Source organism: Prionailurus bengalensis, chromosome E3 (genome assembly GCF_016509475.1).
Source record: "Prionailurus bengalensis isolate Pbe53 chromosome E3, Fcat_Pben_1.1_paternal_pri, whole genome shotgun sequence".
NCBI classification, from domain to species: domain Eukaryota; kingdom Metazoa; phylum Chordata; class Mammalia; order Carnivora; family Felidae; genus Prionailurus; species Prionailurus bengalensis.
In genome coordinates, this window is record NC_057357.1 from 27234823 (window position 1) to 27509640 (window position 274818).

The 274818-nt window shown below is 43.0% G+C and overlaps 1 protein-coding gene and 1 long non-coding RNA gene across 2 annotated transcripts; one reads left to right on the forward strand and one right to left on the reverse strand.

Moving 5' to 3' along the window:
- The first annotated feature begins 11185 nt into the window (after positions 1–11185).
- On the forward strand, positions 11186–242472 carry LOC122471623. The gene is made up of 5 exons (XR_006294221.1): positions 11186–11275; positions 109192–109482; positions 125665–125751; positions 228170–228270; positions 241903–242472. It is a non-coding gene; the product is annotated as an uncharacterized LOC122471623 (long non-coding RNA).
- On the reverse strand, positions 59752–60911 carry LOC122471622 (ADP/ATP translocase 2-like). Its single transcript, XM_043560439.1, is given in 1 exon segment — positions 59752–60911. A coding segment is annotated over 1 exon segment (894 nt). The 5' UTR covers positions 60897–60911; the 3' UTR covers positions 59752–60002.
- Positions 242473–274818: the final 32346 nt, after the last annotated feature.

Consider the following 274818-nt stretch of genomic DNA (forward strand, 5'->3'; position numbering starts at 1 on the left):
TCTCAGAATCCTTATTTAATCACATCTGCAACATTTGCAATCTCTCCTTTTGCTATGGAAGGTAACATATTCACAGGTTCCTGGGAACAGGATGTGGACATCTTCTAAGGAAGGCATTATTCTGTCTACTACAGGGACTGAAATTTGAGATAAGGTGATCAGGAAAGGACTAATTGAGATGACAGTGGAGTAAAGACCTGAGGGAGTTAGGGAGTACGCACATACCTGGTGAAAGAGTCTTCTGGGCAGAAGAAAGAGCATGTGCAAAGGTCCTGAGGTGGGAGTATGGCTGGTATGTTTGAAGTTGTCTGGAGCAGAGAGAACTAGGGGCAGAATGGTAGGAACTGAAGTCAGAGAGGTGATAGCGGGGAGGGCAAGGGAAAGGGAGAGGCAGGTCATGAAGGGCCTTGTAGATGATTTTAAGAAATGTATCTTATTCTCTGAGTGAGATGGGAAGACTTAAGAGACTTCCCCTAAGTAGATACTCAATAGTTAGCTATGAAAAATGCCTAAAACCAAGTGAAATGAGAAATGCAAACTGGGGTATGAACAGGTAAAAGGAGAGTAAAGAAATGTGAAGGGATATGACAGAGCACAGGGATCAGCAAAGGCAAAGAAGTAAGCCTTCGATGTATGAGGGGAAAGGGCTAATATCTTTATTTTTCAGAGAACTCAGGTCCGTGAGACAAGTCCTGAAACCGGGTAGAAAGACAAGCAAAGGGGTGTGGACAGATAACTGGAAAAAGATGAAATGCACTTACCTGAGCACATGGGGGAAGGATCAGCCTAACCAGCAAACAAAGAAATGCAAACCACAAACAGCTACATTTGCCACGTAATGGTTTTAGCAATGATAATGCTGGCTCTGGCCAGCATGGAGCAAGGTAGACTCAGGAACGCTGGATGCGGGGGGTCTGACCCTTTTAGAAAACAGTTTGGCACTGGCTTTCAAAACCTTAAACATGGGCATTCTCATTGGCCCAATAAAACCATGGCTGGTAATCTAGCCCAAGGGCATAATTCTAAATCTGGAGAAAGCCTCATTCATTGCAGCCAAACAGTAGAGACAGCTGAACTGTAAGCAATAGGTTAAATAGGCCAGGAGGGTCATTCCTCTGATGTTTTTGTCAAGTAGTATTAATTAAATGCCAGTTGTGTGCCAGGCAACGTTCTAGGTGCCAGGAATACAGCCGTGAACAAAATATCCCAAGCTCCCTGACCTCGTGGGCCTTATAGTCTAGTGAAGGAGAAAGACATGGACAGACTATATGATGAAGAACAAAGTGTGGTTAAGTGGCAGGGAGTGATGGATATTTGTAGGGTGAATAACTGTCTCAATTTGCTGGGGATGGAGGGAGGTTCCCAGCACATAGGATTTTCAGTTTTAATATATTTTTTTAATGTTTATTTGTGTGTGTGTGTGTGTGTGTGTGTGTGTGTGTGTGTGAGAGAGAGAGAGAGAGAGAGAGAGAGAGAGAGAGAGAAAGAGTAAATGGAGGGACAGAGAGAGAGGGAGACACAGAATCTGAAGCAGGCTCCAGGCTCTGAGCTGTCAGCACAGAGCCCAACGTGGGGTTCAAATTCATGAAGTTGTGTGCTTAACCAACTGAGCCACCCAGGTGCCCCAGATTTTCAGTTTTAAAAAACTGGGACAGTCCTGGGCCAACTGGGATAAGTTGGTCACCAGATAAGTTATCCCAGTTGGTCACCCTAAGATGGGCAGCCTTTTAATGGGGTGGTCTGGGGCTTCCTGAGGAGGTAGCATTTGATTAAGGACTGAATGAAGCAAGGGAGTGAACCATGGGAATGCTAGCAAAGTGGCTTTCTAGGCAGAGAGAATAGTATGTGCAAAGGTCCTGAGCCAGGAGTGTTCTTGGGGACATTTGAAGGACTTAAAGAAGGTCAGGGTGTCTGAAGCATAGCACCAGGAAAGAGACTAGTAAGAGATAGGTTTTAGAGAGGGAAGTGGGGGTTAGCCTCTGACCCTTGCAGGAAAAGGAAGAACTTTGGATTTTATTTTAAGCCCAGTGGAAATCTTTGGAGAGTTTAAGCAGGGAAATGAGACGGTATAATTTATGATTTTAGAAAGATCACTTTGGTGGTTGTGCGGAGAAGGGAATGTTGGTGGGTGTGGGGTGGGGGACAGAGTGGACTCAGGTAGACCCAATGGGAGGTGTTTGTAATCTAGGGCAGTGGTCTCGAACTCAAGCCTGCATTGGAATCACCTACCTGCAGGGCTTGTTAAACATGGCCTCTGGGCCTTGACCCTGGAGGCTGCATTTCTTCCATCCAAGCACTAACCAGGCCTGACCCTACTCAGCTTCCAAGATCAGAAGAGACGGAGCGCGTTCAAAGTGGTATGGCCGTAGAGTGGAGCCTACGTTTCTAACAAACTCCCAGGTGGTGCCAAGGCTGCTGGTCCTGGATCACTTTGAGTTAGGGGACAATGGTGGCTTGCACTAAGGCCGTACCAGTGCTCAAGTCAAGTCTCGTCTGGGACGCATCAGCCCCGTTTTGGTTCTCTTGTAACTTGGTTGCACCAAGGAGAATATCTCAATTTGATAGCAGTGTGGCTGTAACACTGTTCTGCCCTTCTCCCTTTTATTTTAGTAAAGAGACAGCAGGCCTCTCAGAGCTCTCAGCAGAGAACTCTGCTTAAAATTTGAGTTTTTGGGGAGGTCTTCACTGTATTTATTTTTTATGGTTGCTTACAACTTATGACAAACGATATTGGTTTTCCTTTTACAAGAGTGTTACAAAGCTTCCATTTTTCAATAAACGTATTTAGTTTTTTAGAAGTGAGAGTTGCTTTTTTATGAATCTGTGAAGTAAATAATGGTGTGGGTAAAACTCAGATATGACACATCTATAGATGGCGGTTCTTGAGTGACCGCAGTTGGGGAAATGGGACCCTGAGCCTTAGTTTGCTTGGGTCCTGCAAACCCAACACTTGATGTCATTGGGTACTTCATAAACGCAGCAATTCCTCACTGTCTCTAGGCCACAGTCTGGTAGCCCACTGTACCCCACTATCTCCCATTTTCTGCTGTTCATGCCTTTATTTATTCAACCCACATTTACTGAGCACCTACTAGCTTCTGGGTCCAAGTCTTAAAGTCCGTTTGCAGCATCCCCTTGGGAAGCATTTTATGGGTGATAATGGTTCTTGGAAAGAACCTTCTCAACAATTTACTAAGTGGAAACATAAAATGAATGTGGACATGTGTCCCTGATAATGTTTCTCTCCTGTCCTTCTGGGAAGAGAGAGAAAGAAAGAGATGGGGTTGGTAGGTATGCTGGGAATTACAATCCCTCCTCCTCCATTGTACACCCGAAGAGTGTAATGCTCACATGAATGTCACCTGTCATGTGTATCCTACTGGGGAAAACAAAGGACTGGAACAGGCATAGGTTACGGGACATCATTGTCAGATTTTAAACAGAAGATTGTAAGCTCAGATTTGGGTGTTAGAATGTTTGTCTTGGCAGGTGAGAGAATGGAGGGAAGACTCTGGATGGCAGATTAAGAGATCTCTTTGGGCAAGTTATATCACCTTTCCGGGCCTAAATATCTGTAGGTTCAAGAAGGTAGATCACGTTTTCTCTTGTAATATGCAAGACTTCACAAAATAAAGTGACACCAAATCATGGGAACGTTGAAGGATGGATTCTCACCAAATGGGAAGCGTGTGTTGAGAACAGTCTGAGCTAGGACCCAGACCCTGAGGCAGGTGTGGAGGACTGTGAGGGACACTCAAGGCTGGAGGCAGTCGCTCTCCCAAGCTGCTGGTCTGGAGGAGCAAGGAGAGGATGTGTGATTGCCGGGGAAGATTTGCTCTGGGCAGAGCAGTCCAAGGATGGTGTTGAAGAGGACCGCACAAGTAAAGCTGTAAGGACACTCCCACCAGGCGGGTGTAACACCAAGCCGTGTGGGGTGGAGTAGCTGCAGGGGTTTATTTAGTGATGATTAATAAAGTGAATTTCGCCTCGGTTCGCAAGGGTGCAATTAAACATGCAAATGATTTAACAAAGTTAAAAGATTTTACACATATAATGATTACACGTAAGGATCAAATGTGATAATGGTAGACGCGAACATACTCCATGGGCTCCAGAGCCCTGCGTCACAACTCCCGCCTGCTGCTGATGCATCTCTGTAGGGTAGGCTGGGTGCACTCCCAGAGTCTCAGTCCAGCGCTTGCTCTTGTATTGCGGGGCCACGTTTCCCACAGGGCCGTGGGAAAAGAGCAGCGTAGACCTATGTCCCTTTTCCAGTCGCCTGTGCCTCCTTCCTTGAGCTCTGAGTAGCCGACGCTCTTTCCTAGTACTCGACGGCAGCCCTGGGGTCTGAAACTCTCCCTCTTGCCCCTGGCCACTTTGGGGTCCGGACTGTGATTTCTGGCTACTTTGAACCAAGAAGTTTGAGAAAATAAGAGCCATGGCCAAGTTGGGTCTGAGATGATGGTTCAGAACTCTGGCTCGTGGCGTTGGGTAGACCTGGTTGAAATCCCGGCTCTGTCACTTGCTAGTTGTGTGATCTTGGGAGAGCCCCGGTGTCACTCTGGGTCCTCTAAGAGGCTCTGGGAAGCAACGTGCAAGGACTTCATTAGGTGGAACATTTATCTGACAGAAGTCAGACTGCGATGAAAGTCTGACCCTGAGGGAAGGAGAGAGGGTTGGGTGGAAACGTCTGAACGGCATAGTATGAAAAAGGTCGAGGTGTCCCAAGTTGGCTGTCAGAGGAGTCCTGTGTTTTCTAGGACTGGGCCTGCCTTAGTTTTCCTGCTATGCTCTATCACTGATGAGGTGGGTAGATTTCAGGTCCAGCGGTGCACTCTCGTGGTTACCATACCCATAACCTCTCACAAGACTGGTTATGATCAAATGAAGCAAGGCACTTCATATGAGATCTGGCATAGAGTAAGGACTCCACACATTTTAGCTATTATTATTATTACCCAAATACTCTTTTGAAGTCAACAAAAGAGTTTTCTTTTTGTTACCAAGCATTCCCTAGACCAGACGCTGCTGATTCAGATTCCCTCCCTGTAAGCGAGTGGACCAAGCCTAATACCTTAGGCAGTGGTGGGGACTGTGATAAACTCAAGAGTGCGTGCTTTATTTAAAACATTTTGAAAAATGGCTGGATCCAGCAAAAGCAAACACATCTGTGGGCTGAATTTGGTCTACTGCCCTCCAGTTTGAAATCTCTGCCTTATATACACAAGGTTGTCTATAACAGTTCCTGATATTCTGGGTTTGCAACAGCCAGGGAGTCAATTTAATTAAAAGAAAACAAAATTAGTTGGGGTGGGTTTTTTCCCCCTTCTCGCTGACAAATTTATGGTGCGTTTGACCAAACTGAGAGATCTGACTGGTTGATCTTGGTTTTGTAGAGAGCTTCAGTGTTGACTTATCTGAGAGGTTTAGAAGGTGGATGTGGGGTATGCACGGCATGGGTTGGAGTCCTGGCTCCCCCATTTTCCAGCTATGGGATCTTGGGAAAGTTGGGACATCTCTGTAGCTCAGTCTGCCTGTCTGTAAAATGGGGACAGTTCCCCTCATGGGGTTGCTATGAGGATTTAGTATACGGAAGGTGCTGAGAACACTGCCCAGACCAAGTAAGGCTGAATAAGTGTTGATGTTATTCTGGGGTTGGGCAAAGGAGAGAGAACATGGCTTTTCTTCATCATTTTATTTCACATAAGCCTAAAACTTAATGGTGGGTATAACACCCAAATATGAATGAGTTTCTCCTACCCTGGTGATATAATCACATATAATAATGTCACTTACATAAGCTTTCCTACCTCCCTGTTAAAGCCACCCACACTCTGCTCCACTTCATGCCGTGATAGAATTTTTCTCCCACAGGGAAAGAGACACCCAACTTTATACTAATTATCACTGTAAAGCAGGGACCAACAGGGGATGCTGGAAAAGGTGGATTTTTCAGTAATTTGTTGGTTAGGGGGAAAGTGTTTAGAAGCAGTGAATCAGGCCTGCAGACCTCAGAAGAGCCAGTGGGGGCCATGGGCCAGAAGCAAGCCATGGCCTCCTCCAAATTAGGTGGGCTTGGCCTATACCTTAGAGGAAAAGAGTCTGTGAGCGAGCCCTCTGCAGATAAACACTGATGTGCTGTTTCTTTCCTTCCTTCCTTCCCTCCTCTTCCTCCTCCTCCTTCCTCCTCCTCCTCCTCTTCTTCTTCAATTCTGAAACATGTTCTACATGTGATGCATGCTCATTGTGGAAATTGTAGAAAATAGAGGGGAACAAAATAGAAGTGTAAAAGTCAGAACATGTTCAGCTTCAAGTGTCAGAAATCAATCCCAATCTGGTGTAGGTGATTCAAGAGAATGTGTCAATACAAGGATGTTGTTCCAGGGATGAGTCAGGCAGGGCTACATCCAGGGCTCAAACAATCCTGGCAAGGTGCTATCTTGCTCACTCTATTCATTTCTCCATTTCTTCTGCCTATTCCAGGCAGAAGAGGTCTAAAAGTAAACATGACTAACTCTAGACTAATTCCCATCATTTGAAGAACCTACTGGAAAGAAGAGTCTCAGGGAAGGATATGATTGGCTGGGCATGCATCACATGTGCATCCTTGAGCCAATCAGCCAATCCCTGTGGCTACAAATTAAATGTTCTGATTGGACATGTTAGTGAGCCAGTGGCCAGGAAGGTGGAAACAAGTCCCCCTTGAAATACAAGGAATAGGTTTCCCATAAGAAGGAGGGTTTTTGTTCCAGAAGAAAGAAGAGAAAGGGATGAGTTGATGAAAACATGAGGAGTCACTTTAAGATGCAAATACAAATTTCTAATGCTCCCACCAGAAATAAGGGCTGCTGACTTCTTGATGTAGATCCTCCCAGAATTCCCTACTCACCATCTAATGTGTCTATACTTACAAGTATGTGTTATACATATAGAACATTGAAATGCCCAAGAAACTTTTGTAAATGATTTTGACTGCCCCCATCAAAAATATCAATTACATATCTCGAAATCCAAATGGTTTATTTCCTTGGTCAGAAAATCAAAGAATATAGACAAGCAAAAACGAAATCTAATTTATGACTGGTTGCAGCTGACAGTAAGACTTTCAAGAAGGCAAGTAAAAAGCAAGGTTGAAATAAAGGGATTTGTTATGTCTCCTCTTATGACAGCCTGTCGTCTCTTCATGGTGCTTTCCACATTTATAATTATTTATTAACTACTTGCAGTGGTTTATGTAAAATTATTCCATTATGAGCTATTCCAGGTACACACAAAAAAACTGGGCTGATTTAGTGAACAACCATTTATGTTTCACTCAGCTTAAGAAATGTAGCATAACAAATACAATCTCATCCCGCTGGACCCCATCTCAGTCCTGTGCCTTTTCTTCTGTCTCTCTCTCCCTACCCAGTGATGATCTTTATCCTCAGAATGCATTTTTTATTCCATGTACATTAAAATTTTTTTTTAAGTTTATTTCTCATTTTTAGTAATCTCCACACCCAACCTAGGGCTCGAACTCATGACCCTAGGATCAAGAGTTATAGGCTCCATTGACTGAACGAGCCAGGTGCCCCTCCATGCATATTTTTATACTTTTCATTGTGTATGAATGATCTGTTATCAACATGTAGTATTGTGTTGCATGTTTTAAAACTTTGAGTAGAATCCTGCTGTACATATCATTTCATGATTTAGCTTTCCCCCCCACTATTATGATTTTTTCAATTTATCAAAATTATGTTTCACTTATTCCATTTATTCACTTATTTCACTACTGCTGTTACTACTACTGGTTACGATGGCATTCTACTGGACAACCGTATCACAATTTACTTACCCATTCTCCTGTAAGTGGGAATTCAGCTTTCTTCTGTCATAAACAGTGCTGCTATACACACTCCTGGACATCTCTCCTCGTGAAAAGTGATGGAGCTTCTCCAGTCCTACGGTATATACTCAGGAACGGAACTGGTAGGCTGTAGAGTTGGCACGTCTCCAGCTCAACTAGGTGTCACCAAACTGCTCTTCAGAGTGGATGTGCCAATGTACACTCTTACCAGCCACCCACGAGGCTTCCTGTTTCTCCAGAATTTGGTTTTGTCACATTTTCCATCTTTGCCGGTGTGATGCGTGTGAGCTTCTGGTCCTTCGCACCTGTTGTTTGATCCTGGATAGCTGGAATCATACATCTTGTTCACCATGGTTTTCCTGGCACTTAGCACAGCTCCTGGGACATAGTAGATGTTCAGGATTGGGGGTTGACTGAGAAAGAGTTTTCTGGTTCCTCCCCTTTGCTACAGAAGACACCTGTTCTCCAGCAAACCTGCTTCTGCCTACTCCTCTCCTTTGAAGATCAGAGACCTCCCACACACTAAATGGAGAGGACAGTTTGGGGCTCCCCTAATTGCCTTTCATTTGGGCAGCAGTTCTGAAAACCTATGCACGGGCATCAGGATCACCTGGAGGGCTTGTGGAAACACGGATGGCTGGGCATCACCCTCAGAGCTTCCCGTTCAGGATGTCCAGGGTGCTCTAAGAATTCACATTTCTTTAAATTTTTTTTTTCAACGTTTATTTATTTTTGGGACAGAGAGAGACAGAGCATGAACGGGGGTGGGGCAGAGAGAGAGGGAGACACAGAATCGGAAACAGGCTCCAGGCTCTGAGCCATCAGCCCAGAGCCTGACGCGGGGCTCGAACTCACGGACCGCGAGATCGTGACCTGGCTGAAGTCGGACGCTTAACGGACTGCGCCACCCAGGCGCCCCAAGAATTCACATTTCTGATGAGTTCCTACCTGGGGTTGATGCTGCTGGTTTGCGAAGCATACGTTGAGAACCAGTATATCAGAGAAACATCCAATCCAAACATTTTGGATATGTTCTGTGTGGCATGCCCGTAAAGAGACTCACACCAGTCAGAGTGGCTAAAATGAACAAATCAAGAAACTATAGATGCTGGTGAGATGTGGAGAAACGGGAACCCTCTTGCACTGTCGGTGGGAATGCAAATTGGTGCAGCCACTCTGGAAAGCAGTGTGGAGGTTCCTCAAAAAATTAAAAATAGATCTACCCTATGACCCAGCAATAGCACTACTAGGAATTTACCCAAGGGATACAGGAGTGCTGATGCATAGGGGCACTTGTACCCCAATGTTTATAGCAGCACTTTCAACGATAGCCAAATTATGGAAAGAGCCTAAATGTCCATCAACTGACGAATGGATACAGAAGATGTGGTTTATATATACAATGGAATACTACCTGAATGAGAAAGAATGAAATCCTGCTATTTGCAGCAACATGGATGGAACTGAAGGGTATTATGCTAAGTGAAGTAAGTCAGTCAGAGAAAGACAGAGATCATGTTTTCACTCATATGTGAATCTTGAGAACCCTAACAGAAGACCAAGGGGGAAGGGAAAAACAGTTACAAACCGAGAGGGAAGGAGGCAAACCATAAGAGCCTCTTAAGTACAGAGAACAAACTGAGGATTGATGGGTGGGGGTGGGGGAGAGGGGAAAGTGGGTGATGGGCATTGAGGAGGGCACTTGGTGGGATGAGCACTGGGTGTTGTATGTAAGCCATTTGACAATAAATTACATTAAAAAATAAAATACAACAACAAAAAAAAAAAAAAGAGAGAGAGAGAGACCAAATGCAAACTTTCAAAAGTCATTCCCAACGTGGATAGAGGAAGGAATAAATGTTTCATCCAACTCCACTTGGCTGGAATAGGGAAAGGAGGAGCCAGAATTCTGAATTCTGGGTCCCTCGAAAGTTCAAGACAGGTGGCAGCCCTTACAGAGACTGATCTAATTCAAAAAGAATATATTGGGCGGCCGCTGGCAAGTTTTCACATCTACAAGATTTCAAGGCAGGATCTTTTTTTCTACTGATACTTCTGAGACCATCCCTGTCTTCTCTTCTTTCCCCTCCTCCTCCTCCTCCTCTTTCTTCTTCATCATCATCAAACATTAATTTAATTCAAGTGTAGATTTGATTGTCATGATACCACAATAAAGACAGCTACCATTTATAGAGGGCTTGATTACAAGTACTTTATAATCTCATCTAATCAGCATTATTGCATCTAATCCTGCCTTAGTCCTCTCCGACTCCAATGTCGTGTTCTTTATTATTCCTATACACTATATTTCCGTAAGTGTTGGTCTATTCATTCATTCATTTATCCATTCATTCATTCCTTCACCAAATATTTACTGAGCACCTGCTATGCAATGGGCATCCTGCTGCTGATGTGGGCACAAAAGACAGACAAAATCCCTGCTGTTATAGTGCTTACAAACACTTATATTTCCAATCCCAAAAAAGGGGTGATACTATCCCTCACTTAGGGTTGCTATAGGGATTAGGGAAATGTGCCCTGGTACACAGTAAGGGCTCAATAAATGTTGGCTCCTGGCCTCCTTTAACCCCCAGAACTGGTAGCTTTCTATTCACATATGTCGGGGAGAACTGTTGGAACCATTTCTGAGACTATGTTCTTCTAGAAAGCGACATTTCCCTGTCCTTAAAATTCATGCAACCCACATGTTATTAACCTATCTGAGCAAAAGCCCATTTTCCTGGGCTCTCTGGGCTAGACTCAGGCTCTTGCTCCCCGCTGCCTCCTCTCCTTCTCATCTTCCTCTCAATTCTAGCTAGGATCTCAGACTATACATGAGTTTCGACAAACCAATGCTTTGGGAAAGCTTTGTGCAATTTTGAGCGATGAAAAAAATGGAGAAATAAGGGCTCCAGGCAACTGGTGTGATAGAGAAGAGAGGAAAAAGATAAGAGAAATGTGCAGCTTAGGAGGATGTTTGCACAGGCAACGAGAGAAAAATAAGTAACAAATGTCTACTTAGAGGTATTTTCCTTCAAGCGTCTGGAGCTTTTGAAGAACTGGGATAGGAGAAATCTACATTTTAGGAATCTAGGCTGCTGTTTATGTAATTTCCACCTTTGAGGGCTTCAGCTCCATCCTCGCTGACTGCGTGCTAGTCATTTCTTTGTCAGGCTCAGTTTTAGTGATTTTCATCCCCCCCCCCCCCCCCGCCAACAAGGGGGTTTAGCTGTGCAACATAGTCAATGCACTGAAGCCCAAATTGGAGATCTCTCTCACTACAGATGACATAGTTCAGAAGGGAAAAGTTACATGAAAACTGTACATTTCTTTCCACAGGCTTAGCAGAAGCTACACCCGGATTCCTGCAGCTGAACGGATGTAACCGGCATTTGGGCTTTTCTATTCAGTTACCTCCTTGTGGTGAGTGAAGAGCTCGGGTGTGTATGGGGGGGTTTATTCCTCATCAACCTTGTGACCGTGGGCAAGGTCCCCGATCTATTAGAATCTCAGTTTTCTCATCTGTGGAAAGATAACCATGACAAAATATATCCTCGGAGGTAGTTTCAGTGGGAGGGTTAAATGAGATACAATTTAGGAGTTCTTGGCATAGTATCTGGAGCATATTTACATTCTATAAATAAGGGCAAAAATTTCTTACCATCAAGACTTTTCTCATGAAAAGGTCTGAAGCTTATACAGCAATCATTGTAGGCAAAGTGGAATTCTATGGGCCCCAGCTTCTCGTCCTCCCACGTCTGAGACTTTGGGAAAGTCATTTCCTCCTCTGAGACTTTGTTTTCTCCCAGTTTGGTGGGGGAGAGAAATTAGGGGGAAGGTTGGAGGCTTTAAAGGCCTAAAGAGATAATAAATAATAACCTATACATAATGTACTATATGTATAATATACACTAAAATAGCTAGCATATTATATATATATATAAAATATACCATAGCATACTGCATATTATATATTACAGTTTATATAATATACACTATAACATATAAGCACTAGTTTATATGATACGTACTCTCTTTATCATATATACTATGTAACATGAATAGCACATATATCATACATGCTATATATTATTTATATGCTATAATATATACTATATATGCTATAATATATACTGTATATAATGTAATATATAATATATATGATATATTACACCATACAACACACACTATAATAGAGATACTACATGCTATATTGAGCATAATATATTATTAGTATAATAAATAATACACCATGTGTTACATAGATTTGTATAATATAGATACTACACTATTATAATATTATATACTATGTAATATATGCACTTTATTTAATAAGGTATGGTATGTAATGTATGCTGTATTTAAGCAACTTTTATCTGTATAATATACCATACCCACTATATATGCTATTTACTATGTAATATGTCATGTACAATATAGTAAAAATGAGTTTCTTGTGAACTGAAAAGCCCCAATTAATAGGAGATGTTATTAATTAGTTCCATCGAGGTGTAAATGACTGATATGGTTTATTTTTTTATTTATAATTTTTTAATGACTGACATGGCTTAAAGTGTGACCCAGACTCAGAACATTTCACATTTCACCACTGACCCCCCACCCCCTCCAGCCCAAATATTTCTCTTGTGTCTTTACTGTTCAGTGAATGGCTCTATCCTCCTCCCAGGGTGCTCACCAAAGAGCCAGGAGTCACCGTTGCTTCCTTTCCCTTCCTCCCACTTGCACACCCTGCCACCCAGTCCTCCGACTGCCTCTGCTCGTTCTGTCTGCTCTACCTCCAGAGTGGGGCCCACATCCACCCACCACTGCCCCAGTTCAGGGCCGCATTGTCACCAGCCTAGACAACTCCAGTAGCCTCTTAGCCATTCTTTCCTGCTCCCTCCCTTGCCTCTTCATGATCTACCCTTCACATGGTAGCCTCACTGGTCCTTCGAGGGAGTAAATCCAATCACGATACCCCTCAGTTGAAAATGCTTGATTGCCTTTTCCATCACGTTTAGGATAAAACCCAAACTCTTTGCCCTGTAGGCCCTAGCTCCTGACATTTGGCTTTGTCTGGTATTACTCCCTTGACCTACTTTGCTCACTCTACTCCTGCACATCGATGACTGTTCAACTCTCAAATATATTGTGATAGATCCCACCTCAGGGCCTTTGCACTTGCTGCTCCCATTACCTAGAATGCCCTTTGCCCAGATATCCACATGGCCCACTCTGTCACTTCACTCAGGACTCTACTCAAATGTCACTTTAACAGGGAAGACTTTCCTGACCACCCTCTAGCATATCATGCCTGTCCCCTCACTGTATACTATCTGGCTCTCTCTCTATAGAATCTACATCTATATAATCTACATCTATATAGCAGCCACATCTACAAAGTGGATATAAAGTATCCCAAAGTGTGTGTGTGTGTGTGTGTGTGTGTGTGTGTGTGTGTATCTAGTACATCTTATATCCTCCACATGAGAGAAAGGCTCCATAACACTCCTGTGTGAGTTTTAAATCTTTTCATGGAAAAGTGTTTGGATAGTGAGAAATTCCACAGCTGCACGTTCTGGAGGATTGCTATGTGCCAGGCATGTGCTGAGAAGCTTATTTCTTTATTTATTTTTCATTCTATCTCATGTGGCCCTCACCATCACAACAATGACTTGATGTCCGTATTATTTCAGGAGGGGAAGTCAGCTCAGAATCAATTTTATTGACATCAGCAATAATAGTAATAAGGGTTATTATATGAGTGAATGGAAGTACAACAGGTGGCCTGTTCTGAAGCTATTCTGTGTTGTATGTGAACACAAAGCATTTGGTTTTCAAGAGCAGATTGAATGGACAGTCAGGCAGTCTGGGGAGGTGAGACATCCAGTTGTTCATTCCTAGAAGAATCCTTAAAGAGGGTCAAACTTGGAGGCACCAGGGTTTATTTTATTAGGGAAGGCGGCCTTTCCTCACCTCCCTATCCACAGATCCACGGCCCGAGGAATCTGAGAAATGGCTCCCTTAGTCCTTAGGCACAATCTGTTTCCATCGGGCGACAAGCATGGCTGGCATACGGGGTCTGTACCTTTCACTGCGTCGGTGATAAACCTTGAGCCAAATCAGAGTTACTGGCCTTGTGTTCTGTCGTCTGGGACCTCCCGACTTCATGTGGTGCACTCACACCCACATGCCCTTTTATTTATGACTTTTATTGAGTCTTCTGTGAAGTCATAAATTGACCAACCCTCCAGCTGGTTCGAGCCCTCATCAGGAAGCTGTCATCAAAGTGAATCACATTCTCAGAGGCTGTTCCTTCCCCAAAGGTTCATTGCAAAGACTGGGATGTTTCCTGCCACTTGCTTGAATATCTGTCAGCTCCTGGCAGCCCAGACTTGCTAAGCCAAGGTTCTTCTTTTTTTTTTTTCCCATTAAACAAAAAAAAAAGTGAAATAAAAGGTGAAGAAGAGGTGTCTGTATTTGGTCAGGGGTTCTCTCATGTCAGTATAACATTCTGGAAAAGCTTCAATTTCTGGAGCAATGTAGTAGGTGAAGTTGACATACTTTTATTTCTGGCCCAGAAATATTCTGAGTAATTCTTGTACCAGGGACTTGGGACAAGGCAGAGATCGACATATTCCTGGGGGGATCTGGGAACCAGCAACTTAAACAGAAAGTGAGATTGGGCCTTGGACTTGGGATGGATCTGAGTGGAAGTGATTTCCCTAAAAGCAAAAGGTGCTGGAGAGTCCATGACAGCTCCTCAGACACCTGTCAGGCCCTGTGTTGAGGGTACCACATGCATTATCTCATCGATCTCTCAACAATCCTCGGTTAAGCCCCCATTTTACAGAAATGGAGACTCACAGAGGTTATAGGACTATTCAACTCACTCTCGGTCACATGGATAGTGGTAGGGCCAGCATTTGAACCCAGGTCTTATCTTAACTTTATAAAAATTCATCCATTTCAATGTACAGCTCAGTGATTTTTAGTAAATTTTACAATGTGTGCAACTATCACTACAATCCAGTTTTAGAAATTTCCATTTGCCCTCCACAAGATCCCTTTGTGCTCATTTGAATGCAATCTGCATTTCCATCTGTAGCTCCAGGCAACCCACTAATCTTCAGTATGTCTCTGTGAATTGACTTTTTTCTGGACATTTTATACAAATGGAATCATATAATATGTGGTCTTTTCATCTGGCTTCTTTTATTTTTTTTATTTTTTTATTTTATTTTATTTAAAAAAAAATTTTTTTTTTCAACGTTTATTTATTTTTGGGACAGAGAGAGACAGAGCATGAATGGGGGAGGGGCAGAGAGAGAGGGAGAGACAGAATCGGAAACAGGCTCCAGGCTCTGAGCCATCAGCCCAGAGCCCGACGCGGGGCTCGAACTCGCCGACCGCGAGATCGTGACCTGGCTGAAGCCGGACGCTTAACCGACTGCGCCACCCAGGCGCCCCTGGCTTCTTTTATTTATCCAGCGGTACGTCCATGTGGTTGCAAGTATTAGTAGCTCATTCATTTTTAACACCGAATAGTATTCTACTGGATGGGTATACCGCATTTGTTTATCTACTTACCAACTGATAGAATTTGGATTATTCCCATTTCCTGGCTGTTATGAATGATTCTGCTATGACCATTCACATGCATGTTTTTGTGTGGCTATATGCCTTCATTTAAAAAAAAAAACATTTTTTTGATGGTTATTTGTGAGAAAGAGAGACAGAGCACAAGAGGGGGAGGGGCAGAGAGAGAGGGAGACACAGATCTGAAGCAGGCTCCAGGCTCTGAGCTGTCAGCACAAAGCCCAATACGGGGCTGGAACCCATGAACTGCCAGATGGTGACCTGAGCTGAAGTCAGATGCTTAACCGATGGTGCCACCCGGGTGCCCCTGCCTTCATTTTTTTAAAGGTAGATTCCTAAGAGTAGCATTGCTGGGTTTAATGGTTTATGTTTAACTTTACAGAAAAACTACCAAGTTGGTTGTTTTTTAATGTTTATTTATTTATTTTTGAGACAGAGGGAGAGAGAGAACTCACACACAAGCAGGGGAGGGGCAGAGAGAGGGAGACACAGAATCCGAAGCAGGCTCCAGGCTCTGAGCTGTCACCACAGAGTCCGATGTGAGACTCAAAACCACAATCTGTGACATCATGACCTGAGCTGAACTCAAACGCCCAACTGACTGAGCCACCCAGGCACCCCCAAGCTATTTTTATTTAAAGTTGTTTTTTTTTTAAAGTTTGGTGTGCCTAGGTGACTCTTGGTTTTGGTTTTGGTTATGATCTTATGGTTTGTGGGATTAAGCCCCACATTGGGCTCTGTGCTGACAGCGTGGAGCCTGCTTTGGATTCTCTCCTCTCTCTTCCCTCTCCCCATTCATGCTCTCTCTCTCTCTCTCTTAAATAAATAAGCATTAAAAAAAGGTCCAACAATTTTTTTTTTTTTTAAACGTAGGCTCCATGCCCAATGTGGGACTTGAACACACACTGGGTCAAAAGTCACACCCTTGTGCCTGGGTGGCTCAGTCATTTAAGGGTCTGACTTCAGCTCAGGTCATGGTTTCACGGGTTCATGAGTTCAAGCCCAGCAGGGGGTTTGCAGCTGTCGCTTCAGATCCTCTGTCCACCCACCCCTCAGTCCCTCCCTCCCTCTCAAAAATAAATAAAAATATTTAAAAAAAAGAGAAAAGAATCACATGCTCCACAGACAGCCAGCCAGGTACCCCCAAACTGTTTTTGAAATCACTGTGTCATTTTACATTGAAATCAGGTCCTGTGATGTTGAAGTTCATGTTCCTAACCACTGTGTTATATACACGCCTCACATTACTCCATGTCATTTATAATCTATTAATTTCAACAACCATTGCTTGATGTCTGTTCTATGCTGGACCTTGTACTAGAAGGTAGGAATAGAGGGGTCAAAGACAGGATTTTTTCCTGCCTTCTGTGGTGTATTGGATTATTAATCACAGTTCTTTTACCATATGACCTTGCGGTACACTAGGCGAGTGGAGTGGATTTCCCTACTCAAGGACTTGAGCTGTTGGGAAAGGCAGTCTCCTGTGTGTGGTCATTTGGCCCCAGCTTGGCCTTATGAGTGGGTCTGAGCCTGGAACGTTTCCTTACTGCGAGAGTCAGGGTTCTCACAGTCTATGCTGGGCTTAGGGCCTTGTGAAGAAAGATCTTTCTCTGTTCCCAGATTGATATGTAGTCTTGTTCTCCTTAAGCACGTGACCAGTGGCTCTCATGCAAGCCCACGGCTTTCTGTATTTCAGACCCCAGTGGGAAGGTTTGAGTTCCTTCCGCTGCAGCATGAAATGGGGGTAAGTGCTGTGTTGGTGTGGAACGGATCCACTGGCCATGGCGGACTGACACATTGCACAGGCCTGGCGCTTGTGCACTAGCTCTCCTTTCTTGCTGCAAGTAAATGCTGGACCATGCTGAGCCTTGTATGCATGCAGTCTGTTTTCAGCAAACCGTGCACCGGCCTCTCCCTTGGGTGCACTTCTCTGCCTTTGAACTTTAGTTGCACTCATGTTTATATTCTATCCTGCAGCACAGTCTGACTACCCAGTGAAATGGTGAAATACTGGTTTTGGCTATGTGACCTGCTGTGGCCAATGGCACTTTAGCAGATATGATGCCAACAGACACCTCAAATGTGCCTGTGTGTTTTGCTCACCTTCTTGCACTCTTATGACCCACCATAGAAAAGCATACCCTGGGTAGCTGCTGTTCCTTTGGCCTGAGGCTCTGAACAAACATATGTGGAGCTGACCTGATTCAGCTCACAGTTTAAAGTTATGTGCAGGTCACCTGTCTCTCCTTTTCCTTGAGAAGGAAAAAGGTATTGGGTCATGTCGATTCCAGGGCTGGCCATTGGGTGGCGCTGTCAACCTAGGACAGCTTGGTTGCTGTGCTGGTTATAAATACCAGCCCTTCTATAATCTACACATAATCTGTACTTCTGGGGCTGGAAATTTGCATGCTATATGTCCTATGCTTCTCTGACAGCTGGCTTCCTTTTGGGGTGCACTGGCTGGAAATCAGAGGGTGGAAAAGGAGGGAAATTTCTGTAGTTGTAGCCACAGGAGAGGTGGATTAGTTCCAGACTCCAACATCCAAGGCAGAGACAGCACTTTTTGTGCAGTGCTAGCCCTGGAGGAGGTGGCCCCCCTTTGAAAACTCCAGAAGAGATTCCTCAGTATCTCCAACACTACACTGGGTGCAGGCTCACAGATCCAACCTGTTTTTATTTTTTCTTCCAAAAAAATTTTTTTTCTTTTACAGTAGGCTCCACACTCAGCATGGAGACCAATGTGGGGCTTGAATGCATGAACCTGAGATCAAGACCTGAGCTGAGATCAAGGGTCAGACACTTAACCAACTGAGCCACCCAGGCACCCAGCATTAACAGCTTCTGATGTCTGATTATCATCCTTCTTCTTTCTGCTTATCAAACCCTCCCTTTCTAATTGTTTTCCCATCCACCCCCAAACCTTTGTAATCAATTCTTTTGTTTGGAACACCTAGAGTGGTTTCTGCTTTGCTGATATTGCTTTCTGAAGCACAATCATAGGAAACCATTGATCTTGAGTTGGGTGGAAGGAGGGGAATGATGAGAAACTGTCCACTTCTGTGTATGAGAAAAACATTGGCCAACCTTAATTCTACAGGCCAAGGAGGGCTTCCAAATTATATTTGTGAATTCTTTTTCTTCTTACTGTTTTATATCATGATGCATTGAACAAAGATAGTCCATGATTGGATACCGCTAATCGATGCTATGCCCTCTCTTGTGACTTTTCTTTCTCGTTTGTCCTGAAGATAGGCTGAAATGAACCAGTGATACACTGAGTTAGTTTAATTGAACATCATTCCTAGAACTCTGCTTCTTTCTCTTCTGCCTTGACCTCCCACAGGAATTTAGTGACTCCAAGAGGCAGGCCAGCTAAGTGCGAAGCTACTCTGCTCACAAAATGGTGATCTTCCTACCTTTAGTTCTCCAGCCTGCCCCAGCTTACCTCTTTCTCAGAATCCATGTGGTCCCTTTTATTGAAGCCCATCAGGGTCCAGTTTTACAGACGATGTCAGGAGGAGTGATTGGGACTAGAGGAAAAGGTACCCAGGCACAGTTGCTAAAACGTCTCCTGACGTCTGCAACAGCCCCCAAGGTCTCTGTTGATTACTTTAAGCAAAGCTCTTCAGTTTCTCTGTGGGGAACTTCTCTCTAAGTGACTACAATCAGGTTAGGCAGGTGACTGAGGAAACAAGGCTGAACAATGGGTTTTCCGTTCAAGTTAGTTCATATCAGCAAGAAGCCCTAAATCTGGGTTTTTTTCAGCCTCACTTGGAGATGAAGGAAAGAGTTTAGTCACCCTGCTGTGGAAAAAATAGGCCATTATTGTCAAAAGAAGGGACCTGTCCTAGATTTGAGAGATGCATGTTGTCCTGGATGGTTTCTAGGTCTCAGTGGGATGGCCTGTTGATATCAGCTCCCCCCTGTACCTAAGAAGGATATGAACGTGAAGGTGAATTCTTTGTGGAGCCAGACACCCGGGATCTGATATCTGAAGCTGTCGGCATCATGTCAGCTTATCTACTTTTCCCAACTCCCCACTAGAGAAATCCTGTTTCCTTTCAAGCGTACGTCACGCTGATTTCATTTCAGTCACACAACCAGCCTGGTCCTTATCACACTGGCTCAGAAGCATCTGTAGAAGGACTCCTTCCTGGAACCAGGCAATCAGCGTTCAAGGGGCAGCTGGACCTCACCAGAGTCATGTGCCTTTGGGAAAGTTGTCCTACCTCTGAGAACCTCAGTTACTCCACCTGCAAGATGGGGGTGGTGCGAAAGTCTGTGCTACTTACCTCGCAGAGTTGTGGTGACTGTCAGAGTGGATGATGTAATGTCAGTGTAGGGAAAAATGTAGTCCTCAGCTGTCTGGGTTTGTGTCCGTTCTCTCACACATCAGAAATTGCGTCAGCACTCAAGATACAGGTGACATCTTATGTACCACTATTCATTTGTAGCTCCTGACCATTTGGTTGATGCTTGGATATCAGCTGGCTTGTTAATGCCCTGACCAAAGTCTCATCCGTTCGTATGACAAAGATCTTCCATGTTCTAAGCTACTGCTTCTCAAACTTTTCATGTACACGAGTCACCAGAGATATTGTTAAAATGCAGATTCTGATTCAGTGGGTCTGAGGGGGAGGGGCAGAGATACTGCATTTCCCACAGACTGCTGGGTGATACCCACACTGCTGGTGTAAAGATCACATTTGGAGTAGCAAGAGTCTGAGAAATGTCTCTCCTTTGCACTCGCTCGATGTGATGCCACACCTGTATTTACCTGTTTCAAGTTCAAATCCACCTTCTACAGTCTTGAATAAGCTAACACCTCAACAGAAATCATACAGAAATTATGGTAACCACAAGTACCCCCGCTGTAGGGAAGAAACAATAATGTCTGCCTAAGGACCGAAACTTGGTAGTGAAGGGTTTGTGGTGCACCATTGGCTGTAAGCTGCCCGGCACTAAGGGAAGCTCTTGTGTGGGTCAGAGCAGAGTTGGCCATTTCCCTTGTCCCTTTATGAGCAAAAGCTTGAGTGCCTGCACATTTTTGCCTTCCTGGATGTTGCCAACCCCCAATACATGTCCGATGAGCTAAAAGGGTTTTGAGTGAGTAGGAAATTAAGCAGTCGGGCCCCCTCCGCCAGTTGGAGTTCTGTCTATTGCTCCAAACCTCAGAAAAACCAATGATACCTTCATCAGAACCTCTTCTCCCCCTCAATGTTTCATTTCTTTCCACATATAGCCAAACTGGCCACCCAACAGTGAACATCCACCCCTCTTGTCCTGTAAGTTCAGATTTATAAGGGCAGGGCAGAGAGATGCCTCAGGCTCTGGCAGTTGGTATTTCCTGTAGCCCTGAAATAACCACTTTTATTCTCATGGCCCATATTGAAATACAAATCTCCCGCTATTCATTTAGAGGACACAAGTGGCACCCATCAATTTTGCACACTTGCACCTGTGCTTCCCCCATCCCCCAGAGCAATGGTCTTCCACAATGACCGAGTCCTTTTGACATGAATAAGTCTAGTGTCAAAGCATGGTGTGGCTCAAAAAACCCATGCACCAAAAGATATGAAATATTTTATTGTGTTTTTACATTATGAAGCACTGGGGAGTGTAAGAATCTTTCTTCCTTTGATCTTTTTTTCGCTTTCCTCTCCTCTTTTCTCCCTCCCTCCCTTCCTTCTTTTCACCTATATCTACCTTTCTGTGTAACATCTATGTGTTGGAGATTAGAAGAATAACCAGAAAGAGAGAAGGGGGAAAAAGGATTCAAATAAGGGAAAATGGAAGGTAAATAGATTTCATAATTTTTGAAGGTTATGAGTGTCAAGATTTCAGGCTTTTCTTTTTTTTTTTTTTCAAAAATTTTTTTAACATTTTATTTATTTTTGAGACAGAGAGAGACAGAGCATGAACGGGGGAGGGGCAGAGAGAGGGGGAGACAGAGAATGGAAGCAGACTCCAGGCTCTGAGCCATCAGCCCAGAGCCCGACGCAGGGCTCAAACTCAGGGACCGCGAGATCGTGACCTGAGCTGAAGTCGGACGCTCAACTGACTGAGCCACCCAGGCGCCCCATGATTTCAGGCTTTTCTTTTGCTCCCCACAAAACAAGCAAGCAGGCAAATGAAGAAACCCTGCAGAGACTGACACAAGATGAACAAAGTTTTAGAAGCTTTTCTTCAGAAAAAAAAGCCATGCTGATTTACAAGCAGAGTATCTGTTGCGAGGATTTGGAAGGAGATGAAAATGTATCACTAGCCATCTAGACGTTTGTCAAAACAACTGAATTCTATGAAGTGGAAAGGATGCACGAAAGAACCAATATTAGGGAAGGAAGTTTGAAATGGGCTCTATTGTGTCAGAATTTTTCTACAAAGACAGGGAAGCTTTCAACTGTGTGGGACAAAGGCTCTCACTAAATGAGAAACCAACAGACCTTGTAGAGGGGTGTTTAATTTCACCTTGAAGGTCACTTGGCTTTGTCAACTCCGGACGTGTGGTCAAACCCGCTTCTGCTCAAACATGTCAGTATTTTTCTTCAGCATCCTCCCTGGGTCCCGGGGCATATGTCTACTTTAGGGATTTAGTGCCCACCTCTTGGATATGGGGAGAGGTGCACAACACCTTGATCTACAGTCCTGCCGTGACTATTTACAGATGGGAGAGGTAATTCCCCTAAAAGAGAAAGGGGTGCTGTTATCAGAAGAATGAGGAATGGATACTCTCATCTGAAAACAACAAATACTTCCTGTACTTGGGAGGTGATACTTGATTCCAATTTTGCATTCAGCCTCTGTTGATGGCACAGGTTCCCAGATGACTCTGGGCCTGACTTCCCATGCCGTGCCTTTGTCCTACTGAAGCATTACATCCCAGTAGCAATGAGTGCTTCTAATGCTCAGATCTTGGTTCCTAAATAGCATTGTCTACAGAAAGTTACCAGAGCTCCTTGGAGAAATGGATGATCGTAGGGTCATGGCAGGAAAGGTGCGAGGTATACCTGAAACATCTTTTGTTCATCAGAAAATATGGAGTGCTAAAAAAAATGATGGAGGCATGTCACAATAATCCAGGAGCCAGCCCAAAGCCAGATCCCACTGGCCAAATCTGGGATAATCTGAGCATCAAAATCACTAATGGTAGTTATGGAGTGTATATAACACATGGGATTAAAGAAGAATCCACGAGTTCATGTTGATATTAAGAAAGAAAAAGATGAGGGAGGGAGAGGGGAAAGTGCTGAAGGACATCAGGTAATGAATGTAGAAGAAATGACGAGTTTACCAACTCACGTTTTGCAACCACCCTGGAAATACTCGATTCAGGCAGGAATCAGCAACCTAGGCAGAAACCATTAGGTGAATTATTCTGGAGAAGAGTGTAATACCAGTCTCAAGATATCTCCCCAAGGATTACTGATTAATTCACAGTAAAGGCACCCTGGGAATGGAGAACTGTGCGGGCACCACCTTAGCTGAGTCATCAAACTTATCATCATGTGCCTCCTGATATGAGCACTGAGCATGTCACAGAAATACCTATGCGGTATTCTTGCCCAAATTATCACCATGAGGAGACAATCCAATAAATCCAAGTTGAGGGGCATTGTGCAAAACAACTGGCCTGGACTTCTCAAAAATATTAACGTCCTAAAAATAAGCAAGCAAACAAACAAACACATTTGAGAGCTGTTCTAGATGAAAGGAGAATAAAAGGGAAAGCACAATGAAATGTGATATGCGAACTTTGATTGGGTCCTGGCCTGCCCCCACCCCCCAAAAAATCCCACTATAAAGGACATTACAGGGACAATTGGGAAAATTTGAATATGGACGGATTATTAGATAATAGTATTACATTGATAGTCGATCTCCAGAGTGTGGTAATTAAGCTATAATTTTATAGCTCAACGTCCTTACTCTTAGGAAATACATGACAAGCTCTGTAGGATTGAACTACCTGCAGTTTACTCTCAAACGGTTCAGCACTATATATATATATATATATATATATATATATATATATATGGCAAAATGTTAACAACTCATCACATCTAAATTTTGGATGTATGTTTTCTTCTTGTTGGACCTTTCTTACAACTCTATCATAGATATGAAGCTTTTTTAAAAAAAAAGGTATTTTTAAAAATATTTATTTTGAGAGAGAGGGAGAGACAGAGCATGAGCAGGGGAGGGGCAGAGAAAGAAGGAGACAGAGAATCCGAAGAAGGCTCCATGCTCTGAGCTGTTAGCACAGAGCCCAAAATGGGGTTCAGACCCACAAACGGTGAGATCATAACCTGAGTCCAAGTCAGACGCTTAACTGACTGAGCCATCCAGGTGCCCTCATAAATGTGAAGTTTTTAAATGTTAAAAGTTGGGTAAGAATGCATCTGTGGGGTCCCAGTCTTGGCAAGGATGTTGGGTTCACTCTCAGCCTTCTGGGCCCTCCTCTTTGTCTGCACAGCACAACACTGGTGACAGTTGCTTTTTCAGATTTTCACAGTAAAAGGTGTTGGCATCCTCGGCCATTGACCAAACCGTGTTCCAAGGATGTATTTCCAAGTCCAGCTGGAGAGAGAAATGGACATATCGGGAAGATGGGTCTTGAAATGGCTGGCAGTAAATTTATGGGCTTGTGCCCTAAGGGCTGTCTTCAGGGCTTGCCAAGTGAGCTCTCTGAATAGTGAAGATTAGTCCCAGAATTGCAAGTCAATTTATGTCAGTTAAGTGGGGACCCCAGAAACCTCAAAAGAAAAAACTGACAGATTTGACCATATACCAATTAAAATTTCTGAGGCATTAGGCAGGGTGAACTCTAAATAATGAGAACTCATGGCAGAGTTACTATCCCTAATACTCATAGTTACTGCCAGCTGATTTAAAACAAAAACACCCCAATAGGAAATTAGGCAAAAGGAGGTAAACAGGCAAGTCACAATGCAGGATGTGCAAATGACCAATAAAAATCTGAAGCTATATGCAACTTTCCTGTGTTTAAAGATTTTTCATTTGACTTTTAAATGAAATACAATTATATATTCATCAGATTGGAAAAAGTTATTAAAACGGTTGATGTTATCTACAGTGGGAAAGAAAATAATGTTTTATATACTGCTGGTGTGACAGTAAATCACAACATTTTTAGGGAAGGCATTTTCTGTTAAAATTTTAATTTTTTTTAATGTTTATTTATTTTGGAGACAGAGCGAGACAGAGCATGAACAGGGGAGGGTCAGAGAGAGGGACACACAGAATCTGAAACAGGCTCCAGGCTCTGAGCTGTCAGCACAGAGCCCAACACGGGGCTCGAACTCCTGGACCGCGAGATCATGACCTGAGCCGAAGTCAGATGCTTAACCGACTGAGCCACCCAGGCACCCCTCTGTTAAAATTTTAAAAAGAGCACATGCTTTGATACAGAAGTTACACTTTGAGGAATCCATACTATAAGGAACAAAGGCATCGGTAGCTAAGGATATGTGTTAGTAGCTAAGGATATGTTGTATATGAGTTCTCCTAATAGCTCTAGAAGGCAACAATAGGACCAACCTGAATTGGAGACCACCTGAATGTCTATTAACAGAGGAATGGTTGATGAATGAATGGCTCATTCATTTACTTGCTGTATATATTTTAAGCATCTACTATATGCTAGCCATAATTCTAGATACTGGGGATAGGGCAGTGAATAATACAGATTTTGTCCCTTTATCATGAAGCTTAGTGTGTGTGTGTGTGTGTGTGTGTGTGTGTAGCAAGGGAAAGACAATAAATAAGAGAAAAAATAAGGAAGATAATCTCAAATAGTGATACATGTTACAAACAAAATAAAAGGAGGATAATGAGTTAGAGAGTGGCTGGATGGGGGTCACATTTGAATAAGGTGGTCACGGATGCCTCTCTGAGGAGGTGATATTTGAACAGAGACCTGAATGATGGCAGGGAGCCAGGTCTGGAACATCTTGATGAAAAGTGTGCCAGGCAGAGGGAATAGTAAATATAAGTGGGCAGGAATAAGTGATCAAGGAGTAAAAAAGACCAGTGTGCCTGGAGCCTCGTGGGAGAGGAGGAGAGTGATATGATGTGAGATAAGAGAAGGTGGGGCGATCACATAGGGCTTTGAGGCCATGAAAGGAGTTTCATTTTCATTTTAGTACATGTAATAGGAGTTCAGATTTTAACACACAACACTCAAAATTATGTTCCTGTATCTGTATAACTATTTTACCTTTATCTACCCATCTATATCTCTATGTATCTGTATCCGTCTATACCTGTAGCCATGGCTATAGCTATATCCACTTTACTGTCTAATGCTACTTAAATTCACTTATTGGAAAAGTTGTGTTTTTGCAACAACTTGGCTATATATATTTTTTTAAAGTTTATTTATTTATTTTGAGAGAGAGACAGAGAGAGTGAGTGGGGGAGGCGCAGAGAGAGAGAGGGAGAGAGAAAATTCCAAGCAGGCTCCGCACTCTCGGTGCAGAGCCTGATGCGGGGCTCAAAGTCACAAACTGTGAGATCATGACCTGAGCCGAAACCAAGAGTTGAACGCTTAACCACCTGAGCCACCTAGGTGCCCCTACATTTACTTTTTAACTTGCAAGTTTTATGAAACCTAAAAATGCATCAAGTATTTCCAATGAAAATTTAACATCTGAATTGAGATGTGTTGCCTACTGGGTTAAGAAAAAAATGAATATAAAATATCTCAATAATAATTATAAAATATTGATTACATGTTAAAATGATAATTAAAATAATTAATAATAATAATTAAAAATATACTTAACTTCTTATGTATCTTTTTAGAATAACAGCTTAATTGATATATAATTCATACATAATTCACCATTTGGAGTGTACAATCTGATTTTTAGTATATTCACAGTTGTGTAACCATCACTACAATCAATTCTAGAACAGTTCCATCCCTAAAATGAAACCCCCAAGCCCATTAATAATCGCTCATCGTTGTCCCCAACCCTCCTGGCCCTAGGAGACCACTAACCCACTTTCTATCTTTATGGATTGGTCTTTTCTGGATATGTCATATAAATGGCATCATATAATATGTAGTCTTGTGTGTGGTTTCTTTCACTTAACATAATGTTTTCAAGGTTCATCTGCATTGTAGCATGGATCAGTACTCCATTCCTTTTTGTTGTGGAGTAATATTCTATTATGTACTACAGTTTGTTGATGGACATTTGGTTTGTTTTCACTTTTTGGCTCTAGTGAATGATGCTGATAGAACATTTGTATACATGTTTTGTGTGGACCATGATTTGATTTCTCCTGGGTATACATGGAGGAGCGGAATTGCTGGGTTGCTTTTTTTTTTTTTTTTTTTACTTTATTGGTTGCAAGACAATTTAAAATTACAATTGTGGCTTGCATTATTTCTTTTGCACAGTGCTGGTCTAACCACATCAGATTTCCTCAGGAGACCCCATTCTGCTGAGTAAAGGGAAAATATTTAAATTTGCCAATTAGAAGTATCTGTCTCTTCCAGTTTCAAAAAGTTTTTTTTTTTTTTGTACGTAAAACAATCTTTTTCAGGTAAATATTCAGCTGGTTTAAAAATCCATTTCCCTTTTGGGACCATTTCTCTTTCTTGTCCTACCTGCTTCCAAAGATGGTATTCCAGAGAGAGCTTGGGGAGAGGCCAGTGTTCCCACTTTCTCCTTGGAGTCTTCATTAGTGCTGGGAAGTATGGTTGATTTGGTCTTGGCCCTATGATCTGGCAGGCTTGTCCATGAGGAGTGGTGGAAGAAGCCTCCAGGAGGAGAAGTGTCCGGCCTCTGCTTAACTCAGTGTGTCTCTCGCCATTTACCCTTAGCTCTGGTGCCTCCATGTTGACTCAGGGACAAGTCACGAGGTTTCTCCAGCCAACTCCCTGCCTACATGCCTCCCTTAGACCTTTCCAAACTCATGCAACTCTAACACCATGCTAAAATGGAAAACTGTTCTAGGAGATGAGAATGTTCTCAAAATAATACACCTGAGAGGTCAGAACCAAGTCTTCCTGTGCTGGTGATTCCCCAGAATTATCTGGACATTTCCATCTCTTCTTCCTTTCCATTCCAAGGAAGAAGCCAGGTGATTTCACTGGATTTGGCAAGATTCTTGGAGACCTGGATTTTAAAAATTATAAATAATGTGTTTTTAGTTATCCAGGTATATACATTGTTGCATATGTAATAAGCATAATCAGCAAACTGTACACTTAATATGGATGCATTTTATTCTATACAAATTGTGTCTTACTAAAATTGAGTTAAGGAGAGAACAAGTCAGATTTATATACGTTACACTAGGAAGATATTTATGATACAGCATTGCAATATATTTTATTTATTTATTTTTAATGTTTATTTTTGAGTGAGAAAGAGACAGAGAGTGAGTGGGGGAGGGGCAGAGAGAGAAACACAGAATCCGAAGCAGGCTCCAGGCTCTAAGCCGTCAGCACAGAGCCTGATGCGGGACTTGAACCCATAAACCGTCAGATCATGAACTGAGCTGAAGTCTGATGCTTAACTGACTGAGCCACACAGGCACCCTGATTTTTGCATGAACAGAGCGAGTTGCAGAGCAGTGAGTAAAGATACCATTTTTGTGAGGCTCCTGGGTGGCTCAGTTGGTTCAGTTGGATCATGGCTCAGGTCATGATCTCACAGTTCGTGGCTTCAAGCCCCACATCAGGCTCTATGCTGACAGCTCAGAGCCTGGAGCCTGCTTAGGATTGTGTCTCCTTCTCTCTCTGCCCTTCCCCCACTCATGCTCTGTCTGTCTCTCTCTCAAAAACAATAAGTAAACATTAAAAAATATTTAAAGTAAAAAAAAGATAACATTTTTGTAGTTAAAAAAAGGGGGAAAGCCACATATACTTTTTGTATTTCTAATATAAACACAGAAAGATTGTGGAAAATAACACAATCTGCTTCCTCAGGAAGGGATTGGCTGGAGGGCGGAGGTGGGAGAAGGGTATTATGTTTTTCTTTGTGCTTTTCTCTACTGTTTGACTAGTCCTAACGAGCATACCGGATAAATGTTATTTTTTGATTAAAAAACACAATGGAGAGAAAATAATAACCATGATGATAGCAACAACAAGAAAAGACTCCAGTTAACCTTGATAATTGTTGCTTGGTTCTAGACAAAGTTACCACAGGGTGTTTCATTGGAAAAAATCCTGTCCAAATTTTTATTCTGCTTTGAAATCTTTGTGTTTTGACTAGTTACTTCTGGTGTGTCCTCTCATTGCACCTTGAACACTCGTTTTGTAATAGCCTTTATCCAGCTGTCTGTTTTTAAAGGAAACTTCAGCCTTTATCTGGATTTCCCGAGTTTTTCCACTAATGTCCAGGATCCCATGCAGGATGCCACATTGCATTTCTTTTATTTTTTCCCCAGATGTATTGAGATAACATCGATATATAATATTATAAAAGTTTAAGGTATACAACGAATGACTTGAAATGCATATATATTGTGAAATGTTTACCACAATAATGTTAGTTGATAGCTCCCTCACCTCACGTAATTACCAGGCAAGAACATTAAAACCCTACTCTGAAATTTCAATTACACAATACAGTATTGTCAACTATAGTAAGTTAGATCCCTAGAACTCATGCCTCTTATAACAGAAAGTTTAGGTCCATAGGGGCGCCTGGGTGGCTCAGTGGGTTAAGTGTCCAACTTCAGCCCAGGTCATGATCTCACGGATTGTGGGATCGAGTCCCATGTTGGGCTCTGTGCTGACAGCTCAGAGCCTGGAGCCTGCTTTGGATTCTGTGTCTCCCTCTCTCTCTGCCCCTCCCCTGCTTGCACTCTGTCTCTCTCTCTCTCTCTCAAAAATAAAACATTAAAAAAAATTTATTTTATTTATTTTTATTTATTTATTTATTTATTTTTATTTTTATTTTTTATTTTTATTTTTTTTTTTTAAACGTTTATTTACTTTTGAGACAGAGAGAGACAGAGGATGAATGGGGGAGGGTCAGAGAGAGAGAGGGAGACACAGAATCTGAAACAGGCTCCGGGCTCTGAGCTGTCAGCACAGAGCCCGACGCGGGGCTCGAACTCACGAGCCGTGAGATCATGACCTGAGCCGAAGTCGGACGCTTAACCGACTGAGCCACCCAGGCGCCCCTATTTATTTATTTTTAAATGTTTATCTTTATTTTTGAGACAGAGAGAAACAGAGCATGAGCAGGGGAGGGGCAGAGAGAGAGGAAGACACAGACTCCAAAGCAGGCTCCAGGCTCTGAGCTGTCAGCACAGAGCCGGATGTGGGGCTCAAACTTGTCAACTTCGAGATCATGACCTGAGCTGAAGTTGGATGCTTAACCGACTGAGCCACCCAGGCACCCCCAATTTTTTTTTTAAAGAAAGTTTATGTCCTTTGACCAACATCTCCCCCTCTCCCTCCTTCCCCGGCTCCTGGCAACCACCATTCTACTCTCTGTTTTTATTAGTTCAATGTTTTTATATCCCATGTGTGAGATCATACAGTATTTGTCTTTGTCTGACTTATTTTACCTAGCCACTCATGCTCAAGTTCCATCCATGCTGTCACAAATGGTAGGATTTCCTCCTTTTTAGTGGCTGAATAATATTCCACACTATGTAGGTACCATATTTTCTATGTCCATTCATCCACTGATGGACACTGAGGTTATTCCCACCACATTGCATTTAGTCCTCATACATCCTTAGTTTCCTCCAGACTGTGACAGTGTCTCATTCTTTCCTTAGTTTTTAATGAACTTGATGGTTTTGAGGAGGACTGATTAGGTATTTTGTCAATGTGTCTCACTTTGGGTTTATGTGAACCTTACCTCACACGTTTTAGACTAAGTAATGGATTTATGGGAAGAACAGCCCAGAGGTATATGTCACCAATATGATTTATCAAGAGCGATCCTTCTCTTTATCATGTAGTTAGGGTGGAGCCTCCCAGGTTCTGCACTGCATGGTTACCATGCTCTCTTCATACTCAAGCTGTTCTCCATGATTGTTAGAAGCCAGTTGCTAAGTCCAGCCACACTCCAGGGAGTGAAATTGGAGGTTGGGAGGGTGGGGATCTATAGATATTAGTTGGAATTCTTCTGTACAGAAGATTTGAACCTTTTCCCTCCGTGTGTTAATTTATTCAGCCATTTGTTTACACAAGCATGGACTCCTATATATTTATTTGGTACTTTGGGTTATAATCCAATCCTGCATTATTTATTTTGTCGCTCACATTGTTCCAGCTTTGGCCACCGGGGGGCTCTTAAGGATGGGCTTCCCTTGAGCTGCCCCCTCCTTTGTGTGAGTACTTCCTTACTTTTTGTCGCTATTAAGATGCTCCAGGCTCATCTTGTATTTTCCCCACCCAGCCTCAGAATCAGCCATTTCTCTGAGGAGCCCTGGTTCCTTGTATAGGAAAATAGTATTAAGAAACAAAGACCTGCTTGGCGCCTGGGTGGCTCAGTCGGTTGAGCATCCATCTTTGGCTCAGTCCACGGTCTCATGGTTTGTGGGTTTGAGCCCCTTGTTGGGCTCTGTGCTGACAGCTCAGAGCCTGGAGCTTGCTTCAGATTCTGTCTCTCTCTCTCTCTCTCAAAAATAAATAAACATTAAAAAATTAACAAAGAAAAAAACAGAATAAAGAGAATAATAAGACCGGTAGCTAGATGACAGACTTTATTTTTAGTGCTTTACTTGCCCATCCATTCTCCCCATTAGGCTCTAAGCCTCCCATTGGGTGGCAGTTTTGCTGACTTTCTCACCATATTATCTCCTATATCTAAAGTCTGTTATTTGTTGAATGAATGAAGTTTATCAGAATACATCTTCACTTTCTCTTTCATTCTTTCTCTATTGTCACTAAACTTACTTCCCTGTAATGCTGTCATACAGCTAGATCAAGAAAACATGTAATGTCTTAACTTTCTGTCACCAATTGACTGATATCCCATAGAATAAAGACATGTGTATGTAATGCATTCATTGAGTATGGACCACCACACCTGCATTTTGCCAGCAGTCACCCAAAGTCGATGCATATTTGCAATTCAAGGTCACTTCTTTTTATTCCTGGCCAGGGATTTGAAGAGGAAAGATACATTGTTTCTCTCTTTTGCAGCTCTTTTCTTTCCACTCATTTCCATATGTCAAAATTGGACTGGTGCCTCACATTGCCTTTCTGTCTCACTGTCTAAACCAAACTGTCTCTGAGTCCCCAGAGTGCCGCATTTATATTCACGCCGTGCTATTTGCATTTTATTAGTTGTACTTACTCATATATGTCATGATGCTCCTAGAAGACTGTAAGTTGATTGCAGGCAGGGTCCATATCAGATTCAACTTCTTGCCTACAAACAACAACAAGGAATCAGCTATTCAGAGGGAATTGGAAATTTTAAAAATCAATGCAATTTTTAACCTGTGTTATCTATCATACTGTCTAATTGCTAAACTCCAGGAGGAAAAAACAAAAGCAAATAAATTAGTTGATTAAAAGGAATGGGAAACTATAAAAATTAAATTCTAGCTATAAAATTACAAGTGATCTCTATGCGGAAGGTAGCTAAAAACAAATCTAACATTACAATGAAATTCCTTTCTCATTCTTAACCCCTCAGATTTTGTCAATAATAGTCAATAGCGTCTGGCACTGAAGAGGGTATGGTAAAAAAGTTTATATATATATATATGTATATGTGTGTGTGTGTGTGTGTGTGTGTGTGTGTATACTTATACACACACACACACACACACACACACAGTCTGACTAGAGTTAGAAAAGATAGACGTGTAAGAAAATTTATGACACTGTTGTTTGTAACAAGGAAAAATAAAACAAATTGGAAGTAACCTGAATGTCCATCAACAGCAAATGACTGGATAAAGTTTGGTATATCTATACTATGGAATGTTGTACAGCTGTTAAAAACAGATGAGATCTTAGCTGTTTTCCTGGAGAGATGTCCATGGTGTGCTGTAAAGTGAGAAAAGGAAGTTATAGAGTGATGAGGAGCAGAGCTCTTGCATGAACAGCACCCACTGTGGGCCAGGATGGACAAGGAGACAAGTGCAGGAAGGGACCAGCCAGCTGGCTGGGGGCAGAGGTTCCAGTTGCCCCACGGGGAGGCCAGGTAACCTCTCATGCAGGAAAGGACACACTCACCTTGTATCTCAGCTTATTCGAGCTGCTAAAAGAGAATGCCATAGACTGGGTAGCTTGTAAACAATAGAAATTTATTTCTCAAAGTTCTGGAGTCTGGGATGTGTAAGATCAAAGTGCCGGCAGATTTGGGGTCTGGTGAGCCTTCTTCCTGATTCATAGGTTGTAGTCCTCTTGTGTGTCCTCCCATGGTAGAATAGGGAAGGGAGCTCTCTGGGGTCTCTTTTATAAGGGCGCTAATCCTGTTTATGAGGGCTCCACCTTCATTTCATCATCACTTTCCAAAGGCCCCACTTCCAAATACCATCACCTTTGGAAGTTATGATTTCAACATATGAATTTGGGTGGGGACGTAATCATTCAGCCTAGTGCACCTTGCAGTGGCCATGATCCATTAGTCTCATCAGTCCCCATATGAAGGTAACATTTATATCTGGTGTTTCAGAGGTCTTGGGTGTTATTTCGGGGATTTCCCGGTGGGTTGCTGATGTCATCATGACATCTGGAATTTAGATGAGGGAGAACCAATTTATGTTGATTAACTTTTTGTTTGTGGTATTTGAAAATTCTGAGCTTTATCTTTTAGAGAGGGGGGATTAAAAGGACGAGCATCAGCCTTCCCATTTTTACTTAATGAGAAAGTGTTTTTAGAGCATTTAAAGGCCATTTATATCCATTCAAATGGACAACACATGTCAGAAAAGGTGCTCACACCCACCAGTGTCATTATGTAAATGTAAATGTACATTAAAGTAACAATTAAAGTTACTTTAATGTAAATTAAAGTAACAATAAGATGAATCTGGGGGGGGGAACATGGATAAGATTTCTTATATCTACTACCGATGGGGATGCAGGGAAAGGATTCCTGTCTTATATCTTTGGCAAAGACAAGAATTCCTTCAGCTGTCTTGGCCACGTTTGTTCCAATTAAAATATGCGATTATTTAAAATCGTTATATAACATTTGATACACATAAAATAATATAGGTAATAACGCATGCAAATTATTTAAACAAAAAAGATAAAACAAGCATTTGTGAGCCCAAGAATTGGATCAGATCATCACCAATACCACCAAAGCTCCCTGCAAGTCCCCCCTCCCCCCCCCCCCCCACATAACCACAATCTTATCCTCTTGCTTTGTTCTATTAAAAGCAGTTAAAAAGAAATATAGATATTCTTTGATCCAGCAGTCTCTCTCTTGGGACTTCATCTCATAGAAATAAAAAGCCCTAGTGCATGAGGACATTTGTAGAGAGGATATTTATTGCAGCATTGTTTGTAGTTGGAAAAGAGGGGACACATGCGAATGCTCATTAATGATTGAATAAATTACAGGACATCCACACCATAGAATTTTGTGCAGCCATTAAAAAACGATGAATTAGAGTAATACCAGATGCCTTGGAGGGATTTCCATGGCACATTGTACAAAGAGAAAACAGGAACCAGGAAAGTGTGTATGAAATAACAAATGCCTGTGGATTATACAGAGTGTGTAAATACACATATTTGTGTGCGACTCTGAATATAGAGACAAATTTGGAAGAATGTGCCAGGTTGTCAAAAGGGATTACCAGCGAGAGGGAGAGTGGACTGGGGAGGCGAACAAAAGGGAAAGAAAAAAGAAAAACTTCTATGGGCCTCAGTTGCTTCATCAGAGAAAAGGGATAAAAATTCTCATCTTCTTTTTGTTCCATGGTTTATGTGAGGGCTTTGTGGGGTGACACAAATCTGGGATGAACATGGGAAAATGCTTAAGGCTCTACCTAAATGTGTGATGGTGGGATTTATTATAAGGTGCAGATGAGGGGCGCCTGGGTGGCTCAGTCGTTTGAGCATCTGACTCTTGATTTTGGCTCAGGTCATGATCTCACAGTTTGTGAGATTGAGCCCTGTGGGGGGTTCTGTGCTGAAAGCATGAAGCCTGCTCAGGAGTCTCTCTCTACCTCTCTCTCTCTCTGCCCCTCCCCTGTTTCTCTCTTTCTCCAAATAAATAAATAAATAGAAACTTTAAAAAATGCAGATGATATTTACAATGGTGATGTGATTTTGAGCAAATAATTTTCTTGTTCGAGGCCTGATATGGTTTCATCTATCAGTCAGGGGTAATAACAACTAACCTAATTAATTGCTGGTGTCCTTCCAGGTGAACTATTAACATCATGCTGCCTGGATGCCTCTACCTGTGTATATTCGTGAATTCACAGTCATCAACCATGATCAAGTTCAGAGAATGTTTGCTAAATCATTCCCCTCTTTTGCATTTCACTCACACCACCTTTAATTTTTTTTTTTTGACATTTATTTATTTTTGAGAGACAGACAGAGCACAAGTCGGTGGAGGGGGGGGGTGGGCAGAGAGAGAATGAGACACAGAATCCAAAGCAGGTTCCAGGCTCTGAGCTGTCAGTACAGAGCCTGATGTGGGGCTCGAACTCACAAACCGTGAGATCATGACCCAAGCCAAAGTCGGTTGCCCAACCAACTGAGCCATTTAGGCGCCCCACTCACACCATCTTTAAAACAATGCGCTGGGGTCTACCAACATTGGAGATGTATACTCTCTCAGGGCCACACCACCTTGGATTCTTTTATTTTTTATGTTTTTATTTATTTTTGAGACAGAGAGAGACAGAGCATGAGCAAGGGAGGAGCAGAGAGAGAGAGGGAGACACAGAATCCGAAACAGGCTCCAGGCTCTGAGCTGTCAGCCCAGAGCCCGACACAGGGCTCAAACTCATGGACTGTGAGATCATGACCTGAGCTGAAGTCAAACGCTTAACCTACTGAGCCACCCAGGTGCCCCGGCTTTTTTTGATCATAATGAAATGGAGATCCCCAGGCTGCATGGACTATATGCACTGTATTTGTTTGCTGGGGCTGCTATAACAAACTACTACAAACTGGTGGCCTAAAAACAATAGAAACTCATTCTCTCCTAGCTCTGGAGGCCAGAAGTCCAAAGTCAAGGTATTGGCAGGGCCATGCTCCCTCTGAAGGCTTTAGGTGAGGATCCTTTCTCTTCTTAGCTTGTGGTGGTTGCTGGCAGCCCTTGACTTGGATGCATCACTTCAGTCTCTACCTCCACTGTCACATGGCTTTGTTTTCCCTCTGTGTCTCTGTGTCCAAATCTCCTACAAGGACACCAGCCATTGGATTTAGGTCCCACCATCCTCCATAATGACTTCATCTTAATTTAACCAATTACATGTGCAAAGACCCTAGTTCCAAACAGGGTCATGTTGTCCATTTCTGGGAGGAGATGAATTTGGGGGGACACTATTCAACCCAGTACAGACACAAGATGGGGTTTTACTCTCTCTTTATCCCCTGCTTCCTGTCTTCTGCCTGAAGGTGAGGTTCTCATGGAGTCCTAGAGATGGCATTGCCCCCTCTGAGATAAATCTCAGTGGGTTTTACCGGAGATCTGTAGCTGAGTCCCTTGAGCATGACCAATTGTGTGGGGTGGGGTGGAATGTTCTGGAAACTTTTATTCTTGCCCTTGGTCAGAAATTATGGACCTTTGGCAACCTCCAGTCACCCTTTATGTTGACCTTATTTGGTACTCTGATGAGCAAGATTTTCCTTAATGTTTACAGAAATGTGAAAGACAAACAGGCATGAATTCCAAAACTATAAGAGACTTTGGGCGCAAAGAACCTTTAGGCACAGCACAGTTATTAAGCAAATTCAAATTTTCAGCCAGTGACCTGCAGACAGTGCACATTCTTCGCTCACCATTTGTTTCATGGAAGTGGCTTAAATACCACAATGGTCTGGCCCAGAACCAGTGTCTGTGGGTCTCGTTTCCTTCCCACCAGATGGAGGACAGTTACCTGTTAAGACCTTTGGAGATACGCTCAAGGCTCTTCTCTAAGAAAGTGAGGCTTCACAATGAAAAACTCAAGGAAAGGTCTTTAAAATTGTGCCAAACTCCCGCGTCAGGCTCTGGGCTGATGGCTCAGAGCCTGGAGCCTGTTTCCGATTCTGTGTCTCCCTCTCTCTCTGCCCCTCCCCCGTTCATGCTCTGTCTCTCTCTGTCCCAAAAATAAATAAACGTTGAAAAAAAAATTAAAAAAAAAAAAGAAAAAAAAAGGGGCGCCTGGGTGGTGCAGTTGGTTAAGCGTCCGACTTCAGCCAGGTCACGATCTCACGGTCCGTGGGTTCGAGCCCCGCGTCAGGCTCTGGGCTGATGGCTCAGAGCCTGGAGCCTGTTTCTGATTCTGTGTCTCCCTGTCTCTCTACCCCTCCCCCGTTCATGCTCTGTCTCTCTCTGTCCCAAAAATAAATAAACGTTGAAAAAAAAATTAAAAAAAAATAAAATTGTGCCAAACATATCAATAATTATGACAGAACTATTTAAAAAAAATTTTTGTGGTAGAGTGTACATAACATAAAACTTAACACTTGAACCATTCCAAAGTATATAATCCTATGACATTTAGTACATTCACGATGTCATGCAACAATCACCTCTATCTTGTTCCAGAATGTTCTCATCACCCCAAAGAAAACCTAGTGCCTTATTAAGCAGTCCTTCCCTATTTTCCTCTTCCCCAACTCTTGGCAACTACTAATATTCTCTGTGTATCTATGGATTTGTTTATTCTGGACATTTTGTATAAACGGAATTGAACATGTGACATTTTGTGTCTGGCTTCTTTCTCCTTAGCATGTTTTCAAGGTTCATCCACATTGTAGTATGTAACAGCATATCATTCCTTTTTATGGCTGAAAAACATTCCATTGTATGAGTATACTACATTTTATTTATCCATTTGTCAGTTGGACAAGCCTGTTTTTAAGCTTCTCTTATCCAATGGGTAAGCAGTATTTAACACATTTTTATTTTGGAATAATTTTTGCTTTACAGAAATTTATAAAGTTAGTATAGTGAGTTCCCATATACTGTCCACCTCCCTACACTGACATCACCAAAATACATTTGTTAAAACTCAGAAACAGACACTGGCACATTGCTGTTAACTAAATTCCAAATTTGATTTGGATTTCACTAATTTTTTCTGTTAAAGCTCTCTTTCTGTCCAGGATCTGATTCAGGGTACCACATTGCATTTAACTGTCATGAATCCTGTCACCTATGGTCTGTGACAGTTTTTCACTCTTTCTTTTTTATGACAGTGACAGTCTTGAGTCTATAGGACAGGTATCCTGTAGAAAGTTCCCCAGCCTGACTTTACGAGATGATTTTTTTCATGATTACATTGGGGGGTTTGTTTTTTGTGCACATTATGCAGACATCTCCCCTGGGAATAATTTTGCCTATAAAGATGTCATCCCATAGGACTTGAAAGAGGGCATTCACTTGTCTTTTTCTTCTTTATATAAATAATTGCAAGCGCTGTACAATCTACTCCCCATAGGGTCTGCAGGGAATTAGGTCCCCATTTTATAGGTGAGGCAGCAGGAGTCTTGTGAGTGGCAGAGAGGAGATTCCAATCCAGATGCCAATGCCATGATCTGTCCAGAACTCCATGTTGCATGTTGCTGACGGGCTGCTAACTAATTGGTTTGTCCAAGGGCATGTTCAACTGTGCCCTCAGATCCCCTTTGGAGGAATTTCAATATCACCTAATTAGGTAACATGGTAACTGGGCAACCATTACTTATAATAGACGTGGGGTTGTAAATTATTCTATTTAATTAAGAACTGCACGTTTCCTATTAAAGAAAAGCTTATCATAGGTTAGTAAATTTATTGGAAACACTTAACTTTAGCTAATTAAGCTGTTTGAACTCAAGGCAAGGGCATTCATTAATAATCAAGCCCAAGCAGTTAAGGGCAATTAGTGAAACAGCTGGTCTTTATCTCACTGATAAAGGACGGTTAATAGAGATCTTTACAGCTGTTATAAACTCCCCCAAAGCAATATCCTCTTCAAAAGTTTGCTTTAGTAGAGAATACAGAAGAGGAAACTCAATTTAAAAGAACCTAATTGGTAGCAATCTTAATCTCTAGCCCCAAATTGAGGGCCAAAGGAAAGTGGAATCCACCAACCTTGGCCTCATTCCCAACCTCTCCATTTTCTGGGCAGAGTCTGACCCTTCAGTCAGCATCATTGTTCTAGTTCCCACTGAAAAATCGTGGCTGCTGAGGAGCAAATAACAAGGATTGGTCATCTAGAGATGCAGGGATTATATTTTCTGACAGAAAATGGAGGAATGTGGTCTGAAGAAGTGTTTTTTTTTCTGATCTGTGGATGTCTTCATGTGGAAGGTCTCACAGAGTTCTCTCTTTAAAATGATACTGGCTTTTAGAGGCTATATTGTCTGGGTGGCCCAGTTGGTTGAGTGTCCAACTCTTGATTTTGGCTCAAGTCATGATCTCAAGGTTTGTGAGATTGAGCCCCACGTTGGGCTCAGCAGTGCTGGTAGTGCAGAGTTGGCTTGGGATTCTCTCTCTCTTCTCTCTGCCCCTCCCCCAAGTGTGCATTCATGTGGTCGTTCTCTCTCTCTCTCAAAATATTTTTAAAAAATGATATTGGCTTAAAATTCTTTTATTTTTATTGTTTTTTAATGTTTATTTTTGAGAGAGAGAGAGAGAGAGAGAGAGAGAGAGAGAGAGAGAGAGAGAGAAAGACAGAGCATGAGTAAGGGAGGGACAGAGAAAGAGGGAGACATGGAATCCAAGGCAGGTTCCAGGTGCTGAGCTGTCAGCACAGAGTCCAATGCAAGGCTCGAACCCATGAACTGTGAGATCATGACCTGAGCTGAAGTCAGACACTTAACTGAGCCACCCAGGTGCTTGGCTTAAAGTTCTTTTAAAATTGAAGTATAAAGCTTTGACTTTTTGAAAAATCTTGGCCAGGTGTCTTATAGAATGTCCCACATCAGGATTTCTCTGACATTTCTTCTTGGTGTTGTTTGACTTGTTCCTCTGTCCCTTGTATCTCCCTGTACACTGGAAGTTCACTTCAGAGCCTTGATTAGATTGAGGTGAAACATTTTGGCAAGAATCCTTCCAGGTGATGCCATGTGTTTCACATTGCATTGTGCTAGGAGGTACATAAACATCTTTGTCTCCCTCCTCGTGATGCCAAGCTTGAGCCCTGGGTTAAAGAGTTAACATCAGTTCTTCCATAGTAAAGGCACATTTCCTGCTCTAGAATCGGTACATAATGTGTGGGCTGCTCCATTTATCTGCAGTGCAGCCTTCCTGTGCTTGGCTCTTCCCATCATTCTGCCCCATACTTAAGTGTCATCTTATTTCACTGGACATTAGGCACCTGCTCTAAGGTGGCCTGTAAGGTCCTGTGTGCTCTGGCCTTGACTGACTCCTGAAATCACCTTGAACAATGTCCCCTTCCCCATTGCAGCTCCACCATGCTAGCCATTTCAGTGCCTGAAGTGTACCATGCTCCCTTCTGTCACTACCATGCCTGGAACATGTCACTCTCCTCCTCACCCAGCTACTCCTTCTCAGGCTTCTGGGGTGAACCAGGGTCAATTCCTGAGGGACGTCTTCCTGGACGAAACACCCTACCCCAGTCTGGGTAAAATTTCACTGTTGAATATTCTCAAAGCACCATGGAAGTCTCCATTGTAGCACCCATCCCACTTGGGATTTTCCATTTTATTTATGTAATTATTGTACTAATTTCTATCTTCTCCCCAGCAGCTAAGCTCCAAAGGGGCAGGGAACCTGCCTAGTTTCATTTATCCTTGTAAACTCAAAACACCTAGCAAAGAGCCTGGCTCACAGTAGGTGCTCAATAAATATTTGTTGAATGAATGAATTAATGGTCACTGGTAGCTGAATGGCTCTAGGGGGACCCTATGTTAATACATCCTGAAGGATCCTGGTTCTGTTTGGTCCTGGGAAATTTCTAGCCTAAGGGTTAGCAAATTCTTTTCTGGAAAGGACAAGATAGTAAATATTTTCAGCTTTGTGGGCCAGTTAACTGGGTTGGAGGCTCGGGGTTTAATTTCCTCATCTGTAAAACGGGATAATAATAGTTCCTAACTCCTACGATTATCATGAAGGTTCAATAAGCTAATATATGTGAAGTGCTTAACATGGCTGCTACATAATTCTCGCTTGGGTTTTAGGTATTATTGTTGGGCTTGTATATGGTGGGGACACAGGCAACACACGTGTACTTCAGTAAAGAAACACACATTAGCATCAGCTAGAAGGAAGCGTGGCAAATAAAAACCCTACTGGATTTACACGTGCGTGTCAGTGACAGGCAGCCTGGATTAAAGAGCCAAGATATCACAGCAGGGAGAGCTGCCTTGTTCCCAGAGGGAAACAACAACCTGCAGAAAGAAGTAGCACAAAGCTTAGGGAGGGGGAGACAGTGGCTCGAGGAAAGAGAGGAGCAGCAAAGGAGGCTGCGAATCACTGTAATATTTTCCCTTGGAAAGTCTCAGGGGTTCTGGCGGAGGCCTTAATCGCCTATTCTAGGCGTCTGGAAGCCTCGTTCCTTGCTCTTTGAGAGCTGTGCTCCCTCTTGCCTCTCTCTGTCTCCGTTAGAGCCTAATCATATTTGAAAGTAGTTTTTATCTGTGATTATTCATCCGTATGCAAGGAGCTTAAGGGTCTAAGCCGCCACTACCACCAGATCCAGGCACGTGGCCCCGTTAATACACACAGCCCTAGAGCTGGCTAGCAAAGCGAGCCCCACCCCCATCCATCCACGCACGGAGATTTTAGGGAATTAGAAGGGAACTGCTTTGAGGGTGGGGAGGGGGAGAGCAAAACAAACCTGCGACCTAATAGCAGGAAGTCCAGCCGGGCTGTAAATCAATAAGGTGGGCTCGTCCTAAAGGCACAGCTCCTCAAACTGTAATAAGATGGTGTCTATGAGGATTACTCATTAGCCTAGAGAACAATACTTCATCTTCACTGGCTCTTTCTAATCTGCAGGAAATGATGTGCGGGGCTAGATTTAATGCCTACACACTTGGTTCAGGTTAATCCTCTGTTAAACAGTGGTGAGGGTCAGAGGGGGATTTCAACCACTCTTTCTAGGGTGGCGGGGTGCGGACATGAAGGAAGGGAGCCAGCCAGGCCAAGGGCAAAGTCGGAGGGCACCAGGCAGGCTATAACAAAGACAAAGCCATTGAATTGCCCTTGTTTCTTGTACTGATGTTTCTCTTTTTGTGTCATTTTATAGTGTTGTGATAGAATTCACATACCACGCGGCTTACCCACTTACAGTGTGCAATCCAGGGGTTTAGTCTATTCACAGCGTTGTGCAACCCGCACCACAATCAATTTTAGAACCATTTCTTCCCCCAAGAGAAACCCATACCTATTTACTCCTAGTTACTCCCCATTTCTCTAGGACCTCCCAGCCCTAGGCAACCAGTAATCTAATTCCTGTCCCTGTAGATTCAACGGCTCTGCACATTACATGTAATTGAAATCCTACAATATATGGTCTTTTGTTTCTTTCACTTAGCGTAATATTTTCAAGATTCGTACGAGTTGGAGCATCCATCAACACTTGATTCCTTTTTATTGCCAGATAGTATTCCATTGTATGGACATACCACATTTTATTCATCTATTCATCTGTTGATGGACATTTGAATTGTTTCCACCTTTTGGCTATTGTGAACCTTCATGTACACATGTGTAGACATATGTTTTCATTTGTGTGGATGTATGTTTTCATTTCTCTTGGGTATGTGCCTAGGAGTGGAATTGCTGGGACATATGGTATTCCTCTGTTTAAACTTTGGAAGAACTGACAGACTGTTTTTCAAGGTGAAACTGTATCGCTTCTACATTCTTACTAACATTGGTTATTATCTCTTTTTTTGATTATGACCGTCCTAGTAGGTGCAAAGTGGTATCTCACTGTGGTTTTGACCTGTATTCCCCTAATGGCTAATGATGTTGAGCATCTTTCCATGTGCTTATTGGCCATTTTATATCATCTACAGAGAAATGTTGATTCATATTCTTAGCTCATTTTGTTGTTGGGTTGTCTTTTTTTTTAAATTGCGTTATAAGAATTCTTTACATGTTCTGGACGTACGTCTCTTATAAGGTATATGGTTTGCAAATATTTTTTCCCATTCTGTGTGTTGTCTTCACTTTCTTCATGGTATCATTTGCAGCACAGAAGTTTTAAATTTTGTTGAAGTCCAATACATCTGTTTTAGTTTTTGTTTTATTGTCACTTGTGTTTTGGGGGTCATATCTGGTAAGACTTTGCCTAATAACAATGTATTTCTATACTTTTTTCTAAGAGTTTTAATAGTTTAGCTCATTTAGATCGATGGTACTTTTGAGTTGATTTTTATGGTTAGTGTGAGAAAGGGGTCAAAGTTTATTCTGCTGCCTGTAGGGTTCGACTTGTTACCACACCATTTTTCCAAAATGGTGTGTCAGTCTTTTGTGACCATCTCAGTTAACGGTCAGTCCCTTGTCTACTTGTTTAAGACAAATCCATTCTTGATTCTTTCCTCTCCCACTCCAAGATGTTGTTAGAATCTGTTTTCAAAAGACATGTCAAATCTGATTGGCTTTCTACCACTGCTCTACTCCACTGCTCTCACCCTGGTTTCAGTAACCATCAGCTTTGTCTGGATAATTGCAGAGATTTCCTAACTGGTCTGTCTGCTTCTGCCCTGATATCTCTGCAATTCTGTTCTCTACACACATCAGCTATAGAGAGATCTGCTTACATTTTATTTTATTTTGGTTTAGTTTATTTATTTTTAGAGAGTGAAAGAGAAAGAGTGCACACACAAGCAGGGGAGGGACAGAAACAGGGAGAGAGACAGAGAGAGAGAGAGAGAGAGAGAGAGAGAGAGAGAGAATGCCAAACAGGCTCTGCACTGTCAGTGTGGAGCTTGATGAGGGGCTTGAACTCAGGAACCATGAGATCATGACCTGAGCAGAAATCAAGAGTTGGACACTTAACTGACTGAGCCACCCAGGCTCCCCAGATATGCCTACATTCTAAGCAGATCATGCCATTACTGTACTCAAACCCTTTGGTGGCTTCCTCCCTCACTCAGAGCAAGTCCAAAGTCCTTTCTATGACCTGTAGACCTTGTGGAATACACCCTGTATCCCTGCCAATTTCCCTCTTTGTTCTCATCACCTACCATTCTTCCCTCATACACACTGCCACACTGGACTCGTTGGTGGTCCTCAAACATATCAAGCAAGCCCACTCATGTCTGAGGGACTTTGCACTTGTTTTTCCCTTTGCCCTGGAATCTCATTCTCCCACTTCTAGTCTTTACTCATTTCCTTCTAGTCTTTACTCCAAAGTCATCTTATCCATGTGGAAATCTTTACACATCTTATCTACAATTTCACCTCACCAACTCTTCCTCTACCCTTTCCCTGCTTTATTTTTCTCCTAAGCCTTTTTCATTATCCAACGTAATATGTATTTTCCTTATTTATCTTTGTTTTTCACCTTCTCAACTTAAATGCCTTCCATGAGGGCATTTACATTGCTGATGTATCCCCAGAATCGAAATCAGTGCCTAGCACATAGTAAATGGTCAATAAATAGATGTCAAACAAAATAAGCAGGTTGGTTCTTGCCTTTCCACTGCTTCCCGTAATAGCTTTTTATCATAGTCTTAATAACCATTCCATCAACACTTTACCTAAAAGGAGCACTTTTGGCAAATGTGCCCAGGGATACAACTGGTGCTCTGTCTTTCCCAGATGTAGTACAGATCCAGATAAGTGGGTCCTTACCTCCTATTTTCAGGGTCTAGGTTAAGAGTATAAATAGAGGCTCTACATAATGTATGTCTACATATTTAAATATACATTAATATATGTTCTTTTTTCCTAGCTTGATAAATAAACCTTGATGATGACAAAATTTAAAAATTCAAATAAGACTAAGGTTTTTATATGAGCCAAAATTGGCAAAATATCAAACTATCAAATGTTGGCAAAATATCAAAACATAATCAAATTCTTGGGTACTTTCTAGATATTCTGTTGGTGCCCTGGCTGGCAATGTTTAGATGGTAAAAAAAAGATATATATAATTCATAAAATATGCAATCCATCAATTTTCTTTTTCTTGCCTTAACTTTAGCAAAATCACTTGTTTTTATAAACATGTTTGGATGATAAAAAAAGATATATACTATTCATAAAATACATAATCCATCACTTTTTTTTTCTTTCCTTAACTTCAGCAAAATCACTTGTTTTTATAACCAAGATTATCACTAATTTATATCTGTTGACAGTCATGATTTAGTATTAAAATTAAATATAGTTGGACTCAAGATACTCAACATTTGGATACAATTTCAACCACAAAGTATATTATAGTAAAGGTAAAAATTGAAAAATTAAAGTTATTTTTTATATGTTTTCAAAAAAAGTTATTTTTTCCTAAGGTATTCAAAATTACTTACTAAAATTAAAAGGTAAAATACAAACTATGAGTAAATGTGAACACTTGAAATATTTAAATATTTAAAAAATTTAGGTAAAGTTGTAATCTAATTTTTGAAATTTTAATTACATTAAAAAATAATTTTTAAATGCATTTTTACAGGTTAGTTTATATCCAGTGCAATATTGGTTTCAGAAATAGAATTCAGTGATTCATCACATCTGTACAACACCCAGTGCTTGTTACAACAAGTGCCCTCCTTAGTATCTATCCCCCATCTAGCCCAGCCTTCACCCACCTCTCTCCATCAACCTTCAGTTTGTTCTCTATTGTTAAGAGTGTCTTGTGGTCTGTTTCCCTTTCTTCTCTCCCCCTGCTCCCGTATGTTCATCTGTTTTGTTTCTTAAATTCTACATATGAGTGAAATCATATATTTATCTTTCTCTGATTGACTTATTTTGCTTAGCATATTACATTCAAGCTCCATCCATGTCATTGCAAATGGTAAGATTTCATTTTTGATGGCTGAATACTATTCCATTGTATTTATATACCACATCTTCTTTATCCATTCATCAGTTGATGGGCATTTGGATTTCATTACATATTTTTATTTAAAAACTATTCATAATTCTGGGGTGCCTGGATGGTTCATCTGGTTGAGCGTCAGCCTCTTGGTTTCGGCTCAGGTCATGATCTCACAGTTCATGAGTTCGAGTCCTGCATCAGGCTCTGCGCTGTCAGCGCAGAGCCTGCTTGGGATTCTCTGTCACCCTCTCTCTGCCTCTCTCCCATTCATGCTCTCTCTCTCTCTCAAAACAAATAGAAATTTAAAAAATTTAAAAAACACTGTTTATAATTCTAATTTTCTATGCCCCGTCAGTTGTCAATGAAAAGAGTCAGTGTTATGGGTCCTATGTTATGCACAGACTTCTGCGCATACAAAACTGAGAATGATACAAATTGTTTGATACCACATTTTCCTCAGCCACCATATGCTAGTGTTGCAAATCCCGTCCCGATTCTCGCAAAGGTCCAGAGCCACAAATTGGAACACAAAGAGAAGCAAAACTGGGCAGTCAGCTGCATTCACTCCACCTGAGAGGGTGTCTTTGGCAAGTTAAATTGTCCTTTCTCTTACTTAAGTGCTCCTGCCACTCAGATCTTTTGGGCACTCTGCAACTGTGCCCATCCCTGTCTTTGGCCTCCATACCACACACAAGCCTTTAAGCCCTTTGGATACAGTTGCCTTCTGTTTTGGGGATAGAGGTCAAGATCTGGGAGAAGTGTCTCTCTGGGGCCTGAATGGTGTTACTCATGAGAGTGGATGTTTTGGGTGATGGGTCATGCTTTGGCAGTGCTAATGCAGAGCCCAAGTGACACGGGTGCCCAGCACAGGGCCCCTTGTTGCTCAGGTCTGAGGGTGGTCCTGCAGATGTGTGTGGGTGAAGGGCTTTGAGGCTTTGAGGAAGAGCTTCAGGGCCTAACCACCAGGATGGCATCTTAGAGTGCAGAAACTATCTTTTGGTGATTTTGGAAACTTCCCTCCATATTCCTTAACTGGGAGGTATTTTCTCACTTCTGATGTGACTGTTATGTGAATAATCCTAAGAGCTGAGACTCTTATGGGTCAAGGAGTCTTAGGCTTTTCTGTTTTACTTAAGGATGCAAGTGTTATTTTCCTAGTAATGGTGGCTTTTGCTTTTGTAGACCAAAAGCATTGCCACAGATACATATTCTCAGATATTCTTAACTACAGATAAAGAACTAGGCAAATGCTGTAGTGTTTGGATAAAAAAAGTCAACAACCACCCAACCTCACTTGATCAATTTTATTTGAGCTATTAACTTAGAATATTTTGCACTAGAGACTGCTTACATCAAGTAATAACTGAACGTTAAGCAAACAGATCATCAATTATTAACACGTAGCTGCTATTAATGTAATCCTTTACATATCAGTAACACTAACATTTGGAAGAGGATATAAGCTAGTTAAAAGCATCTGGTGTACAAAATAGGACTATAACCACATTCCCTTTGCTAAAAATTTTAAATGATCAATGTCTAAATTTTCCATTTGGGAATGGGTGTTGTAATTGGGACAGAGAGATGTACAATCGGTCTGATGTTGAAATACCTGATCAAGATGCCAGCAAAAGCAGTGTTTGGAAGACTCAGACCTCTTGCAAACCCAAAATGTACCTTTAATATTGGATCCAGATACTTTATTAGCCAAACTCAGGACATCTTTTTGGGAATACATTTCCTTTTGCATATTTTTTTTTGGAATATAGATCATACATTTGCATGGTTAAAAAACAAAAAAAATAAAGTAAAATTCTTCTTCCTACATTGCCCTCTACACCAATGAGAAATCAGCTTCTTTCGTATTTATGTATCTGTCATTTGCATATATCCGTAAAAACTAATTTTGAGTCTTACTTTACACAGCTCTGCATCTTGAGTTTTTTGTTTTTGTTGTTCCTTGTTCACTTAAATATCCTGAAGATCCTTCCATATCAACACATGGAGAGCTTTCTTCTTTTGATTTCCAACCACATAGTACCCTGGTAGAGGTTGCCTATACTTTATATAACCAGTCTATTCCAGATAGACACTGGGTTGTCCCAAACTATTACTTAGGCTAAACACACTGCAGTGGATGACCTTGTACGTGCATGATTTCACATGTATTTAGGATAAATTTCCAGAAGTGGAAATCTGCTGGGTCAGATTGTGCGTACATTTGTGATTCTGCATAGATATGGCCACCTTGTCTTTCCATGAGGACACTAGCAATGAAGGAGAGTATCTGCCTCCCCAGGGCTCATTCGTGTTTTGAAGAACTGCTTGAGGGGAGACTATCCTGCTCAGCACAAACATCATAGGAGAGAATAGCACCATTTTACTTTTTTCCCTATCATTCTGCAACCTTTCCCTCTTTGCCACTTGCTTGAGGTGGGACCGTAGCCGAGTTATTTAAGTGCTTGTGCCTTAGTTTCTTCATCTGTAAAATGGGGCTGTAAGAGTCCCCACAGCCTATGGTAGTTGGGAGAGTTCCATGAGCCAATGCACACAAAGAACTAAGCACAGTGCAGACATGGTAAGTGCTTTAAAAAATGCCATCTAGGTCAAATAAATAACGCCACTTAGGGACTGTCCCATCTCTGCCTCTATTTAGCCACAGTGTGTTCACATCTGTGTCATAAAACTAGAAACGCACTGACCATTTTCTTGGAGGAAAAGGAATCTTGGTTCTAGGTAGACAAACGTGAACTCCCTCTTGGAGTGTAAATGGAGAAGAGGACCCTGGAAGTTGCAGGTGGAGAAGGAGGTAATGAGGGTTAGAGCAGGAGCAGAAATTCTGCAGTGAGCCTCAGAGAAGGAATGCCAACCTGTCCTTAAGAGTGCTTTCGTACCAAAACCCGTGTCTCCAGGAGGAGGTTCTGAACCATGTGTAGCAGATGCCGAGTGCCCCAGGGCTGTCTGGCCTGGGGTTCTGCCAGCACAGGCAAGGTTCTAGAATCCTGAGTACTGGGAAGGGGTTGGAGAAGGAGCTACTCCCTTGAGCCAAGCAGAGTTGGAAGCTCTTGCTTTGGACTCAGACAGCCCTGGGTTCAAATCCTGACTCTACTACTTGCTAGCAGCATTCCTATTTCTGATTCTCTCTTTCCTCATCTGTCATTTGAGGATAAATGCCACAGGAGGGGTATTCTCAGACTGCTTGTATATCCACAGGGAGGCTGTGAGGATTGCACAATATAATAGTTCTTAGGCATGGAGCACCTTGCGTGGCACATATTAAGCACTTGATAAATGTCAGCAACTATTAGGACATCAGATGAATAGGTCTTTACAAACTCCATGTCTCCGAAACACAAGAGGGACCTTCAGGATGGGGCGGGGCAGGGTTTACATTAACAAATTCAAGTCATAAGATCAGAAAAGACCCGTTTGGATGGATGCACAGTTATAGAGGAAATGTGCCTGTTAGCATACATGTTATTTGCAACAAAACAAAACGAATTTGTAAGCATCTTATTGCAGATGCAGGGGAGGGAGATCCTGAAAATTTTTCTGCGGTCTTGAGGCAGCAAATGGAAAATGAGTTGTATAGTACTGATTGCTGCTAATTTAAGACATATAAAAACCACTGATAAATCTCTTTGGTGTTCTCGGCTTTTTTTTTTTTTTTGATGTTATTTACTAAAGGTAAAATAGTCCTACTTTTCAATAGTTATCTTTATCCCTTTATGTCATTTCAATGTTAAGGACATATGTTCCTAAACACTTCTACTGCTTCTACTTATTATCTTTTTTCAACCCATCACTCTCTGTAAGATCTGAATCCTTGTGCCTCGGAATCATCAACGGTGCTGCTCTCCTTGCCTGGAATGCCCTGTAACCTGTCCGCTGTGCTTGGCAAGCTCCTGCTCCTGCACCAGCCATCACACTTTTTGTGAAGTATTTCCCAATACCACCATCAGCCATCAATGGCTCTTTCTTCTTTGGTTCCATGGGACTCTGTTTAATGTTTCTTTTCTGACATTTTACATATTGGGCTCTCATTCTTTGTGTACACGTCTATCTCTTCCTTTACACTGGGAAATCTTTGAGTCAAGGATTGCCTCCCTCTCCCTTTCTTTCTTCCAGGTTCATCAAACATGTATTAAGTGTCAGGTCCTGTGATAGGGCTTGTGAATACAGGAATGAATTAGACACACTTCCTGATCCGGAGGGGAGATTTCAACATAATTTGGGAACAATTAAAGAATGAGGCCCTGAACTCATTGTCTTTTTTCATCCTCTCAGTAACCCTGCATGTGGCCATTATTATTCCCATTTTATTGTTGAAAAGCCTGAGCCAGAGAGGAAATAAAACTTGCCAAAGAACATAGATAGGGCTTGCAAGAGGCTGCAAACTGGTGTCAGGGTAGGGTCAGGAGACCCCTGGAGGAGGCTATGCCCAGCACCATCGTGACTATGAGAAGGATTTGGCCAGGTGACTAAGTGCAGGAAAGGTGGAGGAGGAAGGATCAGGCTATGCGAAGGCTTGGAGGTAAGGGAGCATTGCTCTTTGGGGAGGTACAAGAGTCTTAGCCATCTCCATTTGGCCAGTATTTGCACAGAGTGCAGCACATAGTAGGTGCTTGCTAAATATTTGCTGTAAGAATGAATTCCTACTGCTGAAATCCCCATGATTGGCCGTTTAATTCTGGGTTTGAGTTCATGGCATTCCTAAGGATCTTTTCAGTAATTTTTTTTTCCTGAGGTCCTGGGGATCCAACAACCACTGTCCCATCTTGGATGAGTGTGTCGCCAAATTGTTTCCATTCAGCTCCCCAGAAATCTCTGCAGAGGCCTCCCCACTACCTCAACTCTTTATATGTCCAGGGAGTGTGTCCACATTTAGGTTAGTCAGCTTAAGCAAAGCTTTGGGTGGAGATGGGCAATTGCTGGGTGGACAGCTGGTGCGGTCCCTTGCCTGAGGCTGTCTATAGGCCACACAGCTCTGGAGTACTCAAAAACTGCCTCTTACAGGTGGGAGACCACACTCAGGAAACAAGGATCTCCGGGAGGCTGCTTATGTCCTGGCCACTCTGCCAAAGTCTCCGGTCTCTTTCCCATCATCTCTCCTCCCCATATCTTCTAGTCTGAATGGGGGTGAGACGGATGGGGAATTTCTTCTCTTCCGGTTGCTTTCACTCAAGCCGCTCTATCAAGGGCAGGAGTGTTCTTTCATTTGTTGCTTGGCAATTAATAAGAAAACCTCTGGAGCCAGACTGCTTGGGGCTTGCATCCTGGGTGTGCTACTTACCAGCTTTGTGACTTTGGGCAAGATGTTAGTGTCTGTACCTCATTTTCCCTACCTGTAAAATGCGCTTAATAATGATACCGATTTCATAGGATGTTTGGAAGAACTTAAAGGAATTAAAACATTTAAAGCACTTGGGACAGTACTTGGCACATTGTAGGTGCAAGGTATATGCTGCTGCTGCTGCTGATAACAGTGGTGATTAAAATTACTTCACACAAGGGGCGCCTGGGTGGCTCCATCAGTTAAGCATCCATCTTTGGCTCAGGTAATGATCTCACGGTTTGTGGGTTCGAGCCCTGCATTGGGCTCTGTGCTGTGAGCCCGCAGCCTGCTTTAAATCCTCTGCCCCCCCTCTCTTGCCCCTCTCCCACTCATGCGCACATGCTCTCTCTCTCTTTCTCAAAAGTAAATAAATATTAAAAAAAATTACTCTACAAAACCTCCTCCTCTATTCTGATTCTTTTGTACTAAATGTTAGTGGCCTAAAGCCATAACCAAATGGAAAATAGTTCTTCTTTTCCTCAGAGACAAGACAAGCTTAGACTTAAGTTTATTATTTGTTTTCTAATGCAATAATAAACAAAGGCAAGAACAACAAAACCATTACGTTTTACATTAAAATAGTAGGACTGTTCACATGCATGTTATACCCTAAGTTGTTTGAGTTGATATATTGCTCAAAACTGGAATAAACCTCCACTCTGGAAAGCAGTGTGGAGGTTCCTCAGAAAATTAAAAATAGACCTACCCTATGACCCAGCAATAGCACTGCTAGGAATTTATCCAAGGGATACAGGAGTGCTGATGCACAGGGCCACTTGTACCCCAATGTTCATAGCAGCACTCTCAACAATAGCCAAATTATGGAAAGAGCCTAAATGTCCATCAACTGATGAATGGATAAAGAAATTGTGGTTTATATACACAATGGAATATTACGTGGCAATGAGAAAAAAATGAAATATGGCCTTTTGTAGCAACGTGGATGGAACTGGAGGGTGTGATGCTAAGTGAAATAAGCCATACAGAGAAAGACAGATACCATATGGTTTCACTCTTATGTGGATCCTGAGAAACTTAACAGAAACCCATGGGGAAGGGGAAGGAAAAAAAAAAGAGGTTAGAGTGGGAGAGAGCCAAAGCATAAGAGACTGTTAAAAACTGAGAACAAACTGAGGGTTGATGGGGGGTGGGAGGGAGGGGAGGGTGGGTGATGGGTATTGAGGAGGGCACCTTTTGGGATGAGCACTGGGTGTTGTATGGAAACCAATTTGTCAATAAATTTCATAAAAAAAAAACAAACTGGAATAAACCTAACCCAGTCTAGTAACTGAAGTTATGCTGGATAAACTGAGGCTCAGAGAAAGGAGCTGACAAAGGCCTGGTCACACGAATACAAGGCTGGAACCAGAGCACATGTCTCCTGCTTCCTGTTAATGTTTCTTGTGGTGCCCTACAGCCAAGTGAAGAAATATAGCCATTCTCTGTTCTATGACAGTGGTCAAACATATTGTGTGTGTGTGTGTGTGTGTGTGTGTGTGTGTGCATGCGTGCATGCGTGCGTGTGTGTGAAGAGCCTGATAGTAAGTATTTTAGGCTTTGGGGGCCATATGTCTCTGTCACAACAATTTAGCTCTGATATTGTAGTGCAGAAGCCGCTGTAGACAGTATGCACATGGATGGATGTGGTTGTGTTTCAATAGAACTTTGTTTATAAAAAAGGTGGTGGGCCAGATTTGACCCATGGGCCGTGGTTGCAGATCCTTGCTCTGTGGCATCCCCAGCTGGAGTGTTAGAGGTGAATACCAGAGCAATAAATGCTTTTCTAACATGAAACAGAAGCTGGCAGTCAAATGCTAAGCATGAAGAAATGGGAAGAGTGTGTGAATAAGGATAATTAGGCAAAAACCAATTTTACTTTTCCAACCCAGCGACCCCTGTTTCTTTCAATTTCTATTTTCTTTTTTCAGAGAGAGAAAAAGGAGATGGCAATTTTTCTACATTAACAAATGAGATTAAGGGAGAGATTTAGCAAAATGGTGTCAGTTACCATGGCATTCCTGGTACAACTTGCCAGAAACTCCAACTAAAAGGGCAAATTTTATCTTTGTGACTCAGGTAATTTTAATCTATAGCATGAGAATTATCCACTTAGCTCCCAGAGCTTAGCTTGCTTTATTAGGATATCAAAAAAATAAGTAGAAAGAAGAGAGAACGTGTTTAGAGATGATTTGCTTTCGTTTGCGAAATCAGTCCACAGTTAATTAGGGCGAACCTCAGAGGCCACAGGCAGGTTAGCAGAATGAGGTTGAATCAGTATCAGATAAGGGTACAATTAATAAAATACCACGGAGCATTCTTCCTGTGAGGTGCATAGTTATGTGGATCTTTTGAAATTGTTCATAATGGGGGAGTATATTAATTATCTATTGCTACATGGCAATTACACCCAGATTTAGCAGCTTAAAACAACATACTCTTGTCATCTCACCGTTTCCATCATCAGGAACCTGGGGGCCTCTTGGCCGCCTCCCCTGCTTCCCCCCCGGCATGCCACATCCAAAGTGTCAGCCAGGCTGGGGTTTCATCTCAAGGTTCAAGTGGGCGAAGGATGCACAGCTCTTGTAGTTGTTGGCAGGATTCAATTCAAGGGTCATCGGACTGAGGGCTTCAGTTCTCTGCTGGCTTTTGACTAGAGGCCCACTTGCCATGTGGGCATCTCCACTGTGGCAACTCACTTCGTCAAAGCACAAAGACCAAGAAGACAATAGAGTCTGCTAGCAATGTGGCCGACACAGTCCCCTGTAACGAATTATGGAAGTGACATCCCATCACTGTTCTGCCATATTCTGTTGCTTAGAAATAAGTCACAGGTCTTGCCCATACCAAAAGAGAGGGGATTCCACAAGGACATGAAAACCAAGAGGTGGGGATGATTGGGGGACATTTCAGAGTCTGCCTGCTAGAAGGAGGGAGCAATAGTGATGTCAGCCTGCAGCAAGAGCAAGACCTTTCATGTCAGGAAGTTCTCTGAAGCTGTATTTACTGTAACAGATGAGTGATGGTGAGAGTATAGCAACTGGGAATCGGTAAATCTACCTGGGTGTTCTGGGTGGACTTTGCAGATTGGGTCTCTGAAAGGGGTTTTATTTTATTTATTTATTTATTTTAATATATGAAGTTTATTGTCAAATTGGTTTCCATGCTACACCCAGTGCTCGTCCCAAAAGGTGCCCTCCTCAATACCCATCACCCACCCTCCTCTCCCTCCCACCCCCCATCAACCCTCAGTTTGTTCTCAGTTTTTGAGTCTCTTATGCTTTGGCTCTCTTCCACTCTAACCTCTTTTTTTCCTTCCCCTCCCCCATGGGTTTCTGTTAAGTTTCTCAGGATCCACATAAGAGTGAAACCATATGGTATCTGTCTTTCTCTGTATGGCTTATTTCACTTAGCCTCACACTCTCCAGTTCCATCCACGTTGCTACAAAGGGCCATATTTCGTTCTTTCTCATTGTTACGTAGTACTCTATTGTGTATGTAAACCACAATTTCTTTATCCATTCATCAGTTGATGGACATTTAGGTTCTGAAAGGGGTTTTAAAATGGATAAGGAAGATGTGAGGTATATATATATATAATGGAATATTACTCAGCCATAAAAAAGAATGATAGATATCTGGCCATTTGTAATGACATGGATGGAGCTAGAGAATATTATGCTAAGTGGAATATGTCAGAGAAAGACAAATACCCTATGATTTCACTCATAGGTGGAATATAAAAAACAAAACAAACAAGGAAAGAGGGAAAAAGAGAACGGCAAACCAAGAAACAGACTCTTTCTTAGAATTTTTTAATGTTTATTTATTTTTGAGAGAGAGAGAAAGAGAGATAGAGATAGAGAGAGAGAGAGAGAGAGAGAGAGAAAGAGAGAGAGAGAGAGAAAGACAGCATGAGCAGGAGAGGGGCAGAGAGAGAGACACACACACACAGAATCCGAAGCAGGCTCCAGGCTCTGAGCTGTTAGCACAGAGCCTGACGTGGGGCCTGAACTCACAAGCTGTGAGATCATGACCTGAGAGGGCATCAGATGCTTAACTGACTGAGCCACCCAGGTGTCCTAAGAAATAGACTCTTACCTATAGAGACCAAACTGATAGTTATGAGAGGGGAGGTGGTTGAGGGGATGGGTGAAGTAGGTGATGGGGATTACAAGTACACTTACCATGATTAATCGCTGAGCAATGTTTGGAAGTGTTGAATCACTGCACTGTACCCCTGAAACTAATATTCCACAGTCTGTTAACTAACTAGAATTTAAATAAACACTTAAAAAAGAAAATCACTAGTGTCCATAAGCAAGTGCAAATAAAATGTTTTTTTATTTAACTTTATTTTTTATTTTTAAAAATTTACATCCAAATAGTTAGTATATAGTGAAGCAATGATTTCAGTAGATTCCTTAGTGCCCCTTACCCATTTAGCCCATCCCCCCTCCCACAACCCCTCCAGCAACCCTCAGTTTGTTCTCCATATTTATGAGTCGCTTTTGTTTTGTCCCCCTCCCTGTTTTTATATTATTTTTGTTTCCCTTCCCTTAGGTTCATCTGTTTTGTCTCTTAAAGTCCTCATATGAAATATAACATATTGAAAGAAAAATACACAACCCATAAGTGTTTAGCTCAATATTTTCACAATGTGAACACACTTGAATAGCCAACACTCCCAAAGCACTGTTGTGTCCCCTTCTTTCCAAAAGTAATTTCCATACTGAGTTCTAATACCACAGATGAGTTTTTGCCACTTAAAAAGATATAAATGGAATCAAGCAATGTGAGATTCATTTAAGTAATTGCATGGAGCTATAGTTGGTTGATTTTTATTGAATAGTATTCCATCATGAGAATATACCACCATTTTATTTATTCATTTTATTATTGTTGGGCATTTGTGGTTATTTCCGGGTTTTGACATTAAAAACAGTGTTGCCTTGAACATCTTTGAGCTTGATTTTTGGTTTACATGTGTAGCCAGTTCTGTCGGGTATCATAGCTAGCAGGAACATTGCTGGGTCATAAAATAAACATTGTTCAAATTTAGTAGATTCTGCTGAACAGTTTTCTGAAGTGCTTCTATGAATGTAAACTTCCACTAGCAGTGGATGGGAATTCTAGTTGCTCTGAATTGTCAACAACACTTGATACTGTTTGTCTCTTTTCATGCCCTCATTACTGTCTTAATTTCTACCATTACAATTAAGTCTTAATACCTAGTATAGTATGCCCTTCTACCTCATTGCTCTTTAAGATTGTCTTGGCTAGTCTTTTACATATACGTTTCAAAATTAGCTGCTCAATTTCCATAAAAACTTCAACTGGAGATTCGATGGAGATTGTGTTAAAGAACTATAGACCAGTTTGCAGAGAATTGACTTTATTACAGTATAGAGCCCTCCAATCCGTGACCATTGTTTATCCCTCCATGTAGCTGTTGTAGGTATTTTAAAATTATTATCAGTGATATTTTAGAGACTTCCATTATCAGTTTTACACATCTTTTGCTAGGTTTATTCCTAGGTTTTTGATATTTTAAAATTTTATTGTAAATAGACTGTTTTATTGTCCAAATGTGTGCTAGTATATAAAAACATATTAGATGATTTTCTATTTATCTTGATGGACCAGGTTTTTAGAAAACTACTTTCTAAAATGTTTATTTATTTAGGGGCACCTGGATGGCTTAGTCTGTTAAACATCCGACTTTGGCTCAGATCATGATCTTGCAGTTCGTGAGTTCGAGCCCCACGTCAGTCTCTGTGTTGACAGCTCGGAGCCTGGATCCTGCTTCAGATTCTGTGTGTCTCTCTCTCTGCCCCCCCACTCGTGCTCTGTTTCTCTTTCTGTCTCAAAAGTAAATAAACATTAAAAAAATTGTAAATGTTTATTTATTTATTTTGAGAGAGAGAGAGACAGAGAGAGACAGAGAGGAGGGGCAGAGACAGAGGGGAGAGGGAATCCTAAGTAGGCTCCACATATTAATGCAGAGCCCAGCGTGGGACTCAAACCCACAAACCATGAGATCATGACGTGAGCTGAAGTCAAGAGTCAGATGCTTAACTGACTGAGCTGCCCAGACACCCCTTGATGGACGAGGTTTTGAAAGCTTGCTTTTCTCTCGGGAGGCAGGTCAAAGTATGTATGCCAGTGTGCTCCCTGAGCCTCCCAGATGCACTGCACGTGGGATGCAGGGTTGCTATATTGTACAACTCCAGGGGGCAGTATCCACACTGCAGTCCAGGGAGGCAACAGTTACATAAAGCAGCGTGTGATTTCTGCCCTATGCATTGTAGAACCCTGACTACCCTGTCTGAAGTATCTGAAAGGTGACAGACATTGATAGAATTACCCTTCTCTGGACTGGAAAATGCCTGCCTTTAATGACTAGTCTATTTCTCACTAAAAGGAAAGATTTTTTCTCCTTTGAGAAATGAAACAGCATCACCATATGAGTGAGATCCCCCCTCCCCTTCTCCATAGTCTAACTCTTCACATTAAGTTTTATAGCCAATTACGCTTCTCTCACCTCTGGGATCCAAAGCTAACAAGTTGATTCTTGACTTAGCGAGGAAGAATGGGAAACCAATATTATGAAGGATGAGGAAGTGGGACGTGATCTGGATAGGGCTGCTACATGCAGCTGTACAGTTTGTGCACTGCACAAAGGCCACTGGCTATAGGGATGAGTTTGTAGGAAGAGGGCTGAAATGCAGTTCTTTTCTGGTCATCAAGCTCTGTGCCCTGGTTTGGGGCTGCATCCATTCTCAGGGGATATTTTCTCCTGATTTACCTGCCCTCTTGAGGCATCTTTTTCTGTTTGTACAAAGCCATCTTCTAGGCTAATGGATACCCTAGTCTAGGCCTTGAAGGTTGGCCCATCTCTAAGTTGACCATCAGTGGCTACATTTATCAGCTTCTCTTGGCACAGATTAGTAGTGTTGGCCAGCATGCTGACAAAATGTTTCTGGAGAACTCCATGCCCTCTTCTACCCTTTCTGTTCGCCTTTTATTGATTCTTCTCTCCTGCCTTTCTAAGTCTGAGCCAGAAACCCTCCTGTTATTAAAAGCAGTCCCAGTTGCCCATACCTTTCATTTCCTTTGAATTACATTAATTGCCTGACAGCTAAAAAGTGAGCTGGTATTTTCAGATTTCAGCTGCTGGTCGGCAAGAAATATTTACCAGCTCCTGCAGATTTATAAAGATGCCACAGAGATGCCTGGAGACTAACAATCAGAAAATACAGCAGCAAAACAACACTATTTTTCAAGGTTAAACGCTCAGAATGCTAAAAAGAAATTGTCCATAAAGCAAAATAGGGATTCAGAAGCAGGCAGCCTGTACCCTGGACAAAAGAAAGGAGCCGGAGGTTTAAAATAAGATTTCACAGCTTCACAATAATTATGAATTTAATAAGGGGAGCTTTATTTTTAATTTAGTTCCAGTCTGGCAGCCCATCTCCTCCCTGCCTCCCCCTCTCCATGGCATTAATGCTCTTTAATGTGGCCCTAAGGCTGAGGTCACAGTGAGAGTGAGGAAAGGCCTCCAGCTGTAAGACTTTCTGACGAAGAAGTATTTAGACAGATGATGTTCCTGCCCCTCTGTAGGCAGATGGGACTAACTCCCACTGGCTTTATTCCCTCCTGGCAGTCAGAAATGTCTAGCTATGTAGGAACAGGAGGTTCTGAAAATTCCGACACAGGAAGATTTTTTTCCCCTGATAGGACCCCAGGCTTTGTCTCCTGTTCTCCATGAGCAGAGTAATAAAACTCAGCTCAGGCCACCAAAAATGGTCATGGACCCCCAGGGCAATACTGCTTCAATGCTTACTTACACCCCAAATGGGGTGATTTACATGTGGCTGGTGAAAGGGCCACAGACTTCCAAAAAATGCTTTTTGATAGACTACCTTTTAGTGTTATCTGTTTTCAGGGCCAGACATACTGATTTGTTTCCTGTTCATTCATTCATTCATTTGGCAAATATTTATTGAGGTCCTTTTTTTTGAGCTGCTCTTTTTTATACAGGTTAAATTGAATGAATTTAACACACAGTGAATCAATCTAAAGTGAACATATCAGTGGCATTTGGTGCATTCACAGTGTTGTGCAACCATCCCTTCTGTCTATTCCCAAGACATTTCATTATCCCCAATAAAAATCCATATCCATTAAATAATTACTACCTCTAGCCTCTGGTAACTACCAATTTGCTTCCTGTCTCTATGGATATATCTATTCTGGATATTTCATATAAATGAGATCATACAATATGAGACCTTTGTGTCTGGTTTCTCACACTTAGCATAAAATTTTCGAGGTTCATCTACTGTGTAACATGTATCAATTCTCCATTCTTTTTCATGGCCCAGTAGTATTCCATTTAATGTATTTCTGCAATTTGTTTATTCACTCATCTGTTGATGGACATTTGAGTTGTTTCCACCTTTGGGGCTATTTTGAATAGTGTTGCTATGAACATTCATGTACCATTTGTTCGAGTGTCCATTTTCAGTTCTTTGGGGAATGGAATTGCTGGGTCATTGGGTCATTCTATGTTTAGTTTGTTAAGAAACTGCTAAAGAGCTTTCCAAAGGGTCACACCATTTTACATTCTCATTTCAAATGCTCTTTTACATGCTTGGATACATCAATGGATAGAATTGGCCCTTACATTCTAGTGAGGGGAGGTAGACAATAAAGCATAAACATAATAAATAAATATGTACAATGTAGAAGGTAATCTGTTCTAGGCATAAAAGAAAAAGTAAAGCAGGGTAAGGGGGACTGGAAGGGTCATGGAGCAGTGGACAGTGGGTTATAATTTTATTTATTTATTTATTTATTTATTTATTTATTTATTTATTTAATGTTTTGGATAGTGTTTATTTCTTCAAATTTATTTATCAGGAGTGACTGAAATAAAAAAATATAATTGAGTCCCGTCATCGTGGAAATAGCTTTAAGAGAAAACTGGTCAGATGAACATTATTGCTTCCCATTTTCAACCAGTCAATAGTTGCCGTTGATAAATAGACAGCCAACGGCCTGTCAAGAATGCTCAAGATGTTTTATATAATACAACATGCCTGTTCACAGGGGAAGAAACTAGGAAATAACTTATGTGAACTTCTTGATTTCATCATACAAGACAAGCACGAAGGCACTACCCATGCCTCTGAGAACATTGGACCACGCCCCCTTGAAAAAAGCTTTGGCCCCTTCGTTAGGAGCAATCTTCCTCCAGCACTCAAGCATGCGTGTGTACATGATGTCGGTTCCTTTGCGCCCCGGCTGCGTCATCATTTGGCGACGAACAGTGTCAAAGGGATAGGAAGTCAACCCGGCAACCGCTGTGACGGACTGTGCGATCATCCAGCTGATGTAGATGTGAGTGTTCTTGGGATCCGGAAGCATGCCCTTTGCAGTATCATAGATACCGAAGTAGGCAGCTCGGTAGATGATAATGCCCTGCACAGACACATTAAAGCCTTGGTATAGGCCCTTAATCCCATCAGATTTGTAGATTTTAACCAGGCAGTCACCAAGGCCTCGGAATTCCCTTTCTGCTCCAACCTTGCCCACGTCGGCCGCTAGACGGGTATGGGCAAAATCCAGAGGATACACAAAACACAAGGATGTGGCCCCAGCGGCGCCACCCGATGCCAGATTCCCTGCAAAGTAGCGCCAAAACTGGGTTCTCTTGTCCATGCCACCCAGGAAGATCTTGTATTTATCTTTGAAGGCGAAGTTGAGGGCCTAGGTGGGGAAGTATCTGATGACATTGGCCAGGTTACCGCACCAGAAGGACAGGACTCCCTGCTCCCGGGGGATACGAACCACGCAGTCTATAATGCCCTTGTATTGCTTATCTGCGGTGATTTGCTTGCTGGCATGCTGCACCTGCAGCAGCAGCTTGGTCCACTCGATGGGCGCTACCGTGGTCTTGGAGATGGCCACCACCACTCCACCTGCCAGGGAGTCCTTGGCGAAGGACACAGCAGCATCTGTCATTTTGAAAGGAAAGAGGAGCCGGGCGACTGCGGGACTGCCGTAGGAACCGGCTGGGACTCCGGGACTGCCTATTTTATTTATTGTTTAAGTAGGCTTCACGCCCAGCATGGAGACCAATGTAGGGTTTGAACTCACAACCTTGAGATCAAGGCCTGAGCTGAGATCAAGAGTTGGACACTTAACAGACTGAGACAACCAGGCACCCCATGGGTTATCATTTTAAATAGGATGCTCATGACAGCCTTCCCTGAGAAGGGGAGAATGGAACAAAGACTTGAAGGAAGTGAAAGAACAAGTCAAGTGGATATGTGAGGGAAGAATATCACAGGCAGAGGGAACAGTTAATACAGAGACGCTGGAGTACCTGGCTTATTTGAGGAGGAACAAGGATGCCAGTGTGGCTGGAACAGAGTAGGCAGGGCCTGAGAAGAGGGGTAAGAGAAGAGGGCAGAAAGGTAATGGGTGACAAGATCGTGTGGAAGCTCACAGGCCATTTTAAGGACTTTGATTTTGAACTGAATGCAATAAGAAGCCATGGGAGGGTGTTAACTAGAGCACTAATGTTTGAAGAGGAGGCATTGAAATAGTCCAGGTGAGAGATGTTGGTGGATCATATACCAGAATGAGAACAGTGGGGGTGGAAAGAAGTGGTCCTGTTTGGGATATGGTTTTAAGATGGAGCCAATGACATTTCTTTATGAATTGGATGAGGGTTGTGTGTGGGAGTGACAAGAGTCATGGATAACTGAAATGTTTGGCATCAGCAACTGAAGGAAGGGATTGTTGTCATCTGGAATGGGACAGGCTATGGATGGAATAGGGTTTGGGGGAGAAGATCAGTTTTGGACATACTATGTTTGAGATGCTTCATAAACACTAGATGTCTACTAAATTTTAGGATTTGGAGTTTGTATTGGAAGACAGAGCTGAAAGAGAAGGGTTGGAATGGCTGAAATTTAGCATGGAAACACCTCTAGATAGAGGTAGTAGCTTGCTCCACTGTGATTTCAGGGAGAGACCTTTATAAGGGGTCCAGAGAAATTTCTGCAATAGCTAGTTATGCCTGATGAAAATAATGAGTGGTAGAGATGGTGACAAAATGAACATAGGTCATATCTAAAGAGGATTCAGTTTCAGCTAATTTTTTCCATGTGAGAATCCAGGCTTAGTGTTTTTAGGGCTTATTTTTCAAGGAAAACTGAAAGTTTGGATTCTTTTTTTTTTAATTTTTAAAAATATTTATTTTTTTTTTGAGACAGAGAAAGACAGAGCATGAACAGGGGAGGGTCAGAGAAAAGGCGACACAGAATCTGAAGCAGGCTCCAGGCTCAGAGCTGTCAGCACAGAGCCCGATGCAGGGCTCGAACTCACGGACTGTGAGATCATGACCTGAGCCGAAGTCGGATGCTCAACCAACTGAGCCACCCAGGCACCCCTGAAAGTTTAGATTCTTATGTTAAATTGCCAAATTAAAAAAAAAAAAACAACTAGGCAACAGCTACATAAGACATTGTTTTTGTCTGTTAAAGATACTTGAATATGAACTACATGTTATATGATATTATGGAATTATTATTTATTTTCTTGAGTGTGATAATGGTATCATGAATAAATTGGAGAATGTCCTTATTATTAAGAAATTCACACTGAAGTATTCCTGAATGAAGTATTCTGTTGTCTGCAATTTATTTCCAAGTAGTTCAGAAAAAAAATGTGTATGTATGTGTTAGGTATATCTGAATAGTAGTTATACTATTATTTGAACTTTTCTTTAGACTTGAGAATTTTCAAAATAAGAAGTTAGGTGAAGTGGAATGGGGGAAAACATTGGCAAATAAGAATGTCTATAGGCAGGAACTGACCTATAGGCGTTGCCAGTTTTCAACCTATGTCCTAATAAAATATTGTTTTATTGTATTATTTATGTTATGGAAATAACCTTATTATATATCTGCATTTTATACATCCACAGGACTGTTAGTGTCCCCAAGGTAGGGAAAGTATCTTCTTCCTTGAATAACCTTGGCCTCACTTAGGTAGGAGGTGTTCAAAAGCAAAATGGTTGTTCCTTGCAATATATGTACAAATTATGCCCAACCAGAAGAAGAGGAGCTTAGTCACTGTGGATTCCTACAAAATGGTCGGAAAGAGATTCATAATACTGGCTCACAGGAAAGACAGCATCTTGAAAGTTTGCTGGGAAGAATTTGTTAGATGACACAAAACAGAAATATAAGACACATGCCTTCCTCTGTCTCCTTTACCATCCTCTGTCTGCATAAATGACTCCTGAAGTCACTTGTAGATCTATGATTTAATTATTCTGAGTTTGGGATCCACCTAATGGGTAAATCCTCCTTGAGGTAATTTCTTTTCGGGACCTGGGACAGCACTCAGCATACGGCTGTCACTCTGGAAATAACTTGAAAGAATGGACAACTTCATCTACTTACGTCCATTGCTAGACAAAGGAGTCTGCATTTTACATCCCATCTATTATTTATTGGGGAGGGGCTTGTGTGAGATTTCCTGTGTGAGTTTGGGAAATGCTGAGAGATTTTATTTTTGGTGTTCAATCTTAGGCGCTTATTCCCCCATGGCCACAGGACTGGTCCATCGTAAGGAATATAAAAAAGCAGTGTTCAGATTTCAAGTTGCTCATAAATCTGCTTCCTGCATTATCATTTTTTATCTGCCTACTTTTGTTTCCCCTGAGTTCAAAGGAAGTGCTTTACCTTAGAAATGATTCACTACTTCTGGGCCACCGAGGGCTTTGAAAGCCACACAATAGAAGTTCCATTTCAAATCCCCCCATTTATAATCATGGGGGAAAGCTGGGGGTTGTCTTGGGGGTTATCAATGATTTCACAAAACTCAACCTTTGTTCCTCATGTGTCCATTTTTCAAAAACTTACTACTCAAATCTCTGAGAGTTGTTGCCCCTGAGGAAACATTTATCTTTGCTTTGACATCTTTTGCACTGTATCCCTTTTCAGTTCTCCTTTCTAACATGGGATAAATGGCTCTGTGGGTTTTGGAATGAAGAGTTACATCTTGCAGTATGTTTGGGAGTATGTAGAAATCCTGTTTCCCTCCCCCATGCCCTGGGTCAGAAGATGGAGGAATAACCAGTTAAGACAGATGGGATTGAATAATATTACAGGTTGAATCGTGCCCCTCTCATTTATATGAACCCCTAACCCCCAGCACTTCAGAAGGTGGTCTTATTTGGAGGTAGGGTCTTTGTATGTGTAATTAGTTAAGATGAGGTCATACTGGAGTAGATTGGAATAATCCAGTGTAACTGATGTCCTTATAAAGAGGGGACATTTGGAGACAGACATGCACACAGGGAGAATGCTGTGTAAAGATGAAGGTGGAGATCCACTATCAAGGAATGCCAAAGATTTCCAGCAAACTATCAGAAGCTAGGAGAGAGTCATAGAGCAGATTTCAGTGTCAAAGGGAATCTAGCTTGCCTTGCCGACACCTGGATCTCAGGCTTCCAGCCTCCAGAACTGTGAGACAACATATTTCTGTTGCTTAGGTCACCCAATTTGTGGTCTTGTGTCTCAGCAACCACACAAAACCAAAGTGGGTGATATGCTTATGACATTCGTCTAAGAGTCTGTATTTGCTTGGAAGGTATAGCATAGCAGCTAAATACTTGGGTTTTTAGGACCAAACACCTTATGAATTTTTAGTTGGGTAATGTGGGAGAATTACTTAACATTTCTGCACTTCCACTTTCCCAAAAATAAAATGCCAAATAATTTTAGATTTAGACCTGATAGAACTGTCATGTGGATTAAATGAGATCATGTATTTAGAGCTGTAGGCTAAATATCTGTCACTTAGTAAGCATTTTTATTTTTATGGTTATATTAGTAATAATTGGCAACATACACTCAGTCCAAAAGAGACCTGTACTACCTGGATTTTAAAAAGTTTTCTTTGGACCACACTTCGCCAATGGCTGCACCTTCCCCTCTTTGACCCCTGCTGTAAAGGCTACTGGTCTGGGGCCCTATGCTATCTCCATCCCCTTTCAGGGATGTAATCTCACTCCATCAAAGAGGGCTTGTTATAACTGACACACAAGACACACCTGCCATTTAAACAAGTGAAAGTAAGATGGTTCTAGAAACTGGATGAAAATTTGGAGTGGCTGGTTACCAGCATCCTGTATTCATTCACATTCAGGCAAGACATATATATTGAAAGTCAGTGGCCTTGGTGCAGAATCGGACTCACAATAGGTTGTTTTGTTGGTCTCCTGTGAGCAGGGGAAGGGATGCAGCATAATAATCGTTCCAGAACAACTGCCACTTATTGAAACATATGCCAGGTGCTAGACGTTGCCCTAGAAATATTACCCTTTAAACTTCTTTAAGGTTAGATAAAATTATTATCCCCATTTTACAGATAAGGATACTGAGGCAGAGAGATTAAGTAACTTGCTCAAGGCCACATGTAGTTCATGACAGAATCAGGATATGAACCCATATCTCTCATACTACAAAGCCTGTGTTCTTATCAGCTGCTGCCTCACCAGCACCAGGAATCCAGTGCCCTCAGGTGTATATTTGAAATAGATTGTGAACGAGACATAGAGGAAACTCAGTTTTTGAATCAAATGCTGGCACATTAAAAAAAAAAAAAAAAAAAAAAAGACAAACCAAAACCAAAAACCTGCCATGAATTGATGGCTGGAGCAAAATGAGTATTTTCCCAATGTCTAAATTCAGTGACTGAACCTGAGACTTGTTTTAATTTTACAATTGTCTTGAAGCCATTAATCTTGCCAGGCATTATGGTGCAAGTACATTTTGCCAAGTGGTTCCTCAGGAGCATTTTATTATGATAAAAATCGCAAGTGTGACCCTAGTCTTTTTATTTTGTGTACTCTCCATCATTTCCTATGATAAGCGATATTTCTGTAGTTCACCAACCTCCTCAATCTTTGTTTGTTTAGGGAGAGAATATTAATTAGTGGTGCTAAGGAGACCATGAGCCACAAGTGAAATTTTGATAATGGAATTCCTTAGACTGTCTTTGCTCCCCAAGGCATCCTCTGCTTAAGTAATCCAATTGAATGTAATTATTAACATAAGAATAATGATATTAGTGTTGTTTCCTACTTCAGTTGTTACTCATGGAAAACTGCAAGTTCCCATAAATTTATTGGCCTCTGTTCAAAGTGGAAAATAGTCTCATTTTATGTTTTGTTTCTCTATCATTTTTGCTTTGCTCAACTCATTCTAAACCTGGCAGCTGGATCCTTATGATGGTCCTTATTGGACTTGGGGGGAAAATTAAGAAGTTTCTTGTTCCTGTTTGAAAGAGAAGCCTGTCCCAGGTGGAAATCCTCAAATAGGCTGTCTTCCATTTTCCACAAGAAGTTGTCTTGAAGTTCTATTTGGGCGCTGTAAACCATTCAAGCCTTTTGCATAACCTCTCCTGGTTTCCAGTATCTCTCTCCCAGTCCATCATCTGGACACACTGAGCATCATGTTTTCCAAAAAACATATCTGGTTTTTCAACTTCTTTGCTGAAAACCCCTGATAGGCTTCCCCCTGCTCTTAGGATAAAATTCAGATTTCTTCTCATGCCGTAATGTTGTGACTCTTGTCTGCCTGCCCGGCCATCTCCATCTTCACTCCGTCTCCCTCTTTCATCCAGTCGTGTTAAGTGTCTTTGGTTTACAGAGAGAGTAAACCATCTTTGGCCTTAGCATGTGCTGTGAACAGAGCACTCTTTCCTCCCTAATTCAGGACTTGATTTAGGCACCAGGTCCTCCTAGAAGGTTTCTTGTCTTCACAGGTCAAGTGTGGTGCCTGGTGTTAATTTTAAGGAAGTATAAGACTGAACACTTGCAGATAGACCTTGATGGGACATTGTCTAAGCCTCATGGAACTCCATGAGTTTTGGTTTTTTTTTTAATTAAAAAAAATTTTTTAATGTTTACTTATTTTTTTTTTTCAGTGTTTATTTATTTTTGGGACAGAGAGAAACAGAGCATGAACGGGGGAGGGGCAGAGAGAGGGAGACACAGAATCGGAAACAGGCTCCAGGCTCTGAGCCATCAGCCCAGAGCCTGACGCAGGGCTCGAACTCACGGACCGCGAGATCGTGACCTGGCTGAAGTCGGACGCTTAACTGACTGCGCCACCCAGGTGCCCCTAATGTTTACTTATTTTTGAGAGAGAGAGAGAGACAGAGCATGAGTGGGGAAGGGTCAGAGAGAGAGGGAGACATAGAATTGGAAACAGGCTCCGGGCTCCGAGCTGTCAGCACAGAGCCTGACGTGGGTCTCGAACTCACAAACTGTGAGATCATGACCTGAGCCAAAGTTGGTCACTTAACCGACTGAGCCACCCAAGCACCCCGAACCCCATGAATTTTGTAACATTGCCTAAGATTCTCCACACCAACCATCCTTTTTAGTTTCCATTATCCTAGAATCATACTGTCCACTAATATAAGGGGTGCTGTACCCTTTATAGAGGGCCCAACCCCTCTTGATGCACCCATTATAATGTTTCATGTTGTACTATCATGATTTCACATATGTAGCCCCTTGACTACACACAGCAAGACCAGGGTATGCTTTCTGCAGTGTTACATTCTCAGCACTAAGCCCAGTGTTTGGTGCACTACAGGCACTTAAGATTTGTTTACTTGAGAGGCTCCTGGGTGGCTCAGTTGGTTGGGCATCCAACTTCGGCTCAGGTCATGATCTCGCGGTTCGTGAGTTCAAGCCCCGCGTCGGGCTCTGTGCTGACACCTCAGAGCCTGGAGCCTGCTTCAGATTCTGTGTCTCCTTCTCTCTGCTCCTCCCCCACTCTCTCTCTCTCTCTCTCTCTCTCTCTCAAAAATAAATAAAGCTTAAAAATTTTTTTTAAAAAGATGTGTTTACTTGAATGAGCCTATTTGTTAGAAAATTGGATAGAATGCAGTTTTATTTAATATTTGTATAACACACAGTGGATGTCATAGCATATGGGGAAAAAAACCATGTCAAGTAACTGTGTGGATAGTATACTTGAATTCAGAATCTTGATCTAGAGCTAAGGATTACAAACTACACTCCATGGGCCAAATCCAGGCCGCTGCCTGATTTTATAAATGAAGTGTTATTGGAATAATGCCACGCCCACTTAATTACATATTGTCATTGGCTCTTTTGTGCTGCAATGGCAGAATTGAATAGTTGTGACCAAGACCATATGGCCCACTAAGCCTCAAATATTTACTATCTGGATCTTTACAGAAAAAGTTTGCTGACTCTTGGTGTTGGATGCCACTCTCAACACGTTCATGCCTTTAAAAATACTTACTGAGCACCTACTATGTGTCAGGGACTATTCTAGGGATACACAGTGCAGGCAGAGTTCTTTCCTGCAGGGACTTATGGCCCAGGGGAGGGCAAGGAGAGGAGGAAGTATGTACAGAAGCAAGCCAACATAAGTGCAGATTGCCTGGGTGCCCAAGTGCTGCAGTGGTATTGAAACAGACTGAGGTGATGGGGGGGGGGTGGGTGGGCATTGGGGCTGCTTTAAAAGAGCACACCAGGGACAAAGATCTAGATAAGGAGGAACCCATGCAGGCAGGAGAAGCAAAAGTACTAAGACCCTGGGGGACAACGCATTCCTCCTGTTGTAGGAACACAGACAGGCTGTGTGTAGCTGGAGTGGAGTGACTGAGGAGGAGGATGGCCCAGGATATGCTGGGGAGAGGATGGATGGGCCTGGATCATGCTGGACCTGGTGCAGCCCTGGGAGAGGAGTTTGGACTTCATTCCTAGTGTCATGGGGACCCAGGGGAGGGTTTTCAGTAGAGGAGTGACAAGATCAGCCGTTGGAAAGACAGTTCTGCTGTATGGCCACTGGCTTTGTAAAGTGGCATTCAAGACCCAGCCACTGCTTGTATTGTTATATTAAAGAAGATTTGATAGCGGCCAACCTGGTAACAGATGTTCTATTTCAGGTGCCATAAATGGCACCATACATCAAACCTGTTGACTTTCTACTTCTGAGACCCCAAAAGCAGCACAGCGCTAGCCCTCAGTGGCCCCACATTAGGTTGGCCAGACACTGCTTATTGGGGTTACAAGCAATGGAGCAGCTGTTGAAATTCTGCCTGAATTCTTGTCTACAAGCAGCAACCTGCAGGCACTCCTCGCTTCTGTTAGGGTTTCAGAACCAGGAGGGACTTCCTGGGGATGAGGGATGCACAGACTTCTTGGCACCTGCAGTCTGGTTTTTGTTTTGATGGTTAGAATGATGGCTGGTGGAGAAGGGGGAAGGAGGCAGGTCTGTTGGCATTCCCCTCTCAGTTTCTAGAGCTCTTCATTTTTCTGACCTTGGAAGGAAGGAAGGAAACTAATATCCATTGAGTAGCAACTCAGGGCTGGGTAGTTATTGTTGGTAGTGACCATATTCCTTTCTTCCTCCCTTCCTCCTTCCCTCCCTCCTTCCCTCCATCCTTCCCTCCCTCCTTACCTTTCTCCTCTTCTCTTCTTTCTTTCTTTCTTTCTTTCTTTCTTTCTTTCTTTCTTTCTTTCTTTCTTTCTTCCTTTCTTATTCACTTATTCATTCTTCCATCCATCCATCCATCCATCCATCTTACAAGAAATGTATTGAGAATTTTGACATACCAGACACTCTTCTTGGCCCAGGGGAGAGGCAGTGAACACAATAGATAAAGTCCCTAACTCCCTTGGTACTGATCTCTTGTAGGGAAGACAGACACTAAACAAATGACTATAAATTGGGTGGATAGCTCCTAGGATGAAAAATAAAACATAATGGGATGGAGAGAGAGTGTGGGCTATTTTATATAGGAAGAGGACTGGCCGGGGAAGGCTTTTTTGAAAAGGGGATATTTGAACAGGAAACGAAAGGAAATAAAAGAGGGAGGCATCAAACTTTCCGTCGGTTATTGTTACTCCTTCTTAGAGAAGAGGCTCCTGAGGGTTGGAAGAATTCATTGGTTCTCCTGAGGTCGGAAGACAGTGGCCACTGTAGCAGCAGCAGTAACAGAGAAAATTTCCTAGGTGTTTGTTTCCTGTCAGGCACTGGATTAAACATTTTATTTCTATTATCTCATTTAATCCTCACAACAAACCTGCGAGGAGGTTATAATTATTTTTAATCCCATTTCAGAGATGATACTGAGGGTCAGAGAGGTTATGTAACTCAGCCAAGGCCACAAAATAAATAAGTGAGAAGCTGAGATTCAAATCTAGGTTCACTGGTCTCCAGGATCCTAAATCGCTTCCCAAACCACAGCTGATGAAGCCGGAATTTGGAGTAAAGTCTCCGAAAACCCCTCTTTTCCAATAGGTCAGTACTACTGCAGACTTTCAGTGGAAAGCTCAGTCCTTTGATTAGCCTCCTGGAATGGGGCTGGTTGGATGGGTATTGAAATATTCCTAGGTGATGGGGGATCTATGACCATAGGCATCACATGTCGTATCATCTCTGATTTGCACAGAGACCGCCCTGTGACCAAGTGTCATGAGCCAAGAGCTTGGGTGTCCAATGAAAGTTGACTGGGACCTAAATTTCTCTTTGAAAGGAATGGGCAATGCAGCTCCATTAGTTTGAAAAAAACATTTACTCAGTGCTTCAGTCAATCCTTTGAGTTGGTGAGAAAGACTACAGACATGTGATACAGTTGTATGAATGTGTATAACCCCTACACCACAAATGTTTTAAATGCAACCTGTTCAAAACTAAAATATTTGGGGCGCCTGGGTGGCTCAGTCTGTTAAGCGTCTGACTTCGGCTCAGGTCATGATCTTGCAGTCCGTGGGTTCAAGCCCTGCATCAGGCTCTGTGCTGACCAGGCAGAGCCTGGAGCCTGCTTCAGATTCTGTGTCTGCCTCTCTCTCTGTCCCTCCCCTGCTCATGCTCTGTCTCTCTCTCAAATAAATAAACATTAAAATTTTTTTTAAATAATAAAAAAATTAAAAAACTAAAATAATTAACTTCATCAAATTATTTCCTCTGCTGCATTTCTGATCTTTGATAATGACTCCATTTCTCTACCAGTTCACCCAAATGTAAAACTATGTAATGGTTGGTGTATCTTTTAATCTGTAGGTTTCCCCTTCAATTCTTTTGTTACTAGAAAAAATGGATTATATATCTTGCAGAGCCTGGAAACTCAAAATATGGTCCATGGGTCACGAGCATCAGCATCACGTGACAGCTTGTTAGAAATGTAATGTCAGGCCCTACCCTGTACCTACTGGCTTAGAATCTGCATTTTACCAAGATCCGCAGGTGTTTTACATGCACTTTAAAGTTTGAGAAGCATTGCTGTAGACTTTCCCAGAGTCTAGATATTGCTGATTATGTCTCTGTGGTGTCATTTGACATGTTCTTCTATCTTCTGTGTTTCCTGTACATTGGTAGTTGAATCCATAAGTTTCATCAGGTTTCTGTCTGATTTTTTCCCCCCATTTTTGGCAAGACTGCTTCATTAGTGGCCATGTGTTTGTCCATCAGGAGGCACCTAATGTCTGTTTATGTCTTGTTTTGTGATGTTAGCTGCTGTATGATTAATGCCTGGATCCATGAGTTCATTATTAGTCCATGATTAAAAATTTTTTTTAATATATTATTTTAATTTTTGAGAGAGAGAACAAACAGAGGAGAGGCAGAGAGAGAGGGAGACACAGAATCCAAAGCAGACTCCAGGCTCTGAGCTGTCAGCACAGAGCCCAGCGTGGGGCTCAAACTCATGAATCGCGAGATCATGACCTGAGCCAAAGTTGGACCCTCGCCTGACTGAGCCACCCAGGTGCCCATATTAGTTCATGATTTTAAAACAGAGCAAGGGGTTGATTTGAACAGACCTGGTTTGTTTTGGAAGTGATTAATTTCTTTCACTTTTAGTTGTCATTTTGATAACACTAATAATATATAACACCAATTGTGTTTTAGGGGCTGTTCTAAGGGCTTTATATAAATTAACTCATTTGTTAATCCTCACAAGCCCCTTTGGCATAGTATGTTAGTTTCCTATTGATGCTGTAACAATTTGCCACAAGCTTCATGGCTTAAAACAACACACATTTATTATCTTACAGTTCTGTAGGCCAGATGTCCAAACTGGGTCTCACTTGGCTAACATCAAGGTGTTGGCAAGGCTGCACTTTTTCTGGAGCCTCTAAAAGAGAATCTTGCCTTTTCCAAATTTTAGAGACCATTTGCCATTCCTCAGCTTGTGGCCCCTCCTTCTATCTTCACATCTGGCAGTGTCACATCTTCAAATCTCTGACTCTCTTCTTCCTCCTGCTTCCATATTTAAGGTTATATTGTGGTTATATTGGGTCCACCTGGATAATCCAGAATAATCTTTCTATTTTAAGGTTAGCTGACCTGAACTCCATCTGTGGCCTTAGTTCCTCTTTGCCATAGAAACTTACAGATTCACAGGGTCCAGGAATTAGAACCTGGACATCTTCAAAGGACCATTTCCTGCCGACCACAATCAGGCTCTGTGGTTCCTGCTTTACAAATGAGCAAAGTGAGATCCATCCAGGTGAAATAACTTACCCAAGCTCACACAGATCCTAACTGTTGGGACTGGGATACAAACATGGGGAGTCTAGCTCCAGAGTCCGTGTTTTGAATCCTACACATGTGAGGTCAGTTTAATTGTTTTTGCTCAACACCAAATTTTCTGAGTCCTTGACCTTGCCAGCCAGGGACATTGAACCTGATGGTTATCAGAGGGTTCCTCTATACAACTGTTAACTGGTGAATTCACTGCCCTCTGCGATGGTGAGTTGGTGTTTGCTTCCCAAAAGGTGGCCAAAATGGGCTGCTTCCGTGTTCAGTTTGTTTCAGCTACACCGAAACCCAGTGCGTTGTCATCTACACTGGGAAGATTGAGTCAATCCAACAGCAGGTCTAAATCTTCTGTGTGTGTGTGTGTGTGTGCACGCGTGCTGCGGACACCTCTGGCATCTAGTGAGGTCTATAGAGTCCTTGAGAGAACAACACAGAAAGTAAACGCAGAAATAAAGGTGTGTAAAATTACAAAAGATTTCTTTTGTAATTATCCTAAAATATGGTTATCAAAATTTCTAAAGAAACCACCAAATTTTTGTGATAGCAATATATGCCTCTCTACTAATGCATTAAATAACAAGATGTAGTGGTGGGTCTAATAACTATTTAATTTCAATTAGTGATGCATGTAGACAATATATTGAGATGTCTACAACAACTGTAATGAGATATGAAAATATCCGTGATTTATATTGGTGACAGATACTATGAATATTACTGTGATTTGTTGCCTACATTTATAATGGAAGCAAATACTGACAATCAGTTAGAGGTTACACAAAATGGGGGATTTTCCCATTCAAGTTCATGGACCCTCTGAAGTCCGTCTACAAACCCCAGGTTAGCAACCCTGTCTAGTACCTCACTGATTTGTGCTACTTAGTCGGTGTTTATTGTAATTTAATAGAACCCAACAAGTATCAGTTGAGACTCCACTATGGGCAAGACACGTGCCAGCTACTTGGTATAGAACATTGAACAAAACAGATCTGGTCTTGCACTGGATTTTTTTTTTTGCACTGACTCTTTATTTTTTTTATGTTTATTTATTTTGAGAGAGAGAGAGAGCATGAGTGGGGAAGCGGCATATAGAGAGGGAGAGAGAGAATCCTGAGCTGACAGCACAGAGCCTGATGCAGGGCTCAATCCCACAAACTGTGAGATCATGACCTGAGCCGAAATCAAGAGTTGGACACTCAACCGAGTGATCCACACAGGTGCCCTTTGAAATGAATCCTTAGATGGCTTTGGGCAATATGGTCTTGGGCATTCTTTTAAGATTTCTTTTAAGCTCCACTGCCCTCCTTGGGTTATTTTAGCTGTTCAATCTGACCACATGCTCTTGGAAAGCAGGAGTGATCCTGAACGTTTCCTCTTGCTCAGCCTCAGATGGTAGGCATTGAAGCAACAGGAGGTTCAAAGATCAGTGTTTCCCAAAGTGTGGTATGTGCTCCATAGGTGGTATGCAAAATGATTTTCATTGGTACATGGAAAACACATTTCTACATTCTGTCAATAATGAATTTATTTTAAAATACTGTATATAAAAAGAAACATGTAAAACTAGCTACCATGGGGTGCTTGAGTGGCTCAGTCGGTTAAGCATTGGCCTCTTGATTTCGGCTCAGGTTGTGACCTTACGGTTCATGGGATGGAGCCCTGTGGCAGGCTCCGTGAAGCTTGCTTGGGATTCCGTCTCTCCCTCTCTCTCTGCCCCTCCCCTGCCCATGCTTTCTCTCTGTCTCAAAATAAATAAACTTAAAATTTTTTTTTAACGTTTATTTATTTTTGAGACAGAGAGAGACAGAGCATGAACAGGGGAGGGGCAGAGAGAGAGGGAGACACAGAATCTGAAGCAGGCTCCAGGCTCCGAGCTGTCAGCGCAGAGCCTGACGTGGGGCTCCAACCACAAGCTGTGAGATCATGACCTGAGCCAAAGTCGGACGCTTAACCGACCAAGCCACCCAGGTGCCCCAAAATAAATAAACTTTAAAAACAAACAAAACAAAACAAAAAAAACAAGCCATCCCAACACATGATAGGGGTTGCTATTGCTTGGGATGAAGAATTTTTTTCTTTGCTTTAAAATTGTGGTGAAAAAGCACATAATGTTAAATTTACCATCTTCAATATTTTCAAGTGCACAGTTTAGTACTGTTAATTATAGTCACATTGCTGTGCAACAGGTTTCTAGAATTTTTAATCTTGTAAAGTTGAAACTCTGAAACACCAAACATTAATTTCTCCTTCCCCCAGCCCTTGGAAACCACCTTTATTCTTTTCTATGATTTTCACTACTTTAGGGACTTCAAGTGAGTGGAATTCTACAGTATGTGTCCTTTTGTGACTAGCTTATTTCATTTGGCATAAGGTTCTTAAGGCTCATCTACACTGTATCATGTGACAAGATTTCTTTCTTTTTTTAAGGCTGCATAACATTTGATTGCATGTATGTACCAAACTTTATCCATTCATCTGTTGATGGACATTAGGGTTGCGTCTACTTGGTTATTGTGAATAATGCTGCAGTGGACATGAGGGTGCAAATATCTTTTTGACATCCTGCTTTGTGTTCTTTGAGTAAATACCTAGAAGTGAGATTGCTGGATTGTATGATAACTCTATTAACTTCTCAAGATAACATTTATACTAAGCAGCTGCAGCATTTTATTTTCCTATGAACAGTGCACCTGGTTTCCAACTTTTGGAAACACTTTTGCCAACACTGTTTTGCTCTTTTGATAGTGGCTGTTCTAATAGGTGGGGGGTGATAGAGGAGGAGGATATTTAACATGAAGTAAATAATACCAGAGGTGCTATCCAATCATGGCAAAACTGAAGGTGCACAAATGCATCTAGTTTGAGAAACCTTCCATCAAGACAACCTCTACAAAGGTGCTCAAAGCAGGCTCCGTAGACATGTAGTGCTATGAGACCCATTTTATTTGTCTTTGGCCAGACAATACATAAATTGAGAGTACATGGTTAGAAACTCTTCTAGCAACTTGACTGTGATGCAACATCTAAATACGTGATCATTATTCTAACAATTCATTTATATTGTATGTTATGAAAATCTCGGCTCACAGTGGATTCGAAAACACACAAACCAAAACCGAAACCAAACTGGCTCGAAACTACTGATAGTTTGAGAAGCTCTGCTCTAAAGTTTTTTCAACCGTTACATTTTAACTACCTGACTTACTTTGGCCTCAGTTTTTCCATCTGTCAAATGGGGATGAGAAAGGAAGACACGCCATGATCGGCTGGTGGCTGGCCCGGTACCAGCAGCCAGGCTGTGGTGTTCCCCACTTGAGCGGTTTCACAGGACCACGTATGGGAAGACTTCGTGCTCAGGGTTATGACACGAGACAAAAATAAAAGTGCTCTGTCATCGCGTCTGAGCACGAAAGTGAGGGTGCCGTGCAAACCACGGAAACAGCAAACATTCTGTCCTGAGCAACGGGAGCTGTGCTGCTTCTTTCCCAGTGACAGCTGTAGCCCCAGTCCGTATCTCCTGACTCCAGGCGTGGATCGACTGCTGCTTTCTGATGGCACGCAGCACAGAGCAAACCCGCATCCGGTAACACTCTGAGATGCACCACAGTTCCCCATGGTGTGTGGTCTTATTTGTTGCAACCCACCTTTCCAGACATGTTCCTGATAGCTGGAGTGCGTGGACGGGGATAATAATAATAACAATAATAGGTAGCTGAAGGATTACATGAGTTAATGCATGCAAAGTGCTCAGAACGGTGCCTGGCTCCAAGTAGGGCTTATGTAAATGTTAGCTGCCATTATTATTATTATTGTTATTATTATTACCATTACTACCTCTTGTAGTGATTGGTACTGCCTCTTGCCATAGAAGAACCCACACTGTATTAATGGTTTGGTCTGGTTTGAGTGGTGTGTGAGTTATCTATTGCTGTGTAACAAATCAACCCCAGTGGAAAAGCTTAAAACAACAAACGTTGATGATCTCACAGCTTCTGGTGTCAGGAATCCAGGAGCAGGTTAGCTGGGTGCTTCTGGCTTATATGGTTGCAGCCAAGCTGCTGTCCCAGGCTGCAACCCAATCAAGGCTCCACTGGGGTAGAATCTGCCTCTAAGCTCATTCACATGGCCGCTGGCAGACCTTAGTCCCTGTTCATGCGGGTCTCCCCATCGGCTACCTCATTGTCCTCAAAACGTTGCAAGTGAGTGATGGCACTGAGGGAGTGACTAAGGAGCGAGAGCAGGTGCCCATATTGTACTTACCCTGTAGACCAACTCTGGTGCCATGGGGAGGGGTGAGGCTATCAGGAGGTGGGGCTAATTGGGGGCCATCTTCAAGGCTGACCACCACAGATGGCCTCTCATTATCCCTCCAAATGCCCCCCAACTTTCCCCTCTTGGTTTCACATGTAATTGATTACTAGAAGGCATCCGCCTTCCCTCTGAATGGTGCTTGGGAGACAAACAAGAAATGGGCGTAAGTAAGGCTGTGGTGGGGAGGGGCCTACAGGTGGAGGGTTTCATCCTGTCCGGTTGACATTTGTCACAGCCTCTCCAGGGACAGGATTCTGGGAGAGTCAGCAATCAGCCCTAGTTCCAGAGAGGGAGGAGGCTCTCTCCTCCAGTCTCCCCTCCCTGCAGTCAGAGCCCTGCATCTCTGACTGACAATGACAGATTATCTTATCAAAACATGGGCCCAGGACCACACTGTGATTGGCTGGGCAGAACCATCTCGGGTTGGAGAATTCTCTGAGAGAACCGATTAGAAGGCATTTTAAGAACAGCGAGCTGATGCTACTCACAGCTGGCAGTTCTTGTTTATGACAAGTAATAATTGCCTCAGGTGCAGAGGAAAGGCGGGGAGGGCTCAGTGAGTTGATTCCGAGAGGACGCTCTGTGCACAGAGTTGGGCTCTGGGCAGAAACGGATGAGTGTAAGCAACTGGGCTAGGAGGTCTCAGACTGCATTTGGGGCTGGGGGAGCATCATGGGGTGGCCCCGAGCCACAGTCTGTTTCCTTCTCTGCCCCGAGAATGCCTTCTGCCACCCAATGGGCAGAAGTGGGGTGACTTGAAATTGTGGGAAGTCCCAGGTGTTCTGAGCAGATTAACCCAAAGCAGCAGGTGTCCTGCATTCGGGCCGGTCCCTGTGAGGGACAAGGGGGCCGCAATACGAGGTGTTCGTGCGACGGCCTGCAACACCCACAGCCTTCACTTCGTCTCTTGCTACCCAATGTGTAGTCCTTGAGCTGCAGCATCAGCATCACCTGGTAGCGTGTGAGAAATGCAGAGTCCCAGGCCCTGCCCAGGACCTACTGAACTAGAATCTACATTTTGACAAGATGACTCATGTGCTCATTAAAGTCCAAGAGCCCTTCTCTGAAGAGGTGAATACCAGCGGGGTGGCCCTCTGGCTCCCTCCTCTCAAATGGAGGTTTTCAACCCTGGCAGCACCTTTGCATCTCCTGGGGAGCTTTTAAAAATCCCTCTTCCGTGGACATCCTCCCAAACTAATGAAGTCAGAATCTCCGAGACTGGATGCAGGTACCAGAATACCGTAGAGCTGCTTGGATGATTCCGGTGGGTCCCTGGGCTGGAAGCACTGCCCAAGACTCAGCATATTCTTCGGGAGCCCAGGCATATGACTGAACCAGTGTGGCTTCTGGTCCAGCAGAGGCTGGAGAGTGTCTCTCCTGTCCTTGTGGGAACCACAGTGTGTCTGGATCTCCCTCCTTTCCTCTTTCTTACTCCTTCTAACATCTGTGGAATCTTGTCTGTCTGGAGAAACCCACCTCCCCCCAGGATCTCATTCTTGCTTATCTAACCACATTCTCTCTGCTCAAAGGAAAGAAGCAGGGGTATCAATCGAGTGTTTCTGCTTCAGGTAGAAGAAACCTACTCTGGTAAATTTCAAGAGGGAATGAATTGGAAGAAACAAGAGGAATAACACTGACAACCACCCACTTTTATTGAGGGTTTACTATGCCCCTGGCAGTGTCCTGAACCCTGTAGGTCTACTAACCTCTTCAAGTCTCAAACAGCTGTATGGAATCCATAGTATTATTATTGTTATTGTTATTATTCCCAGTTTATCAAGGAATAAACTGAGCCCTGGTGAGGTTGTATGATTTGCCCATAGTTACATAAGTAGAGACAAACCCAGGATTGAAACTGTTCCTCTGGTTGCCCAGTGTTTACAGTGCCCCACCTCTGCTTTCATGCTTCTCTCGACAGTACGAAACATGCCTCTTCCAGAATAGGCACGTGTGAGATGACTTTGCAACCCTAAGCCAATAGTCATTCCAACACCAGTTTGATTCTCTGACTCCAGCTGGCATCCAGTAATGCAATTCAATTATCATACTATCTACCCGTAGTTACCAAAGACCCTACAGGTTAATGCCCCCACTTCAATCACAAATGGAAGTCCCCAGGCTACCTTCACTTTTGCCTGGCCAGTTTTAAATTCAGGAGTTCCCAGGGCACCCAGGTGGCTCAGTTGGTTAAGCATCTGACTCTTGGTCTTGGCTCAGAGCATGACCTCACCGTTCATGAGTTCAAGCCCCACATCAGACTCTATGCTGAGAGCACAGAACCTGCTTGGGATTCTCTCTCCCTCTGCCCCTCCCCTGGTGTTCGCATTTGCTCGCTCTCTCTCTCTCTCTCAAAATAAATAAATAAACTTAGAAAAAAATGCAGGGGTTCCCTCCCCCACTTTCAGTTCCAATAATGTGCTAGAAGGACTCAAAGAACTCAGCAAAGTGCTATCCTTACTCTTACAGTTTATCATAAAGGCAGATGAACAGCCAGATGAAGACAGACAGGGCAAGGTCTGGGGGTCCTGAGTGCAGGGGCCTCTGTTCCTGTGAAAATGGAGTCTGCCACGCTTCTGGCACGTGAGTGTGCTCCTCAACTGGGAAGTCCTCCAAACCCTCTTGTTTAGGGTTTTTTCAAATCAAGGTTCCAATACATAGGCATGATGGGCCATTTGTGATTGAACTCCATCTCCGGCCCCCTCCCCTCTCTGAAGGTCAGGGGTGGGGCTGAAAGTTCCAGCTCTCTAACCAGGTGCTGTGGTCTCTATGGTGGTCTATACCCATAGGACTGTATACCACGAAGAATTTTACTGTATGCAAAGTAAAAAAAAAAATGTTTAAAGCCTCAAAATCGTAAATGAGCATCACTGTAAAAAGAGGATGTTGGAATGGATGCTCAGCAGTCAAAAAGCCAGTGAACATTGGTTACACAGGGAGCTCCTTTATTTTACATGGGCTTGTGTGTCTTTGATGATTTTCAACAAAGGCTATTAGATTTTGCCTTGCACCCCTTCAATTTTTACTAGGTTGATGCTTGCTCTACTAGAGTACTTTAGCTCATGAGGGCAGACACATATCCTGGGAAGACTGTTGTCAGTGTGTGTGTGTGTGTGTGGGGGGGGCTTCTAGAACATTCTTGTGGCTCATTGGATCAAGGGCTCTGTGCCAGCCCTGGACTGGGCACATCAGAGTGTCATGATGTGATGGAGAGTCCATGCACTTTTGAGGCAGACGTAGTTGGGCATAAAACCAGGCTGTCATACTCACCAGCTGTGCAATGCTGGGCAAGACACTCTTCCCCCTGAAAACAGCAGCATCCGCTCAGCCTGCCCTATAGAGCTCTTGCTGTGGGGCAAGAGATTAAGACAGGTTATATGCTCAGCATGATACTTGCCACATTACAGTAAGTGCTGAACAAAGGCTAGCTATATTGTCATCATGTTGACCAATTATTTTATTTTATATGATTTTTAAAGATATGCTATGTAATACAGGAGGGAGTGAGAATGGGAAATCCGATGACTTCAGGAGTTCAAGGAAGAAATTCATGGAAGAGATTGGTGATGATGTCAGCAAGATCTGCAGACCCATACAAGGTTTCCATGTGTTTCTTCACTCAGTTTCACTCTTCCCTGGTGGGCAATAAATCTGGAACACAGTAATTCCCAGAGTTAAGATGAGGGTAACACAGGATGTTTGCAGAAGGGTTGAATATTTCAAAGGATAACTGCCAATACTTCCTTAAAAAACCAACCGACCGACTGACCAACCAAGCAACCACATGAACTCAGGTAAACATTGTTTCTTCCATGGCTTCAGTTTACCCATGTCTAAAGTGAGGGCATGGGCTCTTTTCCCACATTAAGCCAAGAACTGATTGAAAAATAAGTATAGGCATTTGATAGTCATCAAAATAAGAGCTTTCTTCTGGCGCATCTGCTTTAGAGAACACATTAAAAAAAAACTGTAGTAACCAATTATAATGTTCTATGAATAAAAAGTATGGGGACAACCCAGAACAAATCTGGATTAGACATAGGAGCCAGGGAAATACCATTTAAGGTCTGATCTGAAAGAGTACCTGGAGGTGAGGCCATTCCAGCTGAGGGATCAGCATATGGCAAGATGGAGAACAGCATGTTTGAGAAACTGAAAGAATGTCAGTGTGGCTGGAGGGTAGTGAGTGAGGGAAAGCAGGTAAGGCCCACCTTACATCAGGCCTATGGAATCCAGTAAAGATTGCTCATTCTTAAAACCCAAGATCAAAGGGTTTTCAGCCCGAGAGTGACATCAGCAGTTTTGCAGATGCTTGGTCTGGCTGCAGTGTGGAGAGTGAATCAGATCTCTCCTTTTTGGAAAGGACTGCATCATAACCCTCCCTCTGCAAGTCTACCTTCCCACTTACAGCCACTTTTTGGGACAAAGAGGAACAGCCTAATGGCAGGAGGAGGCTGGGTAGAAGCTCCAACAAGGAAGACAGGGCATTTGTGAGCTGAGTGGAGAATGGGTGTAATTAAAAGGAAAAGGTACAAAAGACCTGGCTCGGCTCCTTCTGCCAGTAATGATTATACCACACATTCTTGCTTTAATATCGACTTCGTATGAAAGTTATATTGGTCCCCAGCTTGAGTTCTCAGCCCAGGGGCAGTACAAGAATGTGAGAAGCAAATACCATCTCTGGGAGATAAAAATCCAAGGGAATTTTTATGTTATGTCTCTGGTCCCTTGACATGAATTGGCTTTATCTAGTTGTCAGATAAAACCCCAGTGCAACCATTAATTTGTAGTGGCCTTGGCTGTTGGGTGAAGGTATTATTTTGCAGCTTAAAACCTCAACAGCTATGTCCCTCCTCTTCCAAAGTGGTAATTAGACCCAGTTAGATGTGACCCTTGCCAGCTGAGTTGTGCTCAATACTGTTGAATTGTGCTGGGGAAGTCTCCTGAATTAGAGACATTGATTATGAAATTTTTGCAGGATGAAAGTCCTGTCTTATATAGAAAGGGTATGTATAGGGAAAGCATATGGAGAGACTAGAATTCTGTTCTAGTTCTGAGTCATTCATCCAACAAGTATTTATTGAGCACTGTTCTGGACGTTATTGTTTTCCCACCCAGATCCCACTGGAGAGGTCAAGGCACCCACCCCCCAGCTGCTGTGGGTGTAGGGAATTGTGAGTGTAGGAATTCTCTTACAGGGAATTGAGCTCTGCCAATGGTGTTTGGAAATGCCTGGGAGGTTATGCTTGCATCCCCCCCCCTCCACCCGCCTCGCTCAGGGCAGCCCACTGCCAGTAGAGAGTGTATCCAAAAGGCTGGCCCCATGACTCAAGTTGGATAACTCTGTGATGTCACTTATGTGCCCTGTGGGATCAGAACGAGCCTAGGCTTCTGATGAATCCATATCCACCCACCCTCTTCTGCTCGTCTGTCTTGTTTCCGTCACTCCCTTCCTCCATTATTCATGGCATAAGAATCCCCGTTTGAGGCTTTGCTTCTTGGGAGCCTGATCTAGGACGAGTACCCATTGTGTGGTCTGCCCTGAGGTAGATATTAAACAAGATGAGCAGAGCCTGTACCCTACTGCAGCTCAGTGTCTTCTAGGGAGTCTGATTTCCCGTCCCTTAATCTTGTAATTTTGAGAAGTCTCTTAAGCTCCGCCAGTTCCAAAGTTCCCGTCTGTCAAATCATGGTAACAGCACTTGCCTTGCCTAAAAGGACCAAGTAACGGCAGTGCAAGGATGGTTTTAGTTCCCTCTGCAGTCCGTCAGCTTCCCTTACTCATAACTGCTTCTGGACAAGAGTCCTGTCTTCTACTTCCAGCTAGGGTACTGCTCCTATATATAGATATTCTGGATTCTCCACTGGGTCTTTAGAATCACAGGTAGATGGAATACTGAATTTCATTTTGCTCTATTCCACCTTGGTGCCCGTTGAATGAATGAATGATTGTATGATTAACAGCACTATCGTTAAAGCCCCACATATCTAGCCCTTAACTATGGACCAGATACTGAGATAAGCACTTCATTGCCTCCTTTTATAGAGAAGGAAAGAGAGGCAATGAAATGCCAGAAGTACTGAATATGAGGGCATTTTGAAAACTATGTAAAACACACATACAGAGGTAAAATGTTGAATGAGTAGGCTTTGGGTGAACAGATTAAGTCACAGTATTGACTTTCCCCAAGAAAATTGCTGGAAGGAATTTTTGTTTAAATATTTTTCAATAACGTGTTCCTTTGTTCATTTCATCTGTAGACAACTCCTTTAACCCATTGTTCAAAGTTGTGGATGTTGTTTTTGAACCTTTAAACCAAACACTTGCAGATGATTCCCCTCAGGATAGAAAAAAGGAAGCAAGCAAGAAAAAAGAAAATCATGACCACCTGCTGTTATAAAAGGAGACTTTTTTTTTTTTTTTGAGAGAGAGAGAGAGAACCAGCAGGGGAGGGGCAGAGGATACAAAGTGGGCTCTGTGCTGAAAGCACAGAGCCCCACGTGGGGCTCAAATTCACGAACAGTGAGATCACAGCCTGAGCCGAAGTTGGATGCTTAACCGACTGAGCCACCCAGGTGCCCCATAAAAAGAGACTTAATCAGAGTTTTATTGTGGATCTGTCCTACTGCTTGGGTTTGAGTGAAGGGACAATACTGCCAATAGTTGATAATTTGTTTGGTCGTGAAACTTTTATAGAACTTTAGTATAAGGCATTGTATACATATAGATAGATCAGAGTCCCTGATTTTATGATCTACGATTTTATTTATCATTATTACAAGACAGGAGAATGGGTTTAGTGATTTTTCTTGCCGGTTCTGGAATCAGACCCTTGGTGGGATTCTTGGCTTTACCATTTATTGTGTGAATTTGGACAAGTTATGAATCTTTTTGAGATCAGCACCCTCGTCTCTAAAATGGAGACGATAACTACCTCTCTCAATAGCTGTGAAGATTGAGGTAACACATTTAAAGCACTTATCATGGGGCGCCTGGGTGGCTTAGTCGGTTGAGCGTCCAACTTCAGCTCAGGTCATGATCTTGTGGTCCGTGAGTTCAAGCCCCGCATCGGGCTCTGTGCTGACAGCTCAGAACCTGGAGCCTACTTCAGATTCTGTGTCTCCCTCTCTCTCCCCTCTCTCTCTCTACCCCTCCCCTGCTCACGCTCTGTCTCTCTCTCTCTCTCTCTCAAAAATAAACATTAAAAAAAGTAAAAAAAGACTTGTTAAAGCACTTATCACAATAGATCCAATATAGTAAGTGCTCAGTAAAATGTAGCTTCTAATATTCATATCATCTTCTTCTGAAAAGGATTTGATGCTTGTCAAAATGGAATAGTTTTGGATGAAATGAGGCTCTACCATGACTCCAACACCTCTTTGTGGCTGGCTTATCAGTTTCTTAAGTAGTCATTTCCATCGCCCTGTCTTTGTTGCATGGTGACAGAGTTCCTCACTGTGAGCGCTTTGAATGGATGCGGAGGAAGGCTCACTTTTGGTGAAACAGTGAGTCTGATTTCTGAAAGAAGTGTAGTCCGGCTATACTCCCAATCTCAGATGCCACCTGGCGGAGCTGGTAAATCTCATGTAGCTGGAAACCTAGAATAAGATGACATTTGTTTAAGTTAGAACGAGGTCAAAACAAAAGAAGTGCTTTCACACATGGGGTAGGACGTGCGTGGGATTTTTACTCACACCAATGGTACAGGCTGTAAAGGTATGTATAAGTAAAACTGTCGAGGAAAGCTCAAAAATGATAGATTTTAAAAAGGATTTATTTACAAATTTGGATTTGAGTGGGAACACAATCCCGGTTGATTTGCTTTCCCCAATAAAACCATCCATTCTGTGATGATGGGAATTTTTTATATATTCAGTGTCCAGTTGGTGGCCACATGGCCACGTGTGACTACTGAGCACTTTCGAATGTGGCCCGTGCAACTGGGAATTTTGAGTTTTCTCTCATTTAAACTTCAGAGCTGCATGTGGCCTGTGGCTTTTGTGTTGGACAGCAGAGTTCTAGATCTCTGGTCTACTCTTCTATGGCTTTTCCAGCATTTGAAGTTTGGACATTACAACTACTCAGTGAATCTTGAGATATTTTTTTTTTAATTTTTTTTAACGTTTATTTATTTTTGAGACAGAGAGAGACAGAGCATAAATGGGGGAGGGGCAGAGAGAGGGAGACACAGAATCTGAAACAGGCTCCAGGCTCTGAGCCATCAGCCCAGAGCCCAACGCGGGGCTCGAACTCACGGACCGCGAGATCGTGACCTGAGCTGAAGTCGGACGCTTAACCGACTGAGCCACCCAGGCGCCCCGAGATATTTTTAAAAGAGTAGGATTATGCATAACTAAAGTAATGACAGTAGCTGGGTTTTTGTTGTTGTTTGTTTGCGTAGTGCTTTACAGTTTATAGGACACTTCCAAATACATGTTCGTATTTGGTCGTCATCACGGCAATCCTGATGTGCAGGTGCAAATACATAACTATTCATACCGCTCTTGTGGTTGCAAGGAACAGAAACCCATCAAAGTAGCTTAAGAACAAAGGTGGATTTGTTGTAAGGAAGTGTGGATGTCTAATGGGACTCCCAGGCAGAAAGTGCCACTGGAGCTCAGATGGGTCGGCAGGGACCAAGGCAGTCTCTCCCCTGCCTTTCTCTTGCTTGGGGTGGGGGTGGGGGGCACATGTTTACCGCCTGGGTTTCTCTTTTGGCACTTCTGCTTGATCCTCTCTCAGCAGTGTTGTGGCTGTCTGTGGCTAAAGACGCTCACCCGAGTGGAGGCTCCAGATTGCTCTGATTTAAGGGCCAACGGAGATGCCTAGCGTTTCTGAGTTTCAGTTCCCAAATGGGGTGAACTGGCGCAGTTTAGATCAGGTATCTATATGTGGTCTGCCTCACTTCAGTTCTAGAAAGCTTTCCTGAGAGTAGCGGCAAAGGGAACTGAGGCAGGGTGGCATCCCTTCTCCTCTGGGCTCCAGGCGGGCGCAGCTCACCACGCCTGCTCGGCACCCGCCTGGATGTCTTCAGGCACCTCCCACTAAAGTGTTGGAAGAGAGCTCCTTTCTCTCCTTCAAACGCATTCATCTCTCGTTCCTTTCCGTCTCAGCAAGGGGCAGCCACACTTTCTGGAGGCAGAATTCTGGTGTTCATTACCAGTTCCTCACCATTCAGCTCATCTCTAAGACCTATCCTCTTGGCCTCCAAAATATATTTGAAATTTGCCCATTTCTCTTCATCCTTACCATCCCCATTCTGGTCCAAGTCACTGTATTCGTTTTCTATTACTGTCTAACTAATTACCCCCAAACTTAGCAGCTTCAAACGGCACAGAGTGCCCGTGGGTCGAGAGTCTGGGTGTAGGTCACCTGGGGCCTCTGGCTCAGGGTCTCTCACAGGCTGCAGTAGAGGTGTCTCCTGGGGGACCAGTCATCTCAGGGAAGGATGTGGGGAGGAACCCCATCCAAGCTCACATGGTTGTTGACAAGATTCAATTCCTTCAGAGTTGTTGGGCCGACGGCCCCTCGGTTCCTACCTGGCTGTTGGCCAGAGGCTGCCCTCAGCTCCTTGGTTTGATGGTCTCTCCACAGGACAGCTTGCTTCATCAGATCAAGCATGTGAGGGGAGAGAGAGAGAGAATGAATAATGTTGAACCGTATCAGCCCTGTCCACAGATTTAGAAGAGCCAATACTTTCTCAGTCTTGCTTGGGTTGATTTGAGTTGGGTTTATGTGGCTTACAGCCTCCCTGTTTTTTTAGAGTAAAATCTAGAGTAAAATCACGTTGGCATACAAAACCTACATGAGCTGGCCTCTTTATTCAGTGACTGCATCCCCTGTCCTTCTCATCAGGACTCACTCTGCTCCCCCCATGATGGTCTCCTTGCTGTCCCTCATACACATCAGTCCTTATTCCATACTGATCTTATCAGACTTTTTGGGTGTGGTCCTGGCATTTTTTTTGAAATAGCCATTGATTCTAATGTGCATCCAGGGCTGAGAATCATCCCTTCAGAGTAATAAAGAAGACCAATGAATATTATTTAGACAGGCACTATAAAGAATTTAGTCAAGTTTATATATAATTTATATATAATTTGTCTCCTGTCAACAAAGAATTCACTTGCTTTCCAATTTTATTTTATTATTATTTTTTTTATTTTTGAGAGAGAAAGAGAGAGAGAGAGAGAGAGACAGAGAGAATCCCAAGCAGGTTCCATGCTCAGCATGGAGCCTGACACAAGGCCCATTCTCACAAACCATGAGATCATGACCTGAGCTGAAAGCAAGAGTTGGACGCTTAACCGAATGAGCCACCCAGGTGCCCCTCTTTCCAGTTTTATCTATAACATAGGAAATCACTTGCCTATACAATTTAAAATTTGTTTTAAGACTCCCTAGGACTCGGTTATTTATTATAATCCTGAGGTTCAAAAAATGTGTTCTAGGAAACTATATTTGTTCAAATGTTTGTTGTAGAAAAGACTATTTGTCCTCCTAAGGTCATAAACTGAATTTGTTACAGGAGGTTGATTTTGTGCTTTTAGCTTGTGATCATTAAACTACTTTTCAACTCTACCAGCTAGGGTACTATTTGGTATTCAAATTAATTCTCCTTTACAAAAATGTTATTTTGCAAATAACGAAGTGACTCTAATGGATTACCTTTAAAATATGAGGCAAAATCTTGATTTTCTATGCATCAATAATTTTAAAGAATCCCCCCACCTCGCCGTTCATTACACGTATGCCAGAAAGAATCCGTCTTGATTTTTTTTTTAAAGATTTTATTTTAGAGGTGCCTGGATGGCTCAACAGTTAAGTGTCTGACTCTTGATCTCAGCTCAGGTTTTGATCTCCGGGTCATGAGTTCAAGTCCTGCATTGGGCTCCACACTGGATGTGAAGCCCAGTTAAAAAAAAAAAAAAAAGACTTTCTTTCTTCCTTTATTTTTTCTTTTCTTTTCTCTTTTCTTTTCTGTCCTTTTCTTCCTTTCCTTTCCTTTTTTCCTCCTTCCTTCCTTCCTTCCTTCCTTCCTTCCTTCCTTCCTTCCTTCCTTCCTTTTTTCTTTTTCTTTCTTTCTTTCTTTCTTTCTTTCTTTCTTTCTTTCTTTTTCTTTCTTTTTCAAATCTTAAGCAGGCTCCATGCTCAGTGTGAAGCCTGATGTGGCGCTTGGTCTCACAACACTGATATCATAACCTGAGCCGAAATCAGGAGTCAGATGCTTAATGGACTGAGCCACCCGGGTGCTCCTAAAGGTTTGCTTTTAAGTAAGGCTTGAAGTCACAACCCCAAGATCAAGAATCACGTGCTCTACCAACCAAGCCAGCCAGGTGCCTTCAGTCTTGATTTTTGATGGCTTCCTGATTCAAGTTTCTTAGGAGACCAAGTTCTTCTTAGTGACCTGTGAGGTTTCCCCAATTCCTTTTATAAAATCCTTAGTTTGGTTTATGCCACTTGAGTGCATTTTGTACCAAGGCAATTATTAATTCTGACAGCAGCCTCCATTGTGAGTATTCCTATTCCCATTTTACAGATGTGTAATCTGAGCCCCAAATCCTCACAATTAGGAGTTGGTAATCTCTGGGTGACCCCCCAGATCTTATGAATTTAAACTCTCACAGAAACAGCTAATATGGCACACTCCTCTTAAAAAAGATATTCACAAGACTTTTCAACTCTTACCACCAATTCCAGTGTATTTTCATCACCCCAAAAAGAAACCCTCTATCGATTAAGCAGTCATTCCTCATTTGTCTCTGCCCCCACCCTCCATCAACCATTAATCTACTTCCTATCTCTTTGGATTTTCCCACTCTGGATGTTTCATATAATTGGAATCATACAACGTGTGGCCTTTTGTGCCCATCTTCTTTCATTCGACGTAATATTTTCCAGGTTCATCTATGTTGTAACATGGGTCTGTCCTTTGTTCCGTTTTATGGCTGAATATTATTCTACTGTATGACTACACTACATTTTGGTTTTCCATTCATCAGTTGATAGACATTTAGATTATTTCCACCTTTTGGCTATTGTGAAGCATGTCCTTTGATTAAAATCCTGTCACAGGAGTCTTGTTCTTCAAATTAGACAGAGGACACATCCTGTTTCACACACTTAAAAAATTACTCTGTGGGGTCTGTTCCAGGTACTATTTCTATGTAACAAATCACACCAATATTTACCGGCATAAACAACAACTTTACTACTCTCATGGCTCTTATGGGTTAAGAATTCAGACTAGGTGCCGAGGCAATGGCTTACTTCTGCTCCATGGTGTCTGGGGACTCAGCTGGAAAAAACTCAGGAATTAAGGGTGACTTGATGGCTAGTGGTTGGAGGCATTGGGAGGCATCTTTTGTCACATGTCTATTTCATGTTGACTGTTAGCTGGGACCTCAGCTATCCAGCTGTCTAAAACATCCTCATGTGACCTCTCCCCCTGGTCTCTCCACATGGGCAGGTTGGACTTCCTCACAACATGGTGGCTGGGGTCCAAGAGTGAGCATCCCAAGAAAGCAAGGAGGAAGTGCATATAGTTTTTATGCTCTATCCCTGGAAGTCAAATAGCATCTTTTCTGCTATAGTCTATTGATTGAGCCACTTGCTAAGATCTGAGGGAGTGGGATCATAGACTCCATCACTGAACATGGAGAATATCAAGATCATGTTATAAGAACATGTGGCACGGGAGCTATTGTCATGGCCATCTTTGGAAAAAAACAGTCTGCAACAGGGACCTTGCACTGGGTTGGGCCCATGCCAGGTGTTGAGTAGATTCTTATTGAATTAAGTGGAATTTATGCCCATCAACAATTATACTTAGGTCTACTCTCTGATCTGTTCTTTAGTCTACTTTCTCCCTCAGAAGTGACTCTTTTCTGGGCACAGTTCTTAAGCTTTGTTTTTTCCTTTTAATTTTTTTTAAAACATTTATTCATTTTTTGGGAGACAGAGAGACAGAGCACGAGCAGGGAAGAGGCAGAGAGAGAGACACACACACAGAATCCAAAGCAGGCTCCAGACTCTGAGCTATCAGCACAGAGCCTGATGTGGGGCTCGAACCCACGAACCGTGAGATCATGACCTGAGCCAAAGTCTGATGCTCAACCAACCGAGCCACCCAGGTTCCCCTAAAGATTTTTTTTTTTTAACCCTAGCTTAGAACTGCTTTCTGCAGTTTCCTAGCTGTGTGGTCTTAGACAAGTCACTTTGCTTCTCTGAGCCTCAGTTGTCTTACTTATAAAACAGGGGAATGTGTTTATTCCCACTCCATAAAACTATTTTGGGAATTCAATGGGCTAAGGCATAAAGAGTGCCTATCACAGAGACTGGCTGGAGGTAAGGGTTCCATAAATGATAGATATTTTTATTGCTCTTGTGATTATCCAAATATAATCCCCATTTTCTTATGCTTTCCAGGATCCAGTCTGAACCTGAAAGATTAGGGCCAAATCCTGTTTGAGAAGAGATGGCAGAAATCACAACTCGCGTGCTTTTCTTATTTCCCATTTCTTTCTGTTTCTTTTATTAAGATTGCCTGTCCTGCACATAACTTCCTGTTTACCAGCAGAGAGCTCAGGTCGTGGTGGACGCTACCAACCTAAAACGCTGAAAAATAATAAAGCTCCAACCCCAGGGAAGTTTCCATGGTCCTAAAGTCAAAACTTGCAATCTTCCCTGGCACTGGAATTATCCTCAGTTAGAATCCCCAGCCTCCCTGCTGCTGTTGCTTGTTGCTGTAATTATTCTGTCGTCATTAATTCAATGAAGCCTATTAACCCACATCAGATAGTGTATTTATCTACAATGCATGTTACCTGCTCCTCTAGACAAGGCAGCTGTCGTGCTTCAAGCCTGCTGTCTCTTTGTCCTCCTGTTGAGGTCCCACACTGTCAGCCTACAAGTGTTCCACACATATTATAGAATCCTCATGAATGTTCTTGTAACTTCCCAAAGACTGGCGGCTTGTTGGCCTGGTGGGGCCCCACCCTTAAGGGTAAAGTGCTCCATCCTGCGGTTCTGGGGAAAATTGTCCGTCCCCCCCACTTTCCCTCTTTTTTCCCATCCTTCCTTCCTTCTAGAGGCCGAGAGCATGGGTTCTGGAAGCCGAGCACCTGTGTTGGAATCCTGGCTCTGCCTGCTGACTGTGTGGAGGTGGCTTAGTCTCCCTGAGCCTGTGTTTCCTCATCTGTGAAATGCTGGTAATAACGGTAGGACTTTAAATGTGCCAACATGCACGAAGTACATTACACCACTGCCTGGCTCACAGTCAGTGCACAGAAACGTTGCTGTTGTTGTTATTATTCCTTCCTTTTTTCTTCCTTCCTGTCTTAACTCAGGCTACTATTAAAAAATACCACAGACTGGGGGACTTAAACAACAGATCTTTATTTCTCACAGCTCTGGAGGCTGGATGTCCAAGATCAGGGTGCCTACACGGTCAGTTTCTTGTGAGAGCCCTCTTTCAGGTTGCAGACTGCTGTTTTCTCCTTCTGTCCTCGCATGGTGGGAAAAGAGCTAGCTAGCTCTACCGGGGTCTCTTGTGTAAGGGCACGGCTCCCACTCCTGAGGGCTCCACCCTCATGACCCAATCACCCCAAAGACTCCCCAGCTCCTAAAATCATCACTTGGGGGGTAGGATTTCAACATAGGAATTTTTTTAAAAAAATTTAATGTTTATTTATTTTTGAGAGAGAGAGAAAGAGAGAGACAAAGTGTGAGCTGGGGAAGAGGCAGAGAGAGGAAGAACACAGAATCCAAAGTAGGCTCCAGGCTCTGAGCTGCCAGCACAGAGGCTGATGCGGGGCTTGAACACACAAGCCGCAAGATCATGACCTGAGCTGAAGTCAGACGCTTAACCGACTGAGCCACCCAGGTGCCCCTTAATTTTTTAATGTTTATTTATTTTTGAGAGAGAGAGAGACAGAGCACAAGTAGAGGAGGGGCAGAGAGAGAGGGAGGAGCAGAGAGAGAGGGAGACACAGAATCTGAAGCAGGCTCCAGGCTTTGAGCTGTCAGCCCAGAGCCTGATGCGGGGCTCGAGCCCACTAACCGTGAGATCATGACTTGAGCCGAAGTCAGACACTTAACCGACTAAGCCACCCAGGCGCCCCTCAACATAGGAATTTTGAGGGGATACAAACATTCAGTTCTTAACACCTTCCTTCCAAAGGAAGAAAGCCTTTTGTAAGCATGTCTTATGTGGCAGGTGCTCAGCTTGATTCCGGGCTGATCTAGTCCCTTGTGGCACCTGCACTGAGGGAGACAGGCATTAAATAATTACTAACAGGCACAGCTTGTGATAAATGCCACCGGGTAATAGGAATGGGTATAACAGGCATAGCTCGCTTTCTATGGAGGAGGTGGGGCTGGCCAGGGAAGACTTCCTGGAAGAAGTGACATCTGAACACAGGTCTTAAAGAAAAATAAAATATTTCCAGGAGGAGGACTGTGTGTGTGTGTGTGTGTGTGTGTGTGTGTAAGTTAAAAACAGAGCACCTCTGACTGTGGGAACCCCATACAGAAAGCTCTGAAGGAGCCTTCATTAATTTTTTGAATAGGTAATACTTTCACATCGTTTGAACTTCAAAACATGCAAAAGGATAAACACTGAAAGACCTCTAGCTTTTCCATGGACTGTTCCCTGCCCTCAAGGCAACAGATGAACCATTCTAGACAATATGTATACATAAGCGAAATGTGCTTATTCTGTCCCTCCTTTTTTCTTTTTGAAACATAAAAGATGCCTGCTTTTTCTATTTGCTTTTTCCCCCTTTCTCTGTAATATGTATCTTAGAGATTCTTCCACGGGAGCGCACGGAGAACTTTCTTATTCTTTTTTTCAGGGGCCCGCAGAGCATACTATGTAGTAGACTATATATAGTTCATCCCTGCAGTCTCCTATTGGTGGATGTTTTGGGTGCTTCCCACCTTTTATTATTATTATAAACAAGCCATGGCTGATAATCTGACACCTGTGTGCTATGCTCATGTGGAAATAAATCTGTGGGATAAATCCCTAAAAGTGGAATAGTTAGGCCAAGTGATACATTTTTTAAAAATTGTTTTTCTTTAATGTTTATTTATTTTTAAAAGAGAGACACAGAATCCGCAGCAGGCTCCGGGTTCTGAGCTGTCAGCACAGAGCCTGATGTGGGGCTCAAACTCACAAGCAGTGAGATCATGACCTGAGCCCAAGTCAGACGCTCAATCGACTGACCCACGCAGGTGCCCCACAAATGATACATTTTTAAAATAGATGTTGTTAAAATGTTCTCCATGGAGGCTGTGCCAATTTACACCCCATCTCCAGCAATGTCTCAGAGTGTCTATTTTGCTACATTTCATCGATAGCAGTGGCTTATCAGGTTCTTTTTAATTTTGCCCATCTGATAGGTGAAAATTACTACATCAGTAGAGTTTTAATTTTCATCTCTCATGAATAACATAGACCACTTTTGCATTTGTTTGAGAATCACTTGTATTTATTTTCTTACAAATTGTCTTTATCTTTTGCCCACTTTTCTATTGGTCTGCTCTCTTTCTTATTGATTTTACATGTCAGAGAAATTAGCCCTCTTCTCTGCTAAGCTTCACCAACATCATTTCCTGGTTTGTCATTTATATTTTGAATTTGCTTATGGTGGTTTTGAGTCTGCAGACTTTTTTTTTTAAGTTTTATGTAATCAAATGTATACATATTTTTTACGGCTCCTGGATTTGTGACACACTTAAGGATAATCTTCCTCATTCCAGGATCATAAGATGACTCCCTTCTTTAAAAAATATCTTCAGGAAAGATGATTCCAAATGGTATTTTAATTATGTTTCCGAGTTTACCACCCACCATGGTGGAAATGCTTCCCTTATATCTAAATGAAACCCCTGATGCTCTAGCTTGCACACACTGGTAATATTTTTTTCACCTCGTCAGCAAATATTTCCTGAGCATTTACTATGTGTCACTATGGAACTGGGAGCTACAAGGATTGATAAAGAAGCCAATAAAAATAGCTGAAATCCTACCACCTGGAAATAATCACTGCAAATGTTTGGTATTTATCATTAAAGGTTTTTTTTTGGTTTTTTTTGTTTTGTTTTTTTTTGTTTTTTTTAAGTCTACTGTGTTAGTCAGGGGTCTCCAGAGAAGCAGAACCAATAGGATTATATACAAAGAGATTTATTACTGCAGTTGGCCCACACATTTATGGAGGTTAAGGAGTCCTGGGATCTGCTGTCTGTAAGCTGGAGGATGAAGAAAGCCAGGGCTGTGATTCAGTTTGAATCTGAAGGCTTGATGATCAGAGGGCCTGTTGTAGAAATTCTGGTCTGAGTCTGAATGAAGCACTGATGTTCAAAGGCAGGAGAAGATAGGTGTCCCAGATCAAGCAGAGAGAGTGAATTTGTGTCTCCTCCATATTTTCTTTTTTTAAATTCGGATATTCAGGCCTTCAAAAAATGGGGTGATGCCCACCTGTACCAGTGAGGGCATCTTCTCCTCAGTCTGCTGATTCAAATACTAATCTCTCCTGGAAACACCTTCACAGACATGCCCAGAAATGATGTTTTAACAGCTCTCTGGGCAACGCTTTAGCCTGGTCAAGCTGATGCCTACAATTAACCGTCACATCTAGATACACATATTTTTAAATAAAAATAAGATTATTTTACATATATATTATAAGATTATTACATATATAAGATAATGATATCATATATAATATATATAATATAATATAGATTATAAGATTATTATATATATTATGTATATATATATTTTATGACCTGATTTTCAAATACATCTTGGATTTCTTTCTTTGTCACTAACTGTAAATCTACATTGTAATGTTTAATGGCCATGGCTATGATTTGCCTGTAGCAGGGTTTGTTGACTCGCTCCTTACTGATGGACAGTTAGACTATCTTCCTTATTTCACCATTATAAACAATGCTGCAGAGAAAAACCTGGTATCTACATCTTTGCCCTCTCGTGGACATAGAATTGCTGGGTCATTATTGCCGAACTGCTTTCCAGAAGGATTGTACTGATTTACACCCTCACCAGTGCTGTAAGGGTGTTGGGGGCAGGGACGCATAATATGGCTCCAGGTCCAAGTCTGGTCATTGCCCGTCTCTGTAAAGAATATCTTACAGGCGGGGCATCTGGGTGGCTCAGTCAGTTAAGTGTCCGGCTTTGGCTCAGGTCATGATCTCCTGGTCCATGGGTTCGAGTCCCGCGTCGGGCTCTGTGCTGACAGCTCAGAGCCTGGAGCCTGTTTCAGATTCTGTGTCTCTCTTTCTCTCTGACCCTCCCCCATTCATGCTCTGTCTCAAAAATAAATAAACGTTAAAAAAAATTTTTTTTTAATAAAAAAAAAAGAATATCTTACTGGAGCACGGCTGCTCCTATTCACTTATGTATCGTTGTGGCTGCTTTTGCCCTCTGAGGGCAGAGTTGAGCAGTTGCAACAGAGACCACATGGCCCACGGACCCTAAATTATTTACTGATTGACCCTTTGCAGACAAAGTTTGCCGACTCCTGTCTTATTTCAGCAGAGAAGTTATGTTACCTTTTGGGTGTTCTTGTTCACTTTACTAAGGTTTTACAAGCTGATTTTGATGTGGAATGTGGAAGCAACATCAAGCATCTTGTCTCAAAACCTATAGGCTTTAAGCAGTGCAGATCCACATTTCATTCCATCATTTAATGGCTTTGTAACTCCAGTCAAATTTTTAAAAATTGTTTTAAATGTTTATTTATTTTTGAGAGAGACAGAGAGAGAGAGAGAGCAAACGGAGGAGGGGCAGAGAGAGAGGGAGACACAGAATCTGAAGGAGGCTCCAGGCTCTGAGATGTCAGCACAGAGCCCAGCACGGGGCTCGAACCCACAAACTCTGAGATCATAATCTGAGCCAAAATCAGAGGTTCAACCGACTGAGTCACCCAGGTGCCCTAACTCCAGTCAAATTTTTAGTTTCTCAGAGACTCAGTTTGTTCGTGTTAAAATGGGAACAATGACAGCAACCCAGGAAGGTTATAGTTGTAAGACACCTGGCCCAGTGCTTGGCTTCTGGTGCATGTAGAACCAACATTAGTTTACTTCCCCTTCCCAAAGACGTCTGCTTCTAGCGAGTAGGAAAAAGAAATTAGCAGGGAAGAGGGTTGGTAATAGCTGCTTTCTGTTGTTGCTTCCCATTTTGGTCCCAAAGTTTGGAGAATTCTTTTTTTTTTTTTTTTTTTTTTTTTTTTTGCCCCAAGTAACTTCCAAACATTTAAAGCCAAAACATATCTAAGTCATAGGAATAGCAAGCATCAAGAGTAAGAGATGACTGGCTTTTTCTGTTGTTTTTAAACTTTTTGGAGAAACAGAACTTCTGCTACATACTTGGGCTGAACAACCTTTGCAACTATTTTAAAATTTAGGGAGTGTCTTAGATTGATGGGATCAAGGAATAGTGTGTCTGTAGCTGTCATTCACATTAAGAAGTGGTTTTAGGTGAAATCATGTGGGGGACCCCACCCACGCTGGTATCAGAGCATGCAGGTTTTATAACTTCCACACATTTAAACCAGATGATTCTTTGCTGTAGGATGTCTAGCAGCATCCCTGGTGTGGGACACAGGCTAATGCTAGACCCACAAAGACGTCCATGTCCTAATTCCTATCATCTGTGAATATATTACCTTACATGGGAAAAAAAAAAAAAGAACACACAAAATCCTTCATTTAAATGAAAGATCTTGAGATTATCCCAGATGACCGAGGTGGGCCCAATATTATCACAGGGGTCCTGATAAGAGAGAAGGTGATATGATGATAGAAACAGAGAAGGAAGAGAAGGTGCTATGGCTGCTGACTTTGAAGAAGGAGGAAGGGGCCATGAGCCAAGGAATGTAGGCGGCCTGTAGAATCTGGAAAACACAAGGAAACCAATTCTTCCCTGGAGGCCTCCAGAAGGAAAACAGCCTTGCAAAGTCATGTTAGTCTTCTGACCCCTGGGGTTGTCAGAAATTTATTTCTGTTATTTGAAACCACTAAGGTTGTGATCATTTGTTACAGCAGGAACACGAAACAAATACTTCTGGTATCCACCCACCAGATACCAGTAAAACCCCACCGCAAGTTGTGATAGCCAAAAATGTCCACAGACATGACTTCCCCATGTCCCATGGGCAGCACAACTGTTCCCAGTTGAGAACTACTGTGTTAGGGAGATTCCAACAGCAGCTGCAAGAATTCAGAGGCAAGAAGTCAATGCTGTGGGTATGGCTGGCACATGGTCAGCCAGGTGTGGCTTCAGGTGGGCACACAGATAGGTATGGGAAGCTAGGAGATGTAGACTACTCATAATGTCCATTGTCACTCCTTTCTGTTCCCTCACCCTGGGGGGTTTATGCCTGGATACTCAGAGAGCATGGCTGGACTGGCTGAGAATCCTTATTGAATGTGACAGCTTGCCCTGCTGGGTCCCTACTTCTTAGCACAAGGATGACAGCTGCTCTCTGTGGCAGCCTTTCCCTGTGGATCAGACTCCTTTGCTTGACTGACCAATTCCCTTCATGCTGGGCAGGAAGGACTTCCTTCTGTCGGAGCCACAGTAGCAAAGTCTGGGCTGGTTCTAAGTAACAAGAGGGACTCTGATTAATATAAGGAAAATCAATCATTGGTTTTTCAGGATAGTAGGGTATCATGGAATGAAGGAAGTTTGCTTAGGAAGGAGAATACCAGTGTAGCTCTGGGAAGCTCAGAAACAGATGGAATTCATGGTCTCCCTTTCAAGTTCTGCTGTTAATCTTGTCTCATTTCCCAGTCTTGGTTTCCAAGTTGCAAATTCCTGGAAGAGAGAATCTTATTGTGTGGGTCCAATTGATCAACCAGCTAAGACCACAGGGAAGGACTTGCCCAAGGTCACTGATAGCAGAGCTGGGCCACCTCTCTTGACTTTCAGAACTGTTTCTTTTGCATAACCAAGTACTAGAGTCTTTGCGGGAGGTCAGATTGTCCAATTAGAGAGCTAACCAAGAGCTGATACACTAAGGAAAGTTCTTTGGAAGCCTGCTGAGATGACACCTGAACTGGAAAATATTGGCCAACACTGGCTGTTTTGTCTACTGTGTATCAGGTGTCTAGGTGTTTGTAGGTATCTAGAAGTGACATGTGTTCTATGGACATATTTAAAATTAGTTATAACAGAGTTTTGGGGGAATTATTGTGAATCACAATAGAGTGAAGTTTTTAAAAACTACTCCACCATTTCATTTTTTTTCTTTTAAAATTTTTATTTAAATTCTACTTTGTTAACATAGACTACAATATTGGTTTCAGGAGTAGCATTCAGTGATTCATCACTTACATACAACACCTAGTGCTCATTATAACAAATGGCCTCCTTAATACCCATCACTTATCTAGCCCATCCCCCACCCACCTGCCTCCATCAACCTTATTTATTCTCTATCTTTAAGACTGTCTTATGGGGCGCCTGGGTGGCTTCGTCAGTTAAGTGTCCAACTTCAGCTCAGGTCATGATCTCATGGTTCGTGAGTTCGAGCCCCGTATCGGGCCGTCTGCTGTCACACAAAGCCCCCTTCAGATCCTCTGTCTCTCCCCCTCCCCTGCACTCTCACTCTATCTCACTCTCTCTCTCTCTCTCTCTGTCTCTCTCTCTCTCTCTCTGTCTCTCAAAAATAAATAAACATTTCAAAAAGTCCCATGGCTTGTTTCCTTCTCTATCTTCCCCCCTTGTCTTATGTTCATCTGTTTTGTTTCTTGTATTCCACATATGAGTGAAATCCTATGGTATTTGTCTTTCTTTGACTGACTTACTTCGCTTAGCATAACACACCCTAGTTCCATTGCAAATGGCAAGATTTCACTCTTTTTGATGGTCAAGTAGTATTCCACTATATATGTATATATATATACATACACACCCCACATCTTCTTTATCCATCCATCAGTTGATGGGTATTTGGGTTCTCTCCATAGTTTGGCTACTGTTTTTAATGCTGCTATAAACATCAGTGTGCGTGTACCTCTTCAAATCTGTATTTTTTTTTAATCTTTGGGTAAATACCTAGTAGTGCAATTGCTGGATCATAGGGTAGTCCGTCCTATATTTAACTTTTTGAGGAATCTCTATATTGTTCTCCAGAGTGGCTGCACCAGTTTGCGTTCCTGCCAACAGTGTTAACAGGGTTCCCCTTTCTCTGCATCCTCGCCAACACCTGTAGTTTCTTGTGTTATTTTTTTAAAATTTTTTAATGTTTATTTATTTTTGAGAGAGAGACAGAGTGTGAGTGGGTAAGGGGCAGAGAGAGGGAGACACAGAATCCAAAGCAGGCTCCAGGCTCTGAGCTGTCAGCACAGAGCCTGATGCAGGGCTCGAACTCACGAACCGTGAGACCATGACCTGAACTGAAGTCGGACACTTAACCGACTGAGCCACCCGGGTGCCCCTCTTGTGTTCTTAATTTTAGCTATTCTGACAGGTGTGAGGTGGTATCTCATTGTGGTTTTGATTTGCATTTCCCTGATGATGAGCGATGTTGAGCATCTTTTCATGTGTCTGTTAGCCATCTGGTTGCCTTCTTTGGAAAAATCTCTATTTACATCTTCTGTCCATTTCTTAACTGGATTATTTGTGTTTGGGGTGTTGAGTTCGATAAGTTCTTTATAGATTTTGGATACTAACCCTTTATCAGATAACGTCATTTGCAAATATCTTCTCCCATTCTGTCAGTTGCCTTTTAGTTTTGCTGATTGTTTCCTTCGCTGTGCAGAAGCTTTTTATCTTGATGAAGTCCCAGTTGTTCATGTTTGCCTTTGTCTCTCTTGCTTCTGGTGATGTGTCTAATAAGAAGTTGCTCCGGCTGAGGTCAAAGAGGTTGCTGCCTGTGTTCTCCTCTGGGATTTTGATGCTTTCCTTTCTCACATTTAGGTCTTTCATCCACTTTGAATTTATTTTTGTGTCTGGTGTAAGAAAGTGGTCCAGGTTCTTTCTTCTGCATGTTGCCATCCAGTATTTCCAACACCATTTGCTGAAGAGACTGTCTTTATTCCATTGGATATTCTTTCCTGCTTTGTCAAAGATAGTTGGCCATACATTTGTGGGTCCATTTCTGGGTTCTGTATTCTGGGTTCCATTGATCTGATGTCTGTTTTTATGCCAGTACCATACTGTCTTGATGATTACAGCTTTGTAATACAGCTTGAAATCTGGAATCATGAGGTCTCCAGCTTGGTTTTTTTTTTTTCAGGGTTGTTTTGGGGTCCTTTGTGGTTCCACACAAAGTTTAGGATTGTTTCTTCTGGTTCTATGAAAAATGCTGGTGGTATTTTGATGGAGATTGCATTAAATGCATAGATTACTCTGGACAGTGTAGACACACATTTTAACAATGATTGTTCTTCCTATTGTGAGCGTGGAATGCATTTCCATTTCTTTGTGCCCTCTTCAACTTCTTTCATAAGTGTTCTATAGTTTTTAGAGTACAGATCTTTTACCTCCTTGGTTAGGTTTATTCATAGATGTCTCATTGTTTTAGGTTCCTCCAGCATTTCCAGCAATTTCTGGTCCCCAGTGAAGTTCTCTCAGATCCTTTGGCAATTGCCACAGCCTAACTGAATATTCCATTTCAGATGCCCTTTCTTGGTCTGCTTTGGGCTATGACTGAATTCTTCTCTCTAGGTCTCTGTTTAAATAAACACCAGCACCGCAACAGGTTTAATTTTTTTTAAGCCTTTATTTAAATTCCAGTTAGTTAATATACAGTGTAATATTAGTTTCAGGTTTATGAAATAGTGATTCAACACTTCCATACAACACTCTGGGGGTCATCACCACAAATGCCCTCTTTAATCCCCATCACCTGTTTCACCCATCTCCCATCTGCCTCCCCTCTGGTAACCATCATTTCGTTCGCTAAAGTTAAGAGTCTGTTTCTTGGTTTCTCTCTCTCTCTCTCTCTCTCTCTCTCTCTCTCTCTCTCCCTCCCTCTTTCAAGCAGACTTCACTCCCGGCATGGAGCCTGACATGGGACTCGAACTCACAAGCCTGAGATCAAGACCTGAGGTGAGAATGAGACAGATGCTCAACCAACTGAATCACCCAGGTGCCCCTTGCTCTCTTTTTCCCCCCTTTGCTCCTTTGTTTTGTTCTTAAATTCCACATATGAGTGAAATCATGTGGTATTTGTCTTTCTCTGACTGACTTATTTTGCTTAGCATGATACTCTCTAGCTCCATCCGTGTTGTTGCCAATGGCAAGATTTCATTCTTTTTTATGGCTGAGTAATATTCCATTGTATACATACCACATGTTCTTTATACATTCATCTATCCATGGACACTTGGGCTGCTTCCATATAATTTGGCTTTAATTCAACAACCAGTACATACTTACTAGAGAAAAAAATTAAAAAACACAGATATGAGGTAAAACTTATAAAATTACCCATAAGCTTACTGTGCGTAAAAACCTCTTCATAATTTGCTCTATTTGGTGTCCTTCCAGGCTCTTTTTTTTATTATTTGATATTTTGTGAAAAAAATGGGATTATACTGCATCTTTTGTTTTATTGTTTATTTTGTTAATTTAATTATCATAATATTTTTCAACAGGCTTAAATATATGTTGATTATATTTTTTAATAGCTTCATAGTATTTCATGATTATGCCATGATTTACTTATTCGTCATTAAGAGAGAGAACTCTTTTTGTTTCTGAGTTGTTGAAAAGTCTGTGATGTTTATGTGGCTGCAGAATAAATCAAACCATGACTAAGTTTTCAGAATTTCATGAATTATTATGTTTTTTAATTTATTCCATTTTGGATAGTTACATTTTTTTGTCCTTTCTCGCTGGAGGATATTTTGTTGTGACATCCCTCTGTGATATTGGGGAAGGAGTGTGGAATATTCTTAGGTCCTCCCTATGCATTTGTGCTTCTGTCAGCCTTCTCTGAAAGGGTTGGCCTGGAAAGAAAAGCAGATGAGCTTACGCACACGTATATTTCCTCACCCTCACTCACCTCATGTGACCGCCTATGGAGAGGAAAACAAGTCAGCTTCTTCAACCAAATCACAGTGCTTTGTCCATGGGTCATTTTCTGTAACACGCAGAAGAATTTATAAGGGTTCCCAGTTTTCTTCATTCACGTGACAAAATTTTATTGAGTACCTACTATGTGCTAAACAGTATGCTTGATCATCGGAACATACACAGATAGTCTTAGGGCATCTCGGTAGTGAAGTTTTTATATATCATTTTGTCCTCCTGGTGGTCAGGTCAATTTCATCTTACTCTAAGCCTGGGGCTTTGGAGCAGATGGACCCTTGCACACCCATGCTACCTTCATGACATTGGGCACCTAGTTTACCTTCTTTGTGCCTGCTTTCATATTATATTAATACAATTCAGGGGCGCCTGGGTGGCTCAGTCGGTTAAGCGTCTGACTTCAGCTCAGGTCATGATCTCGCGGTCCGTGAGTTCGAGCCCCGCCTCGGGCTCTGGGCTGATGGCCCAGAGCCTGGAGCCTGCTTCCGATTCTGTGTCTCCCTCTCTCTCTCTGCCCCTCCCCCATTCATGCTCTGCCTCTCTCTGTCTCAAAAATAAATAAACGTTAAAAAAAAATTAAAAAAAAAATACAATTCAATGGAATCATCTGTGTAAAATATACAACGTAGAGTAAATCATTGAATATGAGATGACCATTATTATTAGCATCATATTCTACAGAAAAGCTTACAATCAAGTAGAAGAAGATGTATTGCCTGGTCATTTATTTATCCTTAGCAGCTGATGAAGAAAGAACTAATTAGTCTAAACATTGAGCAAGATGAAAGGAGCAGGCCACTGGCTGCCTCTCTGGGGTTAATTTAGCCATCACTTCTGCATGGAGCTGGTACATTTAGAGTGTGAAAGGAACCTGCTGCTTGTTGATAATTAGTCTGGTTTCAATGAGTATCATCAGGTGTTAATAACAGCTCAAATGCACTGTATCTTTTCACAACTTTTAGAAGATGTTTAGGTTGTTTGCTGGGTTCTCACTTCTCGGGCTTCTGTGTGGATGTTGGGGGTTGATCTAGGGAGGGCCAGATAGGATGCTTCTACCTCCATGGATCCTAGCTATCTCCATGATGGCAACAATATGGCCCTGCCCAGAATGGGTAATATCCTGGATATTACATGAATTGGGTCAGATCCTGGCCTTCCCTGATGGAAAGTGGCATTTCTTTGCCAGTGGGGGACATTTCTTCTTGTCCCAAATAATCCTGACAATACAATAGTTTAAAAGAAAAAAAAAACCCAACTGGAAGGAATGTAAATTTTTACCAATAGAGTACTACCTAAATGCATATTAGGATATCATACAACAGAACACAATGTGGCCATTAAAAAGAATAAGGTGTACCTGTATAGGTGTCCAAGAGGTACAAATTGGGAGAAAAGCTGCAGAACAGTAACTAGGGTCTGATTTGATGTAAGAGAACTGGGTGGGTGGGGGGATAAACAAAGAGAGGAAAACTGACAGAGAAACCAGGCTTTCCTTTGCCCATCATAGACTACTCCAGAATTTGAGGACTGAGGTAGATTTTTACTGCAGGTAAAAGGGGTGTGTGTGTGTATAGGGGTTTTACACAGTACCACATTGAAAGACTACTCCAAATTTTCTCCATACTTTATTTGGAGAGTGAATGCCCACAACAGGATTAATTCTATTCTGTGGATTGACACACACTATCCTCACTGATCTATCCCAAGGCCTTTTATTTATGTATAATAGCATAGACACATATCCTTGTTGTGATCGGAGCAGTTCTCCTGAGATGTAATTTATGATCATTAAAATGCACCCATTTCACGTGTATAGTTCATTGAGATTCAACAATCAGGATACAGAACATTTCTGTCACCCCAAAGATGCTCTTGCTTCTCTTCCCAGTTAATCATTAATTCCCAGCCCTGGTCCCAGGCAAATGCTGATCTACTTCTATTACAATATATTTTCTTTCCTGGAGTTTCCTATAAATGCAGTCATACAGGATGTACTTCTGTGGTAGGATTCTTCCCAGAATAACAAACGGAGCGTTGATGGGGGGTGGGAGGGAGGGGAGGGTGGGTGATGGGTATCGAGGAGGGCACCTTTTGGGATGAGCACTGGGTGTTGTATGGAAACCAATTTGACAATAAATTTCATATGTTGAAAAAAAAAAAGGATTCTTCTCAGAATAATGGTTTGGCCGTTCATGTGTGTTGCGTGTATCAGTAGTTCTTTTCTGTTTTAAAATTTGGACTGAGTAGTATTCCGTTTTATATAAACAGCATGTTATAACATACCATATACATTATAATATTAGACAGTATGTTTATCCATCCACATATTGAGAAAGATTTTATTTGGGGAAAGGTTTATGTCACCAAAAAGGTTGAAAACCACTTTTCCACCTTAATTGCATATTCTTGGGAACGATGGAGAACTCAATCTACACCATGATTTCCAGTGAGAAAACAGGTCTCATGTTGGGAGATGAGGTGATAGGATGACTGAAGGTTTCTGTGGCCTTACTGAATACACATGTGGCAGGCATCCCAGGCAGTGGCCCCCAGTTATCCTCACCTCCTGGTATTCATGTTTTTGTATAATATCCTCTCTTTTGGGGTGGGCTAGACTTCTAATGAATTGAATATGGCAGAAGTAATGGGCTATCACTTCTGCGATTAAGTTATAAAAAAAAAACTACATCTGTCTTAGGTGCTACTTCTAGGATGGCTTTCTAGGGAAGCCAGCTATCATATCATGAATCAGTTCTGTGGCGAGGTCCATGTGGTAAGGGGTCAAGGCCTGCCAATAACCGCAGAAATAAGCTTGGGAAGGAGATTGCCCCCAGTTGAATCCTCAAATGAGACTGCGATGTTTGATGGCTTAATTGCAATCTCAGGAGAAATCTTGAGTCAGAGGCACCCAGATAAGCTAAACTGAGCAATATAAACTGTGAGATATTACTAAGTTACTAAGTTTGGGGGTCATTTGTTACACAGCGGAGATAACTAATACTGACAAAATTAAGTTATTGTTGTTAATTATTCCTATTGCTACCATAGACTCACCCTTCCTGGTTTCAATCCCAGGTTTAGCAGAGCCCTGGAGATATGTTACGGTCATAATCACCAGGCAGTAGACATGGAGTCAGGTACTTGTCAGGCACTTACTTACTTACTTTAGGGGAGAAAGGACTGTAAGGTAACTAGACCTAGTACAGAAGGGAGCTGGGTTTGAATCCAGGCAGTGACGCTAGTGTCCCTCACTGTGACCATGACACATCCTGCTGCCTTGGAGACCAGCATCTCCCAGCCATCCACAAATGATCCTGGCCCCAACCTTCTCCTTATTCCACTCTTGCCCCTTCTTCCCTGGATTCTCCCCGACCAACCCCGTCCCAGCTCCCACCTCAACCACTGCCGGGTCAGCCATCCTCCAGCTGCTTTTCCTGATCAAGGATGTCAGGGCGGACTACGTATGTTGGGATCTTAGGAACTTTTCATCTTCCCCCTCCAGAGAACCGTCTGCCTTCCTTACTCCTTCTTCATCTCAGCGATTGTTCTTTTTTAGTCAGATGGAAACAGGAAGGTTTTCTTTCTAGGCCCCTTTCCCATATCAGGAATTAAAACAGTGTCTAAATGCAGTGAATATTAATGTATATTTGAAGGATAAAATGAAGCAGTGAATGACTGAATTGCCCACTTGCTTGGGGAGACACCTTGGGGCTGGAAATGAGCTTGCTCTTTGGCCTCAGACTTGCCTTTGAATTCTAGCTCTGCTGGTCCTTGGCTGTGAGATCCTGGCCATGTGACTTCTCTGTGCCTCTGTTTCCTCATCCCTAAAATGGGAGCATCAATTTTTTTATGGCTAAAGATGAAGTGATACTGTCCATAAAATAGCACAGTGCCTGGTACAATATAATTAGTCCATTTATTACCACTGTTGTTGTTGCCTAATTCTTATTTGTGCATTTTCAGATGTCTTTTCTCAAAGTTGAGGAGTTCTTCAATGAAAAAGACTGTCTCCACCAGCATTTACCTCCCCTGGGTCATCTTTCCTCCCCTGGGTCACATCCTCTTTCACTCCGTCATGGTATAAAAGGGCAGGATGGTGCAGAGGTCCAAGAGTACGGCCTGTGCAGTCAGAGAAACTGGTATCGAACCGTGGCTCTTCCTCTTCTTAAATGACCTTGGGCAAATTATGAGCGTCACCAGGCCTGTGGATAAAACGGCAAGAATAGTAGCTCCAGCATGGTGGCATTGTGGCGGAGGTTGGTGGAGATAATTAATGCACGTAAGATACTCATTGTGGTGCCGGCACACAATGATAACCCATCAAATGCAAGTTCTTATTATCATTATTGTAGGAGTTGGTGGAGGATGCTGAGGCCTGAGGCCACCCCTCCTCCAGCTTCTAAAGCCTAAGTATTTTACTCTAAAACATTCTGCAGGCACCTGCAGGGATTTCCGCTGTGCTTTGGACAGCGGTGGCCCATTTGGATTGGTAGAAGGCTCTTTTCCTCTTGTCTGTCTTGCCTGGGGCGGGGGGGTGGTTCTCTTTGTGTGTTAGACTTCTATTCATGGATCATCTGCCAGAGACTTGGACCAAGATTTCTTACTCTGCTTTTCAGATTTTCTTCCCCTAATGGTCCTGTTCTGTGCTGTCACCCTGGTGCCCTCCCCTCCTCTCCAGCCCTCAGCAGCTGGCAGGAAATGTTTATAGAAGGAGCTTTTCTTTCTCTTTTTAATAGCCTCCTAGGCTGCAACCTCCCAAATGAGAACCTTGTTAACCAGAAGGACTCTAGGCTACTGATTTATATTCCAGTCATCAAGAGAGGAAAGAGAATTAGAGAGGGAGAAAGAAAATGCTAACGTATCCATGGACTAGTTCCAACACCCTTTCTGATGAGGAGTGTGTGTATCTATTTATGTTCTGGGTGCTAAGGGATTCCTTCTAGATTTTAGTATTTGACCTGTTATCCTTGGGTCACGTGGATTCTTTGTTCCTCTTGTGGGTGTGCTGAAAACAAGAGTAACAAATTTATTCTCCTGCCATTTAAACAAAAGATTTGTTACTTTCAAATAATAAAGGTACTTGTTTCAACAGAAATGTTAGGATCTCAGCAAAGATGGTGTCCAAGCTCATGGTGGCTTCAGAGGACGGGTAAGGGCTTACCTCCTATCACTCTCCGCAGATACTCACGGGCCAACATCTCTCCATGGGTAGTTATGAGAGAGTCATAAAACTTACAAGTGATAGTCTTTCGTGGCCAGAATTCTAGCTCAGTGGTTCAAGGAAGGCTTCCAGGAGGAGGAAGTGCATTTAGAACTTGGCTTTTAAAGCTGGTGTCATAGAGAATGCAGGCTGTTCCCCAATATCCATTCCCCTCTACTTCCATAACAGAATACCTAATTTGTAGCTGGCTCATCCCCCTCACCCCCAAGAAAGACAATACTTCTTTGGAATCTTGCTTGCAACACTTGCCACGATTATTTCCCTTCCTGTACGCACATCCTTTTGCAGGGTGACTTGGTAGCACCTCCTGTTTAGTGATGGAGTCTTTCCCCATTCTTGAATCCAAGCCAGGCTTGTGATTTGCTATGTTCAGTACAATGCAATGGAAGTGACATTGTGCTAATCCCAAGTCTAGGCCTCCAGAGGCCTTGCATACCTCCACTCACCCTTGTGGAATCCTGCCCGACCATCATGTGACCAAGCCAGAGTTAGCCTTCTGGACGATAGGAGCCTGTTTGGAGCAGGGACAAACTTTCCTAGCTGAGGTCATCCTAGACCAGCCAACCAGACAGCTAACTACAGGCACATGAGTACTCACCCAAGGCCACAAAAACCGCCTAGCTGACCTGAGCCCAAATTACCAACACATAGAATCATGTGGTGGGTAAATGCTTATTGTTTTAAGCTACTGTGTTAGGACATGGTGGTTTGTGATGTATCAAAGTAGTTAATACAATTTCCCATGAAGCTAGGTGTGTCTGCATAACCAAGTTTTGTTGGGTGACATGTAAGTGACTGTGTTGTGTATGATTCCTGGGCTGGGGGAGCAGATTCCTTTATAGGGAGGAAGGATGCTTTTCTTCCATATTTCTTGTTCCCTGATGACGAGAATGAGAAGGTTAATAGCTGGAGCTCCAGCAGCCATTCTGGGGCAGGAAGGGAGTTTAGGAATGGAAGGAACCCAGTGCAGAACAATAACTTAGGAGGATCCTATTCCTCTGAAGCCATAGATTGCCTTTCTAATCCTATTCTGACTACTTCTAAATTTATTAAGCAAAAGGGATAAACTTTTGCCTTTTTTAGGCCACTGGTGTTTTGAGTTTTATGGTGAAATCATAGCTGAACCTAATCCCAAATAATACCAATGGTCGGGATTTAGATAAGCAGGAATGGTAGGAAAGAGTACTCATACCAGAGGGAATTTGTAGAGGGAATATCTTGGATACTGTTTCAGAAGAAGAAAAAGTGTGGGTGGCGAAAAGACTGCATGGTATTTCTTTAAATTTTTTTCTTTAACGTTTGTTTATTTTTGAGACAGAGAGAGACAGAGCATGAACGGGGGAGGGTCAGAGAGAGAGGGAGACACAGAATCTGAAACAGGCTCCAGGCTCTGAGCAGTCAGCACAGAGCCCGATGCGGGGCTCGAACTCACGGACCGCGAGATCGTGACCTGGCTGAAGTCGGACGCTTAACCGACTGAGCCACCCAGACACCCCGACTGCATGGTATTTCTTAAGGGAAACACTGGGTGATAGGGCTGGGAACAGTTTGGGGCCAGCTTTTGCAAGGCCTTGAAGGGTAGGCTAAGAAATTTGGAGAATGTGGCACAACAGATGTCTGAAGCCTTATAAAAATCAGAGTAAGGAATTCACTGATTCATTTCCTCCGGGGAGTTCATGTTCCAGTGAGAGAGACAAGATAACAAAATAATAGGATGATTACAGATTGTGATTAATGGTCTGTGTGATATGATGCTGACTAACTGTTGGATGCAGGCAAGTACTTTAGAGAGGTTGGTCAGAGAAAGATTTTTTTTTTTTTTTAATTTTTAGAATCCCGTGCCAGGCATTGTGCAGAAGTCTAGGGACACAGGGAGTGATAACACACAGTTTCTGTCGTGAAGGATCTGTCTGTGGCTGTGAAGAGATCACAGTCTTGTGTGGTGGTAGGGTTAATCGGGAACAATTTCCTAGAGGAGGTGGGCAAGCGCCAAAGCAAGTAATTTAGTCTTCCCATCTGTATCAGTCAGATGTGGCTGTGATAAAACTGTGTAACATACACCCCCCCCCCCAAATCTTTGCTTACCACAAAAATGATTTTTCTCACAGGTCTGCATGTAGGCTGTGATTCTGTGGGGCTCTGCTGGATCGGCTTGCTTGATTCCAGGCCCAGGTCTGTTGTATGTATCTCCTCATCCTGGGACCATTGGCTACGCAAGGTTTGATCTTCTCACGGTCGATGGCAGAAGTTCAAGAGATCAAGCAGAGTCACAGAGGCACATTTAAAGCCTCTGCTTCTATTGCATCTACTCACACTACTGGCCACAGCAAGTCACATGACCAAGACTGACAACCACGGGTCAGAAAGAACACTCTACCCACAGTGAGAAAATGTCAAAGGTACAAGGATGTTTAATTCTGTAATGCAGGGAGTGAAAGGTTGGAAACAGTAAGTCTGTCTTTCATAGTATTCAAGGAAGTGAGGTACTTCTCCCTTTTTTCAGAAATCTCATGTATGTCTGAGTATTTTGGTAATTTTTTTCAAGAAATCTTTTCTATTTCCTGTTAGATTTATTGCAAAGCACCATTATCCTTTTTGTCTAAATTTAAAAATAATTTTTTTAAAGTTTATTTATATTTGAGAGAGAGAAAGAGAGACAGACAGACAGACCTTGAGCAGGGCAGGGCAGAGAGACAGAGACAGAATCCGAAGCAGGCTCCAGGCTCCGAGCTGCAAACTGTCAGCACAGAACCCGATGCGGGCCTTGAACCCACGAGCAGTGAGATCATGACCTGAGCCAAAGTCAGATGCTTAACCAACTGAACGCCCCTTGTCTAAATTTTTACTTAAAAAATTACATATGCATACATAGTAAAAACTTCAAAAAGGAGTACTGAAAGATATAACAGTGAACATAAGGGTGGCCCTTCCCAAGAGGCAAATCCTGGGTTTCTTTTCAGAGATATTCTGTGTGTGCACAAACAAATATTTTGGTTTTTTTAGTGTTAAGTTTTTATTTTAATTCTGGTTGAGTTAACATACAGAACCAAATATTTTCTTACATTAAAAAAATACAAAATGCGGGCGCCTGGGTGGCTCAGTTGGTTAAACGTCCAACTTCGGCCCAAGTCATGATATCACTGTTCATGGGTTCGAGGCCCGCGTCGGGCTCTGTGCTGACAGCTCAGAGCCTGGAGCCTGCTTCCGATTCTGTGTCTGCCTGTCTCTCTCCATCTCTCAAAAATGAATAAAGGTTAAAAAAAAATGTTTTTAATACAAAATGGCATTCCACTACACTTGTTCCTCTGTATCTCCCTTCTCTTCTGTTTAACACTGTATCTTAGAGGTGGTGCCATTTCAGTTCAGCGAGGCCCATTTCATTGTGTTTAATGGCTACATTGTTTTCCGCTGTGAGGCTGTGCTGTAATTTATTTAATCAGAGCCATATTGAAAGACATTTGGATTATGTCCAATCTTTTGCTACCATAACCAAGGCTGCATTAAGTACCCTGGAACATCTATCTTTATACACATGTGTGAGTATATCAGTAGGTTAAATCTCTAAGCAGAAATTGCTAGATCAAAGGATATGCAACTTAACATTTGATGGATATTGACTCTCTGTTTCTAAAAAAAAAGAATGATTTCTTCCAGCATGTCTACTGATCTCTGTCTGCCCCCCCTATCTTCCTCTGATTCTTGTCCCATGGTATTGTTCAGGGCTGAACCAATGGAATAAAGTAGTTCAAAACTTATTCCTCTAGGATCTCTGGGGAGAGTTTGAGTAGTATCCTTTGAATCTTGACAAAAAAAAAAAAAATTGAAGATGGGGAAGAACCTGGTACTTACTGCTGTTCTTACCCAGATCATCCATTTATTTATTTATTTATTAAAAAATTTTTTTTTAATGTTTTATTTTTGAGACAGAGAAAGACAGAGCAGGAGCAGGGGAAGGGCAGAGAGAGAGGGAGACCCAGAAACTGAAGCAGGCTCCAGGCTCTGAGTTGTCAGCAGAGAGCCCTATGCGGGACTTGAACTCACAAACCGGGAGATCATAACCTGAGCCAAAGTTGATGCTTAACCAACTGAGCCACCCAGATGCTCCATTTATTTTTTATTTTTTATTGTTTTAATGTCCAGATCATCCTTTCAGTGAGAGCACTGGAGGAGCATCGAATGTTGTTCTCACCAACATGTTTACCCAGGAACTCCAGACTGCAAGTGGAATGATTTATATTCCTGGGAGATCCCAGTAAAAAATGTGCACAATACCCTTTAATTTGATCTGCTTTCCCTGTTGCACCTAAATATTTAGGGCAAATAGAAAATAGTTCTGATTTACAGTCTCTATAAAAATTTTAAACAACCTAATAGGACATTTGATCATGAAATTGCCTGAAATAATGTTGGTGGTAGTCAGCCATATTTCTTTGAAATGGCCTGTAACTTCAGTGCAAACCCCCAAACATGGATTTTTTCCCTTGCTAATAACAGCCTTATTAATAAAAGAATGATTTTCTTTACAGATCTTCACCAGCTGGGTTCCGATGCCTTTGTTCAATAAAGGTAGAGATAATAACTGTCTCTAAAAAGAAAATGTGCCGAGGTTCCCAGGAGAAGTGGTGGAAACAAATCTTTTATTAAATCATATCAAATTGTGTTTCTTGTTTACTTTTCTCATTTTGTAAGTCACAGTCATATCTGCTAGTTTTGGTAAACCTTGCCTCACAGTCGTAAAAAAAAAAAAAACCTAGCAATTTGGAGGCTTGGTGTTCTTAAAGCTAAATGCTGTGTGATCAATCGGGGTGATAAATTTCACACAATTAACTGCCGTGATGACATTTCTGAGTCTGTTCGTCTATTTTCCCCCACTGACATCTTAGGAGATTGGTTAACTTCTGCCTATATTTGCAGATGTTCTATGGATGCCTAGAAAAAGAACAGCAGGAAAATGTAGTCAATATCTGGAGTTTTTACCTGTTCACAAATTTGTGACCCTTAGAGTAATAACATCTCTATTTTCCTTTGAGGGCAGGTGGCTCACATAGGCTAGCTCTATTCCTACTGCGACGAGAGGCGTATGACCCAGACCTGGCCAATCAAAACATCCTTGCTCAAGGTGGACCAATCAGAGCCAGTGAGAATCCTGGGACTTGTACTACGACTACTGGAAATGAGAACTTTCTTGATTGGAATTCGTTAAAGAACGAGATATAAACCTGCTTATGGTTATCTTCCCTCTCCATGGGAAGAGTACTCTCGAAGGAAGACAGGACAGAGAAAGACAGCCAAGAAGTGGAGGAAGACAGATTCCTGATGAGATCACTTGAATTCTTGAGTCTAATTATGCCTGAAGTTTTACTCATCAATTAGGCAAGCTAATCAATTTTAATTTTTTGCTTAAGTCCGTTTTGTTGGCCACTTGCCTCCAAAAGAGTCTTAAACACTTGTGTTTTATAACGTTCAGTAAAGTCTCATATGTAGGAGAGCATGTGCAACAGCAACATTACCCATGTCTACAATAATAGATCAGCCCTATTTTCTCTCGTGTTCTCAGTGGTCACCATTGTATAATGGACTGTCTTCAGGTAGGTGCACCTGCTCCAGGCCACAGCTCATCAGAGGGCCTTGGCCAGCATATCTCTTGTGTTTCCAAGAATTGTCATTGCTAGAATTACTCATGGTTGTCCCCATATTCATACTCTGTGGATATGGGATTTGTGCTATGCCCTGTCCTCCCCCTGCTCTACCCCAGGGGCTCAGTAGTTCCTTGTGAATGCAGTTGTGCTTATCTGTGCCCTAGAGAATTCAGAATGAGATTTCCTGGCAGCCGGCCACTGGTATCTTCTCCCAGCCTTGCATCTCTAAGATCTTGGGTCCATTTCTAGTTCTTTCTTTGTCTTGCTCAAATTAAGCAATCACCTTATTTGAATGGGAGAGTTGATGTAGACAGCGATACAGGCTAACGTTTGTAATGTGCCTTTTGCATATTAGACACTGTGCTTGGCACATTCATGTGTGCTCAGTCCATCTTGTGAGTTTCCCATAACACTTAATGTATTCTTCTATTTAATACTTTTTATGGTCTTGACACTATGCTAGGTGTTTTACCAGTATAGCTAATTTATACTGTATTATCCTTATAATATATCTATATTATCCTTATAGAATCAGGACAGAGGTATCATTATCTCCATTGATAAGATGAGGTTGGGAAAGTTTAAGTAGTTTCCCAGTGTCATGCAATGAGGAAGTGGTGGAAACAGGATTTCAACCCAGGACAGAATGACTCCAAATCCAGTTTTCTTACTTCCTACACTAGCACTTACTACGTTGTAGTTATTGGCTTGTGTCTCTCTCTCTCACCTGTGAACTCCCTGACCTCTCAACACTCATGTGTTATCTTTGGACCCCAGTACTCCCTCACTCTAGAGTCTTGCTTAGAGGAGTAGGTTCTCAAAAACTATAGACTGACTGAAGAAATCTTCACAACAACTCTGGAAGGCGAGTATTTTTCTTTCCATTTTACACATGAGCAAATTTAGGCTTAGGATGGTTAAGGGACTTACCCAACGCCAGGAACTAGCATTCACAAAATATAATCCTATAATCCTGAAATGTCCTGCTTCAACTGAGAGTTGGGAAAGATATTCTATAAGCTGAAGAGAGGGGTCTTTGGGATGTTCATTCATCCAATATAGATAGGTTAATGAAGGCTCCATTAGGGTGGATTACCATGCAGAAAGCGGTGCAGACGTTTTATGAAAGGGAGCTGCATGTATGTTACTGAATCTGTTCTTGAGCTCCTTATAACTTGTGAGCAGGCAGAACACTGCTTAATGGTGCTGGACAAAGCTCAAGTGAAAATGGCTCCAGTGGGGAAATCTTTTATGGAAACTGAAATGATTGTTTTAGGGATCCGAATTGTAATTTTTCACTTCTTAGTCTCTGGTCTCTTGAGTCCCGGTCTATACCATGGGCATATTTCATAATGGAATTCTGGTGACTTTGCCCAGCGTAAGGGGCACTGCAGTGGCAGGCAGGCAAGCTCAATGTGTGGAGGGAGGCAGCAAGTTAGATATTTAGAGGCAGAGACTAGGACTTTGTTAGATGGAACCGACAGCTCTAAAGGGCACCTCAAGGAAACACATTTCTCAGGGCATCTAAGAACATGAGAGCTGAGCCCAGGGTCTGATGTAGCTCTCTCTGTTTGAAAGCACTGACATTCTGTTAAGCTAATGATGAGTTTTCTTCTCTTTTCTCCCAACACCAAGACTAGGCAAAAAAAAAAAAAAAAATGCAGGGGAAGAAAGAACAAGAAACAATTTCCAAAGTCTTCAGGGTCCGTAGGCTGGCTTTTGAACTAAGTCACACTGCTGTCATCCTCCAGGCTTCTTGTACTTTTGCAGTAGTCATTGGCAGATTAATGAGTTTCATGAAAGTTAAGAGAAAATAGCAGCTGGAAATAGCACTAAAAGTTTCAAGGACATTTTGGGGGAGGGGCGAAATATGTCGTCACCCTCATGTACTCATGGAAGCATGTAGGTTATGTCATTAGCTAAAAATCCCAGCCATGAAGTCAAGAATGCATATAATTTACCCACTCACTTACCCACCAGCCATCCATCCATCCACCCACCCATCCATCCATCTATCCACTGATCCATCCATCCACCCACCAACCACCCATCCATCTAGCCATTCATCCATCCACCCACCCACCCACACATCCATCCATCCATCCATCCACCCGCCCACCCACACATCCATCTACCCATTCATCCTCCACCCACCCACCCACCCACACATCCATCCATCCATCCACCCACCCACCCACACATCCATCCATCCACCCACCAACCACCCATCCATCTAGCCATTCATCCATCTACACATCCATCCATCCATCCATCCATCCACCCACCCACACACACACATCCATCTACCCATTCATCCTCCACCCACCTAACCATCGATTTTACCCATCCACTTAACATTTAACAAACACAGACAATGTGCCAGGCATTATCTAAGGCTACCAGTATTTGGTTCTCTGGAACTTTCAAGACTGCGTTTTTTTGCTATAACATAATTTCAGAAAGCAAATTTGCTGTTGGGAGCTTTCGTTACGGTGAAGCAAAATGGCATATTGAGTTTCTATAGATTTTGACTCTTATATAACTGTACACTTGGCACTGAAAATCTTATGCAACTTATTTGGGAAAAGATGGTCTACAGTACAAGTTGCTGCATCATGCAGAAAGACGGGCCGCAAGAAACAGTTTTTGTTTAGGGTTTGTTTTTCAGGAGAAGCTGTGAAATTGTTGAGCTGAAGTTGTTTTGCTTGGTCAGGTGTTATTAGTCCACTAAAAATAAGCCTGTATTAGTGGACATCTTAGAAACTAAGAAAGCTCAGCTGCAAGGGAATTAATAGACTCGTACTTTGTTACGCACTACCACATGGAACTTCACTGAAGTTCTCTGAACACGAGTGGTAGACAGTGATGCTAAGTGTGAGGAACCGGAGGCACACGGCCTGTTTCAGATCTCTGACCTTCCACTGATTTGCTCCACGGCCTGGGAAAAGCTGCCTACCCTCTCTGTTTTTTTTTTTTTTATTTTTTTTTCAACGTTTTTTATTTATTTTTGGGACAGAGAGAGACAGAGCATGAATGGGGGAGGGGCAGAGAGAGAGGGAGACACAGAATCGGAAACAGGCTCCAGGCTCTGAGCCATCAGCCCAGAGCCTGACGCGGGGCTCGAACTCACGGACCGCGAGATCGTGACCTGGCTGAAGTCGGATGCTTAACTGACTGCGCCACCCAGGCGCCCCTACCCTCTCTGTTTTTAAAACAAAAATAGGACCGACATCAATACTTACATTCATGGTTTTTTTTCTGAGCATTAAATGTGACAGTGCTCATTTTTGGTGAGCAAGGTAGGTACTTCAGGGACACAGAGTAGATATATTCAGATTTGCTGGTCAGAGCGAGTTCACCACGATTTTCTTTCCTTTCGTTATGTTCTCCTTCTCCCATTCTTTCTTTTGCTCCTCCCATACCACGAGTGTTTCTTCTAGCATATGGAATGGAGATTTCTGTAGTTCTCCTTTCATATGTTAATTTACAATTATGTATATAATTGATAAAATATGTAGAGTTGGCTTTGACTAATTTACATAAATGGTAAAACCCACTTATGGGTTTAAAGGTTACCTCAAACCTCACTTTTTCCCACTCAACACTGTATTTTTGACATCTCCTCATGTTGTATGTAAATCTAATTCAGTACATTCTGACTGTGGCCTGGGGGGTCAACATATGCATAGACTATGATTTGCTTATCCATTCCCTTAGTGATGAAAGAACACTTTCAAAGTCTTTACTGTCACAAGGAAAACTATGGTGAACAGTCTCACGCATGCATCCTTGTGGTTTTGTGTAAGAGTTTCTCTGAGGCACATATCCACCCACGGGGATTGTTGGGTAGATGAACAGTTAATTGCCCTGAGTACTGAGAGATTGCTGCTTGGAATGGCTGCTTAGTTTACACTTCTCCCTAGCCCTTGATGTTCTCTGACTTTGTAATTTTTGCCAATACGATGGATGTAAAGTGGTATCATTGTTGGTTTAATTTGCTTTTCTCTGATTACTAATGAAGTTGAGTATCTCTTCATATACTTGTTAGCCATTAGTGTTTCCTCTTCTATTAATTTTCTTTTCATAGACTTTACCCTTTTTTCTATTGGGTTTCCTGATTTTTTCCTGCTGTGTTGTAGAGGTTTCTGTAGATTTCAACACCAGCAAAGTTTTAGACATTGTACACTCTCGTGGTCCACGGAAGTGTTCAGTGTGTAGATTACGTCCTTTTCTGGGCAGAAATCGCAATGTTAATGCAGTTGAACACTTCACATTTCCCCCTTATAGCTGGCTCTTTTTAGATCTTGCTTTAAAATCTGTACAATTGTAAAGTCACAAAGATATTTCTTCCATTTTCTTCTTTTTTTATATGAAATTTATTGTCAACTTGGTTCCCATACCACACCCAGTGCTCATCCCAAAAAATGCCCTCTTCAATACCCATCACTCACCCTCCCCTCCCTCCCAACCCCCTTCAACCCTCAGTTTGTTCTCAGTTTTTAAGAGTTTCTTATGCTCTCCCACTCTAACCTCTTTTTTTTTTCCTTCCCCTCCTCCATGGGTTTCTGTTAAGTTTCTCAGGATCCACATAAGAGTGAAAACTATCTTTTGCATTCAGGTGTGAAGGAAGGAATCCAATTTTATTTTTCCCATACAGGGAATCAATTTCCCCAACAAAATCTACCACACAATTCAATCTTTCCCAATTGGGTATAATGCCAAGTCTCCTATACATGTAGGACTGTTTCTGGAATCTCTGTGATGCTTCATTGATTTATTTATCTGTTCCTAAGACTACACCACACTTAAAAAAGAATTACTGTGACTTAGTAATAGGTTTTAGTATTCAGTAAAATGAATCCTACTACTATTCCTGTTTTTTTTTCAAAATTACCTTACATATTCATGCCTTTTATATTTCTGTATATGTTTTAGAATCGGTTTTTCAAATTCCTCAAAAAACTCTGCTGGACATTTGAATAGAACTGCATTAAGTCCACGGTTTAATGATGGGTGGAAATTAATATGCTTACAATGTTAAGTTATCCTATTTGTGAACTTGGTGTTTGTCTTAATCTATTCAGGTCTTTTAAAATGGTCTTTATAGGAGCTTTTCTCCATGAAGCTTCAGTGCATTCATTTTTGTGGGGAGGTGTATTTAAGTCCTACATACATTTTTGTTGTTGTCGCTGTAATGTTTTAATATCCTGTACAATCCCTGGCACGTAGTGAGTGCTCAGTAAATGGTACTTATTACTGTTGTTGTAGCTATTATAAAAGGGAGAAAATCAGGAAAGTCTTCACCTGTCTTTAAGAGTCTGTCATGATGTTCTGCAAATAATATGGATGTGGAGCCAGACACACCTGTGTTCTGCTTCTGATTCCACCATTAGCTGTGTGACCTTGAACACTTTTTTGAATTTCTGGGCCTCTGCTTTGGCTTTAGGGGGAGTAATGTTCATCCTACCAGTGTTCTCGGTATGGTATGAGCATAAAAGAAGATCATGAACTAGTAACACACACAATGACTGGCATATAGGTGATCAGAAAGGAGTTTCTTTCTCCCCCTAGTGAAGAGGTGAAAAGTTTGTCATGTAGCTGCCTCATTTCCCCATGAAACCATCTCTTCATTTGAAATCCACTTCCAAACTTTGTCTTTTTTGGCCAGATGGACACACAGAGTGGGCATACATGTTAAGAAAAATTGAAAAGAAAAATCTACCTTTCTAGAATCCCCTTTTAGATGACACTTTAGCCTTTCTTTCTTTAGAATATAAACTTGAGGAAAGGAAGCACAGTTAACTCCACATAATCCATCTGACTTCAGGTGGTTTTATCCAAGCCAGTTGTGGTTAGTCCATTTCCCTCCTTAGTGATTGGCTCAGGGATGGGCTGGCCCATGCCAGTCTGGGCCAATGAAACGCTAGGAGGGCCTTGATGAGGGCTTCTGGGAAAAGAAATCCAGTTTTTCTCCTTCACTGTGCTGGGTTTAAAGAGGCTCACTGCCCTGGTTTCTGGTGGCAGGCACATCAGTGAGACGATGTGGGATGGGGATGAAGGATGGGGATGAAGCCCACGCTGTGGGAGAGGGCAGGGCTGTGGTGTGCAGAGAAATTCTGAGTTCTGATGTCAATGTTGAGCTGCTGCCTTGGCAAAGTTGAAGGTCCCTTCCCCTTCAACTCCCTGTTCTGTCATAATACTTAATTTAGTCAATTTAAGTAGTGTCGAGAACTGAATTGTGTCCCCTCAAAATTCATAGGTTGAAACCCTAACCCCAAAGTAGTTGGAGATAAGGCCTTTGAAGAGGTAAAATTGAATGAGATCTTTAAGGGTGGAGCCCTAATCCAACAGACTGCTGTCCTTGTAATAAGAGGAAGAGACACCAAGAGTTTGTGTGCACAGAGAAAAGACCATGTGAGGACATAGAAAGAAGGTGCCATCTGCAAGCCAAGGCTAGAGGTTCCACCAGAAACCAACCATGCCAGCACCTGGACTTCCAGCCCCCTGAGCTGTGGGAAAGCCAGCCAGTGTGTAGTGTGTTTTGTTATACAGCCCTACCTAACTAACAAAAATAGGAATAGATTTATTTGAAGGCTAAAGGACTACAGTGGATTCAAATCTCAAGTCTTTGGCATGAGTCTGCAAATAATTGATGCTCAAGAAATGTGTGATAATGAACATGAATGTGAGAATCATTCTGAATTTATAGAGTGCAGAGAATCACACGATTTTGTGTGCTCTCCATTGTTGGAGCTTCTGAATCACACGATTTTGTGTGCTTTCCATTGTTGGAGCTTCTGAATGGCCTTTTGGTACAAGTATAGACTTACTATTAGTGGTATCTTTTAGATGAGGAAAGTGGGGATTAACAAAGGTAAATGACGGGCACCTGGGTGGCTCAGTTGGCTAAGCATCCAACTCTTTATATATATATATATATATATATATATATATATATATATATATAATTTATTGTCCAATTGGCTTACATACAACATCCAGTGCTCATCCCAACAAGTGCCCTCCTCAATGCCCATCACCCACTTTCCCCCACCCCCATCAACCCTTACTTTGTTCTCTGTATTTAAGAGTCTCTTATGTTTGCTCCCCCCCCCTCTCTGTTTGTAACTATTTTATTCCCCCTACCCTTCCCTCATGGTCTTCTGTTAAGTTTCTCAAGATCCACATATGAGTGAAAACGTATGATATCTGTCTTTCTCTGACTGACTTATTTAAGCATCCAACCCCTGATTAGATGATCTCATGATCTGTGTCATGTCATGATCTCATGATCCGTGAGTTCAAGCCCCGTGTAAAGTTCTGTGCTGACAACGGAGCCTGCTTGGGATTCTCTCTCTCTCCCTCTCTCTCCATCCCTCTCTCATTTGCTCTCTCTCTCTCACTCTCTCTCTCTCTCTTAAATTAAATGAATAAACATAAAAAAAAAACCCAAGGGTAAATGATATGCTTGAGTCTGAGTAGATAGATAAGTGGTGTGAATGGGATAAGAACCAAGGATTTTTTCACTCCCATTTTGGTACATTTTGTAATAAGCTGGATCTCCACTAGGCTATGAGAAACTTGAAGGTGCGAATTACATCTTACACATTTTTTGTAGTCATAACTCTCTAGCAAATGATCTGTTTGTTAATGGGTATTAATATGTATTAGAAGGATAAACATGAATAAATGTTATAATCTTGTATCATCAAAGCAGCTCTCACGAAATGGCAGGGGAAATGATACCTCCGTCCAGAGTGTTTTAACAATGTCCAACAGTGGCTGTGTCCCATCTCAAAGGCAATAGTCATGGGTGTGGTTTATTTGTACATCTCTATGTCCAGTTCCAGGCACAGATGTAACAGGCAATGATGACATTGTAAAGGTCATGCTGCCTACTGAATCCTTTCAGACATGGAGGAAGGAGTCAAGAAGCAAAGGCAGAAGAGGCAGTTTAGACCTGTCATATTGGGTACCCCTGGGAGCAGTTTGCACTCAACATGTAAATCACGCTCAGGGTCTGTCTGGTTAATACAAAGCCTTTAGTGCCATTTGCTTCTCCATCGGCATACTGATTATGACACATGGTCATTGGGTTTATCAATAACGTGCCCCATAAATCCAGTTAGCATTTTCTTCTGGGTGCCGCACCTTGGGAAGCTGCTTAAGTACCTTGAAGGTCCTTCGCCAGCTCTGGCCTTGAATCTCAAGGAGGGTCTGAGGCACTTCAGACTCTTGACGGAGTATAACAGGGCTGTGATTTGAGCCCTTTCTGACTGTCTGGAAGCTCTTCCGATGATCTGAAATTTAGATGGGAACCTCTCCTCCCATGAAGTCCTGTCATTCTTAGAAGGAGTCTTGGTGTTACAGGAGTAGTTGTATTTTGTCATTGGCTATTTTGTTTGCTCTGTGTCACTTCCTTTGGGGAACTACCCTTTCCCTGTGTTGCATGGGCTCTGAACTCTGCCCCCTGGCTACAAGGCTGAGTCAGTGGCCCACGCTTTGCAATCTGAGTTCTCTCATGGCAATCTGAATCTTGAGCCAAGACACGGGGTGGGAGGTGATTGAAGCAAAGTCATTTATATTTGAGACTGTTGATGAGTTTCTGCTTCTGTCCCTCTGATGAAATTATAAGATCTTTAAAGCATACATCATGAATATGGTAAATACATTGATAATATATATACATTATGAAAGGAGTTACCCATCTTAATCCCATTTTTGATTAATATATCCATCCATGTCTATATATTAGCATATAGATATTTAGCTCTCCCGTTCATTTCTATGACCTTTCAAGTATCCTTTCAATAACTAATTCATTCTTTCTTGACTGTGTTAGGATAGGTTTCTATTGCTTGCTTTAAAATCCTCCAAGTGTTACCGATGTAGATAGCACATGATAGTTTGTTCTCTTATTTTTATTTTCCAAATTAAATACCTTTAGAATACCTTTGAATATAGCTTTGTTGAAACTTCTAATAATGATAGTGTTGATGAAAAAATTTTCCTCTATTATTAACACCTTAATAGCCTAGAGAAATAGCATTAACAGTTTATGTTCCTGAGCATCCACTGTTTGATAAGTTCAGTGTTAGGAGGCAATATAGAAACCAAGAGCTTGGCCTTTATCTATGTTCAAATCTGGGCTCTCAGTTACTAGCCATGTGACCTTGGGCAAATTACTTAACCTCTCTGAACCTCAGTAGTCTCATTCGTAAAATAGAAATAATATTACTTATAGGGATATTATAAAGCTTAAATTAGTTAATACATGTAAAAACATGCCCAGTATATAGTAAATACGTGTTAGCCCATTATCGTTGGGTATTTCAGCTGAAAAAAAGAAATGACATCTCCTTGAGCTGCTGTAACTTGCCCAAGGCCACACAGGTAGGGCACAGGGGGAGCTGGGATTAAATAAAATCACACTCCTGAGTGCCTTGTCTAGAGTCTGGCACATAGGGTCTCTCTTCACTGAAGCCGCCATCATTCTTCTAAGTGTCTCACAAGCCCAGATTTGACAGGGAAATGTATGAAAACTGCCCCAGGAAAAATTAAAAGCAGAAATTAGGCACCCTTTTCTCTCTCTGCTATCACCTTATGTGCCTTCCTTTCCCTTCTCCCTCCAGAGTGTCTGTAAAGTCCTATTTCAAAGAATCCCTGCTGAGGGTGCTGAGTGATAACTGGTCTATCAGCTGACATTTAAGATGAAGCCTTTCCTTTGTCCGTTTACATTTCAGTGGGAAATTCCTGCGACCCTGGTGGCGTCCTCATCCAAAGCATTTAGGGGGCATTGGTCTCTCCCTCTTGAGAGACTCTGGAGGTGTCCCTTTTGGAAGAGTTACTCATCTTTGCTGAGGTCTCATTAATTAACATCTTGCCTCAGGAAGGCCAGTATGCCTGAGTAATGCTTTCTACCGTGCGTTACAGAAGACGTACATTTGCTATGCTATGCTATGCTAAGGGGAAGCAAGTATGTCAAGGGCAGGTCCTTACGGAATGAGAACGTTGGAACACACGCACATGTGTGCATGTGTGTGCACAATTAACAATCTATTTAGTCCCAGGTGGTGCTGTTGGTGCCATGTAGTATTTCATTAACAGCATTATTTAATTGCATTCTCATAGTGGTCTTGAAAGTTTGTTACCATTTTCCAATTTTATGGACTAAGAAATTGGAGCTCTGTAGTGGGCCTCTGCTGTCTCATTCAACATTTCCCCCCTTGTCATTAGCATGCAGCTCAAGTAGATTTGACTTGGGGCTTTTTGTGCCTGAGAACTGGCCAGTCTGAGTATCCTATGCTTCTGCCTCTTTTACTGGTTCAGAGATGGGCATAGGAGACCAATAAGAACCAGGTATGGAACTTTTGTTGGAGATTTAGGGAATATGCTGTCTTTTTTTCTTGGCTCGGGTGGCTCAGGCTATAGAATGCGATCCTATAGGAGACGGGGACATCTTAGCCTATCTGAGAATAAAACCTGCACCAAGGAAGGAAGTGAAAGACGAGAGAATGGTTCCAGGTGTTACCATTTGAGCCCCTGAATCCAGACGTGCCTCATGCTAAAATATCCCCGGACTTTTCAGGTGAATCAACAAAGTCATTTCTGCACTTAATCCGGTTTTGATCTGGGCTTTCTGTCACTTGCCGTGAAAAGAATCCTGATAAATATAGGCTCAGAGGGTGTTACGGACTGAGTGTTTGTGTCTTCCCCCACAAAGTTCATACATATAATGAAGCCTTAACCCCCACGTGATAGTATTTGGAAGTGGGACCTTTGGCAGGTGATCAGGTTTGGATGAAATCTTGCGAATGGTGTGCCCGTGATGGGATTAGTGTCTTTACAAGAGCAGGAAGAAGCCATAGGTCTTTCTACCTCCACCATCTGAGGATAGAGAGACGACAGCTCTCTGCAAGCCAGGAGAGAGTTCTCACCAAGGAACCAAATTTTACTGCACCTTGATCTTGGACTTCCTGCCTCCAGGAATAAAAAGGAATTTCTTTTGTTGAAGCCATACACGTGGTTAGGGCCACTGGAGCTGGCTAATACAGAACCCAAGACTGCCTGGGTCCAAATCTTGTCTTTTTAACCCCCACGCCAACTCTCTGTGCCATTATACTTCCTACCCACCAAAGCACACAAATTCAACATATGGAAAAAGAACCTTTACAGAAAGTGGCCTGAGGGTGGGGCTGCCCCTCAGTAGGGCTAGAATGAGTCTGGAGACATAAAGCTGAAAGGGTAGTGTGAGGTCATGTCTACTTGGCAGATGGGTCCAAACACTTCCAGCAGGTGCAAGCTAATGTTTTCAACCCTGTCATCCTTTTTGTCCCACAGGCTAGAATCCAGCGTAGCTCAGGCTCATCAAGAGAATATAATAAAACACTTTTCTGAGAAAAGGACAGCTTTATTTCTGTCTAAAAGGCCACATTGAGAACCTCACTGGCAACTCTCCTTGCAGGAAAAGAGAAAAAGAATGGAGTGATGAATTAGTTCCTTACAACCCACTGACAGACTGATGGATAAACGCAGTGACAGACCCCAAATTGTATCTTCTGCAAGTCTCCCCCGAAGAAAAAGTCTTTGTCCTTTTAGACACTCCCTGAAAATGGCATGGAAATATGGCTGAAAGCCCCACTGTCTGGGGGACATACATTATTATTACTATAGCTATTTTATCAGAGCCAGGATTCAGGTGTTAAAACCCAAACATGGAGTGATTTGGTGCCACCAAGGCTCAGATAATATTCTCCTGTTTTGATAGCTGGCTGTACTGGCAAAAGCTGTGCATCACTGGGGGCTTAATACAATTTAGGGTTACTGTTCTGACTACCTTTCTTTGTGGCCCAAATAAACAATACTTTAACATATATATATATTATATATATAATATATATATACATTATATAATATATAATATATATATATAATACTGCACTGTTCTGACTACCTTTCTTTGTGGCCCAAATAAACAATACTTTAACATATATATAATATATATATACATTATATAATATATAATATATATATATATATATATAATACTGCACAGAAGTCCTATTTTTCTGCCTTCAAAATGTTTTTAACTGAAACCCCAGTTTAATTCTGGAAATTCCAATTTAATCCTGGATTCCAATTTAATTTGGTGGAGGATCAAGCACATCTCTACTCTCTGTTATACAGCAAGGAAGGAGGGGGATGCAGCGTTTTCTGTGATAAAGATAAATCCTAAGCCTTAGAGGAGGGGGTTCTTGACCAGGGCCACACATGGGGAATCACCAGGGAGCTTGGGGAAAAAAAAATTACCAACACTTGGGACCCTAACCAGAAGACTTGCATTTGCTTGATCACGGGGTGTGGCCTGACTGATGGGATTGCTTTTAAAGTGTCACAGGTGGTTCTCTTGTGCAGCCACAGCCCAGAAGCACTGCCGTAAGCCGATTTCAAAGTTCCTAATTTTCCCCTTAAACAGCTTAAAGTATAGAAAATAAACGGTGTCTATGCCACAGGGATACTGGCTCCACCAAGGGTGCACATTGTGAGACCTTGACGAAGTGCTGGACCTCTGTGAGGTTCCGAAGTTCTCTCCTTTCTATCATTTGGGTAAAAGGAGTGACTAACCCACAGGGTTGTGTGGTGAAGGTTGACTGAGGTAAGTGCATAAAATGTGCCTGGCGGAGAGTAACATTAAGTAACCGTTGGCTCTTACGTTCACTATTAATGCTAGGACTGGTTTTCGCAATCTTAGCAGGTGATAGAAACTAGTTTTATTTAAAGGCGGGGGGGGGGGGGGGGGGGGGCGGGAACTAGCTGACTCAGGTAACCCCACCTAGGAAAGTACAGGGGTGGGTGTGGCCCCGGGACAACTGGGTCCAAGGGGTCAACCCCGTAGATTCTTTTCCTCTTCTCTCTCATTTCTGCTTCTCCTCTTCTCGGCAGCCTCAGGCCACGGGCCCACTTCTCTGCCAGGAGGGGACGACCATTCAGGCTGACCCGGCACACATTCTGGGACCAGAAAGGAAAAAGGTACCTGTATCACTCATTTCAGGTGGGAAAAATCCTGAGGAAAGACGAAGGTGCATGGGTGTTCTCGTGACGGCTGGATTATCACTGTTACCAGAAGGAGCGTGGGGTGTGAGGAGCTGAGCAGACAAAAACAGTCGCGTCTACGATGATGAGAAGTCAGTTCTTATAATAATGACTATGTCCATTGAACAAATATTTGATAAGTATCTATTATGGGCCAGACGTGGTTCTAGATGCTACTTTGTACAATGAGAAATGGACATCACATTAAAAAAAAAAACAGAGTTTATACATGGTAAAGTTCAGTCTTTTTTTTCTTTTGAGATAAAATTCATATACTGTAAAATTCAAACCTTTTTTTTTTTTTTTTTTTTTTTTTAGAGAGAGAGCATGAGCAGGGGAGGCGCAGAGGGGGAGAGACAGACAGACAGAGACTCTTAAGCAGGCTTCACCATGCTAAGCTCGATCAGGTCTTGATCTCATGACCTGGGATCATGACCTGAGCTGAAATCTAGAGTGAGATACTCAACTGACTAAGCCACCTAAGCGCCTCTCAACCTTTTTAAGATATGTCATATTTTATGTCTTTTGGTAGTCTTTTTATGTCTTTTGAAGTCATACCTTATTTTATGTCTTTTGAAGTCAGGAAGTGTTGGTCCTCTGACGTTTTTTGGGGTGAGTTTTGGCAACACATCCAGTGGCGATCAAGTAAGATATGGAACATTTCAGACATCCCTCCAGATTGTCTCTTGTGTCTTTGTAGTCAGTCCCTCTCTACCCCCTGCTTCTGGCAAACACTGATCTGCCTTCCGTCTGGGTAGTATTTCCTTTTCCAGACTATCGCTTAAGTGGAATTATACAGCACATGGCATTCTTTCACTTAGTATTTGAGATTCGGAAAGTTGTTGCTTGTATAAATAGTTCTTTCATTTCATTGCTGAGACTTAGTGCATTGTATGGGCATAGCAATTTGTTCACCCATTCATCAGCCTAAAGATATTTAGGTTGTTTCCAAGTTCGGGTCTCTATGAAAAAGTTGCCAGAATATTCTCAGACAGCATTTTGTGTAAACATGCACTTTTACTTCATTTGGTAAATGTCTAGGAGCACAGTTGCTGAATCATATGATAAGTGTCTGCTGGACTTTATAAGAAACTTCCAAAATGCTTTCCAAAGTGGCTGTACATATTGCATTCCACTTGAAATGTATAAGTGTTCCGGCTGCTTTACATCCTTGCCAACATCTAGTATTGTCAGTTAAAAAGAAGAAAAGCCTTTCTAATGGGTGGGTAACAGTGTCTTGTGGTTTTAGTTCGTGGCTAATGGCACTGAGCTTCTTTTTGGGTGCTAATTTGCCGTTCCCTTTTTTTTTTTTTTTTTTTTTTTTTTTTGGTGAAGTGCCTGTTCAAATCTTAGGCCCATTTTTACTGAGTTGTTTCTTATTGAGTTATAAGTGTTCTCTATGTATTCTTGGTGTATGTTTAGATATCAGATATGGATTTTACATGTATTTTCTCCCATTCTGTGGCCTGCCTTTTTATTCTCTTAGCAATGTCTGTTGAAGAGAATCTTAAAATATTGGTCAAGTTAGGTCTGTTAATGTTTGTTACTCATGGATTATGCTTTTGGTATCATACCTAAAATATCTTTGCTTGGGCCACCGGAATGGCTCAGCCCTTTAAGTGTCTGACTCTTGATTTCAGCCCAGGTCCTGATCTCCTAGTTTGTGAGTTCAAGCCCCATGTCTGGCTCCGCGCTGATGGGTTCCACATTGACAGGTGGTACGGAGCCTGCTTGAGATTCTCTCTCTCTCCGTCTCTGTCTGCCTCTTTCCTGCACATGCTCTCTCTCTTTCTCAAAATTAATTAATTTAAAAAGAAAGTCATTTAAAAATATCTTTGCTTAACCCAAGATTACAGAGATTTTTCTGCCATGTTTTCTTCTAGAAGTTTTATAATTTTAGGTTTTATATTTAGGTCTATGATTCCTTCTGAGATAATTATTGCACATGATGTAGCATATAGGTCGAGATTCATTATTTTGCATATGGGTGTCCAATAATTATTCTAGTACCAGTGAATTGCTTTTGTGCCTTTGTGGAAAAGGAGTTGACCATATTTGTGTGGGTCTGTTTCTGGATTCCCTATCCTGTTCTATTGATCTATGCGTTTATCTCTTCACCAATACCATTCTAGTTTTAATTACTGTGGCTTTATAGTAAGTCTTGAAATCAGGTACCTTGAGTCCTCCAACTTTGTCCACCTTTGTAAAAATTGCTTTTGCTATGCTAGTTCCTATGCCTTTCGATAAAAATTTTAGAACTAGGTTGTTGATTTCTGCAAAAAAAAAAAAAAAATCCTATTGGGAGTTTGATTGAAGGTGCATTAAATTTACACTTGAGAAGAATCGGCAACTTAACAATGTTGAGTCTTTCCGTCCGTGAGCAGAGTAGATATGTTTCTGTTTACTCAGGTTATCTTTGATTTCTGTCCTCAGCATTTCTAATTTTCAGCATACAGCTCTTGCACTTATTCTGTGTTTTTTTTTTTTGCTAGGTGTTTCATGTCTTCTGGTGCTATCTCATAAATGCTCATAAGTTTTGAAATTGGGAAGTTCAAGTCTTTGATCTTTGTTCTTTTTTTTTTCACAAAGTTGTTTCGGCTCTACTGGACTTTTTGCTTTTTCATTTAAATTTTAGTATCAGCTTTCTGAAAAAAAAAAAAAAGTCTCCTGGGATTTGGTAGGAATGATGTTGAATCTATAGACCAATTTGGAGAAAATGACCATCATAATATTGGGTCTTTCAATTCATGAACATGGAATTCCTCTCCATTTATTTAGATACTTGTAAATGTTTGTCATCAATGTATGGGGCCCAACTCAGTCAGTTGGGCATCCGACTTTGGCTCTGGTCATTATCTCACTGTTTGTGAGTTTGAGTCCCACGTTGGGCTCTGTGCTGACAGCTCAGAGCCTGGAGCCTGCTTAGGATTCTGTGTCTCCCCCTCTCTCTGCCCCTCCCATGCTCATGCTCTGTTTCTCTCTGTCTCTCAATAATAAATAAATGTTAAAAAATTTTTCATAATAAATAAATGTTTGTCAGCAATGTATTATAGTTCTCAGTGTATAAGTATTATACTTGGTGACATTTATTCCCAAGTATTTTATTCTTTCTGATGCTACTGTAAATGGAACTATCTTAATTTCACTTTCAGATTGTTCATTACTGGCATATAGAATACAACTGATTTTTGTATAGTGAGATTTGGAGCTTGTGTTGTTGAAGGAATTTGTCTAATTCATCTAAGTGGTTGAATATTTTGGCGTAAAGTTGTTTATAATATTCCCTTATAATCACCTTACTGTCTATAGTATCTGTAGTGCTGTCACATCTTTGATTCCTGTTACTGAGAAGTTTTGTCTTTTCTGTCATTTTTTTCCTCAGTAAGTCCGTCTAGGGTTTATTAGATTTATTGATCTTTTTAGAGAACTACATTTGGGTTTTATTGATTTTTTTTTTTCCCCTCTTGCTTTTCTGTTTTCAATTTTATTGATCTGCATTTATCTTTAGTATTTCCTTCCTTCTGATTGTCTTGGACCTAATTTCTTCTTTTTTTTTTCTAGTTTCTTAAGGTTTAAGCTTAGACCATGATTTGAGACCTTTCTTATTTTCTTTTTTTTTTTTTAATTTTTTTTTTTTAATGTTTATTTATTTTTGAGACAGAGAGAGACACAGCATGAACGGGGGAGGCGCAGAGAGAGAGGGAGACAAAGAATCGGAAGCAGGCTCCAGGCTCTGAGCCATCACCCCAGAGCCCGACGCGGGGCTCGAACTCGCAGACCGCGAGATCGTGACCTGAGCTGAAGTCGGACGTCGGACGCTTAACCGACTGAGCCACCCAGGCGCCCCGACCTTTCTTATTTTCTAACATAAATATTTAATGATGTAGGTTTCCCTCTAAACACTGTTTTATCTATGTCCCACAAATTTTGATGAGTCACCTTTTATTTTATTTATTTTTGTATTTTTAAAATATTTTTATTTATTTTTGAGAGAGAGAGAGAGAGAGAGAGAGAGAGAGCAAGCCGGGGAGGGGCAGAGAGAGAGGGAGGGAGACACAGAATCTGAAGCAGGCTCCAGGCTCTGAGCTGTCAGTACAGAGCCCGACACAGGGCTTGAACTCATGAACTGCGATATCATGACTTGAGCCGAAGTCAGATGCTTAACCAACTGAGCCACCCAATAATCTTTATTTATTATTATTACTTATTTATTATTATTATTTATCTTTAATCTTTATTTATTATTTTTTAATTCCAGTATAATAATTAATATACAGTGCTATATTAGTTTCAAGTATACAGTACAGTGATTGAACAATTCTATGCATTGTTCAGTGCTCATCACAGTAAGTGTACTCTTAATCCCCTACACCAGTTTCACCCATTCACCCATCCCTCCTGGCAAACACCAGTTTGTTTTCTATATTTAAGAGTCTGTGTTGTTTGTCTCTTTTTTTTCTTTGTTCATTTCTTTTGTTTCTTAAATTCTATATTTGATCCATTCTATATGTAGATCCATCCATGTTGTTGCAAATGGCAAGACTCATTCTGTTCTATGAATGAGTAATATTTCATTACATATATATATTTACCACATCGTCTTTATCCATTCATCTATGTACAGACACTTGGATTGCTTCCATAGCTATCTGGCTATTGTGAATAATGCTGCAATAAACACAGGGGTGCATGTATCTTTTCAAATTAATGTTTTTAGTTTCTTTGGGTAAATAATAGTGGAATTTACTGGGTCATATGGTGATTCTATCTTTAATTTTTTGAGGAACCTCCTTACTGTTTTCACAGTGGATACACCAGTTTGCATTCCCACCAACAGTGCATGAGCGTTCCTTTTTCTCCACGTGTTTGCCAAACACTTGTTCTTTCTTGTTGATTCTAGCCATTATGAGAGATGTAAGGTGATATCTCACTGTGGTTTTGATTTGCATTTCCCTGGTGATTGGTGATGTTGAATATATCTCTCCATGTGTCTGTTAGCCATCTGTATGTCTTCTTTGGAAAAATGTCCTGCTCATGGCTTCTGTCCATTTTTTAATTGTATTTTTTTTTTTTTTGGTGTTGTTTGTGTAAGTTCTTTACATATTTTGGATATTAACCCCTTAACATACGTATCATTTACAAAGACCTTTTCTCATTCAGTGGGATTTTTGTTTTGTTGGTTTCTTTAACTGTGAAAAAGCTTTTTATTTTGATGTGATCCCAATAGCAAAACCCAAACTTTTAAAATAAGCAATTAGAGTATTACAATTTATTTGAAAAAAGAGAGACCAAGAGTGTATCTTTGAATATTCAGCCCCTCTAAAAAATTTTAAATAACTTGATATATTAAACAACAGATTACTAGAGTAATCAAATTACTAGAGTAATCAGATTACTTAAGAAAGACCAGATTACCACGGTAACAAATGATAATAAAAGTAAAAACTTGGCAAAATTACTAGCTAGAAATCAAACTGCCCATATTATTTCTTTTTTTAATTTTTTAAAATTTACATCCAAATTAGTTAGCATCTAGTACAACAATGATTTCAGGAGTAGATTCCTTAATGCCCCGTACCCATTTAGCCCATCCCCCCTCCCTCAACCCTTCCAGTAACCCTCAGTTTGTTCTCCATATTTATGAGTCTCTTCTGTTTTGTCCCCCTCCCTGTTTTTATATTATTTTTGTTTTCCTTCCCTTAGGTTCATCTGTTCTGTCTCTTAAAGTCCTCATATGAGTGAAGTCATATGATATTTGTCTTTCTCTGACTAATTTCGCTTAGCATGATACCCTCTAGTTCCATCCACATGGTTGCAAATGGCAAGGTTTTATTCTTTAAAAAATTTTTTTAAAATTTTTATTTATTTTTGAGACAGAGGGAGACAGAGCACAAGTGGGGGAGGGGCAGAGAGAGAGGGAGACACAGAATCTGAAACAGGCTCCAGGCTCTGAGCTGTCAGCACAGAGGCTGATGCGAGGCTTGAACCCATGAACCATGAGATTGTGACCTGAGCCAAAGTTGGACACTTAACCGACTGAGCCACCCAGGTGCCCCGGCAAGATTTCATTCTTTTTGATTGCTGAGTAATACTTCATTGTATATACATACCACATTTTCTTTATCCATTCATCCATCGATGGACATTTGGGCTCTTTCCATACTTTGGATATTGTTGATAGTGCTGCTATAAACATGGGGGTGCAGCACACCTGTGTCCCTTGGATAAATACCTAGTAGTGCAATTGCTGGGTCCTAGGGTAGTTCTATTTTCAGTTTTTGAGAAACCTCCATACTGTTTTCCAGAGTGGTTGCACCAGCTTGCATTCCCACAAAATAATTCCTGAGTTTTACGTATACCTTCCTTTTTGATTCAAAGACTATTTAGAATGATGTTTAATTTCCAAGTATTTGGAAATTTTTCAGATGTCTTTATGTTATTGATTTCTAGTTCAATCCTGTCATGTTCACAGAACATAATTTGTATCATTTCAATTTGATAAAGTTTGTTGTATAGCCCAGAATATCAGAATATCTTGTTGAATGGCCCATATGAACATGAAAAGAATGCATATTCTGTTATGGAATGGAATATTCTATGTTAGTTACATTAACTTTGTTGATAGTTTTGTATATTCATACTGATTGTCTTTCTACTTGTTGTATCAATTGTGGAGAGAGAAACTGCAAAGTTTCCAAGTGCACTTGTGGATTTCTCTATTTTTCTTTTCAGTTCCTTCAGTTTTTGCCTCATGCATTTTGAAGCTTTTCTGTTAAGTACACACACATGATTGACATACAGTTTTGAATAGTTCTGGCATTGTATATATATATATATTTTTTTAAAAATTTTTTTTTCAACGTTTATTTATTTTGGGGACAGAGAGAGACAGAGCATGAACGGGGGAGGGGCAGAGAGAGAGAGAGACACAGAATCGGAAACAGGCTCCAGGCTCTGAGCTATCAACCCAGAGCCTGACGTGGGGCTCGAACTCACGGACCGCGAGATCGTGACCTGGCTGAAGTCGGACGCTTAACCGACTGCGCCACCCAGGCGCCCCAAGGCATTGTATATATTTTTTAAATTCTTTTACTTTTAACCTTTCTATGTCTTTATAGGTTCCTTATGGACAGCATATATTTGTGTCTTCCTTTTTAAAATCCAATCTGTCAATCCCTGTCTCTTCATGTGTATATTTTGACCATTTACATTTAATGTCATTATTGATGTGGTTGAATTACAATACAGCCTCTGACTAGTTGGGAGTTAGTCTTGGTGTTCTGCTTTCTTTTCATTACACCAAAGTTTGTAAATTCTCAAAGTGGTCTCCGCTGAGCTGTGGCAAACAAAAGAAGAAGGGCTTATCCCATTTTTGGAGAGTAATAGTGCTAGTGGGGTTTTTAGTGGAGGCCAGCAGTACCCAGTTCATTCCACTTTCATGTTGGTGTCAAGCAGCAGAAACAGCAATATGGCAGAATGACAAAGTGGCCAGTTAATCAACAAAATCCCTGATGAGTGTTATCTCATTAATGCAGTGAATATACTTACCACACTTCCAGTGTACAAATGAGAATATTGAAGCTCAGAATGACTTACGAGTGACCTGACCAAGATGATGCAGTGGCAGAGAGAAGATTTGAGCCCAGGTTTGTCAGAATCCAGTGTTTAAAATCTTAAACACTATGCGGGGTGCCTGGGTGTCTCAGTCGGTTGAGCATCCGACTTCGGCTCAGGTCACGATCTCGCAGTTCATGAGTTCAAGCCCCGCGTCAGGGTCTGTGCTGACAGCTCAGAGCCTGGGATCTGCTTTGGATTCTGTGTCTCCTTCTCTCTGCCCCTTCCCTGCTCATGCTCTGTCTATCTCTGTCTCTCAAAATATGAATAGATGTTAAAAATTTTTTTTTAAATCTTAAACACTATGTGAAATGGTTATAAATAAATAATTTGAAGGCATCTGCTATTGATCTCAATCCAAATCATTATCAACATGTTGGATGAAGGATGTAATGAAAATTTCAACCTTGTGAGAGTCTGTCCCTTCAAGGGAAGACAGCAAGAATTTGATATTATTTGTTTGCCTTCATTAGAAATCCAGTCATTGACAGGAGATGAGGAAACGCAACAGAGTTGAGACTGTCAACTTGTACTGACACTGAATTGGTCAAGGGACACACCTGCTAATTTGCCCATTTCTTGGGTTTGTAGAGAAGCAGGGTACAGATGAGTGCTTCGGCAGAGGAGGGAGTCCTTTAAATGAAGAAGCAGAGTGATTCTGACATCTGCTAAGTGGATAAGTACACTGGCTCCACCAGCTCATTGCTTCCTTCTCGTTCTACCCTGTGGAATCCCTTTTAGCCAACCCTTGATCAAATCATTAACCCCTTGCAGAAATAAATTATGGGGAAGCACGTCCAGCGCTACCTCCCAAACTCAGAAAAATCAGGCTTTTTTTCTGTTCTATGCTGTTTCCTGTCATGCATAATATAGCAAATTAATTAGTGAATCTGGCGGCATTTTGCTAATCCAATTTCTCTCCCTTGCTTGAGGTGAATTATGTTCATGCTTCAGTCACTTGAATATTACTCTTCCATGTTTGACGGAATTATGTTATCAGGTGATGATTATATTGCACACTATCTGATTCTAATTAAACCAGAAAATAGCGACATTGTAAAAGAGGAGAATGTTCCATAGTCTACACTCCCCACCCCCTGGCCGCTACATCCCATTTTTAAAGCTTTCCGAGCTGTGCTTGGGCTGTTTTCTGACGCTTACATCGCCTTAGTCTTCTCCAGACACAATGCCTTCTTGGGCCTGCTTCATCTAATATGTAACTTGTGTAAATTGAGTCTTGGAAAGACATAATGTTTACACTTGCCTTTTTTTTTCTTATCAGAAGCATGATACACAGTAGTGACTGTGATTATTTCAGATGATATCAAAGAAGAAAATGTGTTACTTTGTCAAAACCATCCATATAACTTGGGGGGAGAAAAGTCTGTCGTCTGAGAGAAGAGAAACTCAAATTTTAGAGAGGAAGGGAGAACCAGCTTGCCAAGATGAACACAGGAAGAGATGTAATGTAGGGTTTGAGATCACAGGATTTGGGGCCTCAAGAGCTGGGTTTGAATTCTGGCTCTGTCTTCAACTGATACCATTTCTCTCTCATTACCGCAATAATACGCTGGACCTCAGGGTCCAGAGAGGTTAGTTGACTTGCAAAGGTCTAATGATGAGATAAAAAGGCCAGGGCTGGGAGGAATTCTTGCACATCATATTAAATGCCGTGCCCTGATTCCACCAGGGCAGAGAATGAAGGAGAGTCCGTAGAAATTCCAATTAGAGTAGGTCATATAGAGTACGGATAAGAGTCCCTTTTCTCATGAGGGTAAAGATGTCTTTTTGTGGTAGACTACACTCAGTATCCATGAACCCTTGGGATACTGATGGCAGAGAGAGGTTTCTAAAGCGTCAAGAGAACTGTGAGGTGAAATTTGCATCATGCTGCAAGTGAAAGACACTTTGATGGTTGGCTGAAAAAAAAAAATACAGCACACAACTTTTCAACTTTGAAAGCCCACGTGCAAGGTACACCCAGTGTGGTCTGCGGGCTTTGGTCTTTTGTCCTGTCCAACAGGTGGTTCAAAAGCTGGGAGAGCTCATTGCTGAATGAATGGTATTTGCCCCTGTTGGGATAATACTCCTCAGTCCACGGGTCTGCTCATTTTCCAGACTGTTTTCCTTTTGGAGAAACAGACTCCCACTTTGCAATAACAAATTGTGTAATTCAGGATGAGCCCCGCTGGCTGTCCCACTGATTTTTATCTCATTCATTGAAGGCCAGTTGGCCTCAACTGCCTTGTTAGACGTCATTCCTGGCCTGTCTGCACAGTTGTAAGCCTGACTCTGCCTGCTGGGGAAGATGATCGTCTCAGTACTTTTTGGGCCCTGCTGGAACAAAAGGGCTTTTTTTTTTTTTTTTTGTGCTGCTTGTAGGACCCAGAAAGTGGAAGAGAAAATTGTGTTTTTCTTTGCAGAACTTCTGCTGTGGGAGGAGACAAGGCCAAGCAGGAGACACAGATACTTACCATATGTTTATTGAACACCTATTGTATTCTAGGTCATATTCTGGGTGCAAGGGAGAGAGCAGTAAACAAAATGGGCAAAGTCTCTGCCCTGGGAGAATCAGGAATAGGCATGGAACATGGTGTGGTGGGAAAAGCACCAGAATTGGGTGGCTGTTTGACTCATTTGTATTCTAGTGGGGAGATTTAGACATTAAGCAAAGTAAAAAAGGAAGGTATGTTGGAAGGTGATAAGTTCAAGGGAGATAATTAAGCAAGGGAGGGAGATAAGGAAAGCAGAGAGGGAGTGGAGGTGTTACGCTTTAATTTCTAAATTAAAAAAAATTATTTGTTTTTGGGGGAGGGAAAGAGCGAGAGCATGAGCAGAGAAGAGACAGAGAGAGGGGGAGAGAGAGAAGACTGTCAGTGCTCAGCCTGATGCAGGGCTCAAACTCAGGAACCATGCGATCATGACCTGTGCTGAAACCAAAAGTCAGAAGCTTTAACTGACTAGGCCACCCAGCAGCCCCTGAATTTCTAAATTTTTTAATTGAAGTGTAATTGACAAAAGCGTGAAATATTTAAAGGGTACATTGTAATGATTTTATATTTGTATACATCATGAAGAGAGTTGTTGTGGAGAGCATTCAAGTTCTACTTCCTCAAATATCAATTATATACTACCCTCTTGCCAACCATAGTCGCCATGTTTTACATAAATACTCAGACCTTATTCAGGTTATAGGTTATAGCTGCAACTTTTACCCCCTTCTCTCTGTTTCCCCCATATCTCAGCCCCCGGCAACCACTTTTTTTTTTTTTTTTTAGTTTCCATATAGAAGTGATACTGTGTAGTTAGTTCTTGTCCTTGTCTGGCATATTTCACTCAGCATAATGCCCTCCAGATACTTCCATGTTGTTTCAATGGCAGGATTTCCTGATTTTTTTTTTAAAGGCTGAATAATATTCTGTGATATGTATATACCACATTTTCTTTATCCATTCTTCCATCAGCTGACGCATAGGTGTTCAGGGAGGGTTCTGTTCGCACAGATATGTTCCCTTTTTGACAGTTCCTTGGGCTGTACTCTTGAGATTCATGTACTTTTCTGAATGCATGTTACATACTTCAGTAACAGTCCAAGATGTACCTATGTGCAATGGAATATTATTCAGCTGTGAGAAAGAAAATCTTGACATTTGCAACCAACATGGCTGAAACTTGAGGGCATTATGGTGAGATAAGTCAGATAGAGAAAGACAAGTGCTGTACGTGGAATGTGAAAAAGCCTCAATAGAGTAGAATGGTGGTTACCAGACCCTGGGGGTTACAGGAATTGGGGATGTGTTTAAGGGTACAAACTTGCAACTAGTGAGTAAATAAGTGCTGGAAATCGAATGCATCACATAGCAATTAGAGTCAACAATACTGTATTATAGGGGCGCCTGGGTGGTTATGTCATTGAAGCGTCTGACTTCGGCTCAGGTCATGATCTCACGGTTCGTGGGTTTGAGCCCCACATGGGGCTCTGTGCTGACAGCTCAGAGCCTGGAGCCTGCTTTGGTTTCTGTGTCTCCCTCTCTCTCTGCCCCTCCCCTGCTCTCTCTCTCAAAAACAAACATTTTTTTTTAAAAAAATACTGTATTACAGACTTCAAAGTTGCTAACAGACTAGCTCTTAATAGTTCTCACCACAAAAAAGAAATAACTGTGAGACGGTGTAACAATATATATGTATCAGATTAACATGGTGTAAGCCTCAAACCTACATAGTATTATATGTCAATTATGTCTTTATTTATTATTATTTTTTTTAATGCTGGAAGGAATAAAAGTTGGAAAGAAACAAGTTAACTCATTGAGTTTAGGATAAAGCAGGGACAAAAGACCTCTTTGTCTTTAAAAGAGTGGTTCTCAACCAACGGAGATTTTGTCCTCCTTCTTACCTCTTCCCTTCCCATTCTCCACCGGAACGTTGGGCAATGCCTGGAGACACTGTGGCTTGTCACATCTTGGGGGATGCTGCTGGCCTCAAGTGCGTGAAGGCCAGGGGTGCTCCCAAGCATCCTACAGTGATCAGACAGCTCGCACAATAAAACTATCCAGCCCTGAAGGCCATTAGTTCTGAGGTTGAGAAACCCTGCTTTAAAAGAACCCATCTGAGAAACTTCAGGATCATTTGAACATTAATTTCATCCACCACAGCCTTTGCTGACACAGAGGGCCTTATTTACTGGATTCGGACAATGTTTCCCCTCCCAGGAGGGGCGTCTGAGAGCAGGAGCAAATTTCATTTGCTCCCTTGTAAATCTCTGAAATGAAAAACAGGTCTCAATATTCCTCTCTCTCTCTCTCCTAGTCTTTGAAGCTCTCTGAAGAGGGCCACGGCAGTTAGCGCACAACAAATTCCCCAGACGTATTTAAATGTCATTTCAGGGCTGGGACTAGGGCATGAATATTTAAGATGTAAATTGTTTGGGTCGTGCCTAAATCTTTTATGGATTTTACTGGATGAGAAAAATGAGTCACTACTTTTTGATAAAGTTCGCTTTCCCTCCATATTATTAACAAACCCAGCCAAGTGAACCAGACTGCGTCTGCCAGAGAGAATAGGGATGCTTGTTTGGGGGACAATATTAGATTCTGTTCCGTTCCCAGCATGCCATATTTATGGTTCAAAAACCAAAGAACAGGTAGGAAATTTGTCCTAGGATAATGTGTCCTTGCTCGCAAAAGCATTGTTGCGTTACCAAATGCATCCAGGATGGGGGTGGTGGCGGGGGATAAGGTGGGAAGTGGGCTGGTGGGGGTGTTGGTGGATGTGTGGATGGGAGTGGAAGTGAAATTGAATAATCTAATCCTGGGTGGAGAATTAGTTGTTTATATAGCGATATTGAAATTATCAGACCCTAACTCGAGAGATTAATCCTTTCCCATTCACCAATTTGAATTCCAAGGGCTGGGTATATATCACAGGCGAAAGAAAAGGTATAAATGAGGGGGTGGGAAGACCGAGAGAGAGAGAGAGAGAGAGAGAGAGGCAGGGAGAGAGAGAGGCAGGGAGAGAGAGGGGCAGGGAGAGAGAAAGGGAAGGATCCGGTGGGGGAGGGTGGGGGAGAGAGAGAAATATTGAATAATTTTAAATTCTATAGACTCCAGAAAGAATATCTATTTTAATCTTTCTGGAAGAAATTATGCCTCCTACATCTCACTCCCAACCCCTACCCAGAAATTAATTTTGAATGTTAATATGAAAGCAACCTCTCTCTTCTTTGAATGCCGCTTTTGATTTTGACAGGGTATCTAAAAGGCTGTTATTAGACAAATTTTCATTAACTAATAAGCTAGTTCTTGGGCAAAACATGAATTTTTTGTCATCTCATGTGAAAATTGAAAAAAGCCATAATTAGGAAGAAAATCACTAATTGTAAGGCACAAAATTTGTTTGCTAAGAATAGTCATTAAGGGGCAATGAAAGCATTAGCAACTTCAGTATCAGAAAACTATTAAAATGCAACTACGATTGAGGTATTTGCCCAGAGACATAATAATGGCTTTGCATTTACAGGTCTATAATTGTGGTTGATTTGAGGTGTTGTTGATACTTTGTGAGGAATAATACACAAGGGGCCTACATACTTAAAAGTACCATAGCTTTGGCCTTCCAAATTATAGACTCAAGTTTTAATTTCTAGAGAACATTACCATCGGGAGAGTTACTCAACTATACTGTCAATGCTGTTACTGCTTTAGGATTGTGATGAATTGGGAAAAACCAGGACAAAGAGTAATGTTTCTGTGGCTCAGACAGTTCATGAAACCAGTTTTGCATGCAAAGTGCCCAGGGTCTGATATCAATGTGGAGTTGGTGCATCGTTGTGTGATATATTTACCTTCTTAAGAATAACTTATTATTTTTGCTATCTGACAAATACACTTTTGGGTGGCAAGTTTAGAAAATGCAGAAACTTGTGATGAAGGGGTTTTAATTTCTTCTTAATTCTATCAGCCAAAGAGCCAGTGTGAACATTTTGGTGTATTTGCTTTCTCTCCTTTTTCTGGCATTTTATTTACATATTTATTATTTGAGGGGTGGGGGAGAGACAATCCTAAGCAGGCTCCATGCTCACTGTGGAGCCCGTCACAGGGCTTGATCCTGCAACTCTGGGATCGTGACCTGAGCCAAAATCCAAAATCAGACACTAGGGGTGCCTGGGTGGCTCAGTAGGTTAAGCATCCGACTTCTGCTCAGGTCAAGATCTCGTGGTTTGTGAGTTTGGGCCCACATCGGACTCTGTGCTGATAGCTTAGAACCTGGGGCCTGCTTCAGATTCTCTGTCTCCCTCTCTCTCTCTGCCCCTCCCTGGCTCACACTCGGTCTCTCAAAAATGAATAAACATTAAGGAAAAAATTTTAAATAAAAGAGTTGGACACTTAACAGACCGAACCACCTAGACACCCTCTTTTCTTGCATTTTAAACTCTTTATTGAAACATAGCACTCATATGATAAAGTACATAAATATTTTTTTAAATTTACATCCAAGTTAGTTAGCTTATAGTGCAATAATGATTTCAGAAGTAGTTACCAGTGATTCATCCCCAATGTATGACACCCAGTGCTCATCCCAACAGGTGTCTTCCTTAATACCCCTTAGCCATTCGGCCCGTCCCCCCTCCCACAACCCCTCCAGCAACCCTCAGTTTGTTCTCTATATTTAAGGGTCTCTTATGTTTTGTCCCCTTCCTTGTTTTTACCTTATTTTTACTTCCTTTCCCTTATGTTCATCTGTTTTGTGTCTTAAATTCCTCATATGAGTGAAGTCATAGATTATTTGTCTTTCTCTAATTGCGCTTAACATAATACCCTCTACTTCCATCCACATAGCTGCAAAGAGCAAGATTTCATTCGTTTTTGATTGTCAAGTAATACTCTATTGTGTATATATACCACAACTTCTTTATCCATTCATCCATCGATGGACATTTGGGCTCTTTTCATACTTTGGCTATTGTTGATAGTGCTGCTATAAACATGGGGATGCATGTGCCCCTTTGAAACAGCATCCCTGTATCCCTTGGATAAATACCTAGTAGTGCAATTGCTGGGTCATAGGGTAGTTCTATTTTTAAAATTTTGAGGAACCTCCATACTGTTTTCCAGAGTGGCTGCACCAGTTTGCATTCCCACCAGCAGTGCCAAAAAGATCCTCTTTCTCTGCATCCTCGTCAACATCTGTTGTTTCCTGAGTTGTTAATGTTAGCCATTCTGACAGGTGTGAGGTGGTTTTGATTTGTATTTCCTGGATGATGAGTGATGTTGAGCATTTTTCATTTGTCAGTTGGCCATCTGGATGTCTTCTTTGGAGAAATGTCTGTTCATGTCTTTTGCCCATTTCTTCACTGGATAATTGATTTTTTTTGGGTGTTGAGTTTGATAAGTTCTTTGTAGATTTTGGATACTAACCCTTTATCTGATATGTCACTTGCAAATATCTTCTCCCATTTCGTTGGTTGCCTTTTAGTTTTGCTGATTGTTTCCTTTGCTGTGCAGAAGCTTTTTATTTTGATGAGGTCCCAATAGCTCATTTTTGCTTTTGTTTCCCTTGCCTCCAGAGACGTGTTGAGTAAGAAATTGCTGTGGCCAAGATCAAAGAGGTTTTTGCCTGCTTCCTCCTCGAGGATTTTGATGGCTTCCTGTCTTACGTTTAGGTCTTTCATCCATGTTGAGATTATTTTTGTGTATGGTGTAAGAAAGTGTTCTAAGTTCATTTTTCTGCATGTTGCTGTCCAGTTTTCCCAGCACCACTTGCTGAAGAGACTGTCTTTATTCCATTGGATATTCTTTCCTCCTTTGTCAGAGATTAGTCGGCAATACATTGTGGGTCCATTTCTGGGTTCTCCATTCTGTTCCAATGAACTGAGGGTCCTTTTTTTTTTTGTGCCAGTACCATACTGTCTTGATGATGACAGCTTTGTAATACATCTTGAGGTCAGGATTGCGATGCCTCCAGCTTTGGTTTTCTTTTTCAAGATTGTTCTGGCTATTCGGGGTCTTTTCTAGTTCGATACAAATTTGAGGATTGTTTGTTCTAGCTCTGTGAAGAATGCTCATGTTATTTTGACAGGGATTGCATTGAATATGTAGATTGCTTTGGGTAGTATTGATATTTTAACAGTATTTGTTCTTCCAATCCAGGAGATGTGTGTGTCTTCTTCAATTTCTTTCATAAGCTTTCTATAGTTTTCAATGTATAGATTTTTCACCTCTTTGGTTAAGTTCATTCCTAGGTATTTTATAGTTTTTGGTGCAGTTGTAAATGGGGTTGATGCCTCAATTTCTCTTTCTGTTGCTTCATTATTGGTGTATAGGAATGCAACCTATATCTGTGCATTGATTTTATATCCTGTGACTTAGCTGAATTCACGGATCAGTTCTAGCAGTTTTTTGGTGGAGTATTTTGGGTTTTCCATATAGAATATCATGTTTTTTGCAACGAATGAAAGTTTGACTTCCTCCTTGCCAGTTTGGATGCCTTTATACCTTTGTGTTGTCTGATTGCTTAGGCTAGGACTTCCAATACTATGTTGAATAATAGTGGCAAGAGTGGACATCCCTGTTGTGTTCCTGACGTTAGGGGGAGAGCTCTCAGTTTTTCCCCACTGAGGATAATATTAGTAGTGAGTCTTTCATATATGGCTTTTATGATCTTGAGATATGATCTTTCTATCCCTCCTTTCTTGAGGGTTCTTATCAAGAAGGATGCTGTATTTTGTCTAATGCTTTCTCTGCATCTATTGAGAGGATCATGTGGTTCTTGTCCTTTCTTTATTGATGTGATGAATCACATTGATTATTTTGCTGATAGTGAACCAGCCCTGCATCCCTGGTGTAAATCCCACTTGGTCATGGTGATTAATTATTTTAACGTATTATCGGATCCAGTTGGCTAATATCTTGTTGAGGATTTTTGCATCCATGTTAATCAGGGAAATTGGTCTATAGTTCTCCTTTTTAATGGGGTCTTTGTCTGGTTTTGGAATCAAGGGAATTCTGACTTCATAGAAAGAGTTGGGAAGTTTTCCTTCCATTTCCATTTTTTTTGGAACAGCTTCAAAAGAATAGGTGTTAACTTTTCTTTAAATAAAATGTTTGGTAGAATTCCCCTGGAAAGCTATCTGGCCCTGGACTCTTGTTTTTTGGGAGGTTTTTTATTACTAATTCAATTTCTTTACTGGTTATGGGTCTGTTCAAATTTTCTATTTGTTCTTGTTTCAGTTTTGGTAGTTTATATGTTTTTAGGAAGCTGGCCATTTCTTCCAAATTGCCCACTTTATTGGCATATAATGCTCATAATATTCTCTTATTATTGTTTGTATTTCTGCAGTGTTGTGATCTCTCCTCTTTCATTCTTAATTTTTTTATTTGGGTCCTTTTTTCTTTTTGATCAAACTGGCTAGGGGTTTATCAATGTTGTTAATTCTTTCAAAGAACCAGCTTCTGGTTTCATTGATCTGTTCTATTTTTTTGGTTTCAATGGCATTGATTTCTGCCCTAATCTTTATTATTTTCTGTCTTCTGCTGGTTTTGGGTTTTAGTTGCTGTTCTTTTTCCAGCTCTTTAAGGTGTAAGGTTAGGTTGTGTATCTGAGACCTTTCTTCCTTCTTTACGAAAGTCTGGATTCCTATATGCCTGCGTCTTATGACTGCCTTTGTTGCGTCCCAGAGGTTTTGGGCTGCGGTGTTATCATTTTCATTGTCTTCCATGTACTTTTTAATGTTCTCTTTAACTTCTAGGTTAGCCCATTCATTCTTGAGTAGGATATTCTTTAGTTTCCAAGTGTTTGCTGTCTTTCCAGATTTTTTCTTGTGGTTGATTTCAAATTTCATAGCATTGTGGTCTGAAAATATGCATGGTATGATCTTGATCTTTTTGTACTCATGAAGGGGTGATTCGTGACCCAGTATGTGATCTATTCTAGAGAATGTTCCATGTGCACTGGAGAAGAATGTATATTCTGCTGCTGTAGGATGAAATGTTCTGAATATATCTGTTAAGTCCATCTGGTCCAGTGTGTCCTTCAAAGCCATTGTTTCCTTGTTGATTTTCTATTTAGATGATCTGTCCATTGCTGTAAGTGGGGAAGTACATAAATTTTAAGCATCCAAAATATAGTGAATTTTTACTTATTTCTCTGTGTAGCCACCACCTAGATCAAGATAAACCACATTTCCAGAAACTCCCTGCCCTTCTTGACCTTTTCCAGGCAATGCTCACCTCCCTGCCTCCTTGGTCCCATGGTTCCATTATTCTGGGTCCTCTCACCATAGATTCCATGATTTTGAACTTAATATAAATGACTCCTATGGAAAATCCCTAAAGGTCTAGCTTCTTTTATTCAGAAAGAATAAATGTGAGATCCATTTATGTGAGATCCATCTATGGACCTCTAACTATATGTTATACTATGTAGGTAGCTATATTCTTTGTTACTGCTGTGTAATATTCCATTTTAAGTGATACCACAATTTATCCACTGATGAACTTCTGAGTTGTTTCCAGCTGTTAGCTATCATGAATGAATAAAGAACAAACATTCTTGAAGATGTCTTTTGGTGGATAGGTGCTCATTTCTCTTGGATTTCTGTCCTTTGTGTGTGTCTGTACATATTAAGTGTGGAATGTACTTTCTAGGAAATTGAGCTCACATCATACCTATTTCTCTATCTCCCTGTCTAGCACTACTCATTTCTATATCCTGATTGATCGTAGGAATCCAAGGTCTTCTAGGAAATAAGCCTGATTTGGCAACCCTGACAAGCTCAGGCACTGGCTGGGGGCAGCCTGTGGGAAGCAACATGGCCACATGTTCTGGATAATTCTTTAAATTCTTTAGGTATATAGTCTCTTTCCTCCTTCATCAAGCCCAGCATATATCCTGGGATTTAGCCCTGGTTATTACTGTCCTGGCATCCAGGACAGGAAGTGGGAGCAGCTCCTGAGCAAGAGTATGTGTTGACTCATCAGGGAGAAGCTTCTGCAGTGTTCTCCAGCATAGTGGAGCTCTTCCTAGGGAAGGGCGGGCCACCCTGCAAACCCACAGAGTCCAGGGGTGCTTGTAGAATCCATATCCTCCATAACCTCATGGGAATCTATCCAGCTGTCTCTGTCCCATGTTTCATGATCCTAGCTTTTCCCAACCAGGTCCCTAACTTCCACATGACAGACCTACCCTGGACCCAGCACTCAAACATCTCTGGAGGTCTGCAACTCTGTAACAGTCAGGTCATACGTCCAGTGCTCAGCTGTGTCTTCTCTTCCCTTGTAGAAGACAAAATCCCCTTTCATCAGCTACCACAGAAGCTCCCTGGGTCTCACACTTTGCCATGAACTATTTGTTAACAGACTCAGTCTCTCATTATTCTTCTGCAGGACATCAGTACAACTTCTTAGTAACCAGCCAACTCTGCTGACTTGTAAACATTGCTGGCCCCATTTATCAGCACTTCCTTCCCCTGGGACATTTTCCCAGGTCACCATCAGTGAAATGCTCAGCAGTTAAGCCACCACTTTGTGGCTCATCTACCAATAAGGAGGGCATCTTTATCACCTGCCAGGCAGCAGGTGAGACAGTCTCAAATCTCCATCTTACTGCTCAGGCTACTTCTGGCCTCTTTTGTGTTCATTCAAGTCCTCCAAGGAGCAGGCGCCTAGACAGGATGAAAGATTTCATTAGTGGACTTGCACGTAGAAGAAACAAGTGGAGTTAGAGGGGAGCCTTCAGGCCACAGCGCAAGTCTGACCCCCAGAGAAGGACAGAGAGACGGAAGGTTGGATGGAAGCATCCTAGACTGTCATGCAGTCCAAGGAAGATTCCCAAGGCCGTCAGGGAATTCTTGAGCCAATGTTGGCTCCCAGAGAAGCCTCATGTGCCCCAGGATGGGCTTGTCTCGGTATCCTGCTGCTCCCAGTCTTTGGTTAAATGCATCCCTTGGGACCGGTGGCCTCCACACAACATAGTGCTAGCTTTCCAATGGCAGCATTCCGGCTCTTGGTCAATTAAGCTCCCTTTGGCTGGAGGTCTGTAAGGTGCATTTGCCTGGTCACCCAAAACGGGATCAGCATCATATCCAGAATAAAGCATCCATAAGACTTAGCTACAGTTACTAACCATTTCCTTATATCTCTCTAACATTTAGGCTGTTTTAAATTTTTACTCTCATAAACAACTCTGTTCTGAACATTGAGTGATTCATGGTTTCCTGAGAATAGATTCCTGGAATGGTGGGGTGAAAGAGGGAGAGAGGCTAACACTCTCCACACAGGCTTGCCAACTGCCCTCTTGAAAGGCAGGGTCCATTCACACTCGCCAGTCTGGAGTATGAGGTGCCTGCTCCCTCTAACCCATTCAAGACGCTTCTGTGCTCTGGGCACATAAAACGTCACGCTGCACGGTGGGAGAGGACTTGTTAGGATTAGTGACGTGAGCCGGTGGGAAAAGGAGAAAGGCAGAATGATTAGTTTAGCACAGGATGGTTTGGATGTGGGCTTCCTGGAGCCCAACGTTTAGGTTGAGGGAGGCGTGGATTGTCTACTCTCCTCACGCCAACCTTACATTAGGTTCTTCGTCCACCAAACCGTTGTCCTGTATTTACACTTGATTTTTGGAGAAAGAGATCAACAGATCAAGAGCTACTGAGGGGCACACTGTGTGAATGTCAGTGTGGGACAGTGGGAAGAGCCCCGGATTTAGAACCCAATGGACATGGGTTTGGATTCTGGTCTGCAGGTAGATTGCTGAACTGCCCTGAGCCCCCATCTGTAAAAGTAGCAGCAACTGAAAGTAGGCCTTTCTTTCTTTCTTTCTTTCTTTCTTTCTTTCTTTCTTTCTTTCTTTCTTTCTTTCTTTCTTTTCCTTCCTTCCTTCCTTCCTTCCTTCCTTCCTTCCTTCCTTCCTTCCTTCCTTCCTTTCTCTTTCTTTTTCTTTCTCTCTTTCTCTTGCTCCCTTTCTCCCTTTTTCTCTTTCTCCCTTTTTCTTTCTCTCTCCCTTTCTCTCCCTCCCTTTGTCCCTTTCTCTCTTTCTTTTTTTTCTCTCTCTCTTTCCTTCTTCCTTCTGTTTTCTATTACCCTTCCTTAACAAAACCCCATCTCCCTTTTGGGGAACTCTCATGTCTCTATTTTGATGCAGTCACTGTAGGGCAATAACCACAAGCCCCGCCCTCCTACTTCAGAAGTTGAAAGGGTTCCTTTGGAACCCCTTCTGCAGATGCTTTCTTTCAATATTAGGGAACAGACAAGGAGAGGGCATGTGACCTAGGAGCAGAAAGACACAGTCACAAGATTCCATGGGTGCAGTTCAGTCTAGTTGGGGAAGGGCACTTAGGAGATAACAATGAATGATTTCTTCTACCAGGAACACTTCTTCTAGTAAATTCCTTGTCTGCTTATGTCATTTTCGGTTACTTGTAACTAAAGACTGCCACCCCCCCAAACTGGTAAATAGCTATGCTCTCAGTTTTTTGATTTTTGTGGGATATTGCCTCCTCATACTCCCTCTCCTCCCCCTCTTTCTCCTCCTCCTCCTTCTCTTCCCCTTCCTCCTCCCTCACTTCATCCTCCTCCCCCTCTTCCTCCTCTTCCCCCCTCCCTCTTCCTCCCCCTCCTCCTCTTCTTCCTTTGCCTCTCCCTCCCCCTCCCCTTCCCCCTCCCGTTTCCTTCACCCCTCCTCTCCTTCCCCTCCTCCTCCCCCTCCCCCTCCTCCCCCTCCTCCTCCTCCCGCTATCCCTCCTCCCCTCTCCCTCTTCCTCCTCCCCTCTCCCTCCTCCCCTCTCCCTCCTCCCCTCTCCCTCCTTCCCCTCCCTCCTCCCCCCTCCCTCCTTCCCCTCCCTCCTCCCCCTCCCTCCTCCCTCTCCCCTCCTCTTCCCTCTCCCCCTCCTCCTCCCTCTCTCCCTCCTCCTCCCTCTCCCCCTCCTCCTCCCCCTCCTCTTCCCCCCTCTCCTCCTCCCTCTCCTTTTCCTCCCTCTCCACATACTCCTCCTCCCTCTCCACCTACTCCTCCTCCCTCTCCACCTACTCCTCCCTCTCCCCCTCTTCCCTCTCCTCCTCTTCCTTCTCTTCCTCTCCCTCTCCTCCTCCCCTCCCACTCCTCCCTCTCCTCCTCTCTCTCCTCCTCCCCTTCCCACTCCTCCCTCTCCTCCTCCCTCTCCTCCTCCCTCTCCTCCTCCCTCTCCTCCTCCGCTTCCTCCGCTTCCTCCGCTTCCTCCGCTTCCTCCTCTTCCTCCTCTTCCTCCTCTTCCTCCTCCTCCTCCTCTTCCTCTTCCTCCTTTTCCTTCACATTTTTAAGTTAAAAAAATAATTTTAGAGAGTGTGAGTAGGGGAGAGGGACAGAGGGAGGGAGAGGGAGAGAGGGAGGGAGGGAGAGAGAGAAAGAGAGAGAGAGAGAGAGAGAATGAATGAATGAATCCCAAGCAGGCTCCACGCTCAATGTGGAGTCTGACATAGGGTTCAGTTCCACACACTGGGATCATGACCTGAGCCAGAATCAAGAGTTGGACACTCAACTGACTGAGCTGCCCAGGCCCTCCTCTCCTTTCCATTCTTTAATGAGAGTGCACATTACCTCAATCAGAGTCCAGAAAGCCTGAGGTTAGCGAGGCATGTGTGTTGGGGAGGAATCTTGATTTTCAGTTTTCTTCCTTTTCTTCCATCCTACAATTTCTGCCTCCTTATTTTTGCTAGCAACTGTCCTATTCCTCCAACAGCATTTTTTTATGTACAAAATGCTTTATAAGCATGGTATAATTATCCATACTGATATGCTGTGCTGTAGAACTTTGGAGGACAGACAATATAAATTGAAAAGAGCTGGGAATTATCTGTTTTGATGTGGAGGGTGTGTGTGTGTGGGGGGGGTTGATTGTGGCTCAAAAATGGGTTCTAACTGCTATTTTTATTGTTGGCTTAACTGATTGTACCTTGAGTTCTTTACCCTTCATTTCTTTTCTAAGTGACTTGGTAAATGGTGTATTTGACTCCACCCCAAATATATTTACTCAAACATTTAAAATACATCTACATACTCACGTAGCTGGGTGATTTGGGAAACACTAAAAACCCAAAAGAATTCCAGTTTTACTGAAAATATTGAGACTTATGTACCCTCTGGCAAGGAAGGTGGTTGAAAATCTGAGTAATTCTTTTATATACTGAACTACTCCTGTTAGACTGAATACAAAGTTACATCTATAGTATGGTGATTAAGGGAATTGGGAATTGGCTTTGGAGTTAGAACTTTTTTTTTTTTAAGTTGATTTATTTTTGAGAGAGAGTGTGAATGGGGTAGGGCCAGAGATGGGGGTGGGGGTAGGATCTGAAGTGGGCTCCACTTCATGCAGGGCTTGAACTCAGGAGCATTCAAATCATGACCTGAGCTAAAGCTGGACACTCAACTGACTGAGCCACCCAGGCGCCCCTAGAGCTTGGTTTAATATTGGTCCTGCCGGGGCGCCTGGGTGGCTCAGTCGGTTAAGCGTCCGACTTTGGCTCAGGTCATGATCTCACAGTTTGTGGGTTCGAGCCCTGCGTGGGGCTCTGTGCTGACAGCTCAGAGCCTGGAGCCTGCTTCACATTCTGTGTCTCCCTCTCTCTCTGCCCCTTCCCTGCTCATGCTGTCTCTCTGTCTCAAAAATAAATAAACATTAAAAAAAAATTAAAAAAACAATATTGGTCCTGCCACTTACAAGCTATCACTGTAGGAAAATTAGTTTTCTCAACAGCAAAATGGAGCAGTAACGCTGTTAGCCTACACTTAGCTTACATCATTCTTCAGACTTCAGAAAATGTCTTGGGGAAGCTTTCCCCAACATGATGATCCCACCCTGAGTTTGGGTTAGAGACCCTTGTGATACACATTCAGAGAAGGGTTTTCCTTTTCCCAGAGGTCCAATTGTGATTTACATGGGTACTTGTTTATTATTATTTGGTTAAACCCACTCCATTGCCCTAGCCCGCAATAGATTAAGTTTCACGAGGTAAGAGCCATCTATGTCTCTGTCCTTCACCACTGGATTCTCCATGCTTGGCTTCTGGTTGGCACTCAATACGTATTTAATGAAGGAGAGAAGGAACGAAGGGAGGAATGAAGGGAGGAAGGGAGGAAGCAAGGGAGAGAGGGAAGGAGGAAGGATTTCCCATAGAAGATTCACTGAGATCATGTATAGAAACCACAGTATCTGTTACATAGTAAGAACTGAATAAATGTAACCTCACACAAAGAAGAATGCCAAAAAAAAAAAAAAAAAATACCACCCAAACCATAACAAACTTCTGAAGAACCAGAGTACATATCATGAAAGAAATACAATGTTTATATGTTGTTGTCACCATTAAATGCTGATTTTTCAGGATGAGTCATGCTCCTGGAATAAGCAGCCATTGATTTCAGTTATTCCAAACAACAAAGGCTGAATTCTTGTTCATGTGACATTGTCAGTGAAAGTCAAGCTCACGGCTGGTCCCCACTCCCACGACTTCCTTGAAGCAATTAAGTACATAAACATAAACATGCTATACACGTCGTTTCTACTCAGAGCCCATGGGGTCAGAGTCAGACCGCTCTGTCTCAGCCAGCTCCGGCTGCTACAACAAACTACCAAGTATAGACTCCGCGCCTTAAGCTGCAGATTGTTTTTTTCTAACAACCTGGAAAGCACAGACAGCACCGGATCCGCATGAAAAGTGGGGGAGACCCCTGGCTGGGCCACATAGGGATACTTTGGTTTCTAATTTGGAGGGATTAGAAAGAGGAGGAGCAAGAGTGAAAGGGGGTGGTCTTGGGAGCTCGGGAGAGCCCCTTCACCCGCTAAGGTACTTATCTCAATGTGTTAACAGCGCCCGTGGCTGTACGGAGGCATCCTGGTTCATTGTCAGCTGTTGGTAGAGCTGGGCCTCGGCTGGCTGTGATTCTCCCACAGCCGTGTTTCAGACATTTGCTGCGGAGCCTCAGCTTACAGATAAGAGTTCAAGAGAGGTCAGCAGACGTGCACCAGGTCGCACAGTGGAACAGCGAGAGAACTCCAGACCCCTGACTCCTAGGTCTGCGTGTAAATCAAATCCTCTCTTTCCGTAGCTCCTAGTGCCTTTGGAGAAATGGCAGCCTAGGTCAGGGACAGAAGCCAGCTGGGAAGCCCCAGCAGGATCCCAAGGGGGCAGGGCTCTGCCTCTACCTTTGCCGTCCTGGCCGGGTGGACAGACCCAAGGCATTCAAGCATCGGAGGCCTCCACGGACTATCCAATTCTTGCATTGCCATCCTGACAGTGAAGGCAGAGGGAAGGTGGCCCTTTCTAGAACAGACTGGCCTGGGGGGGTTGAGACCCTCAGAAGACCAGATCCGGAAGTGGCCTTTGCCTTGCTCTGCACTTTCTAGCCCAGAAACCAGGTGGCTGAGTCGGCCCTGCATGTGATGCAAGGCCCTGAAGCACGAGGATTTGCCAGATCCCAGCACATACCTGTCGTCTTTCCTGATCTGAGAGAGACAGAGACCGGTAAATAGAAAGAGCAAGAAATAAAGAGAAGGAGACAGAGCTACAGAGAGAACCGAGCCACTGAGCTAGAGGTGCAAGACAGAGAGGTACACGGCAAGGGGGCGGGAGACTGGTGGACATAGAGACAGGGAGTGACAGGCGGGGAGAGGGAGAAACAGAAACAGCGGAAGAGAGGAGAGAGAGTGGTGGATATGGACAGACTGGCTGGTAGGTGTTGTGCCATCGCACGTGGTGACGTGGGATGGCAGGGGTGATATGCTGGTGACGTGATCATCCGTGTTTATGTATGAAGCCGTGAAGGGCCAGGGAGGCAGAGAGATGAGAAGCCAGGTGAGGCAGCAGGTGTTGGAGGGCGAAAGACTGGACACGCAGGGCGTCTTCTGACACATTTGATTCTGTTGGTTACAACAGGAAGCAGAGATGCGGGCTTGGACCCCCACTGCGCCCCCTCCTGCTCTCCCCACTCTGCCAGACAGCTGCCCCTACCAGGTCCTTGCCTCTGAGCCTTATTTATTGCTCCAAAATCTGGGGTTGGGAGGAATCCCTGCCAGGACGCTTGGGAGGAAGCTTCCGTGTAAATCCTGGACTTGGCCTCCAGCCATGGCCGCCGAACAGGATGATCAGTGGGAGAGCAGACCTTGATTTGTGCCACGGCAGCTTTTTAACACGTGGAGGGCGGTGTTTTATCTGAAATTCTTTCCTGCTACCTAGAGCTTTAAGTCTTGGCTTTATTCCTTCCCACTGGAGAAATGCTTTTAAAAACCCACACAAATTTCCTAATTCAACTCTGGCGATTTTAACCAGAGTTAAAAGGGCTCAGTAATAAAGCGGTTTCCGATTATTAAGAATTGCAGGGTTGGGAATGCAAGGATTACATCATCCGATCCTCACGCAATGTTATGAGGAAGGCACTGCAATTTACCCCCTTTTACAGGTGGGGGAACCGAGGCTCAGGAAGGGGAAGAAATTTGCCGGGTCCCATGCCTGTACGCGCCAGAGCCTGACCTGTGTGGCCAAGTCTCCCAGTCACCGTGTCATCGTGCAAACCCCAACCCCGCTGTACAGACGAAGCATGGAGACTCATCGGGTCTGATAACTTGCCCAAAGTCCCACTGACAGAAAGTTGCAGAATAAGGATGTGTCCTTACTCCTCTTTGTCTTCTGCTCTTACCTCTTGTGCATTGGGTTGGAGCCTTTCAGAGGCAGAGATTCCCTCCAGATGTTGTGCTTCATGAAGTCAGGGAACTCAAAACTCCATAGAATGGTCTGTACACTTGGCAAGGTGGGGGAGGGGCGCCTGGCTGGCTTACTCTGTAGAGCATGCAACTCTTGGTCTCGGGGTGGTAAGTTCAAACCCCACGTTGGGTGTAGAGCTTACTTTTAAAAATCGGTAAGATGGGGCACCTGGGTGGCTTAGTCAGTTGAGTGTCCAAATTTGGCTCAGGTCATGATCTCACGGCCTTTGGGTTTGAGCCCCATGTCAGGCTCTGTGCTGACAGCTCAGAGCCTGGAACCTGCTTTGGATTCTGTCTCTCTCTCTCTCTCTCTCTCTCTGCCCCTCCCCCCACATGCTCTGTATCTCTCTCTCTCTCTCTCTCTCTTTCAAAAATAAATAAACATTAAAACATTTTTAAAGGGCAATATGGTAAATTTTATGTTGTGTGTGCCTTACTCCATTTAAAAAATTTTTTTAAAGGAAGGAAAAGCTCCAGTAGTCACCCTTTTAGGAATGGATAATGCACCCTCATGGAGTTGTGCTATTTTTATGATGGAGTTTCTCCTAATACCTCCACTGACCTTTCTTTTCCTCCCTCTTGTGGCTTCTGCATGTTCCCGGCTTTTATTACTTTGTGTCTTCTATGGCCACGTGGCCTTGTTTCCTGCCTTCTCTGTGTGCCTCGTTCCTTCTACCTCATCCCCTCTCTTTATCTATCTATCTATCTATCTATCTATCTATCTATCTATCTATCTATCTATCATCTATCTATCATGTATCTATACCCCTATCTATCTGTCTATCATCTATCTATGTATCTATCTACCATCTATCTAATTTAAAGTCAACCTTCCTAAGACAGAAGATCAGATTGGGCAGCATCTAAAATCTGGTTCCCTGGAAACAGGTCTCAGATGAAGGCTTGCCTTGCAGAGATTTTTTCGGGAGAGTGTTTAGGGTTAGCACCATGGAGGAGTGAGGACGATAGGACTAGACAGAGAAGTTGAGCCATCATGCAGTCTCAACAAAGGCCTCAGCTGATCCGATGGCACACTCTGGAGCTGGGATAATGTTCACAGTTGCTCCCTTCAGGCAAGCGAGTTGAGTCTTTATACCTGAACACTGACCCATTGCTGGCTGTGGGGTAACCTTGGGGTGGGCGTGGTAGGGCATGACCTTGGGCGAGGTGGCTCCCTTCCACTGAGGGATATTGCCAGAGAGTGAGTCAGCTGGGATCCATTAGCTAGCATCCCTCCCAGCAGCTGAGGGAATGAGAACCTCCATCTTGAAGGAGAGATCTGGGTGGTGCCCCACAGCAGCCTCTACCAATTAGCCACTCTCCAGAATACAGCAGAAGGGCCACCTTGGCTGCTCCTTGTCTCCCTTGTTCCATTTTACAAAGCGCTATATTTGCCCAGGTACTAATTCCTGGTCCCATCAGGTGTGACTGAGGCTTCGTGTCATATGACATGGAGTGGCAATCACGTGCAGGACCAGCCTGAGGCTTTGCTCAGAAGGGGCATAGCAAGGTCTTGAGGGACCCTGGCTGTTCGGCATAGCCATAAGACGTCTCCAGTTTCTTAGAGTCCAGGAGAATTCCTGTAGTCCAACTTATTCCCACTATTTAAGGCGTGTTGACTCAGCTGTTACAAACAGAGATCTAAAGAGACTCTGAAGGTGGTGTCCAAATAGCATGATCATTCCCTCTCTGCTCCACAGTCAATGCCCCTTGGTGTCATCTGACCCTAAAGTCTGGCAATTGGACACTGAGGAAATGTCATAAGAGTGCAGGTCAGTCCGTACAGAGCCACAGCCCTGCCTGAACAAGGACATACCATTTGTTGCTGGCCAGACTGCCATTTAGAATTCCCTAATTCCTCTGAAGTTTTCTTATGGACAGTTATTTTTCCTTCTGCTTTGTCAAGGTCTCTCTTTCTTCTCTAGCACTTTCTCTCCATGAAGTTAAAACAGAGGTGGAGACACACATATGCTACATAGTACCAATATAGCACCGTCAGTCAAACCGCCCTCTCTCCCTGCTGCAGCTAAGATGTGGCAGGTCTCCATTCCTCTCCTTCCCCCCCCCTAATTGATTTCCCAATTCAGCCTCCTGGGATGGTGCTTTGGCTGGCTTTCCAAGTTCAGCCTCTCAACCTTAATTTAATGCTTCTCGGGTGGTGAGAACTTATGCTTCCCACCTACTAGTTGGCATCTGGCTGATTTTCTCAGCCCGAGGAATTTAGTTTCCTTAATGTCGAACCTTTGTACATTGCCTTTGAGTTGTCAAAAGTGATGCCATCCCCAGTCCTGAAGAGAGACCTTTTGGACAGTGTTGGCATTTGGAGGGGTCCAGTCGTGGCTCGTACCACGATTATCGGCCACAAGATTTGCTCTGTCGAACCCAGGAGTCAAAGGGCCCTGGCTGGGAGTAGCTGGTGAATGCTAAAAGCGGGCTGGGTGATTCAGAGTCTGCTTAGCTCTGCCAGTCAGCCTGGTGTGAGGTCTTGGAGTAAAATTTTCCCACCTTCTTTTTCCAAGATTGAGCCAGAGTCTATTCTTGGAGCAGATAGCTTTTCAGCAGTGAGTTGGCAAATGTTTATGATTGATTTTTCACACATCCTTCCTGGACAGGAGACAATTTTTGTTACAATTAAAATTTAAATACAGGGTTATGATAACCCAAAGCACCTTAGGAGGGCTGCTCTGGCAGAAGAGGGACTGAGCGACATGGTGGAACAAGTCTTCTGTGCATTATTTCTTAAGCTCTACTCTCTTTAACTGACATGGTTGGTCACTATGAATAACCCATATTACCTTCAGTAAGCCACATGTCTCAGTCCTCACTAGCTTATTGGCACAGATAAGGTGATTTCAAGATAAACATCCAGGTGATACAGGCATGTTGCCTTTGCTTCCTCCTGCTGGGCCTCCCCTGAGTCCCCTAGGGATGTCTCATGTGTATGAGAAACAGTCCCACTCAGGTTCTTTCATCCAAGTCTTTTCTTGAAATGTACCTCCAGCAGGCCCACTGAGGGCACCAACTTTCTGCTGGGGTCTTCTGTGACAAGTCTGGGCCCTCACCATGCTGCTGGGTGCTGGGCCCCTGGGGTTCTTGCACAAATGTGCCATTGTCCCTGCAGTGCACTGGAGTTGGGCCCCTCTGCTGCAATAAGGAGAACATCCCTCTGCCCAGACTTACACTGAACTTGGCCATCAGGCCCCCACAGCAGTTCTACTTATACCCAGAGCCTCTGAGACCAGCATCAGTTAATCTTCTCCCATCAAGGCTCAAGCCATCGAGATATAAACCAGGGTCACTTCTCATGTCTCCAAGCTCATGAGAACTTAACTAAAAGGATCATGGGACCTCTAGACTTTTCTTCCCTATGCTCAAGGCTTAGGGAAGGCCCTGCATTACTCTTGGAAAGGGGACAGCAACACAAGGAAAAGATGAACCAGCTGCTAAAAATCAGATTTCATGATTCATACTCAGGAACATCCATCAGTCAAGCTCTCCAAGCTGTTTTTCCAGTGATGTTGTATAAGCCACACGTGGTGGAGCGAATGGAGTTAGTTCATGCCAAATGAACCACAGCAAAAATGATGGCATCATGGACAATAATAAAATAATCAAGCAGCAACAGATGGAAAGGAAGAATTACAGTTATACTGGGGAAGTGTTAGCTACATAAATTGTTTCGGGTCTTAGCTGGTCAAAACCAAACCCCATTCCGCTAGCTGAAGAGTAACGAGTACTATTCTTTTTTTTTTTTTAAGCCAGAAACACTAGCCATTCAATCCTGCTGTCCAGCAAAATGGTCCTTCTGGGAGCATGGGGGGCAGGGCAGCAATTTCGTGGTATCACCCTGCCCCCCACAGGCATCCAAGAGCCCTGTTGGTTCACTGACACCTAATAAATCAGAACCAGGGGGAATCAGATGAATTTTTCTTTTGCGTTTTAGTTTCTTTTATTAATGGAACCTTTTAGAAATCTGTTTATATTTTTTCCTTGCACAAAATCACAATTTTTCACACAAAGGGAGCAGATGGTACTGAAAGCTGGAGATTGGGCCGGAATGCATCTCCCATAACTGGCACTAACAGAGCCTTGTCTTGGATGCAAAAGAACTCAAATCTAATTGCGGGGTTGGCTTTTCCAATTCTGTATAACTATGTGTTTGTCTGTGTTTTTTTTCCCCCCCTCAAACTTAATGCTTCTCCTTGAGCTCCTGTCAAATAGAAATATGGGTAGAGTTACAGAGACTGAGTTTTAAGACTGTAGTTTTTTTTCTGGAATGGTGTCTCTAAGACCCTAAATGTCTCTGTAGCCCCCACTGAGTCCCTTGTTGAGGTGCCATATTTGGTGTCATGACCGCAGGTGACTGGGAAGAGGCTGGCACCTGAGTTAAAGGCAGCCAACAAGGTGGCCTCATGTGAGTCTCCTGCCTCTATATAGGATTATGATTAATTAGCCCAATGAGAATCTCTTTCTGAAAGATTTGAATATGACACATGCTCAAAGGGAGTGGAATATAAGTTCATGTAACTTCTGTACTGATTTATGACCACTGCCTATCACAGTACATGGTATGGCTACCCAATGAATATTTGATAACTAAATCAAATGCATGGACCCCTAGCACAGAAGTGTTTTTTAAAAAATCAACCTGCACCCATCTCCCTATATTCTACTTTTTTCTCCTGCCTCCAAGGAGCTTGGTCCCCACCTCGCACTCCCAGCCTTTAAGGATTAGCAGAGACAAAGTGTGAGCAGGGCAGGGGCAGAGAGAAAAGGAGACACAGAATCTGAAGCAGGCTCCAGGCTCTGAGCTGTCAGCACAGAGCCCCACAGGGGGTTTGAACTCATGAACCGTGAGATCATGGCCTGAGCCAAAGTCGGACACTTAACTGACAGCCATCCAGGCGCCCCAATGATTATTTGAAATAGATTTTTTTAGGCCAGTTTTAGGTTTGCAGAAGATACAGAGATTCCCCATATACACCCTGCCCCAAACACACACAGACTTCTCTACTATCAAAATTCTGCACTAGAGTGGGACATTTATTATAATTGATAAACCTATATCAACACCTCATTATCACCCAAAGTCCATAGTTTACATCAGAGTTCACTCTCAGGTCTGTAAATTCTATGCGTTTTGACAAATGTGCAGTGACATGTATTGCCATTAGAGTATCCTACACAATAGTTTCACCACCCTAAAAATCCTCTGTGCTTTACCGATTCATCCTTTCCTCCCCCAACTTCTGGCAACCACTTTTACTTGCCTTTTACTGTCTCCATAATTTTGCCTTTTCCAGAATGTCATATAGTTGGAATCCTAAAGAAGGTTGCCTTTTCAGATTGGCTTTTCTCATTTAGTAAAAGTGCATTTAAGATCCCTCCTTGTGTTTTCATGACTTGATAGCTCATTTCCTTTTAACATTGAATAATACTCCATTGTCTGGATGTACCACAGTTTATTTATCCATTCACCTACTAAAGGTCATGTTGGTTATTTCCAAGATTTGGCACTTATTTATAAAGCTACTGTAAACATTTATTGCAGGTTCTTGTGTGGACATAAGTTTTCAACTTCTTTGAGTAAATACCAAAGAGTACGATTGCTGGATCATATGGTAAGAGTGTGTTTGGTTTTGTAAGAAAATGCCAGGCTGTCTTGCAAAGTGACTGTACCATTGTGCGTTCTTGCCAGCGAAGAGTGGGAGTTACTATTGCATGACATCCTCGCCAGCATTTAGTGTTGGCATTGTTTTGAATTTTGGCCGTGTTAATAGGTTTGAAGTGGTATCTCATTATTTTTTTTCATTTACAACATGATGTGGAATGGATTTTCATGTGTTTATTTACTATCTATATGTTTTCTTTGGTGAGATGTCTGTTCAGGTCTTCAGCCCATTTTTAAATCATTTTGTCCGATTCCTGTTGAGTCTTAGGAGTTCTTTGTATATTTTGGATACTACCTTTTTATGAGATATGTGTGTTACAAATATTTTACCCCAACCTGTGGCTTGTCTTCTTATTCTCTTGACTTTTCTTCCTTTTTATGACATTTTGCTTTGACAGGCAGTAGGGTGTAGTGTTTAATATCCTAGAGGCCCCTGCCTGAGTTTCAGTCTTGGTTTTGCCACTTGGTTGGGCAACTAATCATTCTGTTCTGACTCTCACTTTCCTTACCTGTGAAGTGGAGTTAATAATGCCACTCTGTAGAGATCTTCTGAGAAGTTGGAACTGCCCCAGTGTGTAGTTGGTTAGCACTGCATAAATGGTAGTCATTATTATTGAGAATTTTTTGGTTTTGCATAATCTGGACTCAGTCACTAATTGGGTCTTGCCTTCCACTCTTCTCTCCTTCACTCACTCCATTAGAGTCACCTGGTCTCCACACCCGCCTCAGGGTTTTTTCTTTCTGTTTGCTCCCCCTCAGTGTTGCTTTCCCCAATATACTCTGTCATCTCATTCTTCAAGGTTTTTGTCCATCATAAGCAGAAGCAGTCTAAAGGCACTGGGGTTTCTTCTTTTTATAGACGTTGATTCCATTGCTGCTGCATGTCCCAGAGCGAGAGGGGTATGTGGAGAAGCAGTGGGGTGGGAAGGAGAGACTCCTAGAGACTGGGAGGGGAGGGATCTCCGGGTTTAGTGAACAGCAGGCACTGAACCCCACCCTTCTAGAGTATTCCTGGGAGGTGACAAGACCTCAGGGAGACTGAGTGCCCTTAGACTTCTAAGAATCCTCACTCTCCACATGGAATCTGTGAACCACAGAACCCCTAGAACCGAAGGTGCTGTGGAGACTGAAGCAGATGGGACCTGGGCAGCAGGCAAGTGGGTTGTTGTTTGGGGAGACACTTTAGTACCCCCTACAACCTGAAATTAGTTTCTCAGTATCAGCCTTGAGTAGCAGAGGCTAAACTTCCTGCCAGCCGACAGGGATAGGGGCTCAGAACCTGAGGGACATCGACTAGTGTCAATGCATAGCTATAGAATATAGAAAGTGATTTTTTTTTTCCACTTATGAGTCTGGATTTACCAACTATATGTAAAGTAAATCTATTCCCGAGTCCATCCCCACCCACTGTAGTTTGAGAGAATCCAGTTACTGGTAAAGTTGCCTTTCAGACACCTTTTAGCCCTCCTTTTTCCTGTGTCTTCCCTCTTTTCCTGCCTCGCCTATTCCTGTAATTCTTCAGGTGTCGGATGTAAGTTCCTTTCTCAGATTACTTTCTTTTTTCCCCCCTAAATGTAGGCTTAAAAATATGCAATATCAAGATGCAAATTTAAAAAATTCTATATTTTTCATCTTTCCCTAAAAATTGTTTTGCAAAAACAAGTTACGTGGGGTTTTTCCTTGTTAGGAAAAAGTGAAGAACAATACTATGCAATCTATTCTTGCACACGACCTGATTGTATAAAGTAGAATAGAATCTGTAATGTAAGTTGCAAATTATACCTCAAAGTACAGTGAAGTTACAAAATATGCTTTGGAAACAGCGTGGCTTGGGTTTTGTTTTGTCTTGCTTGTTTGTCTCAGACCACCCTTTTGAATTGTTCGCCTGCCTCGGACGAGGCTTGGTTGCTGTGGCGTTCAGGTCACATTGGTTCAGAAAGTGGTAGTCATTACTACTGGTCAACAGAAATTTCTGTTTCTCTCCACTATCGCACACATGGTTGGAATACTTTTCCTGGCCTCTTGTGGCCGGGTGAGACCTGCTACGTCATCCTGACCAATGAGTGATGGGTGGAAGTAATGTTTGCCACTTCCAGCAGAAGTGTTTGGTCCAAGACCCTCCAGGGATCTTACCCCTTCCCTGGCATGGCAGCTGACAATGTTGAAGATGGTGGCTGCTCTGTCAGCCTACCCCAAATTTATTAAGATTAGCAGAGCCTCCCCAACCAAACCATGAGATGCATTTTGAGCAAGAAATTAAACTTTGGTTGTTTTAAGTGAGTGAGATCTGGGCATGTTTGTTATCATAGCCTCAACTAGCTTATCCTGACTGATATCCCCATCAGGCTCTCTAAAGACACCGTTGCCAAACTGTTGAAACCAAAAGAAACATTCAGAACATTGGAACTGGCATATCTTCACAGACAAAATATTTTGTCTTGGCAAACATGTCCAGAAAGAAGTGGATGCTGCTATTTTTAGAGCATGAAGCAAATGTACTGTTTTGGAGTGTTCAGACAGATAAACATGCTCTCAAAATCATGTTCAAAATGTTCCACACATTGCCTGATTGGAAACATTAACAAAAAATAAAAGTTGACAATGTTTCCTCTTGGGTGTTGTGTGTGCACACACATGAGAACACACTCACACACACAAGTATACAGTATAGCTAAGAATTGCTTTGCTGCAGGAAACAGGGTGTTTGATCAAATTCAGAAAGGTTAGAGTGACTGTTCAAGACCAAGCTCTGGCATCATGGAGGCCACAAAAAGACCCAGTTCTTTGGGTTTTGTATCACCTGTTGTTGATCTGAGACTTACAGAGTTTTGTAAAACCATGAAGAGCTTTTGCAGATTCTCTCTCATTATCACAGTTGATAGAATTTCCACAGAATTCGCTCTTCATTTCCTGTTGAATTTTCATTATCTTACCATCATCTGTTTTATCCCCTCATTTGTTTTTATTATATATTTTACCCTGCTGGGAAATGTTTGTCCAGTGTTAGGACATGCTTTTTTAGCACTTGTATTTCTGCTATCTAATTTCAGGATTTCTATAAAGGATGATCTTAAGAGTTGAGTTGGAGGGAAGATTTGAACTAGAGTTACATTTCTACAAAGTAGGAAAATGCCAATTGCCCATATCAAGGGGCGTCTGGGTGGCTCAGTCGGTTAAATGTCTGACTTTGGCTCAGGTCACAATCTCATAGTTGGTGAGTTCAAACCCCACGTCGGGTTCTGTGCTGACAGCTCAGAGCCTGGAGCCTGCTTTGGATTCTGTGTCTCCCTCTCTGTCTGTCCCTCCTCCACTCGCCCTCTTTCTCTTACTGTCTCTTGAAAATAAATAAACATTAAAAAAATTTTTTTTAAAGGGATGGGGGTTGCAGATAGAGATTATGGGGACCAAAGTTCTCCCTGCTCCACAATCATACCTGGGCACCATGACTTCATCCTGGAGAATCTTTATTCCAAAGACAGCGATTCCCCAGCTTTATTCTGTCTGTTCCTTTGAACAAGACTGTCACAAGCTCGTTTTTATATTGTCACAATGAATGGAGAGAATAACAGATTTGGTATCAGATCAGTTAACTGTGAGACTTTGGATAAGTTACTTAGCTCCTTTGATGGAGAATAATGATAGATCTTTACTGAGTTATGATAAAAATTATGCAAGATCACATCTAGGAATGGCTCTTTTATGGTGAGGGCTCAAGAAACGCTTAATTCCATTCTTACAGTTAATGGGGGGAGGTTAAATGGGCAAGTTCTGAAGTCACACAGCTGGGTTCAAATCCCCATTTCTTCTTTTTTCCAATTGTGTTGAAACTTTTGGCAAGTTCCTTCTCTGAGTCTCCCTTACCATGTCTACAAATGAAAGATAAGATGGGACCTGATATATTGTGGAGATTAAATGAGATAGTGCATATCCAGCCTTTGGTATGTTGCAAACACTGAAGAAATGGTAGTTTTCATCAGCTTCGTTATCAGATACAAGTTTCTCTTTTCACATCCAGTCTTGTATTTTCCAGTATAAGCCCACAAACCCTGATCTGAAACCCTTGAGGCCGTGTGTGTTTTGGAATTTGGAATGCTATGGAAATTAGACTCATAATGTGATGTATATACCATACACCGCCCCCCCCCATAAAACGCGCGCGCGCGCGCACACACACACACACACACACACACACACACGCCAGCAGTGTCTGCGATAACACTTCATGATCAGCTCATTACTGCAGTGAAATATTTGAATGTTCATGCTAAGTGGGATGTGGGATAAATAAAGGATATAAATAACCCTATGTCAGCTCAAGTCCACTTTTGCTGCCAAATGAATTTGTGCCAAAGTGAATGAAAAAAAATTTCTGGAACCTGAAACATTTTTGGAATTCAGATACCTGTGTAGTCACTCTCGGTTTTTTTCCTCCCATTCTGTGTTGTAAAGCTATTTCTATCACCTGTTTCTAGTCTAAGCTGGGCTTCTCTTACATTTCTGTGTTTTTATTTAATCCTTCAAGGCTTCCTTTGAACTCTCAGCCCTCCTGCCTTGACATCCTGTGTTTTCTTTCTCCCTTGTATCGCTGTCTCTATTCTTTCCCTCCTCTTGGATCGCTCCTCCTTTTTCTGGGGTTTGCACACTACTGGCGTAAAGCCTGTTTTCACTTTCTTTGTTTCTTTTTTCTTTCTGGTACATTCTCTCTCATTCCCCCTTCCTCTCCTCTGCTGGGGACTTCAGTCTTGCTTCTGCGATGCCAGCTCTTCGCCTCTTTTCTTGTGTATCTTCTTGTCTCTACCGTTTCCGCTCCGCCCCTTTCTTTGTTCATTGGTGGTTGCCCTTGGTTCCCACCCCAACTACCATACCATCATCCTTCTCCTTTAATTCCTTCGTCTCCTCTACATATCATTCTTTGTCCACTCATTACTGTACAATGCCAATAATATCATTATGATAATTTATTGAGTTCTTACTGTGTACTAAGCACTTTACATGGATCGTTAAATTTCATCCTTATTGCAAACCATTAGGTGGGGACTCTCTTAATCCTCATATTTCAGATGAGAAAATTCGGGCTAAGAGATAAAGCGACCTGTTCAAGTAGTCAAGGAACAGAAATGGAATTCAAACCCCACTGCATTAAATCTTTGCATTTAATACTTGTTGCATTAAACTAATTCCAAAGCTCATGATTTCAATCACTATGCCTATATTTTCTCTATTACGGTGGATATTACCATCCAAGTTACTTCATTTATCTTTTCTTTCTAGGTGCTTATAGTTTTTTAATGTGACTTACCTCTGCCTGCCTACTTCAGTATGCCATTTAACTTGGATGGTGTGTCCAGATTGGCCCCTTCCTATGGTTGATATCTTGGCCCTTATCTTTCCCTGGTGACACATTGGGATTTTATAACCCCAATACTTACTGGGACTTGAGGAACAGTCCCAATTTCAAATATTCCCATTCCCACAAGCCACTGAAATGTTTGGGAAATAGATGTTGGGCAACAGCAATAGCATTTGCTTTCGCTGTTACCTTCTACGTGCCTCAGAAGACACCATTCAAAGTCACATCTTGGCAAAACGGTTTCATATCATAGGCTTTGCAGCTATGTGTGAATCACTGAATCGATGATTACTATGTTAGTCAGGCTAGGCTCCACTGTGCTGCAGTAAAATAAACCCCACATTTCTGGTTTAATACAACAAAGATGGGTGTCTCTTTCACATCACAGTCAGATGTGGTTCTGGTGGCTCTTCATTACTTCTTGAACAGTGACTCAGAGGTCTGGGGAACTTGGGTCTTGCAACTCCACCCTCTATCTCAACATTCTTTACTTCCAGCCACTTGGGTGGGGGAGCGGATATGGCATATTCATGGACTATTACGCCCAAGACCAGTCAACGTCAACCTCATTTTTCAGATGAGGAGACATGTTCATTGCCAAGGTTTTCTACCCTGGTAAGTGGTAGATTCCAGACTAACATCACAGCTCTGACTATTGATTCCACTACATTTTTTTCTAACTAGAAATATTTCATCTATGCTTATGTTTCCTGTCTAGATTCACTTAGTCTCAGTAAGCTATTAGAATTGCCCTTCTTTTTTCTTGGTAATTTCAGCAGAGGTTCCAGGGAGATACCCCCCCCCCCCCCCCGCCCATTGGTTGTGCTTGGGCCACATGTCCATCTTCAAACCAATTGCCGTAAGCCAGACAATGTGATCTTCTGATGGGTCAGATCTGTGTCCTGTATCTTACTCTAGCATGGAGAAAATAGAAAAAGAGGGCGTCTTCACCTCTACAGTATGTAGTGGGAACCATGGGGAACTATTTCCCTAAATAAATCCAGAATGCTATTACTGAAAGAAAAGGCAATAGATATCAGGCAGGCAAACAAGGTAAGATCCAGCTAGCTGAACAACTGAATGGAGAAGGAAATATAAGACAGAATTAGTGACTAGAGAAATGAGTTAATGGGCACATGACACAGACCTGACCAGTCAGAACTCTGCATTGTCTGGGCCATCGTTACTGGTCTGAGGATTAGCAGGTGGTCCAGGCCCAACCAATGAGAGCCCTCCCTGGAGTAAATGAACAAATGATGCCTCTTTGGTGAAGGATGAGGGAATCGTTCCAAATGATGAAAAGTGAATTTAGGACAAGTTGACAGTCCAATGAAGATAAATTTTGCACATTGCATAGTTTTGCAACAGGGTTCATCTTGCTTGGGGTGTATTTTCAAGGACCCAGAACCTTTCTGGTGCAGAAATGATCCCTGTCTCCCTCTCCGCATTTGATTTCTGTCAATCCCATTGGAGTGGAACAGCCTTAGGCTGTAGCCTGCTTACCCCCACTCAAGGAATTCCATGAAGAGAAGGTGGTCCCTACTTCCCCCTTCCCCCTCAATGTTTACCCCTTTCCTTCAATTTCCATGGACCTCATTCTCCTCCTTAGAAAATGCCTTCCCATCAATGAGGCTGAAAAACAGCCAGGAGGCCCATCAGTACTCACTTCCGTGGGCAAAGTGACTTGTGCAGTGCTAGGCCTGAAGTTCGTTTATCTCTCCCTGAGTCAACGAGATTTTGACTATAGGCCTTTCTGCTATGTTCCTCCAGAGAGAGGTAAACTGCCTTTAAGTAATTGCTGAAGAAGGCATAAACCAGGGAAATTTGATTTGAGTATGCAATTTGAATCGGGAAATGCTCGTATAAATAACCGAAGCAGCTGAATGCGGCAGGTTTGTGCTCTATAGGTTTTTTTTTTTTTTTTTTTTTAACTCAGGGTCTTCAGAATAGAAGTTTTGCTGCAGCAGCTTAAACTATCCCAGGACTTTTTGGTCTGATCTTGTGCTAGTTTGGCATCATTAACCGCCAGTCTGGAGTTTGGTAAGTTGATGTTGCCTAATTAACCTATATGATTGGAAGGAGGGAGTGGAAATTCTTGAACCCACAAACAGTGCTATAATCGGGAGCAGTGACACAGTCTTAAAAACCAAAACAAAACAATTTTGAACTAGGAAAGAGTTTGGATTTATCTAGCACAACTTCACCAGTGAGGGAATTAGGAGCCAGAAACGGTAAATCACTTGCTAGTGGTCACTGAGACTTTGGAAATTTCATGGTCACCTTTTCCTGCAGCAACAAACAACCCCACATCCCGGAGGTGTGAGTGTTCAGCTTATATTACATCAGAGCTGCAGGTTACCCAGGATTCTCCTGAGCTGTCCTGACCTGGCCTTATTCCACATGTCTTCTCAGGGAACAGCCACCTTCTGGGGCATGGGATTCTCATGGTGGGCAAAGCTCAAGACCAAACCACAGGAGCATGTTTATACCTCCCTTTGGAGATAGCTACTCCCTTTGGAGTGTCACATCTGCTCACATTCTATTGATCAAAACACAGGCCACCAAGCCTAAGGACAACAGGGTGGCGATGATACTCTACCTTGTGGGAAGCATGGCAAGAGAGAGCAGGATACAGATAATTGTGGATAGGGGCACCTGAATGACTCAGTCAGTTGCGCGTCCAACTTTGGCTCAGGTCATGGTCTCACAGTTCGTGGGTTCAAGCCCCACATCAGGCTTTGCACTGATGGTGCAGAGGCTGCTTTGAGTTCTCTCTCTCCCTCGCTCTGCCGTTCCCCCACTTCTACTCTTTCTCTCTCTCAAAAACAAATATTAAAAAAATAATAATAAAATACCAGCAGATCATTGTGGATAAATAATGCAATCCACCACCAGAAATCCTTGTAGTGTAGAAAGTCCTTGCAGTGATGAAAGTCCAAGAAGAAATGTGAAAACTGAGAGGCACTTGGGTGTCTCAGTTGGTTAAGTGTCTGACTCTTGATCTCGGCTGGGGTCATGATCTCATGGTTTGTGGGACCAAACCCCGCACCAGGCTCTGCACTGACAGCACAGAACCTATGTCAGATTCTCTTGCTCCCTCTCTCTCTGCCCCTCCCCTGCTCACACTCTGTCTCAAAATTAAACATTTAAAAAAATGTGAAAACGAGAAAGTCTACTGAAAGTTTGCTGAATCCACATATTCTTTTGATGATGCTACCTATTTTGATTAATCTCTAGATTTTCCCTGTGACATAAACTTACTGAGTGTTACCCCCAGATTCCTTCTTCGTGTCTACTCATCTCATCTAATGATCACCCAAATTCTTATTTCTACTTCCTAAATATGCCTCAAAAGTCTAGTCTTTCTTCCCATGCTTCATTTCTCAGGTCACCTGCTTTTGTATTTCTTTGTTTGTTTTTCCAATCCGAGTTCTGCACTGTGGCCAGAGGAACCCTATTCGTATCATATCTAGGTCACCCCCTTGCCTAACGTCCTCCCACAGATATAAGGATAGAATGCTATATACTTCTTCTGGCGTACCAAATGTGCCAGAATGGTGCAGCCTCTGCACCATTGAGTTCTTGACACTCCCCAGCCTTGTGTCCAACATTTATTTATCTAAGATTGACCAGCATCTGTGATCCAGGCTGGGTTCTGCCCCCCTGCCCCCTGGGAACCAGCCGTTAGTCCTTACTTAGCTCTTGCCTACATAGCAAGTCCCAGTGGAGGCATGAGCAGGTCTTGAGTCTTGCCTCCTTGTTAATCTGGTTAATCTGCAAACTGGCTGGTCAATTTTGGCTCAGGTCATGACCTCACAGTCATGACATTGAGTCCTGTGTCAGGCTCCGCACTGGACATGGAACCTGTTTGAGATTCTCTCTCTCTCCATATATCTATCTCACTGCCCTTCCACTGTGCGCTCGCTCGCTCGCTCTCTCTCTCTCTCTCTCTCTCTCTCTCTCTCAAAAACCCAAATATATAGTTGTGAAGGGTGTACTATGTGCCAGGCACTGTGCCAGGCACTGGGAGTACAATTGCGCATGAGTAGACAAAGTCCCTGCTGTCAGGATACCCACTGACTAGTGGGAATACGATGTCCAACGAACCAGTAAATGCGCCAGATGGTTGTCAATGGAGAGAGTGCTGAGCAGCAAATAAATATGGTGATGAGCTAAAAAGAACCGGGGGAAGCCACTCAGTGAAGCCAGGAAAAACCTTTTTGAGGAAGTAATATTTCAACAGAGGCCTGAAAGGTGAGAAAGAACAAGGCTAGGAAATGGATGGAGGAAGAGCAGGTGCAGAAGGCAGTAGCAAGGACAAAAGGCCAGAGGCAAGAGAGGGCTTGATGGGCCTTGAGTGTTGACAGGAGTCAGGAGATTGGGTGGGACAGACCACGTGGGAGCTTGTCAGCCCTAACAGGGATTCTGGGTTCCAGTCTAAAAGCAGCAGGAAGACTTGGAAGGGTTTTAAACAGAGGAATTGCATGATGTGATTCACCACTTTAAAGTGTTTTTTAAATTCATTAATCAATTTTTTAATTACATCCAAGTTAGTTAGCATATAGTGCAATAACGATTTCAGGAGTAGATTCCTTTGCCCCTTACCCATTTAGCCCATCGCCCCTCCCACAACCCCTCCAGCAGCCCTCAGTTTGTTCTCCATATTTAAGAGTCTGTTATGTTTTGTCCCCCTTCTTGTTTTTATATTGTTTTTGCTTCCCTTCCCTTATGTTCATCTGTTTTGTCTCTTAAATTCCTCATATGAGTGAAGTCATACGATATTTGTATTTTTTGACTAATTTCACTTAGCATAATACCCTCTAGTTCCATCCCCGTAGTTGCAAATGGCAAGATTTCATTCTTTTTGATTGCCGAGTAATACTCCATTGTGTGTGTATATGTATATATATACGTATGCATATATACATAAATATATATACATGTACATATATATACACATATACATACATGCACGTATATATGTACATATATACGTATGTATATATACGTATACATATATATATACACGTATATATATATATATATATATATATATATACATACATATACATGTATATATGTAGCACATTTGAATCTCAACTCAGTCCCCTGGTAACTGTGAGATTTTAACTCTCTAGGAGATTTGTTTGGGTTACTCAAATGGAACACAGAATTTTTTTTAATTGCTTTTCAGAATCATTATATAACACATAATGAATCTGCCTGCCATGTACATATATATATATATATATATATATATATATATATATATATGTATACACACACACACACACACACCCCACATCTTCTTTATCCATATTCATCCATCAATGGACATTTAGGCTCTTTCCATACTTTGGCTATAAAGGTTTTTTTTAATGTTTATTTTTGAGAGAGAGAGACAGACAGACAGAGTGTGAGTGGGGAGGACAGAAAGAGAGGGAGACACAGTATCTGAAGCAGGCTCCAGGCTCTGAGCGTCAGCACAGAACCCGATGTGGGGCTCGAACTCATGGACTGAAAGATACTGACCTGAGCCAAAGTCGGAGGCTTAACTGACTGACCCACTCAAGTGCCCTCTGATTCACCATTTTAAAACATTACCTGGGTTGCAATGGGAAGCAGGCATAGACAAAAAATCAACACACACACACACACACACACACACACACACACACACTCTTTTTTTTTCTTAAGAGTTGCTCTTACGGAGCTGGTGCCTTGCCCCAGGATAGTGACCATGTGCCTACAAAGGCGTGGAGAGCATCAAGAGCTATTCTGGTGACAGAACCAACAGAATGGGTCTAATAGAAGGAGACGACTCACAGATGACTCCCTAGTGTTTGTCATGAGCAATCAGACAGATGGAGAGGCTTTACTGAGATATGGAAGATAGGAGAGAAGTATGGCATTGGATAAGACTAGAACTCCGTTGGTGACCTCTAATAAGTTGGAGACTCCTATTACTGGGCCAAGCTGTCTGTCTTCTGCCAGACCGTGGTGTCTCTCCAGTGTTGAGCACAGTGCTTGACACGTAGCGGGTGCTCAAAAAGTATTTGTTGAATGGGGAGTCTAAATGATATGCTTAAAAGCTACAGATGACTAATGGCTTCTAGAACAACAGACGATCCAAAGTCTGTAGCAGTGGCTAATTAAACCATTCCCATCTGATGTCCAAAATATTGTATGCTAGAGACCCCCCCCTTCTCTCCCCATTAATTGAACAGGCCCTGTCTTTTTTGCTGTTGTAGTCCATTGTTCTTCAAATGTAATTAGCCCTTGTGTTTTGACAGTAAACGAGACTCCCCGTACTTTGATAAATGGCTTGTTTCTGGGAAAAGAGTATTTGTGAATACAAAACCCCGGTCTCCCCGCCCAACCCCCTTTTCTCCCACCTCTTTCTCTTCCTCCTACGTCAGGCTGCCCTTGGGCTACACCATCACCTTCAGGAAGGCCATGTTTCTTAGGAAAAGATAACACAGGAATAACAGTTATTTCTGAACACCCATTACATGGCAGGCAGATTCATTATGTGTTATATAATGATCCTGAAAAGCAATTAAAAAAAATTCTGTGTTCCATTTGAGTAAACCAAACAAATCTCCTAGGGAGTTAAAGTCTCACAGTTACCAGGGAACTGAGTTGAGATTCAAATGTGCTCAGGTTTTCTCTGATCTCAAAGCCCGTGTCCTTTCTGTGATTCTGTGTCTCCTTTAGACCATAAGTAGCTGGACCTTTATTGAAGAGTTTCTTTATAGTTCACTTGGTTTTGTTTTGTTTTTTTAAACAGTTTAGGTAGATATAATTCATGGGCTATCCACTTAGCCCATTTGAAGTATATGCTTCAATGTACCTCACTTATTAATGGAACAAATAGTATCAGCTCTCACTCTTAGCAAGGGATAACACTCTTGAGATTGCTTCAAGTGTGTTATCTCCTATGATTTATTCTGGTCTTCTCATCAACCCTCTGGTGCAGGGTGGGGGGAGGGGCAGGAATTACCAGCTGTATCTTACAGGTGAAGAAACTAAAAATGCCACACACAGTATGTGGTCAGCAGATCTGATTGATGAATCTGACCACAAAGTGTACTCCCTTCGACTTTACACAATATGTTGTTGAACAGCTCCATGGCCCTTCTCAATTGATAAAGATTATTTTTTCATGTCCATGATCTCATTTGGTCCCTACAGCAAGACTGGCTGAGATGTTTTAGAACAATCTGAAAGATCTTCTAAACCAATTCAAATGGTTTCCCTCATCCAGACCCAGGGAGGGGTACTGAATGTCTCAAAACTGTCTGTAGTGACCTCACATACATTAGGATTGTCACTATCAAAAGAAAAGAGAATGACAAGTGTTGAGGATACAGAAAAATTGGAACCCTTGAGCACTGTTGGTGGGAATGTAAAATAGTGCAGCCATTATCAAAAACAGTATGGAATATCCTCAGAAAATTAAAAATAGAATCACCACATGATCAAGCAATTCCATTTCTGAGTATATACCCAAAAGAATTCAAAGCAGAATCTTGACTTTTTTAGATTCTGCATGTAAGTGAGATCATACAGTATTTGCTTTTCTGTGTTTGGCTTATTTTTACTTAGCATAATATCCAGGAGGTTCATCTCTGTTGTTGCAAATGGCAAGATTTTCTTTTTTTTTCTTCCAGTATATACATTTACCACACTTTCTTAGAACCTAAAAGAGTCAAACTCATAGCACCAGAGAGTAGAATGGTGGTTTCCAGGGATTGAGGGTTAGGGAGATACTGCTCAAAGGGTACAGACTTTCAGTCAGAAGATGAATACGTTTTGGAGATATGATTTACAGCATGGTGATTATAATTATTAATATTGTATACTTTTAATTTGTTAAGAGTGTAGGTCTTAAATGTTCTCACCAAACACACAAAAGCTAACTGTGTGAGGTGATGGATGTGTTAATTAATTTGATTGTAATTGTAATTTTACAATGTATATGTATATTACATGATCACATTGTATGCCCTAAACAATTTTTTTTATTATTTTAATTTAATTTAATTAAAAAATTTTTACATCCAAAATAGTTAGCATATAATTTATATGTTGCTATAGTGCAACAATAATTTCAGGAATAGATTCCTTAGTGCCCCTTACCCATTTAGCCCATCCCCCCTCCCACAACCCCTCCAGTAACCCTCAGTTTGTTCTCCATATTTGAGTCTCTTCTGTTTTGTCCCCCTCCCTGTTTTTATATTATTTTTGCTTCCCTTCCCTTATGTTCATCTGTTTTGTCTCTTAAAGTCCCCTATGAGTGAAGTCATAAGTTTTTTGTCTTTCTCTGACTAATTTCACTTAGCATAATACCCTATAGTTCCATCCCCGTAGTTGCAAATGGCAAGATTTCATTCTTTTTGATTGCCGAGTAATACTCCATTGTATATATATACCACATTTTCTTTATTCATTCATCCATCGAGGGACATTTGGGCTCCTTCCATATTTTGGCTATTGTTGATAGTGCTGCTATAAACATGGGGGTGCACGTGTCCCTTAGAAACAGCACGCCTGTATCCCTTGGATAAATGCCTAGTAGTGCAATTGCTGGGTCGTAGGGTAGTTCTATTGTTAGTTTTTTGAGGAGCCTCCATACTGTTTTCCAGAGTGGCTGCACCAGCTTGCATTCCCAGAAACATATACAATTTTTATTTGTCAATTTTACCTTAATAAAGAATAATATAGCATGAAAAAAAAAACCAAACTCATAAAAAAGCACCAAGATGCAAAAAAAAAAAAAAAAAGTGCATCATCTTGAAGAGTTATTTGCACATCCATGTTCATTGCACTAATAGTGACAATAGTAAAGAAGTGAAACCAAGACAAATGTCCATCAATAAATGATGGATAAAGAAAATGTGGTAGGGGCACCTGGGTGGCTCAGTTGGTTAAGCCTCCGTCTTCAGCTCAGGTGATGATCTCATGGTTTGTGGATTCGAGCCCTATGTCGGGCTCTGTACTGACAGCTCATAGCCTGGAGACTTCTTCAGATTCTGTCTCCGTCTCTCTCTGCCCCTCCCCTATTCATGTTCTGTCTCTCTCTCTCTCAAAAATTAAATGTTTAAAAAAATTTAAAGAAAATGTGGTGTGTGTGTGTGTGTGTAGAATGGAATATTGTTCTGCCATAAAAAAGAATCACATGCTATAACATGGATGAAGCTGGAGAACATTATGCCAAGTGAAATAAGCCATCCACAAAAGGGCAAACACAGCATCATTCCACTCATATGAAGTATCTAAAGTAGTCAGAATCATAGAAACAGGAAATAGAAAGGTGGTTGCCAAGACCTGGGGAGAAGAGGAATTCGTGTGAGTGGGTATAGCATTTCAATTTTGCAAGATGAAAAGGTTTGAGAGATCTGTTGTGCAACAACATGAATACATAGGGCACTACTGAACTGTACGCTTAAAAATGGTTAAAAAGGTAAATTTAATGTTATGTGTCTTTTACCAGGGTGAAAAAAAAAAATACTGGCTAAGGTGGACTTAGAACTTGAACCTGTGTCTCTAGGATCCAACAAGGTCAAGTCTGAGAGAGAGTGTGTCTGCCTTCTTTTGGCCAGGGCTGTATCTTTGTCTCATGCTGGGCATATTTTCTTTGCTGTAGCAACCTTAAGAAGTAAATGGATGCTTCTGACAGATCTCAGGGAGAATCAGATGAGTTGGGTGGACCCAGAAGAGAGTTGTCTATTCCAAATGCTTTAATCTCCCTTAGGATGGAGGTTCCAAATGGCACTATGGGGTAACCAGGGTGGCAATATTAGTCCTATACAGAGAAACCAAGACTCAACATAATGAATGGAGAGTTGAAGATCACTTAGGCTATCAGTGATGGAGAGGAGACTAGATCCTAGGAATTCCACTGCTGGGTCCCATGTTAGTAAAGTGGGTGCTATAGCACATTTTTAAGTTTAGAACCCAAGAAAGAGGTGGAAAACTTGGATGTTTTCTTATTTTTATTATTTACTCTAAAGAACTTTGTAGAACACTGAAGAGCATAGTTCCACTGAGTTGTCCAGCCCTGACCCCTGATTCCAGTGTTGATTAGTGACCTCAAACTTAGTCTCCCTTGCAGGCTGCTAAACCACCGGATGTATAAGACACACACTTCTTCTGGGCCTCAGGGCCCTTTGAGCCCACTCCTTCCAGTAGTAGATTTTCCCTTTTCATGCTTGAACTCCAGAGGCCCCCAAGGGCTTCTGCCTTAATTAAAATTTAAATTCACAAATCATTTCTTAAACCGTCTCGCAGGCAGCCAAATAATCACGATCATTAGCGGGTGGTCGGAGTTGCTTTTGCTTTAATGCTTTTTGAAACACTGGCTTAGTCCCGTTACTGATATTTTCTACCACCTCTCTTGCCACAAACCCGGCCCAGAGAACACTACTCTACTACCTGTGGTTTCTGTTGTAATACAGAGGTCCATGTTCCCAGTTTGGAGTGCACCTGTGCATCCCTGGCCCATCCTACTTCCTGTCCCTACTCCTGTATCCCACAGCTTGCTTGTGCCCTGGAGGCATGGCTTGGGGACATTCTTCATTTGGGAACCAGTGAATGAGCAGGGAAGGTCTTGAAGCACAGGCAGAGTGAAGACCCATCACAAGGTTGGGCAGGTTTCCGCTGAGCCATCTCTGGGCCTTCCCATTGGGGTGGGTTCTTGAACTGGGACCACTGCTCCTGGAAACTCACAGGTGCCCTTCCCCACAGTCCTTCCTCTAGCCCATGGTTTCTCAACCTTGGTGTTACTGACATTTTGTACTGGATAGTTCTTTGTTGTGGGGGCCATCCTGTGCATTGTAGGATGCCTGGCAACATCTTTGTCTTCTACCTAGTAGAGGCCAGTAGCAAGCCCCAGTTTTGACGACACAAAGTATCTTGACACGTGGTCAAATGTCCCCTGGGGGCAAAGTTGTCCAGATGAGAACCACTGCCTATACATTGGCCTTCTGAGGGCCAATCCCCTAGATTGAGATTTCCTTTCTCCTTTTCTTTTCTCTGTAGTTCTTCCTCTGTATCTCTAGACATTGTTAAAGGCTATTCAATGCAAAAAAAGCTCATTATAATGCTTTCCCCCTGCAACAGGGATTTAGATCCTAAAAGGAAGGGCTCAGACCTTGGAAACCCCAAAGAACCTGTTTATTCTTCATGTAGGGTGGGGCTGATGGTATATGAAATGTCAGATCCCTGTCTTCCCTTCTGGAAAATGCCACTACTACACAGCAACGAGGATGGCCAGCTGGGAGCTCTGCCCAGGGCTATCGGTCTCTAGAGTCTATAACCACCCTGCTTCCCTGCCTCCTACTTGGGTTCACTGCACCTTGGTGGTGATGTGTTGGGGGCTGTGGGCCTAGTTCATTAACTAGCTATGTCTCTTTGGGTTTGCCACTTCTCCTCGTGGCCTGGTAAAGCTAAAGGGATGAGTTAGATAATCTCTACCATTACTTTCAGCTCTAATGATTAGTATGCCTTGTCTTGCAGGCCCCAAAGCGGAGAGTCATTGCTGTGTGGAGGCAGTCATCCATCCAACAAACATGTCTTGAGCTGTTCATGGGCTCCAGGCCCAGTACTGGGTAATGGGCTCTAAAGATGAAGAGAGAGGTCTCTGTAGCTGAGGATCTCCTAGTCTGGAGATAGAAATAGACAGGTCCATTGGTACAATGAGTTACTGTTCCTAAAGTAAAGGGTACAAGCAAGGTTTGAAAAGCTAGCAATGATTCCAGTGGGTGAGACCTGGAGGCTTCTTTCCTCGTAGGTACCATTCAGGCTTAGCTGGGACTGTTTACTACAATGCCTACATGTAGTCTCTCCCAATGGCTTGGGCTTCCTTTAAACATGGCAGCCTCAGGGTGGTCAGACTTCTTTCATGGTGGCTTATGGCTCCAAGAGTGAGTGGAAGCTTCATGGCTCTTGATGACATAGCTTTGGAAGTCACATAGTGTCCCTTCTGCCATAATTTATAAGTTGAGACAGTTATGAGCCCATTCAGATTCAAGGAGAGGGCTCACAGACCCTACCTCATGATGGCAGGGTGTCAAAATTTTCTCAGCCATATTTTAAAACCACCATACTATTCTTATTCCAATGTTCAGAGATCTGAATTCCTCCAACTGTTTAGCAGAGAATCCCACCTTGAAAAATCTCTCCAGGTGTATTTACACCAAAAGCCTACTTCAATTAATCAATTCTAATGCTCCAATTACTCAGCTTATATTTTCAGACACTCTAATAAGCACCACAAATGAATAGGAATTAAACTGACGGTACATCACCCTCCACTATTAGAAAGACCATACTTGATTTCCCAAGCAGCCTTCACCTTTGTGAAACAAACTTCCTTGCCTCACTTCTGTTTAACAAAGGGAAATGTTTCCCTGGGGCTGAGGTGAGGTCAGAGCAGGTGGGAGCACTCTTAAGAACACTGTAGCAATCATAATAAAGGCAAGTTTTACGTGAAGACTGGAGCCTTTCTGATATGTGCCCTTTTCATGTTGGGAAAGACCTGGGTTCTTATTTAAGGTTTGGTGGTTAACAACCAGGCCTCAGTTGACTCATCTGTAGAGTAAGGGCTTGACACTTTCTAAGGACTCTTCCAAAAATTATAGGAATATTTGCCAAGGGCAATTTTCTAACATCAATACTCAGAGGGAGCACCCATGTAATAATCACATTCATATGAATAAGTTGCCTTGAAGAAATACTGCCTCACCCCTGGTAATCAGAACTTTTCCTCTGAATTTACATAAATACACACATACATTTTTTTTTTTAATTTTTTTTTTTGTTTTTTTAACGTTTATTTATTTTTGGGACAGAGAGAGACAAAGCATGAACGGGGGAGGGGCAGAGAGAGAGGGAGACACAGAATCGGAAACAGGCTCCAGGCTCTGAGCCATCAGCCCAGAGCCTGACGCGGGGCTCGAACTCATGGTCCGTGAGATCGTGACCTGGCTGAAGTCGGCCGCTTAACCAACTGCGCCACCCAGGCGCCCCCACACATACATTTTTATATAAGTGGTATATTACTATAGATTTTCTTCTACAATTTCCTTCCCCCCAACCAGTATTATATACACTGAAAAACTTCCACATTAGTACATACAATTAAGCTTAATTCTTTTCTACTACTCCATAATAGTCCACTGTATGGATATGCCATCAGTCATTTATGTATGCTCTCTTTAATGTAAATGTAGATTCCTTCTATTATTTTGTCTTTATTAACAATGCTACAGTGAACAACCATGGATATTATTTTCTCATTTGCAGGTATATCTATAGAATAATTTTCTCAAAGCAAATTTACCAGATCCAAGGTTATGCGCTTTTGTAAATTTGATCAATATTGACATATTTCTTGTCATAGAGATTATACCAATTAATTCTTCCATCAATAATATATGAAAGAGCTTTTCTCCTTCACATAGAATATGATCAAACATTATAATTCTTGCCAATTCTGGTAAGGTGGAAATGGCATCAGATTGTCATTTAAAGTGGGTGTTCGTCTTTGGTGAGGAAGTGAACACCTTTTATAGGTAAGAGTCCTTCATATTTCTTTTTCTCAGAAATGCTCCTTATAGACTCTGGAAGGAGATTCACTTAAAACATATTTAACAGATATCATTAAATTTGTCTAATGGACCCACTAAATGGCATTGCTTTGGCCTGCTCTTTATACCAGGGTCCAAAGCCATCTATAAGCCCTTAGGCAGATGGTGACATCCCCACTCTAGCAATTCATTCCTTTATGGTTTTGGGGTTTGGGTTTTTTTTTTTTTTTTAGCTTTGCTGTTAGATGGGGTAGAGTGGAACAGCTGCCAGAGTGACCTCCACCAGCCACAGACTTGGTTCATATTTTCTAGAAAAACACCGAGTAGATAATATGAACCACCAAAGCTTCTGACTTCCCATGCAATCTTGTCCATGAGTCTCATGAAATGAGTACACTTTATTTTTGCTGAAGCCTGTTCCTTTGCAGGACATTTTGTTATTATGAGTTTTGTCATTGAAAAAAAAAAAACCCCAGGGGCACCTGGGTGGCTCAGTTGGTTAAGCGCCCGACTTCAGCTCAGGTCACGATTTCACGGTCCGTGAGTTCGAGCCCCGCATCGGGCTCTGGGCTGATGGCTCAGAGCCTGGAACCTGTTTCCGATTCTGTGTCTCCCTCTCTCTCTGTCCCTCCCCCGTTCATGCTCTGTCTCTGTCTCAAAAAAAAATAAAATAAACGTTAAAAAAAAAACCAAATTCGTGGTTTTTCTAGAAAAAGTCAAACATTAGCCAGCTTTATCATTTATCAGCATCAGCTCTTTCTACTGATGATGGCGGTGACAAAACCTCTTTCTTCTCAGCACCTCCTTAATCCTCGCTTTTTCAGGGCTGGATGCAGAGACAGGAGGAAGGCCAGGTTTGGCTCCAAGCCTAGGTAAGCCATGCCTGCCAACACAGTTAGCCAGAAACCTTGTGTTGTGAGGTTAATGGTCCTTGCCCAGCCAGGGATAAAGATGATAGTCTACTTAGATTGTCATGTGGCCTTAGTGTCTGGTACCAACTGGTTAAAATCCCAGAGGGAGGAAGTTTGGGCAATTAGCCAGATTCCAACATTTGTCAGGCACCAGGTTCTGTGTTAGGGATGCAAAAATGAATGAATAAGATGTAGCCCTTGGGCTCAAGTAACAAACATCAGAGCAGGTCAACCCACAAACAGCTATTTGTAATACAATGTGCTAAGTTCCATGATAGGAGGAAGCTTTCCAGTCTAACCCGAAGGAAGATTCCTGGAGGAGGTGCACCTTGGCAATAATATTCGTATCAGTTGGGTGTGCTAGGTCAATTTTTGTAGCTATACAGGGAGGCAAGACTGTCATTAACTAAGTGGAGAAGAGAAATAAAAAGGTACTTGCATGTGTGTAATGAAAAGTGATTTGGTGTTTCCGGAGCAGAAAGTATATTGTAGGTAATGGTTGAAGAGGTAGAGCATGATGAGGTCAGTTTGTGATTTATCCTGTAGGTTAACTTGTGTTTCCCCCATAGCTGGACAATACAAATAGCATTCTACTGCGTAATGTATTCTCTTAGGTATGTCTAGACTTATGCACAATTACCATCTCACTGGCAGTATCTGCACCCCTTTCTTTATCCAGCAAGTATGTTAAAAAGATGAAGTTTTTCACTGTCCTTGTAAGGCCTGAACCCATCAGGTTTGGAACTTGAAGAGGAGTGGAGGTCAAGGAAATAAAGTCCAGCAGCAGATATAATGTCCAAATAGCTCAACCCCTTTACAGTGGATTCGAATCATCCGTATATTTTGACTTAATCTAATTAATCTCTTCATACTCAGCAAAGAACACGCAAAAGCAGGAGCTGGCGACAAGCACAGGAAGGCGAACAAGATAAACTTCTTGAGCCAACGCCACCGTCCTCTGCGTGGTGCGCACACACACACAAAGAGCATGAGATGGGAGGACGGATGTTCATGTTCTGTCATCAGAGTCGGTTTTCCATGTAATTTCCATAACATGAGCTCCTCTCTGTGCTGAGTGGGATTCTAGTACTAAAAGATATGTGTTCCCTACAACCTGGGTGCTAAATGCAAGATGAAGGACTCACTGGAAAACCAGTCCTTCACGGGCAGGGTTGATCATACACAAAATGCAGCATATATTGTTTTTAATGGGCTCCTTAGGAGACTCAGTGATTTTCATTATATCTCCCCTATTTCCCTTGCTGATTTTTTAATATGCCACCCACAAGGGAAGCAAAATGGTAATTTTCTCATTTCTCAAAAGTATAAAGGAGATTCAAAAGCCTAGTTCACAGCAACCTCATGCTTTTACCATTCATGTATTACACTCCATAGCCTCCCTCTGCCAACACAGCTGTGTACACCTTTTCTCTCTCTTCCCCCTACTGTGTCTTCTTGTACTAGAAAGATGGAACCATCCCCATTTCTAAGGGACTAGGAGATGGGCAGACAGCAATTGCATATGTCATTATCATACCCTTCGTGTTAGGGGATGGATTGTGTCTGCCCTGCCTCCAATTCCTACGTTGAAGTCCGAATGCCTACTACTTCAGAGTGTGACAATTTTTGCAGATAGTGTCTTTAAGAAGGTAATGAAGTTAAAATGAGGTCATTAAGGTAGACCCTAATCTAATACAACTGGTGTCCTTATCAGAAGTGGAAATTTGGACACAGACATGCACAGAGACAACCACATCCAAGCCAAAGAGAGGCCTTGGGAGAAACCAACCCTATCAACACCTCAATCTTAGACTTCTGGCCTCTAAAATGGCATGAAAATAAATTTCTCTTGTTTAACCCATCCAGTCTCTTGCTGTAACAAGGTGCAGCAATCCTAAGAAACCAGTACATTTGGGGGGGTGTGGGGGAGACTGTGAACCTTCACATGAATGATGCCTGTCCTGTCCCCCTCCAATCTGTTCAAATTTATACCCCAAAAAGGGAAACTACTTACAACCATTGGTATTTGAGTTGCTTTTTGTCACAAATTACTTGTGATGCCCCTCACAGCCTTTTGGAAGAATGTGAAAACATTGTTTGGGGGTGGTAGGGGCCATGGGAGAATTGAGAGCAGAGAAGAAAATTGTGGATCTGAATCTGGGGTAGACCTCACCAGCATCAATATTGAAGACAGATTGAAAGAGGACAAGACTGGAAATAGAGAACCATTAAAAAGCTGTTTCATACATAGCAGCAGAGATGGAGACTTCAGGATGGTTCTGATAAATATCTGGGTATAAGAATAGTAATCATGGTGAACAGGATGGGGGATGAAGTGTGGTAGGAGAGATGGATGGCTGCTATCTTTCTAGCTCGGGCATCTGAGTATATGTCGGCACCATGAATGGAAAAGGACTACGGGAGAACGTATTTGTTTATTTGCATGCCCATCTTCTTCTAGAAAGAGCTCAAGTTGGCTTGCACAATTATTGACTGTGCCATAATAAAGATAAGGAGATGAGGAAAGTGAAGCAAGGAACAACTGAAAGTGGAAAAGAGAAGTCAAAGCCAAGAGTGAGTTTGGCATGCAAGTCAAATCCTCATCCAAAGATTCTAAACACTTGCCAGATGGACTGTACATTTTGCTTTAGGCCAACAAATGACATTATTCACGTTTGACAGTTTGGTCACTGTTGTTCACCTCTTCTGAGAACCCAGCATCTGAAAATTTCAGTTTGGTGAAAACCTAGCTTTTGGGTTTTGGGTGTCAGAGGCACCAGGGAGCTGGGGAGAAGCATCGGTTGAATATGTGGAGAGTTCCTACACAGAGGGAGAGGTGCGGAGGAGGTTCAAAAAATGGGAGGCATCCCCTGACTCATCCTAAAGCAGAGTGGCATTTGGGCTGAGTTCAGAGACTGTCTGAGGAGTTGCAGTGTCTGTTCTTTGATGGAGCCAGGTAGAATCCTTTTATTTGGGGAAATGACATGGTTATGTCTGTCATACACCTTCTGTGATGCCACTTGACTGATTTACATAGCATCTCTGTTTCTGCTATGTGAATGTATGAGTTATATAAGCAATCTGGCAGCTTAAGTCTTGTTAGTGTCATTTCCAAGGTGGCAGATGGTTCAGAACAAGGCTACCTTTTCTGCCACACAATCAAGCATGAATGCATCCCCATCCAGGCACATTTCTATTATCCCTTCACGACTGCATCTTTGGAATATGCCCAAGCCACCAGTTTGATAGCTTTTGGGCGGGCAAGAGAATGGTTGTCCCCATGCTCTATTTCCTAGAGAGTCTGTCTTTTGCCAAATGTTAAGGGGGAAGTGAGCAAGGTGTTCAAGAGGTTTATCTCCCTGCTGCCTATGAGGGACCTTTCTCTACTGAAGAAAGGCAATAAGGAGGACTGTTGACAGTGAGTTCTATCAAGTGGCTCTTGGCATTTATTCTACTTCACCTCACTAGGTCCAGAACTGGTTGGAGCCTGATTAGCTGATTTTTGGGATTCGCGAGTAGGTGAGTGTATGTATGAGTATGTGCGCACATGTATGCACCTGCACATGTACATTAGGGCTTACTTTGTCCTCTGCAGGGAGTATCTGTTGCTGCTGCCCACCCACATTCATTCCTGTTTTGCAGTAAAATCATCCTGATTTACCCTTGGAGAGTCACTTTCAGAGGTGGTGAAATGATTGAGATCATTGTCTTCCATCTCCTTGCCTTCCATGATTGGCTCACACAGGGGCACATGACCGCCTCCAGGCCTGAGAACTATCTTGGCACTTAGAATGGAGCCCACTGGAGACAAGATGCTCTCATTTCTTCTGGGGCCACCAATCTAGTCCAAGATAAACCTGGCCTTGCTGGCTACCATCTTTTCACCACATGCAGAAGGCACACCTATGAATGGAAACCATCTGTGGGAAGGAGACCTGGGATTTGGGAAGAGACAGCCTGGATCTAGCCATAAATGAAGCCAGATGCACTGCAGACTTCCGAGATTTGTCAACCAACAGAATTATTGTCGTCAGTGTTATTTTGCTTACACTGGCTTTATTTATGTCACTTGGAACTGCAGCTCTTGTCCAGGATAGTCATGCTACCTTTATGCTTGACTGTCTCTAGACAGGATCCGGGCTGGATACTTCCAGTATGGTGGAGTTGGTAACTTTTGCTTTTACAAGTTTATCTTTCCTTTTTTTTTGTAATGTTTATTTATTTATTTTTGAGACAGAGATACAGAGCATGAATGGGGGGAGGGGCGGAGAGAGAGGGAGACACAGAATCTGAGGCAGGCTCCAGGCTCCGAGCTGTCAGCACAGAGCTCGACGTGGGGCTTGAACTCATCATCCATGAGATCATGACCTGAGCCGAAGTCAGACACTTAACTGACTGAGCCACCCAGGCACCCCTTATCTTTCCTTTGCCTTCAGTATGTGCCAGATCATTGGTATGGGCTTTGGAGTCAGAGATCTCGGTATGAGTCATGGCCCTGGCAAACCATTTTTTTTGTGTGTATATAAATGATACACCTTCTCAGAACCTCAGTTTCCTCATCTGTGATGCAGGGAGCACAACACTGACCTAATATGATTGTTGCAACTGTGACGACAGTGTAAATGAGCAGCTATGAATTTGCTCTACAGTATTTGATGCAACAAATGCCAAAATATTTTGCTTTACATCAAATTAAATCTGGTTTCCTCTAGCTAGAGTGTTGAAACCTTCAATCACAGGCATGTTCAGGGGCATTCCCTGCCAATCCCCAGAGACAGACACAATTGAGGGATCTTATGTTGTGACTTAAAAATTAGGAGGGGCTTGGACCTCATTCCTTGGGGGCCACCAGAGTTCCTGATGCATCCTGTGTTTCATGATGTCACTGAACTTACCCTACTTTGTCTCCCAGTCTTTGTCCTCTCTGAGGACACAGGGATGCTTCTCATTACTACTGTCTTTTCTTCTAGTCAGAGGTTTGACCACAGATCTTTTTGCCAGTGCTGTCAAAGTCTTGACATCTTGTCCAACCTCCCTGGTATCCCACAGGGCTCTGTGTTCAGACAGTATACAGGTTCTATCACTTGTGAAAACCTCACACCTCCAGACCCCTTGCGTTATATGGAGAAGCCAATGCTTAATGCACCTCCTCACTACAGATCCCACCCCTTACCAGCCTATTTTCCCTTGCTGTCAATGAGGTTCTTACCTCCCAAGCAAAACTAGAGGGCTGCCTTTTGGATGTCTCATAATTTATGTTTTAGGCCCCTTTGGTTGAGATTCTAGTTGTCTGCACCATCAAGTCTCTCTATTTTTTAATGCAATGGCATTTTTAGCTGTATAACTAGATGCCAGAGTAAGGCTGACATATATCAGGCTGATTTTCAGCTGGGGGTAGCTATGTAGCTGAGTTCTGGCCAAAGGAATCAAAGTGGAAAGGGTGGACAGAAACTTCAGGGGACTTGGAAGAGACATTTCAGGCCTTCTGTTTGTCCCTTCTTCTTCTTCTCCTCCTTTTCCATCCTGCTGCCTAGAATGTAGATGGAGCCATCTTGGACCAAGAGCGTGGTGATGAGAGCTGTGAGTTGGGAGGGGACTGAGTCTTCAACTATAGAAAAGACACAGAGGAGGAAGCCCCCCTTCTTTGGCCCAATGTCAGGATGATTAAAATGGCAGCTGCCATCTTGTGACCCTTAAGGGACAAGTTCAAGGATCAGGGCAACCACTGAGCATGACAGAGCTGAAGGAGGGGAAACCTGGGACCCTAATGACATCACTCACCCTGGAGACTCCCACACCCAGACTTCCTGTTATGTGAGATGAGATAGTTTGTCCATTGTTTGAGCCACTTGTATTTGGATATTTTATTACATAAATGTCCCCTGACTGATTGGACATGAAGGAGCACAGTCCCAGAACACCAAGGCTTGGTTGCTTGTTCGTAAGATGAGGCAAGGAAAATCCCTCTTGATCTTGTGAACGTTCTTTAGCAATGAGAACAAAAACACAAACAGATATCACAGTAAATTATCCCCCCATATGTAAAAAGCACAGCCTGGAACCTGACACATTTAAGCAGTCAGTAAAAGGTAGCTATTTTTCTTTTTCTCATTAGCATAATGCCTCAATAAATGTTAGTTTCTGATCCTATCTCCTTGAGTGTCTCTCCCTTTGCTGCTGAGTTCCTCCATACCTGTATATTTATCTCCCTTCTCCCCTATTAAAACTGGCTCTTGAAAACACTGTCAACTCACTCTCATTGAGGTGTCAGTGATAGATAAGGCTTAATGTATGACCTTATTCCCCAAACACTATCAGCTTGCCAGTGAGATTTACATTTAATAGAGGATTAAAGCCTTAAGCCAAAGGAATGAATCTTTAATGGTGAAATCTGAGGCACCAGAAAGCTTATGAAAAACTGATATTGAAGGGGAGGGGTCTTCCTGATGATGCCCAGTTTCTAAAGGGGTTCACATGACATTCTCCAAAGTCCCCCAGATTTGAAAACATGCCATACAGCAATTCGCAATCAGTGGTTGGCAAACAGCAGATTCTTGATGGAGCTTTGTGGAACTGAACTGGGGTGTGTGTCGGGGGGGGGGGGGGTATTGTGAAATCAAAGGCATGAGAAGAGGGTGCCTCAGCTCTATAAGGGGCTGTCTACGAGTCATACCAACTGTGTGGATGGAACTTTCCTGGAGACTGGTGCCATGTTGCCCCACATTTGTTTTCTGACATTGCACTTTGTTGTTTTCTCTTGACGTCAGTGCTTCAGGGGCTCTATCAAGTTTTCTTTCTTTCCCACCCACCCATACCCACCCTGCCCCATTTCTGCACTTGAGTCTTCTCTCCCAGCCTCATCCCCATCTTGATTCTTCTCTCTGCTTGTCCTGACCTCCCCAAGTTCCTCTTTGGACAGGCCTCCTGAGTTCTGTGAGCATGACTTGGGGTCTCTCCAAACTTGGATCTACCCCTGGACCTCTGGGCATCTCCGTTGGGCCCCAGCAGTGCACATATGATAGGCTGCTTTGTGGTCTTTGGGATTTCCTGTCTGAGCCTCAGCCTGCACTCAGTTCCTTGCTCCACATCTCCTCTTGGATGTCTCACTGATACTTTAAACTCAACACGTGTCCCAAGTGTCTACCCTGAGTTCCTCTAGATCCACACTCTACCTGTCTCCATCTTGTGCTCTCTCTGGGAGCCTGAGCCATTTGAACCTCATGAGTTCTGGCTGGGTTGGACCAGTTAGATGGAGAGAAGATGGAGGAAGGAGGAAGTAGTGGGAGGATGCAGTGTTTAGTGCCCAGTCCCCTTTCTGAAAGGTATTCTTAGCCTCCACCAAAAGCTTGCTCCTTTCAACATAGCCTTCTCTCCATGACTGCCTCCTTCCAAGTTCTGGCAACTTCCTGAACTTTCTGTCTCCTTGTCCCTGCTGGCTTGGGACAGTAACAGATCCTCTTCTGCTGCTAGTGCCAGGTTATTGCTCTCACCCTCTTGATGGTTCCCCTGCACCAGCTGTGTCAGCATCACCTGGAAGCTTGCCAGAAATGCAAATTTGGGGGCCACACCCCAGTCTTTATGAACTGGAAATTGGGGACAGGATCTAGCAGTCGGCATCTTAAACAACCCTCTAGGTGATTCTGATGCATGCTGGTTTGAGAATCACTGGACTTTACCTTTCTACACTTTTGAAATTAGTAGCAAGCTCTTTTCAAATTATGCTACACTGAGTGTTTCCTATTGAGGTTCTAACTGATTAATAACAATAACAAAAGGGGCGCCTGGGGGGCTTAGTCATTTAAGCATCCAACTCTTTTTTTTTCACGTTTTTATTTATTTTTGAAGGAGAGAGAAAGAGCATGAGTGGGAGAGGGGCAGAGAGAGAGGGAGACACAGAATTCAAAGCAGGCTCCAGGCTCTGAGCTATCAGCACAGAGCCTGATGCGGGGCTCGAACTCATGAACTGTGAGATCATGACCTGAGCCGAAGTCGGATGCTTAACCGACTGAGCCACCCAGGCACCCCAAACATCCAACTCTTGATCTCACCTCAGGTCATGATCTCACATTCCTGAGATCAAGCCACATGTCCTGCTCTACACTGACAGTGCAGAGCCTGCTAGGGATATTCTCTCTCTCCCTCTCTCCCTCTCTCCCTCTCTCCCTCTCTCCCTCTCTCCCTCTCTCCCTCTCTCCCTCTCTCCCTCTCCTCCCTTCCTCTGCCCCTCCCTTGCCTGTGATGTCTCTCTCAAAATAAATACATAAGCTTAAAAAGGATAACAATGATGATGATGATGATGATAATAATAATAATAATGGAATTCTGATCCTCCTGACTCTCTTCTAGGATCATTATTCCAATGAATGGAATGACATGGAATTTGGTCTTACACATTGTTATACTCTCAGGAATTACAAGTCCATCAGATAAGCTGTAGGTGCTCATTAAAGGTTCATTTCAGTGCAATTTTTTCTTCCTAATTTGGTACTTTTCCTAACATGCCATCCATCTATCCATCCATTCACCCACCCAGGCAAGGCCATACAGGTACTGAGGATATGAAGCCATATAGTGTCTGGTGTCCAGGATCTCATGAGTTAGTGGGTGAGATGTCCATATTCAATGAGGATCATCATACTATCTATATACCCCATGGGGTTGTTGTGAAGATTGAATCTGGTAACGCATATAGAGTTCTTGGCACAGTGGCTGACATCAACACGATGTTCAGTCAGTTTTAGTGTTATTTATTATGATCTCAGTAGATAAATTATAGTATAGCTTAGACAGGGCTCAAACAGAGATAAGAACAGAGCTTTGTGGAGCTACTCCATGCTACGAAGCTGAGTGAGCATTTTGTGAGTTTAAGGATCATTAAAAGTACTTTGTAAATTGCTTGGAGTTACATAAGTATAAAGTGTTTATTTACTGGTGTGGCTATTATTCTTGCCCTTGTGTGTTATCTCCTCCCTGTTTTCCCTCTTCAAAGCTACCCTTTAGTTTCATTTTGGCCTGGTTTTATTCCCATTAAAGGTTAGCACACAGGAATTTTTTTTTTTCAACGTTTATTTATTTTTGGGACAGAGAGAGACAGAGCATGAACGGGGGAGGGGCAAAGAGAGAGGGAGACACAGAATCAGAAACAGGCTCCAGGCTCTGAGCCATCAGCCCAGAGCCTGACGCGGGGCTCGAACTCGTGGACCGCGAGATCGTGACCTGGCTGAAGTCGGACGCTTAACCGACTGCGCCACCCAGGCGCCCCCAGCACACAGGAATAACTCAATGCTTTATTCTGGGCTGAGATACCCTCAGCCTCTCCACTGATTTTTTCCCTCCAAAATGAATATAATTTTTATCATTTTCAGTGGTTAAAAAAAAGACCGATGTTCATTGTTTTTTTAAAAAATCAAGATAAGTACATAAAATAAAATACGTATCAGTCAAAACAAATCACTCAGAGATACTACTTTTAACGTTGTGGTGAACCTCCTTCTGAACGTATCACTTACACATTTATCTGAAGCCCTATCTAGCTTTTTGATTTTATATAAATGGGGTCATTTTATTCAGGCAACCCACTTTTTAAACAGAAATCATCAGCAGAAACTCGGAAATTTTTGAGATGCTCTCGGTCTCTCTCGAATATGACCACCAGATGGCGCTAGTTCTGAATTTATCAGAATTTCGGGTCCCTGGTGCAGGCTGTGGAAATAAATGGTCAATGTCCCAGGTTCTGAGCCCTGGTCCTTTCCCATCGCTGTGGCCTAGGTTTGAAGATGGATTGATTTTATCTTCAGCGACAACTGCAGAGGGCAAAATCCATGCCTTCATTCTGATATAGAGCAACTCTCTCTCCTCTGTGCCCCCACCACACCTCGGCCACTTTCTCGGACCAAAAAAGTTCTGACTAGTATGTTAATTATCTTTGTGCCTATCTTCTCCTCCTCCCCCACCCCCTTGTCCATAGTTAGATTGTGAGATTCCTGCAGGAAGGGACTGAGTCCCCGAAACCAGTTCTCTGTGCATATAAGGCATTCAATAATTGTTGAATTTAAATTAAGTATAAGGTGGTTTGGCAAATAGAGGTTAGAAAGGCAAAACAGTATGTGGTTCAAAGCATAAAAAGAACATTGGACTAGGTATCAGAAAATCTGACTTAGGCTTGGATTTGGTATTAACTGGTTGGCTGACCTTGGACAACCCAGTTGACTTCTCTGCGGTCAAGTTGACTTGTGTATATGAGGAGGTTGGACAGAATGATCCCTAGGTCCCCTTCAGCCCTGACGTGTTTGGATACACAAGTCCCTCTGGGTTTTTCTTTTGTCCTTGGGTCAAACGGCGCTAGAAATGAATCACTGCAGGTGCTGTCAGGAACCCCAGAGATTCAGGTCCGGCAGCGTCTGGGACAGGACGTGGCAGGGGCTCCTCTCTACAGTCCACCCTTCTTGTGGAGCCGCCAGCGTCAGCCGCACCAGCACAGCCCATACATCATTATTAGATTCCCTTCATCGTGCTAATTGACACAGGATGAAAAATACCCAGCGAAGGAAACAGCAAATGCTTTCGCATTCAGCTGGAGTGGCCGGCAAATGAGAGAAACTGCTGTAAAAGTTAACTGAGATTGAAAACGGGCATCCTCGCATCTTGTAGGGTGAATGTTTCCTCTTAGGAAACCGGGTCCAATTGGCAGTGTGAGTGGTGGCGCTGACGGGAAGGGTGGCCCAATGGTTCCACGTCTGAAGCCTCTCAGGCGCCTGGGGTCCAGGTCCATGTAGAACCAGCAAAGAACAAATAAAGATCAAGAAGCTAGGGGCGACTGGGTGGCTCGGTCGGTTAAGCACCCGACTCTTGGTCTCAGCTCAGGTCTTGATCTCAGGGTCATGAGTTCAGTCCCCACGTTGGGCTCCTCAGTGGGTGCAAAGCCTACTTAAAAAAGAAAGGAAAGAAGGAAGGAAGGTCAAAAGGAAAGAGAAGGATGCTGCTTTTGTCATCCCAAACTGCAGTGACAATCACAGCCCCTTCTGGGTTTGAAGGTTGTTGGGTATTATTTTCTCCTAAGAGTCTAGTGCTGAACAGAGGTAGTGTGCAAGTCCTAGTCTTGGCTCTAAGGCAGTGCTTCCCTACTGGGAGAATGGGGATTTCAGCCCAGGAGACTCTGGACAAGGCCTGGAGACGTTTTTGTTTGTCACTAGCATCTCGTGAGTAGAGGCCAGGGGTCTTGCTAACCTCCAAACAACGCACCGTACAGCGGCTCTCAACAGAGAATGAGCCTGTCGAAAATGTCAGTAGTGCCAAGGGTGAGAATACCTGTCATAAAATCATCTGTGACTTTGGACGAGCCACTGAACCTCTCCAGGCCACTCTCCCGTCAGGCTATCTTACTAAATTTACATGGTGTGGTAGACGGCAGGCAAAGATGGTCCCAATTCTCCCTCCCCCTGCCCACTGCAACATGACACAGCTTCGGAGCCTTTGTCTGCGTCCCTTGCATCAGGGCTGGCCTGGGGACTTGATTGCCCTATTCAAATGCTGCAGAAGCCATAGCCCCAAGCTTAGGCCTCAGAGGTTTTGTGTAATTCTCTTTCCTTTGGAACCTGCCCCTGCTGTGTGAACAAGCCCAGGCTAGTCAGCTGGAAGAAAAGAGACCTGGTGGAAAACAGCCCAGGTGCCCTATCTTATGGCCGGCAATCCTCCAAAATGTGAGAAAGAACCCAGCCGACAGCAAAACCATCCACCAGACCTACCGCCGACCACAGACCACAGCTGACCCAGAGTCTCATGGACAACAGTAGATTCTTACTGTTTTAACCCACTGAGTTTCGGGGTGATTCGCTGTGTAGCAAAGAACAGCTGGTACAGGGGCAGCTGAAATTCAGATTCAACTCATGGTCAACTCTGAGCTGCACATGGAACTCCTCAAAATTTGCTTCGTTTCCTAATAGCTGACATTTTCTTAAGTCATAATTTTGCATGGCTCAAGATGTGCATAATTGCACCTTTGATGCCCTATTAATGGAGCTGAGCAAGCCCTATCTGGAGACAGGTTTGCTTCAGGTCAGTTTTATTCACTTGTGTCACAGCAAGCCAGAGAAACCAACTCTGACATAAACAATAGCCAAAGGGCGTTTACGAGAAGGACACTGGGAAGCTGATGAATAAACAGTCCTCAGGGACATCAGGACTCAGGGCCCCTCCAGGGATCTTGGCAGCAGGGATTTGTGATTCTCCTTCTAGAATGCTGTCAAGGGTGACCACGGTGTCCTAGCCACCTCCTCTCCCTCTATGTAAGTGCTCAGGATTCAAATGACAGGACGGGAGAATCTGACTTCCTTGTGTCACCTGCCCTGTTGCTAGAGGCTGTGCCGTTTGATCGGCAGCTCTTCCAACCCCACGTGGAGTGGGAAAGGGGCATCAGATAGAAGCAAAAGATGCGCTCTGCCTCGGTGCTGCCCTCCCCTGTCCCTGTGTCCTCAGCGTTACAGATCCAGACAGGTGCAGGCAGTGTGTTTAGGATGTTTGGTGTGTGTTCTGGACACTCTGGGTGTCTCATCATAGCTGTTTCATCAAGACATATTTCATGCCTAAGTTGGAAAATGGAAAAGCTTAGTCAGAAGTTAAAAATCAAATGTAGCACTGCTGTTGATGCCCATGTAACCTTCCAGGTCACTCTGGCCTTGACATACAGATGTCAGAATTCAGGGTGATGTATTGGGAGTGGATGAGGAGTGAGGAGAGAGATGGTCTCCCTTTGAAGCACTTCAATGAAGACCTCATTCTTTTTTTTTTTTTCTTTTTAATGTTTATTTATTTTTGAGACAGTGTGAGAGAGTGCAAGCAGCGGAGGGGCAGACAGAGGGAGACACAGAATCTCCCTCCGAGCTGTCAGCCCAGAGCCCAACGTGGGGCTTGAACTCACGAACTGTGAGATCATGACCTGAGTTGAAGTCGGACACTCAACCAACTGAGCCACTCAGGCACCCCGAAGACTTCATTCTTTGAGTCACATTTGGACAAGGACATGTTCTGTCACTTGGACCATCGTAAATGCCACATTACCAAGAGGACCATCCAAGATTCTCTTGGTCAGACATTACATTCTGCTGTCTGTAAGCACCCCAAGATCCCAAAGTGTCCCAACTATAGAAGCAAATGAGTTCCCTACTTCTCATCTGAAAATGAAGAAAGCTGGACAAAACCAGTGGTTTCTAATTTTTCTTTTGACCTTCTGGAACTTCTATACCGAAGCTAAGCATGTCCAACAGAGAAATATGGAGACTTTCTTGTAGAAGCAGTTGTGGGTGTGTTGGGGGTGGAGAAGAAGAACAAGAAGGGAGCAGACGGGAGCCCTTCCCACACGTGGCTCCCCCTTTGCTCCCTTGTGGCTCCAGAAACGTCTCTATGGGCCCTCTTGGGTCTGGGGACCGCTGACCATGGAGGCCTCTGCAAGGTTTGAGTACAACTCTCCGTGAGCAGATGTGAGGCACTGGCCTTCTCCAGTGCCGAAGGGCAAAAGACAAATGTGACAAAAAAGCCACGGAGATGACAGATGCGGGACCAAATCCCCCAGGCACTGAAACTGGAGGTAATTCAGCATTTTCACCAAAGACGAGAGTGTGTTTGGGGGATAGCCTTCCGAGTTTGGGATGTGAAAGAGGAACAGTCTTGGGACCGAGCGCTCTCAGTTCTGCACCATGGTGGCTGACAAGTCACGTCACGGCTCTGTGTCTCTATGTCCTCCTCTGTGAGCATCTCCTTCCCAGAGTAGGAAGTAGATTCGAATGGAACACCGAGGTGCTCGGCAGAGCATTCCAGAAGCGTTCGCTCTTAGCACTATTAATATTGATGTCGGCGAGGCATTTGATAGCCATGATCAGAGCGGTGAAGCCTTTGCTCTTTTCTTCCCACCACACTGCCTTGTGCAAACGAGGAAATGAAGAAGGGGGCTTGCCTTCTGAGCACACTAGGAGTTTGCCCTCTTGAGCGCTCTCGCTGCCAAGGCTGGGAACCCAGCCCCCTTTCTCTCTCTTCCAGAGGGCCATTTTCTTTGCCTTTTGTCCCCTGGCAAGAACACCAGGAGAGAAATTAAAGCCAAAAGGGCTAAACTGTCTGCGATAGGAGAACAGAGCGTGTGATAATGATATATAAAGCTAAAAGCACTAAGTGGGCAAAACTGGTGCTCCAGAGTGAGTAAAACCAAGATAAATCTGTCCCTTGAGAGCTATAACACATAACTCAAATAACAGGAGCAGCAGGGGTCCACAGTCCCCTGGAAGACCAGTTTATAGTCGTGTGGAGCAGAGCCTCCGCTCGGCATCGGTAATTCTCTTGTGCTCAGGGCTGGCAGTGGTGGCCAGCCCCTGGGGTTACAGCTGTTGGGAGCAAGCCTTTTGCTGGAAACTGGGCACATACAGCCCACCCTGTCTGCAGCAGAAACCTGAGGTCCCACCCCAGCCCCACTGTGGAATGGTGGGGTAGGGGGAGAACTAGAGGGATGCCCAGGAGACCTGAAGTTTAGTGTTGGGCTGTGTGACCTTGACCAACTTACCTTGCCTCTCTGAACCCCAGTTTTCTTACGCCAAAGTTGGAGATAGAAATGTCCGCTGTTGTGAGGATGTGCAGAAACCCATTCAGCAGCGTGGCTTCACAGGTGTGTTTTTTGACATTCTTTTAAAGGAGTGGTTCCCAAAGTGGAATCCCTTGAAGGAACAGTAGCAGCATCCCTTGGGATCGTGTTAGAAATTCACATTCTTGGGCCACATCCTAGACCTACTGAGTCAGCAATGCCCCACAATCTGTGTTTCTCCAAGCCTTCTGATGCATGCTAACACTTAATAGCCATTTCTTTTTTGAAAAGTGGCTCCAACTTGTATTCTTGTCCCCTCATTTCTTAGTTTGCTAACTAAACTCATTAGTAAGGATGGCAGAGGCTCAGTGTCCAGGGTGTCAGCTGGGCTTCGGGGCAGTTCCTGGATTGGCCATGACAGTCCTTGTTCCAGGAGGCTTTGGTGAGGGATTCTAGTGGTGGGCTTGGCACCTCTCACAGGGCTCTCTGCAGGTGTCTGTGGTCCCTTCATTCCAGAGTCAACTGCCTTTGCTCCTTTCGCTGCCTTTGCTCTTCTCCTTCTCCCCTCCCCCCCAGACTCAAGAAATGCATTCAGTCAGGGAGGTGAGAACTTATGCCCCATTTCCTTTAAAGGGATGGGGGGGGGTGCTTTTGTAGCTTAAGAGCCCAAATTTTACAACTTACAACATGAGACGTTTGAAGTGGAAAGTCTTCTCTCTGCTGTTCGGCAACCTCTTCCTTAAATAAATCATTGTCTTGGAACCTAGTTGCTGCTAGCATGGGGGAAGAAAGAATAAGGAGTAACAAGAGCCACGTGAAAGGAAGAGCATAGGCAGGGATTTCAAAGGCAATGTCTTGCCACATGTACTTGTAACACACAGGGGCCATCCATTCCACTGAGCCTCACAAGGGCTTAGGAAACTATTCACATCACTTTCTTGGGAGGCCGGGCACCCAAATTCACAATGCTGCTCGTGTAGTTTCCTATCCCACTGCCAATTGCCCTTATAATAACTTTCTATCCTATAGATAACTTGGGTCTCTCTCCCTTCTGACGCCAGAGAACTTAGCTAGCTGGAGTGATCTGTTTCCATGTTTCCTCATGCCCATCTGGGTACGCCATTGGAAAGAGCTGGATGGAGAAACTGCTCTGTGTGTGTTTCAAAACCTCATTATGCTGGTTTCAATGTGACTTTTAGTAGTTAACATTCTGAGCAACGTGGATTTTGTGGTTCCACACTTTTCACTGTGATCTCACTGTTGTGTATATAGTGGGGTGAGGATTTAAAGGCATCACAAGGAGACAGCTTCCATCTGGTTAGAGATGCAAAGAAGATTTGTGGCCGTCCTTGGAAGTGTAAAACTCCACATTCAGCTGGACTGAGAGAGGGGTCGGGTGGGCATTTCAATTTTATGTTTACATGATGCATTAGCATTTCTAAAATGTACTAATATACATTAAACATTAAAATGTAGTTTGGGCAGGTAACTACTATGAGCTGGGTCAGAATAAGAGGGATTAAGATATAAGGACCAGTCAGAAAGTTACCAAGGAGTGATAGAACGTATTTCTTTGAATCATGACTTCAGTTGCATAGGAAAGGCTGTGTCAGGGCAGAGCATTCTTCGTAATGGAAAGCCCTAACTGTTACCACTTTGTAACTGCTCTTCAAGAAGAATATTCTAGAGGGTTTCCTTATAAAGATGCAGTAATCCTACTAGGCTAAAGCCAGAGTAATTGCATGAAGTATGAAGAGGTCACCAAGCTGGTTCTGAAGATGATCTTGCTTTCAGTTTTCCCATGACAATTTGCCCAGTCTTGACCAATGAACAGATAGAGTAATTCTAGTTCTAGGTCTGGGCCCAAGTCTAGGTCTAATGTAGCTCCAGTTCTAGGTCCAGGTCTAGATCCAGGTCCAGGTCTAGATATAGTTTTAGGTCCAGGTCTACTTATAGGTCTAGCTCTAGGTATTGGGTGTAGGTGTAGGTCTAGGTCTAGCCCTAGTTATATATCTAGTTCTGGGTCTAGCTCTGGTCTAGGTCCTGCTTTAGTTCCAGGTCCTTTCCTTGTCCATATCTAGCTCTAGGTCTAATTCTAGGTCCAGACCTAACTCTAGGTCTAGGTCTAGGTCTAGTCACCACACTGACTTGCCTTTCTTGCTCAGCAGAGAAATGGTAGTTACTCCCTTACCTGGGAGGTTGTGTTCTATCTAGAGGGTCAGATGATAAAGACACAGAAGAGCTGACAACCTTGAGCCAACATGGCTTTGGCTGACCATCAGAATTGCCAAGGCAGGCCCATATGATTTCAGTTCTTCAGACCTGCATCCCCTCAGAGGCACACGTTCCTGAGTCCAGTGGACACCCAACTGACTTGTTCCAGAAAGGGAAAGTAGACCTGGGTTTTTGGCTGTCCTTTCTGAGAGTGAAGTTTCACCCCTTGTCCTTCTTGCCTTGTTGTAACGCACCAGCCACAATGACCACTTGGAAGTTGGTAGCTGAATTCGGACATCAGACGGTCAGTTACATCCCTCCCATCAGATAATGAAGAGCTCGGATGCCACTGTGGAGGGCGATTGGGATTCAGCTAGCACGGAACTATAACTGCTGCACGGGATGGCAGCAAGGAGGCCCACAGAGCTAGGTGCATCGCTGAATTCATTCTGTCCTGGCTTGGCAGGCATGTGGTTGGTTCTGGGTTCCATCAGCCCCTCTCCCAGCACTTGCCAGGAAATCCAGATCAATATAGATTGATGAAGGTGAGGAAGATTATTGACTGGAAGAAGAGGTTTGGTAATGGTGAAAATGGAGAAAGATATGCAGTGTGACTGCCTTGGAAACTTCCATGAGGAAAGTTTTCCCACCTTGGACCACGCCCCACTTTTATAGTGGGGAGTGGGGAAAAAATAATGGACTAGGAGCCAGGAGGTCTCTGTTCTGCCATCTATCTCCATCTAATTCTCTCTCTCTCTCTCTCTTTTTTTTTTTTTTACATTTATTTATTTAGAGAGAGAGGGAGAGAGAGAGAGAGAGTGAGCACACATACACACAAGCAGGGGAGGGGCAGAGAGAGAGAGGGAGAGAGAATCCCAAGCAGGTTCCATGCTGTCATGTCAGAGCCCAACATGGGGCTTGATCTCATGACCCACGAGATCATGACCTTAACTAAAATCAAAAGTCTGATGCTTAATGACTAAGCCGCCCAGGTGCCCCTACATCCATCTGATTGTTGGACCCCAAACCCATCCCCTAAAACTATAATGCCCTAGTAAAGCACCACTATGTTGCCAGCACTAATTAGACTAGTAGATTAGTAAAGCGCTAATCTATGTTGCCAGAGCATGTTCAAACTACCCCCTTTGATTGCTGGTTAACACCTTCTTTGTTAACTCATGGATGTCAGAACTCATTAGTAGCAAGAAATGGAAAATCTAGCTCAAACAGACTCAAGTAACAGAGGATACCGGTTGGCTATGTAACCAACTTAGTTTTAAGCACTTGTGGATCTAGGAATCCCAATGGTTTCATCAGGACTCAGGTTCTTGCCATCTTAGTTCTGCTTTCCTCTATGTTAACCCTGTTTTCAGCAGGCTCCCTCCTCCTGATGGCAAAATGGCTGCCAGAAATGCTCAGCTTATGTCCTCAAAGCTTCAAGTTCAGTGCAGCAGAGAGCCTGCCTCAGTCCCAGCATTCTTAGCAAAAGTTTCCCTGTGTATCGCCGGCTTTGGAAGGGTCATATGATATTCTTGATTTGGGATGAGGCCAAGTGTTCTCCCATCCCCATCTCTGCATGAGGTGAAGCCCAGTTGAATCGCTTGGGCTAAAAGTAGGGAGAGGGTTGATGCCAAATGAAAAGTGGGGAGTGTTACAAGAAGAGGGACTGGATGAATGCAATCGTGTCCACACTATCTCACCTCCCAAAATGTGGCCTGAAGGTGGACAAAGACACTGCCCTTGACCAAACATTAGGCTCCTCTGAACCATTTTCTCAACTGGGCCCTGATTTTTGGACTTCTGTGTTTATTTGTATTGCAAAAGTCCTGCTAAGTTGGTTTAGCCAGAAATCCCCCTTTACCTCTGATGTTTCCTCCTTGTAACTTTCTCTCTTTTTTTAAAATTTTTTAAAAATGTTTTTATTTATTTTTGAGAGAGAGACAGAGACAGAGCAGGAGCTGGGGAGGGGCAGAGAGAGAGAGAGAGAGAGAGAGACATAGAATCTGAAGCAGGCTCCAGGCTCCTAGCTGTCAGCACAGAGCCCGACCTGGGGCTCCAAGTAGCAAACCGTGAGATCATGACATGAGCTGAAGTCAGACGCTTAACCGACTGAGCCACCCAGGTGCCCCTCCTCCTTGTCACTTTCTATCTACTCACATCCCTGCCTACTCCTTGGCCATAAATCCTCACTTGTTAATGCTGGATTCCAAGATGAGCCCAGCTTCACACGGAGGTTTCTCTTCCTCCTCTTGCAGTAGTCCTGAATGAAATCTGGTTTTACTATTTTCATGACTGCCCAGATCTGATTTTTCTTTGACAATGTTCTTCAGTAGCAGGGAAGGTGAGTTCTGGTATTAGTTCTAGCAAGTGGCATGTTACAAATTCCTAAAATTAGCTAGAATTTGTAAGAGGTTTTTGTTTTGTTTGTTTTTAATTTTTAAAATAAGTTAGAGTTGGGGCACCTGGGTGGCTCAGTTAGTTAAGCATCTGACTTGATTTCAGCTCATGACCTCACAATCATGAGATCGAGTCCTCAAGTGGGCTTCCTGCTGGATGTGGAGAATACTTAGTATTCTCTCTCTCTCTCTCTCTCTCTCTCTCTCTCTCTCTCTCTCCCTCCCTCCCCCTCAAAAAATTAATTAATTTAAAAAATTTAAGTAAGCTAGAATCCTTAGAGAGCTTCTCAGTGATGGATCTGTAGACATTTCTTATACTATTGTTTCTTTTTCTGTAAAAATGTGAAACTTTTTATAACAAAAACGCATCCCCCAAATAATGTGGATTTCACTCACTTGTTTTCCAAAACACTTTCTTGTATGTTGGTGACGGGGTGATGTGCCACGTGAGGAGCCTGAGAGGTCAGCGAAGGTATCCTGGAGAAGTGACAGCTAAATTGAGTCAAAAGATGAGGGAGGAGAGAACAGCTGTGTGAGTGTGCGTTTTGAATACAAGGTGGGAAGTCGTCTGCGTACCATACAGTGCCATGAAATCATTGGAATCATGTGGTAAAAGCATAGCTTTTAAATGTTAACCTGTTTTTCCCCTCACTCACTTTGCATCCTCATTGCCTTGGTTTCTCTCCAAGCCGTTCTATGTTCGCTCTGGCATATGACAGCAAAGAGAAAAAGGGAGTCTTTTCCGGGCTTTTTAATGCCAAAGCCAAGGCTGAAGGGGAACAGAAAAGAAACAAGAGTTACCTACTCCTCTCCACCTCCAGACTAGCTGGAGGAAGGGAGAGATCCAGAAGTTCTGTGCCTGGCGCTTTCCAGTGGGAAAAAGCTGGGGAGAAAAGAGTACAGGCTGGTGCCCCATGCTGTGGACCATTATGCAGCCCTTAAAATAAACACATCAAGTCTATATCAGTTCATTTGGAGGGGGTTCCACATGTGCTTTCTAGTTCATGACACAAGCAAGATGTAGAAAATGTATGTCATAAGACCCCTTTTCATAAAACACAGAATGACCCCGCCCCATTGTTAACAGACAAAATTACATGTTTCCCTCTATTTATATAAACATGAACAAAAGGAAGATATACCTTGCCTCCTAACATTGTTGACTTGGGGAGAGAAAAAAGATGGAAAGGAAGTAAAAAAAAAAAAAAAGTTCCTTCGTTCCTTGTAACCTTATAACCTTCACCGCTGGATGGCTAATTTGTCCTAATCATGGCGGTAAATCTACCCCGAAGCCAGGAACTCTCATCAAACTGGTGATGGTTGCTTGGAGAGGTGGGGAGGGTTGCAGAACTTTCCTGTCCTGCTTACACATTTCTGTATTGCTTAGTGCTCTACAGACATTCAGGTACACATCGTGTCTCTGATTATAAAAAGCAATCCATATTATATATGGAAAAGAGAGAGGTGTATACAGGTTTTACAGTAAGAGTGCACAATAAAAAAGCATTTACGATAGTTCCATTTATGTGGCGGGAGGACATGGGAAAATATAACCACCAACTCAAACAGAACAGATACATATAAGGAAATTTAAGACAAATAACAGTAACATTTTGGGTTCAGATTGTTTTTACAAGGTTCATGGGCTTCCCCACGTTTAAGCAGGCAAAAACATCTGAAAGATAACACAAGTATAAATTTACTGACACACAATAGACACCTGATAAAGGGTTTAAAGGGAAGTGATAGGATTCTCAAAATCCTTTAAAGCTGTTGTCATTGTGGAGAGACAAAAGAACTTGGCTTGGAGAAGCCAAGGGTAGCCAAGGAAGAAGCTCACACTATTCTCTCGTTAGAAAGAAAAGCAAGCGTGCATTTGATTCGGGAGGTCCAAAAATGATGGCGAGGAGAAGAGAGCTTTCCAACCTGCCACCTTACAGCCAGAACTTTGCAGCAAGGGCTGTGGACCTCATGCATCAGATGTGACAAGACTTCACCTTCTGACCATGAGCAAAGGCAGGGACACGAGAGGCGCCTTCAATTTCCTGTTACTGTTGTTTGAGTTTGCAGGGCTTGAAAACGGCACAAGTGAAGAGCCACTGGTGCTGCTTTCCTGACGCCCTGGCTAAGCTGGCAGCTGCTCTTCTGTCATTCCTCTGTCCATCTGAATGAGCAGAGATGGGCTTGCATGCACCATTTTATACCCAAGGGCCAAGCAGAACATCTGGCACAGGGCGGCTGCTCAGTAACTCTTGGGTAAATGCACAAATAGGTGAGGAAATGAGTGAATGAAATAAATTTGCACCTGAGAGGAAACCTTGCCACAGCTTTGAATTATTCCTGCAGGCGAGGGTGGCTTCGTGGAAAGCCATCCCTCATCCTCCCCAGCCCTTTCCTATACAAGGACCCACTCGAGGATAATGGCCCCTTGGCTCTCAGCTCGCAGATGGCAGCCATGGAATGAAGCAAAATTAACTGCCCTTCATCAGCCTCCTCATGAAACACTGCCAGACCCCTATCACATGCAAGACACTAACCAGGAATGTCAAGTGGGAGAGAGGAGGAATACTGGGAACTCTTGGCTCTCAAGGAATTTTCAGACTTGCGGGGAAGCTATTAGACAAAGACATAAAAACGTCCCCTCCTAAAATAGAAGACTATACCCAGACAGACACTGTAGGTAGTCAACCCTGTCAGAACTCTGGGGAGACGGTGCTGGAGGAGTGACATCAGATGCCACAAGTGGTTCCTTAAAGGAAAGAGAAGACAGGAAAGCACAGTAGCTCAGAACACAGGCTCTGAAGCTAGATCACTTGGCTTGGATTCCAACTCTCACCACTGTCAGACCTCGAACACAACATTCAACTTTCCCCATCTGCAAAATGTGGAGAGTGCTGGTCATGATCTCCCAATGGTGAGGATTAAGTGTGCAGATACATACAAAAGCTTACAACAGTGACTAGCACATCATAGATGGGCTATGTGTGAGCTCTTAACTTCTTGCTCCTTCTAACCTGAAGAGATTAACTGGCTAGATAACGGAAGAGGGTTGGGGGGGTGCATTGCTCACACAGAGGAGACTGTGGGAGCAGTGGGGCAGCCTAGAGAGATGGGAGGTACTTGGCTGGTAAATTAAGCTAACCTGCTTCTAAGCCTGATTCTACCACTTCCTACCTGTGTGACCTTGACTTAAACTCTCTAAAGCTCAGATGCCTCACTTATAAAATGATAATAGCAACCGCACTTTCACTGAAAACAAATGTTAACCATGCCATGATAAATGGTAGTTATTATTAAAGAGAAGCACAGTAAAGAGGATCCCAGAGGGAGATGAATAAATTAAGCATGATGACACATTTTGCTTCTTACCCATCTTTCCCTTCTTCCCCCAGATTTGTTCAAGGCCTCATCATTACCGGTTTGCATTTCTATTTTAATCATGTTATAGGTTTACAGTATTTTTCCCTCTGCATCTTTATATGCTATAATTTGGGTACTATTTTTACACAACGAGGCCATTTTTAACCAAGAACAGATTCAATTGTCTTTCAGCATATATCATTGTTTATCTTAATTAATGCTAAAATATTCTTAGGGGGAAAAACACATCCCACAGAGTATTATGCAAGGAAACTTAGCATTCATTTTTGCCTCCCTCTTGTCTGGCATATCAATTTATAATGGTTTTAGCATCCTGTTATTTCAATGACAACGCATGCTCTTAAACGCAGACACCCATCTGTGGGAATTAAGTCACAAGGTGTCAGCAGCAGGTTGGGAGATTAGCACCAGCAAGGTGTGCGTTGGGAGGTGGAACACTGACAGCTGAAAGAAGAGGGTGACTCTGCTGGTGAGGAGAATAATACTAAGTGACGTCTGAAGTCATAGGCTTTGTCTCCGATTGATCCACGGGAGCATTCCTGGAGTAGAGGTGAACCAATCTACAGTCTGGGCTTGAAGTGCCCTAGTGAAGTTGTTCTAGCTCTCCACCAGTGATAGGCATCCTCAGCATCCATTCTCCTTCCTTCTTTTCTTTTTTCTTTTTTTTTTAATGTTTATTTATTTTTGAGACAGAGAGAGACAGAGCATGAATGGGGCAGGGTCAGAGAGAGAAGGAGACACAGAATCTGAAGCAGGCTCCAGGCTCTGAGCTGTCAGCACAGACCCTGACGTGGGGCTTGAACTCACAGAGCGTGAGATCATGACCTGAGCCAAAGTCGGACGCTTAACCTACTGAGCCACCCAGGTGCCTCCCGTTCTCCTTCCTTCTAATCAGATGCCCTGTTTATCCCTTGGGGAATAAGGGATTCCACACGCGCCACACTCAGCCCAGGTGTTTTCAGAGAAGCTGTTTACCCCCTCTCCCCCCAGCTCCAGGTGTGGATGTGTGATGGAGAGTACCATTTCCCTGACCACAGTGATTGGTTAAGGGATGACCATGTGACCCAGTCAGAGCCAATGGGATTCCATTTGGGGATTTGAGATGGAACCATTGGGGAAATGGGGTTCTCTGTCCATGGGGATGCCAGCCTAGTAGTAGTATTACCCGGAACTGTCATCTTTACTATGAAAAAGGGAGAGGTTGCCTCAGATTGTAGTCAACATGAAAGACAGCCGAGTTGAGAGATAGAAGCAGATTCTTGGTGCCATTTCCTCAAGTCTTCCTTAAAGCCAGGCTACCATCTGGACCTTTCATGGAAGCCACTTAAAGTCCTTGTTTTGCTTAAGCTACAGTGGGCTGAGTTTCTGTCACTTGCAACCCAACGAATTCTGAGGATTCAGTCTCTCTGGAGAACCGTGAGAAGCCACTTTGCTGATGGAAGGGGAACCTGGTCTGAGGACATCTTTCACCCCAGACCTATTGGTCTTCCTAATAATGGGCAACAGTTTTGTATGTGGACAGTTCCATGCAGTCCCTAAATCATACAGTTCCTAAATCATACAGTTAGCCTAGATGTATTCCGAGAGGCTGGGTGACACCGAGATGTAAAATGTGGAACTTTACCAGGCGTAATGCTCTGGGGGTGGTTGAAAGAAAGCAAGTATGTCAGGAGTATGAAGGGCTTGGGCCAGGAAACTAGCCTGGTATGAAAGGGATATGCTGCAGATGATGTTCTAGGAGCCTGACCTAAATGCAGATGTGAGAGTGGAGTTATGACAAGTGTCCACAGAACGTCACTAACTTTTACTGACAGTTTACCATGAACCAGGCAGTTTCCTAAATGCTTTACATGCAATGTATTTAATCCCCTCCACAATGCCATCATTTATGTGGTTTATTCTCTCCATTTTACAGGTAAGGAAACTGAGGCATCGAGAGGTAAAGTGATTTGGTCAACCAGAGCCAGGATTTAAACTCCTGTCTGTCTGACTAGTGGGTGGTGACATTGGGTTCTGGACTTCATATAGGGCTTTGGTTAATGGCTAGGGGACATGGAAGAGGAGACAGTGTCTAGCCTCCCAAGGTCCCAGGGCTGCTAAAACTAAGCTTTTGGTCAGAGACTCAACTCTATAGGGGAACACCCTGATCCAGTGGGGAAGTGAGGATAATAGGGAAACTGAGCCAGGAGCCTGAGACTGAAGCCAACTCAATAGGGGTTGGTTGAGAGGACTGGCCTGGCGGGTCAACAGACATCTAGGAGCTTGTGGCCAAAGATGGACACAAGGCACCAAAATGAACTCCTGGCCTCCTACCAGACATTGTTTAGGGTTGGCTCAGGGCTGGGAGTCTGATGACAGAGATTGACAGAAAAAGGGAAAGAAAGTCTTCCAGAGTTCTGAGGTTTAAAAAAAATGCCTTTTACTCATTGAATATTGCTTACAAATTAATCATTATTAATCGTGGCCACTACTGGACGAGGCTCTTCTTCACACACCATGATCTGAGATTCAGATAGTCTGAATTGTCTAGGATCACACAGGAGCTGAGCTGGCATTAGCTTGATCTGCTTTAACATAAAGATCTTCTTTGGGGCCAGACTAAGTCTACATCTCCTCAAAATAAAAGCTCTGAATGGGTCATCAGCTCCAAAAATATGAATCATACAGATGGTGCACATGGTGATCCATGCAAGGCAGGGTTCTAAGCTCAGATTATTTCATTTCATGCCTAGAACAATGCTAGGATGTTTCTTTCACTAAGTATCATCACCACCACAGTGATCATTGCTATCTCTGTTTTACTATTGAGGAAACAGACTCAGAAAGATAACTTGGCCTTGATTTGGCCAAGATCACAAAGCTTGCAAACGCAGAATCAGAATCTGAACCCAGGCAGCCTGCACTTTCAGACGTGCCCCAGCTTCTAACCAGGACACCTGCACCTACACACTATGCCTCAGTTTCTCCAGCTGTAAAAGTAAGTGGAGAGTTAAGAATGCCCCTCCCCCCTTCTAAAGTTATCGGGAGAACAACACAAACTAAAACGTACAAAGGGCTCACAAGAGTGCTTTTACTATGGTCATTTCCATTTTTGCATTACCCTGTCCAAAAGGACACTTCACCCTTTCCCACGGCTAATCCTCGATGCTCGAGTATGCCGCGAGAAAGGCGCGATGGTTGCATGCACTGGGGCCTCTGAGGGTAATCCTGAGGCAAGAGATAAAAAAAGCTCACTTGACATAACTTCATAAACCCATTTTAATCCAGACATTGATTTTCCTTTGGAATAATCCCCTTCCCGTTCACACGTGTGGTCCCTGCACATCTCTAATACAGACGTGAGTATCGATAACATTATTGAGATAAAACAGTTGCTTCTTTCTTGTTCCTTTTAGTCATCGGTCACCCCGGGCCTGTCTTTGCCTTTTCATTCTGTTACCCAGCACCACTCACTAGAGAGCCTTCCTATTCCCTCACCAGCCTTAACTCAAGGTGAAGATTTCACATAACGACACCTGGTAAAATATGAGAGATTTAAGCAAATTCAACTGGAAATAATGTGAAAAAATATTATTTGCCCCAGACACGTGCCTCTCTTTTGATCTGCCTTGTCCAGGATACATTTTTTTAAAAATACTCCTTTGATAGCAAGAAGCAAGCAGATGTTGAAAGGAAACCTCACGTCTTTGTTGGGAAATAATTAGTCTGATCGAATTGCTTGCTTTCTGATGGACAAAGGAGTCTTTAAAGAAAATCATTTGTGTTTTCTGAGCCCCTTTTGACAACACAGCTTTCTTAGGTTTGGGCTTCTCATTGAGAGTTTGGGGAATGGAAAATTTTCCTGAATAAGAAATCAGAAAGCTTGACCTACACATTTACCTCTCTCTTAACGTGACAACAATTGGCAATTACTTTTTGATCCAAAGTATGAGGATGAATATGGAGAGGTAGGGGGAGTCATTCTCCTTACCAGACTCAGGCTCGCATCAGCCTGGCACCTGAAGCCAATTTTCTTTTTTTCAGTCCCCAAGATTCAACATAATCTATAGTTGGAAATACCTACATTAGCTGCAGCTGGAGTTGGGGGGGGGGGGGTGGGGAACCCGTTGGCAAATTCATGAATCAGGCTTTCTTTTATTCTCTTGTGGAAGGTATCTCTTCTGTTGGATCAAGGATGATTTGGAATCTTGGGTAAGCATGCCATGGAAGTTGCTTCAGCCAGCCCGTCTGTGATGAAGTGTGGGCATCTGCACATGGTTCCAGGGTCTCAGAGACACCGATGGCTCTCATGATGACAGAACATTATGTTTGATGCATGATCATGGTGGTCTGCTGGTCTGGGTTGGAGAGACAGACTCTGAAATCCATCAGACCTGTGTTCAGACCCTGCTTGCTCTGTGCCTTGGAACTGATTGCTTATGTTCTCTGATATTTAGTGTTCTTGCCTGTAAAACAGGAAAATAGGAATACCTATCTTGCAGAGCAGACTTTCTCAACCTTGGCACTATTGATATTTTGGGCCAGGTAATTATTTCCCCTAGGGTGGGGGTGGGGGTAGAGGGGCTGTCCCATCCCTGGCCTGTACCCACTAGATGCCAGTATCACAATCTCTTTACCCCCAACTCCAGTTTTGACAACCAAAAATGTCTCCAGACATTGTCAAATGTCTCCAGGGAGGACAGGCTCTTCTCCCTCTCCTCACTGAGAACTTATGCAGTGGAGCCATTCTCAAAGTGGAATGAAATGAACCCTATAAAGCTCCCACACACTGCTTAGTAGATACCACAAAGTAAGTGCTCAACAAACATTAGTTACTAATATATTAATAAAACTGTAAATAGAAACCTAACACAATGTTCTTTTTCCCCTTGAGGATTCTTAGGGAATCCCTGGCTCTCTAGGGTCCCCAAATTCTCCAGTATTGGATAGGAATTCCCCAGCTGCCTCACCCACCACTGGAAACATATTTTGGTTCCTGGCAAAGCCACCAGCTGCTGGGAGCAGAGAAATAGGTTCTCAGGTAGTTCTGTGAATGAGTGTTGTCATCTCAACTTGGTCCAAAGGAAGTAAAAAGAACTCTAGAAAAGGGTAGTGAAAGGAGAAAATAGATTCTCCATGAGTGGTGACAGCATCACTGAAGATCTGAGTTACTGGAAGCATCCATGCATTGGTGACAGAGCTACCCCTCAGTGGTTGAAGGGGAAATGGAGGCAGTGGTTTGGATTGCAGAGGGCGAAACAGGTAATCAGCTTTCCACTTCTGCATTTTAGTTTCAGCTTCCTCCCTCAGTTTGTGGACTGCTCAAAATAGTTAACATTGTTTGACTGCAGCTACGGGACTGAACTGTGTCCCACTAAAATCCGTGTGTAGAAGCTCTAACCCCCAGTAAGACAGTATTTGGAGATAGGGCCTTCAGATAGGTAATCAAGGTTAAATGAGATCATAAGAGTAGGACCATAATCTGATTAATAGGACTTTTGTCTTATGAGAAGAGGAAGAGACACCCAGCTCCCACTCTGTGCGTGGAGGGAAGGCCAGGTGCACACATCGTGAGAAGGTGGTGGTCTGCAGGCCAGGAAGAGAGGTCTCACCAGAAACCAAATTCTCCAGCACTTTGATGAACTCCTAGGCTCTAAAACTGTGAGGAAATTACTGTCGATCTGCCACCCAGTCTGTGTGGTATCTTGTTAGGAAGCCTGAGCTATAGTACAAATACTTACCATGTGCCTGGCATAATTGCTCATTTCATTCCCAGAACAAACTTTAGAGGTGGGTACTCCTCTCTCCAGGCCCCCCTCACCCCTCCCCCCTTTTTATAGAAGAGGAAATAAATTCAGAGGGGTCAAAAACTTGCCTAGTGTCACACAGCTAGAAAATGAACTGCTAGGACTTGAATCCAGGCCCGTCCATCTTCAGAGTTAACCACCAAGCTATCTGAACATGGGTTGTACAAGCCCCACACTACCACTTAGAAAATGTTTACATGGCACCAGCCTTGGTGTAAAGGCTTTAAACGCATTAGCTCTTTTAATCCGCAGCACAATCCTATGAGGAGGCCCCTTTACTATGCCCGTTTTACATATGAGGAAACCAAGGGAGGCTTGCAGGGCCACAGCTTAACCTAATGGCTCCCCAGCCTGGTTTGTGGTTGCTACAGGGAACTCTAGCTACATCCCTGCTTTGGAATTTCTGGGCAGGGAGAAATGGGCTGATTCTTGGTGTTTAGATGTCATAGGAACAGTTGGATTTTACTGTCTCTATAGTTATAATCCTACCAAGGATTCTGAGGATGGGTGGCAGGGAGAACATTGAGGGTGACGGACTCAGGAAGCCTTGAGCAGGGGTGAGTTCACTCCAGGGCAAGAGTCAGCAAATGCTATTAGTAGCTACACGGTGGCTTCTCAGGAATCTGCATATATGCAAATTAAAGCAGAGGCCTTAGCTGAAGGAAGGGGAGTGAACTCTGTCACCCCCACCTCATTCCAAGTTATGTCTTTTTCCAGCTGGGGGCTTAGCAAAAAATTGCCTCTCCCTCCTTCACATCTCTCCAAGGACAATGGATAATAATAATTCAAAGCAGAGCAAAAGAGCCTATATTTGCATGGTGCAAATCTCCATGTGTTCTGAAGTTGCTGGATTTTACCTTCAAATCACCATGGGTGGCAGATGCTTTCTGACAGATAAAGTCAAGACACAGAAGTCAGGACACTGGACCTCAGACTCACTGTATTTTCCCCAGGTGCTACCATTTGGCTGGTGGTAGTGCTGTGGCATTGTGGCATCTCATCATGGTTAAGGGCAGGAGTTTGGAGACAGGCAGACCTAGCCTTGAATCCTAAATTCATCTGTCTGACTTTGGATACATTACCTGACTTCTTTGAAGATGCTTTTTTTTTTTTTTAAGAGGAAATGAAGATGGAGATAATAATGATCTCCCAGGGTCAATCACATACGATTTGAGGTTATATACGGAAAGTGTAGTACTTGGCACATGATAGATGTTTAACGGTTGTTTTCTTTGTTCTCAGTGGTTGAGAACTTTCCAGAAGGTATGAAATTAGTGCTTTTTTTCAATACTTTTGATCTTTGGGCATTTCCAGATTATAGGGTTTTCTGAGGAATCTTGGGAATCACTCTTAATTTGTCTGGGACTTCCCTTGGGTAGGGAAGATGACATAGTTCCCAACTAGGCAGTATTTGATGTTGGCCAACAATTTTGATGGCCCAGAGTCAACATAGCATATTGTTTATGAACCCTAGGCTTGAAGGAGACTCCAGTCCCCACTCAGTACCTGCTAGTTGTACAACTATGGGCATATGCGTTTTGGGGTTGTTGTGAGAAGTCAATGGGCTGAGGCATATGATACACTTAGCATGACTGGCACACAGTAACTGGGTGGGGCTGGCTCAGTCTTCCCACCAACCCCTCCATCCATTCTAATTTCCTCCCAGTGGAGGTGGTTATAAGTAGCCCCACACATGGGTTGGATTTCCTTTCTCTTCCTCGTTCTCTTCCCTATTGGGGAAGGACTAAAAACGTCCATTAGTTTTCCTGAAATGACCCATCATGGTTGCTGTGCTCACCTGGGTTGTATCAATATTCATCCTTCCTTTCATTCACCTTCCTCCTTTTCTTGGAAAGGAATTTTACATCAAACAGTAAGGATTTCTCCTCCAAAGCCACAGCTCTGATGCATGGGAAAAATTTAGGATTTTTTTTTTTTTTTTTTTTTTTTTTTTTTTGCTTTTGAGCCACTTTATGATGGCTAAGACACTTAGACTTCCCCCAAGTTTACTTACACTCATGATATCAGCATGGGATCTGGTGTCAAGAAATTGGGGATTCTAGGGCTACATTTGCCTCTTGCAGTGGGTAAGTTGAGGAGGGCATCCCTTTCCACGCTGAGCCTCAGTTTTGACATTCCCATGGAGCTGAAAGACAAGACAATGTCTAAAATCCATGCTCCCTTGGGTATTCTGTGTTTCTGCCATTCCCTTGATAACCGGGGATAAAGTTGATCATTCTCTAGACCCAGGATGATGAAGCACTCACACCATATCCTGTGTATCATCCACTTCCCTTCCCTGCTTCTGATTAGAAAGATTTATGACAAATGATGGTATGTTCTTCCCAAAACTCACTTTATTTACATCCGACCACATCCCTCACAGTGGATGACGGTGGCTAAGAGGAGGGGGTTTAGTGTTCAAATTCCATTCCTGCCACTTACTAGCTATGAGACTAAGACCTGTTACTTCTTCACTATTCATGCATTCATCCACTCATTCCATAAGCAAATACTGAGAGATGCTGTTAGTGCTGTGGATACACTGACAAGAAGGGCAGACCCCATCCCTGTCTTCAAAGGGTACAACCCAGTGCCAAAGACAGCATTAACAAAGAGTGACCTGTGCCAGGATATGGGAAGACTTGATGCCAGAAGGTCACATAGCAGAAACCCCTAATGTAGTCTGAGCAGTGTGGAAGGTCTGGGAAAGCTTCCCAGTGGAAGGAAACAGAAGAGAGCCATATGCCAGGCAAAGAAACTTGCATATATGGCAGCCAGGGGCTAGAGCGAGTGGGGTGCCTTACACTCCAAATCAAACTGAGGAAAGTTCATATGGAAGAAAGTGGATATGGAGTGCGTAGCAGAGGAGAACAGCGAGAGCTGGGTCTAAAGAGATCATGAGGGTCAGGTCATGATCTACACTGTCATGTCAAAGAGATTTGTAAACCATTTTAGGGAGGATAACCCTTAATCCTTAGAGCAACAGGAACCACGCAGACAATTGTAAGAAGGGGGTGACATGATCATATTTTTATTTTGGAAAAGTCAGCTGCACTGTGGAGAATGGTTTCTGTGGAAGGAGAGAAAAGGAAGAATGAACTGGAGGATGTACCAATAATCTAGGCAAGACACTGCTGGAACGAAGGCTCTCTTGGAGGTCCAGACTTGACAAGTTTTGTTTCTCTATGTATCCCAGGTGCTCAGGGCAGAGCCTAGTGCACACTGGGCAATCAGACATCATTTGCTAGACCAGAGCATTGGCAGTGGGGATGGAGAGAGGTGTGTGGATTTGAGACCCAGTTTGTGGGCCAAAGGAGCAGAATTATTAATTGATTGTATGAGAGTTAAAAATGATTCCCGTTCTTCTGGCTTGGACAGCAGAGGAGGGGGGAGGAGAGAAGAGGCTAACATTCTCTGAGATGGAGAATCCTTAACCTCTCCAAGCCTCAGTTTTTCACCTGTGAAATGGGACCAATATCGCACGTTTCACGAGTGTGTGCAGGGGGTGGCCTGGTGCCTGGTGCGTGCAAGGTGATCAGTGTGGCGGTCACGCGTCCTCCATGCTTAGACCTCACCTCTCCAGAATGCAGGTCTCTTGAGGTTAAGAACGAAGAACCCACACATGTCCCCAGGGTCTCCAGGTTTGACGTCCCCACAGAGATGGTGGCTGCAACAGCAGCAGCCGCAGCAGCAGTGGCAGCACACGTGAAATTTGAACAGCCAGGAAATGAAACAAGCAACTGAGATTGCTAATTGGAGTTTATTTTCTAAAAATGAGCTGTGATTCCCAGTATGGCTCAGTCACCTGCAAACCTGGTCCTTGATGAGCTATTCTGCTCTTTGCCGACTTGAAGGATTTCAGTGGACGCAGGAGTAGGTTTGTGTTAAGGCATTCTGCAGTGAAAAGGTATTTGGGGAGTGGGGCACAGGGGGGAGCCTCAGAAAGGAAGTGAATTTGTTTTTCCTTCCAGGGAGGAGGAATCCTACCTGCTCTTGGGCAGGGTGGTGCCCTTGAGCTGGTTTCCTATGGAAAAGATGTAACTGCTGATGGCTGGAGAGGCTCAGAGGGTCCCACAGAGCCACCACCACCCTCTTTTCCTCCTGGCCACTCAGTGAATGGAGACCAAGCAACAACACCCCACCATGTAGCACACAGTCCTAGTACTGGGGTGACTGAGGTGAACAACATGCAGCCCCTGCCTTTCGCAGGGGAAACAGCCCAGTAGACAGGTTGTAATTACAACCTCATTTGATGGGTGTACGTATTAGCTTCCTGGGGCTGCTTTAGCAGATGACCACACACCTGGATGGCTTAAAACAACAGAAATTTCTTCTTTCACAATCGTGGAGGCTAGACACTCAAAAGCAAAGGCGTCAGCCAGGCCATGCTCTCTCTTAACGCTCTAGAGGAAGGTCCTTCCTTGCCTCCTCCTAGCTTCTGATGTTACTAACAATTCTCAGCTCTTCTTGGATTGTAGACGCATCCCTCCACTCGCTGCCTCTTTCCCCCTGCATGCCTGTGTCTTCTCCCCCTGCATGCCTGTGTCTCTTCCCCTCTTCTTATGAGGACACCAGTCATTGGATTTAGAGTTCACCCTCCTTCAAGACGACCTCACCTTAACTCAGTTGCATCTGCAAAGACCCTATTTCCAAATAAGGTCATACTGACAGGTACCAGGGTTTAGAATTTGAGTGTATCTTTCTGTGGAGGCACAACTCAACCCATGACAGTGTAAGTAAAGACCTGCTTGATATTGTCTATCAGAGTTCACCTTGTTACAAGTGCTATGGGGAAGAACTCCCACAATGTAATCTGGCCTTCCTTCCTTCCTTCCTTCCTTCCTTCCTTCCTTCCTTCCTTCCCTTGTTCCTTTCCTCCTCCCTCCTTCCCATCTGTTATGTTTTCACTTCTTTCTTCCCCTTCTGTGTTCTGGGCAACACATACCCATTGGTCGTCCTCTGTGTATTAGGTAGTATGCTGAACACTGACGATGGAGAGGGGGCCAGAACAGACCAGGCTCTGACCTCTGAAGTTTGCAAGGCTGTGGGGGAAGAGACAGTAACAAAACATTCACACAAATACATGAAAGTGACAACAGGGATGGCTGGGATAAGAGCCCTTCTGAATACTCAAGCTGACATCTTGAACAGACTTCCTGGGGGAGGCTAAGGTCATGATGATCAGTCTCTAAGCTATAGACTGTTGCTGTAGTTCTGCCCCATAAACTTTATTGTCTCCTCTTCAAGGTACAGGAAAGGTCACATATTTACTAGGGACCATCTGCATGGAACATTCTGGCTAGAGAATGGGTATGAGGAAGGGACCTTCCGTTAGCAGACTAAACCCCGCTGTTACCCAAACCAAATCCCAAAAGCCGGGATTTGGAATGTGGATACAACCACGAGAGTGCCTCTGGAAGGAACTACTAGAACATACTGATAAACTGACCATCACATTACAACCTGAGGCCAGGACATTATAAATGGTGTAGCAGCATCCTGGGTAGTGGAAACACCCACAAACCTCAGATTTCCCAGGGCCTGGGATTTCTCCAGATTTCTGGATTTCCCAGATTTCTCCCTGACCCTTGGGCAGCTATGGAGAAACCAAAAGGTTTGTGGCAAGGAATACGGTGCTAGGGTACATGGGATGTGGGAACAAATGACAGGTTTGGCTTAGTCAGGGGAGGTGGAGGGCTTCCTAGGAAGTGATGATTGCTCTCCGTTTCTCAGGCCCATGAAAACAGAGCTGGTAATAAAAGGGGAGACTTTACCCATGTACATCACAACATGGGTGGATCTCTAGGAATTACACATAAAGGAGTTCATGTTGAATTATTTCAGCATATGAAATTCTAGAAAAGACAAATACAATCTATAGTGATAGAAAACACTGAGGAGGGATTGTCTAGGAAGGAGCATGGGGAACTTTGGGGGGATATTGAAATGCTCTTTATCTTGATTATTGCGATAGCAACAAAGGTTGTATGTGTCAAAACTCACCAACATGTACTCTTAAAATGGGTGCATTTTATCAGAGGTAAAATATACCTCAATCAAATGGATCTTGAAATATGCAGGTCATATCCTTTCTTGTTTTAATCCTGGGGGTCAAAACCATAGTAGAAACAATCCCAATATTTCCCAAAGGTCATTTGATCTTGTATGGCATGATGTCAGAGGGGGGAAAGAATCCCTAGACAATCAGGATCAAACCCATCATTTTATACACGAAGAGATTGAACTCAGAGAGGGGTAGTGATGAGGCCAAAGGCACAGAGGTCAGAAGGATATACTATAGGTTGGGAAAACCTGGATGGCTGGAAGGGGACAGAATGGCATGTTCTTAGGTGACCCAACCCACTACTGAGATTAGAGGAGTTAAATCTGAGGTCATCCAGCTCATCAGATTTGGGACTGACATCCTACATGTGGCCAGTTGCACGTCTGGAACACAAGCTAGCCATCCCCTTCTTTTTGTCCTTAGCCTTTCTGTGAAGCCTTCCATTAGCCCATTCAGACTGTCTGCCTCTCACAGCTCATCTACAATAGTCACACACCTAGTTTGCATTTATTTTTATCTCTCTTTACAGAGATTCTTCCACATCAGGTATGTCTTGATGTAAATCTGTGGTCTCAGCAGTCTGAGTCTATTTGGGATCAGTTCGCACTCAGAAATCGGTTGGGGCTCAGCATCATGCAATGGAGGAAGTTACAAGCCAAGAATCATTGTGTAGAGCACAGTCCTTCAACTTGGTACATATCAGAATTAAAGTCTAGATTCCTGGGATGCATGTCCCATGATTTTGATTCACTGGGCTTGGATGGTGCCTGGGAATCTGCATTTGTATCCTGCACTCCAGGTGATTCTGATGGAGGCAGTTTGAAGACAAGGTCCTCCAGGTAACCTCTGGATTAAACCAGGGAAAGAGAAAACTAGATTTGGGTTGTTGACTGGCCAGTGGACTCTCAATGTAACCCAAATTCAAAAGCAGATTTTTTTGTCCCTATGTCCAAAGTGAGGTAATGAGAAAGTAACAATTACAACAAGGGGCGTCTGGGTGGCTCCATCGGTCGAGCATCTGACTTCAGCTCAGGTCATGATCTTGCAGTTCATAGGTTCAAGCCGTGCGTCAGGCTCTGTGCTCACAGCTCAGACCCTGGAGACTGCTTTGGATTCTGTGTCTCCCTCTCTCTCTGCCCCTCCCCTGCTCATGCTCTCTCTCTCAAAAATAAATAAACATTAAAAAAATTAAAAAGCTTTATTGAGACATAATTCACATACCATATAAGTCATTCATTTAAAGTGTACAATTCACTGTTTTTAGTATATTCACAGAATGTGCAACCATCACGACAATCAATACTAAAACATTTCCTTTATCTCCTCCCCCCAAACCCCCATATGCCCCAGAGTCACTTTCCATTTCCTCTCAACACCCACTACCCCTAGGCAACCGCGCATCTACTTTGTCTCAATAGACTTGCCTATTCTGGGCATTTTGTATAAATGGAATCAAACAGTATATGGCCTTTTCTGACTGGCTTCTTACACCTGGCATAATGTTTTCGAGATTCATCCATGTTGTAGCACATGTTGGTAATACTTCATGTCTTCTTATTGTCACATATTCCTAATAATGGATTTTTAAATGTTGGCATCTTATTTACTTATCCATAAGTTTTCATTTTAATTCCAGTATAGTTAACATACAGTGTTATATTAGTTTCAGTAGCTAACATGTCTACAAGTGGAACATCTATCTTCCTTCTAGAAGAAGAGGCCTTATAGCAGCTTGAAAGGTCAGGTGCAGTCAAATAGGAATGTTATTCAAGGCTGGAGTGACTTTCCCACTGCCTTCCATGGTGTCCTAACCACACAAGAGGCCTCTACCTTCCCTCCTACTGGCCTCTGCTTGGGATGACGCACCCCCTGGTCGTGTGTAGTCCATGCATCCTCTTATTCTAAACTCAAGTGTCTCTTTCCCTGGCTTTCTCCTCATTTTGACCTTCATTTTGACACGTTACACCTCTTTCCTTTTTGTGTTGTGACGGGGAATGGGCTTCCTGTCTATGCTAATGATTTCTCCAAGAGAGAGCCTGAATCTTACTAATTTTTGTATTCCAGGTGCCTAAGATGTTCTTGGTGAGTGTGAGGTGCTTGGTTGGTGTTTATCGAATGGATAAATGAGTGACTGAACACATGAATGGAAGAAACATACCCACTGCAGCCAGCGGGTGTGGTGTGTAAGCCATTTCTCCTGGCAGGTTTGAACCTGGCAGTTTTAGCTCCTCCTGTTTGAAACGACTTGTTTGAAAGCGAGTGGGAATGACAATTGAAAGACTATTAAACTGCATAGGCATGAAGAACAGGGTTCTAAGAGTGGTTCCCTACGGGGGAGGGATCGGCAAGCCTGGCGGTGGCTCTCACTTACTTCTTCATTATAGACTTCGAGAGGAGAGAGTTGTGTGATAACAGGTGATTTGTACTCATCATTTTGAGGGAATTTTTTTTTTATAAAGAAGTACAAGAAGGAGCAGATGAATAAATACAAAATGCTGTTTTAGAGTTGAATCTGAGTACCAAGCTGGCTCTGGGTGACTTGGGGCAAATCGCTTTCCCCTCTGAGCCGTCTCCTCACTTGTGAAAGGAGACTGAGAAAGCCTGCCTCCTGGGTCCACCGTGAGGATCAAAAAGCACAGGGTCTGGCACATGGGGGACCCTTGACAAATGACAGCTATCGCTGCTATTATTAGCAATATTAGCAACACGCAGAAAAATGATAAACCAGGGAGTACAGAGGTCTCTGCCAATCTGGGACAGTCTTTGAAATCTAATTTTATTTATAGCCTGTCTGCTTATGCTGGGTAGCTTAACATATTGATTCTTTGAAAACCATGTGGCTTAACCCTGGCACAGAGGCTTTTTTAATAAACTCTGCTTATTGGGTGATTACGTGGAAGGCAGCTGCAGTGACCTCAGTGACCAAGTGAATCATTGTGATAACAGTAGCTGCCATTTATTGAGCTCTTACTATGAGCCACTTAGTCCTTAACACAGTTCCCACGAGATCTTATAATCCCCATTTTACAGATGGGAAAATGAGGTACAGACAGGTTAAATATTTAAGGCCATATATCTTGTAAGTGGCTTATCCAAGATTCAAACCCTGGTCTGCTGGGTCAAAGTTAGTGATCTTTTTGTTAGACCTGATGCCTCTCAAGTTGCAGATAATAATGTGGTATAAGAGAAAGAGAGTAGGGGAGAGGTGCCTCAGTGGCTCAGTAGGATAAGCGATAGACTCTGGGTTTCAGCTCAGGTATCGACCTTACAGTGGTGAGATGGAACCCCTTGTCGGGCTCTGCACAGAGTGTGGAGCCTGCTTGGGGTTCTCTCTTTCCCTCTGTCTCTGCCCACTCAAAGTAAATAAATGAACTTTCAAAAAATGAGAGAAAGGGGGGGCACCTGGGTGGCGCAGTCGGTTAAGCGGCCGACTTCAGCCAGGTCACGATCTCACGGACCATGAGTTCGAGCCCCGCGTCAGGCTCTGGGCTGATGGCTCAGAGCCTGGAGCCTGTTTCCGATTCTGTGTCTCCCTCTCTCTCTGCCCCTCCCCCGTTCATGCTTTGTCTCTCTCTGTCCCAAAAATAAATAAACGTTGAAAAAACAAAACAAAAAAAAAAAATAAAATAAAATAAAAAAAAATAAAAATTAAAATTAAAAAAAAATGAGAGAAAGGAGGGGGGGGAAGGTTGATGCAAAGGGTCAGTGGGCTCTGAAGAAAGATATATGGCTTCCCAGTTTTCCCATTGGATGGCTCTTGTCACGTGTAGTGGGTCCTGGAAGACTTGGAATGAAGCGTGGTGGCTTTTTGCTGCTGTCACTCATGCCAGGCGGTTCTGTGAACTCTGACCCAGAGTGCAGGCTGTGTGGGTAGGAGAGGTTGCCGTGGAGACCTGAGGATGCTGAGCAAAGGACTACCAGCTGTCCCTCCGTATCCAGCCTTCCTTTCTTCCAGCATAAGATGATTGTTCATAGAGCATACGGTCACCTAGGAATAAAGACTGCATTTCCCAGTCTTCCTGGCAGCAATGTGTGGCCACATGTCTAAGTTTTGGATGATGAGATATGAGTGGTAAATAAGGAAGGGGAAATAATTATTCACTGGACCCAGAATTCTAGTTTCCCTGCTTGAAAGTTGGTTTAAGGTCAAACTCTGCTGGACTCAATATCAAAGCGTATTTTTTTTTTTTTTAACATTTCTCTTTCTGAGTCATACCCATGGAAATGCCCAAACATAAGAACGAGGATGGTTCCTTTTTCTCCTGCCCCAGATGTCCATATACCTAACTTCCATTCAAAATTCATTTAAACCAATGTACAGTGAGCATTTCCTGTGTGCCACATGCTGTACTTAGCCCTGGGGATATATCAGAGAACAAGACACAGACATTATCACCAAGCTGATACTCCAGAGGGAAGACTGACAAGCCAACAGTATAATACAGTACAAGGAACAGGAAAGCTGGAATGCAGGGGAGGTCCACAGAGGGACACTGAAGCTAGTTTATGGGATTGGGGAGGGCTTCCTGGAAGATGTTTTACCTAAGATGAGACTGACCTATGGGAAAGAGTTGGCCAGGTGAATTGTGGAGAAAGGAGGTTTCCAGAGGAAAGGCCAGGGAGGAGAGGGAGGGAAGCTCGGCACCTTTGGAGGGATATGGAGCCTGAGTGGGGGGCCAGGGTCAGATATTTCAGAGGTTTCTTGGTTATGCTTGGCATTTCAAACTCATCCTGAGAGCAATGGGGAGTCACTGGAAGGTTCTAATATGGAAGTGATAATATCAGACATAATCTATAGAAACCTTCATTAGATGCAATGTGGAAGGGAGATTGGAGGTGGCCAAACCTGGAAATGCAGACACCAGTTAGGTGGCTATTTCAACATATGCATTGCATGCACACATGCACCCCCCCACACACACACACACATAAACCCTTTACACCAAAAGTTTATGCAAGCACCAGACTATGACTACCATCAGGGGCTGGAAAACAATGTCTTAAGCTATTCTATTCTCTATGACTTTGCTTTCTCATCTGTAGGATGGGAACAACCACAAGTGGCCCCTCAGTGTCTCTTGGGATTTCCAAGAGAATGGAAATGTCACATGGTTGATGCCTTTCCAGCTCCGTGTGGATAAGTACAAAGAGCTGCTTCCAACCATCTCTTCATTTCCTCCAGTCCTTCAGTCCCCATCAGGTGAGGCATCTCTGGGACTTGCACATGGGGAAGGCATTCAGGTGGGGATGCGGATCTGAAGAACAGACAAGTTTTAATTGGATTCCCATTTAGTGTCAAAGTTGAAACGAGGGGTGGGGAGCTATGACAGTAAAATTTAGAAATTACAGAATTGGCTGGAGACTTGCGGGGAAGACTAGGAATCCATCTTGCCTGGGACTCCTTTGAATGGGTAATGAGGATGAATGAGGATGTGCTCATGTTCTTTTTTGTGGGGTCCCTGTGTGAGTTTGCCAGGGCTCCCATAGCACAGTGCCACAGACTGAGTGGCTTAAACATTGGGAAATTATTCTCTCACAATTCTGGAGGATAGAAGTCCAAGATCAAAGTGTCAGCTGCATTGGTTTCTCCGGAGACGTCTCTCCTTGGCTAATAGATGGCCGTCTTCTCCCTGTGTCTTCACATGGGCCTCCCTGTGTGTGTGTCTGTGTCTTAATCTCCTCCTCCTAGAAGGACACTAGTCATACTGGATGAGGGCCCCGCCTAATGATCTCATTTTACCTTCATCACCTCTTTAAAAGCCCTGTCTCCAAATATATCACTTTCTGAGGTCTTGGGGCTTAAGACTCCAATATATGAATTTGGGGGTGGGGGGACACAATGCAACCCATAACAGTGCCCCGACGGCTTATTTATATAAGTGAGTATGAACAAACTGCCAGGAAACCCGAAGATTGAGAAATATCCTGCTGAAGTTTATCCCCAGACTGAGAGATCTTGACTGAAACAGATTTGCTGCCACCTGGATTGTGGCAAGAGCCACATTTTGCTGTTCTTTATCTTGGCTCTAATGCACTGCTGTACGAAAGGATCGGCACCCAGTTTTCTCTTTCTTTACCCCTTTGCTGAACGAGTTTTGCTATGGCGACCACTGGCCGGAAAGCGCTAGCCCAGGGAGTGGCAGGGCCAGCCCGTGTTCTTCTCTGCTCACTTCTTGGACAGGCTCTGCTGTATGCCAGCTGCTGCATTAATCTCCAGAGTGCAGTTTATTGTTAATATTTTCCTCTGTGTGGAAGGGGTGTGGCTGGGCAAAGTGGCACCTTCAAGAAAGCAGTCACATTGAAAATAGGATCCTCCCAAAGAGGGAAGCCACTCCTTCATCACTGATGAGGTCACATTTGGATTTTCGGTCCCACGCCGACCTGCACTCTGGTTATCTTGCAGCCGCTGGCTTCAGTGACACTTCCTGAGAGTTTTCAGTGGGGCTCCTCCTGCCGTCCCTGAAGTTGCAAACAGCGATCTGCAGACTTCACAGCCTTTTTACTCCCCTCAAGTCCTTTGAAGGAAGTTTCGTCCTCTGCCTCTTGGGGTTTGGAGTCTGGATCATTCACAGCCAACCCCTCTGATGTGTCCGGTGCAGGAGTTTAGCAGTAGGCAGGGGGGAGGCAGCAATGAGACAGGATTCACCCTTCAAAAGGGCCTGTGACCCAATGAGTCATCTTCCTGAGAGCCATCCTCCGTGTCCCTCAGGGCCCTGAGGATCTTTGGGAGGCAGCACCTGTGTGGAAGAGAGACGGGGCATGTAGAGCAGGGGGAGTTTGTTGAAGTCTCCTGGTGTAAGCCAGATCCTTGTTGTGTGGTCCCCAGCATCCTGATGTCTGTGGAATCTGCATCGAACGCCAGGATCTCCTTTGAGGGTCTTATGTTTGTCCATTGGTATGTTGGCGGCCAGCATTGTGCAAAGGTTGCCCAGCCAGCAGTCTCTCCGCCGAGGTTTAGTTAGCATGCACGGCTGTAAGCAGTCCTGTGGCTTCCAGGGAGTCAATCAGAAGCAAACTGTGTGCTCAGAAGTGAACCGAAGCCTTGTTCCTTCTCCCTCTTATCCTTGGGAAACCAGGTGTGGAGGTTCCTTCTCCCCCACAGAAGACAGTTTAGGTCCTGGGCTGCTTTTCCACTTCCCAGCTGGCCCCATTTGGATATTTCTACCACACCTTTTTGTTCATTCATTCATTCATTCATTCATTCCACAAATATTTATGTGAGCATCAGTGGTGTTCTAAGCACAGCTTAGTCGTACTGTGATGTGAGGCTTAACTTTATGCATCAACTTGACTGGGCCATGGGCTGCCCAGATATTCAACCAAACATTGTTCTGGTTATGTGTGTGAGAGTGTTTCCAGATGAGAATAACATTTGACTCCATGGACAGAGTAAAACAGATTGCTCTCCTCAGTGTGGGAGAGCAGTGTGCTCTCCTCCTCTAATCGGTTGAAAACCTAAACAGAGCAAAGAGGCTTGAGCTTCCTGTAAGTGAGAGAGAAATCCTCCTGCCTGGCTGCCTTCAAGCTGGGACATTAGCCTTCTGCCTTTGGTCTCAGACTCACCCTGGAACTCACTCCACAGGCTCTCCTGGGTGTACAGCTTGCCAACTGCAGATCCTGGGACTTCTACTGGTTCTGCTTCTCTGAAGAACCCAGACTAATACATCTGGGAACCCAGAAGTGAAATAAACCCAGCCTCCACCTTTGGGTGTGGGGATGGAGTAGGGGAGGTCTCTGCACCTGGTTTGTCGTTATCAGGACAAATTTGCACAGCACTTTTAGTCACATAATAGTCTCTAACTGGAAAAACAATTCCCTGAACACACTACCTCCCTGCCCCGTCCTCCACCTCCCAGAACTCTGGGATGGGAAAGGGGGTCTGAGGTGTGGAGATATATCTTTATACTGTTTCTCTTCTTCTTAAAGAAGGGATTCTTGGGGCATCTGGGTGGCTCAGTTGGTTGAGCATCCAACTTCGGCTCAGGTCATGATCAGGTTCATGAGTTAGAACCCCACATCAGGCTGGCCGCTGTCAACCTGTCAGCACAGAGATTGCTTCAGATTCTCTATCCCCCTCTCTCTGCCCTTCCCCACTTGTGCTGTCCAAAAAAAATAAATATAAAAACAGAAGGGATTCTTTTTTTTAAATTATTTATTTTGAGAGACAGGGGGAGAGAGAGAGAGAGAGAGAGAGAGAGAGAGAGAGAGAGAGAGAGAGAGAGAGAGAGCGCGCCAGACCCAAGCAGGCTCCAAGCTCAGCACATGGAGCTTGACACAGGTCTAGATCCCACACTTGTGAGATCATGACCTGAGCCAAAGACAAGAGTCAGATGATTAACCAACTGAGCCATCCAGGTCCCCCAAAGAAGGGATTCTTAATCTGTTTTGTGCCAGGGACCCCTTTGGCAATCTTATAAGCCCTTCTCAGAATAATGTATTAAAATACATAACATAAAATACATAGGGATATAAAGAAAACCAATAAACAGTTCTCAAAGAATTTTACAAATTGTGACATAATAACACATGCACTTCCTTTGTTAATGTGTTACATAACACGATTTAGCAGTGGGTTTAATAACAACTGTGATTTTATTTTATTTATTTTTTAAATTAAGTTTATTTATTTTGAGAGAGAGAGAGAGAGCAGGGGAAGGGCAGAGAGGAAAGGAGAGAGAGGATCCCAAGCAGGCTCCGTGCTGTCAGCACAGAGCCAGATGTGGGGCTTCAACTCACAAACAGTGAAATCATGACCTGAGCTGAAATCCAGAGTCAGGGGCTTAAATGACTGAGCCACCCAGGCACTCCAATAACAACTGTGATTTTAAAGTACTGATGAGCATAACTTATATTTTGAAGTAACTGTAACACCTGGGATGTGATAGGAAAATAGCCATGATCTGTTGATCACCAAGGTCCAAATACTACAAATAGTATAGCAGTTTATCGCCCACTGTCTTAGTTTGCCAGGGCTGCCTTAATAAAGTACCATAAATTGGACAACTGGGACAACAGAAATTTACTTTCTTTTTGTCCTGGAGGTTGGAATTCTAAGACCAAGGTGTTGGCAAAGGCATACTTCCATTGAGGATGCTAGAAAGTGTCCAAGATGGTGTGATAATCTACAGATACACCTTGTGTACAGGAAAGAGAAGTGGAGTTGTACTTGTGAAAAAAAGTAGACAAGAAATAAACTCTTTAACCCATACTCTCTTACTTGGGTCTTACTTTTTCCTCGCTGGCCTATGGAGCATCTCTCCAACTCCTGCTTCTCCGACAAGCAGTAAGCAACTTCAATGACCCAAATTTCTAACCCTGAAATCACCCTTCTTAGGAATATATGGTGAATAGGAACTACTTTTTTTTTTTTTTAATGTGAAAGTCAAATGTTATCCTGTCACCCCTGCCCCCCCCCCCACCACTACTCCTTCGATGACCTTTGCTTTGTTTTCAAAATGCTTAAAGTGGCATCTGAGGCCCCACACAACTGGCCCTGCCCACCTCCCTGGCAACATCTCACTCTCCACTCACCCCCGCAACAGTCGGGCCACCCACTTTCTCTCAGGTCATTGAACACACCTATCTCCTTTCTGCCCCCAGCTTTAGCTCATGCTATTGTTCCACTGTTGATTCAGAAATGCCAAGGATTTCTGTTAAGATGTGGGGGGAATGTGCCTTTCTTGCTTCTGTGAATTCACAAGAAGCAAGATAGTGTGAAAACTCGGTGTTTAGAGACCCATGGAAGACACATTTTCTGGGGGCAAGAATTCAGTTAAACTAAAACGTTGTGTTTTTGAATGAAGATACCAGTTTCCTTTCTTTGCACCTTCAACTGGATTTAAAACTTACATTATAGTGTGTGTGTATGTGTTGCATGTACTACTTGGTAAAAACTCTTTCTTACAGACTTGGAATAATTAACTTCCCACATGTGCAAACTGCTAGAATAATCATCTAACTGTGCTCTGTAAACCAGGGTCCAAAATGTTACCTGAGACATGAACATTCCCATGAGGTGGAATTTGATTATTCTGTGTAAGCAGAGTGTGTGTACCTGAGACAGGGACAGAGACAGAGACACTTGAACCTAAAGGAGCATTTCCTGTATTTTGTTCATGTGTTTGCTGAAACTAAGATTTCTGCTACATCCTGGGCCCCTGGGTGGTTCAGTTGGTTAAGCATCCGACTTTGGCTGAGGTCATGATGTCACGAGCCCCATGTTGGGTTCTGTGCTGACAGCTCACAGCCTGGAGCCTGCTTAAAATTCTGTGTCTCCTTCTCTCTCTGCCCCTCCCCCACTCGTGCTCTGTCTCTTTCTCTTTCAAAAATAAACTTAAAATTTTTTTTTAAAAAAGATTTCTTCTACTTCAACTACCATCTGTACTTAGTTCCTTATAGGGATTCACTATATTTTCATAACATTTTTTCTTTAAATTAACCCACTTTTTATAAACTTAGCTTCTACCTAAAAGAATATCAAACAAGCCACAGACAAGGAGAAAATAATTTCAAAATATGTATTTCATAACAGTCTAGCATCCAAAATATACAATGAACTCTTAAAGCTCAACAGTAAGAAAACAACCCAATTTTTAAAAAGGGCAAAAGTCCTGAACAGGCACCTCAGATTACAAATTGAAAATAAACATTTGAAAAGATGCTCATTATCATCTGTCATTAGGGAAATCAAAATTAAAAATAACAATGAGACAATATCATATAGGCTTGCTTGCTATAGACTGAATATTTGTGTCCCCTCCCCCCACAACTTCTTAACAAGGCTCCCACAGTATTGTGAGATTTACCTCTAGGAACTTGACCAGTTTCTCACAATAAACATTGGAGAAAAATCCCCCGTGCTTTTAATGGGGGAGGGGGGGCAAGAGCGGGGTGCAGGGCATGGAAGGGAACCATTTCAAAATATGCCAGAACACTCTATTCTTACAAAATTTGCCCTCTCAGGAGAAACTAGTTAGCCAGAATCTAACCCCTGGGGTTTTTTCAGAACATAACTAACCCCAGGAAAGGGAAATACCCAACTCCAAATACCCACTCCAATAGACTCCCATGGGAGAAAGGGCAATACCCCTTAGGTGGCAGGATTGTGGTAGAACCCCACCCTAATGAATGTGGTGAAAATCTCAAGACAAAGGAAGACAACTTGGCTGTGTGCACATGTGCGATGTTCCTCCCAACTCTGTAACCTAGACTGCCCATTCAGACTGTATGTTACCATATATGGGAGAAAAAGGAGCAAAAAATGTACAAAAGGCAACCTCCCACTGCACTCGGGGCTCAGCCTTTTGGGTCTTAGCTCACTGAGCCCGTGCTGGCATGAATAAAGCTGCTTCATGGAAAGAAAAGCCTTGGTGTCCTGACTCTCTGTGTGACTCACTGCTACAGGATTTCTTGATTGCTGTGGCTTTATAGTAAGTTTTGAAGTAGGTCACTGTCCGTTCAATGTTGTTTTCCTTCAGTGTTGTGTTGGCTATCCTGGATCTTTCATCTCTTCATAAAAACTTTAAAAATAGTTTGTCAATAACCACCAAATAACTTGCCAGAACTTTGGCATTGCATTGGATCTCTAGATCAAATTGGGAAGAACTGACACCTTGGCAATGTTGAGTCTATCCATGAACAGGGAATCTCTCTCCATTTATTTAGTTCATTGATTTCTTTCATTGGAGTTTTATCATTTTCCTCAAAGATCATGTGCATATTCTATTTGATTTATACCATAGTATTTCATTTGGGGGAGTGCTACTTGTAAATGGTGTGGTGTGGTGTGTGTGTGGTGTGGTGTGTGTGTGTTTAAGTACACTTCACACCCAGTACAGAGCCCAACATGGGGCTTGAACTTATGACCCTGAGAGCAAGACCTGAGCTGAGATCAAGAGTCTGATGCTTAACTGACTGATCCACCCAGGGGCCCCTCGTTTCCTTTTTTTTTTTTAAGTGGTGTTGTGTTTTTTATTTCAAATTCCACTTGTTCCTTGTTGGTATGTAAGAAAATGATTAATTGTTGTATATTAATCTTGTATCCTGAAACACTGCCATAATCACTTATTGCAGGAGTTTTTGTTGTATTGTTATAGATTCTTTCACATTTTCTATATACATGATCCTGTCATCTGAGGACAAAAACAGTTTTATTTCTTCCTTTTGAATCTGTATACATTTTATTTCCTTTTCTTGCCTTATTACATTATCTAGACCTTCCAGTATAATATTGAAAAGCAATGGTAGGAGAAGATAAACTTGCCTAATTCCTTATCTTAGTGGGAAAGATTCAAGTTTCTCACCATTAAGTATGATGTTAGCATTAGGGTTTTTTGTGGGGGGGGGGGGGGTGTGTTTAAATCAACCTGAAGGAATCCCTCTCTAAAACTAATTTAGTAAGAGTTTTTATCATGAATGGGTTTTGGATTTTGCCAAATACTTTTTCTGTATCGATATGATCACACGATTTTTCTTAGTTGGTTGATGTAATGGATTACATTAATTTTATTGTATTACATAGTTGATTTTTGTCTGTTGAGCCAGTCTTACCTACCTGGGATAAATGGCACTTGGTCATGCTATATAATTTTTATGCATTTTTGGATTTAATTTGCTAATATTTTGTTAAGGATTTTTGTGTAAGAGATATTGGTATATGTTCATGACCGACATTGGTCTGTAGTTTCCTTATAATGTCTTTATCTGGTTTTGGTTTTAGGGTAATGCCTGCCTCATAGAATGAGTTAGGATGTACCTCTCAGATTCTATCTTCTGAAAAAGATTGCGGAGAGTTGGTATAATTTCTTTTTTAAGTAGTTGGTGCTGTCTGTTTTGGAAGATTATTAATTATTGATTCACATTCTTTAATAAATGTAGGCTTCCCCTCCCCTCTCTTTTTAAGCAGTGCACTCTTCTTTTTTCCCCAAATAAAGTCTTTCTAAGTGGGCAGACAGGCTAGGGCAGAACTACCTGGGCTGAGATTGGGGGAGGGCACCTAAAATTTTTTCTGGTCATCTTCCCTTTCCGCCTTCTTTTTCATGACCCCCTCCCCGTAACTCGGATGACACCATAGAATCCTGTTGCTCTAAGGAACACAGCTGAGATACCACTGGTCTAAAGGTCAGCATAACTGAAAGGAGTGCACGATGCTCTGATTCCCACTCAAAGACCCTGACAGCTGTGGACAAGCCTGGAGACTCCCCTGCACCTCAGTTCTGTCCCCTAACTGGCACTCTCAAGCCCTGTCTCACAAGATGTGGTAAGGATAAGAGACTAAGATGGATGCAAAGGTCCGTACATCTTTGGAAGAATTTTGGGACACAGTTATTTCAGGCTGAAAAGATCCAGGTTTTGTTTTGTTTTGTTTTGTTTTTAGTGTAGTGACTGTAGTAATCAGTTTATTACACAGATTAATCATTCTTTTTAAAAATTTGTTAATGTTTATTTTCAAAAGAGTGAGAGAGACAGAGCATGAGCAGAGGAGGGGCAGAGAGAGAGAGAGGGAGACACAGAATGCAGCAGGCTCCAGGCTCCAAGCTGTCAGCACAGAGCCCACGGAAGGCTCAAACCCATGAACCGGGAGATCATGACCTGAGCTGAAGACAGACGCTTAACTGACTGAGCCACCCAGCCGCCCCAAGATTAATCATCCTTGAGCATACAAGCTCCAGGGGAGCAATTGGGTCTTTAAATATACGCAAGTATTTCCATCAAATGAATTTTCACTCTTACATCCACATAGACCTAAGCAGTTAAAAACACAAGAAAAGTAAGAGCTATTAGCTATGTATTAACTGATAAACCACATACAAACTAAAGAATGTGGAAGACAAGAAGGGGATAAAAGGACAAAGGTTTAGGGTGGGGAAGTGCAAAAGATGTGGGAACAAAGGCCATGACACTTTAGATGCTAATAGCTCCAATCCATCTGAATGTTAGCCAGTTAAACTTAGACCTTAAAATGCAGGATGTGCATGGATTTTAATCTGTTTGGTCATTACTTTCACCTAAGATGGGGGTCCTTTGAAATAAAATGAATACAGAAACAGCTTCATGTTCTTCACCTTGCTTGAGAAGATCCAGGTTTAATGCTTTAATGCACACTGCTGGTGGGAGTGGAAACTTGTGCAACACTGTGGAGAGCACTTTGGTAGTATGGGGTCAAGCTGAATCTGCAACTGGCCCTCTGACCTGACGATGACACTTTATTTTATATATTTATTTACTTTAAGAGAGAGAGACAGAGAAAGGGAAAGCACGAGTGGAGGAGAGGCAAAGAGGGAAAGAGTGAGTGAGAGAGAGAGAGAGAGAGAGAGAGAGAGAATATCCCAAGCAGGCTCCATGCTGTCAGCACAGAGCCCAATGCAGGGCTTGAACCTCTGAACAGAGAGATCATGACCTGAGCCAAAGCTGGATGCTTAACCGACTGAGCCACCCAGGCACCTGAGTTTATAAGTACATATAGGTAATAAATTATAAAAACATGGACTGGAAGGGACATGTACATACCAAGTTCATAATAATGGGCAGGGGAGGTGTCCTAGGTAAGAGAACGCAGGGATTAGGGTTGCTACACACACACACACACACACACATATATGAATCTGATAACTTTTCTCAACTTTGGTGACTACATAGTTATATTTATATAGTTCTTTGTACTTTCTACATGTAAAGTTTTTTCTTAAAAGTAAAATGCATTTATTTCCATCTTGCTAAAATCCACTTATCAAACAATTCTATAGCCCTTACTATGTATGGCTTTGCAAATATTAATACTTCAAACCTCATAATAATCTGAAGAGGTACTATTTTAAAAGGGAGGAAAGGGATGCACAGAGAGGGCAAGCTACTCACCTAGGATAAAACAGGGAGTGACAGAGCTGGGCTTCAGATCCAGGTAGCTGGGCATCACTGTGCATGCTCTCAAGGACCCTCCACCTGTTAATCTGTGACCCGCAGTCCCTCATTAGGGTCCCCTGTGTCCTCCCCATACTGCCCATTGACTTGTCTTTCCTTACTTTGTTTTAAGCTGTGTATGAGATCTGGATTCACACCTCTCTCATTACTCCAGCCCAGTCCCTGGCCCATCACAAATAAACAGCAAATGTTGTTGAACAAATGAATGGATGAATGAGTTGCCTGAGGTTCCTGGGAGCATCTCCATGCAAATGCCATGCGCAGGGCCATTGTCTTTGAGTCCTCCACTGCGTTTGATGCCATCCAGGGTGCTGGCACTGGGCATTATAGGAAATAAGCCCATTAGTAGAAAAATTGAAAAAAAGAAATTAAAACAATATGGGATTTTTATTCTTAGGAGGTCACCTTACTCTCTCTGCCTGTGGGTGTTTTGTTCAGAGAAAATTGTAGAATTTTAGGAAACAGCTGGGTCTCCTCACAAATCCATCTTTTTTCTCCAAATATTCCCACTCACTTCTGGTTTCAGTTTAAATGTCTTTTCTTCTGAGAAGCCTTCTCTGGCTACCCTGTTCCCTCTTTGCTGGTGTTCTGTCTCATATTACCCTTCTCTGTATCAAACTTACTGCAACTTATATATATTTTTTGTGAATTCATTCTTTCCAGTGTCTCTGTGCCCCGGGAGACTGAAAACTCCGAGAGGTCAAAGATCACACTTGTTTTGTGCACACCTTGTCTCCAGTACCCGGCACAATGCTTTCTACACAGTAAGTGCTCATTTATCATCATTGAATGAACGCTGTTGCCAATTGCAGTGGCTTAACTGAAAGATGTGCTATAGGGGTTTCAAAATTTTTTTTCAGAATGCTTTATACTAAGGGAAATTGTTCAGAATTTCTTCTATAAACCAACTCATTACCCTGATTAAATTGAGGGGTGATGGGGAACATCGGCTTGTCCCACCTTCTCTTTGATGCCCCCAACAGGATCCCTGAGGGACCTCACAGACTGCCCCTTGGCCAGCTTTTCTGAGCTCCCCACTCCTTGCAAGTGCCAGAAGAGTCTTGTCACCAAGGGAGCCCCTCTTTGAAGATTGAAACACAGATGATCCAGCCTCTTCTCCCAGCTCCTTCCTCAGCGTCACGGGGTACTTTGCTAATAGAGCCATAAATTCCCCCTCTAAATGAGCATCCTGATTTGATTTGCTCTTCAGATGACCCCTTCCTGGGGAAAATATTATGCTTTCCCTGAGTTATGGCAGAGACTCCAGTGGGTAGCTGTGTTGTGTCCTGCCTCTGCCATCTGATAGTCTGATTCCTCTCCAATTTATGAGCTTGTTAGTTCCCCAGCCAGCTCCTACCTCATTGCGGCTGACCCAGTAATGCTGTTTGCCTGTGTCATCTTGCTCAGACAAACGCAGGCGTCCCCACTGAGGAGACAGCCGCCCTAGCCCAGTCACCTCATTGACTGATGTTGGCTGACTCCATCGACCTGGAGCAGGAAGGACAGAGTATCAGATTGTAGGACAGGCACAACTCCTACAGGCACTGAAGCTCTTGTTGTTGGCTTGAGCATGGCAGGGGTGCCCAATTTCCTTGTTTCTAAATGCTTCCTTGCAGGGAATCCTTGTGGTAACTTCTATTTTTCAAAGGCATGGGCCACTGCCTGCCCTTAGCCCCTTCTTCCTGCTGGGGTTCACGACTCCCTAAGTTCTCCTTCTGGAATGCGTGCTCATACATTCCATCGCAGGTCTGGGGCAATTCCCGTGCTTTGACTCTGACTCTAGGAGTGGCAAGAAATAGAACTGGGCATCCTTTTTATGCGCCTCCATTTCCTGGCCTCTGCAATGGGAACAATAGTAGATCTCAGACCATTTTTCATCTTGTTACCTTGGGCAGAAAAAGAAACACACACACACCCATACCACCCACATAGACATTTTGCATGTCATGTCAAGGAGTTGATGGTAGCTATGGAGTCTCCCCACTAGCCCCAAGTTAACATTTCACGGGCTAGACAAAAATTGGAAACCTAAATGTCCATTGGTTGGTAACTGGAAAGGTAAAATTTGATGTATCCATATGGTGGAATCCTAGTCAACAATAAAAAGAGACAATCTACAGATACATGGATGAACCGCAAAAATACTATGCTCAGGGGGTGCCTGGGTGGCTCAGCTGGTTACACGCCAGACTCTTGATTTCAGATCAGGTCAAGAGTTGAGTTTATGAGTTCTATCCCTGCGTTGGGCTCTGCGCTAACAGTGTGGAGACTGCTTGGGATTCTCTCTCCCTCTCTGCCCCTCCCCCACTTGCACACACATGCATATGTTCTCTCTCTCTCTCTCTCTCTCTCTCTAAATAAACATTAAAAAAACACATGCTCAGGGAAAGAGGCTGGATACAAGAGACCACATATTGTATGGTCCATTTATATGAAATATTCAGAAAAGGCAAAGCTATATGAACAGAAGATAGATTAGAGGTTGCCTGGGGATGGGGATGGGGGATGGGGACAGGAAGTAACAGCAAATGTGCACGAGGGATCGTGTTGAGGGGATGAAATGTTTTAAAACTGATTTATGGCGATGGCTGCATAAGTTGGTTTAAAAAAACGTGTATATGTCTCTCACGGGGCTCTGGGGGTGCTACACAAGATGCAGGCAGGGAAGGATTTAGCAGCGGAGGGTCCTGAGGTCTGTAAGTTCTTTCAAGTGGTTCAGCCTTTGTCCATGACATTGTCAGTATCTATGCCTGTATTTAAATCTGTATCCATTTCCCAGGGCTGCTACAGCAAATGGCCACCAACTGGGTGGCTTGAAACAACAGAAATCTATTCTCTCAGTTATGGAGGCCAGAAGTCCCAAATCAAGATGTGGGCAGGGCCACTCTGGTCTGAGGCTCTCTAGGAGAGTCCTTCCTTGCCTCTTCCACTTCCCATATTCCCGGCTTTCCTCGGCTGGTCCTCGGGTGGTCTTATCACCCAGATCTCTGCTTCCATTTTCACACTGTCTCTCCTCTTCTGTCTGCATGTCTCTTATGAGGACACTTGTCATTGGACTTAGGGTCTGAATTACCCAGGTTGATCACCTTAGCTTGTGTTCCTGAATTAAGGAGCACCGGGGTGGCTCAGTCACTTAGGCATCCGGCTTCAGATCAGGTCATGATCTCTCTGTGGGTTCGAGCCCGCATTGGGGTCTCTACTGTCATTGTGGAGCCTGCTTGGGATCTTCTGTCCTCCACCTCTCTCTACCCCTCCCCTCCTTGTGAGCCCTCTCTCTGTCTCTCTCAAAAATAAATATTAAAGGGGCGCCTGGGTGGCGCAGTCGGTTAAGCGTCCGACTTCAGCCAGGTCACGATCTCGCGGTCTGTGAGTTTGAGCCCCGCGTCAGGCTCTGGGCTGATGGCTCAGAGCCTGGAGCCTGTTTCCAATTCTGTGTCTCCCTCTCTCTCTGCCCCTCCCCCGTTTATGCTCTGTCTCTCTCTGTCCCAAAAATAAATAAAAACGTTGAAAAAAAAAATTAAAAAAAAATAAATAAATAAATATTAAAAAATAAAGATCCTGAATTTAATCTGCAAAGACTTCTTTTTTTCTTTTCTTTTTTATTTATGTACTTATTTTTAATTTAATTTATTTTTATTTTTTTATTTTTATTTTTTTTAAAATTTTTTTTTCAACATTTATTTATTTTTGGGACAGAGAGAGACAGAGCCTGAACGGGGGAGGGGCAGAGAGAGAGGGGGACACAGAATCGGAAACAGGCTCCAGGCTCTGAGCCATCAGCCCAGAGCCCGACGCGGGGCTCGAACTCACGGGCCGCGAGATCGTGACCTGGCTGAAGTCAGACGCTTAACCGACTGCGCCACCCAGGCGCCCCAATTTAATTTATTTTTAAATGCACATCCACGTTAGTTAGCATATAGTGCAACAATGACTTCAGGAGTTGATTCCTTAATGCCCCTTACCCATTTAGCCCATCCAACCTCCCACACCCCCTCCAGTAACCCTCGTTTGTTCTCCATATTTATGAGTCTCTTCTGTTTTGTCCCCCTCCCTGTTTTTATGTTGTTTTTGCTTCCCTTCCCTTATGTTCATCTGTTTTGTATCTTAAATTTGTCATATGAAGTCATAAGATATTTGTCTTTCTCTGACTGACTAATTTCGCTAGCATAATACCCTCCAATTCTATCCACGTAGTTGTAAATGGCAAGATTTCGTTCTTTTTGATTGCCGAGTAATACTCCATTGCATATGTATACCACATCTTCTTTATCCATTCATCCATCAATGGACATTTGGGCTCTTTCCATTCTTTGACTATTGTTGATAGTGCCACTGTAAACATTGGGGTGCATGTCCCCCTTTGATACACCACACCTGTGTCCCTTGGATAAATACCTAGTAGTGCCATTGCTGGGGTAGGGTAGTTCTAGTTTTAATTTTTCGAGGAACCTCCACACTGCTTTCCAGAGTGGCTGCACCAGTTTGCATTCCCACCAGCAGTGCCAGAGATCCTCTTTCTCTGCATCCTTGCCAACATCTGTTGTTGCCTGAGATGTTAATGTTAGCCATTATGACGGGTGTGAGGTGGTATCTCATTGTGGTTTTGATTTGTATTTCCCTGATGATGAGTGATGTTGAGCATTCTTTCATGTTTCTGTTAGCCATCTGGATGTCTTCTTTGGAGAAGTGTCTATTCATGTCTTTTGCCCATTTCTTCACTGGATAATTCATTTTTTGGGGTGTTGAGTTTGATAAGTTTTTATAGATTTTGGATACTAACCCTTTATCTGATATGTCATTTGCAAATATCTTTTCCCTTTCTGTTGGTTGCCTTTTAGTTTTGCTGATTGTTTCCTTTGCTGTGCAGAAGGTTTTTACTTTGATGAGGTCCCAGTAGTTCACTTTTGCTTTTATTTCCTTTGCCTCCAGAGACATGTTGAGTAAGAAGTTGCTGTGGCCAAGATCAAAGAGGTTTTTGTCTGCTTTCTCCTTGAGGATTTTGATAGCTTCCTGTCTTACATTAGGTCTTTCATCCATGTTGAGTTTATTTTTGTGTCTAGTGTAAGAAGGTGGTCCAGGTTCATTCCTGTGCATGTCGCTGTCCAGTTTTCCCAGCACCACTTGCTGAAGAGACTGTCTTTATTCCATTGGATATTCTTTCCTGCTTTGTCAAAAATTAGTTGGCCAAGACTTCTTTTCTAGATGAGGTAACATTCACAGGTTGAAGGGATTTGATATGGATATATTTTTAGGAGGAGACCACCATCGTATCTATCTGCATCATCTATATCTGTACATGTATCATCGATATATCTGTATCATTAGATCTTTATACATCTCTATATACAATCTATAAACTGACAAAAAAACAAGTATGTCAAAATGTGAGGAGTAGCTGATCTCTGTTGCAGGTACATAGGTGCTCCTTGTACAGGCATACAGCTCTAAAAATGCTGTGTTTTTTATTTCAAATGTTTCTAGATCTTGGAAAGGCATTCAAGTGCAACTGTATGTTGTATCACACCTTTAACAAAAGTCTGGAGAGTACTCCATAATATAACATATTAATATGCCTGCAACAATATGTTTGAATATTCACACTAAGTGGGTTAAATCGAGACACCATTTCATGCTTACTCAGGTCAGCTTTTCTACCAAATGAGTTTTAGCACCAGATGCATGATAAACTTCTGGACTTCAGAGATCTTTGAATTTGAAAATTATGGAGAAGAGAGTGGGTACCTGTGTTATTCTTTCTCCTTTTTTGTATGTTTGAACATTTTTGTAATGAAACATTTTGAAAAATAAGCCCGTGCATGTAACATGCTTCGCCGAGTGCCTGGCACATAGTAAGAACTCCAAAAAATATGACAGTTACAATTAATTTCACAATGATTATTCTATCAACAGTGTTACAAGTCAGGCAGTTAGGAACTATTCAAGGTTTTGATGTGAGAGAATGACATGGCCAGGGGACAGAGAATCTAGAAAGATCCCTGTGGCATGACATGACAGGGATGGGGCAGGGACCAGAGGGAGGCTGGTTAGGAGGCTGTTATACACGTCCAGGAAAGAGATGATGAGGTCCTGAAGCAGAAGAGAAGAAGAAAGCTGGAATTAACCTGACAGAGCCTGGTGAGCATTCTGGGAGAGCAGGATGGATTCTTGTCAGCCTCCCTGATGTGCTGAGTGACAGCGGAAGAGACATACAGGGTGCTGCTCTGTGCATTTAGGAGAGAAAATACACATCAGTCAATCCTGGAATGAGCCAAGTGGGAATTTCTCAGCTGACTCAAGCCTCCCGATCTGGACAAGAGCTCTAGTAACAAGAGCAACATTTTTGATTGTCGGGGTTAATTTGAGGCAGAGGGCTTGCTGGTCGGATCCATTTGGGCACAGAGCACAGACCAGTGGGAGTCCCTGTGCAGAAGTAGGTTCCCTGGAGACTTTTCTCCTTTTAGACCTGCAGATGCCTAAGGGCAAAGGCAGGGCTTCTCACCATAGGCCAGAGTTAGAATCACTTGGGGGAAGACTTTAAAACAACTCCCCATCCTAGATCAAGTACATCAGAATCTCTGAGGGAGGGCCCTGGCATTGTATTTTTAAGAAGCTCTTCCAGGTGATTCTAAGATGCAGCAAGGGTGGAGACCACTGGGTTAAGTGATGCGGGAGCCCAACCCAGAAAATGCCACCAGCCTGAGTTGTCTCAGTCAGTGTGCAAAGGGTGGCAGGTTGGGCAAATATTTGAAAGGTGGCAGGGAGGGAGGGAGGGAGAGAAGAGTAACACAGACTGGGTGGTTAAAAAAAAAAAAAGCAGGAAAGCAACACCATACACAGTCTACACGGTGGGCATGACGAGAGCCATCCCCAAGCTGTTGTCAGAACCTCAGGCGCGATGGAGGACAGAGGACCAGGAAGAGGACACACCAAGAGTAAGGCAGTCCGCAGTGGGATCACAAGACTTCCTTAACACACGCCAAGTGTATTCCAGATGTGGGATTAAGACGATGGCGATATGACAAGGGGAGAAAAGTGCCAAGAATGACTCTCTGGGGAATCACGGCCTTCACAAAACCGCACGCATCCCCAGGGGCTCCCAGTGTAGACAGCTGTCAAAGAGCAGGGTCCGTGTCTTCGCACTTCCCATGAGGCCCTGGCAGCTTTGTATTATTTCCTTTAAGCTGGTTTGATTGTTTAGAAAGGCCATCTTTATTTTAGAAGAACTTGAAAAATACAGAGAGGCAGGTACAGAACAAGACCAAAGCTACATTCACTGATCCCTCATAAGCCCATCGCAGAATCCGTGTCTATGAATTTCTTCCCCATTGTCTGTCTTCTGCTTGGAATGTGTACTTTTTCTTTTTAGACACAAAGAGGAGCGTATTAGATCCAGTTTTATAATTTTATTCATTTAACAATGGATGTGGAACGTTTTTCCTCTGTCAAAAAAAAAAAATCCCATACAAACCTTTTTGACGGCTCCCTAACATTTCATTGTATGCGTGTTTCAACACTACTCAATTTGCCATTTAAGAAGCAATATAGGGGGTTTCTGGGGTTTTACTTCTAATCGTCACTGCAGTAACATCGTGGGACACGCATCTTCCTGCAGTTAGCTGGTTTTTGCTTTGGGATAAATTGGTCCAAGTGGAATTGCTGTGATACAGGGCAGGTGCACACACAGGTCTTCTAGTATCCAGCACCAAATGACCGTGTGGTTGGCCCTCCCCTGAACCGACCAATTCAAACTACTTCAAGCACTTTAAGCACTTCCCGCCCTCAAGGCACATACTCCAAGCAGCAAATTCGCAAAGGCGGCTCTTGCGTCAGCTCAAAGCATACAATTCCTTTGATGTGAATGTTCCGCTCTGCACTGTGCAGTCTAAATCATCACAGACAATTTGTTTTGTAATCAGCAGACCTAGTAAAGGGAACTTCCTAGAAATTAATCAACTGAGGAAGGACTGCAGAGGTCTGGTTTGGCTTAGGTTTCATTTGGTTTGGGGAGGTTGTTTTGGCTATGGACTACCTGGCTGAAAGTGAAATTTTAGGGGCGCCTGGGGCGCCTGAGTGGGCTCAGTCAGTTAAGTGTCCGACTCTTGATCTCTGCTCGGGTCATGAGTTCGCAGTTCATGCGTTCGGGTCCTGCATCAAGCTCTCTGCTTTCAGCGCTGAGCCTGCTTTAGATCCTCTGTCCCCACCTCTGTGCCCTTCTCCCTCCTACCCACCATCTCTCTCTTTCTCTCTCTCTCAAAAATAGATTAAAACATTTAAAAAATAATAAAATAAAAAGTGAAATTTCTAGAACTTTTTCCCAAGCCCCTCACTCCCCTGAACTTCACATCTTTTGGCCTCGGGTTTTCGCCATTTGAGGTCCAGCTCAGGGTCATAGTCTTCCTAACAAAACTTTATTCTCCTGCCCTCAGAGAGAAACGTTAGTGCACTACGTGTTTTTCCCCACCTGGAGTTTCCTTCAGGTGGGATTGCCAGGTTTAGTAAATAAAAATACAGGATGCCCAGTTCGACTTGAGTTTCAGGGATTCTGCCCATTCCTGAACATGTCTATTCCAATTGTGCATTCTAGCCGTGGAGAAATGAAACCACTGGCTGGGTCCAGGGACCCGCAGGATTCACTGTGAAAAGGAGGTGAGCTCCTGACTGATTGCCTGACCTCCATAAGCCCCTACTCTGACTAGTGGATCATAGTGAGGTCTTGTTTCCCCTGGAATTAGTGTCAGTCACAGCCAGTCCCCAAAAGGTCTGATGCTTGCCTTTTCCCCCATGCACAGTCAGCCTGGTATAAGGTCATAGGTCCCTCTGGGGAAGACCCAGAGACAGATCAACAGTACAAACTGGGGGCAGGGCAGTGTGCAAGCTTCCCTTGCCTTCAGAGGTTCCCGGGTTCTGTCAGCTGGCTCAAGTCTGGGAATTGACTGAGGGGCCATCACACTCTGTTTTGGTGATTCAACTTAGACTTCTTTTCACTTGACCTAAACTCTTCTGTTTCTACATATCAAGTAAGAATTTAGTAGACTGTGCCTGTATTTATTTTCCAGCGGCACTGTGATCAGTTGGCCAGCCCTGTAAGTCTGCGTGTCTGACTGTTCTGAGGACCGTTTTGACTCCACTGTCACTTACTGTAACCACGCCCACCTCGCCTTTGCTGATGAAGAGCCGCCACTGGGCCCCGACACCCCAGGATCCCGTTGTCCCCGCTGCACTTAGAAATCCCCCACTTAGCTGCATTTCCCACCGTAATTTCTGACGTACAGAGAAGGACGACCACAAATCTCTGTAAGGATGCGGGGGCTCCCCTCACTGATTTATTTCTCACAGTTGTGGTGACCCTCCCGAGGCAGATGAGCAAGTCTTCCACGATAAATCCACTCTGGCGTTCCAGTCTCCCTAAGCCCTGGGCCTTGGACACCTCCCTCTGCCTTCCTCTGCAGCACACCGTCAGTGCGCTGGCGTCCCAGCTATGTCTGCCCTGGGCCACCTCGTGCTCCAGCCAGCCAACCAAGCAAACCATTAGAGCTCGCTCTTTTCCTTCCTTCCTTCCTTCCTTCCTTCCTTCCTTCCTTCCTTTCTTCCTTCCTTTCTTTCTTTCTTTCTCTGTCTCTCTCTTTCTTTCTCTTTCTTTCTTTCGAAGACTTGTATTTATTTATTTATTTTTTTAATTTTTTTTTTCAACGTTTATTTTTGGACAGAGAGAGACAGAGCATGAACGGGGGAGGGGCAGAGAGAGAGGGAGACACAGAATCGGAAGCAGGCTCCAGGCTCTGAGCCATCAGCCCAGAGCCTGACGCGGGGCTCGAACTCACGGACCGCGAGATCGTGACCTGGCTGAAGTCGGATGCCTAACCGACTGCGCCACCCAGGCGCCCCATGTATTTATTTTTTAAGTGCTTATTTATTTTGAGAGAGAGAGCTAGGGAGGGACAGAGAGAGAGGGAGAGAGTGAGAATCCCAGGCAGGCTCTGCGCTGGCAGCTCAGAGCACAATGCAGGTCTCGAACCCATGAACACTGAGATTGTGACCTGAATGGAAAACCAAGAGTTGGATGTTCAACCAGCTGAGCCACCTAGGTGCCCCTAGAGCTCTTTCTAACCCTCTAAGCTGCAGAATCTCTACTCAGTGGGCTGAAATCAATACATTTGGGGAAAAGAAAAGAAAATTTGGGGAATTTATATGCCTTCCACTATTATCCCACAGCCTTAATATCTGTTCCCATGAAATCTGCCAGGTTTCTATGTATAAATTAAAAAAAAAATTTTTTTTTTCAACGTTTATTTATTTTTGGGACAGAGAGAGACAGAGCACGAACGGGGGAGGGGCAGAGAGAGAGGGAGACACAGAATCGGAAACAGGCTCCAGGCTCTGAGCCATCAGCCCAGAGCCTGACGCGGGGTTCGATCTCACGGACCGCGAGATCGTGACCTGGCTGAAGTCGGAGGCTTAACCGACTGCGCCACCCAGGCGCCCCTCTATGTATAAATTTTTAAAAGTCCTGTAGTTCTCTTGGAGTGTAGGGCTCCCTCATCCCCACCCCATGGGTCACAGTTTATACCTCCCCCCGTTTGGGACCTGCTCTGACCTGAGTGGTCATAGATCTAGAAGCCAACGGGGATGGTGAGGTCAGGTCTTGAAGAGAATCAGAAGTATATTGTAAAACAGCTACCTCGAGGGAGACTGTCACAGGTTCTTTAAGCAAAGCAGGGTTGACCTCAGCCTAGTAGAGGTGGACGGGAACGGGAGAATGGACTGCTTGTCTGGCAAAGATTCTGCTCAATTTAGGGGCCCCAGTCCCAAGATTCACTGGGATCTGCTCATGTGCCCCCTTGCAATTCTCAGGATTCCAGTCCTGCCTAATCAGTGCCCTCACTTGAGCAGCAGACGCCCTGTGAGGTTATGAATTCAATTTGTATTAGAATTCATTGACTCTCGAGATGATTTCAGCAATCTCAGCCCTACAAGAGATGCAGGAGGTAAGAGTTTCTTTCAAGTCATTTATGCAGAGTTTGAGCTGACTCTGAAGTCTAGAGCTCTTCTTTTCTTTTGCCACTTTGTCCAGCTCAGTTAGGAGCAAGCAGCCGATCTCACTTACACTCATCCGTGTGACTAAAGTGTTCTAAGGTATCAAATACGTGGGATCCCAGAAACTTGCCTTTTGTCAGCATTTGATGAGGAGTATCCAGTAGTTGCGACTTCTCCTAAGAAACGGTTAGTCGTTTATTTGAAATTCAAATTGAAGTAGATGTCCTGTATTTGATCTGGCTACCCTACCTTAAGGAAATCTTGCCTTTCAAAAACCTACCTAAGTGCTATATTCTCTACAGATTGCCCCAGACAGAAATTACTTTGTATTATTGGTTGATTGATTTACATCATTTTTGACAACTTATAATGTGCCAGGCACTGCTCTAAGTGCTTTACATGGACGGACTCATTTAGGCCTGATCAGAACTCAGAGGTGGATATTATCCAGATTTTACAGATGGAAAAATTGAGCCCCAGAGAGAAGTGACTTGGCCTGTAGCTCATAGCTAAAAGGCAGTGGAGTTGGGATTTTACTCCGGACAGTCAGGGAGGGACCTGAGCTCCTATGGATGACCATGGATAACGTGATGCAACTCTGTGGAAGAGTTACTGGAAACTTCTACTGGAAGCTTCCATGGAGCTCTGTGTGTGCATTTTCTAGGACCTTAATGCATTGCTGTGTGTCATACTACCAGGCTGTGAGATCGTTGACTGATACCAGAAATTATGTTTCATTGATCACCACAATGCCAGTGTCAGGAAATGTTTATTTAAAAAGTTATACTTATTATTGGGGCGCCTGGGTGGCTCGTCGGTTAAGCGTCCGACTTCGGCTCAGGTCATGATCTCACAGTCTGTGGGTTCGAGCCCCGCATCGGGCTCTGTGCTGACAGCTCAGAGCCTGGAGCCTGCTTCCGATTCTGTGTCTCCCTCTCTCTCTGGCCCTCCCCTGCTCATGTTCTGTCTCTCTCTGTCGCAAAAATAAATAAAAACATTTAAAAAAATTTAAAAAAAAATAAAAAGTTATACTTATTATTCAGCCTTAAAAAAGGAATGAATTTCTGACACGTGCTACAACACTGATGAACCCAGAGGGTGATAGATCCTATCAGACAGTAAGGCACAAAATAAGGTACAAAAGGACAAATAATACTCCATTTCTAGAATAACCAAATTCATAGAGACAGAAAGTACAATGGTGGTTGCCGGGGGCTGGGGGGAGGCACGAATGGGGAGTTGATATTCAATGGATAACACTTTTAACTTGGGGTGATGAAAAGTCCTGGAGATGATTGGTGGTGAGGGTTGCACAACATTGCGGATGTATTTAGTGCCACAGAATGGTACTCTGGAAAATGGTTGAAATGGTAAAATTTATGCTACGTATATTTAACCACAAAAAAGTTACAGCCATTATGAAAACCAGTATGGAATTTTCTCAAAAAACTGAAAATAGAACTGCCCTATGTTCCAGCAATCCCACTTCTGAGTACAGTTCCAAAGGAGTTGAAATCAGGATCTTCAAGAGATACCTACCCTCCCATGTCCACTGTAGCATTATTCACAGTAGCCAAAATTTGGAAACAATTCAGGTGTTGGTGGGTGGATGGATGGATGGATGGATGGGTGGGTGGGTGGATGGGTAAAGGAAATGTGGTATTATACATACAACAATATTCTTCTGCCTAAAAAAGAAGGAAATCCTGCCATTTGCAACAACGTGGGTGAACCTGGTGGACCTTACACTAAGTGAAATAAGCCAGACACAGATAGACAAATACTGCGTGATCTCACTTACATATGGAATCTAAAAAAAGTCAAAAGGATGGATGCAGAGAGAAGAACAGTGGTTACCAGGGGCTGGGAGATGGGGAATATGGGGAGACGTTGGTCAAAGGGTGCAAAGTTTCAGTTACGCAGGGTGAGTAAGCCATAGACATCTAACATACAGCATGGGGACTGTCATTAATAATACTGTATTGTTAGCTTAAAATATGCCCTCAAGTAGATCTTAACTATTCTCATAAAAAAATTGTAACTATGTGAGGTGATAGATGTGTTCATTACTTTGGTTGTGGTAATTATTTCACAGTGTATGTATATATCAAAACATCATGTTGTACACCTTAAATGTGTACAGTTTTTGTCAATTATACTTCAATAAAGCTGAAAAAAAATTAGACCGAATCTACATTTATTTTTTGAGAGACATAGAGACACAAAGCACAAGTTGGGGAGGGGCAGAGAGAGAAGGAGACACAGAATCAGAAGCAGGCTCCAGACTCCGAGCTGTCAGCACAGAGCCCGACGTAGGGCTCAAACCCACAAACCATGAGATCATGACCTGAGCCGAAGTCAGATGTCCAACCGACTGAGCCACCTAGGCACCCCAAAATTAGACTGAATCTAGCATAGGAGGTTAGGGACCCAAGCTCAGAGCTCAGGTTGATCTGGGTTGAATTGTGGCTCAGCCACTCAGCAGCTGTGCAACTGTGGGCTGACCATTTCACACCATGGTCATTGGTATGATGGGGATGGTTGGTGGAGACTTGTCTGAGGCTGGTTGTGAAGAAAATCTAGCCTAAAGAGCACTTTGCCAGGTGATTTTCCTCCTGATTGCACAGTAAACAAAACAAAACAAAACAAAACAAAACAAAACAATAACCTGTGGGACGTTTTTAAGGCTACTTGATGCCCAGATTCTCACAGACCAATGAAATCAGAATATCTGGCATCATGTGTTTAAAACTTCCTATTGTGAAACATTTCAAATGTACACAAGGGTAATATAATACGGTTCCCATCCACCCATCACCCAAATTCAACATTTGTCAAGGTTTTAGCATTGGAATGTATCTTTTTTAAAGGTTAAAGGATGATCGAGCAGGCACGATGCCTGGCAAGTAGAACCTGTTCGCCAAATTGAGCTACGATGATTACTTTTATTTTCCTTCTCATTATGAAGTTGGTCGCATAAGCATCTTGATTTTGAAATCAGAGGCCCTGAGTGGGAGGTGGTCCATCGATCTTGCTGGCAATGAATGGCCTCTACTTCATTACTGAGAGGGTTTTCTTCTTCTGTGAATCATCCTTGAAGCTTTCTTTTCTTCAAATCAAAAGAAATCAATTTGAACTAATAGTAACTTGATTTTTGAACTGTCATACTGCAGTGGAATCAGACAGTAAGGTAAAATGGAGAGAAGTAAGAAGCCTGGGGAATATGGAGAGGAGATGGAATCGTCTATCTGGAAAAAGTGCTTTTCAGCCAGAGATGTTCAGTTCTGGCACTGTACCTGCCCCCCACCTCCATTCCACCCAGGGCAGACATGACTAATCAATCAATGTGCTCTTTCCCACAGAAACCTAAAGCTGCATCAGAGTGCTTTTTAAGATGATACTTCAGACACCCACCAACAATCAATAAGAGACAGCATGAGAGACAAGACCTATTTATTATTCTTTTTGTGCCCTTTTTTTGTGCCTTCCATAAGCAATACTGTATACCAAGAAAGAAAAACCTTCTCAGAGAGAGAGAAAGAGACAAAAAACTTTTTAACTTCTTCAAAATCTGCCACAGAAGACAAAGTCATCCCCATGGGATTATCACAGGGCCATGAGCCACCGGCCATACTTAGACATGGATTCTTAGAATCCTTCCAAAAACAGCAAAAGGAAAATCGCAAAACCCCAAGTCTGGCCTGCCTTGTGGCACCGTGCTGGCAATTAGCATGATATTAAAAGTGTCCTGATGCTCTTCTGGGTACAAAAGCTCAGCTTTGCTTCATGGTACCAAGGAGTTCTGAGGCTCAGATGTGTATTTTTCTGTCTTTAAGTTGAAGCAGTAAGAAAAAGAAAGCAAACTGGTAGCAGAGATTAGGGCAGAAGCTAGGGTACGTGGAGCGAGTCCAGGGAGGGGCTGAGGACGGCAGTAATACTAACAATGAAAACGTACCCCTGTTTTCTATCTGCCACGCCTTCTGCTTAGGTGAACGTTGTGGGTTTTCTCATTGCCTCCACACAAGCAACCCTCTGTCACAGGTACTATTTTTCTGCCTCCTCCAGATGAAAAGCCTTGAAGCTCAGGGAAACGGGACATGACTTGCTTCTGGTCCCACAATTCACAAGCCAGGAAGCTATGGGATGTGAACCCAGATACGTCTGCTTCAAGATACCGTATTCTTGAAACTGTGCAATCCAGACCAGCAGAGCCACTCTTTCAGCGCGGAGAGACGGTGACCTGGAGTTTGAAGCACCTCTTAGGGCAAAGGTTTCTTCATCTTTGTGTTTTCCTATTGCAGAGCACAATGGCTGGCACACAATCCGTTCACATTTGGTTGAATTGATATTTGGTACAATTGAGGCTTTCAAATTTAGCAGTGAATTCTGTTAGAATGTTGTTGCTTCTTCTAAATCTTCTGTTGCTTGCGTCCTGGAGCTGTGATGGATATTGTCGCAGTGGCCCTGTCGTTTGTACGATTGCCTCATGTGTTCCACACATATTTATTTGCACCTACTGTGTGTTAGGCACTATATAGCTGGACAGCAGTGAACAAGACAGACCCAATCTCTCTGTTACCATGATAATGGTAACAGAAGATGGAATTAAGAACAGGTGTTCCAGAAGTACTTAAGGAGGGGCTTCTCAGCCAGATCTGGGGCTCACTCTGTTGAAGGGGGCATAGTGATGTCTGACACATCAAGTGCTAGCCACATACCAGGTACAGATCTTAGAATGTTACATGGGTCGTCTTTTAAAAGCCTCTCATCCCTTGTCAATTCATGGAGTGAACCTTTCGCCACCAGTGTATGGGCAAGAGAATTCAAACCCAGAACGTTAAGTAGCTTGCCCAAGGTCATTGCAGTTAAGTGGCAGAGCTGGAGGCAAAGCCAGGCTGTGACTTTATTTCAACCCCTGTCCTAATCTGCTGCTCCGATATGTGTCCTAGTGACACCTGGAAAATGAGTTGGGGGTAGCTTGGAAAAAATAGGCAGAGAAGTTGTTTCAGGTAACAGGAGGCGGCAGCTGTGAAGCCCAGACTGGACAATGCATCAGGTTCCGGGAGCTGGGAGCTGTCAGAACTGTGGGCAGTAGGGGGGACGTGAGACCCGAGGGGTGTGCTGGGCAGGAGTCCCATCTGAAAAGCTCTGTAAAACGCTGCATGGGTGTTTATCTTCTAACCCGCAGGCACTGGGGAGCCATCAGAGGGTTTCATCAGGGGAGTGATGTGATCAGATTTATCCTCTAAAACAATTGCTCTGGCTAGGGCGCCTGGATGGCTCAGGCAGTTAAGCATCCAAATCCTAATCTCGGCTCAGGTCATGATCTCCTGGTTGGTGAGATCAAGCCCGACGTTGGGCTCTATGCTGATGGTGCTGAGCCTGCTGGGGATTCTCTTTCATTTTCTCAGAATAAATAAATAAACTTTAAATGTTCACTCTGGCTGTTGAGGAGGCTATTGAACAGAGAAGTAGGGTGGGAGTGATGTGGGAAACAAAGGCAGAAGGAAATGGCAGCTAGAACTCAATTTCCTTACAGCCTGCAGCTCATTGACAGATACTCGAGGCCTACAGAGTAAAACTTTTCTCAGGGAACTAACTCCCTGCTGTCTTAATGTTCATGTTTTGCTGGAGGGGCAACAACCCTAGCTTGACAAGAGCTAAGCCTCCAGTGTCCTGGGAGGCTTCTTTAGCATATGAAAATCTCACTGGAAACTTCCCCTGGACTTTACTGCCCCCCAGCTCCAGTGTATATAACCAGTCTCTCCTCATGGTTGGGGCAGAACTTCCTGCCCGCGGAGTCCTGTCCCCATGCTTTAACAAAATCAGCTTTTTGCACAAAAGACGTCCTCAAGAATACTTTCTTGGCCAACAGCTCTGGACCCTGTGAACCTCACTGTCACCCCAAACAACCTCATCAGTTGCTTGCCATGCAGGTAGGGACCATTAGGCAAGGCTGGGCTTAGAGCCTAGGGCACTTGCACAACCCTGAAAATATGTGTCTCCTTAAACTTTGTGCCCTAGGTACCCCCTGGTGTCATCCCAGCCCTGCTCTTTGGGCGGCTGCTGGGCGGGTCTAAACCAAAGTAGGGCAAACCGAACCCCCAAAAGACACAGGGAAGCTGGAAACTCACGGAGATGGAAAATCCCTTTGACCCCTTGGGTAATTATGCTCGTTGTTCACTGTTAGCTCTTATCATTACCCAGTTCTTTTTAGCCTTGACATCAGAAAGGATGGGAAATTTTATGAACTGGAAATCTTTTTAAGGCTAATAGTTCTTTTTTTGTTTTTAATTGGCAGTGGAGTGGGGGGAGGCAGGGGAGGGGGAGAAGAGTGGAGGGGGGTGAAGGATGGCATAGGATTAGATTTCAAAAAAACAAGTTTTTTTGGAGGAGCAGAGCCAAAGGATAAATAATGAAACAAATTCCAGCAGAGTGGAAAGAAGGCAAAAATGCTACCTTGAAATGAAAGATCCATTCTAAATGCGTTAACTGCGCGTTCTCAGCATTACTGCAGAGTATTTGAGGGCCTTTTGTGAAAGACACTGTTCACAAACTAGGCTTTAATCTGTAGCCACTTTTTATCCCAAAGGCCTTAGGAACCTGTGGGCTTTGCAGAGACTCAACCAACTTAAGCGCACTTTCAGGAGAAAGGACCATTGACGTGGCTCACTGTAAGCCCTGGGAAGTTCCTCAGAGTTGTAAAGATTGAAGTGGTTTTGAAGCTGGTTTTAAATCTGCACATGACAAGAATAAGGAGCCCAGTACAACAGAATTTAAATAAACTACCTTCTGGAGGTGCTGACACTGAAGCACATGGGTCTGTAACTTGCAATTCTGAACTGGGGAAGCTTCCAGAATTTTTTTTTTTTAAATACGGGACCTGGGGCGTCCAGGTGGCACAGTTGGTTAGGTGTCTGACTTCAGCTCAGGTCATGATCTCACGGTTTGTGGGTTCAAGCCCCGCGTAGGGCTCTGTGCTGAGAGCTCAGAGCCTGGAGCCTGCCTCGGATTCTGTGTCTCCCTCTCTCTCTGCCTCTCCCCAGTTGTGTTCTCTTTCTCTCAATAATAAATAAATACACTTAAAAAAATGAAAGAAAAATACGGGACCTGATTTTACCTCTTCTGATTTGTTTTCATTCCTCTGGGCTGGGTACTGTGGCCACCCCGCCCACCTGATGGGACTAAACTTCAGTCAGCTACCCTCATGGCTGCACCACACACACATCTGTGTTTTCCAACTCTACTCCTTGCTGGCTCTAAAGTCCTATCAATCTGGGTTTGAATCCAGCTCCAACCATCACGTAGCATCTCTGTGAATTAGAACAAGTTTCTCAATCTCCCCAAGTGTGAAATGGGGGATAATTATGGTACTGGTTTCCTGGGTTGCTGTAAGCCTTAATTTAATCATGAGATAGTGCATGTCAAATGCTTAGAACCATCCCTGGCACATGCTCAGGGCTCAGTAAATGTTAGCGCTTAGTGTCATTAACTATTGGCTTTAACAAAATTAAAACAAAAAACAAAAACACAACCCCGAGGCTTCACTTTTGTAAATTAAATGACTACATATTATGAGCAATAAAATACTACCTTTTATTAATGCATGATAAGTAATTAAATATTAATAGATTCATGTCTATCAATGTACATTAAATGATTAGACTAATTACATTAGAAATATAGCTCTGATGATGAAGAATTATATACTAAACGATGAAATGGGTTGAAATGAAATGAAACAAGTTAACACACATAAAACAGCTCAATTCACGGGAAATGCTCAGTATACTAATAGTTTTTAAACATGATCTTTCTTAATTCTTTTAAAATTTTATTTATTTTTAAAATTCGAGTATGTATCTATGTATCTCTATATAGATGTATAAATATGTGTATATTCGATTCCCGTTAAAGTACAGTGTTGTATTAGTTTCAAGCACACAATATAGTGGTTCAACAACTGTATACACTTCTCACTGCCATCACATTAAGTGTACTCTTAATCCCCTTCACCTCTTTCACCATCTCCCCCCCGCCCCCCCATCCACCTCTCCTCTGGCAACCACCACTTCTATTTAAGAGTGTGTTATGGTGTACCTCGGTGGCTCAGTCGCATGAGTGTCCAACTTCAGCTCAGGTCATGATCTCACGGTTTCTGGGTTCGAGCCCTGTGTCAGGCTCTGTGCTGACAGCTCAGAGCCTGGAGCCTGCTTCGGATTCTGCGTCTCCCTCTCTCTTTCTGCCCTTCCCAGCTGGTGCTGTGTCTCTGAATCTCTCAAAAATAAATAAACATTAAAACAAAAGAGTCTTTTTTTTTTTTGTTTGTCTCTCTTTTTTTGTTCATTTTTTTTTTTTTTTCTTAAATTCCACCTCGGGGTTAAACCATATGGTATTTGTCTTTCTCTGACTGACTTAATGTCACTTAGCATTATACCTTCCAGATTCATCCATGTTGTTGCAAATGGCAGGATGTCATTCTTTTTTATGACTAATAGTCATTCTTCCTAATCCATTCTCTGTTGGTGGACACTTGGGCTGCTTCCATATGTTGGCTATTGTAAACAATGCTGCAGTAAACATAGGAGTGCCTGTCTCTTTTCAAATCAGTGTTTTCATATTCTTTGGGTAAATAGCCAGTGGTGGAATTACTGGATCATATGGTAATTCTGTTTTGAAATTTTTTGAAATTTTTTTTTCAACATTTATTTATTTTTGGGACAGAGAGAGACAGAGCATGAACGGGGGAGGGGCAGAGAGAGAAGGAGACACAGAATCGGAAACAGGCTCCAGGCTCCGAGCCATCAGCCCAGAGCCTGTCACGGGGTTCGAACTCACGGACCGCGAGATCGTGACCTGGCTGAAGTTGGACGCTTAACCCACTGCGCCACCCAGGCGCCCCTGTTTTGAATTTTTGAGGAACCTCCACACTGTTCTCCAGAGTGGCTGCACCAGTTTGCTTTTCCACCGACAGCTCGAGAGGTTCCCGTTTCTCCACATCCTCATCAACACCTGTTGTTTCTTGTGTTGTTGAATTTAGCCATTCTGACAGGTGATATCTCAGCGTGGTTTTGATTTGCATTTCCCTGACGAGGAGCGATGTTGAGCATCTTTTCTCACGTGTCTGTTGGCCATCTGGATGTCTTCTTTGGAGAAATGTCTTAAACATGATCATTCTTGACCTATCTGGGGTGATCCTTCAAAATCACACCATTTGTGGGGAGGGGGTTATTCATCAAAGAAAAAAGTTAGCATTTCTTCATTTTAACAGTTTTACTTCAATTTATATTCTCTCTGTATCCTGAATCTAGTTATTCAGATTTTTTTCCTTAGCCGCTGATAGTCCCAGAGAGAGAGAAAAAGCAGAGGTAAGCTAAGCACCCCACCAGCACAGGTGCAAATATGTGCCTAATTTTTTGAAAAACTTAAAAAAAAGTTTTTTTATTTCTATTTTTAAGTAATCTCTCTACCTAGTATGGTGCTTGAACTCACAACCTCGAGATCAGGAGCCACACGCTCCACCGACTGAGCCTCCCAGGTGCCCCTGGATAACTTTTTATTTTGCTCTAATTTTGAATTTAAAGAACTGTGGCAAGAATAACATAAAGAACTTTGATGATAACCTTTATCCAGGTTCATCTATTGTTTTTACATTTTGCTTCATTTGCTTATCATTCTCTGTATCTGTGTGTGTGTGTGTGTGCGCACACGTGCACATTTCTGAAGACTTTGAGGGTGCCTTTTTACCTCTCGATACTTCTGTGTGTATTTCCTAAGGACAAGGTCATTCTTTTACAAAACCAAATGTCATTTATCAAGGTCAGGGACACTGATACACCTACTATTTCCTATGCCATATTTATATTCAAATTTCAAACTCTTTTTCTCCCCCATCTCCATCCAGAACCCAATCTAAGACCACAAATTGTATTTATAGGTCTTGTCTCTTTAATCTCCATTAATCTGGAACTGTTCCTGGTTCTTTCTTTGTGTTTCTTCACCTTGACGTTTTTGCAGATCACAGCTGGTAATTTTGTAGAGTAATCCTCATTTCGGGTTTGTCTGATGTTTCCTCATGACTAGATACAGGGTACGTATGCGTTTTTGGCAGACACACCCCTGAGGCATTGTCTCTTGCTTTTAAAAAGCATCTTGGAACTTGTATTAGCAGGGGTTGCATTTTGCTGCAAGTAACAGAAGAATCAATGAACAGTGGCTAAAGAACCAGAAGTCTGGTGATAAGCAGTCCCAGGGTGGACCTGAGTTCTTTCTGTTTTCTACCCTGCTACCCCCTGTGACTTATTGTATAGGGTGACGTGCTAACTGAAAATGACAAGAGGCTTACAGAAGAATAGAGGGAAAGCTAAAAATTGTTCTCTGTGTTCAACTTAACAAGGCCAACTTGTTCATTAGAACGAGGACAGAACTGTAATTAACACATCAAGATATTATACTGCCATGCACGACTGATGGCAGATGGTTCTGAACTTGCTTCCCCAGAAGCAGAACCTGAGACAGGGATTTGGGTGCAAGCAGTTTATTTGGGAAGGGATCTGTGGAACACCAGTAAGGGAGAGGGAGTAGAGCAAGGAAGCTACAGAAACCAGCCTGTGTTGGTGAGCCAGTTACCCCTGTGAGCAACTAAGGCTTCGTCCCCCTGGGAACCCCTGGGAGCCACTTGAAGACGGGCCTCACTGTCATGCCACCAAAGGACGAGGGGTGTTCACGGTCCGGTGTTTGCCATCCGTCGGCTGAGGGCTGCTCGGGGGCCCGTGCTCAGGCGGAGCACAGCTGGAAGCCCTTGGATGCATCCCGGATGCTGGCAGTCAGAAGCTGGCAGCCTGCATGGGAAGACGGAGTGGGGAAGGGCGAAGAGCGGAGCCCGGGCGATGCCCACTTGGCTCCAGCCCAGATGGGTGCTTCGGACGTGCCCACGGAGCTCCCCTCTTCCTTCCTTGTACCTGCCCAGCCTTCTGTGCGGTGAGCATCTGTCACTGTATGCATCGAATCCTTGTCTTTTTTTTTTTGTTTTTCCTCTGCCTGCTTTCATTCAGACTCTGTGCCAACGCCAAAGGCACAGGCCATATAACCTTTCCTTTAAAAGATGTTTTTTGTCACATACACCTGCGTGTGTTTCTTCCACCGAGGCAGTTCCGCACAGTGGCCAGTGTGTGGGCTTTGGGGCCGCCAGACTTGACTCTGTTTCCCAGCTGGTGTGAGCTGGGCGGGTTCCTCTTACCTTTCTGAGCCTGCGTCCTCCTATGCTTCTTCATAAATGACTGTGAAAACCCCACACGTATTGATTTGGGGGTCCCAAATATACTTTAGCAAGGAGACAAATTCACAAACACCGAATTCACGAATAACGAGGATCAGTTGTGCTTCCTTAACTCAGATCAGTCACTCAAATATTTATGGAGTATTTGCCGAGGAATATGAAAACATAAGGCTCACTTCTTGTGGCTTTGCATAAAATATTACTCTTTATTTTCATTTCATCTTAGTTTTTTCCAGCTCTAACTTTTAATTAAAAATTTTTTAAATGTTTAGTTTTTGTTTTTGAAGAGAGAAACAGAGCATGAGCAGGGGAGGGGCAGAGAGAGAGGGAGATGCAGAATCATAAGCAGGCTCCAGGCTCTGAGCTGACAGCACAGAGCCCGACGCGGGGCTCGAACCCATGAACCGCGAGATCATGACCTGAGCCGGAGTTGGATGCGTAACCTACTAGGCCACCCAGGGGCCCCTTAACTTTGAATTTAACTCTTCAAGTGATTTCACAAATACATGTTCAATGAAAAAAACATTACACTGACACACAGCTATGAAGAGTAAAAAAGTAAAACATATTCTTCACATTCCCTATGTACTATGTCCAGTTACTTCTCTGGAAGAAACTGCTGTTAATAGTTGGTGTGATACTTTTGAGATTTAAACACACACCCGTGCTTACACAGCACATACTATTTTAAGAGGTAAATGGGTCCCACAAAAACCTGCACACGGGCATTTACAGCGGCTTTATTCATGATTGCCAAAATTTGAAAGAAACCAAGATGTCCTTCAGTAGGTGAATGGAGACATAAACTGTGGTGCATCTAGACAATGGGATATTATTCAGTACTAAAAAGGAAAAAGCTAGCAAGCCATGAAAAGATACGGAGGAAACTGAAATGCGTATTACTAAGTGGAAGAAACCCACCTGAAAAGGTTACATAGTGTATTCTGAAAAAAGGCAAAAATCGAGACAGTAAAAAGATTGGACAGAGAGAACAGAGGGATGGAATAGGGAGAGCACAGGGTTTTTAGGGCAGTGACAATACTCTTTATGACACCATCATTGTGGATACCTGTCATTATATATTTGTCCAGACTCATAGAAGGTACAACATAGAGAGTAAATCCTTTTTTATTCTATTTTATTTTTTTATTAAAAAATTTTTTCTTAATGTTTATTAATTTTTGAGAGACAGAGAGACAGAGTGCGAGCAGGGGAGGAGCAGAGAGAGAGGCAGACACAGAATCTGAAGCAGGCTCCAGGTTCCGAGCTGTCAGCACAGAGCCCGACATGGGTCTCGACCCCACAAACTGTGAGATTGTGACCGGAGCCAAAATCGGACGCTTAACCGACTGAACCACCCAGGCGCCCCTACATTTAATATTTTAGTATCTCCTGCCAAGTCACAAACCCCTCGTCCCACCCTGCAAGACCCTCCAGAAGAAAGCTTCTACTGGTGGCTCAGTCAATTGAGCATCCAACTCTTGATTTCAGCTCCAGACCATTTCTCTCTCTCTCTCTCTCTCTCTCTCTCTCTCTGCCCCTCCCCTACATGCTGTCTCTCACCCTCTCTCACTCTCCTCCCCCCTCTCCCAAATAAAATAAACCTTTAAAAAAAAAAAGGCTCTACCTATTTCCATTCCCTCCAACACATTGAGACTGCCAGTTTCCTTACACGCTGGCCAATACAGGTCTTTTAACTTTGTCATCTGATGGGTTCATTTTACTTTCCTGAGACTCTTACAATTGGGTCCCATCATAAAATCTGGATATAGGGACCTTTGAGAAGCCCTCCAACAAATGCAAGGAACTGCTGCCCCATCCCTCTAATTTGCCACGTGCTCATTTGGGCTCTGGAAGACTGACAAATGGTTATCAGGATAATTCTGAAAAGAAGAGGGGGCGGAGACCCTCAGACAAAACCTAATGGCTTCCAGGGGGCCTTGATTTGACTGGCAGCAAGACCCCTTCTGCCGGAGGTCAGCAAATCATAGACATTCATCCAGCTGAAAGCCAACCCATTCAGCCTTTCTGGGCAGCACATTCAGACAGAACCTGGCACGTGTGGCTCAGGGCGGTGAAATAAATAGGACTTAATTTGTATTTTAAAGTCTTTTATCTCTCTTTAAGCCCTTGTGCTTCACTGGAATAAAATCTGATCAAGATGGAGAGAGGGGAGAATGCAGCTTTAATAGTGCATGATCTGCAATCTTGGCCCTTTCTTGGCATTAACATTTACTTGGAGGCTTGCCATTTCCCTATGCTTCTCCTGCATGATTCTGGAACGATGGTCTTGTCGCTCTTCTAAACCATATGGCCTCAGTGTTCAGATGGTTTCAGGTGGGACTGGCAGGTTTGATATCCACCTTGCCCGATGAGAGACTTTGGGAGCAAACTGGGGTCTTTACCCTTTTCTCCCTGAGCCAGTCAGCCGCCATATTGATAAGATTAGCTGGTAATTAACAGCCCGGCCCAGCCAAGCAGAGGAGACGACTCAATTAGCAGAATGTCACTGCATCTAATTTACTTTGCTTATCAGAGATTTATTCTCTAATGACTATGAGAAGAAGATCAGGGCACCTTCAGTGGAAGGATCTGAGGGGTTTAAAAGCTGAAATGTGGTGTAACCTCTTTCGGTCTGCTGGTTTGCCTGCCAGTAAGGAGGTCTAATACCATTTTGGGGAAGTGCTTGCACTGATGTATGTGCCTCAAGCTTCAGGAAAAAGAGATTGAATGATTCTCAGGGTGAGAGTTGATGCTTAGACCACAAAGTCTTTGTTCCTTGTTTATTTAAATCTCCCCTCCGTTTTTTAAAAGCAAAACTTGTTTCTCACATTTATTTTATGAGAAAACTCCTTCCATGGCTAGTTAGCTTTACTTGTAATAATAGTAGTAGGAGCAAAAACATCACCTACAATAATAATAAAAGATATTTATTGGATCCTTGGCTACGCCAGGCATTGTATTCAGCCTTTTACTTTGAACGGATTACCCTTAATCCTCTGAAACGGGGGTTGGCAAGCTTTTTCTTAAAGGGCCAGATAGTAAATATTTTAGCCCTGTAGATCGAAAAGTCTCTGCTGCCACTACTCAACTTTGCCATTGTACCCAGAAAGCAGTCCTAAAGCATACTGTTCACCTTCAAAACAGAACAGTCAGTTATTTTACCAGCAAAAATGGGTTTATTCGGGAACAGCAGAGAATTGAGATTCGGGACATGCAGGCTACAGCTAAACCAGCAGCAAAGTTCAACAAAGGAGAGGAATGTTATTTTACGGTAAAGGAGAAGTTGGGAGAGGATGTTCTGAATGAAAGTAGATGGGAGAGAAGTGAGAGTGTAGGGTGATGTCAGTTGTTCACTGGCCAAGTTGCAGGCGTGGTTGATTTCTTGTGGGGAGAGGCAATGTACATCTTTTCCTATTGGGGTCTGTAACTGATGGTTCTTTAATGTTCTTTTTTCTGTCGGGGTCTAATTGACAATTCTTCCTGTAATTGACATCAAGTGGTATAGCTCCCCCTTTTGGCCTCCCAGCTCCAGTTTGGGGGGTTTCCCTTTATTAATTTTCACGATATGTAAAGGAGTAGGTATAGCTGTGTTCCAGTAGAAGCTTAATTTACACAAATGGGCATTGGGCCCAATTTGGGCCATCGGCCAGAGTTTGACAAGACCTGCTCTACATCTGTGTTTCTCAAACTTCAGGTTACGATTCATTAGTTATAGAATCAATTTAGTGTGTTGCAAAAATAAATCTTTAAAAACATGGAATAAGCCAAAATAGAATAAAAACTACTGAAACCATTATTACACTATGTGTTAACTAAGTTGGATTTATTTTCTTAATGTTTATTTTTGAGAGAGAGAAAGAGACAGAATGCGAGCGGGGGAGTGGCAGAGGGGGGCGGTGCACAGAATCCAAAGCAGGCTCGAGGCCCTGAGCTATCAGCACAGAGCCCAACTTGGGGCTCAAACTCATGAACTGTGAGATCATGACCGGAGCCAAAGTTGGGCTTAACCAACTGAGTCACCAAGGTGCGCCCCACCCCCCCCACTTTTTAAATCCAAGTTAATTGGGGAGCCTGCTTTGGATTCTGTGTGTCTCTCTCTCTCTCTGCCCCTCCCCCTCTCGCACTCTGTTTCTTTCTCTCTCTCTCAAAAATGAATAAACATGAAAAAAAAAAAGAATAGAAACTATGTGAACTCATTACGTCTAATATGGATAACTCCCATTTTAATTTCAGATATGTGCATATACATGTACCCACGTATGCACATGTATGTGTATATGTGTGTACTTGTGTGCATGTGTGTTCAGGACTTTGATGTAAACTGTATTTCTTATTATGGATCATGATCATAAAAGTTTGAAAAATACTGTTCTTAGTAAGTAAGAGTCAATATAATATGCATTGTTACAGCTGAGGAAACAGAGACCTAGAAAGACATAAAGTGACTTGCCCCAAATCAGACAGGCAGAAGGGCTGGGGTTCAAATGCTGGTGGAGGGCAGAGCCTGAGGGAAGGAGCTAATACACAGACTAGTCTAACAGGCATTTTATTCTAAGATAACAAGCCTCTGAGATAAGCTTTTTCCCTTGCCCACTTTGGAAATGCTAATGAGCAGTCAGATGGTTAAAATTCCTTCCACTGGAAAGAAAATAAAGGAAAACAAGGGCCAGGCATATTCCACAAATTGAATAGTTTCCTGCTGAAGCAAACTGAATGTCTTTTTTTCCTTCCTGGAATTTCCACTGGAATTGCTATTTATCACAATGTATTTTTCTTCCAACACATTTTAGAAAGTCAGTTGGAATTGATTTGAGACTCTAAACAGTCTTGTGAATAAAAAAGCCGAGTGTAACCTATTCAAACAGCCCCTCTTCCTTAATCTAGTAACATGTGAGATGCAATTTAAATGATAATGTTAACCAAAATGTGAGAAATGCAACGTTATGCTGGAAAAGTGTTGTTGTTTTTTTAACCCCCACTGAAAAGACAAATGGCTGAGACATTTATATCTGCCGCACTTATTAGGAAGAAAATGCTCAACCCATTAATTTTATTGCTGTGGTGCTGAATTTGAAGGGAGGGTGAAGTTTCTGAATGCTATTACAGGACTCCAGCAGTTCGAACAAGATGGTGGCCAGCAGAGAGGAAAACTATAGCAAAACCCAATGATTTTAAAGAAGATTTCTCCCCTTTCATCCTGGTGTGGCGGAACGAGTCTTTCTCCAAGTGAGGCTCCTTGGAAATTTTTCTCTTAAATTGAGACTTTAGAATCACTTTGTAAGTTTGTGTTTTTAAGGCCAACCTCCCGTAAGTTGTTTGCTGCTCAATTTAAAGACAGGTCTCCCTGTCAATGGTGCTTGACCCCCTTGGGGGCGGGAGGGAGTGCCAGGGGCACGGGGGAAGGTGGTTTATGCAGGCAGAAAATAGAATTTAGTGTTACAGGAAATAATGTAGGTAAACATTAGTTTCAGTAAGGGAAAAAACTCAAAAACAAAGGAAAAAACTCAAAAACAAGGGGAAAAACTCAAAAACAAAGCATGTTAGGGTTTTTATCATTTTTATTTTATTTATTTATTTATTTATTTATTTATATTTGTTTTTTTGGAGAGAGAGATCGAGTGAGTGGGGGAGGGGCAGAGAGAGAGGGAGGCAGAATCCCAAGCAGGTTCTGTGCTGTTAGCACAGAACCCAACATGGGCCTGAACTCATAAACCGTGAGATCATGACCTGAGCCAAAATCAAGAGTCAGATGCTTAACCAATGGAGCCACCCAGGCGCCCCCGTCTCTGAATTTTCTCAATGAGTTTGGATAGTTCAATATTCAGTTTTTTCTATGTCATGATCATGCCAAATAGCTTCCACAGTTGAATGGTGTAATATATATTTTATGATCTTTTCCTTTTTACTGCACAACTAGTTCCCGTGAAGTTAATATTTGCCTTTTAAAAATTGGCTCAATTTTCTATGTTCTTGTCACTAATTCAACCCCCAATTTTTCACTAGTAATGACATCCATTTTTATCAGGTCAGCTATCAAGTTTTACCTTCTAGGAATTTGAAGCTTCTGGGGTCTTCAAATCTGCCCCTTTCTTCCTGAGGCCAGTGTTGGGAAGGAACAATTTTACTTTACCCTTCAAGGTTCTTTTGGCTGGTCTAAGAATTAAATTGACGTGAGACAAATTAATAGAAGAAAATCAAATTTAATTGCATACATATGGGATTCCCTTTAGACTAGGAGGCCCACAGACAGTCAGGCAATTGTGGCTTATATGCCTCCAGAGCTGAGGAGAATGGGGTAGGGGTCTGGAACTTCCAAGGGAAGGAAGATAATTCACAGGAAGGTGAAGAAGAGTAAGTGTTTGGTGAACAAGTGTTTGTTGGGCCATACAGCAGCAAAGAAACACAGAAAGGAATTTTAACTATCAGATTTTGCTAGCTTTCTCCCTGCCTAGTTCATATAACACTGTAGTTACCTATGGTGATAGCTGCCTTCCTGGAGCAGGTCCTCTGTCTAAATTCTTTTAGGCATTTAGGGAGAAGATCAAAGTTTCTTTCTGAGCCTTCTATTTCTTAAAAATAATCAGCCTCAGGGCGCCTGGGTGGCTCAGTTGGTTAAGCGTCCGACTTCAGCTCAGGTCACAATTTCACAATTTGTGAGTTCAAGCCCCACATCAGGCTCTCTGTGCTGACAGCTCAGAGCCTGGAGCCTGCCTCAGATTCTGTCTCCTTCTATCTCTGCCCCTCCCCCACTTGTGCTCTGTCTCTCTCTGTCTCTCGAAAATAAATAAATGTAAAATAAATAAATAAATCATCAGCTTAAAATTATCCACATGCCAAAGAGATACGTTTTTGGGTGGCAGATTTTGCTTCCCTACACAGGGAAACCAGCTCTCGTTCTGGATCTTCCTTCCTCACTCTCCTGGCCCATCCCCTTTGTCCTCCATGGAGGATACCCTATTTCTCCTAGCCCTCGTTCAACGTTCTTGATTTATTCTTTCAATTTAGTTACCCCTCCTTTCACTAGGTTTCTGAGAAAGGAGTTATTATTATTATTTTTGGAGATGTTATATGTAAATGTTGGATATGGAATCCTAGGTTAGAGATCACTTTCCTCAAAATTTTAAAGATACTACGCTGCCATCCTCTAGTTTTTAGATTGCTGTTGAGAAGTCTGAAACCACTCTATTTTGACTCTGCATAGGACCTCCTTTTTCTCTGGGGAAACTTGTAAAATTTTGAGCCAGTTTCTGAAATTCCATGACCTTTCATGAAGTTCCATGACATTGGTCATTGTGCTAATCTTTTGAAGCCAGAAACACATGTTCTTAGGTTCTGGAGAACTTTATTAAATTATTTAATGGATAGTTTCTTCACCTCCATTTTTTTGTTTGTTTTCTTTCTAAAACTCTTCTTATTCAGATGTAGGTTCTCTGTGAGAAAAAAAAAATTATTCTCTCCTATTTTGTGTTCCTTTGTCTTTTTTTCGGTTCTGGAAATTTTTTGTCAATCTAATCTTCAAACCCTTTCACCAAAGCATTTAGTGAAAATAAATTTCTTTTTCTTTCTTTCTTTCTTTCTTTCTTTCTTTCTTTCTTTCTTTCTTTCTTTCTTCCTCTTTTCTTTCTTTCTTCTTTTTTTAGAAATTTATGTGTGCTTTTTTTTAATGTTTACTTTTGAAAGATAAAGCATGAGTGGCATAGGGGCAGAGAGAGAGGGAGACAGAGGATCTGAAGTGGGCTCTGTGCTGACAGCAGTGAGCCCAATGTGGGGCTTGAACTCAAGAAATGTGAGATCATGACATGGGCCAAAGCCAGATGCTTGATGGACTGAGCCACCCAGGCGCCCCGGTGTGCTATCGCATTGCTAACTTTCCAAGGGCTCTTTTTTCTCTCTGGATGATTATGTTTTTAATAGTAGGTAGAAAGGTCAGTGCAATGCCCTAAAATAAACATGGTAGTGTAATGTGTAGTCTGCAAGGAGGATGTCATGCCTGGAACAAGCTGAACAAGGTTAAGTGTGTGAGCAAAGCGGTCAGACACGTAATGGAGGGGAGGGGGCACACACCATGGAGGGTCCCATGGAGCCCTCGCTTGAAGTCATGAAAGACAGTGTTTAAGCCTAACTTTGTCCCTTATTTGGAAAAACTCACTTAGCTTCTCTGAACCTCAGTTTTCCTATCTATAAAATGAACCATTAGAATCTCTGAGAAATCTTACAACTCTAATATTCTCATGGATCTTTATCTGCATCAACACTCTTCAAGAGAGAAAGACCACAATACTTAAATTTGTGGGTGCAATAAAACGTTGGATTGGGAGTAACTTGTTCTGCGAGTGTTCCGCAAGACAAGTAAACATTTCTAATAAGTGTTTTTTAATGTTTTTATTTATTTGAGAGAGAGAGAGAGATAGTGTGAGCGGGGGAGGGGCAGAGAGAGAGGCAAACACAGAATCTGAAGCAGGCTCCAGGCTCTGAGCTGTCAGCACCGAGTCTAACACAGTGCTTGACTTCACAAACCGTGGGATTGTGACCTGAACTGAAGTCGGACAGTTGACCGAGTGAGCCACCCAGGTGCTCTCTAATAAATTTTAACGTGATAAACAAGCGATGTCTTGCAGTATGAGTAGTACATGATGCCGAATGTCCCATGATCACAACTGAGCCCATGTTTCTTCAAATTCTCTTTGATAAATGTGCTTTGGATTACCAACCTGCAAACCGAGGTTTTACTGTATATACTTTATGCTTTTCTAAATGCCTGTGTATATCTAACTTCTACTTCACCCAGCAGGGTAGAACTTTGACTCCTGAGGAAACTGCACATTTGTGGTTAAGTGACCTGCCCGAGGTCACCCAAGGAGTTAGTGGCAGGATCAAATTAGAATGAGGGTTTTGCGGTCCCAAACTGAACTTTGATGCAGAAGCCATGAGTAAGTCAACCCTCTCAAGCCATGACCAAGAAGGACCTAATTCACTGGAAGGAAAATGCTGAGCCTGCCTTCAGAGTCCTTCAAAGTAAGCCTTCTGCACAGTTAGCTGAAGGAGAGGGCTGTGCTGAGAATTAGTACACCATAAATATATCATCACTAAGCCAGAGAGGCTGATATTTGCATAAAGCCAGCTCCTTGTGCAGCTACCTGAATGGATCCCATGAAGGAGGGGTCTACTTAGCCAGCATGGGTTTTATAGCCACTGTGAATCTGGAGGACTGAACATTTGGGCCAGAGCCTTTCAGCTTTCTCTGTTGTTTGAGATCGTTGTTTTGTTTTGTTTTTTTTAAAGCTAGGGATTAGCTTTGCCGAGTCCCTTCTCCTTTAAAGGACCATCCTCTCTAAATTTACTTAATTGATAGTGAGAGTGAAGAGGTCCAAATTGACAGTAACCAAGTTCATTGAAGAGAGATCAGGAAGTGCCAGGAATGCCATAATTTGCATAATTAGAAAGTATTGTTTAAGGGAACAAGGATCAGGTTTTCCCATTTCAGAGTTGAAAATGCCCCATGATTAATTTCATCCAGCATGTTCCTTAATGATATGAAAAGTAATCAAAATAAGTAATCAAGAAAAGCAAAGTGTCCTAAGATGATAATGACAGTAACAATCAATAACAACCATAACCAGAATTATATTTTACTTTTGCATTTTAAAATTGTGTGCCAGACCCTGGGCTAAGCATGTCAAAGCATATTTCGTACCTTTCTGGGTTTGAACAAATATTCTCGGCATTTTACCAGCGACTTTGGGTGAGTTGCTTAGAGCTCAGCTAGACACCCAGAGTCACACAGCATGTAAGGGGCACAGGTGGAATTTGAACGTGCGTTATCAGAATGTAAATTCTACCCCTCTTAAACCGTTATGCTGTATTGCCCCTTAAAGAAAGTCTTCTTTACAATTGTCACCTCTGAATGTCATGTTGGGTATAGGAGAGAAAGTTTATTTTTTCTTTCTCAGTCAGTAGGAAAGTCATTTATTTTGCAATTTTTATTTTTATTCTTTATTTTTATTTAAAAATTGTTTTATGTTTATTTACTTTTGAGAGAGAAACAGAGTGTGAGCCAGGGAGGGTCAGAGAGAGAGAGACACAGAATCTGAAGCAGGCTCTGGGCTCTGAGCTGTCAGCACAGAGTCCGATGCGGGGCAAGAGCTCACAGACCGCAAGATCATGACCTGAGCAAAAGGTGGATGCTTAACCGACTGAGCCAACCAGATACCCCAAAGTCTCTATCTGTTAAACACTAAATCTCCCCTTCCCTTTTTTGCCCACGTCCCAGTAAACTCTATTCTACTTCCTGTCTCTGTAAATTTGCCTCTTCTAGGTACCTCACAGAAATGCAATCCTACAACATACATCCTTTTGTGTCGGGCTTGTTTCACTTAGCATAATATTTTCAAGGTTTGTGCATGTTACATGTGTCAGAATTCAATTCCTTCTTATGCTGAGTAACATTGCATTGCATGTCTAGATCATATTTTGTTTATCCATTCATCTGTTGAGGGCTATTGTTCTGCCTTTGGCTACTGTGAATAATACTCCTGTGAACACTGGTGTACAAGGATCTGTTTGAGTCCCTGCTTTCAATTCTTTTGGATATATACCTAGAAGTAGAATTTACCAGATCATATGGTAATTCTACACTTAACTTTTTGAGGAACCACAAAGCCATTTTCCAGAGTGGCTGTACCATTTTACATTCCTATCAGCAGGGTTCCAGTTTTTCCACATCCTCTCCAACACTTGTTATTTTCATTTTTTGGTCACTCTTGTTCTAGCAGGTGTGAAGTGGTCTCTCATTGCATTTTGATTTGCATCTCCCTAAGGACTAATGGTGTAGAGCGTCTCTTCATGTGCTTATTGGTCCTTTGTTTATCTTCTTTGGAGGAATGTGTACTCAAGCCCTTTGTCCATCTTTGAATTGGGTTGCTTGTTTTTTGTTGTTGAGTTGTAGGAGGTTTTTCCTTTTTTGGGGGGCATATTCTGAGTATTAATCCCTTTTCAGATATATGATTTGCAAACGTTTTCTCTCATTTTCTGGGTGCTCTTTTCACTCTCTTAATCATGTACTCCTGGGCACCAAAGTTTTTATCTTGATAAAGTCCGATTCATGAATTTGTTGTTGTTGCTGTACTTTTGGTGTCATATCCAAGAAATCATTACCAAATTCAATATTATAAGATTTTCCCCTACATTTTCTTCTAAGAGTTTTATAGTTTTAGTTCTCACAATTTAGGTCTTTGATCCATTTTCAGTTAATTTTTGTATATATTAAAAAATAAGGGTTCAGCTTTATTCCTTAGCCTGTGGATATCCCATTTGTCCCAGGACCATTTGTGGAAGGACAGTCTTTCCCCACTGAATGGACTCAGCACCCTTGTCAAAAATCATTTGACTCTATATGCGAGGGCTTATTTCTGGGCTAGCTGGTCTGTCCATTGGACACCATGTCTATCTTTATATCATTAACACTATTTTGATGACTGTAGTTTCACAGTAAGTTTTGAAATCAGAAGGCATGAGTCCTCCAGGAAAAGTCATTTTGATTCACATGAGATGAAAATTAAGATGTGGATTCATTTCAGATCACTTCGTGCAAAAGAGATGGCAATCAGCCAGTCTGAAGCCCAGAGTTTCTCTTAGCATTATCCAAACTGCAGACTTCTTTGGAGGCGTGTGCCTACCTCTCTTTAATTTAGTCTTTCAGATGGTGGAAGGAGGTAGGATGGAGACCAAAGCCAGTGCCGACAGAGGTGTGAATTGGTTCAATCTTTTTGGGGGAGAGTTGGATATAAGAATCATAATCCTTGAAAATACACTACCACCTGACTCACAGTGTTTTGGGGTAGAGTCATAATAAGTGGACTCACAGAAATTTGCTCGCAAAGACATTCAATCTAGCATTGTTACTGTAGCAATGATAAACAACACAAAAATTTGGCTCCTCATGGAATCATGGTACATGATCCCATGTGATGGGATACCATGTTAAAAACATGTTGTCGAAGTTTATTCATAAGATGGTGAGATGATGGTAAAGATAATTATTTAAATTTAAGAAAATTTTATATATACTATGCCATTTCATAGTCAATCAGATTTGGAGATCATAAAATATCCAAACGCACACACCCACCCACCCACACACACACACACACACACACACTGGAAGGATAGATACCATTTTTTAAAAAATGTTTATTTATTTTTGAGAGAGAGAGAGACAGAGCATGAGCTGGGGAGGGGCAGAGAGAGAGAGGGAGACACAGAATCTGAAGCAGTCTCTGGGGTCTGAGCTGTCAGCACAGAGGCTGACACGGGGCTGGAACTCATAAACTGGGAGATCATGACCTGAGCTGAAGTCGGACGCTTAACCGCCTGAGCCACCCAGGCACCCTGGAGAGATACCCTTATTAACAGTGGTTATATTAGGTTTGGCCCTGCAGAAGTTGATCCTGAGACAAGGATTTGTGTGCAATAGATTTATGAGGGAAGTGCTTCCGGGAGGAAGAGAAGGGATGGAGGAAGCAGGATAGAAAAGGGAAGAAGCAAAGCAATGATGTAATTTCAGGCCAAGTCATGTGGGGGGCAACTCCAGCCTGATGCAGATTCTCCACACAGCAGGCACTGTCCGGGGACCAACCTAGGCAGGACACCCAGGCACTCTGGATAAAGCTGCCCTGGGTAGCCTGATGGCAGTCCCCTGCGCAGGAGTCACAGGTGCAAACCATCAGGAGCAAAAGCTTACAAAACTGAGGAATAAACATGCAGAAATGGTAAAGGGGATCCTAAGGAATCTGGTGAACACCCCATTCATCAGACTGATAAATTTTTGTAATCAAGGAAAAGGTGTTATTTTTGTAATAATCACCTATTATTTGAAAAATTATACACAGAAACAAAGATCTTTCAAAGTCTTCTACAGTCTCAGATTTATTTCACAGAATTATGCATAGAATTTTGTGACAAAGGCTCTTTCCCGTAGCCATGCCACACTGGCTGTTCAGGCAATATTCTTTTTAAAAAAATTTTTTTTAATGTTTATTTATTTTTGAGAGAGGCAGAGACAGAATGCGAGTGGGTTGGGACAGAGAGAGAGGGAGACACAGAATCTGAAGCAGGCTCCAGGCTCCGAGCTGTCAGCACCAGAGCCCAACGTGGGGCTCGAACTCATGAGGTATGAGATCATGACCTGAGCTGAAGTCGGACACTCAACCGACTGAGCCACCCAGGCGCCCCTGTTCAGGCAATATTCTTATAAAGCTTTGAGGCCCTAAATTCTTCATTCCAGGGAGAAGGTATTTGCAAAGCATGTATCTGATAATGGGTTGATGTCCAAAGCGCATAAAGAATTCATACAACTTGATAGTAGACAAACAATAATCTGATTTAAAAATGGGCAAAAGACCTGAACTGCCATTTTTCCAAAGAAGACATACAAATGGCCAGAGAGTACATGAAAAGGTGCCCAACATGACTCGTCATCGAGGTAATGCAAATCAAAACCACAATGAGGTATCACCTCACGCCTGTCTGAATGGCTAGTATCAAAGAGATAAGAGCTAACAAGTGTTGGCGAGGATGTGGAGAAAAGGGCTTCCTTGAGCACTGTTGGTGGGAACGTAAATTGGTGCAGCCACTCTGGAAACCTGGATGGAGGTTCCTCAAAAAATCCATAATAGAATGACCATATGATTCAGCACTCCCACTTCCTGGCGTATAGCTGAAGAAAATGAATCACCATCTTGAGATTTTTATACTTCCATGTCCATTGAAGCATTACTCACAGTAACCAAGACATGGAAATAATCCAGTATCCGTTGACACATGGTGGATAAAGGAGATGTGGTACGTATGTACCATAGAACATTATTCGCCCGTTAAAAAAGAAGGAAATCCTGCCTTTGGGGACAATATGGATGGACCTTGAAGGCATTATACTAAGTGAAATAAGTCAGACAGAAAAAGACAAGTACTGTCTGATCTCACTTACATAGGGAATCTAATAAAAAACCTGAACCCATAGAAATAGAGAGTCGTTTAGTGGTTGCCAGGGGCTGGGATGTGGAGGAAATGGTAAGATGTGGTTCAAATGGTACCACCTTCCACTTATAAGATGAATAAATTCTGGGGATCTGGCGTGTAGTGTGGTGATTATAGTCAGCAGTACTGTAGTGTATACTTGGAAGTTGCTATGAGAGTAGGTGTTAACTGTTCTCACCGTAACAATAACAACAATGGTAATTATGTGAGGTGCGGGATGTGTTAATTAAATTTATCATGGTAAAATTTTGCAATGTATTTGTGTATCAAACTATCCTGTTGTACACCTTAAACTCGCAGTGTTGTATGCCCAATACATCTCAAAAAAAAAAAAACTGGAAAAAAATTCTCATTTCATGGACCACCGTATATCATTAATAGTAATAAATATGATGAAAACGACAACAGAGATGACTTTTGGAACAGTCCCATACGTGGTAGTGAAAAAAGTAATATGTACTGGGGTTCTTTATGGTCTGGGTCCTGGCTAAAACATTTTAGGCCTTATCTCATTGAATCCTTAGAATGATCCCATAGGTTAGATACAGTTATTCTCCCTATTTCCAAGATGGGAAAACTAAGGCCAAGAGAGGCTAAGTAATCTGCTCCAACAAAATCAGTAAAAGGCAGAGCTTGGACTCAACCCAGGCTTGCCTGGTTCCAGAACTCACGTTCAGAATTGTTGCAAATGCACTAGATCCCTATCCATGTGCTTTTCTCTTATATTTTAAGAAACGTGAGTCTGAAATTCTCATTATGGGCCGGTTCTGCTGTTCTATTGTACTACTCCTTTTTATGTAACCCTGGGAATATTTCTCTGTTGGTTTTCCCAGACTCTTTGGGCAAGCCATGTGAGCTTCTTTCTGTTCATAATCTCTTGGGAGAAGGGCTGATGTATTTGTAAAATTAGGAGCAAAACCCATCATTGTCTATGGAGAATACCTGCCCCAGTGCATGCTGGGTTGAGCATTTTATAATATTCAAACTTCAGTCACTGCAGTGCCTAAATGATAGCTTCCTCTGACCTATGGGGAAACCTTGCCTTTTTTGCCTGCTGCAAATATACATGGTAAAAAAATGGACAGAGGCCAAGAGGCGTATTATAATGTGAGAAGAGCCTTTTCTAGGACAGTAGAATACGGGTGATAATTTTAGAAATCATCAAATAGGATAAATGGGCGCCTTCCTTCTTTTCCTTACCCGTTTTCTTTTCATCATGGGCTTAAGTCAGACTCCTGGCAAAGAACTCAACGTGACACAGGTTGAAAGAAACAGGTTGAAAGAAACAGAAACAAACACACAGTTCAAAAGAATTGGAGAGGATTTAGTTGACTTCCACAGGTTAAATTTCTATCCAAAGATTAATTTGTTCGCACCACACTCAGATCTTTCCAGATTGCTGTTTACTTATGTATGAGGAAAAAACACACTCAGCGAGGCTGAATCTTGCGATTAGTTAAATTACTCTGACATCCATTATTGAAAAACCTCGATTCCACCTGGAGTTGGGGTTTGTTTAGTGCGGTCTGATGATAACTTTCTGCTTGACTGATGGTTACTAATTCTGCTACTGGAATGTGAATGTCAGTCACAAATGAAAATAGACAAACAAACTCCAGGACCTATTAAGCTGGTTGCCATGATCGCACTCCCTAATGGGTGTGGATTCAAAATATAGGCTAAAGGGATTTAACTGCATTCTGGATTGGAAACATTTATGCTTCGCGTTTGCTCTGTTTGGGGCATGTAAAAGAGAAAAGAGGAGGAAACGAACCCGAGGGGGCCTCAGGGGGATCAAGAGAGTATCATGCCCGCTGCCAGATGCAGCGAACAGACCTAACATCTGTGAAAGGGAAGTAGAGCACTTAGGAACAAGGTGGTAGGAAATTAAAGCACTCAGAGACGGTTAAGCTACTCAAAGACAGTCTGGGGAAACTGTGTTTGCTTCCATCAGGAGACAAAGATGGAATCCACCAGCCTTCCTTCTCTCTCCTGTCTTTCAGCCCCTTGGCATTGATTTGATCTTAAGGCATGGAAGGAGGCCTCAGGAAGCGCAGCAACATTGTCATGCAGTGAAAATGAGCACTTAACATGTAAACAGTTCTCCTAAATGCATGGGCTCCAGGCAAATGGGTTTGGAAGAATTTTACCCACTGTTGTCATGCAGTGGTTACCCGGTGGGGTATGTCTGGGACCAACAAGGCTAGGGGGTTGCTTTGTTTGTTTTTTATTTTATTTTTCAGATAAGCAAACGGAGACTTCGCAGATCCCTGGGGTGGGGGTTTCTGGGCAAGTTTCAACTCCCTAAGCCTCCCAAGTGGGGATGAAGGTAAGGATACTGATGACATAGCACTTCCTATTAGGATTAAGTGGGACTGTGTATGTAAAATGCACTGTTATTTAATGTTGATTTACTGAACCTGTTCTCGGTCACGGATAATGTTCTAGGTGCTCATGTTGCTTTTTGCCCTGGGCTGACCAACGTAGCTGATAGTGACAGTGACTGACCTTTATCCAGTACCTACTGTGTGCCAAGGCCCTATGCTTATCTTTTACACACACACCTCATTCTATTAGACGGTAAACCTAAGAGGCAGGTACTATTTTTTTAAAAAAAATTATTGTTTATTTATTTTTGAGAGAGAGAGAGAGAGAGAGAGCGACAGCATGTGAGTTGGGGAAGGGCAGAGAGAGAGGGACACACAGAATCTGAAGCAGGCTCCAGGCTCCAGGCTCCGAGCTGTCAGCACGGAACCTGACACTGGGCTTGCACGCACGAGCCCTGAGATGTCAGCTGCTCAACTGACTGAGCCACCCAGGCGACCCGAGGCAGGTACTATTTTTATTCATCACGTCTGTAAGAGAACTGAGGTTTCAAGAGAGAAATCAAGTAACTTGCCAAGGTCACACATCTACTGGGTGGCTAAGTTGGGATTCATTCACTTGTTTCCTTCGACAGCTACTTCTTGAACACCTACTATTGTGCCAGAGGCATGGAATGCAACGGGAACAAACAGGACAGCCTCTCTGCCCTGGTGGTGCTTCTGTTCCAGACGGGGGCAGACAGGCACCAGCACAACAATGATTTAATGCTGACTGTGATAACGTTCAGGAAGGAGCTGTGTGAGGGCCGTGTGAAGGTGGGGTCAGACCTGATGTGAAGCTCCGGTTTAGACTGAGGTCTGCAGGACAAGTAGGAATCGGAGCGAAAAGGCAGGCTGAAGGTTCCAGGCTGGAGGCCACGTTCATGGTATCCTTGAGCCACACACTTGCCCCTCCAGCCTGTTCACAACCGCCGTGGTGCTGGCTACAAGTGCCACGGTCAGCGACTGCCTTTCTGAGCTTCGCCAGCTTGGCTGACAGCCGGGAGCCCTGACAGATACCTTTTCTCTCTAAAAGGGATTTTGACATCAGTTCCTAGAATGAATCTTTTTTCCTGACTGAAGGCTTGTGATTGGCCCTTGGCAAATTGCAAGACCTAAAGGCATTGTGTGTGTGTGTGTGTGTGTGTGTGTGTTGTAGCTGTAAAAATGCCATCTTCAATTATATCTCTTGACCACCCCAATTCTCAGCCCTTTTTCGACAGGCAGGAAGTGAGGATGGTTTCTTTGACTGATAGAAAGAGAAGCAGGTGAACTCCTGAATGATCGGCCTCCCGTCTTAACCACACACAGAGAAATCCACTCAGCATCAGGGCTGAGGAACCCCCACTTGTCAAACGTGCCTAGGAGAATAACGGTGCCATCTTCATGGTTTTCTTTTGGGGAGGAGAAAGACAAGCGGCATTCTCAGACCCGGAGGACTTTGAATAAAAAGTGGGCACCTGGGTGGCTCAGTTGGTTAAGCGTCTGCCTCCGGCTCAGGTCCTGATCTACCAGTTCATGGGTTTGAGCCCCAGTAGGGTTCTCTGCCATAGGCCCAGGGCCCGCTTCAGATCCTCTGTCCCCACCCTGTCCCCCACCATCCCTCCCCCGCTCACACTCTCTCTCTTTCTCAAAAATGAATAAATAAACCTTAAAAAAAATGGGCACCTAATAAAGTTGCGTTGAATGACTGCCTGCCTGAATGAAAAATCTACGAGAAAGCACCAACCTCCGTGTTTCCCAGACATTGGAATCGCCCAGAAAGCGTTTTAAAACCCAGATTTTAGGGCCCCACTCGCAGTGACTCAGTAGCTCTCGGTTGGTGCCTGAGGACTTGGGTTTCTAGGTATTTCCCAGGTGATGGTGACAATCCCTCTAAACCAGAGGGGCTTAGAATAAGAGCTCTGGGTTCAAGCCACTTGAGTTTAGGGTTGCCTGATGAAAACAACAACAACAAACAGGACACTCAATTACATCTGAATTTCATACAAACACAAGTAACTTTAATCTATGACGATGTCCCATGCAAGAGGCACCCTGTGTTTTCAGACGCATGCCTCCTGGGCTGAACTCCCAGCATTGCGACTGTGGAGCTGTTAACCATAGTCGAGTTCTTGGGCCTGACAACGATAGAAAAGAGGCCAGCGAGAGCCCAAAATCAAAAGTACAGACACGGTATTACTGGGGCTACACCTCGACCTGGAAGAAGACGCCGCACCAACAAAACCGAACGGGGCGAAGACCATGCTCAAACACAGAAACTTCCAGCTCCCACTCCCCCGCCAGTATGCTAATGAGGGAAAGGGGAAAAAACGGTCTCCATCTGATTGGTTGGAAGAGCCTTGTCATGATTGGTTGGAAGGGGCTCATTCTGATTGGTCGGTATTAGCAGACACCTCAGGCAGCTCATTGGTGCCTTTTGGAGCCGAGGTCCTGTGTGTTACGTCCAGCTTGTCTCAGTGGTCATCTCCTGGCCGCAACCTCCTTCCGCTCTGTAAGGGAAGCGATTTAACAACAACAACCAACAGAAATGTTCCAGGTGCACAGCACAATGTCTTTCACCTGGGGCTTGTTCCCATGGTCCCTCACTGTCTCAGAGCCATGTTATTTAAGGCAAGTCATTTAACCTCTTTGCGTGCCAGCTTCTCCATCTACAGAATGGGAATGGTAATAATGCCACCTGTCTCCTAAAATGCTTAACACAATGAAGAGATCACGTGAAGGACCTACCACAGAGCCTTGCTTGTAGCAAGCCCTCAGTAAATGTCAGCGGTTATTATTCAGCATTAACTTAAGGTGAGTAACTTTTTGGAGAAAAAACACACTAAGCAATTTAGTTTAGGAAATAGTTCTCTTCTTAGAAAAGGTCCTTTTCGCCGCCTCCCTCCGATTTCTTTCATAGTCGATTATAAAAAAAATAAATAGGCTGGTTACACCCAAAAGCTCTCTGTCCAACGACGCCTATTTTGTCTCGGGGCCAGATTTGGCTGTCCTCTTCGATGTTGTGCCTGGGTGTTAAATTTCTGAGAGCCCGCACAGGCGGATCTCCAGGGTTGGGGCTAATGCCTGCCGCGGGGAAATAGACCAGCCCCTCTCAGCGTGCCACTTGCCATGTAGAGTGGAGAGAGACAGAAAGAATATGCTGTTTATGTTGAATCCGTTTGAATGTGTCTTGATCCCGTGGAATTGAACTTCTGTCTATCTGGTTAAAAACAACTTAGTATCACCAAATTGCAAATTTGGGAGGGGTCTTAGCTGTTCCCTATTCTGGTGATTTCCAAATTCTTTTGACCGTGTCCCATGTGCCGCTGCACATGTAAATGTGTGTAGGTTGATAATCATATAGAAATTTAGGAAAAAGTTGGTGTCTCAATTTGCCCTGTACTGCATGGAATCTTGGTCCGAGAGACGAGTGGTGAGGATCAGCCTGAAACACTGATTGCTACCCTGAGGGACATGGGGCTAAAAGGTCTGGACATTTCTTTGGCCCTTGGTAAAATGAAGTTGACTAGGTCAGTATTTTTCAACCTGTAGGTTGTGACCTCTAAGTGGATCACGACATCAGTTAAAGAGGCCTTTTACCAGTATTTTTTTAAAAAAAGAAATAGAATACAAAACAACAGAATTGATAATATCAGCATGTATTACATGGACACAATAGGGGTAAGTATTGTTTTGTGACACTTTTGATACATATGTATATTGTCCAATGACAAAACTAGAATTAGTCATGAGTTTGGAGTCCTTTGTTTGAGGGAAAACATGCCATGGATTGGGGGAGTACAGTGTCTCCCAGCAGTGGAGCCCTGTTCCTAGGCAAGAGCAAGTTATGTGGAGCATTAGAAGTGACAGAAACAGGGCCTAATTGGCCAGGAGGCCAGGGATTTTCTTGTAAGCCCACAGGTCGTTTCCAGGGTAAGGTGAGCTAGCTAAAGCTGAGATGGAAGGCTATGAGTGGTGTATGTTAGGGTTCCTAGACAGTGAGCTTGGGCTTAGGTTTAAGTTTGTGATGTGGGCCAGGCTGCTAGGGCAGCCTCCGTCTTGTGGTTCCAAAAGATAGAATCTCCTTTATCAGTAGGCATGATACGTTGAAATCTACATCCATTTACATGTGTAATGGGTCATGGAACGTGGTCAAAAGAATTTGAAAGTCGTCAGAATAGTTAGTATCTAAGATCTCATCCAGCTTTGCAGTTGGAGTTGCTAGGACAGTGGTTTTGAACCAGGGGCAGTTCTGTGCTCCCGGGGAGATTGGGCAATGTTGAGACATTTTTGATTGTCACAACTTTTGGAGGAAGAGTGTGTGCTATTGACATCTTGTACAGCAAGGCCAGGGATGCCGCTAAATATCCTACAATGCCCAGGGCAGCTCCCACAACAGGGAATTACCTGCCCCAAATGTCCTTGGTGTGGAGGTTGACAAATCCTGTTCTGAGAGTATATGTGGATAGAACCAGTTACCAATAGCAGTGTTATTACTGTTTGCTAGCATTTATTGAGCACTGCCTGTATGCAGGCACTCTTCTAAGTGCTAACATTAGTGAGCTCTTTTATTTTTTAATTAAAAATTTTTCTTTCTTTCTTTTTTTTTTTTTTTTGACAGAGAGAGAGAGAGAGTGCAAGCAGGGGAGGGGCAGAGAGAGGGAGACACAGAATCTGAAGCAGGCTCCAGGTGCTGAGCTGTCAGCACAGAGCCCAATGCAGGGATCGAACCCAGGAACCTTGAGATCATGACCTGAGCCAAAGTCGGATGCTTAACCGACTGAGCCACCCAGATGCCCCTAGTTAGCTCTTTTAATACAGGTTAGCTCTTTTAATGCACCTCTTTTAACACAGGTGTTATAATATTATTATCATGAAGTAATGTTCTTGGGGCTCCTGGGTGGCTCATTTGGTTTGCATATGAGTCTTGATTTCTGCTCAGGTCATGATCTCACAGTTGTGAGATTAACCCCACACAGAGCCTGGTTGAGATTCTCTCTCTCTCTCTCTCTCTCTCTCTCTCTCTTTCTCTCTCTCAAATGTCCCCATTTACAGGTGTGGAAATGGAACAGCAAGATTAAGGGCTGCCTGAAGTTACACTTTTTGTAGAACTGGGATTCAAAACCAGGAATTCTGGTTTCAGATTCCTCTCTTTACTTGGACAAAATGCAAATTAAAATCAGAAATGAGTTACCACTGCATGCCTATTAGAAATACTAAAATTAAAAAGACTGACCATACCAAGTGTTGGCAAGGATGAGGAACTAGAACATGCATAAACTATTGGTGGGTTGTAAAATGGTACAGCCCCTTTGGAAAACAGTTGGCGGTTTCCTAAAAAGTTAAGTATATACTGTAGCAGGCAGCTTAATGGCCCCCCAGAGACATCCATGTGCTAATCCCTGGAACCTGTGAATCTGTTACCTTACACAGGTAAAGGGACTTTGGAGATCTGATTAAATTCAGGGTCTTGAGATGGGGGAAGTTTTCCTGAATAGTCTAGGTGGCCCAATGTAACTATAAGGGTCCCAACAAAAGGGAGACAGGAGGGCCAGAGAGAGAGATTTAGAGATGCCACACTGCTGGTTTTGAAGAGGGAGAAGGGACCATACCATGAATCAAGGAATGTATTTGACTTCTAGAAGCTGGAAAAAGATAAGAGAATGATTCTTTCCAGGGCCTCCAGAAGGAGTGCAAGCTTGCTAACATTTTCATTTGAGCCCAGTAAAACACATTTTGGACCTCTGCCCTCTAGAACTGTAAGATAATAACTTTTGGTTGTTCTAAGCCACTACATTTGTGGTAGTTATAGCAGCAATAGCAAACTGATTCATACTCCTACGTCAGATCCAGTCACTCTCTTTCCAGTTATTTACCCAAGAGAAGAGAAAACATGTATAATGGTACATACAATGTCCTTAAGTCTTTTAAAATCTGTAAAAGTGGCCTCTCCCTCTTTGATTTCTGCCATTTATAACAAACATCTATCCAGTGCCTACCACACTCTGGAACCTGTTCTTTAGAGATAACAGTAAATAACAAGTATCTTTCTTTGTGGGGGTATTTGAAAGGTGCTCCCATGTCCCAGAGATTTGTCACTGGGTTTTAGTTTAAATGAGTTCTTTTCTTCCACCCAGTGTTCATTTGATTGCGTGAAAGTCCCTTATGTGGGTCTGTGGTACTGTGAACTGGGCTCAGAAACCCAGGGTCTACTCAGGATAGTTCACGGTAGTATGTATAGTAAACATCTGTTTTGTTGGTTTTTTGCCTTCCTAGGATCCTTTGTCTTCTTTGGGCAAAGACACCCTGATTTTCATTTGGGACATCATTTCCCCTCACTTTCTGAATCACGTGGTTTTGCCATGGCTGTGACTGACCTCACTCCACAGGGAGTGGCCACAGGGCAACCACAGGTCCTAGGCTTGACTCATCAGAGAACTCCACTGTCCTGGGTTTCCAGGTGAACACAAAATCTAAGTAAAGGGAATTAGATTATCTTCAAGGATGTTAACTCATGCTGGGGGAACCAGTTGGGTGGGAGTTATTCTTAAGGGATGTGGATATTGCATTTCTCATTTGGGGCCATTTTTGGAGACAGTTGGAAAAAGTCTGGCAATGTAATGACTCTGTTCATCCATTTGGTCTGTGCATAGCTACTGGCAATGAATTGGGATTGGTTTCCAGCTCTCTCTAGGTCTCCTGCTTAGTTATCCAAGCTCTTGGCTCTGACCCTGCTTTACCTATCCAACTCCTTCTTTTATTTCTTATATTTCCTGTAAATGGAGATCTCTCTGCCTCACTAAATCCAGACCACTGTTCAAACGTGCTCAGATTTTCCTTCTCCACCAAGAGTTCCCTGACTCCTTCCACCTCCAGGGGCTTCATCATCTTAGCACCTTAAGATGAAATCTCACAAACCCCGATTTCTGTTTCTTACATGCTACCCCGGTCTTTCTAACCACATTTCAGGGACTTTGAGGTCAAGTGTACCTCTTACTTATACAAAGATCCTGGCAGCCCTTTGATAAGTATTTTCTGTTTACTGAAGGGTCGTGATAGATAAGGTCCCTTTCTTCATGGAGGTTGCAATATAGTGTCTGGGAAGAGATAAGAAGCAAAGAAATAAGACGTTATGGAATGATGAAAATCAAACAAGATTATGGGCAAATTAGTGGGATATTGTGCTTTATGATGAGAAATGTATGTTTGGTCTTGTCCTGTTTCTGGTGCAGAGTTCCTGAAACTCTGGAAGTTTCCTGAGGGCAGCAGAGATGTCTTCTGTTATGTTAATGAGGGGACCTGGGGAGTATGGCACACCCTGAGAAGAAGGGAAGCTCTGTGCCCCATACCTCACCCTTTGTATCTCTTCTTCTGGCTATTGATTCGTATCCTTTAATACTCTTTGTAATAAACCAGTAATGTGGGGAGTGTACAGGTTTCTTGAGTTCTATGAGCCAATCTAGCAAATTAATGGAACCCTGTGAAGGAGTCATGGGGACCTCTGATTTATAGACAGTAGGTTAGAAGAAGAGGTAACAACCTGGGTTTGTGACTGGCTTCTGATGTGTGGGGTGGGGGCAATCTTGTGTGACCGAATCCTTAACCTGTGAGATCTAATGCTGTCTCCAGGTCGATAGTTTTAGAATTCAGTTGAATTCTAGAACACCAAGCTGGTGTCAGAGCATTGTTGGATGATGTTGTGGAAACCCCCATTCCTCTCCCCCCATTCTGGGTTCAGAACCCCTAAGAATGACCAACAGGAGATGACACTGATTAGGTAGCAAAGGAGGCTTCTTTGGAAGGGGGAATTTGAGTGGACATTTGGCTAATGGATTGATTAGCTTCTTTCTTCCCCTTGCATGTTGGCTGGCCTTAACAACTTACTTCAATAAACAGAATATGGCAGAAATGGTGGGATGCTATAAAATGACTGTGACTTCTCTCTTGGTTTCTCTGTTTCTTTCTCTTGGGTCACTTACTCCAGGTGAAGCCAGTTTCCATCTCATGAAACATCTCTACATAGAGACCCACATGGTAAGGACTTAGGGCTGTGGCCTGCAGAAATCCACCTGAGTGACCTTGGTCAGGCATCCCCCCACAACTTGAGTCTTCAGGTGACATTGCAGCCCTAACAGCTTAAATGCTGTGGCATGAGCCACCTTGAGCCAGAGGCAACCAGCCAAGGTATACCTAAGTTCCTGAGCAATGGAAACTGTGAGGCAATAAATACTTGTTGTTTGAAGTACTATGTTTTAGGTAATTTCTTAGGCAGCAGCTGATAACAAAGTGGCATGATCATCTGTGGCTCAGTATGAATTTGCCTTCCTCTACTGATGAGTGGGGCAGATACCCTTGTATCTAGGCAAATATTATTCATTAGACTAAAGAGGCATCCTAAGGTTTTCACGTTGGATAGTAATTGTCTTTTCAGGAGATTGTTTATATTACTAGAATGTAAGCTCTATAAGGAAATTGGAATGTTTTATTTCTTTTTTTAAGAATTTATTTTAGAGACAGGACAAGTGAGTGGGGGAGAGGGGCAGAGAGAGAGAGCGAGAGGGAGATAGCATCCTAAGCTGACTCTGCATTCAGCAGAATTCGATAAGGGGCTTGATCCC